General features: G+C 45.9%; 10 protein-coding genes and 1 long non-coding RNA gene across 14 annotated transcripts; 5 read left to right on the top strand and 6 right to left on the bottom strand.

Moving 5' to 3' along the window:
* Positions 1-2,629: 2,629 nt before the first annotated feature.
* LOC148838696 (uncharacterized) lies at positions 2,630-23,950 on the bottom strand. The gene is made up of 2 exons (XR_016090850.1): positions 22,411-23,950; positions 2,630-4,862 (listed from the first exon to the last, which is right to left on the bottom strand). It is a non-coding gene; the product is annotated as an uncharacterized LOC148838696 (long non-coding RNA).
* Positions 23,951-47,324: 23,374 nt separating this feature from the next.
* Positions 47,325-65,439, top strand: LOC148838695 (uncharacterized protein C14orf132). The gene is made up of 3 exons (XM_088910453.1): positions 47,325-47,886; positions 59,932-61,231; positions 63,871-65,439. Exons 1-2 carry the CDS (start codon positions 47,860-47,862, stop codon positions 60,148-60,150), a joined length of 246 nt encoding a protein of 81 aa, XP_088766579.1. The 5' UTR covers positions 47,325-47,859; the 3' UTR covers positions 60,151-61,231; positions 63,871-65,439.
* A 5,028-nt stretch (positions 65,440-70,467) lies between these two features.
* Positions 70,468-87,394, top strand: LOC148838694 (HHIP-like protein 1). Its single transcript, XM_088911099.1, has 9 exons — positions 70,468-70,809; positions 74,254-74,900; positions 76,779-76,922; positions 81,762-82,090; positions 82,906-83,032; positions 83,435-83,580; positions 84,105-84,186; positions 84,913-84,995; positions 85,112-87,394. Exons 1-9 carry the CDS (start codon positions 70,534-70,536, stop codon positions 86,170-86,172), a joined length of 2,895 nt encoding a protein of 964 aa, XP_088767225.1. The 5' UTR covers positions 70,468-70,533; the 3' UTR covers positions 86,173-87,394.
* A 181-nt stretch (positions 87,395-87,575) lies between these two features.
* On the bottom strand, positions 87,576-101,171 carry kcnk6 (potassium channel, subfamily K, member 6). Its single transcript, XM_088912258.1, has 3 exons — positions 100,761-101,171; positions 94,541-94,936; positions 87,576-92,535 (listed from the first exon to the last, which is right to left on the bottom strand). Exons 1-3 carry the CDS (start codon positions 101,074-101,076, stop codon positions 92,306-92,308), a joined length of 942 nt encoding a protein of 313 aa, XP_088768384.1. The 5' UTR covers positions 101,077-101,171; the 3' UTR covers positions 87,576-92,305.
* A 2,328-nt stretch (positions 101,172-103,499) lies between these two features.
* On the bottom strand, positions 103,500-114,335 carry LOC148838692 (uncharacterized). Its single transcript, XM_088912001.1, has 6 exons — positions 113,679-114,335; positions 109,555-112,376; positions 106,440-106,579; positions 105,817-105,941; positions 105,448-105,565; positions 103,500-104,644 (listed from the first exon to the last, which is right to left on the bottom strand). The coding sequence occupies exons 2-6, from the start codon at positions 112,070-112,072 to the stop codon at positions 104,510-104,512; spliced, it is 3,036 nt and encodes a 1,011-aa protein (XP_088768127.1). The 5' UTR covers positions 112,073-112,376; positions 113,679-114,335; the 3' UTR covers positions 103,500-104,509.
* Positions 114,336-115,022: 687 nt separating this feature from the next.
* LOC148838691 (elongation factor 1-gamma-like) lies at positions 115,023-127,872 on the top strand. Its single transcript, XM_088912116.1, has 10 exons — positions 115,023-115,042; positions 116,725-116,859; positions 117,204-117,267; positions 120,852-120,994; positions 121,360-121,503; positions 122,060-122,189; positions 122,573-122,696; positions 123,373-123,545; positions 125,176-125,300; positions 125,995-127,872. Exons 1-10 carry the CDS (start codon positions 115,037-115,039, stop codon positions 126,151-126,153), a joined length of 1,203 nt encoding a protein of 400 aa, XP_088768242.1. The 5' UTR covers positions 115,023-115,036; the 3' UTR covers positions 126,154-127,872.
* A 4,516-nt stretch (positions 127,873-132,388) lies between these two features.
* prx (periaxin) lies at positions 132,389-161,065 on the top strand. 4 transcript variants are annotated; one of them, XM_088911841.1, is made up of 7 exons: positions 132,391-132,527; positions 147,929-147,984; positions 148,365-148,478; positions 148,988-149,113; positions 149,540-149,699; positions 151,195-151,388; positions 151,920-161,065. In XM_088911841.1, the coding sequence occupies exons 4-7, from the start codon at positions 149,081-149,083 to the stop codon at positions 159,741-159,743; spliced, it is 8,211 nt and encodes a 2,736-aa protein (XP_088767967.1). In that variant the 5' UTR covers positions 132,391-132,527; positions 147,929-147,984; positions 148,365-148,478; positions 148,988-149,080; the 3' UTR covers positions 159,744-161,065. The 4 variants fall into 4 exon arrangements, with proteins under 4 accessions (XP_088767969.1, XP_088767967.1, XP_088767966.1 ...); XM_088911843.1 differs by lacking the exon at positions 147,929-147,984 and having other exon boundaries at positions 132,389-132,527; XM_088911840.1 differs by having other exon boundaries at positions 147,929-148,478.
* Positions 161,066-166,803: 5,738 nt separating this feature from the next.
* On the top strand, positions 166,804-182,813 carry dact3a (dishevelled binding antagonist of beta catenin 3a). Its single transcript, XM_088912095.1, has 4 exons — positions 166,804-167,336; positions 178,238-178,367; positions 178,870-179,016; positions 180,112-182,813. Exons 1-4 carry the CDS (start codon positions 167,091-167,093, stop codon positions 181,563-181,565), a joined length of 1,977 nt encoding a protein of 658 aa, XP_088768221.1. The 5' UTR covers positions 166,804-167,090; the 3' UTR covers positions 181,566-182,813.
* A 7,822-nt stretch (positions 182,814-190,635) lies between these two features.
* Positions 190,636-192,228, bottom strand: LOC148838688 (uncharacterized). The gene is made up of 2 exons (XM_088911220.1): positions 192,165-192,228; positions 190,636-191,660 (listed from the first exon to the last, which is right to left on the bottom strand). Exons 1-2 carry the CDS (start codon positions 192,226-192,228, stop codon positions 190,636-190,638), a joined length of 1,089 nt encoding a protein of 362 aa, XP_088767346.1.
* Positions 192,229-198,830: 6,602 nt separating this feature from the next.
* c5ar1 (complement C5a receptor 1) lies at positions 198,831-201,442 on the bottom strand. Its single transcript, XM_088911839.1, has 2 exons — positions 201,392-201,442; positions 198,831-200,501 (listed from the first exon to the last, which is right to left on the bottom strand). The coding sequence occupies exon 2, from the start codon at positions 200,480-200,482 to the stop codon at positions 199,424-199,426; it is 1,059 nt and encodes a 352-aa protein (XP_088767965.1). The 5' UTR covers positions 200,483-200,501; positions 201,392-201,442; the 3' UTR covers positions 198,831-199,423.
* Positions 201,443-208,807: 7,365 nt separating this feature from the next.
* Positions 208,808-210,451, bottom strand: LOC148838686 (protein LBH-like; the record flags this gene model as incomplete). Its single annotated transcript, XM_088911218.1, has 2 exons — positions 208,808-209,104; positions 210,419-210,451. Coding segments are annotated over 2 exons (330 nt in total), but the record flags the coding sequence as incomplete, so codon positions are not given.
* Between the last annotated feature and the right edge of the window lie 8,097 nt (positions 210,452-218,548).

The raw sequence follows: 218,548 nt of genomic DNA, 5'->3' as shown, positions 1-218,548 counted from the left end.
GCCCCAGTATAGTGACGGGGATGCTATACTGTAAAATGTTGCCATCCCTTGGATGAGATGTAAACTGAGGTCCTGACTCTCTGTGGTCATTAAAAATCCCAGGGTGTTTGATGGTGGTGGTGGAGGGGATCCCCATTACCTGTAAAGCGCTTTGAGTGGAGTGTCCAGAAAAGTGCTATATAAGTGTAAGGAGTTATTATTAAACCTAGAGCTGCACCCTGAATAGAACCCCTTCACCTTTGAACAGTGCCCATGGCATCTTTTAATAACCCAGCAGTCAAGACCTCAGTTTAACATCTCATCTGAAGGATGGCAGCACCCTCAGCACCATGCCCTCCAGTCTTGGTACCAGGCCAGCGGTTTGGAAATACTGGACCAGGGGATAGACTGCCACCTACTGGTCCGCCAACAGCACAGCAGCAACCTGGCTTTCCTTGGAGGTCTCCCATCCCAGTACTACCATAGGCCTAGCCCTGCTGAGCTGATCAGACTACACAGTGTTCATGATGCTGCTGGTGCTAAGTCCTTTCCCCTACGTGATTGAAATCACTTCAAAATGAAGTTGTTTTAAGTGTGGCTTCCTTTCTCCTCAAAACAAAAGACTAATTATCAAATGACTTTGGTTTGTGTGCCACTGGTTAAAGTTGTTTCTGCAGTAGTTTTCCACTTCTTTTGTTTCTTCTTTGGCAGGAAGGAAACTCCTCATAAGGTGGTAGCACTGGCGTACGATCTTTTAAAACATTCGTCATGACGATACCTGAGAAGAAATCTTCCCAGGGCGCTCGGAGGGCTTCTTCTGCTTCAGTCGTCTCTACCTGAAAGTGTGTGTCAGAGAGGTGTGTTTAAAAAAAAATGCCCCAGGCGTAAAATCGCTAGCCTGTGCAGAACGAGCAATTTGGCTGAGAGAAAGCAGAACGCTAGGGAAAGAGAAAGGGTTTCACTGTCATTCAGCTTGTGAACAGACAGAGCCACGCAGAAGGCTCACTCTCTGGAAAATACAGAAATCGCGTGTAAAACCGCCACGACACCCTTCGCCTCACCCCGCCTTTGCTCTTGTTGCATTCAATCGCTGAAGCCCCTCTTACAGAACAACAAACACGGCCAGGTCGCGTTTTCTTAATGCCAAAAACGCGACCGAGATCAGATTATATTGTAACGCTTACGGCCGACAGGCACTGTGTAAGAGCCAGCCCCTATGAACTCGCTTCCCGTGTCCAACTACAACTACTGTCCCGTGTCCGTACTAGAGCAGGTGACGTCACCGCCATTCCCTGTGATAGCAGGACTACAGCTACTGTACTGCGGGGAGATCTCTCTTTAGCTCACCGGGCTGGGTCGCTGCTGAGTGACGCGGGAGTCCCGGGTTCGAGCCCCTGACGGTGCGGGGCCGACCTGATGCGGCAAGGGCGCCCGCCTGAGCCCCCGTTGCGTTACAATATTCTAGATTATCCGGTGGACCAGCCCCTATGAACTCGCTTCCCGTGTCCAAACTCCCGTTCTTTTCAGCTGGTGTGTTTTCAATTTGATTGTTTCGTTTGGAAAAGGCAATGCTGCAATAAAAAGGCCAAAGCCCTAGACGCAACACATAGAGAAAGGCTCGAAAGTCCCCGTTTCATCAGCCGGACTATCTTCACCATTCCGGGAGCACAGACGTACTGTACAGCACCGCTGAAGTTCACGACCTTCTCTTGCAAATACTGCTAAGTCAGGCACGGTTTCTCATGGACACGCGAGATGAACACGAGCGGAGCTGGTTTGTCTATCTAAGAAGGACAGATGGCTCCTTGCTTGCTTCGGGACATTTTCCATTTCCGGCTCGCTGTCGCTGTGCGCTGTGAAATCGCCCTCCCACGCCCACTGTATCTGCACACGGTCAGTGAAGTGATCTGCAACAGCAGAGCAGCCGCAGGAAAATACAAAAAGGTTTCTACAGTAGGTCCCTCTTCAGCGCGATGTACAGATTTTTGGTTTAGTTCCACTTCATAGGTAAATTATTGTAACGCAACGGGGCTCAGGCGGGCGCCCTTGCCGCATCTGGTCGGCCCCATCCCGACTGAGGCTCGAACCCGGGACTTCCGCGTCTCTCTGCAGCGACCTAGCCCCGTGAGCTAAAGAGAGATCTCTCCACAGCCCAGTAGCTGTAGTCCTGCTATCACAGGGAAGGGCGGTGACGTCACCTGCTCTGGTACGCCGGCTCTTACACAGTACCTGTCGGCCGTAAGCGTTACATTATTGTTGACTGATGATAAATTTTAATTTTGCCTGAGTAAACGTGATGTCTTGTCTATACTTGCCACAACGTTTATGGTTGGCTTTCTTTCTACAGATGGGTGACTGATGACTGTAACATATATAAATACGATCCTACTAGTACACACGTAGAGTGAAATTATATTGCATGTAAGGCTCTAGCAATTTGCATATACTGTATACATACAGTAGAGTATATCAACCTTTTTTATGTATATGTTTGATATTTGTGTGGCAGGCTTACTCTAAGTCAGAACTGTACATGTGGTTATTTTTACACACAGTTATTTTATGTAGTTTATTTTTACCCTTGAAGTCAAGAACCTGATTTTGTCCGAAAGGAAAGTATATTGTGTTTAATGATTATAAAATGGGTCACAAATATTAGACTTTAGACATTTATTTATCCAGGTATTGCTTAACAGCGATTGGAAACACTGCTCCTTCTCAGCAGACGTGCGGAGACTCTCTCTGTCACACCCCACTTTACACATCTGTTTCAGGCTGTGCTTTGACTGTTTAAAAAAATGAACATTAAGTTCCTATTCCCTGCCTTGTGCTTTACCAACGATTTCAGAACAGCAATGAATTCCCAGCAGACACAGACACAGAGTGCTTCTTTCTGGGACCGAGAACCTGTTCTTTTCTTTTACTGTATTTCTTCACAAAGGTAAGGCTTACGTTACAGCAAAAACAAATCGACACATGACACTTGGCAGGTTTAGATCATCTTCAAGTATGTTTTGGAAGCACTGGGGCCCAACCTTAGTCCTACAGCAAGGCGAGCAGCGATTGGGTCGGCCCTTCAAAGTAAATCCATCTCAACTCCGATGTGCTACATCATCTTTCGTATCAGGAAATGAACTGATGAGGAATCAAAGCCATGAGCTGCCATGAAGTGTCTCTTGGAGGCAGAAAAGAACATTTTCTTTGCAGCTTGCAGACTTTTTCTCACAGAAAAAAAAAGCTTTAAAGCTCTGCTAAAGCTGTGGAGAACAGAGATCGGCAAACATCCTCTCTCCAATATAGGAACCTGGTAAAGCCAGCAAGTGCAAAGGCAACATTAGCCAGTCAGCATGGACGCTGGTGCTGGGTGACCATGTGTCCGGAGTTGAATCTGCAGAGCATCTATGTGTGATGCAGTTTATACATTTTAACCCCGCTGGGCCCGGAGAGATGAATGATACCATTAATTAGTACCATTAAACTGTCGCTCTCCAGCATTGGCGGATCAATACTGCCAATCAATCTCCCAGCATTTTTCAAAACCCCATTTCCAAAAACATTTTCCAGGAGGCAGGCTGTAACAGGGCTTGGGCTTGATAAGGAGGCAAGAGCTGTGCCGTTAGCCAACCACCGCGACCTCAGCAGACGGAGCAGCACTTTCATTTTCTGACAGAGGCAGAAGCCATTGACATGCCCTGCGAGGAATAACAATGAATCTATCAGTCCAATTTCTGGCGGGCCTGTCTCCAGCGTCCTCAGCACTCGCTGGTTTATTTCAGATTTCAGAAATGAAAATTGCCTGTGAGAGGAGAGAGAGATGCTTTTACCAAGAATGGAGAGAGGGATTTTTTTTCTTTTCTCGTGTCCTTGCCAAATTACAATCCCTGAAACTTCAGATGTATAATAATAATAATAATAATAATCATAATAATAAATGGTTATAGAGTGACAATATTCTGTTAGACGTAGAAACAGCAGAAATGCAAACAGCACTGGATGGAAGTACTCAGCAGTAGAAAGATTCACATATTGTGTCCATTATGTCTTCTCTGGCTCAAGCTTATTGGTAGAAAATGATATATCAATCACGGGGCGGAGACTGAGGCCTGGCCTCTCCCGGGACTCCCCTGGGTCCTCTGGAGAAGCGAAGGGGTCCCCCCGTAGTTTCTCCTCGCATGCTGGGGGCTCGGCCGTTTCGACGCCCCCGCACTCCTTCGCTAACCCCAGTCCCCAGAGACGCTCCGGGGTGGCCCGGGTGGGGCTCTCCTCTGGAGACATGGCCCGCTGCGCTGTCGGCTGGCAGGCAGGCGGGCCCCCATCCAGAGTGGAGCTCGGCAGGGGACGAGCAGGCAGGCAAGGGCAGGGGACTCCGGGCGGGAACTCCTGAAAGCCTCCGGTCTGCTTACAGCACACGGACGCGAAGGCCACCTATTGATCCTGTAGCGCGCGCTGTTGGGAGCTCGTGGAACAGTGCGTTACGGGATCGCGGTGGCTGGTCCGACAGAAAATCCCGGAAAATGTTGTCCTCTCGCCCCGCTTCTGGGAGGATGAAATGTTTGACTGTTTTGTTTTTTTTTCAGGCACTGTTTAATCGATGTACCGAAGTGAGCGCCTCCCCCCGCCTCCCTTACCCACACACACACACACGAGCTGCCAGTTCCTCTCCCCGCGCTCCCGGCTCCTGGGCTCAGATGGTGGTGTAGATGTAGACGAATATCACCACCAGCAGGTTCAGGACGGTCCCGACGATCCCCAGCATGGCCAGGATCCTCTCCTCGCGGTCCTCCTTGGACTCCTCGCGCTCGTCGTTCGCTCTGCCCCCGTCATGGCGGCTGGGGGGGACCATGTTTCCGGCGGCGGCCTTCACCCCCCGCAGTGGGCTCTGCCTGTGGTCCACAGAGGGGAAGAGAAGCGTGTGGTGAGAAAGCGCGGCGGTACCGCCGGAGGGCAAGAGGAGTCACCCAGAGAGGGGCTCACATGCTCTGTGACTCCACCAACGCTACAGAAACCAGGATGAAATCTGGCTCAGTGTGGTTCTGGTGTGGATTCTACATTTTTTTACCGATACAGTGGGTAAAACACGACTGCTGATACATCTGAAAGCTGAAAGCAACTTGGAAAACTACATCGGATCGGAAGAGAGGGACCGAAATTAGCAAACTGTTCTGTACACAAAGGGTGGTGGGAGTGTGGCACAAAGTGCCCAGGTGTTCTTATATAGCAGTTTCATTGGGAAGAGATCCTTAGACTAATAAGGTACCAATTATAAGAGGGCTAAATGGTCTCTTTTTATTTGTTGTCTTTGTTGCATTCCTAATCAAGACAAGGAAGAGCTACACCCTAAACAGGACACTAGTCCATCGCAGGGCACATACACACAGTTCGGAGACTACAGAAGGAGGGAGGAAACCAGAGCACCCAGAACAACCTTATGCAGACATAATAAGATCACGCAAACTCCACATAGAAGACATTTCAGTCTGGAATGTAGACTGAGCACGTTGTCCACCTCAAGACCAAGCCATTTCATGTGGTGCCCGAAGGAACTGATTTCTCGATGGGGAAGGACTGAAGTGGTGGGGGGGGGGTTAAGCCAGTGAACATCCCATGATGCATTATTAAATTCTGAAAAGCCTTGTTCTACTGCCAGACTGATTCAGCCTGGGAACACAGGTAACAGGTCTAGAAGGCCGGAGCTTTGATGAAGCCTGAAGTGCCTTCAATGCTTATCTAGGATCAGGACAAATTGATGTGTCAGTCTTAAACACAACGTAAATGGTCTTGTCAGATTACCAGACCATCCTAGCCGGCCAGTCATTTCTCATGATAGTCAAGGCTTTGCACTATCCTTTATCATTAGGTAAGACCCCTTAGAGGGGAGGGAGAGGTTGAATGTAGTTCAGTCTGGTCGGGTTTTTTGATGTATTAATTTTGACCCGTGCCTGTTTTCTTTCAATAATTGTCTAAATCAAAGGGCCTGTAAGTTGCTTGCAGTAGACTAAGTAGTAGTAAGTAGTACATACTCTGTAGTTCAGGTTTTAGTAAAGCAATACATTTTGGGGGATTATACCTATATGCTTTCTAGAAAAGCCTTACATAAGCATTGAGCATATTTAACATATATTGTGGTAAACTTGAAATATCAGCAAGAGCCCTCAATCAGTGCGCAGGTGAAGTTCTATAGACTGGACCCAGACAGATCTGGTCTGGGATGTCCTATGCCATTAGCCAAAACTATTTGAAACAGCCATGACACAAGCCTGGTGTAGCTCAGAGGGGGGATAGTGTTTAATGTCAACTGGAATCCAGAGGAGAACACTCTGAGGGGCAGAGAACAAAACGGAAAATTGACTACCACTGTCTGTTTCACCCTCGTTATCAGATCAAGATCAGCGCGAGGAAGAGAAACGATGCTTTGATGAGCCCCTTGGAAGGAAAAGTTGTGGGAGATCGATGGGAGTACACGAGACAATCTGCTTATTGACAAGCAGCTACAGTGAGCATCTAATCAAGGTGCAACATGGGAAGTGAATGGGGGGAGGGTGCACAGATCACATGAAGAATCGCTGGCTCAGTTAAGGCAGGGATTATGAATCGAAAACTTCTGCCATTACTTATTCCCAGTGTGGGTGACATTTAAAAACCAGGAGCAAGGTGCTGTTACAACAGGAAATGCACAGAAAAACAAAAATGGAGTTCTCACTTTCTGGCAGTGAGGGTACTGACAAAGACTGAGTGCTTAGCATGTTTCAGGCAGCCAAATCAAGCTTGTTAATGGCCCGGCAGAGTGAATGTCCACAAAGCCGGAGTCAGCCCAGTGTGAGAATTGTTTCCTGCCTCTGCTCTGGGGTTGCTAGGGGAGCCGTTCAGGTTAATTTGAAGGCTTTAGAAATGACTTGAGACAGGGAGGCTGCTGTTTCAGTTGCGTCAGAATGTGAAAAGAGAATTGTTACATCACAGTTATGCAGTTTTGTGCATAGGCAGCCCTTCAGAATCTTAAGAAGCGTGCAAAACAGGAGGGATGCTGAGTAGAAAACACAACTGGTGATCCGTTAAAAAAATAAGAAGTGCAAACTGAAGGGAACAGATACATTGCTAAGGGAAGAGAAACGAATGATGATTTTTTTTAATAACTCAGGGTTTTCCCAGCTCCAAAAAAATTCAGTTCCCTCTATTCTTTCAACTCCTACAGAGGGTGGCTGGGAAGCTCAAGACCTCTGCTCCTGTCACTTTGGCTCCCACAGGCATTGCTGATAATGTGAAGTGAACAGGATGTCAAGCTAATCCACTTTAATGCTGCGCTGATCTAATCAGAGACAGACAGTTCTGTGCTACCTTGTCATTTGGGGGAAAATCAGAGAAGCTGAGTCAGAGAGGATGCATGAATCTAACACACTTCCCAAAATCTGCCGTTCCTATTACCCACTTGAAACATGACAGGAAGTGGAAAAAAACATAAAATCTTTTAAAAGGTTGTAGGTTTCCTCTCTTTCCTATGTTCTTAAGTACAAAGTGTAAACTTCTATTGTGTGCAGGTATTTAGCGAGCATAATAACCTCCTAGTGGCGTAGAATTTGTTTAACTGGCAAGAACATGCCCGAATGCCGAACTTCGTCAGACATCAGCGCTACACAGTTCATCTTTAAGTTCTCGGCACTGAAGATGGTCACACATCCAGCAGGAAGGCTTGCACCTTGCACTCTTCTACCCCGTTCTCTTCATTACAGCTTTTCAACCCTGGAATGAAGGAGGCAGATTTCGGATGGAATTTTGCCAGTCCGGTGTTTTTGCACTTGCTGTGAAAACTGAAAATGCATCACAATAATAACAATAACTCATCCTTATACTGTACATCTCAGAGCATATACAGTATAGGAGGAAGCCCATCTCATATATTACTCTCAACAACAACTCAAAACAGCCATTCTAGTCCAGCACAGAGTGGAGTTAACCAGGATCAACAACCCTAATCTTTTGCAAAGTCTAGTGGGATCTTTAATCACCTGATAGTAAGATCTGTGTTTAGCATCTCATCTGTAGTACAGCACTTCAAACTGCACAGTGCTCCCAATCACCATACTGGGGCTTTGGTTTGTGGAAATTCTGCTCCGGGGGGAAGAGCACCACCTACTGGTCCACCAACACCATTTGCTGTGGCAACCTAATTTGTGATGGGGATCTCCTGTTCTAGCACTGATCTGAACCAGCCTTGCTTAGCTTCTGAGATCCCCGAAGAGCCTACAGGGCGGTGACATTGTTGGTGAACTGGGTGAGAGAGCTCCAACACAAGTGGCGCCTGCTTCCATGCTGACGGGAGTTAGTCATTCAGTGGTGTAATAAGATTAGTTCTGACCCAAGTAGAGAAAAACATCCGGCATCTCTGCGCCTCCGGCCCTACCAAACAAACAGGCTCTCACACATTGCAGTGACCCACAGCCTCTCCTGCGGCCAAGCTAGGTGCAGCTCTGAATGGCCATGCATGCCACCAGGAGAGAAGGAGAATGGCAGATATTTCTTGCTCTTGAAGAGTCTGCTGAGAACAGCGAGAGAGAGAGAGAGCTCATTTGCAAAAGGCATTGCCAGACCATGAAGTCCAGTCATGCAGCACAGCACGATGGCCACTCCACTACATCCTCACCTTCCTCGGCTCTCTCCATTTTGCTTCCTAACCTCGGCTTTGTTCTTCTGCTCCAGTCAGGGAGCTCTGCCGAGAAACACAATGCTCAGCCGCTCAAGGAACAAAACTCATTCTCTTTTTCACGGTAGGGGTGTTTGAAAAAAAAATCACTCTTAACAGTTTTGGATGAAGAGCTGCCGGGCTTCAGCGTTTGGATCAGAGTTGGGGCTTTCAGTTCATCCAGTTCAATCCATCCAAAAAAAAAGACAGGAACTTTCTTTGCACTGTGAATTACATCCTTGTGTAGAACTATGGTGTTAGTTTCTAAGATATTTTCCATGTCTTTACCTCAGGTGCTAATACAAATTGGGGCTTCAAAAGACAAGCCATACAGTAGCTTTCTGGGAGATTTATTGACCTCTTTCTTTACTAGAGGGCTACCAAAGTCTTGGCATGGTTGACAGCAATAACCCTGCAGGCTCTCGCAAGGTTTCCCAGATCTTCAGCGAGGCTGAGCAGATAACTAAGGAGGGCTGGTAAGAAAAAAACAACTTCAGGACTTTGGACAGCAACTCATGTCATTGCCGCTCTCACCTTGAAAAGCACCGCGATTGAAGTTAGAGATGAGTCATATCGAGTGGTGTTCTTTAAAGAGCAACAACAGGCTTATTCCAAAGGAACAAGACTGTGCGCTTGTGCTGTTGTTTACACCCATAGCAGTCTCCTCCCGTGAGCTGCTCTTTGTAGGGCTGCCGACTCTCTGCTGAGTAGAGATGTCTGAAAGCCATTCTGTCTGCACCAACACAATTGCGCCCACGCTCCCCTACTCTCTCCCTCTAAATCGCACCACCACAGTAAAGCATTCTGAGTCACGCAGGCGTCTTCTGCAGAGACAGTACAATTAGGAGCTTGCTGTTCCCAAGGGTATTCTTAAAGGAATGTCCCCCTAATTTTAGCCTTGATTTAACCGTGACATTCCACTGAGATTTGGCTAGGAGAGCCAGGTTTGGCCACTTGAGTGCCATGTAGCAGGATTATTTAAAGCAAGGCTGTAAGGGAGCATTTTGATTTTTGTACTCCCTGTTCTTAAAAAGTAACACATTTAAAAAGACCTAATATAACACGTTGAATTACTACCAAACCATTTAACCTTTTTCAATAAGGAATTTTTTCGGGCAGACATTTGTTAAGTGAAGCATAAAAAATAGGATGATCTTGGTCAAATGCCTTGAGTCTAAAACTGCAATGAGGCCTGTGTGAGAGATTTTCACAGTGTGTGTCAAGTGCACTTATAATCTCAAAGGGAGCCTGATTTTGCAGAAGTGACCAGGATGCAGTGAAAATGTCAAAAGAGCTTCAGTGAAAACTGTTTTCATTCAATTGACTCAGTGATATTGCAAGTGTAGTCTAATAACCCTGGGAAGTTTAGCTCAGCCCATATTGTGCATCTGTGTTAAGCACTTAATCTGTGAATGGGAGAAAGACGAACATGTGTAGAGACGTAGGGAAAAGCGCATTAATAAAACCACAAGGAGGACTCCACTCCTGAAAGATTCATTGATATAGTCCACAGTACTGTACTGCTCCTCCCACAGCAATGAAGGAGCTGCATTACAATGAAGGCACACTTCCACAGGACAGTGAAATAAGGACCGCCATCAATTTCACCTGTTAAGATATCATGACTTATTCATTCTGTGGCCTTGCTCTGTGTTTCATCACAGGCGACGCTGGACTCATTAGCAGTCTGGAACTGTTGATTTCCATAAGGCACTCTTGTCAATGGCTTAGCATTCAGCGCGGCACAGTTCCTCGCCTCTTTGCAGCAGAACCTGTTATGTTCAGTCTCCACTGGGCAGCCCAGCCCATGCATGATGCCTGGGCCTCTTCCTGAACAGCGTGGTGCCCTTGTCAAGACTCTCCATTGCTGTACTTTCCCTTTTCATGGCAGAACCACGAGCGCTGTTCCAGACTGACAGTCACTTAACTTAAAAGTGAACTGCAATGCTATTTTTACAATACGGGCTTATCATGAATTGGCCATGATAAGTGCATTTCAACCCACAGTGAAGCTACCAAGTACATGGTAACATTTTTTTGAGAGCAGACATTTACAATTGCTCAACGCATACTGAATGTTTTTTCAGCATGATATTTCCAGCTTAAAAAGTCCCCTTTTAAACACGAGCTCTGCATTTAATGAGCACGAATCCGAACTGTTAGAAAAATGTCACTGCACTGCAATAAAGTTTCCCTCCATTATTCTTCAATTTTTAATCAAGAGGAGAAGCAAAACTTTTAATCTTTCTTTCCTGTAGTTTTTTTTTTGCTGCAGCAGCAGATTTCTTTGGAAATCACCCACTGTGGACTCCACAGCAAAAAAAAAAGTTTTAAAAATGTCTTAATGATCTGTCAGTAGGTGCCCCCAGCAAAACGTTTTATTTCTGTCAACGGGATGAGGCAGAGATTTGATTGAGTGTGCTCTGCTTTTCTGCGATTCACCTTGACCTATATGTAAATCACAGGTGGGGAGATGTTCTATTTATCTCTAGCGTCTCCCTTTGCACAAAAAACCGGACCTAAGGGAGGCATTTAGAAGACTGTATCAGCCTCCTCCAGCTCCACACAGACGAAGGGAGGAGCAGCTGCTCTTTAATTACAGCATCCTCCTGCCACAGCTACATGTGAATTTTCTGGTAGGTATAAGCACATCTCTTAATTTATACAGACAGCAGCTACGTTTCCCTGAAGGCTACTACCTTTCCAGTCTCAGAACACAAGCAAAGCACTGAGGTGGTAGAGATGTCAAAGAGGAATCGAGTTACCAGCAGGGGGCAGTCCTCCCTCCGGACCATGATTCCAAAACAATCATCTGCAAAGACAGGGGACACTGGGAAGCGAAACTCCAAGGACTAATTCAACAACTGAATATCCTCTCCCCCTTCAAACCCCACCTTCCTTAAAGGGAATAAAAAGTCCGTCCTGTTTTCCTCCCTGTGCAAAATCTCCATTTCACACCTCAAAAGGAGACCTAGGTTATATCAAAGTCAAATAAAAATGACACCGGACTGACTTAGATTTCATACAGTATAAAATATGATACTTATCTTCCTTACCTCCTTACATTCTACAATAAGTAATAGTGAACAAAGGGCTCAATTTTTTATCCTGCCTCAAACAATCGAATTGTTCCCATGAGCTAACCACAGGTTCCAGATCATGGAATCATAGACCTGATGTTAATGAACTTTACCTGACATGCAAAATACGTCAATGGGAGTGTGTGATGGGACAACAGCAAACTGGTAACCAGATGCCCAGGTTAAGTTCATCGTGATTTAGGAAGTGGCAGCCCTGCCAGACAGGAAAGTGAGAGAAACAGAAGCCTTTCACTGCTTAAAAAGATCAAGGCTTGTGTATTTTTTTCAGTTCCAAAGGGGTTGAAAAACTAGCCGCTGCACTGTATGTCCTGCCAGCATGTCGAGATCTTTAAGACAGCCGCAGACCTGCCTTCCCTGACACTGCTGAACTGCTATGAGGCTGAAGGAATACTGTACATGCTGTCTGAAATTAGTCACCAAGCAGTGAAAGATGGTTATTAACTGAGTGACTGTAGTCACAACATCTCCTAGTTCTTACGGCTCTCTGTTTGGGATGCTCTGACCTTTAAAAAGCTGAAAAGTAAATAGAGTGTTCAACTGTGTGTTTATGGCAAGGAGCACTTTTTCAATCTTACACCACAGCCCCTTCCCCCAGATACCACACACTCAATTATCTCCCCTTATCTCAAAGGCACAATCAGCCTGGATGTGTTTGCAAAAGGTATTTACATGTGTAATGAAATATATTCTGTAGAACAATATTAACTGATGACTGCATGCATGTGTGTACACACCTGTACAAGAAAAAAATAATTCAGTCTACGAAATGGAGAAAGCAAGTTAAAGATGCTGAGATTAACACCTCTGTAAATTGCAGGGTAGATAATTCAGTCTAACAAGTATGATGCCATTACCCATAGGACTTTTACCATGTATGCGCAACATCTGCTTAAAGAATCAAAGCACAGAAAAGACCCATAGCACTTCAGCCGAATCAGCACTATTTACTAGAAAGAAATATAAATGAGGCTACAGAGATAATCAGACAGCAAGAAAACCAGAGCAAAAGGGATACAATATCACCAAAGCTCTCTACTTCTCTGATTTTTTATGTCACTCAGTCAGGAATGAAAGGATCTCCAGACTAATTTTTATACACAAGACAGAATCTATGACATGCTACTTGCATTTTATATCAATTTTCTCCGTATCCATATTTAGCATTGATTATTTGATCATATTTATTGCTCATCTTTTATCATGAAACCCAAATAGTAACTATCAAATTACTTCAAACACTAAAACCTGCCCTTCTGAACAGTTACCAGTGAACCCAGGTTTTCATTCAGTTTGGCTTCTCATTCATGATTCAAACCTATTGGTTCCCGATCCTGGTCCTGCAGGGCATGTACACATGTTTTCTAGGTGTCTTTAAAGTACCAGCTCCCTAAGAGCTGGGAGATGTCTAATTATGCCAATAAGGAGCCTTCTGAAGTCTACCAGAGTAGAGATGTAGACACACCAGACATCTAGGGCCAGATCTCAAGCTGTCATTAAAGTAAAAGTCCCTCAGAATGGTAAAAGCATATGAAATATGTCTGGAGTGCCTGGCTGTTTGACTTGTGCTCTACCACAAACTTAATTGAATCAATAAGCCATGCACAAGAAACAAGTCAAGAGCCAGTTTTGTGGTGCATGGGAGAATCCATCTCATTTCATATGAAAACCGATTAACGGTTTTCACATAATCTCATGTTGCATGGAAACAGTTTGTAGAGAGAATGATACAGAGCTCCAGTACTGAGGGTAATGGGACGTCATTACACAAATGCCTGCAAACAGCTGACTGACCACACAGACTACACGCAGCCCTTCCATGTGGGGTGGAGCTCATGTCACGTGTTGCACTGCACGTCTGCTTCCTCAACGAGCCAACAAATCATATGGAAAGCATATGGAAACATACAGTGTGTGACCTGAAATTCATGGAGGAAACTGAGATGCGTGTTACAATATTTTTTTTGTCTAAACCAAGAAATGAAGTGTGAAAACAATGATTCAATAACTTTATAATCAGATGAATTCACAAGCCCTTTCAACCTCTCCAAGGTTCTGCCAGTGCTGAGCAAGACCTGGCCCCCTGCTTTCATCAATCAAACTAATTAGTGAAGGTTAGGTACATTTTTATAGTATTTCAATGAAGACTTTGATTTATACGCTGCATTGCAATAATTAAAAAGACATTACTTAGCTGTTAGTTAATGACAACGTAGAACTAAACCCTAATAGCCCATCCATTTGTCCTACTCTGTCATGGATGATAAAACTGATTATTTGTTTTATTTTATCCCACCTCCCACTTCATCATACAAGTGCATCTGAGCCTGAATTTAAACTCAGAACGTATTAATCACCTCAGCTCATTGCATCTGGTGTGAAGTGGGTGCCACACTTTGGTTATCCAGAGGTCAGAATGTTTTATACACAAAAAGAGGAAAAAATATTTCCAAATCCTGGGATTCCAAAAATGTGTGGATGGGATTCCCAAAATGTCAGCACGCAGTGCCTCCAGGAGAGGGCTGGGTCAAGCCCCTCTCCGACTGCTAGCAACAGCAGCTCCTGAGACTGGCTGAGTGTCTGCAGGCTCCCCAGGACATCAGTGAGAACTGGGCTGCTCTTTCAGTGAGCGCAGACTCTCCTGTTGGCAGCCATGGAGCTTGGAGTGGGTGAAACCATGAGAAGCTCAGTAGGGGGTGTGAGAGGGTCACACATGAAATCTAGCAGTGGGCGAAACCATGGGCACCTCTGTAGGGGTGTGCAAGACTCACACATGAACTCACTCCAGCACAGATAATAAATTAAGTCTCCAGGAATATTCAGGCTTTCGTTGGACTGTATAACAAAAAGACCCCCTGAGCAAAAACAAAACGAGCTTATAACAAACTTAAAAGAATCCAGTCTAACTTTCTGGATCACCAGATCTTCCTTACACAGTTCAAAACCTGCACTTACAGCTACCTTCAGCTCTCTACACCACCTAAATCTTCCTTCACCTCCATTCCCGCAGCCCCTTTTATACAATTAAAATCCACATGAGAACTCAACAATTCATTCTGAACCCTTAAAAGACACAGACGCCACAATTCACAGCTCTAGTCCTTGAAGCCATCTGCATGGCAGCTTCTAGACATGGCAGCGCAGTCAGGAACTCCTGCCACAGGCACCGTGTCTCCTCACCAGAGGGGGTGGTGCAAGTCACTGCCAGAAAGCCATGGCCTGAAAACAGTCTCCCAACATTCAAAACTGGCTGGGTTTCGAATGAAGAAAAACCCTTTGCAGGCTTCACATCTGAAACAACATTACTCAAAAGCTTGTGGGATATCCAGTCTTCATTCAATGCCAGCAATCCCCAAGGCAGGAGGAAATCAGATAAAACAGGCACATGGTGTATCATCTGGCCTGCGGAAAGAACAAGCTCTCAACATCACACATCAGTGTCTTTGTAAAAAACACTGAGAGATCTGACGCCCCACTGGAACAAGGCTGCCAATCCCCCTGTGTGGCAGAAACAAAGCCCGCTTGTGAACAGGGAAAGGAAGACAGCAGAGCAGAAGTCTACTGAGAGGAGAGTGTCGTGGGAAAAAGAGATAGCGTCTCCTTGGTGCTTATTAAGAGTGCAGTCTGGACATGGCTGGCTCCAGGTCCAAGCTGTGCCCTTAGGCGACAGTGACTGCCCCAAGGTGCAGCACACAACTGGCCAGCTGTCATGCAGCTGTCTCTTGAAGCATGGGGTGCCAGGAAGCATGAGGTCCGGTCAGCAAGAAGCCCCTACTCCTCTTGTCCATGCAGTCTCTCTCTCGTAAGGTTGTGCAAGATGCGAAATGGGGAAGTGGGCCCATTCCAAATTTGGAGGGCAAAAAAAGAAAAAAATGCCTTTTGTTTTTTTTTAGGGAGAGAGAGAGCACAGCAAGCATCCACTGTTTGAGGCACGGTGTGTGCGGGACTCTCTGGTCTTGTTGTCTCATTCATGAAGATTTGAGGGCAGGCTTGAGGTTGCTGCTCTTCGTGGGATGAAAGAGAAGCTGTTGGTGGAGAATCTTGTGCCTGCGGACCAGCGCCCTGCCTCCTTCTCAAGCACAGTCTCAGAGGCAGAGAGCAGGCCATTAATGCAGAAGGGCTGCACGGCACTTTTGGGCCTGCAGGCTCTTTATTTTATATCAGAGCGCATATATGTTATTTCTTCCCTTGCTGCTGCAGGCTCAGAATATGTTGTCTGACCCTGTTACTAATGACACACATTAGAGGATCTGAGAGACTTTACTGAGACTGGCAGAAAGGAAAAATCTTACCCTCTCAGTAGGGCAATGAAGGGCGTAGAACGAGCTCTTGCCTGTATGCGCAGATTAGAGTGCCAGAACCAACACATCTGATGAATCTTATTTAACCTCTACGTTGCAGGGCAGGGACCTTAGCAGGACATGTTTTTAGAAACATGAAAGGGTGTCTCCTGAGCAGACGGAAAACACTTCTCACCTCCCAACGTCCATTTGATTTCCCTGGAAACCCCATCCCCTTGTGCTAGCGCACAGACTGTGCTTTCTTTTACAGCACCAAGACATCTGACACAGCATCATGTTGTCAAGCCAGAATTCTTGCTAAATGAGCTGAGTCAGCCTTAGCAGTGTGTGAATTCTCACAAACTACTAAAGCTGACTCAGCACATTGGCCTAGTTCTGAGAACCTAAACAAGATGTTTTATTTAACAGATGTGAAAGATGTTATGTATTACCTCTAAACATTTATATGTATAGTAAGATGAGGAACACAGGGCACTGCAGATTAACGTGTATTCCCCATCCTTTCCTTCTTTAATTGACGTCATCACAACTACATCTCTCCCTTAAGATACCCACACTACACTAGGATGTAGTAAGTAAGTGCTGGAACAATACAAAAGCATAACAAAAGACAGGTTAGAAAAACAATGATGGTGACAGAGGACAATTAGCATTTTTGTTCACTCATGTAAAGCCTTGGAATCATGGAAACATTTCAAAACATTTCACCTCTGGATTCAGCACAGAGATAGAAGTACTGAGATGAGGACACCTTTCTTTTTATAGACTGCGTGAGAAGAAGGCAAATCTGACTCCCTGTGGCACTTGCTGGAAATCCAGGTCACCACAGATCAGTACTGCACACTCCCTTACACCTGCATCTTCTTCTGCGTTACCAGTGTGGGTTTTCCATGCCTGATGGAGACTCGGTTCAGTATCTGACCGAGGCTGGAGTTTCCGATAGCTGTAGTATGTTCTGCCAGAAAAGGCAGCAGGATGTGGAGTTGGGGATGTTCTCTCACCTGGACACCTACATACAGTAGCACAGCCTGTAAAAGGCCCTGCTTGGACCACTGGTCGAGCCCTATAGTCCAAACATTGTCTGGTCGAGCTTAAACCCTTAATTAAAATTAGGTGACTGTCTTCAGGATTTAGAGGGTGGGCGTGCACAACCAGCTGACTGCCAGCTGAAGGTTTGGGCACACTTTAGTTGTCCAGGTCCTTGGCTTATCATACAACAGCTACTCCTGAGATACTCTGAACTTGCAGTGACATCAGTGAAATCTGCCCCCAGCTTGTGCTTATTCTGCTCTAAAACACTGTTGATCTTGCTATGAGACAAAGGATGAGCTAAGAAATTAAGACATTTTAGACACACAAGATATCAACTGCAGTCCCAATTTCTTAGTTCCCATTTCTTGGTTATCAAGTCTAGGGAATAAAATAAATGACACAAATTCCGAATTAAGCACAAAATAGTGAACTTTGTGAAGGTGCCACATGGTCTCCGCTTTGTTGCAAACGGCTTGTCTCGCCGCATGCGAGAGCGACAGTTCCCACGAATTGTGACGTGAGGTGGCCTCCTGCTCACTAGTCACTGTAACGACTAATGTAATGCAAAGTCCTAGTGAATAAGCACAGGCTGTGCAGCAGGCATTTTACCACAGAAATGTTCCAATGCGATCTGTATGCAGAGCTAACAAGTAAGTAGTATTTATCAACACAACCATCCCGAAATCGAAAGCAATATTTCTTGTGGATTAAAAGAGCCAGCTTGTTTACAATGTAATAGGGCTTCTTCACGTCGCCAGACGTTCTATTGCCCTGTTCTGAATCGCAGGATATGGCACCGCAATACCAGGAAATTTAATCTCTTTTGTGATGTAAATTGGAGGTTTAACACATTACTGTGTGCATTTTACTGTCATTGCGGTCTGAAATGCCTTCATCATTTCTGATTCTTTCTAACCCCGAAATATAGAAATACTGTGGCATTGCAGCTCCCCTTTAAAATTAAACAATCACACAGCTTTCATGGGAATAAGTAATAGGTTTATTCCCTGCTGAAAAGAGAAGAAAGAAAACACACCATGTTTCGGAGACACCTGAAGAAGGCTCCACGGCCGAAACGTTGTGTTTTCTTTCTTCTCTGTTCAGCACGGAATAAACCCATTACTTGTTCCTTTGCAGCCTACGCATGCTGACGCAGCTCCCCCACCTGAACTAACACAGCTTTCACTATACGTTTCTGTTCTTTAAATACACCTTTCGATAAAACTGCTTTCATTTGAGCCCATGTCTCAATATAAGAACATATAAAAAGAATATAAGAACACAGAGTAAATGTTAAAGGTTACAAATCTTCTTCCTGTACCCACAATGACTGTACTCCAACACCACTACATACACGACAACTGAATGTAAGCCGAAATTGTACTTAAAACTGTACGAGTTGTCATATTTACTGTATTCACCATATTATTTTTGCACTGTTCCCCGAATTACTTTTGCACTGTTTTTGTCCTGTTGTATGCTTTTCTCAGTTTGCGTATTTGCACAGTTTTTGATGACACCGTTATTGTTATTACACTGTTATTGTTATTGTGTTACTGTCTATTGTCTTGTCTTCTGTTCTATTTATGTACTGCACCTGAGTGACTAATGAGAAACTTTTCACTATACTATGCACCCATGTAAGTATAATGACAAATAAAGTTGAATTGAATTGAATTGAAAAATGAGAGGAGGCCAGCTGAGTTGTGCTTGTTCACTCAAACTCAAGCAGTTCTTTCTTGAGGGTCTCCTGGGAACTGCCTTAAACCACATGGCTTGGAAGGTTGATCTTCATCCTAAAACACATTCCTGTTGTGGAAAAAAGCAATTTATTCTTTATCTTGACTTGTGGAAACACAGTGTTGTTATATCAAATGCGAGAGTGATGCAGCTTTTATTGATGACACTGCAAGTTCAAGGGGGCTCTGCATGGCTAAGGAATATCTGAATTCTGTTATATGGTGGGTCTCGACCATCCTGACTGACTCTAATCTATTTAATCTTAACCGTGCTCAGCCAGCTGTGTACTGTATGCCAATTGGGATATCCTGGTCTCAGGTCTCTGATGGCTCAGCCGGACTCCAGCAAGAACCTTCTCCATAGAACTTTGCCTATGTTCCAACCAAGCATCCTTACAGCCAGGATGTTGCTGCCTGAGCAACTCAGAAGCTCACAAGAGCTATCATTCCCACAAGAGAGGCTGTACTAGTGCAGTACCCTATTCTGTGGCAGCCTTGCATGTCCTATTTAAACTCCTGCTCTCGTTTCTACCCTGACCTCTTTTCTGATCATTTAGATGACCAACTGTGGCTTGACTTGGCTCACTGTCTCTCGCAGTCCCCATTACTCCTTCTGGCTCAGGCTCAGATGAAGAGCAAAGAATATATTCAGCATAAATGCATGCAGTACACACACACATCCATATGTAAATGTGCAGGTATGCACACAGCCTGTGAAGAAAAGTGCAAAATCCACTTCTGTTAGAGTCTCAATGGCCTAACTCAGCAAACAGGGTACTCTTAACATAATCAAACCACAAATTAGCACAGTCTATTTGCAAGTCATATCATGACGTATGTGAGTGTTCAGACCCCATATTTAGTCAGAACACTGGGGTGAACACCACTACTTTCTTTAAAAGTATCATCTTTCATGAGCAAATAATCAGGACCTTAGTTATTATCATATTATATATCTCACTGTACAGGGTATTTGGTTTGAAAATCCTTGGCTAGCGAAAAGAGTGTCACCTAGTGATGCACTATTACTGCTTACAGTAGCAAATTGGGTTTCCCCAGATCGGGCTAGAGATTAGAGGCAATTCTGTCAAAGCAATCACAGATACAGATCGCAATGTGTGAATGCACTTGGCTCATGCAAAACCATATAACCCCAACTTAAATTGTTCAGCTTTATTTTCAAAATTTCAGGTGCAAAATGTTTTTTATCAGTTGTGAAAAGCTGTAACCATGTACTGTATAAAAAGAGAGACCAAAGCTTACAAAGCCACCATAGTACTTTCCAGCTCTCAGCTGTCACAGATATGACCAGATGTGGAGCACCTGCTATCACCGACAGGAACGATTTATTCGTAAACAATAAAGAGCTGAATCAATCTCTGAAACTAAATTCCACAGTCAGTGTTTCTGATGTGACTGGAAGAGAAAATGGCCATGCTTCCTGAAAATCTCACAGAACTCGAACGGTGACTAACACTAACATTTGTGTCTTCAAAAATAACTGTAGCAGTTTGTCTTCCCTGTGAGCTGATGGCTGTCAAGGAATGGGATTTCAATTTATCAGAGAGACTTGCTCATTAGTCACTGTAATTAGGCATCAACATTCATCTTAGTAGAGGTGTAGCTACCTTCCAGCTACATCTTCTTAACAGCTGATGAACAGCACTTTATTTGAGAACACCTGATGATTCTAATGAATTATTTTAAGATACCTTAAATGATTTATAGATCACTTGATACAATATCTTATTCATTTATTATCCCTAAATGCAAAATATTTAAAGGAATATTCAAGACATCTATAAATCAGTCTCATTTATCAAAACATTTGGAATTTACAACACTTAAAATTAAGAATATTATATATTATATATAAATATTATATATAACAGAATTATTTGAGTTCATCACAGAGCCTAAAATAAAATTCAAATTCTGCCACTGCCAATTCAAAACTATTGTTTCACCCACATGTTCCCGTCCGTCCTCAAGTAAAGTCAAAAAGAATATTGTGGCAAATCAAGAAATGCAAATAAAAAGAGAGGAAATGGAGATGAAGTTAACAGAGCCACCTATTGCTTTCACAATAGGCATTTCCTCTTTCACAAGTACTCCATTTCGGGGGTTCAGTTATCTCAGGTGATTTCACATTGTCTAGACCAATGAACTAAATGGCAGATATTCCAGTTTAATAGTCTGCTGAAAGTAAGCAGCCCATTATCTGCAGAGTCACATCAGGTATTTCTTATTACGTCACCAAATTAGAAAAAATCAGCATTTAGAAAAAATCCACATACCGAAATGATCACGGTCAAGATACTTTAGCTACACTATTGCACTGCAAAGGGGGGGGTAAAAAGGGGACGAGGACAATCTGAAACCAGATCAGCAGGCCATCCCTCCCCAAAAAATAGCTCATCATACACCTAGGCCCTAGACCGGGAGTCCAATCCTGATGCAGCAGGGCCAGTGTGTCTGCAGGGCTCTTCTTCTCACCTGGGAGAAGCTGTTTCCAATTCAGCCAGCAACTAACGGATTTAGCTCATCAGGAGCTAAAATGGGATTAAAACCTGCAAACGCACCTGTCCTCCAGAAGCTGTGACATCCCTGCTATAGAGCTCCTAACAAGTGAAGCACTCAAACTTCGGTGGCGAGCTGGTTAACTGACACCGATGCCTCATGTCAGAGGCTAACCACCGTGAGCAGCAGCAGCAGGATAAAAGCTGTAGACCGGGGTGCAGTAATAATTCCGCCGGTGAAGAGCCGTCAGCGATACGATCTGAATCAGCAGGTCACCTGGCCAGGGTGTGTGCAACACGTCCCTTTTCTTTTTTACAGATTGAAATCTGTTGCCACCCCTGCAGGGAGCATCTCAGCAGAGCAAACCCAGCACAACATCCACAATAAAAATAAATGGGCAGCGATCCTCGCCATTTGAACAGAGGCTCACCTTGCCTTTATAGCACACAGAACTTCTACCTCCAGTCATCTATTATACATATCGTACACACTGCACAGACACTGCACATCCCAGTGCCTCCAGATCTATATATAGCAGCCCATGCACATAAATACAACATGCAACACTGCCTTTCTGTTACATGTACGTACAGTTCAGTGTGTGCGTGTGTGTGTGTGTGTTGTCACTTAATTGCATCTGCCGAAATCTCTTCCCAGGGTGATTTATTTTCAATAAAGCACTGCAGCTCTTTATCTCAGCTCCCCGGTCTAACAGGGGTTCATCCGACTGGGGTGTTTAAGGCATGCTAGCTCTAACGCATGACAGAAATCAAACAAACTCCCCACACCACAGTCCCCAGCTGCTTTTGCAGACATCTAAAGGCAATGGGAGAGACGGGGGAAAGCGCCACGTTTTGAACCCGTATCCACCCCGACACACACATATACACACAAACTCGCATGCATAAATCCCAGCTTGGCAGGTGAAATGCATGCTACTTACCACGCATCGCATCTGGGGTGTGGAGAAAATTCTACAGGCCCTCATTTAGATTTTTTTTACCTTGCCAAGACTGTTCCCACGCCCCCCACCCCCACCCCCCCTCGCCTGCTCTCCCCCAACCCACCTTTCCAGCCGTCCAGATTTACAGCTCTTCGTGTTCAAGAAGCAAATCAACAAATGGGTGCTGGGAATTTGGATGTCTGAGCAGATGTCTCCCCCTTCTCTCTCCCTCGCTCCGGCTTTGACTGCTGCGATCTACAGATTCCTTTACAAGGATTTTTATGAGTCTGGTGAGCAAAGCACAGGGGATCTTTTCTTTTCAGTACAGGGGTGTAGCTAAAATAATACAAAAATCCATCCTTCCTTGGACACGCACACCACCCCCTCCTCACTCTTGAATTCTGAGAGGTGTTCTAGTGTCGTTTTGTTTTAAATCCCGACATTGTTCCCCAGCAGCAGACCATCTCCAACAGCTCACCCACTCTTCTTTTGTGCGAAACAAGATTTCAGATGCAGGTTTCAGGGAAGCAGTTTGTGGTTTCCTCTCAGCCTGCTTTGCTTCATGAAGAGCATGTCGTTTCTTTTTGTTTTACGCCCAGCACGCCGGGTGCCTGAATCCTGAGTTCTGTCATGCCCAGAATAATTACATTTTTCAGTACAGCCATCCCATCCTCATCCAGGAACTGGAGCTGAAAGGCAGTTTTGCTGTCTGGCTGCAGGTCGATCCTTCACATTTTTCTTCCCCCTTGTCTTACAGTCACGCCAGGATCCTCCGAATCAAACCAAAAACGTACTTCAGAGACATCCTTCGGTGTTGGGTAAAATTTCACCTCACCGCCCCCCCCCCCCCCCTTCCCCACTTTCCTCACCACCACGCAAACACACACCAAAAACAAAAGACCAAGCTTTTCTTTTTTTCTCAGCTGCAATTTTTGGTAAAAAAAAGGTTCATGCAGCCTTATGGAAAAGAACAAAAAAAAAAGGCGGAATTGTAGGGAGAGACTCTACATGGCTGGGAACCTGCCCACACCATGAAAAAGCAGGGCTGGGGTCAACACTAAACACCTAAGTAAAAATAGCAGAAACGAGAAGAGGCAGGAGAAAAACGGGAAATGAAAATCCTTCTTTTGGGGGGTGGCGGAGTGTGAGGAAAGGTGAGGGAGGGGTCGTGGGGGTGTTTATGCCGTGGGTCAAGTTGTGTTTTGGGTGGCCCAACACTTCCCATGAACGTCCGCGAGTGTCTGCCCAGAACACATGGAGCTCAGTTTAATCCCCTTCGGGTTCGCTGGTGCTGCATCTTTCACGAGCTTCCCTCCTCCTGCTTTTCAAAGCAAAGGCATCAGAAATCCCCAGCCTGCTTCTCCATCTCGCTCGGCTGCTCTCTCCCTGCACAGCTGCCGGAGCTCCGCGATCCTGGCGCCCAAAGACAGGGATGGACAGGGATGTGCACCTGTTTCGCCCGTGCCCGGTCCTCCCTATCCGGTTTCGAACTCACTCGGTGCCTCCAGCATCAGCGGATCCTCGGCTTCATTGTCAGATCTTCGCAGGGCATTGTTCGGTCCGCTCGAGGCTGGGTTTTTATTCCTCAAGAATCGTTTCTCCTCTCTCTCCCTCCCCGTGTCTCTGCGTGTCTCTCTCACTCCCTCTCCCTTCCTCTCTCTCTCGCTCTCTCTCTCTCCCTCCCTCCCTCCAAGCTCCTCGATTGCCAGCCACTCACTGGCCGGCGTTCCCCGGCTCAAATTCATTCATAATCCAGGCTAATAAATAACTGACTTTACTTCATGCAGGCGGGCACGCTCGCACAAACACAATAATGGCATGAGAAGACGTCCTTGTTTTTTACCAGCCCCTCAGCTGCAACCTGTGATTGTTTTCGAAGGAGTGATCTGATGAATTTGTTATGAAGAAATTGCTTCCCCAGTCTGATTCACAGTGACTCATGCTGCACAGGGGTGGTCGATTCCAAGCTGTAGAAGCAGGCGGAGGGGGGGTTCGCCTCTAGGCGCAAGCTTCCATTTGAACAGCAAATGACAAGACGAGGGCAGCAACACCAAAGATGTGCACCTGTTGGGCAGTGAGGCTCATTGCTGTACAGCCTGGCTATCACTCTCTGGCACTCATAATGGAATTCAACACCCCCCTGCAGTGACCGACTGAACTTTTGGAGTGGTGGGTTTGTCTGCTGTCTGTCTGGGCTGTGTGGGTCAGGTGCTTGGAGCTGCCCGAGAAACCTCAGGTTAGCGGATCAAAGTGAGGGCCCAGTCAAACAGGCTACACTGTCGGCCTCCAGCATGAGCAAGGCCGGCTGGGTTAAAGAAAAGGGCACCACCTAGTGGTACAGTAGGCAGATGCATTAAGGCTGGAATCACAAGTCAGATTTTGGATCTTTATCGGCCTTCAGATGACCATTGTGCGGGGACACCTTCGAGGTTCGTCATGTTTGCCCTGCTTTTTCAGTGGCTGATGAGAAGGGAGAGAGCTTGTGTTTCAGCCATCAGGGACCTGTGGAGTGGGAGAGGACTTGGCCACAAGCCTTTGTGTAGAGGCCTTGCTTCTGTCACCAGGTACAAATCTCTTGGAGGCTGGCAAAATCAAAGTGTAGAAACTGGTCAGTGGCTGGTTGTATAAGATGCCTGCAGTTACAGTTCCATTTCTAGTGTTCCAAAAAGATTGAGGTGCAAAAGAAATAAGCAATCTGATGCACAGGGTACAGTGGCACATTCAGTGCTGCTGTCAAACATGTAACTAATCCAAAATGACTCCATTCCAGGTCAGGAGCCATAATTCAATGGCACCTATAGAGAAAAACCCTGTTTCTGAAAGAGTTATAGTCCTTGAAGATGGCATAGCATCAGAAACATCCTGATAGAAGCTCATTAATCATTATTTCATTAATCTTCAAATGTTTATTGTTAAGTTTAAGAGATGATAGTATTATTAATACACTTGACAATGGACACAAATGGGTTCAAGTCCCATTGGAAGTCTGTTATCCTACTCTATCAGTTTCTTTAGAAAACATCGGATTGATTGATTTATTGAACAGGCTGAAACCTGTTCTTCCGTAAGGCAGTACTTCATGGTCTTGATCCACCACCTCACATTCCCACTACTTGATGTCCCTCTTTAGGTCTCCAGCAGGATGTGTGAAGTTGTGTGCGAAACAGGACAGGCATGCATAAGGCACAACAAAGGCAGGAATACCGAAAACCCACACTTCCTTCAAATTTTAGAACTAAACCATAAATAGGTGTGGACCCTGGTAAGTCACAGACAAAATACAATGCAAAAAAAGCTTACAGATGAATCAGCATAAGGATTTGGACATCCTTCGCCAGGTTTACAAAAAAATGTTACCAAAATATCAGCTGAACAAAATTCTCACTGATTCAATTTCAGAATCATCATCATCATATATATTGCTGACTTATGGTGGCTCCATAATCTTGTGCTTATGTAAAACATGCTCACAAAGAATCAAATTTACATTAATTCTTACTTTTAAAAAATAGTATGTACAGTATAAGGACTTTATGAACCTCTGGCCTACAGTTCAGAAGTAAGAACATTAGATAGATTAGCCGCCTTTCATTAGTACTCAGCCCATCAAACTCATTTGCTTGCTGGTGAATAACCGATCTCATCTACTGTAGATGTTTCTTAACCCTTTAAAACTAACCCTTTAGCTAAGGAGCTCATTCCAAACTCTCACCACCATTTGTGCAAAGAACTATTTCTGGCTCTCACTTTAACACGCATTTCCCCATAATTCATGCTTGTGTCCTCTGGTGATTAGGAGGAAGTCCACTAGGAGGGGTTCTCAAGACTGAAAAGATTCAGAGTCAGCGAAACTGCACACTGCGCCAGCTTGCTCCTCTCTGGTCGTACTGGGCGTGCTTTGACACTTTGACACTGTAAGAAGTACAGTTTAAGTTCACACTGAACAGGAGGCAGAGGAGTCAATGTTTCGGCTGGTCTTCGGGTGTTCAAGCGCAGCCTGCGCACGCTGACGCAGCTCTCCCACTCGGACTTTATCATGGGGTCTCATCGACCTCCCCCCCCCCCCCACCCACACAACACAGAAGAACAGGCCCCCCTCCTTTTTCGGTCATGGGGATCAGAAAGGCGCCACTGCTGAACACACCCCAGTGAGGGAAAAACACACTGGCCCAAGTTTCCGCTCCGTAAGAGTGAACAGCTCAGTCCCTAAAATCGATTTTTTCGTTGCTTCTTTTGTTTCCGTCGGCTTCCCTGGATCTCAGCTAGGTCCTGCGGGACTGAACAAGAGGTAAGCACCTATTGTCTTTTTCATTATGACTGTTTTCATTCCACACACACCCCCCCCCCCTGCATTCAGCTCTCCACAGAAAATGGCTGCCATTAAATGTTTCTGGTGTAAATGCAAGTGGCGAGCTCGTCGCGCTTCAGAGAGCCATCTCATTTAGGAGCTCACACATTATTGCATGATGCAGCAGTGGATTAAAACATTTAGCCTGTTTACAGGGAATTGGGTAAATTAAATGGGAGATGTGTGTCTTGGCGGGGGGGGGGGGGGAGGGGCGTCAAGACTGTGTGGTTTCCCCTGCTGATTTCTTCCCTTTCTCTAGGCAATAATAACATTCCGATGGAGCACTCCTCTCTCGTTTAAGGGATATACCCACCCCACAGCCCCCCCTAACCCACCCGACATACACACACACCTCAACCCCCTCGCCCGGAGCTCCTCGCGTCTGACTTAGCCCGTAATCAAGCAGCAGCCGGTTGCTAGGCAACCGCCTCTGGGGAGACACTTCCTGCATCACAACCAAGCCTTTCCGATGACAAGGGGGCGCCAGGCCACTGGAGAAGGAGATGACGGGGAAAGGAGCCAAGCGCTCAGCTCACAAAGGCATTAGCAGCCTCCAGCACAGCGAGAAGACGAGGAGGCGAGAAGGGAGACAGCAGGAAAGCAGGAGGACCAGATATCGTTCTGTCAACATTTGTTTAATCCGTCTTTCCTGAAAAATTAAGGGCTATGCAATATTAAACGAGCACAGCACTCAGAAATTGTTTTCCTTCCTGCAGTAACAGAGAAAAGGGCTTGCTAAATTCCCATAGGTTACCAGCACTCAATGTGTCTCGCCCAAAGTGCATGAGCTGACAGGTGAAAATCTAAAGGTGATTAAAATTCTGTATCTCTGAGAACAGGACATTAACCCTTTACACTTGGCTCCACTTCTACATTCCAGTTGCTGTGAACTTGCAAATCCCTGATAGTTCTGACAGGGAATGGGAAACACATGTAATTCAAATGAAAAACAAACTCACGTCTTATCATACGAAGTAACAACACTGTTTCTGTTTTCTGCTAAGACAAACCACTCCAAATTCTCATTATCTACAGGATGCTTGGGTGTATAATTTCCATTGAATTTGTGTGAGGCTTTTAAGGTTGAAGACATTAGAAACAAAGAACTCTCTGACAGGTCAATCAGGGACTCAAACATTCAATTTACAGATGGAAGAGCATGTAGAAATTGTACTTAAAGAAGGCAAAACTCCAGTTTATTCCGTGCAGTATTTAGACATTGCTGTCCAGTATTGACCACATTTCTGGTCTAGACATCTACATGTTGTTTGAATCAATTCAATATGCCCTTGATCTAATCCATAATTCTTGGAGCTGTTCTCATCCATGTTTCAGGATTGCAACTTCCGGCATGAAAGGAGATGATACGTGATGGAAGGGAATCTCCTGGCCTTTGCGAGCCAAGTCAGTACACAATCTGGCTTCTTGATCAAATTTTTCTGAAGCAAAGCCCAGTCAGTACCCATCTCTCCTGTTGCATCTGTCTGCTCACATCACCTCTAATGTGGTCAGACAGCTGAATGACGCAACATCCAATCGCTTCGGAATGAAGTGGGTCAGCTGAATGAAAATAGCAACCTGGGCTCTGCGGATCTCTCCCTCTGAATCCCGAGATACGCTGTGGTTGTGATTCACCAGGGACCACAATGAACGCCTGGGATTGTTTCTGAATAAGGCTGTGGTCCATGGGTACAGGCCTGAAATAAAGCTAAAAAACACTGAGCACCCTGAGGGTACCACTCTGCACATCTCAAGTTCAAAATCACAATCTCTGGTTACCTTGTAAGAACGAAAATAGACATCTTTCAGATGAGCTGTCCTACATTCAGTCTTTATACTGTACCTCCACCCTGTTTTTGTCAATGAAAAGATAGATAACAAACACACAAAGTTGTTAGATCCCCCGACTGGAAGGTTCAAAGCCTAGCCTCACATTTTGAAAATGCTTCAGCAAACATTTTATTTTCACGTCTCGAAATGGAGAGGTGGATCTACCTCATTAAACGTGGATGACCGCAATTCTGGGAAACCGCTTGCACTTGACTAGAAAGCCAGTGTCCCATCTGAGGGGTATGTTGTCCTCTCAGGTCACTAAGTGCTACAGGAACTAGGAGGAGTTCCTGCCGGGTCTGGGAATAACTTTAACCTGAACACATAGGGGAAAAGGAGTATCAGAGGGAATTCAAGGGATTAACATACTTAAAATCTACATTCAGACCAATTTAATTAATGTTGGCAAATGCATGAGAAATGTCAGATTTTTCAACCGTCATCCGAAATTTACCAAGGATACCGTACAATGCAGAAATTCTGATTCCCGGTCACTAAGTCTAGAAGGAGAAATGTATACTATAAACTAGAACTTCTTTACCTTCCAAGGACAAACAGATCGAAACTTGTCAGGTCGCCGTGATCTGACCATTCCTACACTCGGAGAGCCCTTAGATCACGAATCAGGTTGACAGTTCACAAACCTGCCACTTCTCACAAACACCACTCTACAATGGTGTCACGAACAGTTCTTTCCGGGTCCTATGCAGACGACACAATCCAGAATTGTGAGGAAACACTGGGGAAAAGGTCATGCAGGAGACATGGTATGGAGACAGGGGAGCGTGTCCAAACGGGAAACCAAAACAGAAGCATAAGTCCATGGCCAGGCGATCCATCCGGGGAATAAAAAACAGGAACCGGGTCGGAACTGGCGGGAGGGGATCAGGAACAGAAAGTTAAAACCATAACGGAGCCAGACACAGCAGGACCCAGGCTCTCACGAAACGGAATTCAATGAAGAGCCTCGAATGACGTCTGCATCTGACTTTTAAGGGGGAACTGAAGAGGGGCTGGAATAAGGAACAGGTGTGGGGAATGAGGTAGAACAAGGAAGGGCTGGAGCGCCCTTAAGAGGGGGAGTAGCGATCATGATAAATGGCAAAGGAGATTGTTTTTCAGCTCCCCACTTTCGGAAACCTATTATAATAAAGGTTATCTGTATTGTTTTATGATAATCGACTAATGAATATATTCCTCATGATAACCAAATTTGCTGCCTTCTCCCAAATAATTATTTTTTTTGCATATTTGATCTGCTAAATAAACCATATTCGTGCGGAGTTACACAATAAAGTTACTTCTGTAGTCTTCCCCACACTGTAGTGCTTACAATACTACACCCTAAAAAGTATACAGATCTTGGAGGTCCTGAGGGAACCCCAACACAGAACTAATGCAGACATTCACTTGTACCGCAGAGTGAGTTCAGTGGCCAACAGTTACCATCAGACCCTGGTCACTAGTTGTCCATGGCGACTCTGGACACCTGCAGCCTTACAGTGACAGCAGCAGGAAACACACTTCTCCTGCAGTCCTCAGTAACTCTCCTGGCAGGCCCTGTGGGGCTCACAACTTGTCAAGGCTGGATAGGTTTGCCAGTTGGGCATGTTAAAAGGAACAAGTGTGCAGAAGATTTTCATTCTCCCCAGGTGGTACAGGAACAAGCAGGAGAGGTTCCGGAATTTCAGAAAAGCAAATCCTTCACTCCACTTCCATTCATCCGAAAGTATCTGTGAAGTGTCCAATTTTCATCACTGTGACTCCGACATCCTCCTGTGCTCTCAATCCGCGCTGCACTGAGACTCAAATGAATGGCAGAAACAGCTCAAATGTGTTATCGCAGTTAGGAACACTTTCCCAGACATGAATTTTAAACTGGGGTTATGAATAAAACACTTCACCGCAACAGATGAGAGAGACTGAGAAGAATCTGTCGGCAGATTTCATGAAGCAGACATGGATGCAGACTGAAAAAGTCGGGACTGCAGGTCCACCATAAATGTTCCATGAAGGACTTTCCTTCTTAGGGAACCTAAATAATGCATCGGACAACAGGCACAGTGCCAGAACGAGAGATACACTGGAGGCTTGGGAATCCAAAACTACAATAAATCTGAATTATCATGTGCCTGTAAAACTACCATACCAATCTATGATGCCAAATTAAAAAATGAAAAATACGTCGCATTAAAAATTTCAAAAGCAACCCAACAAGCCAGATGGCCCAAATGATCTTTTCAAATTTGTCAGGTTTCTTGTTCTGGTGTTGTTCATACCTTAGGTTCCTGTCAGCTTATTCTGAACTTTGTGTAATCTTTTTTTTGTTTCAAGTGGCAGAACCTCTGCCATTACAGTCCCTCCAAAGACCAGACTGCCAGATCCAAATTACAGGGAGGAACAGAAACTAACAAAACAGTCTGCAGACCCTCCCAGCAACACTGCTAAGCTCTTCATCTTTAACATTTTCAATGACAGCGATGCTGTAATTTCTCTGTGATGCAAGACAAACATCCCTTTTAGATACAATGTCCATGAAAATAACCTCAGCACAATGCATTTACCCATGATTTTATGTTTCCAGGGTCCTACAAGGGCAAAAAAGAAATGCAGACAAGGACACAGCTTGTCTGCACTGTAGTCCAGAATGGTTGCTCAAAGCATACTGTGGTTCCTGAGAAGAGCTGAACTCCCAGAGATTGATAGCATGTGATTGTAGTGGCCAAGGCTGACTTGTCACCAGGATTTATGAAAAGCCAAATGACTTTTAGATGGCATTTGAGAGCGCAGGAGAAAACTACTGTGTTTGCTACTGTGGTAATGAGAGTCCGTAGCTAAGCCCTGGAAGAATTTATTGCACCAATCTAACTGCTAGCATCGGTTTAGGAAGGAATTGCTGTTAACCTCGGTACTTAATTCTCAGCTCCACCATCTGGGCAAAAGGCACTGAAGGGTCAGCCTACTTTGATCTGTTGCACGTGATGGCAAATAATGATCTTCTTAAACCAGGAGCGATGAGGAGTATTAATTTAGTGTGCAGAGTAATTTTAATGGGTCTCTTGACAGATTCTTGAGATAATGTGCCATGATATTGATTTCTGGAGGGGAGGGGTGCAGGGGTTAGACTGCCTCCACCGAGACTGTGGAAAGAAATATAACAAGGAGGTCTTCCATTCAACTTAATCTTTGGATTTGGAAGGGCAAGCTAGAAAACTAAATGAGTCTGCATTTTAATATTGGTGCAACTCTGCAAAAATGCCTGTAAAATGACTTCATAGCAGTATTAAGTCTAATAACCTTTGGAACTGAAATGAGAAAAACCAAGGACGAGATGTTCTCTTTCTTGCTTCATTCTGGATCATATCCAGACGAGCCCAGCAGATTCGCCCCTATGTGTAACACCACTGGCTTTCTCCTCAGATGTGGGGGGAACCCACTGATCTCAGTCTCCGGGATTTTCATCTTGATGTAGAAGCACACCGCTCCTTTCATTCTCCCATGATGCTGTGGGGCACAGGCTTGAAAGAAAATTGAACAAGGTGGGGGCAAAGCTGTTTTTCAGCTCAGTAGCCATGTCAAGTATAAAGAAAAGAAGTGTCGGGGTCCACGGTCAGCTTATGTTATCAAGCTCTAGGGAAGAAATCCTTTATTGATCTTGTGAGCTAGAGATTCCCAAAGAAAACAAGGACGCAGTGACTGAACCAGAATGGAAGTTCAAGTGGGACATCCTTCTGAGGCATCTACAACACTGTCTCACTTTACCACACCACTGGGCATTTCCCTAGGAGTACTGGGATCCGGTTTCCCCAAATCCTTAACAGTGATAATTCTCAACCCACACTTATAAAATCCTGGTAAACATGGTAGTTTTCCTGTCATGTTTATGTTTGAATCCCTTCTGTTTAACTTAATTATCCCATCGAAGGAGATGCAAGACCAGTTTAAGAACACTGCCATCTTAACATGATCGTGCTGTCAGTTCAATAGTTTTTGAAACTTATGTATTGCACAGATCTGCTACATCAGCACTTAGCATTTCCCATAGTAACTAACGAAAAAGTAACTAGTTTCTCTTCCTTGAAGTGGTGACACAGAGACAACAGCCATACCTTTAGAAGCAATATAAGTCTTCAGGGCGCTCTCCAGTATTTAAGGTGATATAAGTATATAAGGTGGCATCGTACCCGAGGAGGCAGAAAACAAGACTGCTGGCAACAGGCCTATATTCTCAATCTCAACAGACCAACACAAATCTGACTCACCTCGATATCCCTTCAGGAGGTACTTTTTCATCCAAAGTGATTTCTGGAACAGGCTATCCTACCATTGTTATTGAAGCCAATATCTTGCCTTCCTCCAAGAAATGGAGAGATATGACCCTCGGATCAATGAGTTGCTGGCATCCCAGCCCATGAGAAAATAACCCTGTTGCTATGAAGGCATGTTAAATGAAAATGTACGGTCTCAATCACTTTAAATGACAAAAAAATCCTGTAAAAAGTTACCTTTTTTTTGCTAACTTCTATAACTAGCTTGTGAGCTGGAAAAGCAACTTTGAACATGTTCACCACAAGGCAGCGTAACACTTCATCTTTGAACATCATAAAGTAACATTTTCCAAGGCTGTCAGAGGGCTGTTATCCTAGAGAAGCAGTGACTGTTTGAGAACTACCCCCAGTGAAAATGGCCTGGAAGGAACGTGATATATCACCAACCTCTTTCCCAACCACAAAAACCAATTTCATCCCTCCTCATTATTGCCCGCTCTGTAATTTATTTATTGATTCTTAGCTCCAGCTCAAGACAAAATGGCCTGAGCATCAGGGGAGGACTACTTTGGAGATATAAAAGCTCATGAAACTCGTGTCAAATCCAAGGTGTCATTCTGAACTATTCGTTATCATCTAGACATACAGACACTTGTGCACACAACCCTGTTCTCCCAGTACTCTCGCACCTAATGTGCTGTATGTTTATTTCCTTAATACAAAGGTCTCAGATTCAGTTCCTGGAGAGCTGTCAATTAAACATCTAACCAAATCATCTCCTACAGAAGGCATATATTGGATACTTCTTATGTTGGAGAAATGTTTCCCTGTTCGCCTTAAAAGAGTCAGGAGTCCATCTCAGAAGTTAAAATAAGTTTTTATTTCATGCGCATGAGAGCAAAACACACAGGGATGCGCGTATATTTTTCTCAAAGCAATTAAACTAGGACAGTCCTTAAATATTTTTTCTGTTATCTATCATGCCTCCCTGCGCTTATAAGATTGGCTATTTGTTAAAGATAACTTCTTTTAATACAATTGGTTACTTACTGAGAGACACACTCCTACTCAGAGTTGCACACTACAACAGGCATCACCGAGACTGAGAGGCACACTGCTCCTCAGAGTTGCACACTACAACAGGCATTATCAAGACTGAGAGACACACTCCTCCTCAGAGTTGCACACTACAACAGACATTATCAAGACTGAGAGACACACTCCTCCTCAAAGCTGTACACTACAACAGGCATCACCGAGATTGAGAGACACACTCCTCTTTTATACTACAACAATCATTCCAGAAAAATAAGATGTTATCTTAAAAAATCAGCTGTACTTTGCTTGTAAAGCACCAAGCATGAATGATTTCAAATCTGAAACTCTTCAATATCTTTTATTCTATTTCAATACTTTGCCGATGGCTGTCCCTTAAGAATCTGTAAGTAGGCCAGAAAGCATTTGTTTCTTGCAAGTATAACAACACTTCATCCAAGCTTTCCATTAAAAACACCAAACTGGAAACAATCTGCATCGTACCTGCTCCTCTTCAGCTTGCTGCAGTTGCTTCAGCTTGCTCGAAGGCCAGTCACTCCCAGACACATCGCTTGGTTTCTGACTTCAAGGAAAGTCTTACTTGCTTTATTCAAGTACTAACTTGAGAACCAGGACTGGAAAGCAGCTCCGTCCCAGTGTTTCTCCTAAAGTTCACACCTAAACTGTATAGCTGGACCAGTGAAGCTGTTCTTGGTTCAGTCAATCCCACAGAACTGGGAGTGGACCCAGCCATCGTCAAGCCATGCTGATGTGTACCATGAGAGAAAACAGTCCACCAACAATGGCTGTCTGTCCACTTTACATTCACCCTATTGTTGACTCAATGTCACTCTCACTATCGTACATCTGAAGTCACTACAGTGTTTCCTGAAGGGCTCTAGCCTGGTAGTGTCCAAAACGCGTGCGTTTCTGTTGGAGTTCGTGTCCACTTCTTTGCCAGCTCTCTGCTGCTGTTATCAGTGCAGGAGTCTGAAGCCAAGGTTGGCTTTAACTTGGATCTCTTTCAGAGTCCAGGTAGTGCCTTTGTGCTGAGAGAGGCATTAATCTTCCTTAATCCCTGAACTGACACCAGCAGTTATTGTTGGGAATGTGTTCATCGGTCAATTGGAAGCCAATCAATGTTTCCCCTGAGGAGCGGATTACTTCAACGATACTTCCCCCCGCACAGCTCTGTTTTAAAGCGACACCACTTGCTTCCTTGAATCTTTCAGATATCTTAAATGTAGCCACCTAAAAATCTTTTTTTCTCTGAGGCTTTTGCTATTAATACACCACAGGGAGATTGTTTTTCAGTCACTTACCAAGTTCTCTACACCCAATTTGCTGGCGTTCCAGAAGCAATTACATTTGTAAGACTGAGACAACACCCATTTTTATTAAGGCTTCGCTTTCCTGGTCGGTGTTTTCTGGAGTGGTATTTCTTGTCACGATTGTAGTCCCTCCTCCTTAAGGGCGCTCCATCTCTTCCTTGTTTGCCCTATTCCCCGCACCTGCCGCTTGTTCCAGTCTCCTTCCTGTTTCCCTTTAAAAGCCAGACCCAGTCGCCAATCGTGGCTCTGCATCTGATTTCCACATCGTGTGAGCCCGGGACCTGGTTGCGCCTGGCTCCGTTATGTTTTTAGCTTCCTGCTCCTGCTCCTGCTCCTGCTCCCCCCGCCGGTCCCGACCCGGCACCTGTTTTTAATCCCTGGTTTTGGATGGATTACCCAGCCATGGACTTTTGCCTGTTTTTTGGATTCTCCCTTGGACTTATTCTTTGGATTGTCAGCCTTGGCCACACCTCCCCGGATCACCAGCACTGCATGGACACGCCCCCCTGTCTTCATCCCCGTACTCCTGCATGACTTTTTCCCCAGTGTTTCCTCACTTCTCCGGATTGTGTCGTCCGCATAGGGCCCGAAAGAACTGTTCGTTACATTTCTGGCATGACTGCACACCAGTGATTCCTCTGCTATGTTTTCCCTCGTGCTCACGAGCACACATCTTCTAGGAGTTTCATGGCCCACACGCTACTGATGTTCCTCCATGATGGGTGTTTCAGGAAGAGTGCTTGTATCATTCTGCTGCTGGACGTGTGCCACTGAAATTCATCTCAAGCTCGTTTCTTCAGTCCTGATGGGACTTAAATATGTACATATTCACCAGAAATTTCTGAAAGCTTACGCAGGAAATTTCTTAACAGTTAAATATCACTTACCATACACATTACTGTATATTCCGCATAATCTTATCCCTTAATGAATCCAGGTAATACAGGTTTCCACCCCCTGAATTTAATTCTGCATTAACGAGAGTTCACAGACGTCCTCGGGTCAGGGTGAAGATCTTGGGAGACCTTAAGTACTGGCCTACACTGCAAACGGTCTGTTTGAAAGGTTAAAAAGCAGCGTGACTGGGAGGATTAACTTTACAGATTCACACACCTCAATCGATCCCTTAGGTGGATATACAGACCAGCAAGCAGACACTGCTGGACAGGCAAATTGAGAAAAAGGAATAAATAGATGTGTTTCACAAGGCATAACACAACAGCATCTCTGCTCTGAGGTTTGCTCTAGCGTTTGTTTCATTTTGGTCGGGATAAAAATGGTGCATGCAGACGAATGTTACATTGATTTGCAAAGTGTTTCTAAAAATGACCCCGCGGAACAGTTGCATTTGCTTTCCCTGAATTAATCACACAGTAACACATGGCCAGCCTTAGTCCTGGAGAGCCACAGCCCAGCAGGTATTAGAACACATGTGAGTTTTGATCAATGTAGAAAGTTAATTGCTTCCTTGAAGTGTGGAAAGGTCACCTGTGGTCCATGAGAGTGTCATGGGTTGGGATCTTCATTTTAAATGATCTCTGAAGTATTTAAGTACATGAATCACATGCTTAGGTGTTCAAGATTAAATCCTTTCATTATTAGTATTTAGAAATTGATTATTTGTGGTAGTAACATAGTATTTTATTCAGGCTACATCTGGTAACGATAGGGAATCCAAGAAACAGGGAATGTCACAACAGCATCAGAGAGAAATACTTCATCAAAGGGCTTTGATTTTCTTTTCGCACTGGGGGAAAGCTTGAAACGAAAACGATCAGTGTGTTTAAATGACATTAAAAACAAAGCTACAGCATGCCGGTGTACACAGTCCCACAGCAAAGTTAACAAGAGAACAGAGCAACAGAAGAAAATAAAAAGTGATCCCACAATTAGCAGACTTCACAAGGAAATCAGTCAGAATTTGTTGGGAACTTGCCCCCTCTGGTGTATGAAAAGGAAGATGCAGCTCAGAATGCTCCCTTCATTCAAGCCTTGTCTACACCAAAGGTCCTTTAGACAAATCTCATCTGAACTGTTACTAATCTCGGTGCTGAAGATACTTGAATCAGCAGGATTTGCATGTCATCTTAGTCATAATAGATTTTTTTCAAACCATTTTAACTACCTGTTTAGAACAGACTTAATTAGGGCAGATGACGTTATGCCTCTTTTTCCCCAAGACTGTTCTGTATTTTTGCCATGTTCCCAGAATCCCTGGCTTTTTCCAAAATGGGCTATTTAGCTCTTTTTCCTTGATGAACAGCAAACTGAGCCCCTCCACGCTCACCCGGATCGCCTAGTGTCAGGTGGCACAGTAACAACTTTAGAAACAGGGTTTAAAATCATGTTCACTCGCACCTACAGTATGCAATGGCCCATGTGAAGGCTAGTCTATTTGTGTTGCTACTTGCAGACCATATGTTAGCCTCTCCAGATACATGTGCAATTGTGCACATCTGGGTCTGTGCTTTCAAGCGTACATTTTCCTTAGCAGTATAAAAGACACCTTGCACCACACCAGTGATGCTCAGGGGGACAGACAGACCAGTTTTTGGAAAATGCAAGGACAAGGCGGTTTGCTTTCTGTTCAGCACACACATGGACCGCAGTTAATACTCCAGGAAACCTTCTGAAGCTAGCCTGCGTTTCCCCAACATGAACAGACAGTGAATTTGAAAAACCGCTGTGAGCACTCCCTCTTCTGGACAGATTACTATGCTGAAATCTCCACTTGGCTTCTCTTCCTGTGCCGACAGAGGGGTTCCTCTCATTCCACCTTTTAGTTTGCTTGGCTGCTCCGATTCATCTTAAAGCACATATGGGAGCCTCCATACACCAATGAATATGCGCAATAACCCAGATTATCGGCAGGCTGCATCACTATGAATTGTGTAACATATCAGAAACGGAATGATAAAAACTCACTGCTGCAGTTCTCACTGGTCTTTCAGGGATACTGTGATCAGGCTTTCTGAAATGAGTCAAAAGGTTAGGTTAAATATTAAATAAAGGTGTATTATTAACTCCACTGCAATTATCAATGTAGTGAATATCAATGCAATGAGAACAGCATGACCCAGTCCATGGTCCACTCTTTCTCTAGATTCTGGACCTCACACAACACAGCCAATAGCTCAGCCTGCTGCAACCCCAAGATCCTAAAGACTGACAAAACAACCATTAGGCACCTACATTTTATCATTCAGAGGTCAAAGGACACGAGTCACACTATTTCCAAGCAATACAGGAGCACAAAGCAACCCATACAGAAAGGGTTGGGTTGAGCAACTGTACCACGCTACCAGGAATACAGCCGTCCTGTCTGAATCTCAAACTTTCACCATATAACATCCTCATAAAGGCAACATATGGTGCAACCTGCAGAACAGAAGCCCAATGATGTCATCTTTTCCACACCACTGGCAATCCAGCTCACATCCATATTGCAACCATGGGCACAATTATGTTCCAAACACACCCCTCCCTCCTATCATCTGGAAGTTCCCTCCATGTTGTCCTGACACACTCTGCTGGGCTAAGACAGACCAAGCAGGGTTCTTGTCACGGATGTTGGAAAGTCAAGCCGTGGAATGGCAGGAGAGCTAAAGGGACCCTATGCGTAGCAGCGAAACGGGGGTTAGCCCAGACTCAGGAGGTCAGACGATGTCGGGTAGAGACCTATGCCCTCAGGCCGCGGAGGAGACGACCTGGTGCTAGACGGGTCTCAAGACATCTGAACCCTCAATGCTGAGCGAGTAGGAAAGGGTGACCCAGAAATATATAGCCCCACACAAAGACACACCGGAAGGACAAGCAAAGCACAGGGGAACTAGGGACAGGACAGAGTAGGAGCGCCCTCTAGCTGTAGAGGGTGTGACAGTTCTTCGATTCAGAGGACAGTGGGGGGGGCATTGAATGACGTTCACTGAGTCAGCAAATACACTCATTGCTTATTGATACAGCACAATAGGTATATGATATTGTCCGAGGCTGGAACGGGACTACAGTATATGCAACTTGTATGAGACAACACACTGAGAGATGGAAACCAGAATGGAAAAACAGTCCCACAAGAACGCTCCTGCATGACCTCCGCTGAAAGAGAAGGTTCAGGCCTTGTCCTGTTCTTTACAAAGAATCACAGGACGCAGCCAGAGGCTAGGACACAAACAGGTGTCTGCTTGAACGGACCTGAAGCATCTTCAGCACTGCTGAACTATCAATGTGCAAATTATGGGATGAAATTACTGGGTCACACAAACATCACCAAACAGTAAAACCCACCAGCGCAAATCGACACTACAGGCACAAACCAGCCTTCCAATCAAGACACTGAGAGGTATTTTTACCTCAGAACCTCCAGTGAAGCAGCACTCACCTGCAGCACTTGCAGTGTTAGCTGGAGTTTAGTGGTTTTTCATCCTTTAACTGCAAAAAACAATTCTCAAACATCACAAGATTTATGGCAAGTTAAACTGTTGGCCACATGTACCAGAGAAATACCACAGGCGGGAGGACATAGAAGCAGTCTGATCTAACAGGTGCAGAATAAACTCTCTTTCCCTTGAGACCTTCAAGAAGGACTAAAAAACAGTCATTTTGTTAGGTTTATACAGGCCTGAGCTTGCATGAAAAGATTGCTTGTTTTTGATGCAAACAGAGGACGAAACATTTAAGAATTCCTCAATGTACCTATTCAGTCTTGTTTTATAATAATAACACAGTAACCATATTATTTCAAAGAGGACGTCACACAGAAGAGTAGATGGGGAGTTTCCCGTTGGGTCTGAGAAGATACCAAACGGTTTTGTATGCATTCCCAAATATCTCAACCAACTGGTCGGAACACAATCTGGGACGTACGGGCCTGGGATCGTCCAGCTGGAGTGTGGAAGAGTAGCCGGAGATAATTGCAATCCTGGTCCAGGCATGGCCTTCCTGTCTCTCCTACCTGCTCAAGGGCAGATGGAGCTCATTCACAACTGGCCCTATAAAAAGAAGAAGAAGCATTTAGCAATTCGGAGATACTGTAATAAAAAACCCTGCTAGGCACTTTGTGCGTGTCTGTGTGTCTCCATTAGCCTTGCTGCTGCAAAGCCTGTGTGGCCTTTGGCTTCACCTGGGATGCCTAGCCTTGCAAGGCTAGGCATCCCAGGTGAAGCCAAAGGCCACCCAGGCTTTGAGTGGGTTTGAGTGGGTTTGTATCACACTGACACAGAAGACACAGTCATTACACTCTCATTTCTGTTGGCTCGGCACTCAGCTTTGCATGTTTTTGTTTAACTGCATTAGAGCCGTCCAGGAGGTGAGAGCTTTGAGCAGGCTGCAGCTGCCCCTGGGAAAGGCGTCTGGATTATCGAAATCCGCGTAGCCTTGGAGTGAGTCTTTTTGTAACGAACAGTTCTTTCCGGACCCTATGCGGACGACACAGTCCGACGGAGTGGGGAAACACTAGGGAAACGTCATGCAGGAAAACGGGGCTGAAGACAGGGGGGCGTGTCCAAGGTGCGCTGGTGCACGGGGGAGGTGTGGCCGAGGCGAACAATCCGAGAGAGTAGTCCTTAGGGAATATCCAAAACACAAGGGTAAGTCCAAAACCAGAAGATCCATCAGAAGAAAGAATTAAAACCACGAAGGCCGGGTCGGAACCGGCGGACGGGGAACAGGAACGGGAACAGAGGTTAAAACCTTAACGGGACCAGGCGCTTCCAGGTCCCGGACTCGCACGATATGGAAATCAGATGCAGAGCCCGGATGAGCGTCAGCGCCTGGCTTTTAAGGTGGGCTGGGAATAGGGAACAGGTGCAGAGAATAAAGTCTTAGTGAAAGGGCTGGAGCACCCTTAAGGAGGGGGGACTATAATCGTGACACTTTTGTGCTCCCACAAGTCTTCACACAAGAGCAATTTTCCAGCCAAGTTGGAGAACTAAGAAATGAAAAATTATTTGTATTCTTGTTTCACAGAGGTGATCTTGGGAATGAAAATATTCTCAGCTTTCGTGTACAATATGTATTAATTTTGGGGCATTTGCTTTCATCCAGCAGCTGTGCAGTTAGAAAGGGTTGGGCTGTGTGAGGGTACCACGCTGCCAGCTGACCAGACAGCAATACAGCCATCCTGTCTGAAACTCGAACTTTCACCAAATAACATCCCCACAAATCGACAGCTATTTTTGGATTCTAAACCAAAATGTTTATCAAATTTGACATTCATGGTGTAAGACACAAAGAGAAAATCTAATCCTTACTGCTTTTTAGCTGTCCTGTGGTTAGTTACCACACCACAAACAGCAGAGAAAGACTATTTCTGTTATTTCCAGGAGTGCTCTGCTTATTTCAATTTTAAATCTTGATTTAAACTAGAGTTCATTATTCTTTTTTTCCTCTTCCACTTACCTACATTCTCAAGTCTTTGGTAAGAAAGGGTCTCTATTGTCACGATCGTCATCCCTCCTCTAGAGGGCGCTCTGACCCTTTTTGTATTTTAGTTTCATTATTACGTCCACCTGCCTCTTGTTCCATGTGTATTATTTAAACCCCGTGCTTCCGAAGCTCTGGGCTCAGCACTGGAAGATGGATGCCACACGGGCTGCCTATACCCCGGGCTCGCGGGTAGCCCGAGGGCAGCTCTTATTCCCCAGCGTCCTGACCATCTGGGTCCAGGGCTCAGAGCACTCGGCTGCGTTATGTTTTAACTTCCTGGTTCCTGATTCTTCATCCCCGTTCCTGTCTTTGTTCGGATGGATCTCCCGGCTATGGACTTTTGGACTGCTTCCTGGTTTGCCTTTTCAGATTGTTTTGGACTTGTTCGCCTGCGCCACGCCCCCCGATCACTGGAACACTGCCGTCACGAGCCCCAGTCAGTCATCCCATCCTGATCCTGTCGTGTTTACCTGTTGCCCTTCTCCAGTCTCTTCCAGATTTTACCATCTGCATAGGGTCCAGAACTACGCTTCGTTACATCTCTTTGTCAGTCTGCAGACCTTGGCTTCATATTTAACTGTCCAATAGGTAGTTACTACTAATAATGCCAACCCAGATAACAGGAGGGGCTCATGTTTGCCAGGTATTTGGAAGTTACTCTATTCAGCATGATTTTCCCCTCTGTCATCTGTCCACCCATTGGCACTTAATTTCTTTTAATTACCCCATGTTTCAGTCTTCTAGCTTCACAAAACCCGAGTAGATTGATCCTGTTGACCCATAAAATGTGCCCTGCCTACATGAAAAGTAGTAGAGTCGGTAAACTGGCCTCCATGTTCTGAAAACAAAATCCATTTTTACACCAATATTTGTATTGTATTTCTATAAACAATTGGTCAAAATGTCAGGGATGCCTGAACAGTCTTTATTAAAGGTAAAAAGAAGCAACAAAGTGTTAAATCCTTAATTTGTGTGAGAAATGCTTCTATCTCTTTTGGTTTTCAGATTTCCTGCTTCCCTGGCATTTAAAACTCAATTTTAGGAGTCAACTGGACAAGGACAGGCAAAGACGTCTAGGAAGAATTCTGTAGAAACAGATCAAATTTTGAAAAGTAATTGACATTAAACAAAATATCAGCCCAAGCATTAATGCTCAGAGGCTATTCGAAAGCAAAGAAGTTTAAAAGGAACAGCTTTCAGACTCCTGCATTGTGGATTAAAACTTTGTGGAGATAACACTCCTTTTCAGCCAGGCTTTGATAATGCTCTGTTTTAATTGCTTTGGCCTCTGCCCCTGCAAACTAAGATATTGTGGAGAACTCTGCAGTGAGCTGCAAGCGATTCCACTTCTGGAAGAGGGCGATTTGGAGAGAGTGCTCCAAAAGAAAAGAGGTCACGCTGAAGAATTAAGGCAGGCCATCACTGGTGGGGAAGTTTACATCAAAGCAGCTCCTATCGAGGAGCGCTGCTGCTGTTATTTATAGCCATCAGCCCACTAGTCCTCTGAGGCTTTCAATTTAGAAAATGGCTTTTCAGCTGCCAAGTAAAAAACACATCAGAAACCCTGAAGACAGCTGTTTTACTGTGACGGGAGCCGGTCCAGGCTCCAGTGAAGCGTAGTTCTGGACCCTATGCAGACGGTATAATCCGGAAGTAAGTGGAAAAGGATGACGGGGAGGAGATGATGAGGATCGGTTGACTGACGGGGGGGCATGACGATGGTGAACTGGTGCTCGGGGGGCATAGCCAAGGAAAAAGAGTGCAGGGAGTCGAGGGGGGAAATCCGGGGCGGAGTCCAAAAGTCCAAAACCGGGTGATCCACCCGAGACGTGAAAAAAAACAGTGTTAAAAACTGGAACGGGATCTGGTACAGGGACAGGGACTAAAAATGGGATGACGAGGCCAGACGCTCCCAGCCCCGGACTCAGCAGGGTCAGGATGCCGATAGGAGGCCTATGCCCTCAAGCTACAGGCACAGGCACAGGCACAGGCACAGGCACAGGCACAGGCACAGGCACAGGCACAGGCACAGGCACAGGCACAGGCCGACTTGATGGTAGCTAGGCCTCCGGGCGTCCATCTTCCAGTGCTGAGCTGGGAGTAGGGAGAGTGCCCAGCTTAAATAAGGAGGGGCAGGACTGGGGGCAGGTGCAAGTAATTAGCAAAATAAGAAAGAGCCGGAGCGCCCTTATGAGGAGGGATTACGATCGTGACATTTACATACAGGACTAATTAGGGTAGTACCATTTTAACCTAAACCTTATTATTAATACCAATTAACCAATTATTATTATTATTATTATTATTATTATTATTATTAACATCCATGGGGATTAAAAACATTCCAACAGAAACAACCCCAGCCCCTGGAAAACTGGTTTTAAACTTGGCTTTTTAATATGTTACAGGTAGTCTCCCTTTCGAAATTGCCTTCTGTTCAAAATAATGCATACACAGCTAGCTGCACTTTATTTGTTCATAAACTATTGCAAAGCAAGGAATCCTACTTCACTAACCCGAGGCATTCAAACAAAAAAAAACACCTTGAAACCCTCCCTAAGGGTAATCCCACATACCTTTGCAGTACAATGCACTCCAGCCCAAATCACCCTCTTACCACACTGGTAAGTGTGACAGCTTTTACGGCTGATCATTAATTTGTCAATTTCCATACACTGGAGCCATTTAACTCTGACCCTTGGATAGATGATTCAGCAAATGAAGACCACGAGAGACTATTTGGGAATGACTATTTCGCCATACACTTGATCCCTTCAAGCAAAGGAGTTCCCTTAAAGGCTTGAAGAAATGGCTTCCTTTATTGATCAACGAGGTACATGTGTTCCCAATTTTTAAAAACGGGTGCTTTAGGTGCAACTCAGGACTAACTGCACTGGGCTCTCCAGGAGCCAGGGATGGAGACACCTGCTGTAGTATAATAAGACATTCTCATGACTGAAATTCTAATGGTCCCTTCAGCCATGACTTGTCCAGCACATGTAATGGGTTGGAATGGACGATGTAATTTTGTTCAATCTTTTTATCTGTTATCTACCCGTAGAGTCTACAGTTTTAATCGATAATTTACTACTTACGTCTGTGAAGCGCAGCGAGAGGGAGCTCTCGTTGCCTTTCCTCATTCACGCTAAACCACTGATGAGGAAACAGTGAGTTGGGTGACTGATTATTTAATAATTTCCCTCTTCAGGTAAAAAGTGTATAAAACACGATTGTTATTTGCAGAAAAGTTATCAATGATTTGTTATTATGACAAAAGTATGTTCCGGTCTTATTTGAGTGTATTTGTTAAGTTATGCAAAGGAACAAGTAAGAGGTTTATTCCATGCTGAAAAAAAGAAGAAAGAGAACACAACGTTTCGGCCGTGGAGCCTTCTTCAGGTTAAGTTATATCGAGTTATTAGAACAAGGTTAGTAGCGCGAATCCTTGCGGTTAGCATAAAAGCCATGTATTTGGTGTGTTCAATGTGAATGTTTTAGTGATTAGCAGTTTAGTTCATGTTCGGTAATAGCCTTAGTTTATTTCACTGTTCCTGGTTTTCTGTACTTATTAGTGTTTTTTTATATTAATAACCAAAGTGCTGTCGCATTTATATTGCTAGTGAACGTTACGTCTTTAAAGAAATAATGACGTGCTCTCGCGATGTCGCCGATTTGATTGTGTTTTAGTGTTGCGTATTTTTTTTTTACTGAAATGTCTAATATACTAAGGAGAAGACTGAATAAGACATAATGCAGAATATTTTCTTAATGTATAATTAGAAAAATATTAAGAAGCAGTTTTTGTAACGTTCAGCTTATTTTCTTTGTTATATTGTATTACTGTAAACTGTTGATCCTATAGAGATTCACACTAAAAGCCACTGAGGACGAAACAGCGAGTTGAGTGAGTGATTATTTCATCATTTCCCTCTTCAGGGGCGCTACACACACACACACTCATCTCCTCGCCTGTGAGGGTGCTAATTTGTACAGCTGTGTTATACTAGAGCAATCAGCTCTGAAGTGTCTTTTTTTTTGTTGCACCTACATCATAAAGCAGAGAGTAGAGGAGTTTATGGCCGTATGTACACGTACTGTACATTGGAGTTCGCAATCGCGCTGATCTCTCGGGACAGACACGGTACAACACACAACACCACACACTGTAGACGACAGGAACAATAAATGTGGTGTGAGAAAATAAATATGTAGGAGTGAGACCAAAAACAAAGGGGTAGACTATGTAAAAAGTGCAGAGTGCAGATGTGTATCGAGTCTGAGGCCCTGCAGTTAGCTGTGCAGTGGGATCATCGTTAAGATGGGAATATGGCCGGGTGAGAAACATGCTGTATATTGGCTTTCATTATTAAATAGTAAGAGATCTACAACACAGGAGCCCCCAAGGCAGAACTTTATTTAAGCCTCTACAGCGATGAATGTGCCACAGAGGCTCTCCTGAGCAAAGGAAGAACTCATGATGTATTGTCCCCTTACTGATGACATCCCCAGTATGCTAGAGACGGGAAAAGCACACACTGGGCTTCTGAAGTGTCACCTCTGGGCTCTTATGAAGACGAATGAACGAGGAAAATACACACAGTGAATTATCTTCTGTTAAGACGCCAGGATTTTTTCCCCCGCTTCTGATATATGATGCATATTTTATCGGAGGTCTATTTTATACCGCGATAAGAGGAGGCCAGGAAGAACACTTGTCCAAAACACCTCCCCCCACCAGACATGCTGTGTTTACAAGACATTTTCAAGCAAAAGAAAAAAACAGACGTATCGGCGATAGTGAAACTGTATGTTTGAATTGCTTATGTAAGAATTCATGGTAGTTTCTGTCGCTAGGAAATTAAAAATATACACTATTTTATACAGTTATACAGAAAGGAATATACAGAGAAGTTTAAAGGGGGATGAGGGAAGTATTCAAAATCTTCAAAGACAGTGACAGTCAACCCAGCGGAACTTCTGGGGGAAACACTGACCGCACTGACCAATGAAACCGACCGGACACACTGACAACGACAGGTGGAAATTACAGTATGCGGAAGTGTATTTAACACCGAGAATAGAAGATGTACAACATTCACTCCTATACAGGAGGTGAGGTACTCGGTTCAGTAAATGGGGAATTCACATTTTCACAAAATTGCGGTTTAGAACTGAGAGTCCTTTTGTGCATTCACGTTTTATCCCGGCGAGAACTGGGAATTCACATTAATACGATTGATACATTTTTTAATGAGTATCCCGAGAAAGACAGCAGAACTCCACAATGAAAAAATACAGGAAGGGGTACCCTGATCTATGTTATTCGATGCGGTGCAATGGACTATAAACCACTTTGCAAAATATTGCATTCCCATTTCTTCTCCGGCGGCGTGCGCTAATTCCCCCCTTAATGTACCAAAGCAATTTAACACATGAATTCTCTGACACGGATCGACAAGCTTGTACAGTTCTGCAGTCCGGCGATGCTATGTTCACTCTCCATGAGCCGCTCTCAAATATCACCTCTGGGGGGCCGTTACTCGACTCGACAAGGCGCAACTTGATTCCACGACCCTGTCGCTTTTAGTGCAGTTCCCACCCCGGCCTGGATAGGGGGTATTTGAAGGGTAGGGCGTTGCAGACGGGCTCCGACGGCCAGAACGCCATTGGCTGTGCTTGTTGGAACGTTAATTAAGGAGTGAAACTGTGCATCTGGGCGTCCCCGGGGCAGCCAGATCGCAATCTGCGAGCATCGAGTATATCGCAGTGTCAGAAAAAATACAGACCACCGTACAGAAAAAGTGTGCGTGCGCGTACACCGTGTCTCTATATGCGCACACACGGGCGTATGTGTGATAAGAGTGATGACGGGCGCAAGTGTGGCTAAGGTGTTTTCGAACTGAATTCTCACACCTGCCCTAAGCACCTGTCTGGGAATCATTCTGTATTTGTTGGTGTGTCGAGCGACGACGATCTTGCAGCATTCGCATTTAGCACCCCTCCCTACTGCATCCGAAGAAAATTAAAACATCAGGACAATTAAACGGTATTATCCTCAAGCAACCGGGGGGGGCGGCGATAAAGGGTGAGAGTGAGATTTGTTGAGCTGCCAGAGAAAACTTGCATCAATAAATCCTGCCAGGCTGCTCGCCCGCCTTGCAGCGGGGCTCGCTCTCAAAGCTGTGCGAGACCTCCGGACTTCACAGTGCGGAGTCCCGGCGAGAGGAGCAACACCGCTGTGCCGCCGCCACCCTTCGACAACGCAGCCCCCTGCTTAATCTTTCATCCGCGACTCCGTCTCCCTGCCCCTTCTGGCGTCGTGAAAAAGGAGCCACAGAATGGAACTGTCTCTCATGGCTGCGCAGGTAAGGCTCTGATGTCCGTCCGGACCTGGCTACCCCCGTGCCTCTCCTGAACAAGTCGTGCTGTGCTTCACTGTAGCATGCTGCGGTTTATTCGCGGGTCTGCCATTTCCCGACCGTCTATCTTCGGTCACCCATAGGCGCGTTACAAATTCTGTAGATACGCAGACACACACTGCAGTATTTCATGAAGTGGTTTCTCACCGACTCTGAACTCCTGAGAAGATGTTCCCGCGAACGAGCGCGTTTCGTCTCTCGTCAGGTCCAGACACAAGCAAGACGTTTTGGACGGTATTGTATCAGTCGGTTACGGTTCAGGCTTGCTGTTTTTGTTTGCTTTTAAAATCGGCGTAGTACTGCCGTGAAGCCGAGAGGGAGAACGCTAAAACTAATCGTGCATCACTGTCAATTGATGTTATGCTTAATTATTTTAATTAGCTTTTTTTCCGGTAGTCTTCACAAATAGTACATTTTCAACAAATGAATGTTGATGGGGGTTTCTTCTAAGTTAGGCGCGCGTGTTTTAACGCGTATTATATGAAAAGATCTCAGGTCTTCTGGGGCTTTTAAACAACTGGAATTTTGATCCACTCCAAACACGTGATTTTCACAGTCGGATAGTTAAGTTTCTAACTCGAAACCGTCTAAATCGAAAACTGTTTTCTGTGTGGCTAATTGGGGTTCCTCTTGCTGGAATAATCAACCCTGTTCAACTTTTTGCTCCTGTGTAGGCACAGTTAGTCGATTTTTTTCAAAACCAATAATGCACGTAGATTCCTGCTGAAACCCTAGTTAATAACAACTAGGGCCCTTTATCGATCTCCACGGAGATGCTAACTGTAAAGATGGTAAGACAGGGGTCTCAGTTCCTGGAAGGCTTGGTATCTTCGTATTTTTGTTCAACCACATTCTCTGTTACATAGCTGGTCTAATTTAATGAGCTGCATACATGTAATGCAGTACATCTGTCCAGGCTCTGAGGTACCTTAGAGGTAAGTGTACCTTTAATGAAGTGAATGCCTGGTGGAGTCAGCTGTGAATGTCCCACAGTATATATGACTAATTTAGAAAATCATTAGGCTAATTGTGAAATTGATTACTGAGGTGCCAACACAATACGAGGCTGTGCAGGGAATGTCTTTACAACTCCTGCTGCAAAAGCCTTCAGAAACCTAAGCAACTGAGACAAAGGAGCTTTGCGTCTTCTAGTTAAAACAGTGAAAATCCAGAAACAAGGTCTTTATTGGGCAGCTCGTTCATAATGGCTTTTTTAAATAGGAAAAGAGTGTTGATAAGGATAAGTGGTTTAAATAATTGTAACGGCACGATGGCCAAAAATTGATGTGAAACTGGACCCTATGCGGTAGCAGGTTTGATATCAAGCACTGGGTTTGAGAGAGAGCCGGGTGTACTTAGCTGAATCGTAGGATCCAAAATTGTAGTCCAAGGGAAACGCAGGTCAGGAAGCCAGAGATTCAAGAGTCGAACAGCAATCAAGTAAACCTGAGGACGTTAACTAGGAGCTCCGCTGGGATACCCAGTACTGAGCACTGTGGTGGTGGTAAAGAGCCCTCAAGCACTCTTGAGAACCGAGGGGTGTGACTGGATAATTAGATTCTATGCCCGCGTTTGCGGGAATTGGAAGGGGCTTGTTTCTGATTACGGGGGGCCGTGACAATAATTCTCCAAGGTGTAACAATCGCCTGCCCATGACCACCCGTCACGAGGACTTGTGTAGAGCCCAGGAAAGTACGAGGCAGGGACAGTAAAATCCCCATAAAGTAGAATCCTGAATGGAATGTCTTTGACCAACTTCTCCACCTTTCTAAATGTGCTGTCTTGAAAAACCAGGATCCCGAGTGCAGAAGAGTTAGAGGAACCGCAGACAAAGCAAAGAACTCCGAGCACAGACAGAAGAGCACAAGCTGGAGAGTGTGACCTCGCTGTGGGAGTCAGGAGAGTAAAGAAGCCCCAGGCTCAACACACAGCGAGGGAGGAATCTGGACATTCTGATCGAAGCCGGATCAGGAGGAGATCTCCTGGAAGATGAAAGGAAAGAGGAATTCAGGAAGGGTCAGAGGAGAGTGTTGGATAGAATCTTGGGGAGCCCTTCGTCACTTTCATTTTTTATTCTCCTTAAATACGGTAAATGACATGGTAAAGACTGAACAGGCACATGTCTTCTGTTGCAAAGAGAGAAAAAGGGTGCCTGTTAATTTACTGAGTGAGCAGAAAAAAAATCTAGCCATCTGCTAGGATTCTTATATTTTTTTCAAAGCAGCACTATGGTCTGCTCTCCATGACAAGTGGAAAATGAGCAGATACAAACTGTAGTTAATTTCACTTGAATAACAGCTGCACTCATATTGATTTGTAGATTTGTAGTGATTGCTTAAAACAAATTTCCTGAGAGAAAATGAGCCACCGTTAAAATTAAGAGGCAAAGGAGGAGATGCTGGTTATGGATTAAAGGAATGCTTTTTTAATGTGTTTTCCCCCAGAAATCCTTTGCGTAATGTAAATTTGCAATTAATGCAGCATCTCCATATTTGAGCCACAGTAAATGCCACAAAGGAAAAGACATCGTCTTGGAATAACTATGTAGGCTGGATCTAGTGTGGCAGAGCTGCTGATATGATTGCCTATTAAGACGTTCCTAAGACCTCCGGCTGCTGCCTGTTAATCAGATTGCAAGCTTCTACAGTTTTCCTTAAGGGCAACATGGAAACACCTGTCGTACATGCAAGGCAGAAACACAGTTCTGAAGCTGAGCACCCGATTCTGTGGATCTTTTCTAGATAGATAGATACTTTATTGATCCCGTGAGGGAAATTGCAGATTCTAGATCTAGGGGATGCAGCCTCAGTGTGTTAACTAGCTCGTAGTAAGAGTGTGTTCAGATGCTGTCATGGTTAAGACTGGTACCTCACAAACAAAAACAAGAAGAAAGCTTCCCAAAGTTCACCACAGCTGGTAAGCATTCTTGAAGGGCAGGCTGCCTCAAATGGCAAATTAAAATTACCGCACAAACTAAAATGTTGTTGTTTTTCTCTGCCTTTCACAAACCCTCAAGAAATAGGCCTGGTATCAAATCATTATTTGGTAGGCAGTTGTTCTATCTATCTGAAGAAATGCCGAGCGACACCTTCTTTATTTTGTGCAAGGACTGCTTGTGAAAGAAAATGTGGATAACAAAAGGTAGCACTCCCTTTTCTGGCCCTGAGCCTTGAGTAAATTCCTGACCGTTTCTTCAAAATACAATATCAAGCTCGTGAAATACAGAAAGTTCTTTTATTTTATAATATGTAGTCTACATTTTTAGTTGTTACAGATAGACAGAATTATATTTGGGCATATTAATGGCATTATCTCTGGCCATACCAAAACCTTGTATGAAATGACGATGAGCGAATATCTGTATCTTTCGGAAATGGAACTTCTTTTTCTGGCTGATTTCTGCCAGAAAAATTGCCACTCCGGTGACATTTGTGAATTATGTAAATGTCCAGAGAAGGACGATGAGTTTCCAATTAATAGAGAAGAGCAGGAGGTCACTGAAGCCTTTTTCAGCTCTTTTCTTACATCTCGGGGAATTTGATGAACCATTGTTGCTGTTAAAATCTGGGTAATAGATATTTAATCACTTTTTTTTCTTAGATCGTTAATTATCAAGTGATAGAAAGTTAATTAAATTCTTAATTTAGGACACCATGGCATACGTAACTGAATGTCTTTTCCAGTTTCCTGTACAAAGTTGGTATCATTTTTTTTCTTTCTCCTTAATGTTCCTTTTTGGAAATATTTCAGAGTCGGGCTCATGTTAACAGAAGACTTGCATTAGTTTGCAAAATAATAATCTGTACTTCCAGAATAACTCAATCAGTAAGCACTCCGGATCAATGTGCAGGTGACACATGGTTCTGAGGACCGAAATCAAGAAACTAGTCTTTACACAAAGAGTTGTAGGGAACCAGAACAAAGTGCCGAGCCAGATCGTCTAGGATTCGTCATGAAATGAGCAGGTGAGATCCTCGGAACAATCGGCAGCAAGTGAACAGATGATAAAGATGGGTCTCCTCTCATCTGACCTCTTCTTTGTGTTTCTAAGTCGCTATATTCCAGACTGAGCCAGTTGTGAGTCTGGGCTCCATCAGTAGTTGAATGGGTCCATTATTTCCCAACCAGCAGCACACAGCTGGATGTGTTCCATGGCAGGCCACTGTATCTCCGCTCGCATGTTTCACAGCTGGCCACGTTGTGAGGGTTCCAGCTGGCCAGGGTGCCCTCAGCTTGCTGAGCAACAGCACCCCCTATGGCCTGCCGCCACCTGTAAGCCTGCAGTGCCGTCAGCGGGAGATGCACCGCTCCTCCAGCTGATGCTCGATCTCCTGTAGGCCCCGCGGCCCTCCCTCCGACAGGTGTGCGCCTTGGAGAACGGGCAGCCTCCTCACCCCCCCTGCTCCCCGCGCCGACGATCATTACAGTCAGAAACAGCCGCAGCCCAGAGGTCATGTGACATTTGCTGTATCCCAGAAGTCACCTGACCGTTGCCTCGCCGCATCCCAGAGGCGGTGTGAGATTTTGAAATAAGGGGCAGTAAACAAAGAAAGCTGGCAGTTCCCATTATCTGTCTCTGAAAACTGAGAATGTAGTGGGGAAATCGCTGCATTTTCCAGTAGATAACAACAGGATCAATCATTTAAGGCTAAACTTTAACCTCCCAATACATTTCCAGTGTTTTGATGTCCTCAGACGATCTTTTCCTGCAAAGTAGAGTGTCGTTCTCAGCACAGATGGGAAAAGAGTCACCCAACGCCAGTTTCCCTGCCAGGAAGTTTGCATGTCACTGGGAGTTTGGGTAAGCTCTCCCGTCCTGTGTGGAAATCACAGCAGAACAGATCAGCGTTCTCGAATGCCAGCAACACAGAGACGTGGCTCTGTGTCATGTACGGACGGCAGAGGCATTAAAAGTAATTTTCATGTAGCACTAGATGGTTGAAAGCCTACTAGAGAAAAGGTTTGTGGGGGGGCTGTGGTTTTGTGGATAGTAAAACAAACTGCTGTTTTCACTAACAAATTACAGCAAAATGACGTGACCATAGGAACTATCGATTAACATCCCGTTCCACCACTCTCCGTTGAAAGGAACCCTAGATATCAATACTCTTTATTTTCAGTTTCATTAGAACGGTCCACAGCACACTGTGTACGTTGGAGCGTGTGGACTGTGAGCCAATATGCATATAGATGGGACTGTACTGTTTCTGTACAGACCGAAACAGTTCGCTGTTCTTTAATCCCTTGTGATTTCACTGATAATACTGAATACCCCAAACCCACTGACAAGTCACTGATCTACTGTGAAGTTATCATTATGCCACTCACCTGAACTTGCTTGAGCCTCTGTGCTCCCTGCACTTAAGATCCACTTAGAAGCCTGGAACATGAATGTAATAAACAGTTCTGTAATCTAATCAATTCTTATGATTTTAGTTTGACGGTGACTCTACTATAATCTTAAATTAATTGTTGTAAGGGATACTTTAAAGCAGACTTCTATTTTTTTCAATATAAAAAGCCTATATAAGCACACCAGGGGCATCTTTCTCCTAACTGCCAGGGATGACTTATTGTCACTGCAGCCCCAGGGTTCATGAAAACACATAAATCATTCCTGCTGACACGAGTGGAGCTGTTAGACCATAAGATCACTGTTTTGAAAAGTAATCCCGAGAGCCCATCATATAATTCTTCTGTGCTCCAAGAACTAATGGGCTTAAAGCATTAATAATGAAGCAAAATGAGTCACTCTTCATCAGCAGCTGAGGAAGATCACAGAAGCATTCAGGGTGAAATCTGCTCAAGATAAGAGAAAGTGGAAAGGACTTGGAAACATGGATTAGCCCTTAACATCTCATGTGCCCTCTGTCTCTGCTCCTGTACTACTTCCCAGTCAACAGCAGAGTCCTGCAGTGTCTGGATTTTGGAGGAGGGTGATGTCACTTCTGCAACTGGCACTGCGCACTGAGCCCTGAACTCCTGCCACCCATGTCCATCATGTAGTCTTCAGTGCTACCCTGTCACGGTTATTTTCACATGCAGTTGAGTTAAATGCCCCGTGATTAATCGAGCTGAATTAAGCAGTTGCACTGTGTGCATTCTGCCGTTTGACATCTAGGAACATCCTATTGCCTGCATGTCAGTTTCTTTAATTAATGGAACAAGACAAAATCAGATCCCATTTCTCAGTTTTTTATGTCGTAACTGTGGGATGGTAGTGTTAAGAAACAAATAGCTTTAATTTGAAGAATGTCTGTAGCCACTGGTTTAACATGGAGGCCTCTTACATGGTTCAATTCTTATTTATTTTAAGATAGTTCTTTAAAGATAGTTCATGATTCAATTCTCTTTTATCTCAAAGATAGTTAAAGAGGGTATTTTCAAAGCCTCCAGCAATGTCAGTCTGTAAAATACATGTTTGTGTCCAGTCCCATAGCCCAGTATGAGTCACAGGTCACAGGAAAAGGTCACTTGGACAATTACTTTCCTCAACAGGACTCTGCAGTACCATGCTGAAAACACCTGAGCCCGCGAGCCCAAGGTCACAGTTTAGTGGAAAAGCTGCTGAAAAAGTAAGAAGCAACGTACATCCATTCATTACCGGGCAGCTATCTCGTCCTGGTCATCCTCACAGCAACTGGGAAGTTCTCCCCGAAATAGAGGGAACAGGCAGATCTATAGCCTGGAGCTGGAATGAAAGTTCATAAGGATAAAACAATCATCATGGTTCCCTGCAAGATCTGGAGCCCAGTGACATAGCACTTTAACTTCCCAGGTTTCCCGTATGAAAGAGGACCTACATGTTTTTGTTCTTTAGTAATGAGTATCACCGTCAGCCTATCTTCTCAACACCTCTCGCCTTCCACAGCTCCATGCTGAAGAAGTGCTTTCTGAGCAGAGGTCATTACCTTTGTCATTGCTGAGTTTATGCACATCTGATGGAATGCTGCACACGAGCTGTGACTTGGCTTTTCTAATGGTCCTTGATGTGTTGTGGACACCTTGCAGACTAAATAATTACATCTCCCGATGCAGTCAGGGATGTCATTAATAGTCTGCAAAGGAAAACAGCTGGCACTGCTTCTCCGTAGCGGGTCACGAGTTGTCAGCACAGTTGGAGGAGAGAAAAAAAACCTGTTCTGCCGTTCGAAAAATGAGCATGCAATCGAACATTTCCAAAATGGCCTCAATTTAGCAACCTCGAATGGCTTTCGGCGCTCCAGGCTTTGTGTGTGGAGGAGTCATGTGGGGTTGTGCTCAAATTCTGCAAAAAGGGCCTAGAAAACCTACTGATGCTTCCGGTGATAAATCATCATTATATAGCGATAATAAATTGCACTGTAGGCGGGTGTCCTTCAGTTTGGAATAAAATAACTTCCTTCACAGAACTTTTATTTTTCTTTAGCTCTTTAAAAGAATTACAAAAAGAGAGATTGAGCTTTGCAGCCAATGTGACATTAGGTAAAATTTAAATCAACATTTGCATTGGTTTTCTATTTTAAGTGGAAAATACAGCAGTAATGGAACTGTTCCCCTCAGGTGTTTGTACACTGTAAGATAATTTTCAGACAATGCAGCACACAGTGAGCAGGGGAGATGGGGACTGCGTGTAATTAAGGCTCTACTGTCTGAGCCCCAGAGGTTTTGCTAACGAGCCAGTGCTTACACAGTGGTGCCACAGTACAGTTTGTCATGCAGGTCGAGTACCTGAGATGACAGGCTGTAAAAATGTATGCTGAACCGAGATGAACCAGTCTTGTCATTTGAACACACAAAATCAATGAATTGACCCTGTTTATTCTTTTCATTCTATCCAGGGAAAAAAACAACAACTTGTGCTTCAGGGTACTGTATGGTTGCAGAAATTGCAGAAGCAGCAAGAAGAAATAAGGGAAAGAGAAAATACATTACATAACCCATAGTTCCCTATGAGAGATGAGAAACGACAGCATGGACAGAGATCAAGAGTGTTTAATCCCTTTGGAAAAACAGAGTGATCTTTCCAGCTGTCCAATGATCCAGAAGGAGAGAATAATGGAATTAATGTAGTTCTCATCTGCATCTCTGCCACCCCTCTAAGGAAAGGGATTGGATAGATTGAGGCCAATGTTAGATCTGAGGTTCAGTACAGAGTTTGAAGCACAGTGGAAAAACTGTTTACTGCATTATCATTCTGACCCCCCTTATTTGGCCTAACATCTTAGCATTTGTGTAGATCACAGCGTTGGTTCTTATTCCAAATGCATTTTTACCATTATGCACTTATCATGCAGTACACACAAACTCTTGCAATTTCAACATCCTCAGGAATCATACAGTTTTTAATGCTGGATTCAAGCATGAATAAGAAATTTATTATAGGAATTTTTTGCTACTCTGGGCAGTGCTGCAGGTCTGTCTTTTAAAGACTGTGATCTGTGTCATAACCCTGAAATGAGAATTCCCACTGCTCCCAGATCCGTGGTACGTTTTCATGGTTAAAGATTCTACGCTAAATTGAGAACGTGTGCTGTATTCCTGATGTGGCTGGGACTGTAATCCACTGCAATGTGGTGAATGCTGTTTTTTTAAAAAACTCACGGTCAATCCACTGTAGTTTCATAGCGAGTGTTGTTGTCTTGCAGCCTTTCGAAAGAAGGAATTATGCAAATAGGGGGCAGCAAACCCAAATAGGTCTGAAAATCAACACAAAGTCCTTATCTTATTCGGTTACTGGAGTTTCTTTGTGAAGTGGATGTCCGCTGTGGAGAATAGTCGCCCGTTTTTTTTTGTCAAAAAGGTCCATCAGAGCTGACTCATTCTAACTGGCTAACAAGCCAAAGCTTACAGCACACACAATAACAGAATCAAACAATTACCGAATGTAATGTAATGCAGAGCAGGATGGGATCATTAGCTAAATGGAGCTGCAAGGCAGCCTCCTTCTCGGGTTTCTCATGATAAAGTCATTATCCAGCTGCAGGGAGCCTGTGAAACTTTGGAACTCCCAACGCAACAACAAAAAAAGGATTATCAGCCAAAGTGAACAGTTATTACACAAACGCGTCTAAAATATTTCACCAGGTTTCATTTCAGAATCAATTTGATACCTGTGAAATAAGATCAGATCACTTTATTGGCCATATACCATTTCTTGCATTAGGAATTTCTTTTTGCATCCCCCAGCTTGCTCTCCATGAGACACACAGACTCACAGACACACAGGGAGAGAAGCTTGGGGTCAGAGCGCAGGGTCAGCCATTTATATGGTACTGCTGGAGCAGCTGGGGTTAAGGGCGTTGCTCAGGGGCCCAATGGAGTAGGATTCCTCTGCTGGCCGCAGGAAGGGTAACCTTCCAGCCACAGGCGCGGATCCTTAGCCACAGAGCCACCGCTCCGCCCAGTGGTCTTTGTTCTCAGCGCACACTGAGCATCGTCATGCCAGGGCGATAATGATCTCGCCCTGCTGGAACCAGCTTCTACCTCCTAACTGGGCCGTTCTCCGCGGAAATTCTTTCTCAGCTTTTCGATTGTTCTAAAAAAAACTCTGCGTTTTTGACGTGGCGTGCCTGCCAACCAGTGCAATCACAAGCTTTACTGAACTGCAGCAGAGCAGTAATAAGTCAAACAAAGCCAGCTGTTTAATTCTGAAACAACTGTCTCGTATTTTAAATTAGTTATTGGTGAGCACTGTGTCTCTTTTTCATCTTTTTAGACCTTAGAAGTTAAAAATTTAATAGCAAGATTCTGAATAACCAAATATACATTTCTCAACTTCTGTGATTTCAGCAGCCAGAGCAACTACACAGCTCAAAGTTTTGCCTTAAGAGAAATAGTAAGTTTTGAAGTACTCATAGCACCAGATTTCCTGACATTTCTATGCCCTAGGTATGAAAATCAGCTCTCTGACAAATCTTCTACTTCAGGCCACTCCAACTCACTTCTTGCAGGATTATCAGAAATCTCAGAATTCAGCTCCAAGACACCAACAACTCTAGAACAAGCTACACAATCATGTCTTAAATTCACATCTTCTTCATTTTTACTTGTGTCCACAAGTCAATGTCAGTAGTACTGGGCTGACATGATCGATATCTGATAGGATTTCAAATGCTTTTCTCAAGTTATCTCTGACTGTGATATTCCTTTAAGGTGAGGAAGTATCCTAGGAGCTCTTTGCTGAATTGATTGAAGTGCAGATCTCAGCTCTACAGCATTGTGCTCTTCCATCTTATGTTATAACAGTAGAGGCACTCTACTGTTATTTTTCAAATTTAGGACATGCCCTCCTCTGTAGTGACTATACAGTCTCTCTGCCAGAAATAATGCATTGCCTATGAAAAAAAACAACTTTTTCCCCTTTTCATTACCGTAGTTTCAGATGCTAGTCTTGCATGAATGAATTCATGCTTCGCTGATCAAAATGTCTGTGGCTGTAACTTTTCAACCCAAGGAAGCTCGCTCAAGGTTGTGTAGTCTTCACTGCCCTGTGAGACCAAGAGAAGACAGAGCACAGGGCCGTTCGAGCGCAGGTAATCGCCTGGCATGACTAGAAGCTCCAGGACATACCTGCGGTATATTTTGACACATGTCCGAGCAGAAGAAAGAAAGTCGGTGTGAAAAGCCTAGTGAGCATACGAAGAGACGAATGTGTCAGGACCGCTTTTGAAGAAGAAGCTTGATGGCTGCCGGTTGTATGATATATTTTTATTTTTGTGTCCGCTCCACTGAACCTTTCTGCTGCTTGGCGAGTGAATGGGGGTTCTGGCCTTTGCAATGGCACGTTGCTGGGAGAAATCTTGCAGAAACGCGGACGGCTGGGAGTATTGATCTGGCATTGCCCCCTGAACAGGCTTCTTCAAGCGGCAGCAGGCGATTGACTGCCAAAGGTTATAGCCAGCAGGCATAGCAGCCTGCAACTCACCAGTGGCAGCCCACCGGAGCTCAGCTCAGGAGCCTGGCCAGTACCTGGAGGCAAGACCTCCTGTGAATGCTAAGGCTGCTGCTGGAAGAGGTGTTAGCGAGGCCAGTAGGGGGCGCTCACCCTGCAGTCTGGGTAGGTCCTGATGCCCTAGTGATGGAGACACTATACTGTAAAAAAAAAAGCACTGTTCTTCGGATGAGATGTAAAACCAAGGTCCTGACTCTCCATGGTCATTAAATATTAATTGAAAAAAGTAAGGGTGTTATTCCTGGTTTAAACATTTAAACCTGCGCCGTACGGTAATTGTATCCCAAAACTGAGTCGGTCCGACCTAAAGTTGTAATCAAGGATTATTGAATGTCACTCTCTTGCATGGGCGTTGATCACTGGTCTTGATTGTTTCCCAATCATACTTTTTGGTTTGGGGAATATGTCAACATCTGATGCCAAGAGAAGTTCATATGTAGATCATGGAGATGCTCAGTGGACACCCCAGGTAGGGTTTGGGTTAGCATTCATACTGTAATTAGACCATTTTTAAGGTCAGGGCTGGATTTTGGGGCCCAATTCAGGTTTAGGATGAGTGATTTCTTGCTCCTATCTGTATTTGTTTTCATAAACTCTCTGGTGCCTGGATGGCGTGGTGCTCAGAGCATTATTTGTATCCCAAAACTGAGTTGGTCCAATGTAAAGTTGTAACCAAGCATTACTGAATGTCATTCACTTGCATGGGTCCTGGTGTCCTGGCCAAATTTTCCCATTGACCTTTATGCATCAGGGCCTCCTAATAATCCCCCTCTCTGAACTGGCTTCATCACTCTGCTCTCCTCCCCACTGAGAGCTGATGTGTGGGGAGCGTTCTGGGGCACTCTGGCTGCTGTCGCCTCATCCAGGTGGGGGACCAGAGGAGGCAGGAGACAGGTGGAGATGGGAGAATGCATTTAAGACTGAGAACAGGAGGCACTTCCTTACACAAAGAGTTGTGGATGTATGGAACTCAGAAATAACTGTCTGCTCCTGAGGAACTGAGCCGCATGGGCCTCTTCTTAGGCGCTTTCATTCCTTTCCCCTTTTCCCTCTCCCAGCACTTCCCGGCTGTGAGCGGGGCCTTCCTGGACTCTCCGTACAACGGCAGCACCTCCCTGCAGACCTCCACCTCCAACCTGGAAGCCAGCTTTGCCCGGCCGCCGGAGCCCGAGGAGGAGCCCAAGATCTCCAGCGACGCCATCTGGCTGTGGATCGCCATCATCGCCACCATCGGCAATGTGGTGGTGGTGGCCGTGGTCTGTGCCTGTACCTTTTAAGAGCCCTTGGCCCACCCAGCCACAAACACCACCCCTGTTTTCGTAGCTTAGACTGACTGGTCTTTCAGAGCAGCCCAGTGTGCAGAGCTTCCACCTTCTCATCTCGTATCTCCCCTGGACCTTGGCTTCCAGTCTGTCGCTCTGGGCCGAGGGGAGACAGTCAAAACCAACTTCCCAGGGAAGATGCCCCACTAACCATTGCCTACGAACGGCTTTGGTATTAATTAAATATGGATGATTCATTTCAGAGTCTTATTCCCTCGTCGTGAGCAATAGGTGCAGTGTATCCGATGCCGACCTGGTGTGAAAAAGAACAATTCGATGCTCTGACCCCACGGAAACTGGCAGTGAAGGTCGTTTTTAGAAAGCGGGATATCCGAAGGCCTCACGTTGTTAGCGCGAGTGCGAATCTCGGCGACGTACTGTGTCTGACACTTCGACTTTGCAGCTGCGGAGAGGATTAGCCTTGAAATCCTCTTAACACATCTCGCCAATTACAAAAAAAACACATTCCAAAGTCTGATTTGGCATTAGCTAGCATTAAGAAACATATAATGCCGGGTAAGAAGCCTGGAAGCTAGGAACCTTCAGAGCGAATACAATTAAAATGGTTTCCAGAGCAAGCACTGTGGCGGACTTTTTCTTTCTTGAAGGAAAGAATCTATTTGAGTACATACGTAGATGTTTGTAAGTGGAAATCTAAGATAATCCGAGGGGGGAAAAAACAAGATAGGAATTCCTTTGAACATAAAAAGTCTGTAGTTTCTGGCATGTGGTATTTTTAAGACCTCTAGCGATTTCAAGATTATTTTTTTAAATCGGGGCAGGAGGCTTTGGGACTTTGCTGGGCTGTTTGAGGTTGGCCATCTCCCAAAGCCTTTTGCTGTCCTGGGTGGAGCTGTGGGCTTTCTAAGGGCTCCGGAAAGGCACTGGCACCCACTGGCCTGGGCACACAATGGTACCCACCCTCTGCCTTGGCACACAAAGGGCAGTAACTCGGGACAGCAGTACCCTTCCAATGCCCTTCACGGACACTGGACTGATGGCAGTCCAGTAAAGGCAGATTCTGTGGCTCTCTCAGGTACTGTATGTAAAGATGCCGCTTTTCTTGTTACACCTTCAGAACATAAGAATGGTTACAAACAAAAGGGAATCATTTGGTCATCTAACCTATTTGATAGATAGTAGCTGATTGATCCTAGGATCTTATCCAGCCTTGACTAGAAAAACAAGCCAGGAGATCAGTTTCAGCTTCATGGCTGAGGAGCTTATTTCATACTGTACCCCCACCACTCTTTGTCTCACAAGATCATTATGTTGTAGTCATGAATTGTTTGATAGGGATTTGAAGAAGCGCCAATAAACAAGGATTACAATGGACAATTGTAAATCACTGGGGATTTGCTGATGTGATTGAACAGGCATTAGTCTGTAGCTGTGTGTACTGGACTCTGTTTACATTTACAAGAGAACAGTCCTTCCTATTTAACACATGTACATGTGCATACTTAAAAACACAACTTTTTCAGGAAGTTAAAAATGTCATGAGATACACGCTGTGTTGAAAGAAAAAACCCACACAACTAAAATACAGCCATGCAAGCCCTGATTAAATCACCTGATGTCCCAAAGAGTCTGTAAACATTAAGATCATCCCCAGCTCACAGAGAGACTGTACAGTGTTCTTCTAGGAAAAAATCAAAGCAGATGCAGCTATGATAAGCATCCTACTTTGTACTGTTGAGCTCTTGTTATGCTGTAGTCTCTCATGAATATACTGTATGTATTTTGTTAGGTCGTACAAGAAATGTTTAATCTCGTATGCATTATCACTTGAACATATCCGGAAATTCAAAATTCTGAGAACATGCAGAACAGTGCAAAAGGTCACAGATCTAAAATAGCTATATTTTCTAGTACATGCTATACAGAGCACGAAGGACAAGGAGGAAACCTCCTAAAAATACCAGTCCCCAGATCTCACACTGAGATGGATTCGGAAGAAGATTCCAAATATTAACAGGCAACTTGGGGAACACACTAAACACACATCGAATTCTGGCATTTAGGGAATGTTTTGAATTTGCAAAAGAGTTACTAAAACACTACTTGTTTTATTACAGTTTTTATGTTTTAAGTTATCACCATCAGAAGTGATGTTTTCCATGTACTGGTCCTTCTTTAGTGGCAGCCTTTGAGGAGGTTGAGGAGGTATACGAATGTTATTAGCACAAAAATACATATTTTTTTAATTCACTTTTTTTTTTAAGTTGGAAAAACACAAAGGTACGTTCAGAAGACATTTATGGAGATCCGTTCTTTGCCACTTTATCTAAAGAATTATTTTTCTTTTCTTTAGAAGGACGAACTGAGCAAGAGGGGAGAAAGGCCTCAGAAAATGCATTCAAGGCCTTAGAGTGGTCTGCTTTAAAAGACACTAAACGCTTCCTCTGCGTGAATCAGTCTTTTCTGAGGGAATCTCTGCGGCTTTGCTGACTGATTTTACATTTCCCCCCATCTCTTCGTGAGCCGGCTTTTGCCCTTTCTGCTCCTGTAGTTCAGCTTGGCAAGAGTGATGCCACTTGTCCTTGTCACAGTCTGCTAGTTCCCTCTGTGCAGTCTGCTAATTTCCACCTCCTCGCCACTCTTCTACACCAGAGGGCAAAAGGAGAACAGGATGTGACAGAGCAGCAGAAAGGTAGAAGCAGCAGAGATGAGAATGGTCTGTTCTAGGAGTGAGCTGTGTTTTTTTTCTAACTGAGAGAGGAAGAGATTGAGACGGCAGGAGCACACTCTCCTCCGTGACAGATGTAGCCGCGTGTATCTGAGTCAACCCCTCTCGGCCCCAGGGCGGGGGTAAACCTGCCTTCACACACTGTGAAGCACGAACTGTTCTCCCCCGTGTGCTCAGCCACTGTCCTGGTTGTGCTCTGCTCGGCTTTGCTCTTAATTTCCCGCTTAGCTGACCAGATCATGGCATGGGGTTTGTGGATGTCGAAGGCAGAGGGGTTTTGAGCTCTTCCAAGCTGCAAGGAGCTTCTGTGTCCGAGCTCTGGCTCAGATGGAAAAGTAGGGCAGCTGCTCTGGCACCTTCAGGGTGACGTGTTGAATACGCAAATTTCACTTGTGAACTTGTGTGCTCCCCGCACACATAAAATCGCCATTTAGTAGGGAGACACTAAGATGTTTTGTTAATCATCAAACACAAATACAAAGCCCACAAACTTTGCCCTGAAGGCCCTGCTTAACAAACATCTGGATAATATTAAGCACAGATGTTACCTTTTTTATTTGAATAGCATGAAAGACAAGAGGCAAGAGAGCCACAGTGGCTGAGGCCAGAGCTTGAGTTCACAGTATTGTGCAGCTCCTTTTAGATCCTGCAGACCACATCCCTGGAGACATTCTGTGCAAGTGGAAAACAAGACCCCTGTTCACTGGCCCCATAATATCAGAAATGGACTCTCTCTTCAAACCCTTGGGTTCTGATTTTTCATGGGCAGTGTGACATGTTTGTGTAGAAGCTGCCAGCGCTTCCTGATTAATTTGAGAAATGACCACCTTTTGTTAGCTGGCCTGCATCATGAGGGATCTGTGAGTTTTGCCACACAGCTGAAAAACAATCTTACCTCAGTGTTTCATCCTTGGGCAGAACAGAAGAGAGAGAGAAAGCATTCCTGTCTCCTCCGTTTATTGTGTTGTTTGCTTGTGTTTTTTTAGCCTCCGAAGATGAACTCTTGTCCGCTGAAGGGCACCCGAGGGTACAGCCCATTTAGAAATGCGCTCGAGTGGAATCGCTCAAGACCAGAACACTTCTTGTGGAGATTGTAGGGCATGAGCTCGGCAGAGTCGTTGTGCTTCTCATTCCAGAATGCCAGCCCGTTCGATGATCTTATTCACACAAAGCATGAGCTGACAGCACGTGAGCAGAGCACGTGAAAGATCAAGCCCCTGCGTTCTAAAACGCCAGAATAAAATATCCAGATGTTCCTGAAGAACAGCAGAAGACTGTACCATTGCAAGCGCAATGTTTCAAAACTCTGAGTTTGGGTTTTTTTTCTCTTCATGAGACACGGGTGAGGAACGAATGGGCAGCTGTGTTTTGCATGCTGGAAGAAACATCAGTAGCAGCCGGATGAGCACTTTCACCTTGGGCTTTTGCACATATAGCAGTAGCAGGGTCCTTCAGAAGCCAATCAGTGCTGAATACTGGAACAGGAGACTGCTGTGGGCAGCCTGGAGCTGGGCTCTGGGTCGACAGAGCTGTTCATCTGGACACTGGGACCCTGACAGGGAAGGTGCTCGGAAATGTACAGGTACTCAGCAGCCAGTGGTGGAATTTGCTATCAACAGAGGTTTTGGCCTGCATGTCACCCTCCATCCTTGTGGAGCTGTTTCCTTAAGCTCGTTCCCTGTGGTTCTGAGTAGAAAGTGGTTATTTTGTGCAGTGAAAGTGATATTGTCTTCAAACCACAGACACATATTTATATCATCTACATTTTGTGAAAAAAATGAATACTTTTGTTTCAGTGTCTTTTATTTGGTGATTTGCTTATTTTTGCCTTGCAAACTGCTCCAATGTCTTTAAAGTGTATTTTAGCCTGATTTGCTTACGACAAGAGCAGATGATTCTCTAATTGGGTGAAAAGCATGCTAACACATAGCTGCCATTTAACATCATCTTTTACACTCAAGACACGGACAGCTTCTTAACGTTGTAAATAGCAAATTACATAATACATTTACACATTTTCATAAGGCACTAAGTAATAGTTTTATTTTATCTGTTGTGGGTTTCATTAATATTGTGATTGTATTATTTGGACTAAGTTTTACTTTTGTTTCATCAGTAAAACAAAGTTAATTTGCAAGTCAAACTTCCAGCGCTGACATTGGACAGGGCTGTACTGAAAAGTTAAAACTATAAAGCACATTTGTACAAGCTTATTTTTTTAAATGCAGTGAAGTTAAATAACCGCACAGACTTATTAATGTGAGTCACAATGAATTATAGGAAAGTGGGAAAGCGTTTATTTTAGAATAGCATCCTAGTTCAATAACATGAGTGGGGCTTTTTTACATGTTAAGCTTTGTACTATTGTGAGGATTCTAAATGCTTATATTTTAAATTACACGTAATTACTAGGAAGTGAAAATGAGTTTAAAGTGCTTTAAAAATATGCTTAATTTCAATCAAATGAAAAGTTAAATAAACATTTTTTTCTTTTAATGTATAGAAGACGTATATCTTTATGGAGCATCTTTGAATACAAATAAAACGTAAAAGTAATAATGTTTGGTATCTGTATTTTATGATGGTGCGTTTTATTACGCGGCTTATAAAACCGGACTCAATGCAATGCGCCTCCTACTCAACTGAATCTATGCTAGGCTGTGACTGGGACTGAAGCTGAAATCCATCCACACACAGTGTCAATCCGACAGTAAATCCTATTCCTTCGCCTGTCCAGGCACCAGTGACCTTGACTTGCCGTCGGCTGCAAAGATCAGTAAAGATCGTTTTGCTCCCAACCATTTCTTGGACGGATGCAGTACGTCAGATTGTCCACAAGAGGTCTCCCTACCCCTACTCTATTTGTATCTCTTCGGTCGCGATCTTAAGAGGGGATGCCTTCAGCTCTGCCTCTCCTCCCATGTTGCATCATTCAGTACTGCTAGGTTTGCACTAGGTAGCTTGGCAGCATTACAGTATCTGAGCCCTGATTTAGAAGGAGGTAGCAGATATAATCTGTGTCTGCAGTTTAATGTCCTCATGCCCAAACACAGTTGAGTAAACAACTGATTTACAAATGTAGTTCTCACATGTGCAGCCAGCCTGCATTAAAGATTAGGATGGAGCTTCTGCAGTTTCACACAGCTCCCCAATATCAAATGGTGACACCCCAGAACAAAACAGAATATTCCACACTTTCCTCTGTCCTCCTGCAGGTTTGAGAAGAATATCACCCTGTCTTACATACTTTATATACCTCACCATCACTCCCTGCCTATGTTCAACCAGCCATGGTCTTGGGTACAGATGTGTTTGTGCCTGTTCCATTTTGTGCTTGATGTTTTGCCACGTATCTATTATGTTTGTGTTAAAGATGTTTTTTTCAACATGGGCGGAGTCTCTTAAACAGCTATAATTAACATAAAAGGGAACCGCAACCCACAGTTTCAAAAAACAACAACATTTTATTCTTTGCTTTAAAAAGGCATTACAAGACAAAGTCATCTTTTGATGCAATCAGAATCCAGCCTTCCGCAGTAATTTATGCTAGATTTTCTTTTCTATCCTTTCACCCAAAGCAGCAATAGAGTTGAACGTGGTTCTCGGAAATGGAGTTTTTAAAGCAAGTTCAGAGGAATGGCAGCAACCAAAGTTCTCTCACCTCTGCTGCTCTGACTCGGAATTCTCCATGACATCACTTCCTGAAAGCCCTCTCTCCTGCTCGCTCCCTGTATCCCTGCACAGTGGCCCCTTGGGTAACTCCTCTCTGCAGCAGGGTCCCAGCCTCCTCATCCTGGAGCCAAGCCACTTAAGACCAAAATCTCAGCCTAACTGCTCAGTAAACATTCCTCAATGCTTGAATTTCAACTGGGTCTTCGCCCATACGTGCACTTCAACAGTACACCCCCCCTGCCCCTCTGCCACTCTCCAGCCCTCAGCACAGTCAAGGATGGTTTGGCAGCACCTCTGTGCTGCATCCCCAAAACCGCATCAGATCTCAGACCTCAAATCATGGGGCAGCAAAGGGGTTTCTTTACGCTGACAGATGGAAAATCTCAGACAGGCAAAGAAAAGGGGCTTACAGGACTAAATGTAGCCTTGTCTCCTGGCCAACTGAATAGTCTCTAGGAAAGGGTCCTATCTGTTTTATAACCTTTACCAAGTCTCCATTAGGGCTGCTCCAGGCCCAAGGCTCCAAGCGACTCGGTAGGCCAGCGCTGGACTTGGTGTCAGTTAAGAATGACCTCACTGGAGCACCCAGATCTTCCATTACGAGGTCGACTTAATGTCTTGTGCGTACTGTCTGAAAAAAAAAAACCTTCTTGCTGTTTCTCAGTGAAAAGGAGGTTAGACATCATTATGAGGGGCCGTGTGGTCAGATTACTCTTTAGTAATGTGGTCGAGTTTCAGTCCAGCCAGACCACTGAACTCTTGGATTAAAGCCTAGACACATTCTTCAGCCAGTAACGCCTGACATCTGCATCTGCTCGGTTACAGACCTCTTTTTTGCTTCTTCAGTCGAGTAGTTACGGTATATTAAGCTCTTTCATTGAAATGCATTCTGACACAACAGCTAGTTGTTTCAAGATTAAAAAGCAATCTCTCTGAGGTCCTTGTAATGTTTCATTTCACAGAGCCTTCCGACTGACACCAAAACAGCTCCTGTCTGAGCACAGCAAGCATTCCTTTCGTAAATATCAAAACCAGGAGGATTTTCAAATGCATTTTCCCATCCTCATGTCCAGAGGATAAGTGTTAACGGGTACAGTATTGTGTACAAGCAAGGTCACGATTAAGTCTAACTTGTACAGCTTCTTTTCTGCTGCTTGCTGTTTGTCGTTGTAACTGACCATTCATCCATCCATTTTCTAACCACTTCTTCCAATACAGGGTCGTGAGGGAGTCAAAACCTATCCTGGCAGGCAGCGGGCACTGGGCAGGGTACCCCCTGGATCGGATGCCAGTCCATCACAGGGCAGACACAGACACAAACACGCCCACACTCACAACAGGGCCAATTTTCCCAGAAGCCAATTAATCTTCCAGTATGTCTTTGGATTGTGAGAGGAAGCCATAGACCTGGAGAAAATCCACACAATCACAAGGAGAACATGCAAACTCCACACAGACAGCACCCTGGGTCCAGAGGTGATCTCGGGGCCCCAGCACTCAAGGAAGCAATACTGACTACTGCGTCACCATGCCACCATCTTCCAGCAAATCTAAAATAGGAAACATTACTGATAGTTAAGGCATTCAGAAATCACATGGCACCGGGGCCCTTATAGATATCTGACTGATGTCAAGTGGGACTAACCCAGAGTTGGAGAAAAATACAAAATGCAACAGTGGAACCACAAATTCTGAACGACAAATTATTAGCTGTCGTTTCTTAATGAAAATCTTACTGAAATTCTGCAGAAATACAATTTTTAGTGATTTTCAAAAAGCATTGTGAAGTTGTAAGAAAGACTAACCTTAACCTTACCTATCATTAAGCCTCATTAATGAAATGCTGGTGTGTTTCTGTCAAACAGCCACATCTGCTATACAATTCTGTTTACAAATAAAAGCAAAGGGAGAATATTAAACTATTTTATGACATCCTTTTTTTGAAATTCTTTATTTTCTAGCATCTTGTTTAGTAAAATATTCATACATTTTGCTATTTGTTGTGTCAAGACATTTGTTTTACGTTACGTTTCATAAGACTACACTGTCATCCAAAAGCAGTAAGTAAATAAACATTTACCTTCCAGTGAAATAACACAAAAATCTGCCAAGTGCTGAAGAATAATCCAGATAGATTGGAAAGATCTGTTATAGGCAAAGTAGCCTTTGTGAACCTTTCAGTTTCCTGATCATAGGAATCTGCATTGCTTGCTTCTACTTTTTCGTCTAGTGGAGCCATTGACTTTTAACACAGTCTGGGTGTGTCTGCATAAAGAAACGTGCTCCTCCTAGAATTACTATACAGGTGTACACATGCAGACATAACCCCCACTCAGCCCCTACTGTATCTAACCCTATACTGCAAGGCTAATCCTTGCAAGTCATCCTAAAGTGAGATTCACAGGACGGCTCCCAATTTAATCCATTGCTAGTACCTGGCTTGATTAAGAGGAAAGGAAATACAGTATATACATCAAACACATACTGTAGCTGCAACAGCATGCATAGGCTGCGAAGGAGCAAGTAAAGGTTGGTTCCATGCTGAAAAGAAGATTGAAAGAAACATAATGTTTTGTCTCTGAAGAAGGTTCCACAGCCGAAAGGTTGTGTTTCTTTTCTTCTCTTTTCAACATGGAACGAACCTTTACTTGTTCCTTTACAGTACAGTGCATACATGAACATGAACCTGGACAGGTGAGTCTAAACTGCAGTGTAGTAGTACAGTTCTGTTCACCCAGGTATAGATGTCAGACCCCATAACTTTCCACTGCGCGAGCTGAGTGTTTTATGCAGGCTGCTCTTCTCAGCCAGAGCACAGCTGATTGCAAAGAGTGAAGGCATCTGGCTACAATGCACCACAAGATAGTGTAGCAGGAGCGGGTAATAAGCACTGCCAGGCGAGTGGAGAGCTTCAGGCATTGTTCATCGTGTCCTTGTCGTTTATATAAAATGCAAAGTGATAGGTTTATTCCATGCTGAAAAAAAGAAGAAAGAACACAACGTTTTGGCCATGGAGCCTTCTTCAGGTTCTCTTCTTCTTTCCTTCTTTCTTTCTCTCTTCTTCTTTTCTTCTTCTTTTTTTCAGCATGGAATAAACCTATTTCTTGTTCCTTTGCAACCCAAGCATTCTGACGCAGCTCCCCACCTGAACTACTACCGTTTATATAAAATGCCTTGCTGAGGCCCATTGAAGTTAAAGCTTTAGGAGTGTCCAAGAATGAACTGATTCCCCAGCCCCTTTACTTTCAAGGACACAATGAACCTACACTGTACACATCTGCTCTGGACAAGATCGTACCTCTGGTCCTGCATACAGCTGTAACGCGGCTGCAGGAGATTACAGATGCCCGGAGCTCTCTGCTCTACTGGCAGAGTCACCCAGGAACCGCAGGTATCCGTCCTGCCTGTCCCAGGAACGCCATAATCATCGGGGCCTCAAGCAGAGGTTAAATGTTAAACGGTGTCAGCCAAGACTGAGGTTGCAGAAGCGGCTGTTTTTCTTCCTGCCTGCAATGCTCTCAGCAGCCTGCTGCCTCGAGGTGTTTCCTTGCTTGCCCTAGCGGAGGGGAGGCCGGTCAGGGAGTACGTGTGAGAGGGTGTCAGCTCGGGGAGAGAGGATGGAGGGGGGAGGGCGCTGTGATCCTGGCTGTGCAGAGAGAGAGAGAGAGAGAGGAGAGGGCGGGAGTAGAGAGATAGCGTAGTGGGAGCAGGGCTGGAAGAGCTCGTGTGCAGGTCTTTGTGTACTCAAACAGCTGCTGCCTCTCCCTGGAGGGGGATCGGATGGCTCTCTCTGTGGTGGATCCGGCATCTCCAGAGCTCACGAAACACTGGCCAGATTAAACAGCGGAGGGAGGGTTTGTGGTGGGGGTGGGGGAGGTGGAGGGGGGGGGGAGGGAGGGAGACACGCTTACAAACCCTCTCCATAGGCATTCCCCCATACGTTCCGGCTGCAGTGCCAGAGCTCAGCCTTGCCTGCCATGAGAGAGCCCCGTCTGCAGGCTGTCCGCCTGCGGGGCTGGCTGCTGATCCTCTGCGCCCCATGGGTGCTGGACTCCCACCCGCAGTGCCTGGATTACAAGCCCCCCTTCCAGCCCCCCGAGCCCCTGACGTTCTGCAAGGAGTACTCCGAGTTCGGCTGCTGCGATCTGGAGCGGGACACCCGCATTTCCAGGAGGTACTACGAGATCATGGATTACTTTGACTTCTCTGGGTTCATCACCTGCGGGAAATACATTCGCAGCATCCTCTGCCAGGTGAGATCCCGGCCAGCGAGGCAGATTCGCCTTTCTGATTTTTTTCAATAAGTTACGTTCCTTGGAAAATTGCGTTTTAAATCGTACAGGTATTTCCTCTGTGATCAGGGGCTGATGCTTGAATGCTTGGCAAAGTCTTTCTTTTCATTTTCTTTCTACGGGTGTTCCAGACCCATAGGGACAAACCTTTCTGATTCTCAAAGATAAGAATTCTTCTTTGCAGCCCACTGTTAAGGTCATACATTCTGTAGACTATTGTGTGCGTATGAATAAGTATCTAAACAAATCCGGCATTTTTAAATGCATGTTTGCATTTCAAGATGATCTATTATAATCGTGCACTGAGTAAAACACAAGCTGATCTCACAGGGAGTTGAGACTGAACTATTTTTGTTGTTTTCCTTAATTCTTACTTGTGTTGCACTTGTGCAAGCTCATCTTTCAGTTCCTACTACATCTCAGCAAGTTGCAACACATGGTCCAGACCACAGTGCTATCTCGCATCTTCTGTTTATCGTGCTTTTCACATTCCATTCTCCAAACAATGGAATTGTGAAATGGAAAGAAAAACCATTTCTCCATGCAGAGACAGAAGGCTGACACAGCAGAGCGGTCACTCTTAAAGTTAACTCTTCCATACATCCTTCCATTATCAGAAAACTGCTTGTCTCTGTCCTGGAATCACAGGGCACAAGGTGGGACACAGCACAGCACACAGCCCCTGGATAGGACAGCAACCCATTGCTGGGCGATTGAATGGGTCAGGTTAGCATCACCACCCAAACCTAGGTCAAACACCTTTGGGAGGTAGCAGGAAACTCAAAGAGCAATGCCCAAGGCTGATCTTGAACCCAGGACCCTGGGAGCTTGAATGCAGCAGCACTAACTGCCACCCTAGATGAACTCACTAAGCCTGCACATGGTCAGTCCTGATTAAGGGGTTAAAGGGTTCAGGCAACATCTGGCATCTGTTTTCATCAGCAGAAGGTAACTTCCACCAGTTCTGCAACTCCCAAGGACGTCTTCTGTTTGTGCTTGATTGCAGACTGTGCCATGGGACTTTGTCAACAGGCCATGTAAACAGTCAAAAGAAAGTGAATAGTAATTGAAGGCTTCTCATTTCTCCAGCCTCCCATCCTTCTGTCTGGGAGACGGGGCTGTACGTGATACATCTCGTGTCCAGCAGATGTGGTGGTGAGTGGCAATAATGCCTTCTGTTTATTCCGAGCTCAAGAGGTGCTATTTGGTTTATTACAGGCGGTGATTTTTTTTTCTCTCTGGGTTTATCACCATAACCAGAAGAGAAAACAGCCACAATGGAAGAGAAAGCCTTCATTAGCCAGAGGATGGAGATTCTGCTTAGTCATGATTGCAGGGAAAATAAAAATATAAATAGGAACAGGTCTGAACAACAAGCAAACAAGACAGCAAGTCTAAATGCAATGTAGGAGATGAAACACACTCAAGAGCATATACTGTGGTACGGCACTTGCATGGTAATCTCGATTAAAGCAGCAATAAAGATTATTTTTAAATGGTACATTCCAGGGAATTTAAAATTAAGTGTAAAAAGTGCTTTGGTAATCCCTATTCTCCAGTGTTTCTCAACGTATCTATTTGGAGACAGCCCACTGAAATATAAGACAATAAATGGTTTGGGTGATTGACCTTGCTCTGTTGAATTACGACTTGTATCAGGTCAAGCAGATTTTGTAGATACAGGGACAGACCCTCTCTTTTCTCAAATACATGTATTTACTTAATATAATTCATTGTTGGGTGGCACTGGGGTTAGCATTGCAGCCTCACAGTGCTGGAGCCCCGGGGTCAATTCCAGACCTGGAGGTGCTGTCTGTGTGGAGTTTGCATGTTCACTCCACGTTCAAGTGAGTTTCCTCCAGGTGCTCCAGTTTCCCCACACAGCCCAGAGACATACTGGTGTGTACCTTCACACGATGTACACGATAATACAATATCCCGCTTTAAAGCAGTTCAGAAATGAATCTGAATGGGTTATCATGGTGAGCTGAAAGTTTTCATCATGTGCATGAGCTTGTGTTCAGCTTTGGTTTGTCCCTGTGGTGGCCAAGATTTGCAATGCCTTCCCATTCTTCCCATACAGACATTCATCTTCAAGGGTGACTCAGGCAAAAGTCCTGCAGCCTTTGAAACCGAGGATGGAGGAGGGAGTAAAAATAACACATCTGTGGTCGGCATGCTCCCTCCTCCGAGCTACGTGCCACCTCACAATGTTTCCAGGCAGTCTGAATGGGTTCCTCCACATCCACATTGCTGCTATCTCCGTAAGCAAGCCTGCTGGTCCTAATCAGGGCTCGAGCACTGGGGAGAAATCCTCTGCATGGCTGTAATGAACTGTTTTGGCAGAAGTACAAAAGGTTTAATTGCTAATAAGACAGGATCCAGACTTCTTGTCCACCCACGGCAGTCCGTGATGCATTTTTGCGTTTTTTTCCAGCCAGTTGCCATTTGACAGCTAACAGCAAGCTATATTTTTTACATTAAATTGGACATTATGTTACTTTGCAAAAACCCCCTCCCCCAGATCTGAAATAAACCAGCTGTAGAGCAGGGATCTGGTCAACAGATCCTATCTGCTGGGCACAGCAAGCACTTTCGCTCTGGAAAGAGGATATCTCCGAGCCGTGGAGAGAGCAGCCGCTTGATGGAGGAAAGCTCTGCAAGGTCTCAGGGTCATCTGGGGAGCAGCAGGCTGACTCACTTTCAAGCGCCTGTGCACCACCGTCTGTGAGGCCCGAGTCACTGTCAGAGAGAGGCCGAGCCCTGATTCTCCCTCCAATCCTGAGAAACACCTTTCCTCGCTGAGCCACTGTCGCGCGATGGTTTTCAACTTCGACAAAGGCTAACTTTGACATCTTTTACAGCAGATTTGCGTGACGGATCTTCATATGCCCCACCACGATGGGTTTTTCCTGAGCTCAAGATCCTTTCTAAACATGCATAAGGAAATATTTCATTTCTACCATTAACCTTCAATGTGATTTTTTAAGGACGCACAAGCCATGAGCACCCTCTGGATAAAAAAAAACCCTAGTGCTGCAGAATTGCAGATCTGTACTTTTTCTTCTTAGCTTGAAATAGCCAGTGAGGGAAGACCTACAGAATGTTATTACAGGCTTATAACCACAGGACAAGCAAATAACTGATCCTATTCAGTTACCCAGAGCTCATCTGGAGCAAAACTGCTGTTAAATGCCGTCCTGCATTAAACCTCAAGTGGAATCCACAATCTCCTCTGTAAGAGTTCCTTAGGGTCGAGGGTGCCGTACAAAGTGTTGAATACACCGATATCAGCAGTGGAGCGAAGGGGAAAAGTAAACACACTTAATGTACCAATAATTTAGGTATTCTGCAACATGGAGCTGTAAAATGACTTGTATTGCATTCTTGTATTATTTGTTGCAGGAATGCTCTCCTTACGCTGCCCACCTGTTCGACGCTGAGGATGCGAATACGCCCATGAGGGAGCTGGCCGGACTGTGTGGTGACTACTGCACGGAGTTCTGGCTTCAGTGCCGGTCCACTCTCAGCCTCCTGATGGACAACGAGACCATCATACAGATCGAGGGAGACCGGGACAAGTTCTGCACCCTGCTGGAGCTCAAAGACCCCGAATACTGCTACCCCAACGTGTTAACCAACACCGAGCTGAACGCCAACCTGGGTGCAGTGCAGGCCGACCCGGAGGGCTGCCTGCAACTCTGCCTGCAAGAGGTGGCCAACGGGCTCCGCAACCCGGTCGCCATGGTGCATGCCAACGACGGCACCCACCGCTTCTTCGTGGCGGAGCAGGTGGGCTACGTCTGGGTGTACCTGCCCAACGGCTCTCGGGTCGACAGGCCCTTCCTCAACCTCACGCGGGCCGTCCTGACCTCGCCCTGGGTCGGCGACGAGAGGGGCTTCCTATGCATCACGTTCCACCCGCGGTTCGGGACGGTGAAGAAGGTCTACGTCTACTACTCCATCTCCGTGAAGAAGGAGGAGAGGATCCGCATCAGCGAGTTCACACTGTCCGCGGCCGACATGAACATGCTGGATCACTCCTCGGAGAGGTAGCCAACCCCCAACACCCACACTGCCTTCTCCCTCACTCTCCTGTCACCCCAGTATCCACACTCCCTTCTCCCTCACTCTCCTGTGACCCCACTATCCACACTCCCTTCTCCCTCACTCTCCTGTGACCCCACTATCCACACTCCCTTCTCCCTCATGTTGCTGTGACCCCAGTATCCACACTCCCTTCTCCCTCACACTCACTGTCCTGCAAACAAACAAAAATACTCAAATCACAGAATTAAATTATTCGCATCTTCAAGAAATGGCTTAGAAATATAAATTCACATTTGGAAAATGGGAAATCACCCCAAAAGTGCAAGAAGTCTGTTAAAGTTCTTATCCACGTGTGTTAAGATTTAAATATCTTTCCAGAATCCAGGTCAAATTCCGAGATTCCTGTGCTGGTGTGATGAGAGGAGAGTTGCACCTAAAAACAACACACACTGCTCTTCTTAATGTTGTTGTGGACAAAAATAGTGCTTATTTTTTAATTAAATCTCTGCAGTTGAAATGTGTTTGTTTGCTTGGCTGGAAATTCAAGCTTTTGACTACACTGTAAAAGTTTCATCACCCTCAAACTCTCCATACTGATCCGCATAACCACACGTCCACTCTCCAATCCGGAGGAAGGGCATACTGAGCGGATTCCTCATGAAAACCATAGGGGCTTTTTCAAACGCTTTATGGGCTGCCTGTGAACACTCAGCTTCTCGAGTCCTGCGGAGCCTTTCAGAGCCTTTCATAAAGCCCTTTAATTTCAACCCTCAGATTTCTCTTGGGCAATAAAGCGAGAAATTCACCCTCAAGTCCACGTCTAAAATTTACTGTGAAAAAAAAAAACGGTTTCCTGTCTCGATCCTGACAACCCTGCAGCAGTGCTGAAAACACTGAGTAGAAGTGGCTGTCTCTGTAGTGTATGAGCCACCTTTTCGCCATCAGTGACTGAGACTGAGCTGAGGAGGATCACAAACTGAAAAGGACATTTTATTAATCTAGGTGGGGAGCTGCGTCAGCATGCGTAGGCTGCAAAGGAACAAGTAAGAGGTTTATTCCATGCTAAAAAAAAGAAGAAAGAGAACACAACGTTTCTGCCGTGGAGCCTTCTTCCAGAAGGCTCCACGAAGAAGAAGGCTCCACAGCCGAAACGTTGTGTTCTCTTTCTTCTTTTTTTCAGCATGGAATAAACCTATTACTTGTTCATTTTATTAATCTGTACATTTACCTTTGGCAGTCAAGCCACCTGCTGTGATTTTTTAAGGTTAAACTCTTCCGGAAGCCTAATATTATGTAAATGACCTTGTATATGCTACTCTGCATACACAAAGTGCTGCACAGACCGGTGCTCATCAAACACAATGCTTAAGACAGGTCAAGTGCTTTCAAGAGAAGGAGAACACCACCAGGGGAACCTGACAGGGCTGAAACAGCTGTGGTGCTCACAGCAAGCACAGGCTGAGTTCTGTGGCGCAGACGCGCCAAGTTCAATCTAACCAGCTGAGAGCAGGATTCCCCGCAACTGATTGAACATCCACTAGGGTTGGGCTGGGTTCAGGGGGCCAGGGCGTCTTCAACTTTTGGAGAAACTGCCCCTCTGTTTGGCTCTGACTCTCCCATCAGAAGCTGTGGAGCTCACAGTGCATTCCGCAGGCTGGCTGGCTGGGGGGGGGGGGGGGGGGGGCACGGCCATGGATTTCAGTATAGCTGCAGCCGCAGGGAGCTGAGAGGAGGAAACAAAACTACTGGAAGTTTCCAACGGAGTGGGCAGAAACCCAAAAATACAAATATAAAGAAATGGTTACTGAAAAACAGTATCCCAGATGGAAAAACAGCACACGAGACTCTCTGTGCATGAGAACCATGCTGTGTTGTTGCAGAGTTCTGCTGGAAGTGGTCGAGCCGGCTTCCAACCACAATGGCGGGCAGCTCCTGTTCGGCTACGATGGCTACCTCTACATCTTCATCGGCGACGGGGGCAAAGCGGGGGACCCCTTTGGAGAGTTCGGGAACTCGCAAAACAAGTACGTGCCTCCTTTTCCGTCGAACAGGCCGAGAGGCACTTCCTGTGGCACCCATCGGCAATCCCCGTGCCGCCCGGTTTTCCTCTCTTGTGTTGCAAGAGGTCTTCCGTCAGCATGTGTTATCCGTGGAAGCAGAGCTGGAGGCAGGGTGAGAAGCAATGGGAGGTGTCCTCAGGGTCGGCACCTGTGGTCAGGGAATCCAGTAAACCCAGGAGCAGCCCACTGAAGCTCCGCAGGTGTGAGCCTGGCCAGTACCTGGATGGAAGACTTCCTGGGAAAGCTGAGGTTGCTGCTGGAAGAGGTGTTCATTGGGACCATTAGGGGCGCTCACCTTGCGGTCTGTGTTGGTCCTAATGCCCCAGTATGGTGACGGAGACACTATACTGTCCATCGTCCTTCGGATGAGACGTAAAACCGAGGTCCTGACTCTCTGTGGTCATTAACAATCCCAGGGCGTTTCTCGAAAAGAGTAGGGGTGTTACCTCGGCATCCTAGCCAAATTTCCCCATGGCCTTTACCAATCATGGCCTCCTAATAATCCCCATCTCTGAACTGCTCTCCTCCCCACTGAGAGCTGGTGTGTGGGGAGAGTACTGGTGCACTATAGGTGCTGTCGCATCATCCAGGTGGGGCTGCACACTGGTGGGGGTGGAGGGGAGTCCCCATTACCTGTAAAGCACTTTGAGTGGAGTGTCCAGAAAAGCGCTGTATAAGCATGAGGAACTATTATTATTATTTTAGAAGAGACTGTTCTCTTTGAGCTTTTAATTTTATCCCATGAACTACATGGGGAACCACCACATGGCAAGGTAACAACATTGATAGGAAATAGGTGTAAAAAAAGAACATTTTCGGAAAGATTTTATATACAATGTTTTTCCAGCTTTCTTCCATTACTCAAAAACACCCAAAATAAGGCGCACTTATTTAAAGGCTATGGTTGTTGTTATTTCTGTGCCTGTTTTGATGGCCGAGTGCCTTCAGTCCAGCAATGCCAGGCTGGCTTCCATACATTCATGGGGGCGCCTGCCTCTTCCTTCCAGTGGAGATCGGCCTCCACCTGCAGTGCCAAGGCTAATATTTTCAGCCACTGTACACCTGCCTAAGAAAATGCCCACTGTTTTATTTTGACTGAGAAGCATGTGAGAGGCTTGGCACCTTAGCTTCAAAAAATGGTGGAAAGGCTGGTGTGTACACTCGAAGGTAACCCTTAATAACCCTCAGCGAGGAGTAGAGTCCAGTAAAATCCCGTCAGTTCATATAGCCGGCGCACATCCACTTGTCCTCCCTTCACTGCAATCCCTCTGGGGGAAGAGCGCCCCCTGGCGGTCCACAGGGATAAGGAAAAGTTAGAAATGAAGCCACAGGTTTTATTATTCCGCAATCAGATGATTACAGATGCAGAACTGGGTTCCTTCACAAAGCAGATTTTACCATCAGGTTTTTGTCAAGTTTATACAGTCCACCTTACCTTTTGTGCATTTGGAGCACTGATTGGCGATGCTGGCAGCATCAGTTTACAATGTTGTGAGTCGTTGTCCTGATGCAGCTTTGCAGCTGGGGATTATAGTTGGAGTGGCGGCTGACTGGGCCCCGTGGGGAAACGTTAGCCGAGACGCTGGGGCTCTGGAATCAGAGCAAATCAGTATGCAGCTGGCTCTATCCCTTGGCAAGCAGAGAGAAGAGAAAGCAGTGTCACCTTCATGCATTAGCGGAACAGCATCCTCGCCCAAAAACAGCATTTGGCTGCTGGCAGGTGCTCTGAAATTAAGTTCGTAATCACTGTAAATCTGTCATTCCCTTAGCCACCTGATCCTTTGCCCCTGCTCACCTCCTAAACTACTGAACACTACAAGGCAAGTCGGAAGCTGCTGAACTCTTATTTCCCCAAAAATATATTACTGTGACATAATAACTAAGGATTGATTTTTGCAATGGTGTGACTCTTACTTTACATGTTAGTTGTTAGGTCAAAGTCTTTATACTTTAAAACCCCTCGGATTGTCTCAAAGAGAGACAGCTGTTAGCAGCTATACCACCCTGCAACTCACAGCTGGCAGCCCACGGGAATCAGCAGGTGTGAGCCAGGACAGTACCTGGATGGGAGACTCCTGGGAAAGCTAAGGTTGCTGCTGAAAGAGGTGTAGACAGTATACTGTAAAAAAATACTATACTGTAAAAAAAGGCGCCGTCCTTCAGATGAGATGTCCTGACTCTCCGAGGTCCTGACTCTCTGTGGCCATTAAAAATCCCAGGGTGTTTCTCAAAAAGAGTAGAGATGTTACCCCAGTGTCCTGGTCAAATTTCCCCTTGGCCTTTACCAGTCATGGCCTCTAATAATCCATATCTCTGAACTGGCTCCATCACTCTGTTCTCCTCCCCACTGAGAGCTGGTGTGTGGGGAGCATTCTGGTGGGGCTGCACACTGGTTGGGGAGGTGGAGAGTCCCCATTACCTGTAAAGTGTCCATAAAAGCTGTACTGGGGGGCAGACATACCACAGACTCCAGCTCCATTCTCACCAGCACAGTGGAGCAGAGATACAGTGTGATTTAGTGCTCAGAGCACGTCATCTTTCACGTTTTCTTGTAAAAAATGATTTTGCTTTAAAGATTGGTGTCTACTAGTGTGCAGGTTATTTAAAACAGAGTCCAGTTGTGGAATTTAAATCAGTTGTGAAAAGTGACATGTTAGCTGTTAGCTGAAAGAATACTTTCAGTCATTGTGAACCATTCCTCATCTCCCAGCCATGAAAATGCCATTTATTAACATGACTAAAAAGGGTCTCTTGAACTGAGCTGTGTATGGCCTCCCAGACACCAGCCCACGACTCTACCACAGCGTAAAAATGGACTGTCCGGTGGGTTTCTCGGATTAGCGCTGTGATATAAATCAATCAGTCATGCATGGGGGAAAAAAACACTTTTAAGCTGACAAAAGAAAAAGAAAAAAATACATGGTTTTGTGGAGTACGTCTCTGCTTGCTCGTTTTTCTTTTGTTTTTTTTCGCCGGTTCTTGGCCGGAGTAAAGTATATCACTGACTTGTTGTGGATTCAGAATGAGTCCAGGCTATTTTTTTACCTGTTGTACCCACAGAATAACATATCGGCCTCCATCCCTCTGCTTCTGCCTCGGAGTCCGGTTTCAGGAGGCCGTCTACACGGCCATCCGGCCGGGCCACCAGGGATGGTAAAACAGCCCTCGACACGAGTGGGCGGCGAGCCGAAACCTTCCGCAAAGCGAGTTTCCCCGGTCTGCGTCTAAATTTAGCCATTTCGCGTCTAGGCGGTGCTGAAGGGCAGCTCGAAAGATGCATGCATCGCTGACAGCTCTTAATCACGCGTGACATTTTTCAAACACGAACGCCTCGGCCTTCAGGGCTGGCGCTGGAAGACTGCGGGCGGACTGTGCGGCTGCCCTGGCCGGGCTCGAGGCTCAGGCGGGCGGCGGACGGGCTCGTCCTGCGTCACACGGGCGCCCGCCCGGTACCTGCGCTCTTTGAGCCGCGGGGTTACAGAGAGAGATTTCTTCTCTGCCAGGGCAGGCCCCTTCCAATCTTCTCTTCCCCTTTCTTCCTCTTCGGACCTGTAGCAGCAACTGTAGGGGTGATGGTCGCCTATGCCAGTAATAATAATAATAATAAACTTTATTTTAAAGGTGGCTTCTCACGGCGCTTGATGTAGTAGATGTACTGTAGTCTTAGGATGCAGGCATTTCTGTTTGTTGCCGAGGGGGCGGGACGAGCAGTAGATGCAGCAGAAACTGCACGACTATCATTAGGTGAAGTGTGTTGCGCCATACCGCGCAGTTTACCTCAGATTTTCTAAAGACGTGCAAAATTGCACCCGCAACACAGCAAGCTTGCAGGGTCGGAACTGAGCCCAGCTTGGGGAAAATAAATGTCTGCTTCATCCCTGGCTCGGCTCCCGGAGGAGGACGGAGCAGGAGACGGCGTTGCCGTGCTGAAGGACAGACATGGGCCTCACTCTCCTCTCGCTCAGCCGAGGGTGCAAGCCCGCGCTCCGCGCCAAGGCTAATATTTACACCTCGAGCCCCGAGTGGGCGCGGCGCGGGCTGGTGTCACAGTGCAGCGCATTGTCCGCCGGCCGCCGTGTGAGCGGGCAGCAGGCGAAGAGCGGCTGAGAGAAAGAGTCTGTGTGGATCTGCAGGGCGCTGTGAAGCTCGTAAGCCAACAGGTGCAAACGCTGCGTTTGTGACACAACATAACGGTGAAATGAAGTCGGACAACGTACAATGTGGTACAAAACCACCCTTATTTAACATTTAAAAACATGCAACACTGCGACGTTCACGATTTAGCTCTGCTAAAATACGTTTCCTTTTTTATCTCTTATTTTAGAAACCTTAAAATGTTTTTTTTCCCTGCTAAAACGTCACTTACTGTCCTCCTGAGTGCATTGACGACAATCCCTTGCTCTTTTCTTGCAAGAGGAAGCCCAAGAGGTTTTTTTGTGTGTGTAGAAAGGGACCCATTTCATCCACCCCTGAAAAGCGGAGCCCAGCTGGGTGCCATGAGGCAGCGAGCCTGAGCTCCTCCACGACACAGCAGAAGGGATAGAGAAGAAAGGCAGTGTTTCAACCGAGGGCAGAGTTGTGGCAGGCCAGGCTGAGCAAGCAAGAGCTCGGGCAGGGGCTGGCCTTGCCACACTTACAATCCGTGCCGCTGGATCTTTAATAATCCTGTCGGCCGCAGGACGGCGCCTCCTACCGCACGTGTTAGGAATGAACCGTGCAGAGGAACATGGGCCGTTATTCGTCCTTCGGGTGGAAGCGATCCGCAGGGAGAAAACCCGGGTGTCTCCTCCCGCCCGGCTGCAGGTCCTCTCTGCTGGGGAAGGTGCTGAGGGTGGACGTGGACGACAACGACCACGGCGCCCCCTACCGCATCCCCCCGGACAACCCCTTCGCGGGCGAGCCCGGCGCGCGGCCCGAAGTCTACGCCTACGGGGTGCGGAACATGTGGCGCTGCTCCGTGGACCGGGGGCACCCCGCGACGGGCGAGGGCCGGGGCCGCGTCATCTGCGGCGACGTCGGCCAGAACAAATACGAGGAGGTGGACGTCATCGCCAGGGGGGGCAACTACGGCTGGAGGGCCAAGGAGGGCTTCTCCTGCTACGACAACAAGCTCTGCCACAACGCCTCCCTCGGTAAGGGCATTCCGGGCCCGGGACAGGTTCTGCTACTGGGAGGAGTGGACACTCATCTTCTTGTGCCTGGTGGCTCCTGGAGTTACATCAGCTATACAGTTCCACAGTTCCATTAGATCAGTTATATTAGTTACTTAGATTCATAGTTACATTAGTTAGTTGCATGAATTACACAGTTACATTAGTTAGATTAGTTACATTTGTTACATTAGTTAGATTAATTATATTAGTTACATCGTTACATTAGTTAGATCAGTTACATTTGTTACATTAGTTCCATTGGTTAGATTAGTTACATAGATACATTACTTACATTAGTTACATTGGTTAGATTAGTTACATAGTTACGTTAGTTACTTAGCTTTATAGTTACATAAGTTACATAGATTAGTTACAGTTGTTACATACTGTAGATTAGTTACTTAGATTCGGTAACATTACTTACATTAGTTAGATTAGTTACTTAGATTCATAGTTACATTAGTTGTATTAGTTACATTAGTTACACAGTTATATTAGTTGCATAGGTGCATTAGTTACATAGTTGCACTACTATCAGGGAGTATAACAGCTCATTGTGTAAAATCTCCTCTGCTCTCAGGAATAGTGCTGAGATTGCCCAAAGCAGGGAAGCCATCTTGTGACACAGAGGGTCTGATGTTCACTTTTTGTGCACTGCTTATCGTGCTGGAGGTTCACCTGTGAGGAAAGGGCAGATCCAGGGCCCTTCACCTGCAGGAATGAGGGCGTGAAATCTAAGCTCAGCATCACTACACGAGAGAGAGCTGTGTGCCCTGTGTGTCTCCTTCCTGCAGATGACATCCTGCCCATCTTTGCCTACCCCCACAAGCTGGGGAAGTCGGTGACGGGGGGCTACGTCTACAGGGGCTGCGAGATGCCCAATCTCAATGGGCTGTACATCTTCGGAGACTTCATGAGCGGGTGAGTCCGTGAATTAACGAGTAGCTCACTACCACCCAACAATATGAGCTGCTGCTGCTGTTAGTTTTATCACGGCAATGCCAAGCCTTGAATTTAAAAAGCGTCAATTTTATGTGGAGCTCATCATCCTCCCACTGTAAATTTCTCTTGCATGGTCTGTATCACATGACAAAGTAGCCATGCTGGCAGTCAGACTATAGTACATTATTCTTCTTTCCTGAAATTCTCTTTGTGTTAAACCTAAAGAATTCTGGTTTTGTTTCTTTCGAAAAATCCTCTGGGGAACTCCAGAGGCCTCAGTCCAGTCTTCCCGAAGACGTTTCGTGTTTTCGGGCCAGCACAGTTCTGTTCTTCAGGGCCTGGTCTGAGCCATCGGCGCTGACACCCTCTGCCGTCTCGCAGGCGCCTGATGTCTCTGAAGGAGAATCCCAGCACTGGGCAGTGGGAGTATACCGAGGTCTGCATGGGCAAGGGCCTGACCTGCTTCTTCCCCAAGCTCATCAACAGCTATTACAAGTACATCATTTCGTTTGCTGAGGACGAGGCAGGTAACCTTAGCTACTGTATGTGCACTTTCCCCCATAGCTGCCGAGATCCTCCACTGTGTTCTTCCGCAGAAGAGCTGCACTTAGAGCAGTAGCTCCAAGATGACCTACTGTGGCTCAGAGAGACCTTGCACTGTTGTGGGGATGTAGAATTAACGGTTATATGGTGATCTAGTAACAAACAGTACACCCCATGACTTCCTCACATCTCATTTCTCCTTGTTTCCATGTCTCCTATCTTCTTCCTGATCTGCAGTGCAATGTCAAAGTAGATATTTATATGCAAATGCACCTGACTCACCCACCCATCTGGCGATCAGTTAACCTCCCTTCTGGGGAAACTGGGGCATACATCTCAGACGATCTGGAACATGGCAAGTAAACAGGGCTCAAGGCAAATTTTCAGGCTGCCAAAACTGGGGGGCATGTTCTTCCACCCTTTCCAGTGAACCAGAGGGACTGAAATACGCTTGTGAGGAAAACAGGCCGAGTTTCATTCTCCTCTTGTTGTACGTTTGTTTCTGCAGGAGAACTCTACTTCCTGTCCACAGGGTCGCCCAGCGCGGCTGTCCGAGCTGGATTCGTCTATAAAATAGTTGACCCTTCAAGGTAAGCAGTGTAGCGTACAGTCACTATTGCAGGTTTACAAGTAGGAGGTGAATGTTAGTTTCATTGATATTAATAATGCACGCCGGCCTTTAAAACAGTTGTATTCACACTCTGCATCTTGACTGGATGTAATTCTAAGTCGCTTTGGATACAGGTGTCTGGCAAATGAATAAAGCTAAAGGTAAATGGATGTATTACTGACTAGTTGCTTTTATTTTCCTCTCCTTTGTCATGACGACTAGCGTTAGAGCTAAGTGCAGCTGATCTCTTTTGCTTCACACCCACTACAGAAACTCGTCCCACTGAACGATTTGATGAGTCAAAAACAAACAGTGGAAAAATAGGATCCTGTTTGAACAAAACCAACACGCACAAAGAAAACCACCAGGCCCTTTTTACTGAGCTGATGTCGCAGGCTGCCTGTTTTGCAGGAGCTGGAAAGGCAGGCAGGCAGTGCTGGCCCAGTGTGTGCCGCGGACAGATGGTTTTTCAGTTAGGTACGAAGAAGCTGTCGCAAGGAATAAAAACCCCAGCAGGAAAGAAAAAGAGTTAATCAAACTCTACACTTTAACTCTCCTTTTTAACTCTTTTGTGCAACTTCCTGCTATTTACCTGCACCGTCAGCATGTGCCTTGCAGATCTGGACTTGATCAGCAAAACGCACTGCCGCCCACAGACTGACCGTTTCTTGACCTTCCTTGCTCTTCCCCCTCTATGCTACTGTAGGAGAGCTCCTCCCGGCAAATGTAGCGTCACACATGCCCCGGTGACGGTTCACGGAAAACTGATCCCCTTCCGACCCTTGGAAAGTAAGTAACAGAAGGAAATTCCTTTTTCCCGGAAGCAAGTCTGATGCATTACCCTCATCTGCAGAGCTGGGCCTGGGAGCCGTTACCGATCGTGTGATTTCTAACTTCCCTGGCAGAATTCGTCAGCCGCCCCAAGCCGACCGCCCCAGCTGCAGCTGCGACGTCCTCCTCCAGGTCGGTCCACGCGGCCACGAGCAGATCGGGCCTGACCCAGCCGGCCCGCAGGCCGACCCCGACTCCGCCGGCTCCCACGGCTACACGCAGCACGGGCAGACCGGCCGCCACGCCCTCTTATCCCACAACCCCCCGCATCACCAGAAAACCAGCTGCGCTGACGACGGCGGCGCGCCCCGTCACCCAGAGCAGAGGCCCGCCGACGGCCGCCAGGCCCCGTATCTTCACCCCTAGCCCCAGGTTACATGTCGTCCCCACCCCTGTGCTCCAGCCTGCCAGCCCCACCGCGACCCTGGCCACCCACAGACCCAGAGTGACCACCCCGCCGGACAGAGGCAGGGCAGAGAAACCCTCCCCACCATCCCCAAGCCTGGTACCGCACCAGCGCCAAACTACAGCCAGGAGCTCGAGGCTGGGGGGCCGGACAGAGGCAGGCACCAAGACCCCCCTGACCACCCCAAGGCCAACCTATCGGACCGTCGTCCTGAAGCCCACTGCCAGGACCCAGAGGCCCAACTCCAGTCTGCCCAAGGCTGGGGACAAGAGCCTGAAGGGCTACACCGACAAGCTGGGCGGCTCGGACAGGTCGAGGGGGAACCGCGTGCACAAGGGCGGCAGGGGCTCGGCGGGGGCGAAGGGGAGGCGCCGGAAGCTGAGGCAGGGGGCGGTGCGTCTGGCGGGCGCCGGGAAGAGGGCGGACCGGGGCCGGGTGGAGGTGTTCGTGAAGGGGGAGTGGGGGACGGTGTGCGACGACCTGTTCGACCGCAAGGCGGCCGGCGTGGTGTGCCGGCAGCTGGGGTACCCCTTCGCCCTCCGGGTGGCCAAGCGGGCCGAGCTGGGGCAGGGCGGCGCCGAGCTCCCCATCCTGCTGGACGACGTGCAGTGCGAGGGCACCGAGAGGACCCTGCTGGAGTGCCCGCGCGCCCGGACCGGCCAGCACGACTGCTCCCACAAGGAGGACGTGGGCGTGGTCTGCGGCTACGACGAGTACGGCGAGGACTGAGCAGGAGGGGGGGGCTCAGCCGCTGCCTCCCCATTTCTCTCAGGGGCTCGGCTCGCCCGGTGCACTCCCCTCCCAGCGCTCTTCGAGTCCCAGGAATGCAGGTCACACTCCAGTCTCCCACGAACAGGACGATTAACACACAGGTTCTCTCACCTTTCCGTCGTGCTGGTCTCGCTCGCTTGCCTGCAAAGATTCTTCGACCCCCCGGCCTGTGACCAGTCAAGATGTCTCCCTCCAGACGCATACACGAGCCTGTCTGTGCTGCCTGAACCTGCACATCTCTTTGGACAGTTCACACCCACTTTCAGCCACTGAAGAAACGCCCGCGTCTAGGAAGAATCTGGAGACTGACCTCCTGCGAGGCTGGAGACAACCCCGCGCCCTCATCCTTTTGCTACGACAGAACAAAACAAGCTGCTGCTCTGTGATGGGGTTAGAATCAGGGAACAGGGTGTCTTGATTATTAAGTCAGTTATTAGAGGTCAGAGAGGCCAACTTTTTTTGAAGCTCGTTCTCACGGGTTGGGATCGATCGGGTTTCAAAGTAAAGAGCTAATTTTTTTTTGTCAGCTAAAAAAAGCAAACAAATCTTTTCACTTTCCTTTTGAAGTTACAGGTTTGAAGTTACGCTTTGAACGCAGTCTGCTTATACCTGTAAGGAAAGGTGCTGTAAGGATTCTCGTATCTCTCAGGCAGCAGCTCTTTCCATTTGTTCACTCTCTCAACCTGGCTTGTCCCATTTTGTGGCAGCACTGCCCTCTGGTGGTTATGCTATGAAAAAGCCATCAGAAACTAAAGATACTGTATGCCACACATTTCTTACTGCAGGTTAAGTGTTCCTAGTGGTTTCATTTACATAGCTCGCACTGCAAGTTTGTAGTGCCTGTCATTTTTATAGCGTACTGTCTGTGTTGGGAAAACACAGGAAAGAGAATCCCAACTTTAAAAAGGCAGAATTCGTCGTGAAAACAGGCTGACTGCAGTAAAAAGGCCAGCTTTGCAATTAAAGTAAAATCGACAATCTAGCTTGTATTTAAAATGGAGAAATATGCATCTTTAGATCTCTTCAGCCTACTGGAAGCGCAGCTTAAAATCTTGTACTTGAGAAAATATGTTCATTTAAAAAAAACAAGTGTTTTAAATGCTGGACATGACATTTTGTTGTAAAAATGCCCTCTATGTTAAGGCACAGGGTGTCATAATATTAAAATCGGAAAACTATGTTAATCACTGCTTCTATTTAATCAAAAGCAAAAAACTTTTCATTTTCTTAGTGCTCTGATTTATATAAAAATACTAATTCCAACAAGATGTTTTGCGAGATGACTGTTCCACAGTAGATCAACAGCCAGCAATTTAATGGTTGAATAGAATAACGCTTGAACAACCACCGCAGACGCAAGAACAGAAGGAATTAAAATGTTTATTGTTTAAACACTGCGGTATCCCTTAATGAGGATACAGACAAAACCACAAAACAATAATGCATAAAAACAAAATACTGTAACTAATAGTACTAAAAAGAAGTTTACAACCAATTCAAAACGATATCAGATGAGTTTACAGGTATTCCAAACAATTGATGCATAGAGTTTAAAAGGGCAGTACTGTTGCTCCAGAAGGGAAAACTGTGAACTCCAGAAGAGCTTTAAAAATTTTTCCTTTGGGTATCAAAACTTAAAACTTGCTTCAGGTCACCTTATTTATTGCCCACAGTTACAGTTAATCATTGTACATTAGAGAACAGTAACCTAGGTTTTACAGCAACAATGATCCAATTCTCTTCCAAAAAAATCACAGACTTCAACTGGTACCAACCTGAACTGAGCCAACAAAGTTCCACCGTTGCCTCATCTCAACTCTCGAGAAAGAGAAAATGTCGACATGCCCACACTAATAAAAAGCGTCGCTAAACGTATAAAACTTGTGCAAAGCGATGCCCTAACCTGGTCTGCTTAATTATTGCACTGAAACAGATATGAAAGCCATTTAAGGGCAATGCTGCCTGGACACCATTCGAATTGAGGTTCAGCTGGTCTAAAGCAGCAATGCTTTGGCAGTGCTCCGACTCGAATACCCCCCCTCGGCCCCCCTCCCCCAGTGAACACGAAGTACCCAGAACACCAAATCAGAAGTTTGAAGATCACATGCCGAGAAAAGCAAAAAACTGCAATTCAAGCGACTGCTTCAGGCTCCTCCTGGTTCTGCCTCTTAAGCAATTCTAAACCAAGGTCAGGAAGGGGCAGCGTCTCAGTGCTGTTTGCAGAACGTGAGCATTTAACCTCTTATTTGTTTGATACACGTTACATCATTGTGTTACCATTTCTCCGCAGTTTAACCACTGTGGAAACATTGTGAGATTTTCCCTTTCTCCCACTGGTTGTTGTATACAGGCCATCGCCGTGTCACACACAACTTTCAGACGCGCAGACTTCTGTGAACGCGCCCTTTCTCTACACATCCACTTCAATCCACAGGAACAACTCTATGCCCTCATTTCTATCAGCATATTTGATCAAGGTGCTGAACAAGCATTCACAAGTGAAAAAAAAAATTGTAAAACCTCTGAAGAGGGGAAAAAATACAGCTCTGGTCTGAAGAAGTGATTGATTTCATGTAAACAAGAGGGAAAAAATGTGCAAATTCTTTTGTATTTTGAGGTTTACAGGGACAAAAGTGAAATATAACAACCAGACAATTTAAAGTGTGCCTCCACTCAAGTTAACTATGATGAAATTGAGGCACAATAAAAAGGAAGGATTCAAGGTTTGGGATCCACTGAATTTGTTAGTAGACTATGTATCATTTTTCTACTACCAGCTTCCAAGTACTGTATTCCAGTCTGGAGTACATTAAGCTACCTGTCGTCACAGCACACAAGCCCCGAAACATTCCTGTGATTTCAGGATTCGTGATTGCTCAATGGGGCACTCTGATAAACACCCACATGCAGTTCCTCCAACCTGTCAAGCAAAATAATGACCTATTGCACACTAACTGGGATGGATGGCAACAGGCAAATTTTAACTCCTCAAAGGTCCTCAGCAAAAAAGGGGGTTAAAATACCCGATGACATGGTAAAACTACAGTAAAGTACTTGTAACAGAGGTTTTATACAAGTCCTCCTGCTTCTTGGAGATGACAAGTTTAATCACACTGTTTCTAAAGCCCCCTACGCTTGGACTCGCCGGTACGGTTTCACAGCTCTGCTCAGAGCCAGCTGGGATCAGGAAAGAGGCAGCTCTCGCTGATGACGCCCCCGATCTTCGCCTGTCCCGACAACACATCTGCATCGCAGACTAGACTCAAACCAGCAACACCTGGACTACAGGGCTTCCGCCCCAGAGAGCCCATCACTGGTTTCCCATTCGCCTTATTAGTCATTTCCTCCCGTTGGGCAGGGGTCCCCAGTACTGGTCTCTCTAAAGCAACAGCTTCTAAACAGCTTGGAAACCGGTGCAACTATGACAAAAGAGAATGACAGCTATTTGAGGTCAGATGGAATTAAAAACCCACCTTTCAGGACCAGAGCAGGAGATCACGAGGTAAATCTGTATGGACACGCTGACCCAAGGCCGCGATTATTCCACTGCGTGTGGATCGCTGCAGCTCATAAAAGCCAATGGGATCCTGAGCAGCAGCAGCTCCATGTCAAACACACGGCCGAGAGCCAGGGAAGATCGAGCTCGTCGTGAGGTAGGACCGTGAGGAATACAGCTCTGTTTTTTCCTACAGGTAGCTTCATAAATACGTTATCAAAAATGAATAAAATAATAATTGCAACATTACCAGAAAAATACTCCACTGAAACAGTCTAATTTTGAAAAAACAACAGCACCGAGGACCGTGCACAACTCACACAGCTCGTCTCACTGCTCTGAGCTCAGCTCTTCCACACACAGGTGAGCTTCTACTTCACGCAGGTTTAGAAAGAGCTCAACAGTCAAGTTTCAACTACAGGTGGGTTTGAATCCATTCCTCACCCTGCAGATCAACCCCAAGTCGGCAAGTCTCCATTTACAAAGAGTACAAGTGAAGATCTAGTCTGCAGTGGACAATGGACCTACAGACCAAGCATGAGCTTCTGGAAACGACTCTCCGCACTGGAGCTGTGCGCCAGGAGTCTTCTGGTTTTCATTGCGCCCACGCTGTTAATGACTGCACGGGATTCAGAGTCCCAGAGCCCTGGACATTTTGACCACTGCAGGTCAGAGGGTCATCGTGTCAGATTGGGATCAGTCTGGTGGTGCTGATAGACGGTTAAACAGCACTCAAGAGTCAGCAGGTCCTTCAACTGCACGAAATGTCAATATTAACACCCCTGTAGCAAATAGTCTCCATTCTTCCCATCTGGCCTGCTTCTCCTGACTGACCCCTGGCACCGAGAATGCAGACTCTTTGACAGGGAGGTCAAAATGTCACTGACCACAGCAAACATTATGGACTAACTCATTAGAGAGAGGACAGCGGAGATGCCTTAGAGGAAACAGGTCCGGAGGTCTTGAGGCCAGAACCCGATTCTGAGTCGCCACTGCAGTGCAAGTGGACCGTTTTGTTTCACCGTGTGAAAACCCACACAGCAGACACTCCCGGTAACAGCTTTCCAACAAAACGATACGCGATTTCACATCTTTTCAGAACACCGATATTCACGTGAATAACACAGTGGAAGGTCACAGTTGCAGCTGCACCGTTTTCTGTGGATTTCCACATACAAAACAAAGAATTCCACCATCCTCTTTAGTGCCGTAACTCACTGTCAGTTAATTATCCCTAAACTCTAATCTAATTACATGCCACTTACGGTTTTAATCTTCAGAATCACTAAATGACCTAAAACGAACACCAATAAGTCAGGAGTGACAATTTTGGCAGAAGCTGAAAACTATTAAAAACTAAGCAAAGTTGAGTTCATTTAAGTAAAGAGCTCAGATGCAATGAGGCCTAAGGAGCAGGGCTTCTGGCCCTTCCAGTTTCACACACTGGGCTTAGCTACCCATCATGCACTGTTGTGCCACAGCCTTGACATTTGTGCACTAACTGTACAAACCATCCCTGTAGGTCAAAGAGTATTAGGATTTACACCTCCAGACCATCTTCCTTACTTACACTGGACTACAGTGCTGCTGATTACAAGCTCCAGTCCAGTAAGATTTCTCCGGACAAATGAACGTCCTCAAAATAATTCAGTAAGTCTGAAGTAAAATCAAACTGATGGATCACACTCTTGTTCCTATACAGAGCCACGTTCAGGGGTCCTGGTCTGTTTCAGATGTAAAAACATTCATGAATGATGGGCGCTAAGCAGAAGCTTTGATCTTTTAGCGGTCTTGGGCAACAAAACAATTCACACTGATGAAACTAAATGACTAAGAAACAGAGACATAGGGTGCAGGCAAAAGCAACAAATCCTGATAAGGTGCAAACATTGCATTCCTCCTGTGAGCTGAGGGATATAAATGAATAAAATAATAATTGCAACATTACCAGAAAAATACTCCACTGAAACAGTCTAATTTTGAAAAAACAACAGCACCGAGGACTGTGCACAACTCACACAGCTCGTCTCACTGCTCTGAGCTCAGCTCTTCCACACACAGGTGAGCTTCTACTTCACGCAGGTTAAGAAAGAGCTCAACAGTCAAGTTTCAACTACAGGTGGGTTTGAATCCATTCCTCACCCTGCAGATCAACCCCAAGTCGGCAAGTCTCCATTTACAAAGAGTACAAGTGAAGATCTAGTCTGCAGTGGACAATGGACTTACAGACCAAGCATGAGCAAACATTGCGTTCCTCCTGTGAGCTGAGAAAGCTCAGTATACTGCCACCGTTCAATTGTGCCATGAGACTACAAATACACAAACAGATCCAGGGCAATCACACACTTTTTGGAGGCACTGCTGAGTTTTTGGAGTCAGCGACATGTTAGTGGAGGGGAAAGAAAAAAGAAACAAGCACAACGATTTTAAAAAACATTTCAACAGCCACAAGGCTTTAAAATGAAAACCATCACATCTGGTTGGTTCAGTTTATGCTTGTGTCTTTTCCCACCGGAACAGAAGAATGTCTGAAGAGTACAATCCTGGGGTCTGGGTGTCCAGCGAGCGGAGAGCCGAGGGAGGGGTCGGAGGGAGCTATCTGTTGATGGAGCTGTAAGAGACCTGGGAGCCAGGGTCCAGCGGACTGCGCGACTTGTCAACGCTGCTGTGACTCTCCTGGCTGGAGGTAATGATGGACTCCTCGTCCTCCTCCTCTTCCTCGCAGTGAGGCAGGTGGAAGAAAGCAGTGAGTCCGTGGAGGTCAGCCAGTTTGTGGAAGGAGCGCAGGACCAGGAACATCCCCATCAGGCCCAGGAAGAGGTAAACTGTGGACACACAGGCAATGGGAATGATGTTCACCCCACAGATGAATACGCTGGTGAGCTATCTGCCCTCACGCTGCGTTTGCTGCAGAGTGAGCCGTTTCCCCAACAGGGATAAAAAAATCTGCCGAGTGAGATGATAATGGTTATCTCCTTTACTTCATTCACCACTGCAGCACAGCACCACCTGGGAAACGTGCATCATTACACACTAGCAGCCCCACTGCACAGCAGAGCAGGTTGTGAGGGGAGAAATTAACTCAGCTGGTGAAGTAAAGGCCAGACTGTACAAGCCCAGAGAGGCATTTAACTAGAGCTACTCGTGAACACTGCCATGAGATCATTCATCAACAAGGAGACAGGACATGGGTTTGGCATCTCATCTGAAGTACAGCCTCTCCTACAACACAGTGCCCTCAGTCACTATAATGGGGCACCAATTTGAAAATGCTACACCAGTCAAGGGCACTATCTATTGCTAAAGCCACTTACTGCTGCAGTGTACATTCCCTTATCCCAGGAAGATTAATTCACTACAATGTCATCAATACTCACATAGATATTCATGCCGAGTGCCTGTGTCTTTAGATGCTCAGTACAGAAGCACCATGCCTGCGGTTAGAGGGTTTTAAGCTCGATTTTTGCTGGTCAAAAATACAAATGAACTGTTGTTTAAACTTCAGGGCAGCAAATCTGCTTAAGGAACTTACAACAACAGGAGAAACTGCCCCATTGTAATCGTTCTACAGATTAATATCGGAAAACAAGTAACACGCAATGCAAGATCAAAAGCTTTACTTTGCCACTTCAGCTGCAACAAGGACTAAGACCAGAAACGGAATGAGGAAGTGAAATAGTGATACCTAAAATAGTCTATAATTTAACACTCTATATGAGACATTCACAGGGGCTTTACCATGAGAGAATTCTAAGGAAACTTATAGTGTCAGCATTACAGACCCAGAAATTATCGAGCAACAGTTCTGCACTGAGCTGCGACTGAAGTGGGATGTGAAAAAAGTCCCTAAAGACGTTTTTAGAAAACTAAAAGCTCTGTTGTCTGCTTGAGCATATCCCCAGTCCTAAAATGCAACAAGCTCCAACTGAAATTCCTGTCCAGGGAATACAAATCTTACACGTTAAAACAGGGAGATTCAAAAATGGCTTCCATTTGGAATTTTGATCAAATCCAAAATATCAATTTTGTATATTCCGGTTTAGAAAACCGTTTTGTTGGCTGTCCGAGTAATCTATGATATCGGCCCCATTTTTTATTTTGCAGGTACAATTTCCATGTTGAATTTTTTGCACTGCGTCATGCTAGACCTTTCATGTAAATGTTTCAGTGGCTCGGGAGTTAGTCCCTTTTTTTTATTTTATGCAAAGGTTTTAGCTGCAGGAGCTCGAGCCAAAACCCTCACATCTCTGCTCAATCCTATCATGGTTGCAAAAATGCCCTTGTTCACACAGCGCTCCCAGTAGAAAACAAAATCCAACTCGTGGCTCCTCTGCTTAAAAAAAAAAAAAGCAGAGACTTAAGATTATAATGCAGCTGACCTGCAGTGTTCAAGAGCACAGCGTGTTCGTGCTGGATAATCCCACAAGAAGGCAAATAACCTCCTTCTGAGCTGGCAGCCACTGAGACATGTGAAGCAACGCTGGCAGACAGACTGTGGAGCCAGCTCACCCCCGGCTACAGTGAACTAGTTTGGAGCAATTCCACGGCAAGTCCTGTGCGATAGCTACGGTCATGAATCATGGACTTCAAGATTCTTCTGACCTCCCAGACTGACCCCAGTGAGGAGATCCCAGGGTTTTTGTTTTTAGAGGGACCAGTGTAGATAACACTAGAGTCGAACCATCCAGATTCAACGGGACTCAATGACAAATCAAATCAGAACTGGGGTTCGGTGACACAAATCAGGCTTCATAACAGTCTGCAGCCCAGCTCCCTAGAGAAAGACTGCAGTGTGATCATTTAACCAGAATCACACGGTGGCCGACTCACCCATGACCAGGATCTTGTAGAGGGATTGCAGCCTCTGCCCGGGCTGTTCCCCGGGCACGTAGTCTCCCAGGCCGATGGTGCAGAGGGAGATGAAGCAGAAGTAAAAGGAGTCCAGGTAGGTCCAGTTCCCCTCAATGGTGGTGAAGATGGCCGCCGGGACGGCGAAGAAGCAGACCACGACCAGCAGCAGCATGACGGCGAAGTGGAGCAGGGCGGCCGTCTTCTGCTCCAGCCCGGCCCTGCGCTGGCACGCCCCCACGGGGCGATAGGTCAGGAGGTGCATGAGCCGCTGCACGCTGGCGGTCAGCACCAGCATGGTGAAGGGCACGCCGAGGAGGGCGAACACAATGGAGAAGGCCTTGCCGCCGTCCGAGAGGGGCGTGGTGTGCCCGTAGCCTGCGTGCAACAAGAGAGGGCACGCCGCCCGCGGGTCAGCGGCCAGGTTCAGGACACCGCAGACAGGACAACATAAACCATACCAAACCTGACACTGACGCGGCGGTCTCTATTCTGTCTAATTGCATCTCTGACAAACATGGATGACTCAAAATATCCTTCATCTTAACTGTGACAAGACTGAAGTCATGCTTATTGGCACCCCCCATCAACTCTGTAAAGCCAATGCTGTAACCCGATCTGTAGATGTTTCTGTACTTGAGCTTCAGTCAAATATTGGGGTGATTCTGGCTTAACATTCGACCCACATGTGCAGCATATTGTCAAAACACCTCAGAAATATCGCTAGACTATGCCCTATGTTATCACTAACTGTGGCTGAAAATCTGATCAACACATTTGTGTTCTCCTGAATTGACTACTGTAATGCTCTACTTGCTGGGGTATCCAAATCTACATTGAACAAACTGCAGGATGTCCAAAATTCAGCAGCCAGAAGCCTGACCAGGTCTAGTGCAAGTGTTCACATTACTCCTATCCTGGAGTCCTTGTACTGGCTTCCTGTCAAATTGCGTGTGGACTTTAAAATCCTCATGCTGTCTGAACTATTATCACCCTACTCCCCACCTCACAACCTTTGTCCTTCTAGTTCTGGTCTCCTAACAGTCCCCCAAGCTCGTCTACATTCTATGGGTGATAGGGCCTTCTCCTGTTATGCCCCCAAGCTCTGGAACTCTCTCCCCAAGGACATCAGAGAGTCACCTTCTCTAAACTCCTTCAAATCCAGACTCAAAACCCTCTTCTTTAGAAGAACCTTTACTTAACTGGTTCCCTTCTTTACCCCTCTGCTCCTACTACACTTAGTACCACCATCCACAGTCTCCTCTGTGTATTGTAACTGTGTTTTATCTTGTGTATTCTTCTTATTTATTGCTGTCATCATTCTGTGAAGCGCTTTGAGAAGCTACCTTTAAAAGGCGCCATATAAAATAAAGTTTATTATATTAATATTATTATAAACCTCATGTCCGACATTCCCGAATCAGGGACTGAACCAAGACCAAATCAAACAACTTTTTCAAAAGTAGCCACATTAGTCCCTCATTTTCCTATACTGTAGGTCAGCCTTCCTAGTGACCATATGCATCAGGCTCCTCATGGATGTGTTTGTGTGTGCTCCATTGTGTGCTTTGTATTCTACCACAGTTACAACCTTCTGGCTTCATGGTTGTCAATTTTACTACATTAGGGCCACGCACTACAGGAAAATCATGCGATTTGGGAAAGAAGAAACCCTGAGCACAGTTTAGAGAACTCCCCTCTTACAGTCCAGTTACAAAGACCATTCTCCCTGCTGTAAAATAACATCCATTATATAATCCAAAAGATCTTGTGTGACTGTACAAGCCCCCCCACCACACACCCCTCCCCTCCTCCACCCTCCACTTCTGCTCCCAGTCTGCCACACAGGGAGCTGGAGAACAAAGCTTGTTCTGTGCAGAACTTCAGCTGATGGCAAGTCCCCTCCTTAGGGTTTTATTACTGAGAAAAATTACTGTGTAGTCTTAAAATACATCTGCAGCTAGAGTAACCCTTTGGGTGACCTCCCAGGAGTGGGCAGCTTGCACTAACACTGGCCAAAATATTAGGAATGGCAAAGAGGGACAGCTGGAACAGCACACGGGTGACTGCATGCTCCCACAAATGTCCACAGTCTTGTCCCATTCTTCCAGCACGACCACCTTCTAACCAGGCTGCAGTCACATATACAGCAGGAATTTACATGCAAGATAAATAAAATTAAACTTGCTTTTATTGAAGGGCTTATGATGATGTAAAGCACTTGTGTTTCCAAAGGAGATTTTATCTGGTTGGTTAGGGAAGACCATGATAATCTCAAGATTCCATTCACTTCTCTTGGAGTTTCTAATATTTTGGCCAGTGGTCACTTTAATGATGACTACAGTGATGTGTTCCAAACACGAACAGCTCTGGAGCTTCTCAAGCACCCAACAAGAAGAAACCTAATTTATCAAAAATTTGTCATTAAAATGCGCCGCCTTCAAATCTGGACAATGCACAAAACAGAGGAGACACAAACACATAGGTGTTTGTCTCGCGTTCTGGTTTCTTATATTGTGCAAGGCCTGAGCAAGACACAGATAACCTCAAACAAACAACTCCAACAAGGCTGAAAAACATCCACTTCTGGGAACAAAACCCTAGCTACAAACAGGCAAAACATTATGTAAGGCGTGTGATCAGATCTCCTTAGGACAGCAGTGTGACTGTTTTGTTTAAATTTGGAATACATTAACAAGGGGGTTTAAACATTTACTACATAGCAACATAGCCACCAGGAAAAATACATTTAACTCACTTGTTTAGATAAATATGTGAGCTTATTTAGACACTGAAAAAAAATGAAGTGTACGCTACACAGGCATGAAAGCCACTTCCGAAATACAAGAAGACTTTATTAAGATGCAATAAATCGGATGAAACGGCCTGATCAAGTCAGCATCCGACCTGTCAAACGCCAGCAGCTCTCTCAAAGGCAGCAGGAACCACAAGGGCACTTTTCGGCCAAGGGTTGGAATAGGATGCTTCTGCACAACAACAAGCGTTCTTCTCACTGTTAGGAAATGGAGTTTGATTTCTGCCAAGCCAGCTGGTATCCACGCAGCACCAGAACAGCAGCTGGCTCTTCTTTTTGGTCCATTTCAGTTTGCTGAAGGACTGGGGGTCTTGGCACGCAGATTTCAGACCAAGACACCAAAACCCACGCTGCGGTTACAGGAGCAGTTACCAGTCAGCATTTTCACCTGCGCAGGGCGCACGGCCTTCTGGGACAGCAAGCGTTTTACAACTGAAGACAGACACTGCTTAGTGGGGGAAAAAACAAGTCCCAAAGAATCCCAGAGCACTTTGCACAGAGGAGGAGGAGACTCCACATCTTCTACAGCACCCCACTGCACAGCGAAATAGGTGAGGTGAGAAACTGCCTTGACAGTTGAATTACAGGGTAATTTTAGGGAGTCCAGATCGCTATAGCAACAAGCAGAAATGATTCCCACTAATATGAGCAGAGCCAAAGGGTCTTTAACAGCCAAGCAGCCGGGGCCTGAATTTAACATCTCATCTGCAGAGGAGCACCAGCTACCACACAGCATTACCCGTCGGAATGGGGAGGATAGAGGGGAGGATGTGGTTTGAAAATTGTCATCCAGCAGGAAGAGCGCCACCTACTGGTCCACCAACACTGCTCACAGCAGCCAAGCAAACTTACTGGAGGGCTCCCATCCCAGTGTTGAGCATCAGACCCAGAGTTAATAATAATAATAAACTGTATTTTATATAGGTGGCTTCTCAAAGCGCTTTACAGAACGTTTCAGTCTCCGCAATCTGACAAGGTATGTTTACAAGACGGGAACATGAAGTTAACACCACATAAAGTTAACAAAACCTGCAAGACTTCCACAGCCGCACAGCTGTAGAAAAATAACAGTGTTCAGGTGCCCCCAGTTCATCACGGTGAATGCTTATTCTGCATCAACTAAATCTAGTAGGGAAATGTAGCAATTCTGGGTATATGTGACTTTATAGTGATTCGAGTTTTGCTTGCACACTACAATGCTGAGAGAAAAAACAGCAGGGACATCAAAACTAGTCTAAAAAAAAACTCCACCCGAAACAGTGCCACAGTTGCAGGCAAGCATGAAGCTCACTAACAGGCATGTCCTGCCCACAGCAGGGCCCAGTCCAGCAGCATGGGAGAGCTGGGGCCTGCCGGTCCAGTGAAGGGCTCCTCAGTCATGCAGAAGTCCATGGCTTCTTCCCCATCTCCACCATGTTTTGTTGTAAGCAACTTTCTTAAGAAGCGCAGTGATCAGGGGCCACGTACTCTGTGCTGATCACACTCCAGACCTCACTCCTCCCAGCAAACAGAGGGGAGGGCAGGAGGCTACAACCTCTTCTAAATGCTGGGTGTGTCCTGGGCTGCCTGCTGGAGAACCCGGATTGCTGCTGTGTGTTGCGTTCCTGGGCACTGTGGCTATTCACAGACCAACTTCTACAAGGGCTTCACACACAACTCGTGTTACAAGCCAGATGTCCACAATTATCTACTAAATACTTTATGGAAAATACGGACAAGCGTATTTAGTGTTACCGTCTGTGATAATTAGACATGCACTGAAATATGGTGCTTATACTAAACAAAAAAACCAAAGGAAAAGGAGTGGCTGATGCTCCAATGAGTTAGTGCCTGTATGCGGTCCCACAGGACATTCACACTCTTGCTCTACAGCACTGCAGTGGATACTGTGATTATGCTGCACGATTCAGCATTTAATACTAAAAAATAAGCATTGCGTTTCTCGCACAAACCACCCCTGGAATGGTTCAGAGGTTCAGTCATGCTTCAGACCAGTCCCACAGATCCAGCACAGTCTTGAATTCCATTTTTCTCCCCCATTTGCCAGACGTCCACACCTCCAGTCCTGGAGGGCCAAACTTCTGGGTTTCCTTCCACCTGAGCCCTGAATGACCATTAACCGAACTCATTACTTGCTTCACTGGGTCAGTACGCCTTTCCTCTGCCGGAGAAGCTGGAGAATTAAAGGACAGTCTTAAAGCCTGCGAGGACCACAGTGGGGCCGCCCTGCTATACGGAGAGCTGTTATTTGGGAAGAATTCGGGAGAGCCTAACAAAATGCGGTATTTCACCCTCTTGTATTGTTAGCTTTTCATGATGTACTAGTAAGAGATCAGAGGAGCAAGGAGAAATGGAGGTTCATTTCAGGGGACCTCAATCTAATCCGGGAGTTCGCAACTCTAGTCCCAGAGAGCCAGGTGAGCAGTTATAAACTCAACTAGATCAATTCGTTTAACGCCTCCTTAACTAAATGCTTTTCTGATCCGTGATCACTGAACGCCTACAAAAGCCTGCAGGATTGTGGCTCTCCGGGTAACGAGGATGCAGACGGCTGCTCTGATTTATACCAGACGTAATTAAAGCAAAGCGCCAAGTTTCCAGAAATTCCTCCTGGATTCTACAATTACTACAGTTCAGGAACGCGAAAATCATGGGAAAAAAAGATACCGATAATCAGGGAGAAATTCGAAAACCAACACACAACCTCTAAGTCAAAGATACAAAGGGGCTTCGCGGATACCTTTATTACAGGAAAGCCTGTCATTAATGCAGATCGATTCCTTGCGAGCTTCAACATCGTTTTCTAAGCAATGTAAATATGTCCAGCTGCAGCCACTGACTTATTACTAGTGTCCCATTCAACATGAAATTAAGCGAGTATTGCTCTACAAGTGCACGGCAAATGGCTCTTATTTGACCTGCTTTAAGTGCCTTGAATACTCACAACTTCGGGGTGGCTAGATTGGGGGGTAGTGGCGTAAATGATGACGCTAGCCCATCAACAACAAAGAATAACAGTTGAATCCTACGGCCTGCACAAATGCACAAAACATCGGCTATGTAGTTTTCCTGAGGGACAACATAATAACTGGGTCGGTCCGTGACCTCTAAATCTGGATTTTGGACACTAATTAAAAGGAGTTCAAATACATTGCAGGTCATGAAAACTGACCCGTTAGGAGTTCAATGAATAAAGTCGCATCTTTTTAAGAAGTGCGTTATCTGTTCTTCCTCTTCGTGCTTCTGCATTCATGAAATTCACTATGCCAGTGTATTCATCACTGTGTTTTTTTAACACACCGGAATATGCGAGACAAACATCCTGCCACGAAATACAAACTAAAAGGAAGCGCGTAGGGGAAAAAAACGTCAGTTTTTGTCACTTACCCACTGTTGTCACAAGTGTGCTGGCGAAAAACAGGGACGAAGCGAAGTCCCAGTTTGTGGTCGCGGAAGAGTTTTGAAGGATGGAGACGCCGTATTTGTTAGCGGTCAAAACTTTGTCCAAGAAGTTTTCGAGAGAGGTGGCGTTGACGCAGCTCTGGTTCAGAAACTGAGCTTTGAGCAAACGGAGCTCGCTTTTCAACCTCGCTTCTTCGGGTCGCTCGATGGCCGAGAAGACGAGAGCGCCGAGCAACAGAAAAGTTAAATAAAACAGGACAAAGACCAGGAGTAGGACCCATGATCTGTAACCTGAAGACATTGCTTTTGCCTCTCAAAAATCTGTTTTTTTCCCGTTCTTCTTCCGAACAACAGATTCCTCTTCTACGCTACGACTTCTCCGTCTCTCTCCCTCTCTCTTCTGTTTGCTCTTTTTTGAGCAGTTTACCGGGCAGTTCAGCAACTCCACCTTAAACGAAACTTTCCCCCACCCACTCTTAAAGACTTGCCAGGAAGCGGATCCGTGTGAGCAGCGAACAAACAGCTGAATTATTCGTCTTGCGGGGGTTCCCTTTTAAAAGAGGTAGCAACCTACTGAGACAATTCGCATCCCCCATTACTTTTAAATTGTGTTCTGTCGGAAACAACGCGAGCTGAAGTCAACGCAGTCATTAAGTTACTGTGTGCTATCTAATCCCACTTTTCTGTAAACGCAAGAGTGGTAAAAAAAAAAGTGGTCAAATTGTCAAAAACGGGAGAAATAACGTTTATTTAGCTGTTGTGACATCAGGGAGGGGAGATGGGGAGTTTGATAGCTTGCTCAACATAACGTAGACCGCGAGAGGTAACTAAAAATGTTTAATTTAGTGTACTGAACTTACAACACCCAAGTGGGCAAAACAATAGTAATTTTTAACAACAACAACAACAACAACAACAACAACGTTAATGGTTCACAAAGCATGCATCTCACTCAAAAAAAGAAAAGGTGAGGAATGAGCGTTTTCTGTCCTGATTCCAAACTCATTCCGCAGGACACATAACAGAAATTCCAGGAGGATGTGGACTCAGAGGGATAAAAGTCAATGTGATTTTCCTCCTGTTGAAAACGAAGGGCTTCAGGCCGGCAGCGGGAATGTCCGTTATGTGTGGAAGACGAGCTGCAGAGGGTGACCCACAATACCACACAGGAGTGGAAGCGCTCGAATAGACGAGGACAGTCTGTCGGCAAACTACAAAATAGCTCTGCTGCAGTGTCTTCAGTAATGTGGTGAAGTGGTCTGAAAAAGCCCAGCGGGATTAACACTGGCTGCACAAAAGGACTCATTAATGGCAGTGCAGTGCAAACAGGAGAGAACATTACAAGGAAATGTAGAAATGAGCAGGCCAGGTCCAGTCCAGCTTGATTCTGTACATTTCCTGGATTAGTTACTTTGGATAAAAGCCTCTGTTCAGTAACTCAATTCAGATGAAAGACTGAAGAGAGCAGAGGGAAAAGACTTCAGTAATATCCTCTAGTGGTCCGTCGTATCTGATTTTGCTGAGATTTTGTGATGCTAAAAGTCGAACCCCTTGTGGCTGAAAACAGTGAAAACAGCGGCTTTAGCAATTAATAGCCTAGCCTGTACAAGGTGACCTTGTCTCCTGGCATTTGATTGAGACTCAAAGGCCATCTAAGGACTGGGCCATCAGCCCTCATTTGCATACTAAAAGGCCCCTTCCTTTGGAAACCATTATATACTGTAGGCATTTAGGTTTAACGAAGGAGCAGGTTGCCCATTGTCATGGCAACCCGAGTGAGGAAGCAGCAGTCTCAGCCACAGTGTTGGGTCATAAGGGGATGTAAGAAGCTTTTTAATAACTGACACACACACGCAAACAGTAATGCACAGGCCTAGCCAGATCTGTAATAAAAGTTTGTGCCTGAGGTTCTTGAATGTAAAAATGTTAAGCATTCCGTGCCATACATAGTTTAAAGAAGAAATGAGGGCTCATACTTCCTGTTGGAAATTCCATTTAGTAAACACTGACCACCTTCAAACTAGGCCCCGACTGTTCTAACGGTTTTTGACGTGGAGGGTAAGATAGATACTGGGACAGGGAAGCGAATCGTACTTGACATTGCCTTGTGGTTTCTTAAGCAAAGGCAGAAAAAAAGGCAATCCGCAATAAAAAAGCAGAGAAACTCAGCTCCTCCAAGAAGCAGCTGGTCAGCGTTCCCACTGGAACTCAGGATCCAAAGTCCTGAGCCCGGGCTCGTCACTGCGGAGAGTACGATAATGACAAGGGCGTGTGTTTCCAGCGTGCAGATATGAGCTGCTCACAGCAAGAGAGAGAAACAGGACACTCGCTTACAGGCTTGAGGTGAGGCTGTGGGCGGCCAGGAAGTGCCTCATTCGTAATTCTTACCAGGAGCACCTGCGCCTGCAGGCCTGGTGAGGCACTGTCCCCGTACGCTGTGGGGATTGTCTGGTTGTCACATGCTGTAGCCCCAGCGTGAAGTCAGGAACATCGTTACTCCGGTCACTGGGTTTTTCCTTGTAGGACAGAGAATGCGCGATGAGAGAAATCATCCTGGTACCTTTATCTGACACCTTCTTTGTCAGCTGTCACAATTTGACACACTTTTGTGTCAGAGAGAGTGTCGAGTCAGCACAAGCCAACGAGCGAATCCCTGTTCTTGAACCTCGGCCTACATTTCTTGCAAAACTGGGTGGTATTACGTAAAAAAACACAACCCCCATGTTCACATGAATGTTTTCTTTATTATGTAATAAGTTAGCAAGTCCAGTTCAAATTTTTTACACTTTTAACCGTTTCAGAAAATATTATTTAAATAACCAGTTGTTAGAGTAAATAGGTCATACAAATGGCATGGTGTTTTCTTAAATTAATTTCCAGCTGTGCTGACAGTTTTCAGAGTTTTTCAAGGATAGACAAACTTTTAAGTAAAACATTTTTAAAATATGCTTTGAGCTTTTTTTAAAAAGTCAAGAAATGGTGCAGACAATTGGTGACCAATAAGTAGTTTCTGTAATTTTTCCCGTTAAATCATTAAACGGTTTGAAAGCAGGGTGATAGGGATTTATATTTTAAAAGGAGTCAACCACCGATCAATACGGAGCTTTGTCAAAATGACTCCGAGGGATTTTAATGTAGAAGGTAGCAAAATGAAGGGTGAAGTACAGATGTTCCTTCCTGATGGACAAAGAAAGGTGTGTTATTAGCCATAATGCTGATGGGGGAGATCAAGACATACATAATAACATTCAAAAGGTTACAAACAAGACCCATCTAGCCCACTAGTTAGTAGCTAACTGATCCAAAGATCTGATCCAGCTGTTTCTTGACGGAAGTATCAGCTTCAACAACATGGCCGAGTAGCTTGTTCAGTGCTCCCAAAACATGTTTCACGAAGGCTTTAAAAAAAACTTGTCCCAAAGCCCAAGCCTCTCGAGTCATCCTATTCCATGACCCTTGTAGGGAAAACAATTAAAATGCATGAAAACCCACAGGAATATAAACAAGAAGATCCAGTCAGCTTTCTCTTGTTCGTGATGGTCTGGAGGGTTAGGACAGAGCCGTTTTTGTTCGTTCTTAGCCAGGCTTGTCAGAGGATTTTTACCGTACTGTAATGTTAAGTGCCAGTCAGACTCACAGCACTGCCATTCTCCTTCTCGGAATATCAAATGAATTTCTCCCCAACCACAAGCTGCTGGCTGACAGATCCCCGTGGCCAAGCCAAGCCCCCCTGTTCAAGCCAGTACGTTCTTGTTGATGTCGTAGGACAGCTTGGTCTTGGTGTTGCGGCCAGCGGGACTCCACTGCCGAATTTTGAACTGGCTGTGGGAGGGGCTGTCACCCATCGTCCAGGAGTTTTCCACACTCTCCTGCAAAGTGGATCGACAGAGCAAACCTCAGCACCAGTGTTACACGTCCAGACAAAATTTGACATTCCTCTTGGAATGGACCTGCTCACTCTACTGCTGATTGACTCAGAGCAGCGACAGGTCTTTTTGTAATGTGCCACACAGTTTTAATATAGCATATCCTGCAGTATACGTGCTACACTTTTAACTCTGAAAATGTAAGAGCCTCACCTGAAGGAGCGAGAGGAAACACAGAGGAACCAGAGGGAGAAAAGGTAGGATTGAGAACAAATGATTGCTCTCCTTCTTGACATGAAGACAAGCCACTACAGGGCAATTTAGGGAGATTTTAAGACTGTACATCTTCAGTATGAAATCAGGCAGGTAAAGAATTACTAATTTGACAATGCATTTGTTAGCAACTACTTTGTGTAATGTACTCAAAGGCAATAAGAGGTTCATTTGCAAAACCAGCAGTGGCTGAGCTCTACCAGCAGGCGGCACTACAGGAGTGAGATTCAAATTTCTTTAACATGCAAAAACAAATCTAGAAATGAACATCTCCTATTCGATACATGTCCCAGTAAGGAGAAAAGGGATAATGTTTTGGTTGGAAACACAAATCAAAATAAAGTAAAATTCTTATACACAAACCCAGTACAATTCACAAAAAAATATACTACTCTGGACAGATTTAAGCACAGTGCTGTGGGCCTGATACCGTCTTGGTATTTCAAGCAAGAGCAAGTATGCTGACGTGTTCCTTACATCTTCAAAATAAAAGCACAAGGTCTGTGCAAACAGCCGAGCCCTGGTGCACTCACCCTGCTGTCTGGGTCGATACGGAGAGAATGCAGGAGGAGTGTCTGAGAGACCGACTCTGCCCATTTGATTCTGAAGCCAATCATCTCATTCACATCCTGAAGCCCCTCCAGCAAGCACCTGTGAAAACGTGAGACGAAAAATCCATTCCTGCACTCCCCTGCTATCTTATTTCAGACACAAAGAGGGGATTCCCTAGTGTCCCGCACAAAAACAACTGGCAAAATATTTACTGTGCACAACGAGTGTGCAGAATCACCAAGGTATGCTTTTCCCTGAGATTGAGATCTGTGAAGACACAGTGGACGCTTCCAAGACATACACACAGGCTCTGTTAAACTAGACTACGAGCAGCTTTCTCTCTCTCTCACCGTTCTTCCCCAGTTGCATCCTTATCTCCAGGCTTTCTCTGCAGGAGCTGGTGCAGCGTAGGGACATGCTCTGCCTCGCAGAAGGAAGATCCTGTGCTGGGAAAAGATTCCTGGAACAAAGCAGCCTGGATAGAAAGAATCATGCAGTGAACATACACACAGGAGGCCGTGCTATAACTTCCCTTGTTTGTCACTGTTTACTTTTTTTAAGATACACTCTTCGCCTTGTCACTAAGGGACATTAACACAATACCAAGCACAAAATGGAGCAGGCACAAACCCAGTGGGGTGTGGTGTCATTGGCCTCTGCAGAACACAGGTAATAAGAAATGCCACAATACAATAGAAATCGAGCTGCATGCTTCTAACATCTAACATCTAACAGACATTTACTTTATTTCTGCAAACAACTGGCTTCCTCTTGAAGCTGATTTAGTCCATTCATATTTAAATTTCATGCGGTTTGAATTGGAAAGCGGAACAGAGACCAACAGACTTTAAGTAAACAGGGAACCCAAATCAGCTCATACAGGTTTCTTTTTGAAGGCGCTGGTCTGCAGCACCACCCAGAAAACAGAAATCAAGATAGGATTCCCTGAGATGTATGCTTGTGGGTAGCGTACCAGGTCCAGCGGGGTGCTTCTGGGTTCCTCCCGAGCGCTCTCGTGCCACCACTGCCCCGCTGGGCCGGATCGCGGCCATTTCTCCTCCCCTGCGTTCTGCCCATCGCTGCCCTCTTGTGGAAACGCCGTCCACACCTCCTCTGAAACATGAAGAGAGTGGGCAGCCAAGCCAGGGGAATGGCACAGACTTCATAATAATCATAACATCGCCCTAATAATAATCCTTACACTTATTTAGCGCTTTTCTGGACACTCCACTCAAAGCGCTTTACAGGTAATGGGGATCCCCTCCACCCCCACCAGTGTGCAGCCCCACATGGGTGATGTGACAGCAGCCGTAGTGCGCCAGTACTCTCCCCACACACCAGCTCTGAGTGGGGAGGAGAACAGAGTGATGAAGCCAGTTCAGAGAGGGGGATTATTAAAAGCCGAGGGGGAAATTTGGTCATGACTCCATGATTCACACCCCTACTCTTTTCGAGAAACGCCCCAGGAATTTTTAATGACCAACTAGAGTCAGACCTTAGTTTTACATCTCATCCAAAGGACAGCGCCTTTTTATTTTTTTACAGTATAGTGTCCCCATCACTTTACTGGGACATTAGGACACACACGGACCAAAGGGTGGGCGCCACCTACTGGTCCCACTAACACCCTTTCCAGCAGTAACCTCAGCTTTCCCAGGAGGTCTCCCATCCAGGTACTGGCCAGGATCAAACCTGCTGAGCTTCAGTGGGCTGTGAGTTGTTACTAACGTTGTTGCACAACTGATGGTCATATTGTTATTCACGTAATGTACCAAAACCTATAGCTAAAAGTGTAGCATTGTTGTTCTAATGCATCTAATCTGATAACTGTGGCTTTGGTCACCTCAATGAATCTGAGCTACAGGCAGGGCAAACACTACAGAAGTGAGCAGCATGCAGATGACTTACAACCAGAGGCACTGTTCTAGCATAACTACTGCTTTGGAACAGGTAAAGATTTACTCCATGGTGAAAAGAAAAGAAAAGAAAAAATACACAATGTTTTGGAACAAGAAGGCTCAACCGCTCTCTTTTCTTTTCGTTTCAGCATGGAATAAACCTTTACCTGTTCCTTTGCAGCTTGCGCTGGCTGACGTAGCTCCCTACTTGAACATCTTCAACTACGGCCTTAACTGCTCAGGTCTGCTTATTGCACAGGTAAGTGCTTATGAGGTAATATTTGATTTCTTTGCACTCAGCTAATCGCATCTGGAGAATCAAGGGGAGAATCAGGTGAAAGAATCACATAATTCCTGTTGCTGTGTGGCCTGAAATTCTTTTCTCCCAGTAGCTTTAAATGTCACATGTTGCAGCACTTTCCATTGAGCACACTGACCAGACACTGGAAGACTGGTGACTGCAATTCCATTTCTACAATGCTCTTCTGAATTTTTTTTACAGTAAGTAAATTTCGCTAACCTTATCAGTTTACATCTGAAAATATGTTCCTATATGTGCACCCGAAAACGCTTTCACTTTATTAATTTGACAATGCATGTGTTAGCGACCACTTCATGTAATATACTCAAATGCAAAAAAAGCTATTTGCAAAACCTGTCATGCCTAAAATCTGCCAGCAGGGGGCACTACAGGAGTGAGACTGTCCTTGGGTTCTTTGTTCTTCTGTTTGCGTGCGCTTGTATACAGTAAATTGTCTGCAGGTTAGCAGTACAGCTGACAGCACTATAAGAGGAGTGACACAGGCAGCTCTTGCCGGAGAGGAACACTGCTTTCTGGGTTTCACTCAGCCTAACTTCTCGGCCGCTCGGCTGCATCAGTTATTGGCGTCATTGGTTTAAACAGCCTCTCTTCCCACCACTGAACTGTCTTAATAGTGTCTACAAAACCTGCAGGGCTTCAGTTCTCCATCACCCGCAGTGAGAACCACTTTTAGTAGACAGATTGAGAAAACTCTAGTATACTTAGAAAATTATTTCAATTTTTCCCATACTTCAGTACTTATTGACCTGCCAGGCTTAACTTTCTATATTCCTTAGAAAAAAATATGAAGACTGGTGTTGCTGAATGAATAATTTATAGATCCCAGAACATTAAAAATTGCTTTTCATAATTAGGTCTGGTTAGATCAAAAAAGCACTGAGAGGGGATTAGCACCAGAAGCAGCTGGGTAAACACTGATGTAGAAGATCATCAGAAGCTCCTGATGTAGGCATGTCTAGGCTCTGATTCTAAATGTGCAGGTTTTTCAGAGAATGGGACAGAGCTCCCTTTCAAACCTTGGGCTGTGCTGAACAGGGAGACACACATGCTGTGTCCACTGTTTGTCTTCCCTGATGTTCCCTGTCTGGTTTTCCTGCCTCTGTAATGCTCTCCTCTGAGAAAGGCCTGCTGTAGGGTTACAGAGCCAGGAAATGCTCATCATCATAGATTCAGAGTCTCCCAGCAGGCCTTTAAATAATAAATGTAACAACATCAGCGCTGTATCAGATCACAGTTTTTAGACAGCAGATTTGGGTCAGGCCAAACAACACTTTTTAATTAATTATTGGTGCAGGATTGCATGCAGCTCTATCGATCTATCCTTCCTTTCATTCTTCCCCTTTTGCTGTGTGTAATACCCAGGACTGTTGCAGTGCATACTCTTTGCTTCATCACATAAAAACACGAAAGGGTGTTTAAAATGCAGCACTTGGAAAATCTCAGTAGGACGTACCTAGGCTGGATTCTTCTGTCACGAGCTACAGGATGATCAATCTGAAATTATCCATCTTTCCTCCTGAATCTTGTTTTCAACGAAAAGTAATGTATCTCTACTGTGATTTTACAGTAAATCTCGGGGGTTCTCGGGGGTCTCAGGGCCTTGTCCCTGATTATAGTTCTAAAGCACTTCCTTTCAGTTATAAAATATGAAGGATTTTCCTTCACATATTGAAAGTGTCTCCCTTGACAGGACAAGAGGAGGTGAAGAAGAGGTGTCAGTCTGATAGTCTGCATGCCCAATACCTGACAGTGTCTTGTCTTACAGCTTATTCTGAGTCTGAGTCGCTACTGCATCACCTGACCTACTGTAGGAATCACCAGTGCTCCCAGCTCCCAGCCTTCCAGCTGCAGAGTCAGACAGGACTTACCATTGCTCTCCCTCAGTCCACAAGGCACTTGGCGAAAGTCAGTGAAGCTGTCGTCCCAGGAGAAAGGCTCCCCTGCCTGCACAAAAACGCCAAACTCGTCATCTCCGGCGCCTTGTTCGATATCGGGGCTTCCCCTCTCATTAGCCGCTGCGCTTCTGTGACCGCGGGGCTCTCCCATCGAGTGCTGGGGAAGCAGGCGACCTTCAACCTCAGGCAGGGATCTCTCCTGAGCTGAGAGGGTCACCATGGTTACCGGCGCTGATGGATTAGGCCCGGCTGGGGCTCGTGCTGCTGCTGCAGTCCCAGGGCCTCTTGAGGGGGAATCGGCGCACGCAGAAAAGCAGGCAGAGTCTGCTTCCCCAGGCTCGGCGTTCCCTGCGCTTCTGCATCCACGGTCTATTCCCTCACTAAAGTCTGTTACCAGAGCCCTCTGTTTCAAGGTTCCCTCTTGGGAATTCAGGCCCGTCTCATTCCCGTCATTGTTAGTTCTCTCACGTGTGTCAGTTGTTGTGTGGCTTACAGCCTTGTTACTGTTGTAAGCATAATCTTTTGGCAGGGACACCTTCTCTGACGTTTTTGCCTTTTCTCTCCAGCATTCCCTCAGTTTTCCATCATGACTGCTTTCGACACATCTTTTGCTTTCACACCTGGGACTGCCAGCACTGCCCATTCCAGTGCTCCCAGTCATTTCCACTGGTCCGGGGCTATCCTCGGCCTTAGATCTGGAGAAATCCTCAGCACCTTCGAGCCATTTCTTTATGCATTCTGACGTCGCAAATTGTGTTGTCTGGTCAGAGCCTGAATTGCCCCTACGAAGCTCAGGGTCATCAGCACAAGTGATCTGCGGCTGCTCCCAGAGAACTGCAGAGCAGGACCGGCAGAAAGGCCTGGCTAGACCATCATCAGGAGAGCTCTGCTGCTCCCATGGGTCATCCACGTCTCTCCCTGTGTGGTCTGAGGTCCCCATCACTCGGTCATTACCAACAGACTCACTGTGAAGTTTCCCACTGAGACCCCTGGGATTCAGGCTTTCAGCTTCTTCCAGATCCCAAGAACCGTCTTGATTGTGCTGGATAAGGGAGACATTCTGGCTTGTATCATCTTTCTCTTGCCAGTCCTGTTTCCGGTCGCAAAGAGTTACCGTAACTTTGCCTTTGAAATCTCCGGTGTCCTGGTTTGTGTCTTTATCATCATCAAGGGTTAGTTTTGCTAGTCTGGCGAGTGAAGAGTTTGGTTCATGCTCACTCTGTACATCTTGCTTGGCAGCGTTCTCTGGGCTGCTGACATTACCTCTGGGCCTGGAGCACTCTGAGAGAGAGCAGCAGTGATGGTGTGGCTGAGACTGTGGTACCACAGAGGCCTCCTCTTCCCTGAAGAGCCGAGACATGTGACTGTGCTCCTTTGAAACAGCCCTCCTCATTCCCACTGGAGGTCTCTTTTGATTCCTGCTTCCTGGGCATTCTGATCCCCTCTGAACAGCACAGTTCTGCACCAACATTTGAACCTGGCCTGGCGTCGATGGGCAGTCTCTCCCATCTTTCTCCGCGCCTGTGTTCTCCAGTCCCTCTGCCTCTGGGAACTGCGGCACGGTGCAGGTTTCCGGTTTCCCTTCTCCTTTTCCTGGCTCGGTCTCTTCCCCCTGGTCCCCTGCTTCCTTCTCTTCGAAGGGAAGGGACTCTCGGGGTTCATCCCCTTTTGGGACCGGCCTCAGGTCAATGGTCACAACATCCAAAGCTGGTCCTTCCTGTCCTGCGCAACTGCCCTGTTTGCTGCCCACGCTCACTGCCCTTTCTGCCACGCCATCCGCACGGCGCTCCATCCCAGAGTAACTGGCTTCCCCTGTCATTGAGCCTCCTGGCCTTCCCCCGCCTACAAAAACAGAGTTCCCTTGCGTCTTGGTGGAGAATTCAGAGCCGATATATGGAGAAGGCCTCTTGTAATGACTCCTGGTTGCGCAGCAGTAGCTCTTGGCGTCAGACTGCAGGAAAAAGCACTGGGTCTGTGTTTTGCTGCCTTCAGAGGCTTTCAAAGTTGCCACGGTTACCAATGATCCCACATTGCTGGCTCTGCTTCTCGGGCTTCTCCAGCATATGCCCGTCGCTGCGTTAATTTGTACCCCCAGACTGAAGCTGCTCTTCACTTGAGCCGACCTGCCGACGCATTTTCTCAGGCGGGAGCCGGCGTTGGCGTTGGCGCCGGCAGGAGTGCCGTTCCCCGGTCTGGTTTTGCTCACAGTGGCCCCATCGGCTCCTTGGGGACAAGGCCGGTGGTCGCTCTTGGGAGCGGCGGCTCTCTTCCTGCCTTTGGCGCAGACGCTGCTGACCGCCCAGCTCCTAAAGCCCTTGGTTTTCGGTGCCGGGCGCGCAGTGCCGCGGAATTCCTGGAAGGAGGCGACCTGCAGGAGGCTGGTGAACGGCGGGCCGCCACCTTCGGCCCCAGCTTCCGAGATGATCTTCCTGCTGCTGGTGCGGCCCCTCTCCAGGCACGAGTAGTTGTTGTTGTTGTTTTGCTGTAGCATTTCTGTCAGCTCAGAGGAGCAAAGAAGGCCAAGAAAAAAAGGTTCATTGGACACTGCCCTGCAGCCGTGCTGGTAGAGCCAATTCTAAAGGCAGAAAGCCAGCGTGGGAGTCGTAGGAAAGAGACCTTTTCTAGTCTGGCCTTTTCAGAACGCTTCCCTGTAACCGCAGCGTGAGACACATTCCTTCCTCACAGGGCTGGAAAATCTTCCCCAATGCAGCGGATGACTGGCTTCATGTCTTTCACTAAAATGTAGCGGAGATCTCTGTCCAGCTCTTCGCACGCCAAATATCCTTAACTGGAGCCTGGATGCAAAAAAAAACCTGTTGTAAGTGCACTGGACTTCCGTATAGTACAAACAAAATGGGATGAGTAATTAAATGCATTAATGGTCACTGCAAATGAAGTGTCTTTTAAAAATGCATTGCCCGTGTTTCCAGACCACACTATGAATCTACATGCATTACTTATAAAGAGGCACTTATTTTAAAAGCTTGAGCACAGAAGATACATCTATAGCGTGTGAATTCCAGCCAGATGCCTGCCTGACCCTCGACTGCAGTCCAGCACAGGAAAACTAGACAGACACAGACTTCAAAGGTTTCAAGAGCCCTCTCTCAGTCTTCCACAGCACACCTCTCACTGGATAGATATCTGTTGACAGCTTGTCATTTCTTTAAGCAGGACGTATTATACATTTCAGATGAATCATACACCAAGCATTCTTCTTAAAAAAAACACGCAGTGCTAAAGAGAGAGCTTTTTTTTTCAGATAATTATATAGAATTAAAAAAAACGTTTGAGTCAGTTATAAAACTAGACGAGCTGCCTTCTAAACACAGTGCTGAAGTATAACCCACACTTTAGATGGTAATTTATATTCCAACAAATACACATTTCATCACATAGTTACACCTCATGATGTAAATGCAGTTACAGTAGGCTATTAAATCCTTAATATAATGCATTAGAAATATGAATGTGTTGTCTCAAACAAATTCGACATTTTAAGATGCGGCATATACATTAAATGCAGATCCCTCGTTCTTTAATATCATCAAGACGCTCTAAATAAAAATATGTACAATCTCTTAAAATACACGTTTTAATACAGTAATAACTATCGTGTTTTACACAGGAGTAATTTTTTTAAAATCGATTTTTTTTCATAAGGTTCGTGTCACCACAATCTAAAATAATAACACGTACAGTACGCGACCGTATTCGGATATGAGCAAGTTATTTTCATAATAGTAGCAAACTTAGCCGAAAAACGGAATTCTGAAAAAATAGGCTGTAGACTAAGGAATTTTGCACTACCACATTAAGATGACAGATTATACAAATCATGATAAATTTTAATATATATATAATTCGATTTAATTTTCTGGAACAAAAAAATGATATTTTAAGCATTTGCGATTTATGCAGTTTCTCCGACGTTGTCCGATGTCTTCACAGCGAGACTATAGCGCACACAAATTAATCAGACAAACCCGAATATATCGAAATCCTAAAAAAAAAAAATGTCGTTCATCAGCCGCATTTCATTATAAGAGATGTTATCACGTACATCACCGGCGGTTCGGATTCTGTTCTGCGCTCACCTTGTCCCCGATTCTACACCGCTCCGCCAGCACCGAACACAGCGCGTCCCTGTGCCATCCGGTTTCACCTTGAATCCGCCGTTCTGCCTCCTGACTCGTCATATATCTCGATGATCGTTTTCTGCTATTCTTTTTTTAAGCACAAAGGGGGCCTTTCCAAACGCCAGAGCGACGGCTGCTCGCCGCATCCGCGATTAATTTCGCCGCTGAAGCAGGCGCGATGGCACGGCGGTGTGATTATTGTTGTCGCCGTCTGCGCCTGTGATCTCACTGGAGTCTCGGGGCGGCGCGGTTTGGCCAGCTTTGGAGAATTACGCATAGCTGCAGCAGTGGCGTGCGTGAATGTACTGGGTCCAGGTAGTTAACTTCCATCCCACACGCTCAGCATAATAGCATCACAGCCCGTCTCCTCGCAGGAAGACGAAGCATGAAAAACACAAAGCGCGGTGGTTTGGAATGCCTTAACCATAAATAGTATCCATATTCAGGCAAGAGACCAAGTATATTTAGACTTCCTATTGTTATACCCGCTAATTAAAAAAAAAATGATTTGCAGTACAGAACTAAAGACCTCTGTTTTTTTTTTTCTAGGCGAATGAATCGTTGTGCAGCGTGTGCCAGTCAGATTCCGCCGATGCGTAAAAACGATTACCCAGTAATTTTTTTTCTAGGTCATCTTCGTGACTTCAGTAGACTTTGGATGGAGGCAGTTGCCATAGCAACCCTCCGCGAAGTTCATCTCACGATGTGAGGTTTCGTGGGGGCCAGACCACGCTCTCTTCCGCATAGAAGTAGTACTAACCGTGGGCACTTTGGAGAGTCGAATGTTACTCCCATAACCTTTTTGCTTTGTAGTACATCCCCCAGTATCAAACAAAATAGGAAAGTGCTTTAAAATAAAAGTGATAAAGGTATCCTAGATGTTGCTTACAGAAATAACTTCAAATTAAAGATTTGATTCGTTCTCGTTTTCCTGGGTTTTCCTTTAAAGGACAAAGAGGCAGCTATTTCTGCCGTATTCACGTCAAACGGTGAAATGAGAAGGAATTCACAAGCAATCACTGCAAATAGCAATTAACGATTTCAGACTTTTCAAAATGATGCCCGATATAAAAAGCCGTGCATCCAACAATTATTGTTTATTTTAACCATTTAAATCTTAATCTAGATTTGATATATTTCTTCTTCAGACTTTTTATGTGCTCTAGACTCTTTTATTTGTAGCTCTGAACTGGCCATGAATTCAGTTATAAGCCCCTCCTATTCCATCGGGCATTTATTTGCGACAGTCGTTCCCAGTGTGTGTTTTCAGGGAATGCAGGAGCGGGCTGGTTTACGGCTGTCTGCGCTGGTGGAAAATGGCGGTAGGTGGAGGCGTTTGCCAGCTCAGATAGTTACAGTTTTAAGTGAAATGCAGTGATTTATAACCCGGTTTCAGCTCTTCTTGTTGCATCTTGAAGGAGGAAGCCTAGAAAGGGTATGTTTACGCACAGTGTGTTTTTTTTTATTTTGTTTTAAACGTTAAAGTAATCGGTTAGCGCAAGGGTGGAGACAGAACTGGCTGTAAACTCTGGAAGCGAGGCAGCTGGTGGGCAGCTGTTGTCCGACATTGTGCTTGCACTTTCCAGCGGATTTAACTTTCAAGCTCCAAGTAATGGGCAAGCACTTTCTTTGTGAAGGTGCTACAGGTTTGGTTTACTTAGGTCACAAGTAGGGCGGTGCGTCGGTTCCTCTCAAACCCGAAGCGCAGCGTTTCGGATTTGGAGCGCTCCTCAATTGAATTTCAGTCTTCACATTTTTCAGTGTGCAGTGAACCTCTAGCTCTTCACTGCTTATGCCATCTTGTGGAAAGCAATGGAAACAGTTTAAAATGCCCGAACCAGAAACATTACCATGTCTTTCAGATCTTAAGCTCCGAGTAAAACAGAATTGGCACACATCCAGGTCATCTCCTGAAAAGCTTTCCCGAGCTGTTCGTGGTGGTTATGTTGGTTTCTGCCCGAAACAAATTATCCCCCGGGATTAAACAAGATTGAATCGGGCAGTTGAGCTCAACTGATCAAATCCAAAACCGTGACTGTCGGGAAGCCGAAAGCCATTAGTTTCGCAGAGGGTCAGCATTTTAGGGTAACCACTGGCGAACTGCGGTGTTGCATGTCGTACGTCAAAGCTGCAGGAGGTGGTTAGTCTCGCAATACCAATGGTTTCAACTATTTTAGAATTCTTGATGGAAGAAAATGCTGAGTTTTTCTTTAAAGCAGAGGTGACTAACCCTGGTACCGGGACTCCCTACAACCCTTAATTGTTTTGAGGTAAATGTCTTAACTGAACCAACAAGTTGCTTTGTTGGTCCCTTAGCAGTTATTTCCTAAGTGACTCTCCTTAAACGTGATGGTTAAAGGGCATCCTTCAATATTTTGTGACTTTAAAAAACAATTAACTGTTCAGGTTTAATTTACACCAGAGTATTATATTTTGAGCACTAGAGTGGTCTACAAATGTCACTGGACACTAAGAGCGGTTACTATGGACTGGTTTTGCCAATAAGACCTGCACCGTTCTCTTTAAACCAGTAGTTCCCAACCCTGGTCCTGGAGGAAGGCAGTCTTGTTTTGTTTTGTTTTTTTTTAATCCATTGAAGTTCTTTATTGATTCTGTGCTGTGAATTTGTAACTAGCATCAACCAATTACCAGTTCCAGCACTTGATTTCGTGATATGTGGGACTGACTGAAGATGGAAATGAAGTCTAAACAAGGAAGCGGCTTGGTCCTCCATTAGCGCTGGAGGTCTAGAGCTCGCCCTGGATGAACCAAAAGGTGTTCCTTCTGTACTGGGGATTGGGAACCATTGACGTAACCGAAATCAAAGACCTGTGCTTAGTGGGGTCTAAGAAACCACTGTAATGTTTACTGTTGTCCTACGGAACCCACAGCTGAAACCGGGTAGAGGGTCCTGTCAAACAGTTAACGCAGTTTGGCTGTGGAATAACACTGTTCATCTCCGTCTGTATGTTGGCAGTTGCTGTTTAAAGTTTTGTTTCGGCAGACTCTTTACACATATCCCAATTACTGGAGGTCTTATCCTGCGCTGATTGCTGCCCAGTACAGTGGGGTACAGATTAACGTCGTCTCGGCGCCTTTGGAGTCAGATGCCTTTTTATCCAGGTTTCCATTTGGAAAGGTAAGATTGGCTGTGCTTGTGTGCAGTCTTTTTTTTTTTCTTGGATTAAATTTGGAATGGGAAAACTGGTCCTTTTGTGCTTTTAATGTTATAGAGCCCTCAAGAAAGCTAAAACTACTGAATCTTAATTTTAAGCCAGATGTACCTATAGGTTCCATGTTTGATTTTATAACTTGTGAGGTTTCCTTTACAGCCTCTGTAAATACTCAAACTGAAGAGCACACCAGTTTTTTTTTATTGAAGGTTTTCTCTGCAGTAGCTTTTTTTCAGGGCTTAATCAGTTTGTCCTGATTGCTTTTGGATGCTACTCCTGTATGTGACTTTTTTTTTTCCCCCCGCCACAGGTCCCAGCTTTTGAAGGCGAAGATGGCTTTCAGATTAATGAGGGCACTGCTATCGCTCACTATGGTAAATGGTTTGCAATTTCAGACTATGAATGCATGTTACCCCGATACACTGCTTTCCACATCTTGAGTGGTTCTTGTTTGTAGTGTCCTTTGCCGGTATGCACATGGGACTGTAGCATGGGAAAAGCTTCTCCCCAGTTTCAGGAATGCCCCCGCTAGCTCACCCTGAGTGTACCCCTGTGATGTGGAAGAAAAAGGGAACAGTTTGCATAAAGCAACAGTCACAAACTGGGTAACCACAGTCTGAAGCCCTGTCTTTTCTAGATGAGGAGACTTGGCAAGGTTAACTGGAAAAAAACGCAGGGAAGTCCAGATCTCCACTGAAGTGATCTCTGGGTGGCTGAAAGCATGTTGGGGGGGGGGGGTCCATGAATTGACATCTCTTAAGCAGATGAATTGGTTAGTTAGTAATCTACTTTTGTATCATGATTAATGTGCTTGAGGGATTAAACAAATGGTGCAAGAAGGTTTTTTTTTAATGTGGGATAAATCAATCTTGTATACTACTCCTGCTTAACACTAGAGGGCAGTAAATATGGCATTGGGTTTTAATGGTGAAAGTCCCTGTTGTACAGATGTATAGAGCCTCTTGTGTTGTTGCAGATTGTTTTTTACTTGCAAAACATTGGAATGCTTTGTTAATACCACAGTTTGTCTTGCTCAGCAGCTCTCGGGACTACCTGCCCTAATGTACTTTGCACGCCCAGTCATTGGCTGCTGAAATAGACGGCTTACTCTCTTCTGCAACATTTTACTCATTTCATCTGGCACTTGATGCCTCTCTGCTTAGTCTGCCTGGGTTTGTACTTTTAAAATCCCTTGTTTAACTCTTAATATGCCTTGGTACCCCTTCTTGAAATTGGCTTGACAAACTTCCTTACTTGCTAAACAGAAATTGCCTCTTCAAATATGTAGATGTATAACGAGCAACACTGATTTAGAGCATTGCTATCCAGTTCAAGTGGTTGGAACTTAAATCCCTCATTTGCCCACCATTTCTGATTGTTTTTGTCTCGGTTAAAAACACTTTCCCTTGCTTGGAGTATGTATACTTCCTTAATGAAGGTCCAGTTGAGCTGAAAAAGCAGTTAAGTTTTATGCTAACTCTTCACCCTGAAGGGTTTTCTGTAGAATTCTGGCCCTTCCACAGTCATTCTTTTTTTTGGAAAATTAGGTGGGTGGGGGGGGGGGGTGACACTGCAGGGAATTCAGAAATGCATGTCATTTTTAAAATGGCCCTTATGAAAGGTTTCGAAAGTTACAAGCAGCAGTCAGATGGGGTGATTGTGCTGAAGAGCCCTCATAAAAAAGCAGACTCTTCCTTGTCCTGGAAGTCTTCCTGTCCAGCTTGGTTTCAAATCCAAATAGTGGTTGAGCTGTGTTTTAAGTTTAAGGCAGGGAGGGGAATTTAGCAACTGCCCAAAAAAGGGCATTGCTTAATCTCAGTGGAACTGTATCCAGGGTGGACATTTTCTTAGCTCTTTTCCTGTTGAGCTTCACCCCATCTCTTGCAAAGATTCTCGCCATGCCACTTAAACAGTTTTTTTTTTCCAAAGGTAACAGAAAAGATAAACTGTAGTGCTGAGCTCTTTCATAAGTGTAAGCGGATGTATAATGTGGAGTAGGCTTAGGGGGGGAATAAGCTTCACCTGTTGAGGTGACCAAGAGCAGGGCTATTTCATTTGTCTAAAGAGAGCATTGTTGCAGCCCACCACTTAATCACTGGTCCACTGTGTGTGGTGCAGTACATTTAAAATGTGCATCACTTATTTCTGAGTCGTGTAGGGTTGATTCTGTTACAGCTCCTGTTTCCTAGATAAACAGCAGTTCCTTTTCCTGCTTGTCCTTGGCCAGTAAGGTTGGCCACGGCCTGTGTCGGTGTCCAGTACCCGATTTTGTATGTGCAGGCCAGGGTGGGTGTGTCAGCTGTCCTGCCTGTCCAGCCACAGGAAACTCCTCTCTGATTAGGATGTCCTGTTTATGATGGAGCCACAGCTTGACTCTGAGGCTGTTTCACCATGAGCCTCCTCCCTGCTCTAATCTCCAGGCAAACACTTCGCCAAACCCTTCCATTCTTTTGCAGGAGAAAGCCATGTCGTCTCAAGTTTAACGGAATAAGATTATTAATAGAATATTTCTCTTCTTGGACAGAATTAGCTGTGTGGTCAAAACTCATGTTTTGTGTTCAAGTCTCAAAGCACAAATCGTGCCATTTTTAATCCTTAACGGCTTGTCTCGAGTCCAGTCATTTGATTGCATTCCAGTACATTTTTTACTTGGTTACTAGCTTGTTTTAAAAGTTTAGTTTAGGAAACGGCAGGAGGCATTTCTGGCTGTAATAGCTTGAGTATGTGAACTTCCTGTTTAGCCTACTAAGGTTTCCTCTAGTAAGGAATTGACCATGGAATGCTACTATCTTTTAATGTAGAAACGCCTGTAATCTAATTGGTATGCAGTTTGAGTATTAAACTGTAAACCCCTATGTAATCTGGTTGTGCATGTTGCATTCTTATGCAGTCACTCCACCTGTTCATCCACATTTTGCTCAAAAGCTACCTTTCTTTCCTTTAGAAGGGAGATGTGAACTTGACTTTCCTCCCACTTGTTTTTAGTCTCTTGAATGCGTATAGCTCCTCGGCAGCTCAAGACCATTGAATAAAAGGGGAGGAAGGCCAAGCATTTGCAATCCTGTAAAGTAAAATAGCAGAAAATGATGGGGTGGAAATGGCAAAGCTGTTAACTCCCTTACTGTGTTTTAAGGTTTTGTTTTTTAAAATTGCCTTAGGCGTTGGAGACCTTCCTGCATTAAAGGTATTAACCCCCTTTTCTCCTGTTTGAAGCTCAGGCCAAAGTTGAAACTGTTAGAAATACAAAACAAATGCATTAAATAACGCAAGGTGCTTGTTACCTTTAAGAAACTTACATGTAGGCACCAGTTTTGACTGCCAGTCCATGAAAACAGAATATTATAGGAACAAACAATATGGTCCCATAGACATCAGTCTACTTTGGTTCAGTACCCAACTCCTGCCCTTTGCCAAGAAGGACCAGACTTTCTCTGTACAATTGTAAGCTAAGTGATTGTGTCCCCTGTAGCCTGGTTCACGGTGGGTATTGTCATTCTGGCCTCCATTGATGTTGATCCCAGCAGCCTCTGGGAGAAGTCCTAACATTAAGACCTCCGATTTGTCAGATCCTGTGCTTCCTTTTAACCCCCTCAGCACTATGTTCCTCCATCTTAAAGGATAATGGGAATCATTACCTATACTGTAGTTATGCCCAGTACTTCAAAGGGTAGTATTCTACACCAGGCGTCTTGTTCTGATTTCACAGTAGGCTTCACTGGTGGAGGACTAAAGGATGAGGAGAAAAGGTTCTGTTGATCAGAGATGGATTTTGTTGTGTTGGGGGGGGTGTTTCAGTTTTCACCACAGCATAGAGCTTTCAATTTTTTTGATAGTGAATTAGTGTTTCTCAGAATACTGGGATCCAGTCTCATGCTGCTTTAACTTCATGGTTTTTGTGCCCTTAGACTGATCTGGGATGTAATTGAATACTTTAATGTGTTCTTAACCATCTTTTCAGTGTCCCCTGAAAGTTTACGAGGATCCTGTCTTCAAGATAGTGCCTTGGTGCAGCAATGGGTGAACTTTGCCAACAGTGAGATTGTGCCCTCTGTTGCCGCCTGGGTCTACCCAACTCTGGGTGCTGCAGACTACAACAAGCAGGTTAGAGCTGATGTGGGGGGTAGGGTGGTGTCTAAATTTTTCCTCTCGGCTCATAACATTTAATTCAAAATGGGAGTCTTTATTCCTCGATGAAAACAAGTCCGTTTGGTGAAATATTGAGTTAAGGTGGGAGGGAGGGAGTGGTTGTGTAGTGGAGTTTTTACGGAAAGAATTAAATTTCAGCCTGCTATCACCTAGATGTCTGAGCCTTACTGCATTTTGTACATGCTTAAGAACCAGCAGCCCATAATTTAAAGTTTCACAAATCAAGTGCAAGTAAGTTTTAATCCATAATTGATAAAATCAATATCCATCGGGAAGGTCTACCATGAAGTAAGGTAGGATATTTTGGTCTGTTGCAACAGGCCACCGAGCGTGCCAGGGAACATCTCCAGGGAGTGCTGTCAGTGCTGGAAGAGCACCTGAAGACCCACACGTTCCTAGTGGGGGAGAGGGTGACCCTGGCAGACATCTGTGTTGTGTGTGCCCTGCTTCTTGCCTACACACAGGTCGGGTGACCCTAGTATTCACTTACTCAAATCAAACTTCAGTTCAATTAAGGACCAATTTGAATATGTTATTCTCCAAATGAGCTCCTGCTTTGTGAATTTCCTCTTGCTTGTCATATTTGTCAAAGCCCTGATTTCACTGTTCTTTACCACACGTGACTGTTAACCACTAGACCTGGTGCATAAGGATTAAGATTTGCCTGTAGTAGAGGTAGCTTTGAGGTCGAAACAAATGTACATGTCATCTAGTGCATAAGACCTTGTATGCAGTTCTTTAAATAGTTCTGGTTACTGTTACAAAAGATTGCTGCTGTCACTCTGGGGGGCTTCTGGGGGCAGAGTCCTCAACCGAGAACTGGATCTCAGTCTTGAAAGAAACTTTCTCTGTTCAAGACCCAGCTGGTTGAGATCCTTGGATAAAATGGTTATTGACAAGCAAGATGGGGGTGGGGGGTGGGGGGGGGGCAATGGCTGCCTATTGCAGCCACTGAACATTGGGTTGCAAGAGTCTTGAAGTTTTAGTCTTTACAGAGTCTCCTGTTCTCCAACCTGTTAGGTTTTGGATCCGCCTCAGCGGGAGGGCTACGGCAGTGTGACACGCTGGTTCTGCACCTGTGTCCAGCAGCCCCAGTTCAGCCAGGTGCTGGGGGAGGTCCAGTTGTGTGAGAAGGCTGCTGAGTGCGTGGGTAAGTAGGGCCACAGCTGGCTAGTCATGCTCTGCTCGGAAACGCAACATCTAGCCATCGGTTTTACTCGGGCTAAGATGGTAATAGCAGATCCTGAAATGTGAAAGGATCTATAGTGGGGTAAACTAAATCCTAGAAATATGAATTTTTCCCATCTCCCTGATGTGGAATTTTTCAAAATTAGCTTCTGCAACAGCTTCAGAAACGGATTTTATTAATTTATGAGCTTTCTTAAAAAAAATAGACATTTTTAGGTTGAGAGAGTGGAGGGCAAGTTATACTAGTGTCTGAAGTTTGCATGAAGTCAAGCTGGGATTTTGTAAATCTGAGGATCCTCCGGGTTGTACAGGACAAGTTTATCATGGACCACTTTCTCCACGCAGGCAAAAAGGTTCCTAAGAATGACCCTCCCAAGGAGGAGGCCGAGCAGGACGCGCTCGATCCCACAGAGGAGGCCATGGCAGCCGAACCCAAGGCCAAAGACCCCTTCGCTAGCCTTCCTAAGAGGTACAGAACCTGACAGCTGGGTTTCTGAAAACCCATTTGTTTGGTTTACTGCCTGTGTTTGGAGGCACAAGAGCAGGGCTTCCACCTGTTTGTTAGAGGGACTTGCTTCCATTTTCTCATCTATTTCCTTACAATAGAGGACCTGGAACTCTCCTTCTGTTCTTTTATTCCAGGCAAGGTCACTAGCATAACTGAACCCTGGTTGACCTCAAGATAACTTGACTTCTTAATTTCAGTTCCTGAACTATTAGGCAACCACCAAATTGTTCGTAGGCCTTTAAAAGCTGAGTTAAGCAACATGCTTCCTTCTTGAAGAGAATTTTAAATCGGACCCATCTATATCTCTAAACCAACTGCTCTCCAAGGGTTTGGTTTTTAAAGACATGACCTGTGCAGCTGATTAATCTATTCTCCAGGCCTATCCGGGAGAGTCTAAAAACTCTGGTAAAACTGGCCCTCAAAGGTGTGACTGCCTTCATCTGTAAAGCAGTGATTTTTTTTTTAGACTCCGCAGATACTGCTAATTGGTTGCTGCATTGCTTCATGAGACTTGTGATTCTTTTCCCAGCACTTTTTTGATAACTTGTAAATGGTGAAGGAGGATTCTGACACCTTTTCTAGCTGCTGGGGAAAAGGTGGTGTAAAAAAGGCCAAGGGGAATCTGCTCATATTGCAGCGCCTTCGCACTGGATGAGTTCAAGCGCAAGTACTCCAATGACGACACCCTGACTGTGGCTCTTCCTTACCTGTGGGAGAACTTTGACCGAGAGGGCTGGTCACTGTGGTACTCGGAGTACAGATACGCCAGTGAACTGGGCCAGGTCTTCATGAGCTGTAACCTCATCACAGGTGTGTAATATGTCAGTTCCAAAAGTTGCAAAGCAGAAAACTCTTGACAAGTGTTTTTTGTTCTTCACCTTACAGCCTATCCAGAGGGCAGTGAAGTTAATTCCAGAGTCTTAACTTATGTCTTCCCATGTATACCTGTATACAATTTAAATTTCCAGACCACAGGTTAGTCTTATATGCTAGGATCTATGAGACGTCCCTTTTAGGAAAGGTGCAAGCCCTGACTGTTGTATTGAAAGAGCTCCCTTTTGGCCACTGTAGAGGGGAGAAACAGCACTATGCTGTAAATGAAGCATGTCTGTGTTTTTTTTGCTAACTGTAGATGAGGCAGGGGGGACAAGGGTACAGCGTGGATGTTGCTCACATCTCATACTGCACTTTAATTACCACTCTGTTGCAATGCAAATCGACAGGCGTGGTGACGAGGGTGCAGAGATCATTGTGGCTCTTCACCGCCAGCTAGTCAAACCATACTAGACATGGCTATTGGAGAGGCCACAACACTGACTAAACTTTTCTTTCTCAATGCAAGAGCTGCATTTAGACTTCTTTCCTTGCTGGTTGGGTGATGGAGAAAATCTTACTGTCTTTATATTAAAGGAAAATGGTATTAATAATAATATAAAATAAGGTTTATAGCGCCTTTTAAAGGTGGCTTCTCAAAGCGCTTTACAGAATGAGAACAACAATAAATAAAAAATACACAAGATAAAACACAATTACAATATACAGAGGAGACCGTGGTGTTGGACAGTACCTTCATCTGAGCTATCTGGAAGCCCTTGAAGTTGAAAATGTAGTCTGCCAGTTGCTTTTTGCAAAAATACAACTTTACCCCAGCAGTGATTTAATCAGCATGGTCTTGTTGTTTTGGCAAAATGGTGAATTTGAGTTCCTTGCAGTGGCGTCATGAAAGTCGTGCCATATTTAGCTGTTGTAGTCTCATGTTGGGCATGGTGGATTTAGTTTGATATGGAGTACAGAAGTCCTTGCCATAGTGCTAGGTTTTAGAACAGCTGATGATGCCAAATACAGTGGCTACATTAAATTTGTAACTCTAGTATAATGTTATATGCATGTGCAGATCTATGGTAAAAGTGCCTTAAATGGCCATTACTATGGTGGATGTATGTGCCCAGTTAAAGTTGTGCTTTGTTTCACAAGATAATTGCTTTCAAACACCTCAGCATGAATGCGAGTCAAATGACTTTAGGCATAATCACTAATAAGAAAATGACCTACCTGAGTAATAGGCAGATCAGTAGACCTTGAACATTCTCCCCTTGTACTTTGTCAGAACGAAAGGCAAGGAATTTTAATTGTCCCCGTTAGTGACTTGGAGCCATTCATTCCAAATCCTGGCCTTATTCCATCAGTACTCTCCAATATAACCTGGGTATTGAGCCGTGTGCACAGCTCATCTATAGGAGTCTTAAAATTTAATCTGGAAATTGAAAGAAGGTAGAAGACGGAATCCTTCAATAGTTATATCAATAAGATAGGAATGGTTTAACCTTGGCTCAAGTAGAGGCATGTTAGATTTTGGAGTACTGCTGTATTGTTTGGTCAAACCAAGTAGTGCAAATTATGCTGGGCCTGTGCAGGTCCACTAAGGTTATTGCTTCTGTAGGCATGTTCCAGCGTCTGGACCGGCTGCGGAAAAACGCCTTTGCCAGTGTGGCTCTGTTTGGTGAGGATGGAGACAGCTCCATATCGGGCATCTGGCTTCTCCGGGGGCAGGACCTGGCATTTGAGGTGGGTGAAACTGATGATGGTCCATCTTGGACTAGGACAATGCTTTCCTGGTGATAACTGGTTTTAATGGGACTAACCAGTGATCAGCCGTGGTCATGGATAGCCACTGACCTGTGGATTTCATGGCTAAACACCTCTCAAGTTAAGACCAATGAAAACAGAAGCCTCAGTGGTACTTTAGGACTGGGGATAATTGTGCCTTGTTTTTCAAATGCTTCATTCTCCTGTAAAAGATTTGGCTCTCCAGGGCCCACTTGTTTTTTTTGGTAGGAATTTTCTTTTGGAAAGGAAAGCGATTAGCAAGGAAGTCTATCCTACACTTTCCTAAGAAAAGGAAATGCTCGTATTTTTCTTTGTGTCCTTTTGTGGCTCTTCAGTTCAGACAAGCTCTGCTGGGGCCTTGCATTGGTCAGAGGCTGGATCGTGGCTACGGTGCTACAAGAGCACCAGGGTCAGAGAAAATCTGCTTGCGTGCTTCTGGCATGAAGGAGAACTGGCAAATGTTGACGCTTGGTTATCTCTACCAGACCCCCTCCCCCCAAATTGCTCATTTTGAGCACTTCCCAATGAGTTCCCACACAGCCATGTAGCCAGGTCCTGCAAATTGGCTTTCCGAATGTTAAAAAGTGAAAAGCAAGTGTTGGAAGTGCTATGGGCCCTGTGCGGAGGTCCTCACCCTGGCGTTGTTTTGCAGCTGTGTGACGACTGGAAGGTTGACTATGAGACGTACACCTGGAGGAAGCTGGATCCTGACGAGGAGGAAACCAAGATGCTGGTGAAGGAGTACTTGTGCTGGGAGGGCGAGTTCAAACACGTGGGCAGGTGCTTCAACCAGGGCAAGATCTTCAAATGAGAATTCAGTCTTTCACACCTCTGCCTCTTTGTGTGAACCAAGAATGCCAGGCAAGCCCTGCTGCTGTGTTCTTGATACTGGAAATCTGTTTCCCAAAACCTAAAGGGAACCTGCTGCTATAGTACCTATTGTATTTTTCATAGGTCTCCTTTAAAATGGTATTTCAGAATACGTTAGGTGTATTGATTCCTTCTCAGTATCATTTGCAATAAAATGAGAGTACATTTCAGATGGGGGGGAAAAAAAACTAGCAGTTTGGAACAAGTGAGAACCTAATGTGCTATTGGTCACTTTCCATGGTGTCTAACCCCCAGAAAGCTAACTGTTTAAAAACTATGCAAGTTTCAGGAATATGCTATTTTACCAATGTAAAGACGGTCAAGCATCATGCCATTCTTGTACTTGAATAAGAACTGAAGCTTGAAGATTACTTATGGTCTGAAACTTGGTAACATAACTGTCCAAAAACCCATGCTCTGAATTCTCATCTTCTATTTTGGATGAAAATTGCTCTGCAAGTTTTGAACGGCCTGTTTTTCAGAGCATACTAAGACTGTATGTTATGGGGAAATTTTATAAAAATGAATTTGAATCGGCTTCTTGGAGACTGCTTGAATAAGCTTGTAATTTAGTTGGTTGCTAATGTAAATGTCGCTGCATTAGAAATATAATGGGTCCATTCATGTCCTAGTTAAAGAAAATGCGTAATTTTAAGGAAGCAAGGCTCTTCATGAACAAGTTCCATCCTGCTTTGATCCTTTTTTCCAGTGACAGAGCAATTGATAACCTCTGCTTGCATAAAGTGAATGGAGTGCTTTGTGGCGCTATGATTCACTCTGTAATGCTGTTTGCTTGCATTTATCCAATGCAGTCATGCAAGGAGATCTGTTAAACATTTGTTCAGAGCACTTAGGAAGGTGAATTTCTAACTGATGCAACAAGTTTCATGCCAAACTGACTGTCACCTAGGATAATGTGACTCCATGCAGCCTCAAACTACTGTGGGCAAGCCTAAATTGAGAGAATATTCCTGATCTTAAACACTCCAGGCCATAAAACAAACAATAGACCATTTTAGATATTGGCACTAACAATCTAGTAGGAGGGTGGAGAACAGTTGCAGTGCAAATTCTTGGATTTTTGTTCGCCTACGTGTTCTTTTTGAATTATTGTATTGGGCTTGGTGGAGATACCAAAGCTGAAATGAATTACTCCAGGAATGTACCTAATTTTGCTCTGCTGGTATCGGGGAACAAAAGAGCACAAGCTATTCGTGGGCATGCTCCTGGTTTTTATGTGGATGTGCAGCCTTCTGTCTGCTTTGTCTTGATAATCTTGAGGGATGCCTTAATGCTTAACTTGTTGGAGATGCTGAATTCTGCCATGTTTAAAGATTTAGAACCCAGCTTTAAAATGGAAGTTACTCCTTAAAACGATAAAAAAGGTCCTGTTAATATGGATTACGTCGCAAAGCAATTGCTCCTCTCTCCCAATGTGAGGGTATTGCGTTAGGGATTTTTAAAACGTTCCCATGCTCCTCATTGAGAAGCGTCAGCTCTGAGATTATTGCTGTTCTGTGCCACAGAGCAAATGTTCTTTTTCAGCTTTGGTCAAAATGTTTGTCAAGGTGGGTGGGATGTGATCATTACAGTGTTAGAATTGCAACAGTCTACCTCAACGCTACCAATGATTGTCCTGTCAATAAAGAGCAATTCAAAAGACTCTTGTCTGACTTGACTGATTTTGAGAAGAGTGCTGTTGGCTCTGAACCATACAGGTATTCATGAGTTTGTGGAATTGGGCAGGAGCTGCAAAGTGGTCCTTAATGCCCTGCAGTTCAGACGTCTCTCCATTGGAGTGTCAGGCCTTACACTTGTGTACCAGGGATGCAGTCAATTGACAATCACTTCCATGTCATTGTTCTGTAGGCTACAGCTCCAGTATACTGTATATTGAAGCAATGTGGAGGACTACATTTTAAGGCTTTTTCATTTTACAGAGCAGCTCATTTAACAGGGAGGGGGAAGAATGCTATGTACACAGTTTTGCTTTCTAAGATGCACGTTTTTAAAGTGAAAGAACTGGGTCCACATTGTGCTTGTTAAAACCAATGGATGGAATGTGATTTAATGCAGCTATAACGACTGCTCAGCAGCAAGGCCTAATTTACATACGTTTGCTGTTTTACTTTGTCAGGGCTTGTGCCATTTTCAGGAGCATTTTTTTTTCTTTTTTTGCCAAGACTACCCTTTAGTATTACACCTTTTCCCACTCCTGCCTCTTGGGGAAAGTTCCAAAATTAAAATATTGGCCAGAAGGGGTTTTATATTAGCGTGTCCTCTGTCCATTTGGAGGAAATGTTACTGTTCCTACAGTATACCCATTGCTTCCACTGTGGCATCCCATTATTTCAAAAGCGACAAGTGTAGTGTGCTCTGTGGGTTTTGTAAAGCCCAAAACAAGGCGGGGTGGTGGGGACACATGCAGCGCCTGTTAAATCCATCCTTTGGGACACAAAAGCAAGGGGCTTAACAGTGGCCTGAATTGCTGACTGTGGGCTTGTGCTAATGCCATCCGTTTTGTCAGTCTCCCTCTTTGCAGGGTTCAGTTGCTGTGCCCATTAACAGTGTTTTTGCTGTACTGCTGGGGAGGGCTGCCATTAGGACCCTTCAGGAGAGGAGCATTTCTATTGCTTTCTTTATTTTGCCTTCACCAAGGGTTCCTCCTTGGTGCCTCTGTTCAGAGGATGTGCGAGTGCTTCAGAGGAATATTCAGAGTCACCTGGACTCCACCTTCCAGTGCAGGTGAGTGGCAAGGGGCTGTAGTTGGGGAAGAGACCTGCACGTATGATTGAGCCAGTGCAGGCTTTTAAGGTTGGATAGTAGTGGAGAAGCGCCTATTCAACTTTTTATTTTTTGGTGGTGGTTAGCAAAGGGTCTGTCAATAAAATTCAGTTGAATGACAATTTTTAGAAATGTACTTGTACTTTCTTGTAAATTGCCATCTGCTGTGGTGCACTTTAAATGGTATGAACTCAATGCTCTGATCTGTACTTCTTTCCACAAGCGGTTCATGCTGATAAAAGCATCACTTATGAATATTACAATGAGAATGATTGAAGCGGTTATAGGAGGAAAAGGAAATGATGAGGAGAGCCATTAAGGCAGGGGATATAAGAAAGATGTGAAACCAATTAAATTTGAAGTTACCATTTCTAATCTAGCAGAGGTACTGAAATACAGGACATTCTAGTGCATCTGCTTGGTTAAAATAGCTCAGTTATTGACAAAACCACACTGGTTATCCTGGCATGATGCAATGGCACGGATTACACAGCAAGGTCATGAGTAATGGCGTCTTGGAGCATTTCTTTGTACCCACAAGGAGTAGAAGAGAGGTTACAAAGGAGAGGAGGCCATCTAGAATGTTTCATAATTGGCCCATGAATTTCATCCAGCTGTTTCTTGAAAGAAGCCGGGGTATAACCACATGGCTGGGTAGCTTGTTCCATATTCCCACAAGCCGTTGTTTTTGTAAAATGCGAAACGATTTTGCTTTTTTGTTAATGTCTTAAACTGTGGTTGACATACTTGTCTGATGGGCAGATAATGGAGACTGGGGGGAACAGTGTGTTTTACTGACACTGTCTCCAGCCTTTGAGCAGTCCGTCTCTGAATTCACCATCTACTCTAGTGCACTGCCTTTGCTTTTTTTTTTTTTACAGGGTTATATATATTTTGCATTCCTACTGCAATTTTAAACACTTCCTTCCCACCGGTGTGTCTGTGTGTTCTGTCAGACGGCTGTTTCCAGACGTGCACAGTGACGACTCGGAGAGGCAGAGGAACTGGGTGTGGGGTGGAGGGGAGCAGGGATGTCAAGATAATTCCTTACACTTTTATATAGAGAGCTTTTCTGGACAAGCATGTTACAGGAAATGGGGTCTCCAATGTGTAGCCCACACCTGGATGATGCAACGGTGGATCATCATCGACGACGATGATGCGATCGGTGGGTAGGAGAACAGAGTGATGAAGCCAATTGTCAGATGGGAATTAATAGTAAGCGACAATTGCTAAAGGCTGGGGGGCTAGTCATGTCTATGCCTTTAATGGTCTTGAAGTCCCAGTATCAGTTTGGTTAGCCAGTTTTGTTTGACTTGGTCACTTGATAGACATCACCCTTTCCCCTGGATTTTAGGGATGAAGTGTAATATGGAAGAACCACTATATTGCCCAACAAGAGTTTAGGAGAGTTAGCTTTTCATGACCCGCTGACCTGTGTTCACACTCTTGGCTTTTCTCTTATGGTGTATATGCATAATTTTTGCTGTACTCTTTTCACATCACATTAGAGTACAGTATGTTTCAGATTTTAAGTAGAGAATGATATAGCCAAAATGGGAAATAAGACCTCATGGAATAGTGTACTACAAAGATGTTGATATTACATTGGTAAGTCTAGAGTCGAAGAGCCAGAAATATCCCTGGGTTTTTAAGGAGACAAAAATTATTTATAGTTATCTAAGTAATCCATTACACAAAGTGCTGTCGGTAGTCTGGAACAAGCTGTCTGGCCACATTATCTGACCTGGTACTGGGACTTTTTCCAAGAAGAGATAATTGGCCAATAGTGGATTTTATTTGTTACCTTGCCAGTGCCTTTCTGGAGCAGTGTATCTGCTCATCGCTGTCTGTTATGCGTTTTTCTGCTATTGTATTGAGCCTCAGCCTCACCTCTTTCGGTCTGTACTGTCTGCGTGATGCTTCCTCGAAGGTGATGGTGGGGAAATTGCATGTGATGAGCAAACCCAGTTTGAAGCCGGTCTGTGGAGCACTGGCACAGCATCGCCTTGGCAACGGTGAGGTTGCTGTGTTGAGGGTCAAAGAGGTTTCTGGGGCTGGAGAGAGCATCTGGTTAACTGCTGAGGCAGGCAAGCGTTTTCACTATCCACTTTTTTTTTTGTTCATGTTGCCCCAGTCAGCTGAAATTATAACTGATGCTTTCAACTTGGAAGGAAAAATAAGGAAAACGATTTACACCCCAGAAGTTAATGAGACAGAAGTGCTGGCCTGGAAAACAAACTTAATTTTAGTTCCATAAATGTTGCTGCTGTTTAACAACTGCAGAACACCAAGCTTTGCTTCAATTCACAGTGGGGACTAATAATAACATAATTGGGTTCCTTTGGTTTTCTTTTCATTTAGTCCAAATAGCCTTTTAAGTGTCTGTCTAAAAGTCACTTAAGGATAGAAGTGAAACTAACAGAGGTTTTGTTCACCAAAAGACTAAATCTGAAGGGATAGTTTTGTCAGTATGGCACTGTGTGAAGAAAGGCAATTGCATTGCCAGGAGTTTCCAATTTAAATTGCATTCTGTTTCATCATCTTCATTAGTCTATACTGATCTGCTGGTGAATGAAGGCCAAACACATCTCTTTTCAGTTATCAAACGCTTAATGTCAAGTAAAAGTGATTTCGGCATGACTATTACTCAAGGGTATAACTCTAGACACCAGGCCACAGGAGTAAATATGTGCCCACGTTCAGTTTCTGGTCATATTTACATAAGAACCAAACGCCAGGCACAAAGCAGAACTTGGGCTGGGTGCAGGGCTTGATGCAGACAGTGTGGTTGGGGCCAGAAGTATTGGGGGAAACGCTGACCACTGTACCATTCTGGAGTTGAGGAGGGGCTGCTGCATTTCATATGATGGGATTCTTGAATAAATTACACTTGCATCTCAACCTTTCCTGTTCCAAAGAATACTAGAAATTAAGCAATACAATTAAGTTCCTTAACTGGATTTAGCTCTTTAGAGGGGGAAAAAATCTGAAAACAATAAAATCATTTAAAGGACTTAATGTGGATCTTGAAATGAACTGTAGGATGTTTGACTTGAGCCAGCACAGCTTTAATTTGGCTTCCTGTGCAAAATGTTCTTATGTTCTTAAAGCCAAGCCACTTTTTAAAGTGGGGAATGTGTACTGCATGCGCCCTCCAGGTTGACCACTGTGCGAAGCTCACTCCAGCATGACCACTGCCATGTCTCTGTGTGCGTGCGTCCCCTCCCCTTCCCCTTCCACATTTGGGAGCATCCCAGAGTTACAGTGAGCCACAATGTCCTGTTTTGTCAGAAGCAGCAGCAGCCAATCAGCCACTGGTTTCCTCCCCCCTCCTCCTGGACTTGCAGCAGTAGCAGTGGGCTTGTATGGATTTCCTTTCCCAGCGCTCAGTTAAGGAGATAGGCTTTTGGCAAAGGGGAACAAGAAATAAGTGAGCGTGCGAGCTTTTAATTCTGCAGGACGGCAGGCACTCTCGATACAGCAGCTGATCTCTGCACCTCACTGGGGCTTTAGACCAAGAGCACTGGGGTAAGAGCTGATTCGTCTGATCTAAGTTACTTTTGCCATCAAACTAAACTATTTCATTTGACAGGGCCAGTCAAAACGCTCTCTTTTTTGCTCCCGGCTTTTAAGAGATTAGAATGAGTATGCTATTTCCGATTCCAATTCTTGCCCAGAGAACTTGGGTGCTTTCAAAAACGTTTAAGGTGAAGGATTCAAGGAATTTTGACCTAAAGGATGAGGGTTGGTGTCTATTGACACATCAAAACTCAGGTCATTAACAAGCCTGGATGTCCTGTACATCTACAGGATGAGCATAGAAGCTTTTGTTCCTGTGCCAGTTATTAAACTCAGAATACTCCTCTGAAATCAGTTTCTTCAATCCTTTTTCCAAATCACATTTTCCTCCCTTAAACTTTAGTTTTATTTCAGAAAAATGAGGAGAAATGTTTGTTCTGGAGCAAATAGTCCAGTTGCTTTAACAAGACCCCACTGCAATTGTGTAGTAAGAAAAATACACTGGGGTGAGATTGCAGTGGGTTAGACATATTATATTGATAGTTGTCCTTCACACTTTCCTTGGGATTTTCTGCTTTTTCCAATGTTCCTGAAGAAATCCCAAGGAAAGGTTTCTTGCTTGATTACAGTAATGACGGCAAATTAGCTAAAGACGTTTTAGTGTACAATTGATCTAACATCTTTTTGGCTCCATTGTCTGTGTCGGAGGGAAAATTATTTCTCATCTTTTAAGTCTTTGAAATGCATTGCATTTTTGCAACTGCCTTATTCCATGTTTGAACCACTGCATTCTTTGCCCTGAATCGTGCTTTTCTGAGTTTTAACAGTCAGCCTTGGAGGAAAGCAGACCCAGAGTTTTAGATGGCTCCGGGCTCCCAATTTTTTTAAAATTTTATACACCAGGGGACAGCTGCGCTGGCAGTCATTTGGTCTGTGATTTACAGTACTTTAATGTAACTCGTTACAGGGCTTGGAATGTGATTCCAGGACAACATGCGTGGTATATTTACAAGGCTTTTGCTCCACTTAACAAAAGGATTTTTTTATTAGGGAGTTTTTCTGCTGCTTTCCGCCCGCATGGTATTTCAGTGAATAGACCTCTTTGACGGTGAAAGAGTGGGGCATATGTCTTCTGTATGGTAGAAAATGCTCGCAGGTTGAGTAAGGACATTGAGGCTTTAATAATGAGTGCTTATGTGCGTAATAAACAATCATTTTTAGTACCTCCTCTATTGAGATGCACTTGGTCCACTTTATAAAGACGCCCATGTTTGTGATTCCGATGGTAACTGTACTGACTAGTAGATCTTTTCTGAATGGTAACTGTAGTATATGTTTTAAGAGCAGTGTTATAAAGTCAAATCTTGTTGGGGGGGAAAAAACACACAGGTGCGGGAAACCATAGCAAAGTGTTGTAAATTCACAGCAGGGCATTGTTTTGTAAAATGTATCTGCACTAACATGTTCTGAAGAATGCCAGGAGATGGATGTTGCAGGATTGGGTCATTTCTAAACGTTTGATTTAGACCATCTTGTTTTAAAATGGCATCAACCCATCAAGACCGAATGGCGTCAATGGAGGATGAACATGTCTATGTCTTAGCAGAGTGATAAAGGAGATGTACGGAATATGGAACTCAGAAAACACTTGCTTAAAAAGAAATCACAGTTATGCGCACAGAATATTATTCCGTGTGATTCATGTACATGTGCCAAGCAGAGCTAATGACAGGCTCAGTGTGTCTTATTTGCATCAGAAATTTGTTGCTTCCGTACAAACAAGTGGAATGTAGCAATTATGGTAAGTGGTGTTATTGGCACAACTGATGTGCGCTAGGGTGGGAGGGGTCCTATTTTGCAGGAGCATGCTGGTTTTCAGGGTTAGGATATGGGTACGGATTAGAATTTGGTTTAGTAGAAGTTCCTGGAGTGTGACATTTGGTGGTGATGCGAGCTGCTACTTAACAACTCTTGGGTCCTTGGTTCAGTTCTGGACTGTGGCCTGCCTTAAGCCCAGTGCTTCCAGGATAGGGTTCTGGTTTCTGCAAAACTTACCAGGAATGAGTGGCTTTCAGAAAGCGAGGGGATGGGGCTATTTTATGGGTTCATGCTTACTTGGGGGTAATGGCAATGGTGCCAACAAAAAGGGGTGGATGCTGGGACTGATTAGATCTCATCTTGCTGTAGCAGGCACAGAAATATTGTACTTATGTAACACTACTGGTGTTAGATCAACATGAGCTGAACAAAATGTGTAAAAGCACATGAGAACATAAAGAATACAAACAAGTAGAGTCCATTTGGTTAATCTATTCTAACATGTTTGGTATCAGCTTGATGAGATCCTAGAATCAGCCATTTCTTGAATGAAGCCAAGATATTGGCTCCAACCCAGTGTGTAAAAATAACTAGTTTTTGCCAGTTTTGAACACACTTCCAAAAAAGAAATGCTGTTAATCAAAAAGCAACTCTTTATGTATTACATTTGTCCGTAAATTTTATATTAAGCACTGGAAATTACCACAGGGCTTATGATCGTACAGGGTGTGTTTAATAATTTTTACAGCTCATCTTTTGAAAGATTTTTTTTTACCTGGTATCTAATCAGTTGGGAGCTTTAATTTTGACAATTGGGGGGAAAAAAAAACAGGGTAGCAGCAGAACCAACTAGCAGCTTCAGAACTATTCACGGGGAAAGATGAATTAATCCAGCTAACCCTTATTTCAGATAACTTAAATGTCTTGCTACAAACTAGCTGAACTGTTGCTTTCTATGACTAGACTTGAGGACCCCTGCTTTAAGAGAGAATCTTTTTATGCCATGCATTTTCCTCAACAACATGAATTATTTTGTACGAACCACCCTTAACTGGTGTGCCTGTGAGCTCCTGGATGGGTGTGATGGAGCACTAGTGGGGCGAGGGGGAGGAGGGGAGGGGAGGGTTCTGCTCTAAAATAGGCTCTGTTGCACCGGGCAGGGGTGGGGGGGGTGGGGTGGGCTGGGCTGGACAGAATGCAAGGAGCTGTTGATGTACTATACATAGAACTGACAGCATTTGTAAAATCTTCATCACTGACAATTCCTGGGAGCTGGAAATGGGTGAACGGTTGCCGAGCACCTTTAAGGCTGCAAATTCAGGGTACACCAGCAGAAGAATATTGTATCATGTTTTGCATCAGGGCCTAAGAGGCCAGGCTGCTGCTATTTGTGCCCATTTAACGCAGGAAGCTATATGCCATCCTGTCATCTTTTAGAAAGTGGCTTTGACTTTGGCAATGGGAAACAGTCAGCCCCTCTCGCTGCACTAAGCTGAGCAGGTGTCCCCACACTGCCGTATCTGGGAAAGATTGATGCAAAAGTTCTCAACCCATACTCTGGGTGTGAGAATGTAGGAAAGCTTTAAAAAGCTACAAAACTATTTAGCTAGCAACGAACAGTGTTCTGAAAGAAATGTGCAATTATTTAAGACATTCTTTGATGAATACTAAGTCAGTGTCTAAGCCCCGAATTGTGTGGTTTAGAAATCAAATCTTTTTCTCTGATGCGCACTGTTGAAAGACACTGGTAAGATCTGTATCTGTAGTATAATAATTAATTCCTTACACTTATATAGTTCTTTTCTGGACACTCCACGCAAAGCGCTTTACAAGTAATGGGGACTCCCCTCCACCACCACCAGGCCTGGATGATGCAACAGCAGCCATAGTGCACCAGTTCGCTCTCCACACACCAGCTCTCAGTGGGGAAGAGAACAGATGAAGCCAGTTCAGAGATGGGGATTATTAGAAGGACATGATTACTAAAGGCTAATGGGAAATTTAGCCAGGATGCTAGGGTAAGGCTCCTACACTTTTCAAGAAAAGACCTGGGATTTTTTTTAACAACCACAGAGTCAGGACCTCGGTTTTATGTCTCATCCGAAGGACAGCGCCTTTTTGCAGTATAGTATCCCCAACACTGTACTGGGGCATTAGGACCCACACAGACCACAGGGTGAGCGTCCGCAGTTGGCCCCACTAACACCTCTTCCAGCAGCAAGCTTGGAAGGTCTCCCATCCAGGTACTGGCCAGATTCACACCTGCTGAGCTTCATTGGGTTGCCAGTTGTGAGTTGCAGGGTGATATGGTGAGTGTACAGAAGAGCGCAGTCTGGAAATCTCCACTGGATTCCCAAAAGAAAATTGGCGTTATTCTCTATGGCAGATGAGTAGGACATGAGCAGGAAATTTCTTTCCCCTATTTTGAGGGGGTCCTAAATTAAGAGTGGGGTGCAGTAAGACAATCCAGCTGTGTTTTCTACAACTAGCTTCAAGTGTGAACAAACCAGTTTTGTTTAACTGGCTTGTGCCATTGTAATGATGTGCCCTGCCTAAGTGACATGGTTCAAAGCCAGTGGGGGGATCCAACACTGCTCACCTGGATACCTTAACAGGACACCAGTCCTTGTAAACACTTCAAAGACAGACGTGTGTCAAGTAGAAAGTGCACTGAGGGCAGCAGGAAAGCAGATGGCCCCATTGTAGAATAATAGATGTTGTGTTATAAAGTTGGCTGATGACCACAGGAACAGCACCAGCCTGTGTCTTTTACTACGTGTCCTCAGACTTCTGAACTTCAACATATTTGCACCCTAACCCTGACTTCACTACTAACCCCATGCTGAAGTTCAATACTAATCCTTGAGACCTTGGAGTAATTACGTGAGACAATCCACAGTGAGTTCTACTGCAGTAGCTGCTGGATGCCATGAAGTGAAATTGGATTCAAACACGACCAAAAGTTTGGGGAAACTCAAATCAATTGCTTGGGTGTGGTGTAGGAATCCTGTTTTTTGGATGGTATGTTTGCAATGGAAAGGAAATTCAGTCCTGGGCTGTGTCACACATGTCTCTGGACCACCATTTCTCTGGGGACAGGAAAGAGGGCAGGCTGACGTGACTGCGACAGGGGTTCCTCCCAACTTCAACTCATCCTGTCCAAAGAGGAGGGGGCGAGGGGTTATTTTGGGAATTTTAAACACTCACTGTCTCAGTCCCTTACCCAGAGATAGGAACGGAGAGAATGCATTTATATTTCTTCACTGGACTTTCATTATATGAAAATTTATATGAGAATTGGTTATCTCCTTAATTATTCTCATATTCATTATATGAGAATTGACTCATACAATTTTATTCTGTTGCCTGTTTCCATGAAAACTGTGTCCAGTATTGGATCAGGTACAGAAGAGACCAAGAGAATAGAGAACTAAAGAAAATGATCACAATAGATTAAATTAAGACACGTACTGTAGGTCTAATTCATAGGGGCTTGGCTCTTGAAACATTTGAGATGGATCAAGTTGGGCTTGAGTAATGACTTGTGACTTGATAGACAATGAATTTTTGGACTTTTACATTTGAATCCAGTTTTCCCTTACTGAACAATTATACAGCATATTTGTATATGATTCCATCCAATAATAAGGTAACATTCTTCTCCTTGACCAAAGATGCCAGATTACCGTTAGGAACAAAGCCCATACAATGGAGCACAATGTTTCACTCCACACAAACTCTTAAGTGTTTTCTTCAGTGGTTCTCAATCCTAGTCATCAGGAGACCCCAGGGATCTCCTGGGTCTTAATATAGCTGGGCCCTTAATCACCAGTTCTAATTGCTGCCTGTAATTGTTGTTCTTGCTTTTTTGTGTACTCATGGTTTGGTTTCAGCTGTATGTAACTGAAGTACCTTTCCAACACCTTAAGCATACAGAAAAGTCTGCAGTCTCTCCTTAACATGTTCAACAAGAATTTTCTCACTTAGTTTGGACTAAAAAGCCAGTTCATTATGAACAGAAGAGGAATGACACTTTATCAGACAGTTTTTCTTCTGCTGAAGTCAAATTTTCCACCTTTTGGTTAACACCCATTAATGAGGACAGTTTGGGAGTTCACCTATTCATACAGGGATGGTTGCAAATACAAATTCCATTCAATGTTTTAAGAGCTGAAAACAAATGAAAACTTAACCTCCCACAGAAATTAATTGCCCTGCAATTGGCTGGAACAAAAACAAAAATGACCCCTAGGCTGGGACTGAGAGCCACTGAAGTGATGGAAGCCCTTTGTGGTTTAAATGGCTCAAACGTGTCTCACATTCTGTAGTTACTAAATGGTAAAAGGTAATCTCTTATCTTCCAGGCCAGGATATGTGCACCACTGAGCCAGTACATATTCAAATAATTTTAGAAAAGGAAAAGATGTATGCCTTGGTGACTCCTCCAAAAATGTATAGCTGTGCTTCACCTTGGCACCAGGAAGGCCCAAGAGGAGCTGATTTAAGAGGGTCTAGGGAAGTTGAGAGACAAAATCACAAGGAAACAGACTCCAAAGCAGCGTAAACAGATGTTTCATTCTGTCTTGTTAAACCGTCGGGAGAAAACAATGAGCTGGGCATGGCTTCCTCTGTTTCTGTCCCACATGGACAACAACTGGGGGGCCCAGGCTAACAACTTCCTGCTCAGAGAGAAGGTTGCCCCCTTCAGAGCCAAACTGGGCTGTGAGGAATAAACACCTTCCTTTTATTTTTCTTTATCTCTGTTTACTTTGGAAGTTGACAAAAAAAAAAGCCGGGTTGATTCTGGATCATCAGTTCATACAAGCTCAGTGCATCTTCAGTGAGGGTTTCAAGAATGGATCAGCATGTCATTTTTGTTTTTCAAGTTAAGAACGAATTCAACTTACATCCATCTGCAAACAGTTGGTTGTAAATTATCATAATTTATGCGTGCTAATATACTGAGCGGTCCTAGACTGTTCATCTCCATACATGAATCTCATATGACTTCTGAAAGCTTTAGTCCTGCATCTCCTTAAAGGCAGATAACGAAACTAGAAAAAAAATACTTTTTAAATTGGTTGTTTACCATAGTATTGTATATATGGGGGGATGGGCAATTAGGTAACCAGGGGCTGGTGTGTCTTAAGGTTCTCATTCCAACTTTGCTCTTAAATCAGTTCATTATTGATTTAATGGGACCACTTTAATATCTTCTACCAGCTCTCCAGTACTGCTCACCCCTGGTATATATGCATCAGTATGAGAAAGACTTTGAAACGAATACAAAGCCATTAAGTAAGAACTTTTAGAAGTTGTTTTATTTAGGCTGCTTGTGCCCCGATATGCTTGACACTCTGAGATTTTATTTTATCAGAAAGGAGGTCTGGGATATTCTGCCTGAGATGCAGCTATTGACTTTAACTGCCAATGAGCACCTTGTCCACATGCAAACCCACAAACCACCACTGGAAACAGTGGACATGTCCAGTTTTCCCCATACACAGCCATTTGCATACATGTGTGATGTAAGAATCAGTCTTCTGCACAACCATCTAGCCTCTGCAGGTGCACAAAAGCCTAGCAACCTGATACAAGTTTATATCTGATGCAACACAAAGCTCAAAACTAAGCAATGTTCTTAAGAGTGCTTTTAATGTGACAGGGCTCCATAAGTATGGCAAATGAAATGTATTTTTAAATTTTACCTGAGATGCAGACAAAAATCAATGGAACAGATCCAAGGCAATGGAATATTTTAGTGGCCTTTTGTCAGCATGGAAAGTATTTGCAGAAATCATGCTGGCTTCCTGAAAAGTGAATTAGATTTCCTGCTCTGCTTGAACCCAGTGGCACTTTTAGTTTTTTCCAGAGTTGTGTCTGGCGACTTAGGTTAGGAGTGTCCAGGGAAATGTGGATTTGACTTGGCCGCGGATATTACAATACACTGTAGCTACACGATCTGTGCCAAATCCAGACCTATTACAAATTGTGTGAATTGTCCAGCATATACAGTACAGCATATGTCCAGCATATATGTTCTATGCAGTGCTTTTCCTTTAGCCATACAATTTTCCTCTTGCACCTGTAAGGGATGAAGAGAATTATGGGGGAGTAAGCAAAATAATACTGTACATTCACTAGTGGTTTTATGCCATGTACACATCCATGCTTACATAGGTTCAGGTGGGGAGCTGTGTCAGCATGCGTAGGCTGCAAAGGAACAAGTAATAGGTTTATTCCACGCTGAAAAGAGAAGAAAGAAAACAAAGTTTCGGCCGTGGAGCCCTCACACCTGAAGAAGGCTAAACGGCCGAAACGTTATATTTTCTTTCTTCTCTTTTCAGCATGGAATAAACCTATTACTTGTTCCATGCTTATATACTGTGCTGTATATTTTATATACTGTACTTTTTTGCAATACACAAAAGGAATCTGGAAAAATAAGGTGGGAAAATTTGGGGGTTACACAGCTCTTTGTGTACAGGGTTTTATTAGGGGGATCCCAAACACTGTCCAACAGCAAACACCTCCCCCAGAATGTTTCAGTTGTCAGTTCTGAACCGTGTTTTCTTAATGTTATTTCCCAGTAGTCTGTTAAATTAGCCTTTGAAGCCACAATACCTACAGACCACCTTCAAAAACACCACAACAGGACTAGAGAGAGAAGTGTTTTCACTTCTAGACAAGACGCAGGGGAAAGGCTGCCTACATAATATCAACAAGGGTCTCCTGATTCCTGGACCTTTCCCGGGAATGCCAGCAATGCGTATGAGGGATTTCGCCATCATTGTCCTGCAGTGAAGGAGGAATTCACATTATGGAGCGCTGACATTTACTGAGAGACGGCCGTGGGTTTGACTCAATTGCAAGGCGTGGGAAAGCATTTTTGACCACAGATTGTTTCTGCATGTGTGTTTTTTCTTTCAAAACCTGCTGTTCTAATGTTTGTTAAGACAATAGAGAAAATTGTGATCGGAGGCATTCTGTCAAATATTTTCTTTCTGAATGTCCGTAGTCATCATTACAGTGCTTGTCTGTCCATCAGGCAGAGCTGTATAGGCCTGGGCATCTGGAAATTAAACATAAGATCTATGCTACGTTTGATTCAGAAATTGTGCAAAAAAGCCCTGTTGTCATCAAATGAAATAATATTTATACCCCCGCAATACCAAGAGCAAAGAGGAGTAAACTAAAACTGAACGTTCATTTGGGTAAAAGGCCTAAGTCTTGCACATCATGCAGAGCTCAGTGCTGAAGTGTGGAAGACATGTTTTCAGGCCAGGTAAAGGAGAAAACTGGAAGCTTGCTTAGTGTTTGTCATGGTTGCTTGATTTTCAAAAACAGGGGAGTACCATCCCTAAAGAAAACCTTACTCCATGCAACCTGCGGCTTGACAGGCCTGACTGACTCACTGACTGACCTGTGATCCTACGTACTGTATCTTATAGTACTGACCTCCCCTCCCATGCTTTTACTTTGCTTATTGAGAAATCACTATCTCATGCTATTGTTTTGTGAAACTGAACACTAGTTCTGCAAAACACTTGGTGCTTGGTGTTACCACAGATGGACGGAGTGAATCGCTCAGTACTACTTTACACAAAGGGTGGTGGGATTGTGGAACAAGTTACCACGCCATTTTTGTCAGCTTCTTTCCAGAAATGACCAGATGTCATCCTCTCCACCAATTATCTTCTAACTTCTGAGCTTTAGCTTTTGTAGGTAATGTTTTCTTCTCATTTTAATTGTTCAAATGGCACACATCCTACAAAATATTTAGTCCCTCGGAGCTACTGAAACCAGACAATTCTTGGCCTTGAGATTTAATTGTGGTGGGAGGGAATTTCTCAGCCAGCATGTGGCTTCCAAGAATAGAAAAAGAAATAAGAACAGAAAAGACTGAACGTAGGAGCGAAGATTTTGCTGAGATGAGCGTTTAAAAAATTAAGGCCTGAATTCTTGTTTGCTCCGTTTTTCTCTAATTGTCCGAATAGCTACTGAAATGTCCAGACCTGCACCTCTATCCCACTTTAGAAATAACAGAATTTTTTTAAAAGCACGTATCGGTGAATTTGTGTGACCCTCCTCCATAGATATGTTTTCATTTGGGAGCGGAGAACAGGCGCCAACATTTCAAATTATGCACAATGCTCGTCTTAAAATGTATTCACTTTAACAGTTTACTGTCGTTGAGGGTGGTCAGTTCCTTTACGTTTCGGTCCTAATAATAATAATAATAATAATAATAATAGATTACGGGATTTTCGAAGTCCTGTTAGACAGAATCTCCGTGAAAAGGTTTTAACAGTAGAAACATGGACGTTTCGCGAGTCCACCGTGTTTCTAGAAACTTCGCGATGCCCGGTTATTCAGGCTTTCCAGCCCGTTTTGTCGCCCCATTAAATCCGTTAAATCCATTCTGCCTTTGTACCGAAATCCTGCCTTTCTGTCGAAACTTTATTAACCCAATTAGTTCCGCGTCTTGTTTTTTTCTTCCAAAACAACAATTCCCTCCTTTATTAAGGATGACCCAGGTGAAAGCTGACGTCCACATTCACTTAAGATGTTTGGCCTTTCTAAGGTTTCTTCATCGCCATCATTAACCATAATGGAAGGTCGTTATCCATCAGAATTTGACACTATCAGAAGAAAAATTACGAGCAGGAACTGGGGGGGGTTGTTTGTTTTTGTTTTTTTGTTGGGCTGGTTTTCCAAATCACCCAATTGACAGTTTATTAAAAATATAGGTGCTGCGGAGACACCCTTTATCACTCAAGACTTGGAAGCGGTTCGCTAAGTTAACGACGGGGTCCGGGGCGCGGCGCGCGCTCGCGGTGTCAATCCAACATTCTCGCGCGCGCGGCTTTTCCCGCCCGTTGCCCATGGCATCTCTCCCGCTTCATCGCATCTTCCTGAAAAAACACTCCGCTCAGCGTGCTTTTATATTATTCCTTTCTTTAATCAGAAACCGGGCAGTACTGTATTTACTTCCTGTTGTGTTCTTTCGTTATTTGGCATATTTACGTTGATTTGCACCGGTATGAGGTATAAGGAACAAGTAATAGGTTTATTCCATTCCGAAAAAAAGAAGAAAGAAAACACAACGTTTCGCACCTGAAGAAGGCTCCACGGCCGAAACGTTGTGTTTTCTTTCTTCTCTCTTCAGCATGGAATAAACCTATTACTTGTTCCTTTGCAGCCTACGCATGCTGACGCAGCTCCCCACCTGAACCTATATAAGCATGAGTATGAGGTATGTACCCCCAGTGGAAGTCAAATTGCTATGGAGCTGGGGGTTCGTGCTTTATCACACAAGGTACCAGAATCTATCTTCTGATTATCCATCTTGTGAATTACTAGATTAAATAACAGTAGGTTATTTTCCTTTTCAATACACCGAATTAGCATTTACAACTCAAGTTTCTTTCCTTTGAATATACAGTAGGACCCAGCTCTGTTCAGGGAGAACTTTACCCACCTGGCATCGTTCAGAGGCGACCATTATGTCATCGATTTCTAAAGACTTGGAACAGCTTCTCTGTGATCGGTGAAGCAGGTGGTTCGATGAGTTAAATAATCATTTAGGATCAAACCCTTCAGCCCTCAAGGACAAGGCCTCTCTTAATGACAGTACTTCCTTAACTCATCAGGGCCTTATACTGTAGGTACTTATCTTTAAAAACAGGTGACCTAGAAGTTTATCTGTACTGACTGGATTAGGGCTCTCTAGGAACAGGGCTGGGGACTCCTGACGTAAAGAGTATACTTGATTCTTCTAACAACTACGGAATTGTCTTTTTCAGTGCATTTCACGCTAACCTTGAGCATGTTGCAGTAGATGTGAGAGGTTAAACCAAAGGAGGTGGTTTTGATTTCCACCTCCAGAAAAACTGACATATGATCTCGTCACTTTGGGAAGATCTGGTCACCTCTTTGGATTTATATTGGAAAATCTCCTCTCCTAATTCAGTTGCTTTTTTCCTTTCTTTCTAGTATTAGTTTGCCATAACATGTTATTATGTTGTTTGCTTCCTTTTGTATCATTGGACGATGATGTTATTTTATCTTGAATGATGGGTATGCTGTAAAACAACTACGTACGGTTATTGTTACTGTTAAAAGCAAATACAAAGAGCATTAAAAAGCAGGTGTTTTTTCACAGCTGTGTGGGGTTTTTTTTGTTGGGGGGGGGGGGGGGGGGTGAAACTGGGTTGTGCACTGATTGTGGACCCCACACACAGTGAGCACTGGGAGAGCCCCATGATGCAGGATGGCCGGCAGTCTGCGTTAGAACTCTGCCCTGCACTGGAATGGCGCTCTTTCTATATAAAGAAAGTGGGTTCAGCTATTTGGAAAATCCCCCCACCCCACCCCCCCAGAGCAGCCCCACCCCCCTTTACCCTCATGCCCCAGATGGCCAGCTGCTCCTCTCACTCTCAGAATAAAAGAAGTCCAGATTCCTACACACAACTCTGTGAAAGTTTTTTTTTAATCGTCTCCAGAACTTGGCGCTCCGTCCAGCTTGGGTTCTGCATTGGGGCTCTGGATGCCAAGTCCTCCTGCCTACTGTAGCTGCATCAAAGACGTTCTTCGTTTGGGCCCCAGAATTTCACAGTAGCCTCCTATTATTAGGGGTGACGGGAGCCCGTAGCTGAAGCAACAGCAGTAAAGGGCGTGTCAGTGTCTTCCCTTGGAAGAAGCACAAAGATCCTCTCCTGCTAGCATGAGTGATTTGGGCATGGGGAATACGTGCAGAGCATAACACCAAGCACCAGAGGGAGCAGCCACAAACAAAGCAGTACCTGCTAGCCCCGTCACTTGTTTCCCAAAAGAAGGAATCAAGATGGGAATTTGTCTTTGGAAAGCACGGCTGCTGTTTGGGTTCTGATAGGTGCATGCGCTTTAAAATAGTCAGGTTGTGTCAATTAGCCAGGCATGAGAGGGGAATCACCTGAAGGGATGTGGCTCTGCAGAGCTGAGTGCAGGAAAGCAGTGAAGACAGCGTCTGTGCTGCAGTATTTTGCTTTTCTGTGCTTGTTAGTGGCCATCTAAATGATCTTAACTGCTGTCACCTTTATTGGTTTTGGGAGTTTGTCAACATGCTCTGAAGTTGTGATCTACACTCTGCATAGGTTGCATATTGGAAATCCTGGGCATGTATTTGGAAATCGTGTGCATTTTGATGTTTTCATTCCAGGCACTCTCCTCTGTTTTTTTTTTATTCTTGGCTGTGCAATAGTCATGAGATGCTGCCTCATTGACTATCACCGTAAAGGGTCACTTCAGGAGTTTTTGCCTCATATGGAGGCGCTCAAATAGAATGGACTTGATTCTTGATGGACTCAGTTTTAAGTTGAGTTTTCTGTGGGTCAGGGCTGATGATGTCACAGGCATGAGCTGTATTAGTTCTGCATTCACAGGGGCATTTGGCAGTGGTGTGCAGACCTAATAGGGACATTGGCAAAAGTCATAAAAGAGTTAATGTGTTTAATCTGCCAAAGGGTTTGTGTGTCTGTGAGATTTATGTCTTCTGAATTGCCAGTTCCTCCACACTACTACGATGACTTGGACTTAGTCCTGCCCTAAAACACCATCTCACTCAAATCAGACCTTTGCTACAAACAGCCCCCTTGCGTTGATTGAAAACGTTCAGGTGTTGTTCGGCTTCTCAGGCAGCGCTGTTTGTCGTCTGTGCCAGCTTCCCGTGATCCAGCTGGGACATCCGATACAATCTTCATTGGAATGGTAAACATGCTGATATGAAACACCCTGAAATTCCCCCGTGCCTTATAGAAATCAGAGCTCTACAGCACCAGAGGGCGTGGATCCTGAAACTCAGGGTGGAGCTTAATAGGACTTTGAAGGAGCGTGGAAGGATCTACCCAGACATGTCGTTGAATCTGATACTTTGGCTTCCTTCAAGAAATGGCTGGAACAGATCCTTGGATCAAACAGGCTAGATGGACTGAATGGCTCTCTCTTGTTTGTTCTGAAGGATTTGTTTTTTATATATATTTTTATATAATACCACAATAATGTCAAAATAACTGCAATCATAACACTTGTAACCTTATGCCTGGATTTTCTGTGCATCCCAGCGGTTACTCAAAGCATCTGTAAAAAGTTGTTGGTTCACAACTTTTGTTAACAATATGTCGTTGTGATTCTGACATAATGCGTGGACTGCAGGCAGCTACAAACTCAGTTTGTGTAAATAAACAGGCGAGAAAGGAAAGTCATCCAGGTGCTGGAGGTGGGGGCTGCATGGGAAAGAGAATTGTAATTCTGTTATTGGGCTGTAAACTGAACACTGCCAGGGGAAACTGACAGAGAAAGAAAATGGAGAGAAAAACCTTTTCTTCCTCTCATGCTGCTGTATTCCGTCTAATCTTCAGCTGAAATAAAGGTCTGCTGATCGCTTCACCTCTGTAGCCTGGGCTCTGATTCTTTACCCTGTTTCCTGAAGAGAGGTTACCCTCACCCATCTGCCTTCAGCTCTAATACTTTCTCAGGTGTGTAATACTATAGAGAATCCTGCCTTATTCGTTTATTTAAGAAGCCTTTTCTTGGAGACGATAATAGAATGACACACAACACAAAACAGAGAAGACACAAAACCCTTTGTATCAGGGTAGCTTAGCCTGTGGTGTGTCATCCAGGGCCTGATTCAGATGCTCATGCAGAAGCCTGTTCATCTCACCTAGGAGGCAGAGTAGTGCTGTGAAAACATTGGACATGTGTCTCGTCATTGTCATCACCTCTCCCCATAAACATGAACGGATTCTCTCAGTGGGCAGGTGATACATGTTTGGACCCGAGGAGCAGGAGAATAACATGACATCACTATCCCTGGCCAAAACCATTCTCATTCTAAATCCTGTTGAAAACTGGGGAAAATGTCCAGTTCGGACCTGTGCACCTTCACCCCTCATCACAACTTGAGCTGAAGGCAAACGAATTGTGAAGAACGGGGTTGAGATCAGGGTACAATTTCAAAACCTGGAAGAATACATGTGTTTTGTTCAAGTTGTCATGGCAGAAGCCTGAAAACTCAGTTGCAGTTGTTATTCCTAATATTTTGACCACTCAGTGTATGAGTACTTCAGTGTGTCTTGGGTAAATCACCAACCTGTTTTCCCGCCCTTCTGTAAGCACTGGTGTTCGGTGATGCTGACTTGCGCTATTTGGGGAGGATTTTTGGAGTCGCGTTATAGAGCGTCTGGCATTTGCTGGCTCTGATCAGGGACATCTGAGCCTCTCTGGACGCGCTGACATATCTAAGGCCCCTGCGAGATGGGTGGAATACCAGTGCAAATGCAACAGAGTGTGCTTCTGACCAAGAAGTCGCGTTTCCAGCCTGATTACCCTGCTGTACAATCACGTGCCCTGGTCCCATTGTTCCAGAGCTGTTGAAGTGACAGTCGTTGCATCCTTGGGCAGGTCCTTTGTTAAACCACACCACTCCAAATCTTTTACCCTGCCTGATGTCTTGTCTCTTGGTCCCCTGTCCTGCCCTTGTGGCACATGGGAAGAATCCTGTTGCACTTCATCCTAGTGCCCAATACTAACCTGTTCTTTTGTGTCTCCAGGCTCTGACAGAGAATTGGAAGAAAGTCATGTTTTCTTCCACGAAAGAGAATCAACAGTGAGTGGACACCAAAACTTTTATTTTCCCCTTTTCTTTTGGCTTTACTTCTCTATTTTTGGTTCTCTTTCTCTCTTACTTTCCCCGCCAAGAACTGTAGGTCACTCTCCTGTGCACCCTCAGTGAAGGCTCTTAATGCTGCAGATCAGCTTTCCAACAATGGCGCTCATTCGTTCCTTGACTGCCTCGACACTGTTTCAAAGCATTAAGCCTCTTTTTAGCATTAGGTGGCTTTGAGACGCATTCATCTTAATGTAGTACAAAAACAGTCATATTTTGTAAAAATAAACAAATTAAATAAAAAAAACCTCAGAAGGATGCTGCAGCTTTCACGTTAACCAGTGCAGATACTGCCCTGCTGCCCTGTGTTTTCTACCCAGGCTGGTGAGGTAAGGAGTAAAGAGCAAGCTGCCCCCTCACAGAGGCCTCCCACTGCCGCGCCCCCTGCTCACCCTCTCCTGTCTGCCGAGGAGCCGGAGACCCCAGAGAGAGTGGTGAGTCAAGGCTGTGATCACCGTGCTGCCAGTCACCTCAGCTGAAACTCTGTGTGCCCAGCTTCTGGGTGACATTTGGTTTGTCATAGCTAGGGCGTCCTACATCCCTGTGTTTAAAGCCGTTTCAGAGCTGAAAATGATTCCAAAAGATCCTCCCACCCATCTGTTTTTCTAGCTGCTTTGTCCAGTACGGGGTTGTGGGGGTGCAGGATCCTAGCCCCACAAGCAAGGGACGCAAGGCGGGGTACACCCTGGATGGGACGCCAGTGCATCACGGGACGCACACAGTCACAGACGCGCACATATTCATACCTGGGCCAGTTTTCCCAGATACCAATTAACCCACCAGCATGTCATTGAACTGTTGGAGAAAACCGGAGAACCCGGAGGAAACCCACGTCAGCACTGGGGGAACACACAAACTCCACACATACAGAACCCCAGGTCCAATACTGAGCCAGCGCTCCAGCGCTGCGTCACTGTGACTTTCTCTGTTGACTCTGCTGTAGGTTCAGAAGGAGAAACTCCATGCAGAGTTGAAGCAGGTTTTGAGTTTGAAAAGAAGTCTTCTCAAAGAAACGTCACATCTGTCCCTACAAAGCATGGATCCTCCTGTCCAGATCAACGTGACACAGGTAATGATCTGATGTGGGCATTTCCTCACCTCTTACAGCATTCTGAGTGCCAGTCTGAAGAACTCTTCCCTAAACATTCAATGACACACAATTCCAAAGAAAAGAAACCTTATTAGTTTGTCAAGTTTATCAAGCATCAATAATTGCACGTCTCTCAAATGTTTGGTTTTTTTTTTTCAAATGATCAAAAATCTCTGCTGTACCATTCAAATGCCCACACTTTTGGAAAAGGTATAACTTACCAAAAACAAAAAACTATGTTAAACAATTCCGGTGCATGATATTAAACCCATTCTAGCCTGGGATCACTGTGTGAAGTACATTATTGGCGGACGTCATCCACAGTATGTGGGGAAGTGATAGTTGCTCCTGACCCTGGCCAGCCACCTTCTGCCTTGTTGACCAGCTGCTGTACTTGTTGCCCAGGAGGAAGTGGCTCGCTCAGAGCTGGTGGAGGTTGTCGTGGAGACAGAGGCCGAGGCTGGCGCCAGTGGGTTCAGTGTTGCAGGAGGAGGGGAGCAGGGCATTTTTGTCAAGAATGTGCTCAAGGACTCACCGGCAGCAAAATCCCTCAGCCTCCAGAAAGGTCAGATTTTTGCTTTATTTCTCATCTCAGATTGACGTGACATCAATCTCCAATGAGTGACTGTGACAGTCCACTTTTTAATTGTGAGAGCAAACAGGTACGCTGTAGATGCCTTCTGTATGGGAATCCTGAGAGTCATGAAGGCCAGTGCTCTCTTGCTGGGCATCAGTTGCAGTAGCCTGAGCTGTCACTAGCCCTGACCTGACCCTGTACTGCAGTGGGCTTACAGACACTGATTCCTTGTGATTGCAGTTTTGAAGCTGTAAGTATGGGGGGAGCCAGGAAGGGAGACTCCCACCAACAGACTTGTTTGTTTCCATCACGGGATCTTAAACAATACAAACTGCACTAGATTTCAGGCCTTCAGGGGCTACAGTACAAAAGAGTTTATAGACAGGGCTTCTTATAAGCGGTCCACAAGTATACTCGCAGACATTTTATGAAATGCATAACGAACAGAAAATAGTTCTCTTCATTACCACATTTTCCCCTGCCGTAGGTCCACAATCACCAAAAACTCACACCAGGGCCAGTTTCCCCAGAAGTCAATTAACCTTCCTTGTGGGAGGAAACAGGAGCACACAGAAGAAACCTACACAAACACAGGGAGAACATACAAATTCCATGCAGACAGTACCCCAGACATCGAACCCACGCCCCCATTGTTGAGAGGCATCAGTGCAAACCCCTGCTCCGTCGTGCAGCATTCACGAACTGGATGCCAAAAATGATCTGAATTCCTGTTTATGTCCCTTTAAACCTGAGCTACTTGATTTGTGCCATTTTGATACTAAAACTTTGATTCAAACAGCTCTCCGAATGCTAAATTAATCCTGGAAATGATCAGTTTGATTAAAAAGTTGGTTCACAAAACAAAGCAAATGGCTTCAGAGAAGTGCATTACATTTAAAAGTGTCTTTCTGTAATCTTTTTTTCCTGAGTATCTATAATAAACAAATCCACCGAGGGAACAGGACTAAATTTAACTGACCTTTACTGAATCACTGTCTTGCTGTGCATAATATGACATTTGCTTATGTCATTGCTGGCCCCTTTGAACTGGAAAGCACTTCTTTGGGCTTTATTTTTTCAAATCTGCTTGCAATTTTACTGTATGTGGTTTTGACATTTGAGTTACATTGCATATGGTGAAGTTCTTCGGAAAAAAAAGATGTTTTCCAGATTTGTCTGGCAAGTTGAATATGAAAGGAGTTGTGTTATGTTTTATTTCTTGTTTTGTGTTTTTTGTTTGATTTTAAGTTTTATGCTTAAAATCAAGAGAAAAACTATCTGCTTAAATGATTTAGATCTCCCTTATTTAAATACCTCAGTGTTGACGATATGGATTACTTGAAATGAGGATAATTTGGTGAGGAGGTGGCCTTGCAGATGACCTCTTTGGCATGTGCTTACGTAGAGGACAGTCATATGATGATATCAGTCACAAGGTTACGGCTTGACGGCTCAGCTTTTCTCGTTACCCCTTTCCTCACAGGAGACCAGCTGCTGAGTGCCAGGGTGTACTTTGACAATGTCAAGTACGAGGATGCTTTGAAGATCCTGCAGTGTGCAGAACCCTACAAGGTGTCCTTCTTCCTAAAGAGGACAGTTCCAAGCTCTGATGTCAATGTCTCCCCCGGCTCTGTAAGCCTGGATGTTAAAGGACCAAAAGCCAAGATGCCCAAAATGGTAAAGGACCCTTCCCCTGGTGGTCATTTTTCTTATATCAGGACACTGTAGAATAGATCATTGCAAGCTGACCATCATTCCTTGCAGGTCAATCAGGATGCAACACCCCTGCATATAGACAGAGGTGAAATATACAATAGTGTGCATATGTATTAGAACACCTGTTAGTAATTTTGACATATTGCTCAAATGAAATCAAGCCATTGGAACTGACAATCCCGGGGAACTGTGACAAAATACATTTTTATGTAATTTAATTTATCACAGAAATTGGAACCAACATAACTTAACATCCATGAGATGGATGTTATTTTTAATAAAAACGATTTCTAACACTTTATTTTGAATACAATATTTAGATATAATTTGCAAGTTATAAACATACATAGAAATAATACGTTGAAGGTTTTTACTCTATGCATTCACATAGGAATAAGATGCTATTTAAAACGCAGGACTCCGATGCACTGTACTGTACTATGTATTGTGTGAATTTTCACTCTAAGCAAAGGTATATCTTTGGATTTTCAGAGGGTCAAGAGTGTCAAACCCCTGAAGACAAAGAAAAGGATGGGCAGGTTCAGCCTGAGGAAGAGCAAGAAAGGCAAACTTCCAGCTGGGACAGAGTTCAAGATGGAGGGATCACCGGCCAAGCTGGAGCTGAGCCCAGTGGATGTTGAGTTTGCCTTCCCAAAGTTCTCCAGGCTCCGAAAGGGGGGAAAGGCATCAGCAGAGGGGGGAATGAAATTCATGGGCTCAGGTGCACCGGGAGGCGTGGCGATCACAGGCCGAAAGAAAAAGAGGATCAAGTTTCCGAGAATGAAAGTAAAGGACCCTGCAGGAGCTCGAGGAGATGTGAGCATAGAAACACAGAAACCAGAGGGAGAGCTTGCCATCACTTTACCGGAGGGCAAAGCAGACTTTGGTGGCCCCGAGGCCAAGCTTAAAGCCAAAGGGAAATCCCCAAAGTTTGGCATCTCCTTTCCAAAAACTAAAAAGGCCAAAGTGGAAGTTAGCCCACCTGAAGGAACCGTGGATGTGAAGCCACCAGAGGCCAGATTCAAACCCCCATCGGTGGAGTTCGATTTCGGTCTTCCCCTGGGGAAAAAGGAAGTGAGTTTGCCAGAACAGGAGATTACAGAAAAAGAAGGGCATAAATTCAAGCCACCCAGAGTGGAACTGGGCATTGGTTTGCCCTCAGGAAAGGCAGACATTACGGTTCCCCAACCAGAAGTTCATGTGAAGGGTCCCAAGGTGGATATCAAAGGAGGCCCTGAAAGAGAAGAAGGCACGCTGAAAGCGGAGGGCTTTAAAGTCAAGATGCCCAAGGTTGGCATCTCCACAAAAACAGAAGGAGTGGATGTTCCTTCAGCCAAGGGTGAACTTGGTGTTGAAGGTCCAGAAGGCAAATTAAAGACACCCAAATTAAAACTCCCTCAGATAGAGCTTTCCCTGCCTTCAGGTGAGTTTGAAGGAGCTGGAGCAGAACTGAGCATCGAGGCCCCAGAAGGAAAGCATAAGGGTGGTCTGAAAATGCCATCAATAGATATTGCAGCACCCAAAGTGGACATTGATTTTAGTCTATCAAAGGGCAAAGGAGAGGGTGAAGGTGAGCTGAGTGCTGAGGGCACTGTTGATGAAGGCATGAAGGTTAAAATGCCCAAAGTGACGCTCCCAAAATTTGGAGTCTTTAAGGGTGACATGGAGGCTCAGGTGTCTCCTCCAAAAGTGGAAGGAGAGATCAAAGGCCCCAAAGCAGAGGTTGAAGTAGTGGACATTGATGCTAAGGGCCTGAAGATGAAGATGCCATCTGTTGGTATTTCTTTGCCAAAAATAAAAGTAGAGGGCGCTGGACCTGAAGGAGGCATGAGAGTTGCAGAGGAAGGTGGCGAGGGAAAGATGAAACTGCCTGGCATCAAAATGCCATCCATTGACCTTTCAGTTCCCATTCCTGATGTAGATCTGCACCTGCCAAAGGGCAAAGGGGCTGCCGAGGTAGAAATGAAGGGTGACCTTGATGCAGGAAGCCGAGGCAGCAGGGAAGGTCTGGATATAAAGCTGAAAATGCCAAAGATATCTCTGCCAAAATTTGGTGCCTCTGGGAAATTGACAGAGCCAGATGCTGATGTACATATCTCTGGTCCTAAAGTCGATGTGAAGGGCCCAGGAGCAGATGTTAAAATACGAGATATTGAAGTAGAGGGTCCTGATGTTAAAGGTGCAAGGATAAGCATGCCAAAAGTAGACATCTCTCTACCGAAAATCAAGGTGCCTGATGCAGAATTAGATGTTCATGGAATGGAAACTGAAGGCCTTTCCTTAAAAGGCCCCAAAATATCTATGCCATCAGTTGATATCTCCCTACCAAAGATGAAATTGCAAGAGGTAGATTTGAAGACTCAGGGTATTGAGATAGGGGGCCCCAAAATAGGCATGCCAAAAGTGGATATTTCACTTCCCAAAATGAAATCTCCAGAGGCAGACATCAAAGTAGAAGGACCTGGTGCCAAAGGGGCAAAGATAGGCATGCCGAAAGTGGACATTTCTCTTCCAAAAATGAAGTTGCCAGAAGCTGATATTGAAGTAGAAGGACCTGGAGCTAAAGGGGCAAAGATAGGCATGCCGAAAGTGGACATTTCTCTTCCAAAAATGAAGTTGTCAGAAGCTGATATTGAAGTAGAAGGGCCTGGAGCTAAAGGGGCAAAGATAGGCATGCCGAAAGTGGATATTTCTCTTCCAAAAATGAAGTTGCCAGAAGCTGATATTGAAGTAGAAGGACCTGGAGCTAAAGGGGCAAAGATAGGCATGCCGAAAGTGGACATTTCTCTTCCAAAAATGAAGTTGCCAGAAGCTGATATTGAAGTCGAAGGACCTGGAGCTAAAGGGGCAAAGATAGGCATGCCGAAAGTGGATATTTCTCTTCCAAAAATGAAGTTCCCAGAAGCTGATATTGAAGTAGAAGGACCTGGAGCTAAAGGGGCAAAGATAGGCATGCCAAAAGTGGACATTTCTCTTCCAAAAATGAAGTTGCCAGAAGCTGATATTGAAGTAGAAGGACCTGGAGCTAAAGGGGCAAAGATAGGCATGCCGAAAGTGGATATTTCTCTTCCAAAAATGAAGTTGCCAGAAGCTGATATTGAAGTAGAAGGACCTAGAGCTAAAGGGGCAAAGATAAGCATGCCAACAGTGGATGTTTCACTGCCGAAAATGAAGTTGCCAAAAGCTGATATTGAAGTAGAAGGACCCGGAGCTAAAGGGGCAAAGATAGGAATGCCAAAAGTGGATATTTCTCTTCCAAAAATGAAGTTCCCAGAAGCTGATATTGAAGTAGAAGGACCTGGAGCTAAAGGGGCAAAGATAGGCATGCCGAAAGTGGACATTTCTCTTCCAAAAATGAAGTTGCCAGAAGCTGATATTGAAGTAGAAGGACCTGGAGCTAAAGGAGCAAAGATAGGCATGCCAAAGGTGGATATTTCTCTTCCAAAAATGAAGTTGCCAGAAGCTGATATTGAAGTAGAAGGACCTGGAGCTAAAGGAGCAAAGATAGGCATGCCGAAAGTGGACATTTCTCTTCCAAAAATGAAGTTGCCAGAAGCTGATATTGAAGTAGAAGGACCTGGAGCTAAAGGAGCAAAGATAGGCATGCCAAAAGTGGATATTTCTCTTCCAAAAATGAAGTTCCCAGAAGCTGAGTTAGACATAAAAGGAAAAGAAATGGAAGGCCCAGACAGAAAGGGTCTAAAGATGGGTATGCCTAAATTTGACATTTCCCTCCCTAAAATTAAATCAAAAGAGATGGAATATGATGTCCAAGGAATGGAAATAGAAGGCCCTTCTGTTAAAGGGCCAAAAATATCTGTGCCAAAAGTCGACATTTCCTTGCCTAAGGTGGATGTGCAAGGACCTGAAATTGAAGGGTCAAAAATATCAGCACCAAAAGTTGATATATCCTTACCAAAAATAAAGCTTCCTGAGGGAGAAGTGCCTTCAGTCAAAATGCCAAGTGTTGACATTGATATGCCAAAGATTGACCTTGATCTGAGCCTTCCAAAGGTTAGAGGAAAAGACACAACTTTGGAGCATGGTATCAGTGCTCCAGAGCCATCCGGAGGCTTTGACATGCCTGATGTTCATCTCAAGATGCCCAAAATCCCAATGCCAAAGTTTGGAGTCAAAGGCAAAGAAGGGGAGATGGGGGCTGATCTTGAGCTTAAAGGAGATATAAAGACACCCAAAGGCAAGATTGATGTTAGCCATCCAGAAATAGAGGCCAGTACCAAACTGCCAAAAGGCAAACTGGACATTAAAGGTCCTGAATTTGAGTCTGTGGACACAGATGCGAAACTGAAACTGCCTACAGTCAAAGTCCCAAAACTTGATATTTCTGCGCCTAAACTACCAGATATTGACTTAAATATCAAAATGCCAAAGGGTGCAGCTGAAGGAACTGGTGGTGTGGAAATGAGTGGCCAAGGACCAGAGGTGAGTGCCAGAGGTCCAAATGTTGAGATTAAAATGCCGAAAATCCCCACATTTGGAAAAGGAAAAGGGGAGGCTGAAGTCAAGGCTCCAGAACTTGACATAGAAGCTCCAGACTTGCACTTCAAAGGGCCTAACATTAAAATGCCCAAGATTGGCATCTCTTTTCCCAAAGGCAAGCCTGGAGAAGATGGCATTGAAGGTGAAACAGGCATCTCTCCACCCACTGTAAAGACAGACACTATTACACCTGAAGCAAAGGTTAAGGTTCCAAAAATAAAACTTAAAACCAAGGGGACTGATGTAGACATTGGCACTTCTGATCCGAGCCTCAAGCTGCCAACTGTAAATCTTCCGACGGTGGACATCTCAGCACCCAAAATTGACCTGGATTTCGGCTTGTCCAGAGCCAAAGCTGAAGACAAGGAGCAAATTGAATTGCTCAAGGCCGAAGGTGATAGGCCTTCTTCGGGAGCAAGCTTTGAGGTTCCGGACGTTTCTCTGAAAATGCCAAAGTTTTCTCTTCCCAAGATTGGGGGGAAATCAAAGCATGGTGATCTGGAATTAGAGGGACGGGGTTCGAAAACTGAAATCAGAGTAACCCCCCCAAAAATAGACATAGAGGGCAGAGCACCATCAGAAGAGTCAGATGCCGATGGAAAACTAAAAGGCAAGATGAAGATGCCTAAAATCAAGATGCCTTCTTTTGGGATGTCCTGGAAAGAGGGAGAAGTTGGCATTAGTGGCCCAGAGGTTGAAGCCAAAGTCAAGAAAGGAAAAGTGGATATCACAGGGCCTGAAATTGACATTGAAGGCCCTGGTGGCAAAGGGAAGATGCCCAAATTAAAATTACCCAAATTTAAAATATCATCCCCTAAAGGCAAGCTCCCAGAGGGAGAAGCTGAGGTGAAACTAAGGGATGAAGTGAGTGGAAAAGGTGGTGTCCAAGCACCAGATGTCACCATCAAAATGCCCAAGTTCTCCATGCCTAAGTTTGGGTCCAAGGAGGGCAACCTTGATGTGAGTCCGCCAGATGCAGACATGGAGGCCAAAGGCAGAATCAAAATGCCATCCCTGGTAATCTCCCTCCCAGCTGCAAAGCAACGAGAAGGTGAAGTATTGTTACCTAAAGCTGAAGTAGATGTAACAGAAGAAGACATCAAGGGTTATGAAGGGCATTTGAAAATCCCAAAAATGCCAACACTTGACATTTCAGCCCCCAAAATCGAACTGGATGTAGGTTTGCCTAAAGCCAAAGCTAATGCTTCCCTTGACTCTGACCCAGGTTTGAAGGCGGAAGGTGATGGCAGCTTTGAGGGAACTGATTTCAAGTTAAAAATGCCAAAGGTGAGTTTGCCATCATTTGGTATCTCTGGATCCAAAGAGAACGACATTGATGTTAGTGGATCAAAACCAGATGTAGGTGCCTCCCAACGAGTTAATATAAAAGGATCCAAGGCTGAACTCTCCAAACCCAAGATCTCTGCAGTTGCTCCAGACATGGACATTGAGGGAGATGAAGGCAAATTGAAGATGCCAAAGATAAAAATGCCCAAGGTGGACATATCTGTACCAAAAGGTAAATTGGGAGATGTTGACATGTCTCTTGGTGAGGGTGGGGTTGACAAATTAAACATTGAAGGAGATACAGGTGAGGGGAAATTTAAAATGCCTTCTTTTGGGATGCCGAAGTTTTCCTCCCCTACCGTGAAAGCTCCGGATCTTGATCTGGAACTCAGCGTAGGGAAACACAAGCATGAGACTGAAATCACTGGTCCAGAGGTGGATGTTAAGGGGAAAAAAATTGAAGTATCTGGCCCGGTTATAGATACAGAGTCATCTGAGTTTAAAATCAAAATGCCTAAAATTAAAATGCCAAAAATAGGAATTTCGGGTCCATATTTAGAAGGGGCAGATATGGAGTTAGATACTGGTGTACCGAAAGCTGATAAGGGAAAGGGAAAGATAAAGATTGAGGCTCCAAAAGGAAACAAGGATATAAAGAAAACAGAAACTGAAGAAGAAGGGGCAGAAGGTAAATTCAAAATAAAAATGCCAAAATTTGGGATCAAGGGCACAACAGAGCATCCTGATCTTGAAGCTGATGCTGCTGGTGAGGGAGGGGATGCCAAGTTCAAAATGCCCACAATTTCCCTTCCAGGTGTAGGTTTTTCTGTTGGTAAAGAGGGAGGCATCGATGCTTTGGATATACCAGAGGCAGAAGGGAGCAGTAAAACAGGAAAGTTCAAAATTCCTGATGTCGAAATTTCAGGACCGAAGATCAAAGGGCATATGGACACTGACACTACAGGTGCCAACGCTGACCTCAGTACCCCAGAGGACAAAGAACGCATCAAGTTGCAAATGCCAAAAATTACACTGCCCTCAGTTGGGTTCTCGGACACAAAAGACAAAAGTGCTTCCACAGAGTTGATTGCCCCAGAGGCTGATGCAGAGGGCAAAATAAAAGGGCCAAAATTCGAAATAAAGGCTCCAAAGATTGAGATTAAAGTCCCAGATTTGGACATCAGAGCCCCAGAAGTGCAAGGAAAGGGTCCCCTGCTGGAGTCTGAGGATCTAGAAACTGATAAGGACAGGAAAGCCAAAGCCAAAAAAGCAAAGTTTGGAATTGCTCTGCCTTCCATCTCCCAGCCTGAAACAGCAGTGAAAATGTCCACACCAGGCACTAAAGAGAAAGGGCCTGATGTGAAATTGAAAGCAGGCACCAAACCTTCTGAGTCTACAGACACTGTCGGAGACTATGAAGGCCCCAAGATGCCCAAAGTCAAGAAAGCAGTGTTTGTTTTTGCAAAGCCCAAAACCAATGGGTCAGACGCCTCAGAGGGAGAATCGAGCTCGACTGAAGCCAAAATGAAAGTGCCCAAGATCAAGATGAAGCCTTCCTTTGGGAAATCCCGCCCCAAGGGAAAAAAAGGAGACGAAGTGAACGTAGAAGGTGAGGATGAGGAGGAAGAAGAAGGGAAATCAAAGGGGGGCAAACTGAAAATGCCCAAGGTCACCTTCTCTCCGGGAAAAACCGGCTCCTTTGATGTCACTTTGAATGGATCTGGCTCTGCTGGGTCCAAGAAAGGAGAGAGGTCGGGTCCTCAGGTCAACGGAGAGAGTGATCTTACATTCCAGAACGGATCCCAGGAAGACAGAGCAAAATTTGGAAAGATGAAACTACCGAAGGTGGAGTTCTCCTCTCCGTACTCCAAAGGGATGAGCGGGGAAGGGGACGCTGAAATGAGCATGAAGCTGGTCAAATCGGAAGACTCTTCGGGTATGGAGGGAGACGGCAAAGGAGCGAAGTACAAGTCTCCCAAAATTACCTTCCCAGGCTTCAAAAGGAAGCCAGGCAAAGAGGACGTGGAGGAGAAGGCAGGTGCGTTGGTGTCTTCCAAAGCCCGGACTGAAATGGTCTTGCTAGAGCCGGACCAAAGGGAGGCTTCCGAATCCCCCAAGCCTAAAGTCTCCATCGGATTTGTCTCGGGGAGAGGCCGAGGGGACCCAAAGAGCGCGGCAGCGACCGGCAGTGACCCAGCTCTCAAAACGGGGGCAGAAGGCAGCGTGGACAGCAAGGACAAGTCTCCCCGATTCAAGATCCCCAAGTTCTCTATAAGCCCCCGATCGACAGGAATCCTCCACATCACGGAGGGAGGTTCTCCGCAGGGCAGCAGGGACTCTCTGCAGCGCTCCGAAGAGGAGGAACGATCTTCTCGCTTCAAGATCCAAATGCCAAGGATAGGGTTCTCTACCCAGCATGCTTCAGAGGAGCCGGTAGTGACAACCAAGGAGGGTAACGTGGTTGTTGTCACAAAAACATCAAAACACACATCAACAGAGTCAGGGACTGAGAAATCCACTACCATTTAATAAATTACAGACAACCATGGGACTATATGTACAAGATAGAGCAGTGAGAGGCTTCTTCGTCACTCATCTCAGTGTTTAAAAATAAGTGACCACTTCATTTTGTTGTTTTTATTTTTTCTCTGTTTTCCTTTTATTTCTAATATTTGAGCTTTTTAGTAGTTCAGGCCATGAATGTTGATGTCATTAAAAAACAGAAATATTCTGTAACCTTTGTTTTTGTACAAAGTCATGTCCCCCATGACATGTCCCCCACATGCATTGTGTATAACCTTTAAAAAAAAGAAAGAATTGGTTGTAATGTAACAAACTCAAAGCAAAATATTGTAATTCCAAATTTATGCTGACATTTATTTAAAAATGTTTTTTTTATAATGCAATTGGATTAACTTTAAAGGGGGGATGGGCAGCTGTGGCACTAACAAATACAGGAAAGCAGTGGTGTCTTAACTGATTTGCTAGCACAAGGGATAGAACATTAGATTAGAAAGAAAAAAAATACTGGGTCTTTGTTGATCTAATGCTACAGATAGATGTGAGCTTCTTAAAGCAGTGTGCAAAGGGTAGTTTGCCTTCTTTGTGTTTTTATATATTTATGATACTATTGAGAACGGCATTTCTTTTCATATTCCAAGAGATTGCGTGTTATGAGTTGAAGTGTAAATGAAATTTACTGACTGCTACAGTGCTTTGTATTAAGAAAGTACTGATATGGTTTTGTCACAGAGATAGCACTACAGTGTAATGTCATGTGGTCCTGTTGTCACCCTGGACACTGTGCCTTGGATAAGACAAACTGGGCTCCTTTTCCAGGTTTATTCAATGGGAACTGAAAGCAGTGACGAAACTGGCCTTAGAAAGGTTCAGCGCAGGGTCAAAAGAGTTATTCCGTGGCACAGCAAAGTGAGTGCACACTTAAACTGCAGAAAAGCAATGCAGAGTGGTGTTGAGAGAGTCACAGGTGTGTAGTGGTGCTATTGAAATGTGTCACTAAAGAGCAGGCATGTGCAGATTCACCACAGGAAGCGTCTGCATGGGAATTGACCATCTTGTCTGAGGAATACAAAGAGCTCATACTGCACTGGAGATTAGTGATACCACTTGACAGTATATGTACAGAGAGAGAGTTTCAAATGTTTGGTTTATTGACAGATGAAGCTGCATGAGTCTTTTGGAGCCCTTTGAAACTTTTGCTTTTCCTTTCTTTTTTTTTTTACAAATAGAACCTAACATCAAGCTACGTGTAATATATGCTCTGGCTTGAGGAGGGACTGTTTCCGAAGAATGCAATGTCATATTAATTAAAACAATACCTTAACTTCTTACTTGTGTTATCGCTCTCCATTCTGTGTGTATCCTGTAATTTTCCAGGTGTGAAAGCTTTTACTGGTCAGGGTCTCCCAGGTAGGCTAAACAGGACGTTTGCCTGCTGTGATGGGTTTTCCCAGTTAACAGGGCCGACTAGAGCTTTCCGGCATTTATCCTCAGCCTCTCGCCGAATAGCCACACCTGGGATTTGTCAGAGTTGCTGGGAACTCTGTGGGGTCGTCACTGAGATCTGTGTTGCTCCTCCAAGTGTTGCTGGCCGCCCTGCGCTGACGCTGCGAGTCCCAATGTGTCGACGAAGGTGGCTCAGCTGGTGACTCTGTATGCAAGAGGTTATAAAGAAAAGAACAGCCAACCAGGACCACAGTGTGAATGAAAGTACTTCAGCTGCAAAAACTGCTTTAAGACAAGAAACTGGACTTCCAAATTAGGCCTAAAATCTAGGTTTTCTGTATGTTTTCAAGCTCTAAGCAGCTCTGCTCCTGACTCAGTTCAATTTTAGCCAGACCAGCTCATTCCTTCTGTGCCCCTTGAGCAGCTGGTGATCTAAAGAGACATGGAAAACCTGCTGGAATCCATTCCCTGAGGACCAGAGGAGGGAACCTTTGACTTAGAGTCGTTACACAAAGAGTTAGCCATGCAAATAGGCAAACAACCCGGATGAACACACTCCTTAGTGCGCCTTGCATTGTCCAACACAAGCTTCTTTTGCATTCTGGAAACTGATATTTGCAAGTGGGAAGATCTGTTGTAAAAGGTAGTTTCTACATTTCAAGTTCAAGTTCAAGTTTATTGTCATTTTACTCATATACAGGTATATGGTATAACGAAATGCTATTTAGCTAGCTCTCAGACGATACCTAGTACAAAAAAAAACAACAATACAATTGTATAATAAAAGAAAGACACAGACAACAGGCAGATTTCCATCCCTGCTCCTGAAAGATCCAGATGCTGTTTGGTGTTCCTGCCCACCTCTAAATTCCTTAAAATGGGATATCGAACAGCCGATTGCAGGCATCCACGAAACCAGGGCTGGGCCCCATGACTACTACTTTTGAGGTAAATGTCTTAATCCGCAGTCCATAACCCATAGTCCATATTGCAGGAGTTAAGGAATAACCAGCTCCACGCCCAGATCACACACAGCACACCTTAAAGCTTACAGTACTTGACTGGCGCGGCTCCTCCGCCACCCATTTCCTCCCGCAACACCTGGGGCGCGAACCCGGAGTAACGCAACAGGGAACCAGCCGCATGAGCTAAAGGAGACCTCCCCCAGCCCAGGCAGCCGAGGTCCCTGCTACGCGCAGGGAGAGCGGTGACGTCACCGTATCCGAACTAGCTCCGCTACAAGTACATCCTGCAAAGCTTGAACACCAATATGCCAAAAAAAAATGTTTTTTTTTTCAAAATACAATAAAAGGACAGGAAAAACCTATCCAAGATATTCTTTCACCTTTAGAAATGAGCCACCATTAGTTACTGTCAGTGTTTGTGTTAGGTACACAGTTTTTCAGAGAAGACGCATGTGGGAGGTGTTGCGCACAGTGGCAAGAAGGTGAAGAGTGTTGTTATCCGTCCAGCTTGACAATGTACGGCTGCAGCCCTGACTCGCCACAGCACAGCAGCACCAATTGCCTACGACTCCAGCCATCTTAAGAAAGATCGCTAAATAGGTTCAGTTCAACCAATAATTACATCAGCAAAGTTGGAATGAACTTGGCGGAAACTCCAGCAAATGCCTGCAGCCCTCCAAGACTGAAGTTAAGCTTTCAGGTCTAAATATTCACCTCTCTCCTGACCCCCTTGACGCTGACATTTGCACCAGCTGAGCTCTTGGATTGCACGAAGCTGCGAATTAGAAACATAAAGCGTTTTCAGTTCTGTAACTGTCATAATTTTATTTCCCTATCATAAATGCCTCCGAATAATAGTTGAATTGAATGCTTCACCGCGGTGACTGCAGTTTATTACTTGTATTTTAGACATAAGGAGTCCAGGTGGGGAGCTGCGTCAGCATGCGTAGGCTGCAAAGGAACAAGTAAGAGGTTTATTCCCTGCTGAAAAAAAGAAGAAAGAAAACACAACGTTTCGGCCGTGGAGCCTTCTTCAGGTGTGAGCAATGCACGTACTGGGCATGGAACACAAATTCCATTCGAGTTGCAATACTGGAAAAACGCCACTAGATGGAGGCATTCGGCAATAAGTCTAACAGGGCTGCGTGTTTCTTACGTGCAGTATCAAAATCGCCTACCCCTATAAACTTGTACTCGCGGACTTCAAACACTCTTGTATTTTAATAACACATCACCTAGACTGTAATGCCACTTAGAGTCAAGAGGAATAGTGAAAAAAATGTGTGTTTGTGTACAGAGGGATCTACACAAAGCGACTGCAGAAACAGAGAAGAAAAGCAAGGTAAAGAAAAGCATACTTTTAAAAAAACGCGAACTATAAAGGGTTTTTTAACGGTAGCTATACTTTACAAAAATTAGAAGCTTAGAAAACACAAAATGCTATACAAAAGTAATTAAAAACTGATCTTTGAAGAACAGATCTTACACTGAAAGATTACATTTTATATGTGATGATTTGACGACCATATTTGTGTAAGAACCGATAGTGATGAGGGGAAAAGAACAAATCAAAGACTGAACAATCTTAATTAAGGAAAGACTGAGCTGGAATGAAAATCCCAAGGGACTGTAGAAAAAGGCATATTCCACAGAAAGACTAGGGGGAAATGCTTCTCTAGTACAGGATATCTACTGTACTAACAGACTGAAGAAGCAGTGGTTCTGTGGTAGGTGAGAACATACAATGAAATTTCAAGTGCTTCAACTTCCCAAATTGTTACCATAATAAAGACCATCTATGCACAACTACGTAAGGAATGGTGTGGTTATGGTGTAGCAGGACAGGACTATGCTACGTAGTTAGCGGTACGCTACTCCAGCGCCTCAAATGGATGTAAAACTCACCTACCCCCGACTCATCTGTTTCCGGTTTGAAAGACTTCTTTTAAAGTTACACGCAAGTCTGAAGCAGTTATAGAACTCTGCCACTAGGTGGCACAATAGCGCAGTGCTGTATACATAGCGGTCTAAACGTGTGCGTGAATCACAGCAGAACCGCAGTAGCATTGCTCATCCAAATTCACATTAGCACATCACTCTTCCTATGGTAACTAACGGAAAAGTATCAGCGATAAATGCATGTACTTTTTTCACCGTTGCATCCCGGTCATCTTATCGAGATAGAAAGCTGGAGAGAGATATCTTAAAACCTTTTTTTTCCCATTTTTTCTTTGTTTTGTTAAAATGGCTCACATTACAGAAAGCGTCAGACAGAAGAACAGTGAGCAAAACAAAAAAAAAGGCACCGACTTCATCTCTTCGGTTACGTTCAGTAACCCATCAGTCATTTCCTCCGATTTGCACCTTGAACACCAGCCTTCCAGCTCTGCGCCCCTCTTTCAGCACAAACAGCTTAGACTGGGCTGCGAACGTGCTGCCCAGTAGAGTCTTCTTTCTGTCGTACGTCACATCAGAGCCAGAACAGGAAAACCATTTGCCCATCTAGCCCGTTTGGTAGTAAGTACAGAGCTGATCCAAGGATCTCAAACAGCTGCTTCATGATAGGCTTCGCCAACAAGGCTGGGTAGCTTGTTCCACACTCCGGCAACACTTTGTGTAAAGATTTAACTCCCATTCTCAGTTCTAAATGCACGTCTCAATAGTTTCCACTTGTAGGCTCTGGAAATTAGGCTTTATGAACCCTGACAGAGCCTGCAGCCTAGAACAGTAGGAAGAGATGTGGATAATGGCTTCTCAGCTGTTAGAAACAAAAACACTTAATGTTCTAATTTGCAGTAATTAAGCAACAAAATCCACATATAACGGGATTGCTCAAAGCCTTCAAGCAAAGGGGCATCATTTTCTACTGATCACCTTCAACAGAGACAACACTGCACCACACAATGCACTACACAGACATCAAGATATTAATATTTACTTTCTGTCACTAAAATGAGGAAGTTACTATAAAGGGCAGCAGATCTTTAAAATATAAGAAGGGTGTCTGCACTGTAGAGAGAAAACCTGGTTATTGGGAGTGTCGCAGGGAAGTGTTTCCCAGCTGATGTGGAGACCCACTGGAATGTCTTCCAGGCCCTCATAGATCGCCGGGCTCTAATTTAGCCTCTCAGGCTTCATCACATTCCCAAACCGAGCCAGTTCGGCAGGAGCTATGTGACTGCTTTTCTGGACACTCCACTCAGAGCCCTTCACAGGTAATGGGGATCCCCTCCACCACCACCAGTGTGCAGCCCCACCTGGATGATGCGATGGCAGCTATAGTGCACCAGTACTCTCCCCACACACCAGCTATCAGTGGGGAGGAGAGCAGAGTGATGAAGCCAGTTCAGAGATGGGGATTATTAGGAGGCCATGACTGGTTGAAGGCCAATGGGAAATGAAGTAATACTATAGAGCAGAGGTCTCTGTCCCTGGTTCTGGAAAGCCCCAATCCAATTCTTCTTATAGGTCACCACAAATCACCTGTTTGTTCAAAATCAGAAAACACTTGTTTAAACAATCGATCAATTAAGATAGGAATGTTACACTGAACAGAACACGGGTCTGTCCATCCATTTTCTAACTGCGTCTTCCATTTCAGGATCGCAGGGGTGCTGGAGCCTATCCTGGCAAGTAACGGGGTGCAAGGCAGGGTACCCCCTAGATGGGGGGGTGCACACACACATGCACACACTCGCACCAGGGCCAGTTTTCCCAGAAGCCAATCAACCTGCTAGTGCATTTGTGGACAGTGGGAGGAAACCCATGCGAACACAGGGGGAACATATTAGGTCCCCAGTGCTGTGAGGCCGCAGTGCCGACCACTGCTCCACTGCAAACACTGGTGCTTGAAGGATGTTCTGAGTTTTGTTTCAAATGAGCTGTGAAGGACTTAGTTCAGAAAACCAGCAGTGTAACCGATCACAGTAAAATTGGTCTTTAGAAATTGGTGACTTTAAGGCTGCCTCCAACACCTGCTGATCTGGGACTCTTTTCACCATTGGTTCCTAATCCTGGTACTAGAAACCTCAGGGTCAGCTGTGCTCTCAGCTGCTTGATTTAATCCTTCATTGAACTGACTGAGTAATCAGACCTTTTTTATTGTTTGCTTCTCCTGTAGAGATGATGTTTTCCAGATACTCCAGTTCCAGAACCCGAAAACGATTCAGTCAGGTCTAATTGGTAAATTGTTAGTTACGTCTGTGGTGCAGATAAACAAACCTCTGCAGGGTCTGGGGTCCCCACGACCTTGATTGGGAACCCTTGGGTAGAGTCTCAGAGCCTTCTGCCATCACCTCCTCATTCATTACACGGACAGACATTCATTGCAGATTTTCATTCAATGATGTCATCGCCGAAAGGGGTCCCGGTGAACACTGTCCCAAAGAATGGGGCTTCAGGAAGGCTGGGGGAAGGGGGCGGGGTCCTGTCGAGAGAAAGGGGCGGGGAATAACCATGTTTATCCAATAGAAAGAGACGAAGCCAAGGATATGTAAATACAAAGAACGCACATGTCTGTCGGAGGCCAATCAGAGGCAAGGTGAAGTGTGAAGGGCGGAGCAATAGGTAAATAGTTTCCACTATTGCAAATGACAGGCCAATAGGAAGAAGGGAGAGGAGGGGCGTATGTAAATCCTAGCGTGACAGCTGTGGAATGAAAGACTACAGCGGTAGAGCGAGTACTGACCGTGGGGAGGGAGAGAGACAGCAATGCTGAGGCAGTACAGCTGTACAGTTGCACTGAAAATAAGACACATGGATGTTACCGAGAGCTGCCAGTTCCAAAAATTGTAATCGAGGAAAAAAAGTCCGTAAAAAGCAGATTAAAAACCGAGGGGGTGGGAGGGCGCACTTTAAAAAAAACAAAGATCCGTTTTAACCGAAACTTGATGAAAGAGTGACATTTCAAGGTTTTTTTTTGTTTTGCTAAAGAAAAAAAAGAGACATGTTCCGAGCGTTTTCCTTCCCTATGAGCCTGGAGCGCAGCAGGAACAAGGACCGTCTGGAAGCGAGCCTGGCCGGTCTGTGTGAACTGGAGCTGCTCAAGCAGCGGCAGGAGTACCTGGTGCTCAGCGCCCTCCAGATCGGGGATCACAGCCCGGGGCAGCGATGGGCAGGCGGCGCCCCAGCCGCTCACCCGCCGGCTCCCGTCAGCCGAGCCCAGGGGGACCTGACTTTGAGGCGACAGCTGGTAAGGGCACGGTTAAACGCTAAGAGTTGCGATGCTAATAATGTCATCCCCACCATCACCGCCAGCTTGTTTATCAGGGCATGTCCAGTTCAGGATTTTACACGTGTGGGGTAACTGGACTCTTAACAGAGGCTGGTTAGGGGCGAGATTTGTAAGCTCCGGGCACACGAGCTGACCAAAGCGCTTCCCTTTTGTTTGTGGGGGTGTCCGCGGTCACGGGTCATGCGTGTCTCGATGTGGGGACTTGACTTTGCGAGACTGAGTATTAAATACCCAGCGCAACTTGATTTTTGCTACAGGTCGCGCGTTCAAGCCTGAATATTAAGCGGTTTCTCTCTATTCGGAGCACACGAGGGGGCAAAGGAAACGCGAGAGAAACGCACAGCCAGGGCTCGGTGATACTAGTCACCCATCCTTGACCATTTAAGGCAAACTCGGCTGGTTTCGCGATTATATTCATCTATTGTCCTTCCAACCAAAGCACAGAGCAGGGCAAAAGAAAGGGGCTGAGAGGCGTCATGATTTATTTGGGCCAGAAACAACCTGATTAATGGTCCGTCTGTCTACGCGGGGATCTACTACTGTCGATTCCTTTGAGAGCCCGGCAGGCAATCGGTGTGCTCCTTGATTTATGTCGTGGTGCACAAAACCGAGCCTCGGTCGTTTCGAGTCGTTCAGTGTTCTTACAGTTCATTGTTGTCGCTATATGTAGTAATTGACGTGGTCTCCCCCCTTCAGCGATGCCATAGCGCTGCTTAACGTTGTGAAAACAGGGAAACGCGGACTGTATTCCGGCGTGTTAATTCGTGTTAATACGTCCCTGTTGTTGTTGTTGTTAGCAATTCATTCTCCAATCCGCACAACGTCTACAAAACGTCCGCAATAGCCAAATACAGTTTGCGTCTTGTGCCTAACTCGTAATAGTCTGTCTCGCTGTGCTGTTGATTGACGTTCTGGAGCTAGAAAGCAGAAATCTAAATTGACTTGACAGGCTGTAGCGTTTCATGTAAGAATGTCTTATTATATAATGTTATTATATAATTGTATAACACATTGTTCCGTATGTATTCATGTATTGAGCAAATCTTCCTGATTATTGTCAAATCCACTGCATTAAAATTCCTTAATAGCGTTTTTTCTGTGTTATATTCAGGTTAAGCTAACGGCTGCTGCGTACTGCGGATAATATCCATTTAATTAAGATGTCACAGAAGAATGACATGTTAGTAACTGACAACCTAGCCGTGCATTTTATTTACTTTGGAACTTGCAAAGATTAAAAAAAAATCCAATATATGTATATATTGCCTTTTGGAACAAGCAACTGTATACAGTATGTGGCTGTTCTGGCTTTGCATTGCCTGATGATGTTGGATTTCTAAAAGCTGCAAAGCACTTTAGATTTTATAACATTTGCAAGCAGTAAAACGGTCGATAAGCTGGTCAAAATAGTTGATAAGGAAATTGCAGTCGCGATCCGAGGCTGCTACACGCATAGTGCAAACACTGTACTGTAAATACCCTCGCAAATAACACCGCGTCTCGACATTTGAGTGAACTCTATTAAATGTAATCTGCATTAATCACGCGTCGCCTTCGAATCGCCGACAGCCGCCGAATTGTATTTAAATGAGGACTGCCCTCTGGCTGCTCTGCCACGGGCTGGGAGGGAACCGGCGAGTCCCAGCGTCTGGCGGCCATCCTATTTCAGCGGCCACGCCGTCACTCCTGTGTGCGAGAAGGACAGACGGGACGCCAGGTTCTCCCCCCGAGTTTCTGTTCTGTGGAGGCGTTTTTCGGAGAGGCGAGAGAAATGAAGTGAGCAGCGTCCCCCCCCCCCCAGCCTCCTTTCTTCAGCCTCCCTCCCCCGCCTCAAGCCCCCCAGCTCCGGTGTACACAATGGCCGCGAGTGGATCTGAATACTAATCGCTCGGCGTCCAGTGGAACAATAAACGCGACGCCGTCAGGGTGTGGAGAGCGGGGGACTCTCCGCACAAAGGGAATTCCACGGGAGACGGGGTTCTGACAGCTCCGAGGAGCTGAACGGTGTTCCCGTTTCCACGGGCGGCACCAGTGTACCGTACACGCAACAACATTACATTAAAAAATATCAAAGTCCTCCACATTCCTGCGAACATCCCACAGGACTCTACAGGAACCCGTACAAGGCGATGGCCGGAGGGACTTCTGATGGATTTTGGGGTCTTAATTTTCATTAAAGGGGTCCCTTTAACGGCAGATCGCTAGAAACAGCGAGGTGTTAATTTCAATCGTGTCTGCCCGGGATTGTTGATGGGTAACAGGACTGAGGCAGTGATTGATCGTTCGCTAGGTAGAGAATTGCCTGTGACTGCGGTGAAAAACCAGCTCAGCTCTCTCTCCTGTTCCACAGGACATTTTAACAGCGATGAATCTCTCTGCTCTTGTCTTTCTCTTTAGTACAGGGGTGTCCAGTCCTGGTCCTGGGGGGCTGGTGTTTCTTCAGGTTGTGAGGGTCTTTTCAAAGCAAGAGTACCTGAAGTGTGTGGAAAAGCTGTTATATTGGTCCAGTTAAGCCTGTTCGAAGCCGGTTAAGCTCCTCGACAGCTGAGCTGGGACCAGAATTGGAGGGACCAGAATTGGACAGCCCTGCCCATGTGTGTGACCGTGACAGTTCCACTCAGGCTCATGCCCTCCGCCGCTCCACCCCGCTGGTTCGTCTCGCAACACCTGGGCGCGAACCCGGGTCTCCAGTGTAATGCAACAGGGAGCCAGCCGAGTGAGCTAAAGGAGACCTCCCCCAGCCCAGGCGGCTGAGGTCCCTGCTGCGCACAGGGAGGGCGATGACGTCACCGTGTCCGAACGAGCTCCGCTACAGCAGCAACTCAGTTAGTTGTCAGCATACAAGCAGAAAATGATGCAAATTGATCAGCATTCATTTTTTGGGGGTGGGGCTTACTGGGTGATTGATGTGACCCCTGTAGAGTGGGTGTGAGTCTGAGTGGGGAGGGGGGGCTCTCAGCGGTATGGGTTTTTGACAGCTGTCCGTCAGGATACGATGTCCCCGTCGCTCCACACCTCTGGGGATACACTGAGCCCCCTTGGCGAACGCTGTGGGATTCCAGCTGTGCAGCTCTCTCTCCAGTGCTGACCTGGAGGGGCTGAGAGGGGAGGGAGCCGCAGTGTGTGGACAGGGAGAGTTTGATTCTCTTTCCTGGCATTGAAGAGCAAAGAGGATTAGTAGGTGCTGTAGCCCCTTCTCCTTACACGCAGGGAAGAAAAGAGGATTAGAAGCCTGTCTCCAATCCTCACATTATTATTATTATTATTTCAATTAGTGCCACTTGTATAAATGGGAGAGCTGCTGGCACTGGGCTAGGGGTTGTGCAGGAAGGGGGGAACTGTAGGGCTCGCAGCCTGGTTTCTGCAAAGTGAATCCTAAGGCCCTCCTCAGCTTGCAGAGCGCAGGGTGAGCCCTGTGTCCTGGAGAGCGGAGGGGCCACTGGCCGGCTGTACCTCCGAGTGTGACGTTATATAAGAGCGTTCAGCAGAGCATTTTACAATCGACTGATTGAGCCAAACTGGAATTGGCTCATCTCGCCCCTTTGGTAGTCAGTATCCAGGTCATCCGAGGATCTCATCCAGCCATTTCTGGAAAACACTCCCGAGTTTTGGCTTCGGCATCATGGCTGGGCCAGCAGTTCCATACCACTACAACTCCTTGTGTAAGGAAGTGAGCACCACCTGTTCTCAGACTGAAAAGCGCTTCTGTAAATACACATTTAAAAAGGTGTCCGTGTAGTGTGTACCCAGATGTGCCATGTTGCTGTGTTTTGGTGCTTCAGGCCCTGACTGTTTGCCCAGAACCAAGATGCACCAGTGGCCTGTAGGGCACCATTGGCCTCCTTGCCAATAGTGTTGCAGTATCCTTTTTCCTGGCAACTTGCTTTTTGGTCATTTTCTATTGAGTCTGGTCCCATGCATTGTCGCCTGACAGCATGGCACAATCTCACACTGCTGTTGATTAAGCGGCCTCTCGGTTCTCAGCCCCTAGTTGTTGACAACTACTTAACACTGGCCAGCAGCTGAGAAAGCAAAGCCTGCCGTGTGTGCCCTTCACTGTGTGCCGAAAAAGCCATAAAGTGCTCCTGCACTTAAATAAACACCAACTGCTTGGTAGGGAGCCATTGGCTGCTCTGAGTGTACTGGTCAGGTCCTACCAGCTGACAGCACGCACAGTCTGGCGTGCTGCACACATATTGTGAGTGGCTGTGCTTTTCACTTTGCAGTTTTAAAACGAAATGCAAAAAAAGCTCAAAAGCAAATCAAGCCCTACCCAAGCAAAACAGCGATGTCTTTAAAAAAAGCTGGGGTTTGTTTGAGGAAGAAATGCGTTTGACTGCGGGAAAGCAATTACAGTGGTTTAGAAATGGCAAATATTCAAAACAGTCATCAGCGTTTAATTTCTTTTTCACATGTTTGAATGTTATCCTTTCCAGGTCTTCTGATATTTTTTAATAACCACAAGTGCTATGGCACATTGTTTATCTGAAAAACAAGAAAAACAAGAACGTAGCTCATTTACGTTTGTAGATATTAAAAGTCAGAGCAGCACATGTGTGCAATCCCTCTGTTTGTTTTCTGCCCTTGCTGAGACCCTGCGTGCTTGGTGTCTTTAGAATTAGGGATAAGAGACAGAGACAATGTATGTAACGGACCGTGACATTGCAGGTTATTCCGAACAGTCCTCCACCGTGAAAAATATCACTCATTCAGGTACCTCTTTGCTTGTTCTAAAGGACTGAAACAGCCCTAACTGCACATGTGCACCTGAGCTGAGTGATCTTCCTCAGTGCTTTCTACTCTGTAAATGAGGGAGACAGACAGCTTTTCTCTCCTGCCCTACAGTATTGCCCCCAGTGCTGACCAACAGAACTGTCAAGATGCCTAGAGCATCCCTGCAGCATTACCATGGTGGCCCCTCTGCAGTCCTAAAGCATTCCTTTGAAGCCTTCTCCTCAGTCCTACAATATCACTATAAAGCCCATGTTTCAGTTCTGTACCATTATGCATCTCTTTCCAGGCCTGCAGCAGTACTGTACTGCTCTCCCATCAGTTCCATAGCATGTCCATGGTTCCCTTAATTGTTGTCCTGTATGATTGCCCTGTCTCCTGTGACTGAAAATCCTGTAAACTGCTCTCAGCCCTGTCAGCTGTGGAGCTGCCCATAGATGTAGTATATCCCAGGGTCAGTTTACACCATCAGAGACAGCCCTTCTCTCCAGCTGCAGGCCCCAGTTTAAATAAACAGTGTCCCGGGCAGTTTGCAGATGAGAGAGGGTGCGAGGGAGTGTGTTTCTCGAGTTTCACACCTCGCCGCGTTGTGTAAACACCCAGGGAGTGGCAGACGCGTGTGGGCTGAGAGATGTAGCAGCTGAAGTGTGTGTGTGTATGGGGGGGGGAGTGACAAAGGGGAGAGGGGGGGGGCAGAGGAGAGAGATTGAGTGTCAGTTTACCACCTCCCATGAAAAAGCCTGCTGTCGGTGCCAGGGTGATCACAGTTCTGGCGCGGGTGCTGGACTTGTTGGCTGGTGCAGCGTTGCGCCACGTGGACCAGCTCTGCCCAGTGAGAGGCTGGGATTAGTCCCGGGCACCTGCCCTGCTTTGGTTTTAAGCAGCATAAGTGGCAAAAAAGCGGCTTCATGTTGGACTGGCGGTGGTGTTGAGACCACCTGCTCCAAACCACCACCCAGGTGAGCATTGCAGTAGGAGAAGCACATCTACCTCCCTAATCCAGGGACGCCCCTGGCAGGCCACGGTCCGAAGAGGAAGAGGGGAGGGGTGGGAGCAGCGAGGCGTTCCCTGAGTCGTCCTGGCGTTCTGTCTTACCTCTGCAGCTCCTGAAACAGGACCTCAGACGAGAGCTGCTGTAGGCCCGTGTGTGCTGTGTGTTCTGCGTGTTGTGTGTTCTGTGTGTTGCCAACAAGCTTCCTTTGGCTGTTCCCTTAAGAATGACCTGTAGGAAGGATCAACTTAATATGTAGCTCAGCCTTCTTGAGGTCTGACATTCCTGTTTGAAATCAACAGCCCAGTCCCCATCTATACAGTACTGTCACCCTAGTACACCATCTCCTCTCCTCAAGCCGTGAGGTGCCTCTTCTCTTGCTGGAGGTTAGCCGGAGAGGGAAAGTTAAAAACCAGTGCAGAAACCACAACCGCAGAAGACATGCATGAGCACATGGAAAGAAAGCCAACGCACAGCGCCAGCGCAGGCCAGAATCACTCCTACGGGTGCTGTTCCCGAGACAGAAAGTGTCATTTGTAAGTCTGGACCCACCTCCAGTCTTTTTTTCTTTATTGTCTTTACTGAGGAGGGTGCAAGGAGCGCTTTAGTCAAGACTGTGCCGTTCCCAGCCCCACCGAAAGGAATCCTCTTAATTCCAGAGCACTCCCAGTCCAGATGTTCCTGGGCAGGGCCAGCTCCATTCCAGATGTGGCCGGACAGCTGCAGTGAGAATCTCAGATGTGGTCAGGGTATCTTTTTTGAAGTGGTCAGTTTACAAAATAAACCGTAATCAGCCTTGGCATTACTAATGCCCAGCTACCCCGAAACAGTCGCTCAAGTCGCATGACCTTGCTGAACGTGCTGAAGCATTTCCAAGAGTCAAACTCCACCGCAGGAGCAGTGTGGGGGCAGGTCAGGAGGCCATTGGCTTTTATTGTCTGTCATCTGTCAGGTGTAGAGCAACAGTTTCTGCCTTATGTCGGTGTGTGTCGAAACACGGACAGTTGATCAGTTCACTTACAACAAAGCTGAAGTGTAGTGCTTCGAGGAAGATGTGCGCCGAGACGCACGACTTAATAATTTATCAGTACAAAAGGTTTAATTACAAAGGATTACTGCCTGGGGACTGTGAGGAAATGAGCTGTTGGCTGAGCTCTGTGTGCAGTGCATTCTGCGCTTCACTTTCTTGGCTCTTGTTTTCCTATTTTACATGCTCCCTTTGAAAAGAATCAATTAAGAGCTGATCTGCGCTTAAATGTATGGAAACAAAAACAGGCAGAGGGAGAAAGGCCTTCTTGTTGGTGGTAGCAGATTCAACACCTCTTCCCCAGAAAAAAAAAACAGTTCATCCTCCATATACAAATAATTTATGTTATGTTTTGATCAGCTTTCTGTCATTAGGGATGGGAAAGGGACTAGCAACACAATCCCATAGCTCCAGACTCTGGGGTTCGATTCCAAATGTGGTCACCTGTCTGTGTGGAGTTTGCATGCTCTCCCTGTGTTTGCCAGTATTCTCCCACCTCCCAAAGACACACAGCTTAGGTTTGATTGTCTGTTCTTAATTGTCCCTTTCCAGGGGGTTGTTCCCGTTATAAGCAGTACTGGCTATATGCCTATAGAGAATTACAACCAAATGAGCGCCATGGTCCAAATTCTCTTATTTGTGGCTGTTCTGTTCTGACTCCTTCCTTTCCTGCCCACCCCCTGCCTCTCTCTCTCTCCCTTCTCTCTGCCTCATTCTGTCTCTCTCCAAGCTGCTGTGTTGCCAAGGCGACACTCGGTTATATCATTTAGTTCACCTAACGAGCTCCACGCTTTCCAGCTTATTTTTAGGCTAGGAATGTTCCTAACTTGCAGCTTATTGTGGCAGCCTGCTTCTGCAGAGCCACCATTAAATAGCAATAAAAAATGAGCAAAAATATGTGTCTTTATCACCATCCATTTGGCCACACAACCAATCATCCACGCAAACAGATGAAAAAAACTTTGCTTTTCTTGAGCTTGGCCTACATATAGATTCAAGCAATGCACACAAATATCAGTTCAATCTTAAGGCATCTAAACATTTTCTCCTGCTTGGACAGATTAGGCACTGTAGCCATGTGAGGCTGTCTGCACACGTTTACAAGTCAGGTGTCTTAATTACAGTAGGTCAGAGGTCATGTGTCTCTAGACTGAACTCTGACTTCAAAACAGATGGGTAAAACATTGTCAGCACAAACTGTCCCCCAGCATTATTACTTAATATGGGAAAGGAGAGTGAGGAGAGAGGGAGACAGGCAAAGCGTGTGTTATTGTCTGCAGAAATAGCTCTGTGTGCGTCCGTGCACATCATTGTGAATCAGTATGCGTATTTGTTGGCATGCATGTGTACAGCTGTGTTTCAAAAACAAAGTGCCACGATAATGAGACAAATTCCAGCTGATACCAGTTAGAGAAATCAGAACATCAGTTCACAGAGCAAACTGACAAATCGCATCCAGAGACAGTTCTCAATCAGTTCAAAAGTCCTCACTCACTCTGGAAACAAGACCTCTGTCATGTCTTCACTTCACAGTCTGGAGTTCAGGATTCTAAAGGAAAGGAAGAAGTGCTGGATTTCTTTTTAGAGCTACGTGTTTCACAAGCCTGGCTTGCCTGCCTGTGTCCGGCAGTAAAGGTTTTTACAGCCACCTGGGGGAGTAAATGTCACCCCCCCCCCCCCCCCTCAGAGAGCTGTGCTGTGGCAGCTGGGTGATTAATGGGTCCGGAAGGGGCAGGGTAGCTTGAGTGTGTTTGCCCAAGTGCTTTTCTGTGCACAGTCCCGCAGTGTGATTACACAGCTCTAGGTGAGCCACCGCAGCCCTGGAGATCACTGGAATCGTTTTCAGTGGCCAGCTTTTACATATAGTGACAGTTTGAAGCTTGTGGTCTGTAATGGACAAATTGTTCGATGTTAGGCTATAAACGTAAGGGAACATTTCGAGCCTTAATGAAAATAATTGTTCTGAGAGGGCACATCCTTCCTGGTGTAACCTGGCAGTAAACTCGTTTTAAAAGAATGATTTATGACCATTATTGACTGGGGCATTTCTGGAGGAAATGCTGGAACATTAGCAGTGCAATGTCGTGGCCTGCTTATCAGTGCCTGAGCTAATTCTGTGGCCATGCCGAATGAGTGCGACCACAGAGAGGCGAGACACTAAAGATTCAGCACCCGTCCAGGCAAATGAGATACTTCCTCATATCTCCTCTTATCGCCTTGTAACTCCTAACGTGATCTTGGAAGGATGCACGAATCCACCAGACAGGAGCCGATGCGCTCCCTGAGCAGATCCGACAGCTAGCTCGTTCGCCTGAATGTGGGGCGCACATCTCAGCGCCGTGTACTGACAAACTGAAAAATGCAAGAGCCGAGAGAGCCCGTGTGCAGGATTTTGGGATTCTTTGCGAGTGCGTGCTGCAAATTCAGAAAGAGGAATCCCACGCTGTGTTTCTGCATGTTTTGAAATAGTCCCACGCCGCAGAGCAGTCCTGTTTCCCAGCTGGCTTGGGAAGTGGCCGCAGTGTCTTGCCACCCAAGTACAATGCTCATGGTCAGAACTGCAGAGGTTCTGGTTGGGACATTGCTGCCCACAGCAGACCATGAAAAATCCAGTCAGTGGTTAGGCAAGGTTGAACGCTTCATTGCTTGAATTGGAGCTCAGTGATACAAATATATGTATGCACAGCACAAGATCACATCATAAATATACATCATTACATTTCAGTTCCATGTGTAATTGATTATGAAGTTACCAGGCTTATTCAAACTGCTGCATCATGAAGACTGTGCTCTGGGGAGCCGTGTCTTTGAACAAGCCAGTTTAATTTATGGGCACCCTGCACAGAAGTTTGTTTTTTTTCAAAATCAGTGATTGATTTCTGCCTTTAACGCCCCTGAACTCGCAAAAGGAAAACATCATTCAAGTCCAGGAACTGTTGTAACCTCCCCCTCTCCCTGCCCCCACCAGCCGGATTTGAATGCGGCGGCACAAGTGTGCGCCCCGAAACGCGGTGACACCAATTCCCCCGATTGCCTGCGCCCCCCGAGCCGCACTGACACGCTGTCTGTCACAGGCGTGACGGGGGACCAGCACGTGGGCGCTGCTGTCTTTCCAGCGCCGTGATGAGTGACATCCAGAGAGCTGAGGGCTGTTTCTAAAGAAGGCCTTCAGATTCCCTGCAGAGGAGCCATCAGACTTTCTTTTCTCCCCAAGAAAAAGCCAATGAGAAGAAGCACGATTGCAAAGAAATCTGCTGTTTAGTTCTCTCGGTTCTCGCTGAACCGCGCTAGCCAGCAAATGACCAGAATGGAAACAAAGCCAGAGAAAATGATGTACGTGCTAAAGATGGTTCCAGATCTCCATGAAACCCAGCCCAGGCCTTGTAGGGAGACTTCGGTTTGAACTGAATGCCCCTAAGGAAGGCAAATCTCCACAAACATAGTCAATCTCCTTCTTTTTGTATAGCTTTGGAATCGCTCTTTTTTTTTAATCAGGTCACCATCCAGTTGCCTGTGCACAGCTCCTCAGACATGCCCACCTGTCTAACGCCTTCATCGGTTGACATGCTGCGTGCTCCTCTGTACTTCCAGAGGAGAGTCAGCGCCAATCCCAGCTCTGGCCTGTCTCGCGCTGATGTCACTGCGTGTCTCCGGAGTCTCCGTTTCACCAAGATCCAGGAATATCCTGGCTGACTCAGGCCCAGCCTGTCGGCACTCTCCTGGTTGGGCATCACTGCTGTGGAAATCCTGGTCACAGCTGGTCATCTGGCCCAGTGGACTCCCCCTGCACTCTGATCAAACACCTGAACAGATTGATCCGCTCGATAGCCCTTTTAGACAGCTCTCTTCCCAGTGCTTCTTCGCTGCATGACCTGTTGGTCTAAATTCAGCAGTTCTCAGTCCGTATCAAATCCTCTTCTGCCTCCACACCATACCTGGCTGTACTAGTCGTGATCAGCAGGGATCTGTGGAGTTTTTTACTTCTGAGTCTCAACGCACAAACAGGGAGAGTCACCAGGTGTGGCCGCAGCAGACAGGGCTGTGACCCAAGCCATAATTGGTGCTCTGTATTTCACTCCTTTTTTTTTTCCTGTGTGTTTTCTTTTGCAGAACAGTCTGAAGGGTACACCCTGGGCACTGATGGCCTCTCTGGAGCAGCAAGTGGGGGAGCTGAGGGTCGACGCCGAGACCGCCTATGCCGAGCCCCCCTCTGATGTGGGAGACAGCCGGCCGAGCTCAGGTACTGGGGCAGCAGCTGCTTCCAGCTGTCTTGTACCATCCAGTTCAAATCAATTTGCTGTGATGACGGTGAGCAGATGGAAGTGGCAACGTTAGTGTGAAAATCCTGTTCTCTCCAGTGGGGCAGACGTGACCAGCATGGAATGCCTGGAAAGGAACAGGCCAGTCTTTAGCTGTAGGGGTGTGTTGCTTTCTGTTCTTATTAGAATCTTCTGGGAAACAGATAAGGCTCCTATTGCACAGCAGGTAGATCCCTATCAGGTTATTTTCTACCTTCAAGCTCTTCCGAACCAGAGAGGGAGAGCTTTCCATGTAATATTCAGTTCAAAACAGTATTAAACATATCACTTTTCTGCATCGAAGGCCTGAGGTTCAGAGAGCCTTAGTAAGGGTCCAGCTGTTACAGCCTGCGAAACACTTCTGTTTTCCTTGCTTTTAATGCATAACAGTTCTCTGTATTCATGTGACTCTAGCTGTGCTTGTGTGTTGTGTTTGGCCTCCAGGTTTTTACGAGTTAAGTGAAGGCCCTTCGCCTGTCGGCCTGTCGGATTCCTCTGTCTTCAGGGAGTTCCAGCCCAGCTACTCCTCCCGGGCCGGTGGGCCGAGCGACGCCCGCGTCAGTTATGCCAGCGAGCGGCCCAAGTCAGTCGGTAAGCTGGCGCTGGGAGAGGTGTCGCCCCTCCCAGTCCCGTCAGAAAAAATCTGACACAGAGGCAGGCTGGCAATCAAACGGAAACAGAAATGAACGTATTAAAACAACTTTTAAGTTGCCTGTGCCTGCTTTTCAAGTCTTCTTAACGTGATGTTCAAGAGGATTTCAGGAAATACAAGCATCTGGGCACCCTAGAATTCAGGTCCTAGTGAAGGAATGCTATCAGTAGCACGTCTGATAATAGAGTAAAAAACAGGATAGTGATTTATCAAGTAGTACTTACAATATGCTTCTATCACATGCAAAGAGAGTAGCAACATATATATATATATTCTTTAACTTGTGTGAAGCTTGCACACAAGAAAAAAAAATGTGAAGTAACATCTGGCCACTGTATAAGGGTTAGTAGTCTTTAATTGCGTCAAGCAGTGGGTAATTAAGCTGGGTTTGCAGGTTGGTCATGAGACACATGTGTTAGGCCTTCCAAGACAAGGCACCTCTGTGTACCCAGCTAGCAGCATGGCGCAGGGAGAGAAAGGGCTTCTGTGCTAGAGACCGCGCAGACACACGCTTGCGTACAAACCAAACACACACTGCCTGGGCATCAGGGCCTGTCTCTCCTGCAGTTTATACAGTACGCTGCCAAATAGTTCTTTTATTTTCTTTCTAACTGGATGTGTGCTTTGACTGGGACCTGCATTAGGGCACGCCTCGGTCCACTCGGTCAGATTTTCAAACTCTTCGTGGGCAGCCAGTTTGTGTCTTCAAACTGGATGATTGAGATTGTTTTGAAATGCTGAAATCTGTCTAAAAGCATTTAAACATGGTCTCTGGAGTTCCCTTCTGTATAAGCTCATAAGCTGTGTTCAACTGCTTGGAAATCGGATATTGGTTTTCTTTAGAAGCTGGTTTGTTGGTAGGCTCTAAGGAAAACTGTCCCTTGTGTTCCTGTTGGTGCCATTCGTGTGACAGACTCAGTTCATCCTAGCAGTGCAGTAGCAGTCCCATGCAATGCTGCACACGGAGTTCGGGCGCCCAGGGTTGAGCTGATGGCCCAGTGAGTAAACCTGCATGTTTTCCTCCGTGTTCCCAGGGGACCTCTTTGTGGCCAACCGGGAAGGCTTACTGGACAGCGGTCCCCGCACCATGGTGCCCCGCTCCTTCTCCGCCCCTTACCCACGCTCCCTGGAGGGCATTTCGGAAGGGACCGCTGCCGAGGAAGACCGCTGGCCCTGGGACCCGCCGTACCTGGGGGAGTTTGAGGAGGACCAGCTGTACCCCGGGGATCAGCCCACGTCGGAGGACATACAGCAGGCCCACCGCGTCGAGAACTACATCCTGGGCCTGATCCAGAGGAGAGCCCTGCCTCTTCGCCCTTCCAAACCCCGCACCAACCTCAACTCTGAGCCCCACAAAGGCCTGGCTCGGCAGAACAGCCTGTGCCGGAGGCCCCTGGAGCCTGGGTACCACCAGGGTGCTCATGGTGCCATCTCCCCCAGCTACGAAGGCCCCACCTGGGGCTGTAGGAGCCTTGATGAGGATGGGTATACTGGAATGCCTTTGAACTCCGATGAGAGCTTCTCCTATATTTATTCCAGGCCCAAACCCACACCTTTGGCTGCAGTGCGCCCTGCTTCCCTAGACTATCCTTGCAGTGCTGCTTTGGAGCCAACCAGCAGTGACCAAGAGTCCCCAGAACACTACCAGGGTTATGCAATGCACAGATCGCCTCCAGTTGATGACCAAATGGTCAGTGCCCAGTACATTCCAGCTCAGCAGGCTTGTCGGGCTCAGCAGTCCAGTCGGAACTCCTCCCAGAGATCTTCGGGCAAGCCTGGGAAGAGCCGAGCAGAGGTTGTCCGCTATTCCCCAGAACGCTGCAATCCCAGACCCAAAGGTACCCCCAAGAAATGCCGCTTCACCGAAGACAAGCCAACTCCCCGGAAGCCGGGAAGGAAAGCCTGCCGATCCCAGTCAGAGAACAGCCTCTTCGGCCAGAGGGTGGCTTTGGATCGAAAGTACAACACCATAGATCGAGACGGGGGTGCCCGAGGATGCCAGTCTAGGCAGAGGCGCCAGCAACCAGGCAACACCTGCTACCGAAAGTGGCGATCCACCCTGGAGATCAGCCAGGATGAGGGGGAGATCCTGCCGGGGAATCAGGCCCCAAGACGCCTTCGCAAGCTCCCTCGTCAGCCCCCTCCCTACCCCTACAACCATCCTTATCCTGAGACTGACTTCCAGGAGCGTGCTCCCCTCTGCCGGCCTGAAGAGGGGTACCCCGCCCCCTGCCTGGGAGACTCCGAGTCGAGCCTGAGTGAGGCCGACTCCCCGGGCTCCAGCTCCCTCTCCAGTGATTCGGATGAGAGTGGGGGGCTGGTGTGGCCCCAGCAGCTGCCCCCGCAGCTGGCTCGGCCCCCCTCACCCTCCTCTCCCCCCTGCGGCCCCCAGCCGAAGGCCTTCATCAAGATCAAGGCATCCCATGCACTGAAAAAGAAGATCCTTAGATTCCGCACTGGCTCGCTCAAGGTCATGACAACTGTCTGAGAGCTGTCTCCCAGACCTGACAGATTCACCCTTGAAAGCTTGAAATATATATATATATTTGAGGAGACAGTGATAACAGAATGACAATTTTAAGTGCTTCAGTGTTCTGTTTCGTCATTCTGTTCGCTCTGCTGCAGTGATTTCTGGATTTAAGTACCATCTGATGTGGCCTCACGGGAGAAAAGTCTAATTCTTTAACCTGGGTCAGGTGAAGTGGAGGATTTTTCTCTGACAAAGATTCAAAACAGCACCCAAACTGGCACTCCCCCAAAGGCAAACTGAGAGGCCCGTGAGTCACGTCTGTGCTTTAGCTGGGTCTCTGTTAATGTCTTGACCTTGTTCAAGACCAGGCCAAGAGGTGGCTGCCTCAGCTCTGGCCAGAGGGTCTCTTTCATGATGTCATCCTTCCCATCAGCTTGTCTCCTCTTATCTCGTTCTCACTGCGAGTGTCGTCAACAAGGGTCTCAAGGAAAGGGGATTGGCTGAAAAGGTGACATTCTACAACACAAGAACTGATTTCATTGAGAGGGACATCAAAAATATCTGCATGCTACAAAGTAAAGGTAGACAGTTAAATGTGTATTTTGTCCTGCAGATTTTGTGAAAGTGTAGTGTCACACACATCCCCATCAAGGACCAGGCATCATATTGGTTACATGTCTGGAATAGGCAAAGCCCTACAGATGACATACTTATCAATATTTCATGCACATTTTCTAGTTTTTGCTCCACATTTCGGTAAGGGTTCTGCAACCCAACCCTTATTGGAGACGCTCGGAAAAGACTATCAAAATGATCTCATATTAATAATCATTGTGCCTCTGACTCAAATAGACAACTTGTGCCTCCCGTGCAACACCCTCCCTGCCATTTCTAGATTATGAGAAGGTAAACCGCAACATGGTCATCAACCTCCAGTCGGCACAAATTCACCAACAGTTGACCAGTTCGGACTGGCTACCAGCCCTACACAATGCTGGTTGCTTTGGATCTACTGGGGGAAGTATGACATTGCTCAGTAAAAGCAGCTGACGAAGTCTTCAGCACAGCACTGCCACTGGGATCCCATAGACCTGCCTGCTGGGCTGAGCTCGATGAATCTTCTTTTAGGTTTCAGTGTCACAGTAGAGTCCTTCTGGCCCCAGCATCTGTGCGGTGTCACAGCACTTGTATATATCTGTACATACCTTCCTGAGGCCTTGTATTTATGAATGTGGTCTGTAAATAAAGCTGTGATATTTGACACAGAAGCTGGCTGAGTTTGTTCTCCAGAGTGGAAGAAAACGAGCCCGGTTTCTAGTTCGCAGCTGATTGATCCACGGATCTCTTCCCGGCCGTTGTCGTTTCTTGAAAGAAGCCAGGGTATCGCCTTCTACAACAGGGCTGGGTAGCTCGGGCGGAGCGGTGGCACGCTGGAAGGTTGCCAGTTCAAATCCTGTGGCTGGCAGAGGAATTCTACTCTGTTGGGCCCCTGAGCGAGGCCCTTAACCCCAGCTGCTCCAGGGGGGGTGTACAATGGCTGACCCTGTGCTCTGACCCCAAGCTTCTCTCCCTGTCTGTGTGTCTCATGGAGAGCAAGCTGGGGTCTGCGAAAAGAGGAATTCCTAATACAAGAAATTGTATATGGCTAATAAAGTGATCTATCTCTCTTGAACCGACACTCCCACAACCCCTTGCGTTGTGACATACCTGCTGCCCTGGCCTAATTGGAGACTCTCATCCATTTGCTTCTTGAAAGAAACTAGGGTATCAGTTTTAGGGCTTGGTAGCTTGATCCATGCTCCCACAATCTGCCCTTTTAGACTGAATTGAGTTCCCTTTGCGTGCGTTCAGGCGAAGAATTAGTCTGGTTGCTCTCCTTTGTACTGCCTCAAGAGTTGCAATGCAGTGCCTTTCCTGTAGCATGGGGACCAAAACAAAACACAAACACATCCTTATGTCCGTTGATATAACTCAACATACACGCTCAGCTCTATATCCAGTCATTTGTGGGTTTTATTTATTACTCCCCACACTGTCTCGTTAAACAAAGCGATGAGTCACAGCTGTTTCTGAGAGGAAGGACAGCAGAGAATGCAGTTGGTGGCAATGACGGTCATTACCACTGTTCTCTGCTGTCACGGACATTGGGGGAGGGCGGGTTCATGCAGGATCCCTACAGCTGGCTGAGCCATTTCCCGACAGATCCAGGAGCGTGAACATTGAAATATGGCTCGGAGGTGTGCGTCCCCTACCACGGAAAACGTGCCTCCCACCCCCACCGAGTTCTCGGCCACCACTTGACACCGCCCTGAGACAGTCCCTACTTGTCCCAGCGACAGGTGTGAGCACAAAACAGGGCCTGTACAAACCCAGTGATCAATGGAAGCACCCATGTGTCGCGCGTGGTGAAGAGCCCAGTAATCAGGCAGTTTCATCTAGACCTCTCGTCCACCATCCCCCTCCGGCGGTATCGAAAAGCTCACGGGGAGCCTGTCTGTTGCTGCAATCTATAACGCGAGGCGTGGCAATCGAAAAGGCTCGTGGCACGTGTGGCACCGGAGAGCCACACTCGTCGCCAACTGCCAGCAGGCTGATGAGCTGCATCCACTTCAGCTGAATCGCAACGAGCTGTGCGCGCAAAGGTCAGAGGTCAGATCCCGGCTGGCACGGGAAATAATCAGACCAGCACCAACATGGTGAATGGTAGCGGACGCAAGAGTCGGGGTATGTGGCCATTAAGAAAACTAAGAAGAGAGCTGTGTAGAGCTCTCAAAGGATCAGACACCAGGAACTCAGTGCCATCCTCCATCACGGATTTGAAATGACTTGTTTTTTTAAAAGAAATAGCAGCAGACTGGAATGTCATTCACAGGTATCTGGGCGAAGGAATGTGCTTTAATGTAAACACTTCTTAATCTGTTTCCCCCCCACCACCACCACACGCACACCTCCCTGGAGACCTTAACGAGATAATTATCCCCAGCTGTGTCATAATGAGTCAAAGCCAGATTCCCTCCAGAGAAACCAGATCAGTAGGAACTCGGGGGGAGGGTGAGCACAGTGCTAGTTCTGCATGTTTTCAAAAAGCAAGAAAACAAATAAAAGGCAAGCGATATATGAGAATAAATAAGCAATAGGTCTAATTCTCTGAGGCATTTTTTAGACCGCACGTCTCTGGGATTTCTTTGCATAAAAGAGATTCCCATCCCACCCAGGTGTTCAGCGTCTCAAGAGTAATTCGAGGAATTCTTGTCTCCCAACCACACTCTCTCACAGTTCTAAACATCATAAACACGTTCATGCCAGACCAGCTGTAAATATCGTGTGTGAAAGAGACCTGCAAAAAGCTGCAGACTCAGTGGCTCTCCAGGGGCAGGACTGGGAACCCCTCGTCTAGGCTTTTGAGACCCCTTGACCACAGCTTTCTCCCAACCGAGCTCCTTCGAAGCTTTCAGATTGTTTCTTGGTCCTGGAACTGTCAGAGATTTGTAATGTGCCTGCAGGCATCTTTGAGCAACTAGGAAATGGCAAATTTCTTTGTGAGCAAAAAACAATCAAATTATTAAGTTTATTATTAAGTGAAGCAACTGAGAGAGTTCTAAAGGATGGAAAAACAGCAGCGACAGGGTCCCAAAGATGCTCTCTGCCCTAGACCCCAGCCATCATTGATCATCCACAAAATCTCCTTCAATGATATCTCAAAGCTGACCAGACAGGAAGTGCTGCCGGGGGGAAGCAAATCGGCGCGCAAGTGGTCAAAATCCATTCAAGCCGATGTAGCGTGTAACACTGATAAAGCTCCCCTTCATAGTCCCAGCCATTCCGCTCCCAAGTTCAACAGCAGAATCGGACAGCTCGAGAGGAGCAGGAGGTGGGAGTGAGCGAGTCTTGGCATCGCGGGGAAGTGGGAAACAGAAACCACTTTTTAGAAGTTGCTGGAAGAGCCACCCTCCTTTCCCCCCACTCCGAAGAGCTGTCTGAGGTTCTCGAAAAGAAAGAGGCTACTGTCGCCCCCCCTCTCCCCCCCTCCATCTGGAGACAGTTATGTAAGCATGTTCCCTTCAGCCCAGGAACCTTGAGCATTTCCTGTAAGGGAGAAAGAAATGGATGTTTTTATTTCTGGGGTGGGGGCAGACACTGAAAGGGAAAGAGGGGGGAAAAGCAAAATGGAAAGAAGGAGACAGAGAGAGGAAAAGGGAGAACATGAGCCGAGGATCAGTGCCCAACCCCATTAGAGGCTTCGGAAAACGAAACAGACCCATGTTTATATGCGCACAGATGCTTGTCATTTTCAGAGCAAAAGGGAGGTTGTTCAGATTTTGTGACGCTTGTATCACACTGTTTCTTTGCTGCACGCGAACGTCCTCATAGGCATGACAGAGACAGTGCCACTTCGTGAGATAAACACGTAGCGTCAGGGCCAAAACAACTAGCTCATGCATCAATCAGGGCACATATCTGAGGGACATCTCATCACGTCTCTAAGCCTTCTATATTTACTGGGCCTCAGCTGTACTGTACCCCAGAATAGCTCAGTCCTGCTTTCCTCTCACTCCCCTGTAAGCAGCCTTATTTCTCTTTATTTTATTTTATTCCGTTAAAATTAACTAGCACAGCAGTCGACAGTCCAGGACCACCCTGCAGCCTGGAAGACTCCGACAAAGGCGCGGCGTGAGGAAACACCGGGAGACGGAGCGCGTCAGTGAAAGGGTTACTCCCCGCCTGCTCAGCGCCACATCTGGCTCTGATTAGAGGTGGGGAGGGGAGAGAGGGGGGTGGGGGGGAGAGGCGAGTCCAGAAAGTTGCTGTAGTGCAGCTTAAAAGCGGCAGATTTCTTCATCCAACCTGACCACCGTGGTTCGGGGAGCGAGCGAGAGGGAGAGAGAGAGACGGCACAGGGAGGGGGACAGATGGAGGGGTCATGCAGAGAACACAGTGCTTCTTTCCATCTTTCTCTTTCTTATTACATACTGTGTGTTTAGTCTTACCCCCTCTCTCTCTCTCTCTCACTCTCTGTCTTCCTTCCCGAGTAACAGCTGGAATCTAAAAATCTCGCCATGGGGTGGTATCCCGTTGGCTTCTATCGATGTCCCATTAGCTCTCCCTCAAACGTTGCTCGTTCCTTTGAGCCGTGTGCCTGCAGACTGAGGCTTCCCTGGGTGCTACCTGTTCTCCTTACAGTGATCGTGGGGTTTGTGAATCCTGAGGTGGGGGGTGGTGTCTGCTCACCTCAGTCAAATCTCTGTATGTGGGATATCAGCCATTAAAAAAATCCAGACTATTTCAGAGTTAGTCTCTCCCCAACATTCCTCATTCTGGGCTCTCTGCCAGCAGTTTAATGGAGAGATGTCTGATCCGATCCGGAGATTCGGAATAATAACATAATTCACCTTTTAACAGCCTGCTTAAATGTAGCCAGCTGCCCTCCAAACTTTACGCCACACACTCACCAGGATGTAGTAACAGGCACCCTCTGCTGCCTAAATGTGGTACATGCAAAACTGTGCTGACTGCCATCTAAATATCTGGCAAACGCCTCTTAAATGAGGTTTTACGTGTTCATCTCCACAGCAAGCAGTTCTCTGGTTTTAATTCGTGCCGAGTTATATAATAAATTATATAAGGGGGAAGGGGGCCAGGCGGTCTCAGTGCAGGACCACCACTCTCCCCCGTGTTCGCAACCAGACACGGTAGCAGACCTCGCCCACCACCCCGAGTACCTCAGCGGGCCCCTCCCACGACGGCGCCAGCTTAGGGCTGAGGCCTTTGCGGCGCCGCGGGTTGTACACCCAAACCGAGTCCCCGGGCTGGAAGGCAGGCCCCCTGCAGCGCAGGTCGTAGTACCGCTTCTGCCGGACTCCCGCCTGCGTCAGGTGGGTCCGTGCAAAGCTGTGCACCCGCTGCATCCGCTGCCGCAGGTCCCACTCGTAGTCCGGTCCAGCCGGCGGTGCCGACCCGTCTCCGGGCGGCGGGCCGAAGACCAGGTCCACCGGTGTTCGCATTTCCCGGCCCAGCATGAGCGAGGCCGGGGTGCACCCGGTGGATTCCTGGACCGCGGTCCTGTACGCCCAGAGCGCAAGGGGGAGGTGGCGGTCCCAGTCCCGTTGGTGCCGGGACACCAGGGTGGCCAGCTGGGTGGCGAGCGTCCGATTAAACCGCTCCACCAACCCGTCGCTCTGGGGATGCAGCGGTGTGGTCCGCGTCTTAGTGATCCCCAGGCGCTGGCACACTCTGGCGAAGACCTGGGACTCGAAGTTACGCCCCTGGTCACTGTGTAACTCCTCCGGCACCCCCAGCCTGACAAACATCCCCTCCAGCAGTGCATCGGCCACCGTGGGGGCACTCTGGTCCGGGAGGGCGTAGGCCTCCGGCCACTTCGTAAAATAATCCATGGCCACCAAGACGTAGCGGTTCCCGGCCTCAGTGCGCGGAAACGGGCCCAAAACGTCCACTCCCACCCGCTCCATAGGAGCCCCCACCTGGTGTTGTTGGAGGGGGGCCCGGGAGCGCTCGGGGGGGCCCTTCTGTGCCACGCACACCGCACATGTTCGGCAGTACCGCTCCACGTCCCGGTGGCAAAGACCCCAATAAAAATGGCCTCGGAGACGCTGCAGGGTTTTTTTACCGCCGAAGTGCCCCACGCCCGGCTGGCCGTGCACCGCTCAGAGCACCGCCCCGCGGAGCGACCGAGGCACCACCAGCTGCCACCGTACCTCGCCACTGGAGGGTACCCGCCACCCCCGGCGCAGCACCCCGTCCTTTACCTCCAAGGCCTCCCACAGGGCGCAGAGGGCCTTGACGGACTTTGGGTGCGGGGCGAGCTCCTCTCGCGTAGGCCGCACTCCTGCTGCCCTCCAGCGGAGCACCGGCCCCACGTCAGGATCAGCTGCCTGACGCTGTGCCAGGTCTGGCAGGCCCACCCCCAGCGGCCCCTCCCGGGCCGTGGCCGCGGTGCTCACCCCCGCCACGGGGCGGACAGCCCCCTCACGCTGCTCCCGCCGGGCGCAGTGGTGGCAGTCCGCGGCCTCGCAGGGGCGCCGCGAGAGAGCGTCGGCATTGAGATGGCGAGACCCCGCACGGTGCACGACAGTGAAGTCGTACTCCTGCAGGATCTCTATCCATCGCGCCATCTGCCCCTCCGGCTCCTTAAAGTGGAGCAGCCAGGTGAGGGACGCATGGTCGGTCCTCAGCCGGAACCGGGTCCCGAACAGGTACGGCCTGAAGTGGTGGACCGCCGCCATCACCGCTAGCAGCTCGCGACGGGTCACGCAGTAGTTCCGCTCAGGCCTAGTCAAAGCCCGACTATAGTATGCCACTACGCGCTCCCCATCCGGCCCCTCCTGCGCCAACACCGCGCCCACCCCCGAGTCACTCGCGTCGGTATCGAGAACATACGGCAACCGCGGGTCGGGGTAGGCCAGCACGGGGGCCCCCACCAGAGCTTCACGCAACCGGCCGAAGGCAGTCTCACAGCCCGAGTCCCAGTCAAAACGGCAGCCCTTGTCGGTGAGGCGGTGCAGCGGGGCAGCGATGCTGGCAAAGTCCCGGACGAACCTCCGGTAGTATGAGGCCAACCCCAGAAAGCTGCGCAGCTCCGCGACGGTGCGTGGAGTCGGCCAGCCCCTCACTGCGGCGACCTTACCTGGGTCCGTAGCCACCCCTCGTGGTCCAACAACATGTCCCAGGAAGGTCACCTCCCGCCGCAGGAGTTCGCACTTGCGGGGGTTGAGCCTCAGGCCAGCACGGCGGATGCAGGCCAGCACCGCCTGGAGGTTCGTCAAGGCCTGATCGAAACTCCGGGCATGGACCAGCAGATCGTCCAGATACAACACACACTGGTTCCGCGGGACCGATGCCAGCACCCTCTCCATCAGCCTCTCGAACGTCGCCGGGGCATTGCACAGGCCAAAAGGCATGACAGTAAACTGCCAGAGGCCCTGGCCGATGGAAAAGGCCGTCTTCGGGCGAGCATCGGGAGCAAGCGGTACCTGCCAGTAGCCGCAGCGGAGGTCCAGGGAGCTGAACCAGGTCGACCCGGTGATGTAGTCTAGGGCGTCATCTATCCTCGGCAGGGGGTAGGAATCTTTCCGGGTGACCTCGTTCAGCTTGCGATAGTTGACGCAGAACCTCCACGAGCCGTCTTTTTTTTTTACCAGTACGGCTGGCGCCGACCACGGGCTCGCGGAGGGCTCAATCACCCCCGCTGCGGCCATCCCCCGGATCTTTTCCTCGGCGGCGGTCCGCTTGGCATGAATCATGCGTCCCGGTGGGATGCGGATGGGCCGAGCGTCGCCGGTGTTGATCTCGTGTTGGACCAGGGCAGTGCGGGTGCAGTCCTCATCTCTCGCCGCAAAGAGGTCTTCGTTCTGGGCGAGTAGCTCCTGGAGCCGCTGCCGCTGGTCCTGATCGAGGCCTTCGCAGCTCCGCTGGAAGAGGTCCTCCACGGCGCGCCTCGCTTCCACGCAACGCTCGGCCCCCGCCGCCGCCGCCTTGTCTGGCCCCTCGGCTGACTCGGGAGCAGGATCCGGCACGCTCGCTCCCCGGCTCACAGGCCTGGTCTGCCCCGGCGACTGACGCCGCCGTCGCCGCCGCCGCCTCTTGTTCCCCCGGCTCCGGCAAGCCCGCGTCCCTCGGCCTTCGCCGGGCCTGCCCTCCACCAGGTGCAGTCGCTCCCCCTGCCACACCAACTCCTGCCGGTCCAAGTCCAAACTGGCCCCCACTCGCTGCAGCAGGTCCAGCCCCAGAATGCAGTCCTCCTGGATGGGTGCGAGGTAGCAGGGGTGGCGCACCGTCGCTGCACCCAGACGGAAGGCAAGCACCTGTTTCCCCCGGACTGCAGCGAGCTGTCCCGTCACGGTCCTTAGCCGCAGGCTGGAGGCCTCCCATCCTGGGGGGTTGGTGCCCTCGGTGTCGGGGAGGACGCCCGGTCGGAGTAGGGTCACCGAAGAACCGGTGTCGAGTAGGGCCAGGCAGGGTTGGTCCTCGATTCGGCATTGAAGGTACAGGCCTCGGCTACAGCCGACTCGCCCCACGGTGGCGTGAGGGGCACCGGTTTTTACAGCGCTCTCCGGAGCGGGGGTTGAGGTGTTCAAGGGCGGCCTTCCCCGCGCTGAGCCGCCCCGTTCCCGTTTCCCGACGCCGATCGGGGAGGACGAGGCTCGGGTGCCCGGCAGAACCGGGCTCGGTGTCCTCTCTTCCCGCAGCGGTTGCAAATCAGCGTGCGGGGCTGTTCCGCGGGGGTCGCTGCCCGGGCTGGCTCCTCTTCCCCCTCGCTGGATTCCTCCGTCGCCGTCTCGGTCAGCCGGCAGGGCGCACTGCGTCTGGTGGCGCTCCCAGCCACCCCGAACACCGCCTCAGCCCGTGTGGCAAGGGCCAAGGCCTGCTCCAGCGATGTTGGCGCGGCCAGCTGCACGTGGCGCCGCAGCTCCTCTGGCGAGAGGGCCTTGAGAAAGGCCTGGAGAGCCATCTCCCGCTGCGCCTCCCGGGGGAAAGTTGGGTATCCTCGGCGGGCAAGGAACATGACATCCGCGGCGACCGGGCCCAGTCGCTCTCCTGGTCGGCGCCGCCGCAGGGCCAGCCTCTCCCGCATCAAGTCCGGCGCCTCCTCTACACCGAAGCGCAGCTGGAGGGCTGCCGCCAGCGCCGCGTAGTCGCCTCTGTCTTCCTCCGGGACGTCCAGGAGCACCTGGCAGGCCGCTCCTTCCAGCGCCGCCGCCAGGTGGCCGGCCATCTCCGCCCGGCTCCAGCCATTCGTCCGGGCCGCGAGCTGGAACTGCGCCTCATAGGTTTCCCAAGGCGCTTCACCATCGTAGCGACCTGGTCGCACCCGCGCCGATGGGTGTGGGAATCGCTGATCGGCTTCGGCAGGGAGGGCATCTTCTCTCCGGGGCAGCCGCCCCAATTCTACTGGCGGGGCCACTACTGGGTAGCCCTGGTAAGGGCTGTGGCCACCTGTCGCACCCAGAAGTTGCTCAGGCTCCCTATGTGCGCTGCCGATGGGTTCTGCGTCTGTCAGCGTCAGCCGGCGCTTAACAGAGTCGGGTAATGTCTGCCACGAGTTGCTCATTCTGCCCGCTTCTAACACCAATGTAGCGTTGCAGGTTCTTTTCAGAACTAAAGAACAGTGGAGACGCGATTAACCAGCCAAAACACTGACTTTATTTGACAACCACACCAAAACCAAACACAGGATCTACACACACATGAGGAGACTGACGGAACACGTACACATATTTAGGGTGGTAATTACCTAACAACACACTACACTTTTACAGGACTACACAGGGCACTCGAATTACTAGGACATTATTTACACAGGTAGGGTCAGCCGCTGGTCATCGTGCTGACCCTCATACTCTCCCCGGCTACCACTCCCAGCATGCCCCGCGGTACTACGAGCGCCTAGGGGCGCTTCCTCCTCACCACCAGGCGAGGGCGTTACAATATATTGGTCATTCCCCAGTAAGGAGCTACTGTTGCTCTAGGAACAGGACAATAGAGAGCATTCTCTCTTATTTGCTGTTGTTCCCTTAAGTGAAGAATGTTTTTCCCCAGTAGCTCCATTCCCCCAGCTGCAAGTGTTCCATCCAAGAGAGGACTTGTGTGCCCTCACTCCACTTAACTCTGCAGTAACCAGGATGAGCTCAAAGAGCTGCTGCACGCTGGTGTGGACCTTACCCATCTTTACCACTGCACTGTCTGCTTGAAGGGAAATGTCATACACAGACATATTAAAGTAGCCTAATGTGACCAGCAGCCGTATCACTCTGCAACTTACAACTGGCAACCCAATGAAGCTCAGCAGGTGTGAGCCTGGTCAGTACGTGGATGGGAGACCTCCTGGGAAAAACTAAGGTTGCTGCTGGAAGAGGTGTTAGTGGGGCCACTAGGGGGTGCTAACCCTGCGGTCCATGTGGATCCTAATGTCCCAGTTCAGTGTTGGGATACTGTAAACAGGTGCTGTCCTTCGGATGAGATGTAAAACTGAGGTCCTGACTCTCTGTGCTCATTAAAAATCCCAGGCCGTTTCTTGAAAAGAGTAGGGGTGTATCCCTGCTGTCCTGGCCAAATTTCCCATTGGCCCTTACCAATCATGGCCTCCTAATAATCTCCATCTATGAATTTGCTTCATTACTCTGCTCTCCTCTCCACTGAGAGCTGATGTGTGGTGAGCATTCTTGTGCACTATGGCTGCTGTCACATCATCCAGGTGGGGCTGCACATTGCTGGTGGTGGTGGAGGGGATCCCAATTACCTGTAGAGCACTTTGAGTGGAGTGTCCAGAAAAGCGCTATATAAGTGTAAGCAATTATTATTATTAATGTTTGTAGTCTGTTCTGGCGAGTGTGTGATTCTGTGTGATTCCGCGAGTATGACAAGAACCTGATTCTGGTATTAACAATCCTGAAAGGTTATGGAGTCTTCTTCACGCTCATTAACAATATGAGCCCAGAGATCCAAGCAGAGACTACATTTAAGATAGAAAACAGCAGATACATCTTTACACAGAGAAACAACTTGATGGAATACTTGGATCATTAAGATGTTAGCAACCAAATCAGTAAGACTGCCTGAACAGCCTCCTCTCATTTGTAAACTCTCTTAACATTATTATGTTGTAATAATCATCTAAATTTAGCACTCAGTTCATTGTTTGTCTGCAGTCTCTGGTGTAACTGATTTGTATTTCATGTAGCAGATGTATTCTGCTGTAAAATCTTTGAGCTTCTCTTATGGTGCACAGCCTCTGTGTGTTCAAGGCTCTGCTTTAACCTCTTAGGTTAGATATTGTAAAACAAACCCATAAGAAATGACTTGACTTGAACCTGTGACTTGTGGAGACTGTATGATATCCTTTCTTCTCTCCAAAGCTAAAAGCAATGAGGCTGTACATTGTACCCCCTGTTCATACACGCTGATCTGGTTACCAGCAACACCAGGTGATATTTTAACCAGCAAACATGGAGCAGCAATTTCAGGCCCCTACAAACCTCTCTGTATTTTCCCGTATGCCCAGCAGTGGGAATTTTTTTTTTCAAAAACACTGAAGTCGAAACCATAGTTGTATGGCCTCAGCTGGTCTGTGTTCATTTTTTTTTTCAGAACAAAAAAGGCCATTTCTGTTCAATGGGGCTGGGAAATCTGTGAAGGCCCTGTCAAAGCTGAGAGCTGCACCCTTTTCCCTTGAAATGCAGGAATCCTGTCATTGCAGACAGTCTGAACAGGTCATTGCCGTCTTAGTTTTCCCACTGTAGCGGAGCTCGTTCGGACACGGTGACATCAGCGTCCTCCCTGCGCGTAGCAGGGACCTCAGCCGCCTGGGCTGAGGGAGGTCTCCTTTAGCTCACTCGGCTGGCTCCCCGTTGCATTACACTGGAGACCCGGGTTCGCGCCCAGGTGTTGCGGGACGAACCAGTGGGGTGGAGTGGCGAAGGGCGCGAGCCTGCGCGGAACTCCAACGGTCACACCATCTCTACTTCCATTTCCATTTCTACTACCACTAAATTACTGTGCCTGCTGCTCAGTCTCTAAGATCCTTGGATCTACTGAGTCAGCAAAATGTTCAAGACAGAACTCAACACCTGTCTTGTAGCTCCTCTTGCCTCTCCGAGGGGTGTGTTTTCTGTGAACAAATGTATAGCTTTGAATTTCCCCAGGTTTCAGGTGCAAAAACGAGAGCATTGCCGCGCGACAGTGACCTCTTGCAGTGGGGTCAGCACAACATTCACCCTGCTGGCAAGCAGTGCTAATTCACCTGCCAGGCGCTGTGGAACATGGGAACATCCGAGCGTGAATGGGCCTGGCAGCTGGGCGTGGAGAATGTGTCTCCTTCTTTCCTGAGTGAGTACAAGGTATTTGGCCTGTGAGATGAGTCTCTGACTTGGAGCGTGGATCCCCAAGCTGTGTCTGTGAAGGCAGTGGACCAAGAGAGGTATTAGCAGCAGGACATGTTGAAGCACTTGCATGTTATGCATAGCAGAATGTTTTGCGCCAGTCTTCAAAACATAGAACTGGCATTAGCAGCAGTAATAGACTGGTAGCAGCAATAGCATTATTACTATTTTGCAGCCGTTTTGCTGTATCAAGTTTAACACAGGCATCTGTGCTTGAGTCATAAATCTTATGATGTAGCTCTTTACATCAGTCAGGCTTCCTCCCGGCCGCACTCATCATCAGCTGTCTGTGGAAGCGTGTTCCATTCCCTGGCCTGCTCCTGCAGATGGATACCTATTGATCGCTCGCCCAGTGATTCCCACAGAGCTGGCTGGGCTCAATCCCATTAGCTGCAAGTCATCTCTCCAGGGACTTCTTTTGACCCTGCAACCCGGAATCGATTTCAATCGATTTACGGCAATCCAGATACAAGATGAAGATCCCCTTTTGATCCATTTCAGGTTTCTGCACAGGGTAGGCTCTTAGAGAAGCCAACATCATCACCAAAATTCAAGCCTTGAGTTGACAGACAGACATAAGGTCAAAATAGCATTCGGTACATTCGCTTTTCTATACAAAAACCTGCAGTTAGCAAAACCTGATAATAGACCAAACTGGAGTCTGTTCTCATTCCCTATAAACCAATAAAACCATTTTGCATTTTGAGTTTTTTCTTTGCTTGTAATGCCTTGTCAGTATTAGAGCTTTAGACTCAAAACATGAAATGTTACCTTAAAGGGTATCTTCCCGTCTGGGAGGCTAGGAGCTTCCAAGACTATGCTAAGCAGATTCTTGACAGTATTTTTTAGAATGTTTTTTCATAACACTGGGAAGTATTATGTTCCAGACATCCACAGCTCTCTTTGCAAAGAGCTGCCTAATACAGTTTTGTTTTCCTCTTTTTTAAACCTTTGTTGCTGTCTGGGATTCCAAAGAACAGCCCAGCTGAAGAGGACGTTGGTGGAGTGAGAGAACTGGAGGGTTGGATACTCTTCTGCTTCACCAAATGGGCAGCAAAGGAGTCCCAGCATGAAGTGGATGAGCGACAGTACAAATGTAATTTGTCATGTAGAAAATGTTTAAATCCCGAGGGAACAGAGACAGCCATACTTCCACACCTGGGCATTATTTCTGTCTAATCAGAAGGGCAGGAAGGCACAGAGAACCTCAAGAGCTCCTTCAAGGTGACACACGGGATGTCAGTAAGTCAGATGTCGAACCCAGAAGCCCTATTCTGGCAGTTTAGCATAGCTAGTCAATCTGACAGCATATCTCTGGGAGTCAGAAGTGAACCAGAGAAGCCTGGTGTTAACACAGGGTACTTAGAGATGCACATATAGGACAAATTATTTGATTTTCATTAACTCCTCCGGGAAAGACGTAATGTCATTTGTCATAATGTCATTTTTTTTAAATTGGAAGGCAATAACAGCATTTTAAATAACAAAGAATACAAAACATATGTTTCTGAAAAAAGTGCATTGTTAACCTTCATTGCCAGGCTTTTAATATGACAACAGAAAGAAGAGGCAGGAAGGATCAAGTCTGTCACCCAGGTGGATAGAGCCTGAAGATTATAAGAAAAAAATGAAAAGTACCGTGTCCTCCAAATTGAAAAAGATACTGAAAGAGAGACAAATAACTATTCCTATAGTATGTGGCTCTGTAATAGTATACCTCCAGGGGCTTCAGTAAATATTTGCACAGCACATGTACAGTACTTGTAAACAGTTATTGGAGCCTTAGAAAAAAAAAAGATTCACTCTTTCTCTTTCTTCTTCTCTCTCCCTCTCCCTCCCCACGCTCTCCTAATTTCTTCGACTCGGTTGCTATGGAGTATTTTTATATTTAGAATTGTACGCTTACGGCCAGGTTGTGGTAGCTGTTATTAAGTGGGCAGAGAAGACATCTGGCACTTGCTGCATGCACCAGGGCCTGCAAAAATTAAATTAAAAGAAAAGCTCTCCCAGTCAAAAAGAAAGAGTCCCCTGTCATTCCTGAAAGACCTGTGGTTAGCTGCACGTAGCTCCTTAAGTGTTCCTCATCCACCTCCTCCAGCAGATAATTGATTGGCAGATAATAGACTTTTTAGCAGGTCTGGGTGAGAATGAGTCACACCTGCTGGCAAAACTACAAGGACCTCCCATCCTATCTCCCAGATCAAACTAATGCACTGTGCAGTGTGCAGTAATACTGACGTGCTATATTTCTGGAGGGTTGTGAGACACTTCCTTCACCTTCCTGGACAGAGCAGTCCCCATGACTCAATCTGACTCAATACAAATGTGCAGTTCAGCTCCCACACACCATTACCTCCCCCCCCATAGGTATATCAGCTTTGTGGAATCCATGGGAAGTTAACCCAAGCCCCCCATAATGCCCCTGAGATATCTCTTGCTTCAGTGCTGTTGATGCTGTTGTCTATGGGAGGCTGCTGTGCAGGTCGGATTGGCAAGATCACATAAACCTGCTGCTCACACCACTGAAATGCCTGCAGGGAACAGGTCAGGGACATTGGTGGATCAATCAGCTACTGGCAAGATCACAAGAGAGATGGACTTCTCCCTTGCCCAGCCTTTCTTGTCAGTGTAGAATCTTAATCTCTTTTTCTTGCTGACAGGGAGCAGTAGAATAGCGGTGGCGATGGTTGGGGGGTCAGAGGTGGAGGGTGGGGGGGGGTTACTCTGTTGACTGGGGGTCTTGGAGCTGGGGGGTGGAGGGTTAGCGCTTTCAGGTAGAATAAACAGCCGGCAGTAATGAAAAGGCAATTTGCAAGATTGCTGCAGGCTCTGACGTGATGGAGCACTTAATGTGGCCAGACATCCATCTTAATCGAGCTCGTCCACATCCCCGTATCTCCCAGCATGGAGGCGAGCTCCCAGGCGCGCGGCCCCAGCACAGCGATCAGCGCTAATGCAGGGCTCCTCACCTCTGATCACGCTCCCTTACTGCCTCTCTCTACCTCTCCTTCACTCTCTGGCTGGTCTGCTGTGGCTCTGTTTGCCAGTATATTACCAGACTGAGCTTCGCCATGCTCACTGAACTGACTGTTGATCTCGATGCGGCTGAGCCAGGGAGTGCATCCATCCAATTTATCAGGACAGGACTCAATAAGGAGATCAAGAGATAAATTCAGCAGCGTAGGCAGACCGACCCTAATAAATTTGCCAGATGGGCCCATGTGTATAAATAATACGTAATTGGAACCCAGAGTGTGGCGGCTGTCGGGGAAAAGAAATGCGATTTATCACAGGTTTAGCTGAAATTAGATCACGGCAAGTCTCCTGATGCTCTGCAGCCCGCACGAAAGGAAACCGTCTCTCTCAGAAAGACAGAGAGGTGCCGAGATCGCATGGTCTTTATCTCACTCGCTTTCCCACAAGTCCAGGCCTGGGACCTGCCCGACAGAGCCAGGAAAAGCTGGAAGCTGTGAACCACCCACCGGCGGCAGAGCCAGTCAGCTGGCATTCACAGACACTGGCGTTCTGGGTCATCTTATCATGCGGTAATTATGTACCGAAAGAGGGACAAGGAGCCAGCATTTGAGCAACAAGTTTATATTATTTAACGAACCTGTGGGTGCCCGGGCTGCCATTTGTGCTGCCACAGAAAGCTGTGAACAGTTTATCGAAATGTGTAACAGCCGACGTAGACACGACATTTGAGAGGCTGGCTACAGTCACAGTACAAAGTGCTAAGCATGTCAGCATCCCTCGTAAAGAATGCTAAGATCTAAACCTCCCCCCCAGTATTTGGCTTCTTAAAGAAAATCCCAGATGTCCATTTTCCATTGTTTACAGGAGTCTCCAGCAAAGGTCCTCAGGAGTCCCAGTCCAGTCTTACCACCCGTATCTAAAGAATGGTAGTGCTTAGAAGTCAGTTAAGAAAGCCGTGTGCACAATTAAGGGAACTCCGATCCATGTGGGCTGTCGATTTCTGTTCCAGATTATTCCTAAATGAGTTAATTTAACAAATTTAAAAAGGCTCACCCTTTCTTTGGTGTTGCCAGTATGTATAATGTTTCATATTTTAAAGAGCTAATTAATTGTTTCAGAAACAAAACGGTAATCCAGGAGTACAAGTTAAACAAGTAAAAAAAAGGGAAAACAGGAATAATAATATCGTTCAGATTCCCTGATTGGAGATATGCGTCAGGACTGTAAATATGATTAGAGTTAGGTATCTCAGAGATATTAAAGAATTACTATATAAATTTCTGCGTTGAAGGCTCTGTCTTTGGAAAGCTCGTCACCCTTTTCCAGCCTCTCACTGCCATCTTGTGGCACGATTGCTGTAACTGCGCCTGAAGAAAAAAAATCACTTCCGAAAAGCATCAGCCAACAAGGATTTGAAAAGATAAAATCACTTTATTAGCCACGTACAGTTGCTTGCATTAGGAATTTGTCTTTTCGCAGACCCCAGCTTGCTCTCCATGAGACACACAGACAGGGAGAGAGAAGCCTGGGGTCAGAGCACATGGTCAGCCATTGTACAGCACCCCTGGGGCAGTTGGGGTTAAGGGCCTTGCTCAGGGGCCCAGCGGAGGAGGATTCCTCTGCCAGCCACAGGACTTGAACCGGCAACCTGCCAGCCACAGGCACAGATCCTAAGCCACAGAGCCACTGCTCAGAACCGCCCCAAAAAAGCACTTTTTTTTAAAAAATGAACTACAACTAATATGGAACTTTTACGAACATACCATTAAAAAGCACAAACATTTTCATGCTCTGTATATGTCTTAAAAAGAGGCACATGGAATTGATTTCATTTTGATTTCATGGAATTTTCTCATTTAGCGAACAGAGCTCTTTTCAATCTACTGTCTGCTCAACAGGTGATGTACAGCGGTAGAAGTTCTATGTATCAATCTGACAAAATGCTGAAGCTCTTGAGGACCCTTCTCTGTCTCCGAGCACCATCTCCCTTGGACTGTCTGCACCCCTTCAGCACATGTTTTCCCGGGGCTTGTCTGACGTCATCGTGGTCATGGAAGGGCCACTGGGAAATGCCTTATGGGAGTCCTCCGAGAGGAAGTTCACCATCACGCTCTTGAGGGACCTCCGCAGGCTGTCCTTGAAGCTGCGGCCCACGCACACGTACAGCAGGGGGTTGAGGCAGCTGTTGAGGTAAGCCAAGCACAGGCAGAAGATGTCCGCTTGGCGAATATGGAACATCTGTGGGGAGTTGCTGGGTGTGAGGGCCAGGAAAAACCCCACGATGTGATAGGGAAACCAGCAGACGAAGAAGCCCAGGACCACCGCGCAGATCACCCGCAGGGTCTTGCGGGACTTGCTCCTGCCTTGGTTGGCCCTCGTGTAAACCACATAGTGGCACATCACGATCACCATGAAGGGACCCAAGAACCCCACCAGGAACCGGAACACGGCGAAGCCCACCCCCTCCGATTCCGTGTACGAGGAGTGGCAGAGGATTTTGTTTCCCAGGGGGTCATGCAATTCCTCCCTGTATATGAACAGCGGAGTGCAGAAGAGCAACGCCAGAACCCAGACCAGCAGGCAGACCCACTGGGCCTTTGCGGGCGTTCGCCAGTTCTGGCACCACACCGGCCTGCTCACGAGCAACAGGCGGTCCAGGCTGATGACGGTCAGCAGGAAGATGCTACAGAACATGTTGAGGAAGATCAGGGCGTTGATCACCTTGCAGGCCACATTGCCGAAGGGCCAGTGGTAGTCCATGGCCAGGGTGGAGATGAGGAAAGGCAGGGAGAGGCAGCACAGCAGGTCAGCCACAGCCAGGTTGAGGAACCACGTTGTGTTGACAGAGCGCTTCATGCGAAATCCAGAGATCCAGATGACCAGGGTGTTGCCAGGAACGCCCAACAGGAGGACCAGGCTATAGATCACCATAAATATGAGCTGTTCTTTACCAAAGGTTGAACTTGAATCTGATGACCAGTCTGAGTAATTATCCCAATCATCATAATCGGATTGGTTGAAGGCAGAATAATTAGATCCATCTGCAGCATAAGAGAAGTTATCCATGTTGAATTAGATGATAGTCCTGAAAAAAAGGAAGCCCACAATAAGTGAAGAGTCAGCTGGAATAGCTCCAGCTTTGCAGCTAAGCTCATCCTCTGCTTCAATGTGTAGCCTTTCTCCCTTGTGCTTCAAGGAAGTTTTTCCAAATTAGAATTTGAATACTTGTGCTATAGTCAAAACTGGAGTAATGTACACTGGGCTATAACTTTTAAAACATGATCCCTCACCCTGCTCAGACATTGTTGGCAAATTATATCTGAAATTAAACACGACCAATGGATGATGTAGCACTGCTGGTTCCACAGGAGGCAGAAGATCTAAGAAAAGTCTTCACCGTTTTATTGATCCAATGAACCAAGGGTGACCACTGACAGGATAACATTGGCACCCTAGCCAGATCTATTTATTCTGTATTCCATTTCTACTGTTTGCATTTGTATTAATAATTTACTATATTGTGTTTTTTATGTCCTTTTCACCAGCTTCACTGATTCTTTAGCTAAACCCCCTTGTTTGATTCGGAGAGGAGTTGCATAGTTTCCTGTGTTACACATAAGAGTGTAATAGTTACACAAAGCATCTAAAAACAACCTTTCTGGCACGACCACGTCGAACAAAACCTTTTGTAACAACACTACCAGCAATATGATTTTTCAATCTTCAGTAATAAGGATGAGTTTAAAACTTCGGTCTTCCTTTACCATAGAAGTGGGAGCCTTGACAGAAATCCTGTACTGGGACAGTTTAAGAATAAGAATAAGAATAAGAATAAGAATAACAATAATCAGGTTGATGGCTCATAAGAATAAGAATAAGAATAAGAATAATCAGGTTGATGGCTCCCGATGTACATTCCAAGAAAGATTTTTTATCACTGTTGCTCTTATGATTAGTAATATTAAGGAGACATACCTTAAGTAATCCGCTGTATATAGCGCAGAGCTGAACTGCAGTGCAGAGCTGAGCTGCAGTTGAGAAACTCAGCCTCAAAGTACATCCCTCTGAGGCATTATCTTCTGTGGTTTTTTTAACTTGTTTCCTGTTCTAACTGCTTCCTCCAGTGTACACTGCATCGGCAAAAAATGACTGGACTCTCCTAGCAGCCAGTTTGTTTAGTCAAAGTCATCGCCGTACAATCGTTCCATTTGAAAGGATTTGCCCAGCCATTCTGATCTTGGCATGACAGAGAAAGTATTCATTCTCCTGTGAAGTTCACTCCTCAGAAGAACATACCGTTCTCTCATATTTTTGTAATGGAAGCTTATGGCAGCAAGATGAACTAAGAGCAGACAATAGGCATCTAAAACTTCTGTATGAAGGATACAATTTTCTTTCAATAACATATAGCTCTAAAGATGAGTCATTGCTGCGAGACACAAAAGTGGCCACCACCTTATGAAACGCAAGCACAATAACAGATAAAAATCCCTTACTTCAGCAGGATCAGTCACATGGTGTAGTCCTCTCTGATGTGACACCTTAAAAAACAGCCAACGTGTCACCTGCTGGAAGCCCACATTGCTCACCTAAGAATCCTGACAGCCAGAGGTGTTTTAGGTCAGGCTGAGCAAGTAATTCTACAAAATTATGTTAAAATTGGAGGACTCTAGTTTGGAAGAGCTGGCTCAGGCAGATGTTGGACTGAATGAAGAATGCAAATTGAACACTGTCATCACTGACCTTTTGAATATGTGAGATGAAAGTTATTTTATGCAGCAACAGGGGTTGTAGGATGATCAAGCTGAGCTGAGCCCAGGACGGGGGAAACAAGTATAGAAAACCTCAAAGGTACCGGCATGCACATATGTATTCAGATTCAACTGTGAAATACAAAATAAAACAAATCATGGAAAATATGCGGAAGTGAACAAGAGGCACATTTTCACACAAGGGATTATGGGAGTCTTGACAACCTACTCCGCCATGTTGTGGCTGATACCTTGGCTTCTTTCAAGAAGCAGTTAGATGAGATCCTTAGAGCTTCTGGTAAAATCATTGACATTCCTTGATTTTATTTACATTTTAAATATAGCTACAGGTTGCAACATCTCTGCAACTCCTGTGGCATTTGCACATTAAGCAGTCTCACTTCCTTATCTTCAAGTGTTGTGGGTGGTGTTATTTTTCCATCTTCTACCACGTGGTTGTTACCCTACTGACTGATTTCAACACGCGCCATACAGTAAACTTGGCCCATTGCTACATATAAACCCTTATATAGCCCTTGTTTAGTTGGGGGAATATACTGTAACGCTTACGGCCGACAGGCACTGTGTAAGAGCCGGCGTACCAGAGCAGGTGACGTCACCGCCCTTCCCTGTGATAGCAGGACTACAGCTACTGGGCTGTAGGGAGATCTCTCTTTAGCTCACGGGGCTAGGTCGCTGCAGAGAGACGCGGAAGTCCCGGGTTCGAGCCCCGGACAGTGTGGGGCCGACCTGATGCGGCAAGGGCGCCCGCCTGAGCCCCCGTTGCGTTACAATACTTTGTTGATTTTTCAAAAGGAAACTCATTCCAGAAGTGCAGGTTCTTGGGCTTTCACTGCAAACAGGAACCAAAAATACTTAGATATAATTTTGTACTGAAAATGTGTGTTTTGAGAAAAAAAAATGCTAGGAAGCCAGACTTAGTTCTTGGTGTGACATGGCCAGTTTTGCCGTTACTGTCTCAGTCAACAGCACCTACAACAGTTAACATAACAAACAGGATTGCTGGTATGTTTCTTCAGCATGCCAGAGAAACAAAGTGATACACAGACTTTGCACTCAATGAAGACTTCATACTTAACGAAGACTGAAACAATCCTCATATTTGTTACGGTGACAGTGTCCGAAGTCACTGTCCTCTAACCATGTTAATTTTCTGTGGGTTTCACAAAGAAGTCAAAACTTTAGGCGAGGGACTTTGAATTCCTTTGAGCTGTTACAAACATAATCAGAAAGTGGATTCATTTTTCCATCAGCTAAGCATCTATTTGTAGTGGGATCACTTGAAGAGCTTTTTTCACTACGGAGTCCAAAAGTGCTTATCAAAATTTCTCTAGGAACAACCACATCCAAGAGCTGAATGCTTTGCGAATTTTTGGACTACTTGGTGAGATACGTTTGGCTTAACCTGCTTGGTTATCGGGTAGCTTTGTGACCACAGGCAAACAGGCTGGAACCCCATTCAAATGGTGTGAAGCAAGGGATAGCCGCAGGGTGGGGTTGGTGTTACAGTTCCAGCTCCTCGCTGCCAGAGGGCGACTCCAGCACCGGTTGCTGGCCCAGCTGCGCAGCAGAGGCGCAGACCACGCAGACGGCTGCATTAAGTCTTAGCCAATCATAGACTGACACCGGAACAATAGGTTTATTCCATGCTGAAAAAAAGAAGAAAGAAAACACAACGTTTCTGCCGTGGAGCCTTCTTCAGGTGTGAGAGAGACAGGGCAGTGGGCAAAGGTAAAGTAGCGGGAGAACAAAGGTTGGGAGGGAGGAGGAGTGAGAGGCGGGAGCAGGGGACAGAAAGAGAGGCCAATCAAGAGGTGTGAAGTCAGAATGGGTGCAGAGAGGTGTGAAATGAAACTTCCAATGAATGGAGAAAATTTAAAAGAACAGTAGTCTGTCGTTAAGAGAAGGGAGAATGTGTGATCCTCGCTGCAGAATAATTTTGGTTTCGGTGGTCTTTCTGATGTATGAGTTCGGAAAACCGTCTTTGAGAACACAGACGGAGAGATTGGAGTGGTCGTGGCCGTCAGAGGTGAAATGAGAAACAATGGGCTTGGAGAGATCTTTAATCTTCACAGCCCTGACATGTTCTCTGAAGCGGTCTCCGAGTCTCCTTCCTGTTTCTCCACTGTAGATGGCTGGGCATTTACTGCAAGAGATACAGTAAATAAGGTTGCTGGAGGTACAAGATGCTGTCTGGGTGATCCGGAATTGTCCTGAGGGGCCTTGAATGAGTGTGGTGGTGGATGTGTGCTTGCAGGTGATACAGCGATCTCTGTTGCAAGGGAAACTTCCATTCATTGGAAGTTTCATTTCACACCTCTCTGCACCCATTCTGACTTCACACCTCTTGATTGGCCTCTCTTTCTGTCCCCTGCTCCCGCCTCTCACTCCTCCTCCCTCCCAACCTTTGTTCTCCCGCTACTTTACCTTTGCCCACTGCCCTGTCTCTCTCACACCTGAAGAAGGCTCCACGGCAGAAACGTTGTGTTCTCTTTCTTCTTTTTTTCAGCATGGAATAAACCTATTACTTGTTCCTTTGCAGCCTACGCATGCTGACTCAGCTCCCCACCTGAACTAACATAGACTGACACCTCCTAGCCCAGCTCTATATATTCAGTGCTCTCATTCACTTCAGCGTCCAATCTTTTAACCTCTGGCCTGAGCTCCAGACTGTTACCCCCCCCCCCCCCGATTCTTGTATTTGTAGCCCTGCTCTTGTCCTTCTTTCTTCCATTATTTTCTCTCCTCTTTCCGTTCCTCCACTTTTTGATGTTTTCTCCTCAAATTCCCTTGCTGGTTTCTGGATTCGATCTCCTCCCGGACCTTGTCTGTGAATGTAGTGTCTGGTTGTTTCTTAAAAAACCGAGTCTGTCAGCACTTGCCCAGGGTCCCCATTCCTGCTCATTTGGCTGTCTGGGCTGCCCATACAGACAGGGTGGAGAAGCGCTGCTTCAGACGAACGCCAAGGGAGGCGTTTGAGGTCAGTATATAAGGGCTAATTTTGTAATGAAATTACATAATCGTACAGCCGCATGAGAGTGCCTTGACATTGTTATCCTTCCCAAGCTTCAGAGGAAAACAAATCAGTGTTTTTCTATGATTTTATTTGAAGGATGAATGAGCGCAGCAAATCTAGAACTTCAGCAAAAAAGTGCAGATAAGCAATGGGGCACCAGAGCATCTGGAAAACAACTGCCGCCCATCAGCTGCCCTGCAATGGCAGTCCGTTCGTTTGAACTTCATGCGTCCAGGTGGGGCTGCACACTGGTGGGGGTGGTGGGGATCCCCATTACCTGTAAAGCGCTTTGAGTGGAGTGTCCAGAAAAGCGCTATATAAGTGTAAGCAATTATTATTATTATTAAATATAAATTTACATTTTTCTGCTGGATTTCCTTTTTTTCCAGACAATTTATATATCAGTATTTGTATTCATATTTTCCATTGGTGCAGCAGGTTTGTCACCAGAGGTTCTGCCTCGACGATCTGGGTTCAATACCCGCTTACAGCACACATTTTTGGGGCACTGTGGCATTCTGGCGAAGGATCTGCACCTGTGGCTGGATGGTTGCCGGTTCAAATCCCACAGCTGGCAGAGGAATCCTACTCTGTTGGGCCCCTAAGCAAGGCCCTTAATCTCAGCTGTTCTGGGGCACTCTATAAGTAGCTGCCCCTGTGCTCTGACCCCCAGCTTCTCTCCCTGTCTGTGTGTCTCATGGAGAGCAAGCTGGGGTCTGTGAAAAGACAAATTCCTAATGCAAGAAATTGTATATGGCCAATAAAGTGATTTTACTTCAGGTTGTTTTTCATTTCCTTTGCACAAAATAGGGATACTGTCAACCTGCTTCCTTCAGATTTCATAACACATTGCACAATGTGTATTGCATAGTGTGCTTAGACAAGCTGGTGTTTGGACAGAATTGATCAAACAGGAAAATGACGACATTTGGAGCATGTTCCCAAAATGCTCAGTTCCCATAGTTCCCCTCCTAGGGCATCACTGACTGAACCCAAACTCAAGATACCCAGTCTTGAGTTTGTGAGCAAAGCCAGCCCCTCTTTTGATCAGATTGGCGGTGATACATGTATTCTATCCGTGCAGAAAAAAACATACCTGCGCCTCTTGGCCAAAATACAAAGGACCCTGCTGTCAAATGTAGAGAAAACAGGCTGTTGACTTCAGGAGGCTGCCCAGGTGATAAATATATATTAGGGCTGTTATTCAGTTAAACTATTTGCAAGATGTGGGAGCATTAGTTGAATCATTGGTTGATTAATCTGTGTATTTTGTGTGATAATAAAATTAAAATGCCATTTTGCACAGTAATACTTTGATAAAAGCTAGGAAATACAATGGTCTAAGAAAGTACAAACAACATATTTTATATTTTACATAGTATTTGTATTTTTATCTCTAAATTTTAAACTATAAAACAAGCATGGCATAGTAATTAGCGCAAAAACAAGCAATCCCACTTCATGTGCCTTTTTTTGGGCTGGGTAAGTCACAAGTGTTTAGTGCCTTATATGCTATGCTGCCCCCTGTGGAATACATACTGGTCTGATGTCTGATGGAAACAGCAAAAAGCCCAGGAGATCATTGCAGTGGAGGGATCCCTAATATTTTGGCCAGTGGCTTGGTATACATACTATATTACAGTGTTTAAAAAAGGTGGCAACTTACATTAAAATATATCTTTAAAAAACATGATGCAATACATTTTTAAATACATTTATGTTCAAATTAATTTAAATCATATTAAAATCTACACAATAGTATCTTAATGTCTACTTACATTTTCGTATGCATTGCACTATGTATTTTCCAAATTACTCTTTTATTGATGGTATTTGAAACACACAGTACATTCACAAAACCGGCCTGCATGTTTCTCTTACAGATTAGAGGAAGAGGCTCAACTCTAGCAGCCTCCACCTGGCCTCACCAGCAGTGGCATGCAAGCAGGAGCTGCGATGAGGTCAGGGAAAGCAGCCTTCTTGCAGAGACCTCTGACCCCTGAGCTCTGAAGTGCACTGTTTCTCTACAGCAGCGGTGACTGAGTCCAGGGCTGACAGCTAAGTGACAATCGCTGTCAGTGTCTTGCCCCCCCTCAATCTATTCTTTTATAGCCCCCAGTGCGAAAAGAGATTAATGCACTAGCTGCACTAGGCAGCCTCAATAACACAAGAACCTCTCAGATTGCCCTGACTGCACTGGTGCCATCAATACTGTGCACAGAAACACAGCGCAGATTGCATTAGCACCGTAACAGAGAATACCCTGCATAGAAATATATTCTAGACTGCCTTAGCTAGTTGTACTGATATCAGAGAACATCTTACATAATCACTTTGTGCCTTAACTACACATTTATCATAATGCCTTACATTGATGGCCTTACAGTGCCCTATTACCTTAGCAGAGCAGGTATCAGAGAAAAACATATCTCTGATATGATGTGTTAGAGAACATTAGACTAACACAGTGCAGAGAAGATTGCCATAGTTATGCAAGTAGTGGAGGATACTTCACACTGAATAGTGCTTCCATAGAAACAGTGCATATATACTGTATTACAGAGGATATCTTACTTAGCAAAACACTGCAGGTTAACCGAGCACTGCAAGTATCAGAGAATACTAAGCACAGAGACCAATACAGTGCAAACTGCCCTAGCTGCACAGCTATTGTAGGATGCTATATAACATGCAGAAACACACTGTTGCCGGCCCTATCTGTGCAGCCGTTACACAACACTATGAAGAGTATCTGAATGTGAACTGCCCTGGCTCCATGTGTTTCAGAGAATGTGACATTGTACTTGAGCCATCCTAGATTCCCACTGTTTCTGAGAAGGGGTGTTCAGGATCAGATTTTCGGAGCCCTAAATTGGAGAATTATTGCTGAAAGGAACTGCAAAAGGCAGACATACTAGAGTTCTCTCAATGTTCTCTTTGAAAATGGGAAATTCTCAATTTAAGGATATGCCCATCCTAATACTATATGTAACAGTTATGTTGAACTTAAAAATGAGTAGACACCGTAACATCAGGAGGTGCAGATCAGCCTGGGTGTCTGTCCTATGGTGCTTGTGATTTTGGAGTAGACTCTTTCTCTCACTGAAAGGAGAGGGTGTCTTCTTCGAAATCCTGTACTTTCGTAAATCTGCTGGGAGATAGGAGAGGAGAGGAGAGGAAAACAGCAGTCACGGTCATTGAAGGAGGACATATGTAACCCAGATAACACTTCGTTCTTTATGACTGTTGACATACAGACATAACAGGTTTTCATAAAAATACATAACATTTGTCATAACAGCAGGGGTCTGTATGTTCTGCCAATGTTTGCATTCTTTCAAGTCATTATACTGTCAGCCTGGTCTCTGGAAGCCCCTCAGACAGTTCAAAACATTTGAAAATGGGGGGAGATTCAGATGCCTCCTGATATTAGTGCTGTGGATTATCTGGAACAGATGGATATCGGCACAACCTCGGCAGAAACGGCACGTCTGGGTGAATGCTGTTAGTGACGGAGGAGTGTGGCCAGGGGGTACACGGGCAAACTGGGGTGACATTGTTGGTGACACCTGGTCACAACGTACCGAGGAGACCGTCCTTCGATCAGCACCCGCCTTTGCCCCGCGCCGCCTCTTCCTCTTCCTCCTCCTCCCCGCCTCCCTCATCTTCGCCCCAGTCGGCGATGTTGGCCGGGGGGATGCACTGCTCCAGGAAGAGGTCCTCGTCCTCCTCGAAGGAGCCCAGGTCGTCGGGGGGCCAGCGCAGCTCGCCACTCTCCACCTCGCTCACCTCCGTGGGCTCCACCACGATGGAGGGCAGGCGCTCCTTCTGCCTGGGGCAGCCAGCCTCACCGCCCCAGCCCCCCGGCCCTAGGGCCGTCTCCACGGGGTCTGGGAAGATCTGAGCGGAGAGAGAGGGAGAGAGCGAGGCAAAGTCAACAGGCAACAGGCCCCCGACACCCTGCCCTGCATTGCTGGCTCTTATCATTAACAATTTTATTATTATTATTATTATTATTATTATTATTATTTCCTTTGCATGCAGTGTTATCCAGGGAGATTATCAGAAGCTGAAAAACAGATAATGGCAATCAAAAAACCCTACAATTTATCCTCACCCAAAATCATACTCTAATACTGTTATGAAAATATTGTAGCAGTAAAATAATAATTCAATAGCTCAATTTCAGCACACGTCAAAATACAATCAATTTCCAGAACCATGTCAAAACAAATAGAATATATTTTCCTACAAAATGTGTAACAGAAATTGCTCTAAGTTCATTCTGAGTTTCTTGCATTTCAAGTTTTTGATCTTTGCATTTTATCTTTTGTGTAATGGCTGTGCCTTTTGTACCCACTGTTGCTGTTGTCAAGGTGATGCGCTAGCTATTGTCTCAGAACAGTCCTTCTTAGACACCATTTGTCCTGCTAGATGTACAGAAAACACATGTTGAGGAGAGAGCTTGACAGAGACTGGCTCTGATCTTGACAAAGTAACATAACAACTTCAGAGGAAGTAACAAAACTGAAGGACGCAACAGCTCATACTGTCATCATTTCAGATGACGATCTGGCTTTACAACAGTTTTTGTGCAATATATGCCAGGGACTTGTGCAAAATATTTATATTTATATTTATATTGTGCAATACAACTTTTTGTGTACTGTTCTGGTTTGTTCTTTGTATGTTCTGGACTGTGAGTAACTCTTCTTAGTTCACTTCTCACTGTACTGATTGTATTGTATGTATTGTATTATTATTGTATCATTTCGTTACACTGTGCTGTGCTGACTGTGTTAAGCTGCTGTTGCACTGCAATTTCCCAATAAAGTATCTACAGTATCTACTATCTTAACTAGAGAATGTACTTCAATGTTAAGCTGCTTCGGCTGACACCCTTAATTCTGTATACACACTAGAAATGAAGAGTGACTGTGATTAACTTATTGAGATGCAATTAACTCGAGGGAACAGAAACTATAAGTTGTCTGTCTTCACATTTCAGTCTACAGGAATGCAATGTTGCAGTACTGGGAAAAAATTAGACTGATTTTTTGTTTACATTTTTGCACAACATCGAGGGAACTAAACACAGAAACAGAAATGTGAAGAATGCAGTTTTTATACCGCAAAATATATTAATTATTGGATTTTCACAGACCACATAGTTTCCCGTTTTGTATCGCAATCCAGTCCAGTCCTGTTCGGTACCTGGAATGGCAGCCTGTCCCCTTTCCTCTGCGGCGTAGCTTCCCCGAGGGCAGAATCTTGCGGGCAGACCACTTCCATCACTCTGCGGGGACCGAAAGACAGACCAGCCGCGGCCTCATCAACAACGAAACAGGCAGCCGAGCACATGGGTGGGACTGACACAGGGGGGCGTCTGGCACAAGTACAAGGCAAGGACACCTTTCCTGTCACGTATCCACTTCACTGACGTCAAGCTGATGGCCAGCAACAGACAGACAGTGACACTGTTCCATACTGACTGAAGAGGAGACAGATTGACTCTGCTGTCTCTAAGAGGAAAACTGAGCAGGTGGTATCTTGGCTCGTGGGCCAGGGGGTGCTGCCAGCCCCTAATAGCATCCCATTTGTCAGTTAATCCCCCCGCCCCCCGCCCACCACTACCATCTCCCTGCTCACATGGCCCAGAGCACATGTGCACCAACTGCTGTAAGAGATTGGACTGCCCATTGCAATCAAGGGGAAACTTGATTATATTATAGAGGATCAGAACCCAGGTCATTTCATTATTTTTTGCTTTTCTCCCTTTAATCAGTTGAAGGTCTTAGCCTCCTTGGCTGATACATGTTTATCATCAACAACTGTAAGTCACGCAGTGCAACACATAAAGGCGTATAATGAAGTTAATATCACAACATAACCTTGTGAATGAATAATATGATCAATGAATAGAAAGATATTCCGATCAATTACACCATAAAAACCATGGCTTAAGACTGTCTCAGAACATGAAAATTGCTTGTGTAGCTACTAATGTCGTACAGTGCTGGAGCTGAAATCCATGCAGATGAAATACAAGTGACATGGCAGACAGGGTGCAGTCATTGCTAGTTTCTACAAATATGACAAGGTTACCAAAAAATCAACTAGGGGTAGAAGAAAGATACAAAAAACCCCCGAAAACCATGAAAAGTCTGGAACAAGCATTCATTTCAACTGGATAAACACAGCAAATAAATAATTACGACATGGGTATGCATATAGCATGACATCACTGACTGAGAGTAATTAAACATTACGTTTGATTGAAAGAAATACCTTCTCTTTCAAGACAGCAGGCAGTCTCCTATAAGGACCAGGACAGCTGTAGTTTAAGATCTCAAAAGGGGTACTTCGGTTCAAGGAAAATGACAGAAACCTTTATCAGAATAAAAATCAAATCCCAGCCTCTGGGAGACCCTGAATCATTTTGTGGAGTGTTCTGTTGTTTGTGAATAACGATGTGTAGAAGCAGTTCCACACAGCCTGTGTGGACTTGATTTCATTGCTCCACACTGCACAGCTTTCTCCACAACATGATCTTGATGGCCTGCTGACTTTTTAAGCACCTTGTACATAAATATACCCTCCATGCCTTGACAGAGTTGAAGTGTACGGACTGCATGGACTTCAGAAGTCCGTGCTCTGTTTTGTTTTTGTGTCGTTGTACATGTCAATGTGTGTGTGCCATACTGCTTGCTTGCCGCCCTCTACAAACACAAATCCAACTGAGGTAGTAGAAGAAATAGTCACAGGAGAGCAGTGGACTGATCTGGGCAAAGGAAAACTGCAAAACTGGCAGCCATTCCCAAAGAGTGAAGTGTCACAGGTATTCTCTTTGCCTCTTTCTTGCGGTGTAAACAATGCTGTTGCCCGGAGATCAAGAAAAAATCACTAACTTTTTCAAACCGAGTAACAGCAAAACTCGTTCCCAAAGCTGATGTGGTTTTCACAAGCGACACTAAAATTTCACAAGACAATAATGGATGCAATGACGCAAAGGAAACTGAAATACAGCTCTCCTCTGCGGAAAAGCATGCAACTAGTTCATCACATTGTTTGAAACACTTGCAGCTGCATGTAACAGACCCATAAAAAAAACTTTTTATACTGTATATCAGATCTATCCTTATGAGGCAATCAACTCACTTAATACATTTGTTTAATTTGAGCATCTTTAAATCTGACGGGTCCACAAAGTCAGGCATCTTTAAAGGTGATTCGCAGCTGTCCCTCGCTCACAATGTGGTCTTGCAGGCCTCCAGTGTCTCAGGGTTCAGCAATAGGTGATGACTGGTCTGGCTCATACCGGACCCAGGACCCTAGTGCAATTCTAGCACCTATGGTCCTGTAACTTGTCAGCGGAACCTTGTGGACTAAAATCCTAAGCTCATGCTGCTGTACTATTGAGCATGTATGTCACTTGCATTAATTCAGTAAAATGCCCACAATTACAAATGTATATCTTTGCATATGTGTGTTAGGTACGGAAATTAATAATAATAATGTCATCTCTTCCTTTTCCTGTCACTAAACCACTCTTTTATGGTATCGATCCAAGTGGTGAGCTCATCGTTTTGAACCTCTCTGTGAAAGGAAGTTGTCCTTTTAGGAAACACAACAGGAAAGGCTGACATGCTTTCGTGAGCTCTCATGTGGTTTTAGATCCCCTACAGAAGCTTACAGCGGCAAAGTTTTCTTTGCCATGGTTTCTCACTACGCGCGTTAATCTGAAATGTGGTGCCAAGTGAAGTGTGGTACCAACCCTCACTACACTTCACTGATCTTCCGCCATGATTTCATTCTGATTCACTCTAATTCACCACCCCAGCACAGTCAACGTTCAGTACAGTGAGCAGGTCAGGCACACACTGTACCGAGGTGAGATTTCAAGGTCACACCCAGATAAGATGATAATAGACCTGACCCTAACCACAGACGCTAGTTGTCTTTAGGAGAACACACTCTGAGAAAGCTCTCCAGTTTGCTCTCACTAAAAAGAACCAAGGAATACTATATCCATCCATTGTTAGCAATGCATTTCCCCTTAGAGGGTTTCAGTGAGGCAGAGGCTACCCCAGCAGGTACTGTGTACAAGGTGGGCCTACATCCTGGATAGGATGCCCGTCCATTTTATTCACACAACGGCAGTACCCAGTGCCATATTGTACCCTGTACCCAACACATTTTATTCTCAAAACAGGGCCTACAGTCATTGTGCAAAAGCATTTGCACACGATGTGTGATTGTAACACAAAGAAGCCTTTTTGCCTCTTAGGACAGCCTCAGTCCTGTAGGCCACAAGTGTTACATGACTGTTTGAAATCCCCAACAGCTGGAAACCTTGAAAATTGTGAAATGAGTTAAAAAACTCAAAATAATAAAAAAAAATCTTCAATAGAAAAATTAACTCATGACTCAAGACGGCCCCAAGTGGGGAACAGAGCACCTTTCTGTTGCTTTGTGGGTGCTGGAAATCCCCCACTTATGTTACTAACTAGGTTTCATTTGGTTAATTGCAGTTAACAAAAGTGTGGGGGAAAAAAGCAAAAATAACCTTCTGCAACAGCTATGCACCAAAGAGCTGAGCATTTGGTATCTGATGTGAGTTCAGAAGTAATAACAACAGCAGTGTGAATGAATGTACTGTAAGTGGCAGAGAAAAGCTTGCAGGGTACAGTAGGTCATCTTTTGTCTGCCTCTAATATCATTGCAAGATCAAACACATCTTCTCTTTGGTGCCACTGGGGAGGATTGGCACAGCCTATAATTACCAGAGCCTGAATTGGTACCGATGATCAGTTTTCAAAAGCTCAAAATTAGCACAGCATGGTCCAGACCAGGTCCAAACAATTAAAAAAAATAACGAACAGCACAGACCATTGAGAGACATTTATTTAGCTGTGTGGGACTTGAACCCGTTCCCAAACAGCAAACTTTGTCATGTAGATTTATTAGCAGTGCGGTGGAGGGTGGGTGAATGTATAACTGGCATCTCCTCTAATTCCCTGAGTAAAACCTTAACAAGCTAATGAGATCAACTACACAATGACAAGAGTGACTTCACGCTCCATGTGCGTATTAGGGGTGGATGCTCGGAGATTATGTGCAGCCACACCATTTAAGCCAAGCTGCCTGCATGGTACCTTATTTTGTCTTGCTTTTCCTTGCGTCTTTTGATCTCTGTTGACTTATTTTGCATTCCATGGAGAGCTCTTAATGTTCCTTGGCTTGTTTGATTAATTGTTCACTTGCTTGCCTGGGTGATTTACAAAGTATAGACAGTTTCCCCAGTGTGCTAAGGAGAGAACGCATCGTCTTAGCTGTTATTCCCAGTGCTCCAGCAAACTAGCACTAAAATGAACTCTGATCACTTTCAAGTCTTGATTTACCTACATCGGAGATCAATAGCCAAGGTCTCAGAAAGACACAGTCCAGATTTGTAAAGGAAGCCTTCAACATCGATGCACAGAGACCTGCAATGCTCTAAACAAAGCAAAAACTTGAACCAAAAAAGTCATTTAAAGCTCAATTAAGATTAAAACCATACAACACTGTGGCTTTCAAGAACTTAGGCTGCAGTACTTTAGATCAATAAAGGACTCATCCTACAATTTGACCATATCTAGTGCATTATTTAAACATGCTTATAGTAATTTTAGAATACACACTTCTACTTTATGTCCTTTTGAAGATTTCTGTGTAAAGTGATAACAACTAATATCCGAGCACAAAGCTACTCTACCAGATCATACCAAATGAAATATTTTACCTTTAAACAACTTCTTTTGACAACTTAAGAACTTCTGCCTTCACTATCAGTAGGATACCTATGAAAAATGTTCAGGAAATAACCTTTTCTTTTGAATCCCATAAGAAACAAAGCATATTGAACAGTTTCTGATAACCTCTGATCCAGTTATTTTCCTTGTGCAGCAACAGAACACCCTCAGCAAAAAAAAAACCTTCCTTAAATACAGATTTTCACGATTAACAAGTAAATGGAAAAATCTGATCTGACTTTGTCTCAATTTTTTTTTAAATAACTGCAAACCCAGGGCTTTCTCATGATATTGCAGTTGTGAACAAAGACCAAAGGGGTTCCTTCACCAACTTATTTCATCCTTTAATCCAGCCACCCTTGCGTGCAACGCACTGTGATCCTCTTTCTAGACCAGCAATGGGTTAGGCTCAGGAAACTGCAATGTCATGATGACCGAATAGCAGAAACCAAAGCCCCCTGTCGAAGTCCTCAGATCTTCACCTGAGCTGTCATCTCTGCATGGTGTTTCCCAGCTGGCCACCTCGATTGCAGCGGAAGGGGAGGCTGTGGCAGCAATTGACCGTTCCCTCTAAATAGCTTCTCTTCGCCAGCCGCTGATAAGGCATCTATCTACTGCGACTGTTGCCCTTACCTCTCGCTGGCATCGTCAGGAGGCAGCGAAACCTGGGGTGTCTCGGGCAGCCGGGCACAGCCCCCACAGCTCTCATTGTGCCCAGACCCTGCGGGATGGCACCCCGCCTCCAGGATGGTACCGGGTAGGTGTGGTGAGGCGGGCTGGTGAGTGGGTGGGTGGCTTACGTGGCAGAGTGAGCTCGGCGAGCTGCAGATCCAGACGATGGCAGGAGTAGAGCTGGATGGGGCACGAGGCAGACGTCTGAACAAAATAACAATAAACAAACTTCCCTCCGGCACTCGAGACCACCAGTCCTCCCTTTTCTCTCTCTCTCTCTCTCTCGCTTTCTCTCTCTCTGTCTCTGATCCAGCCTAAGCTGACAAGCTCTACAGAGCAACAGGATTAACATCGCTTTGAATTAAAGAAGCAGAGCCTGCATGACGTCAGCCTGCCTGGAATACGCCTACCCATGAGCTCTGCGGGACTGTCAGGCAAGACTGGAGTGTATCTGCCTACAGTATATACTTTTATAGTTTATAGTCATGCAAACATTGAAGGAGAAACAGAAGATAAAAAGTTGCTAATTCCTCCCTGCAGCATTGCTACCAGAGCTGTCACTCCCATCAAAGTGGATTTGGGACAATTCCGGGAATTAGCAGATGGATCAAGGGCGCAAGCCAGTTTATATATAGCATGCACGGGCTGTCTAACAAATGCAGGACTTTTTTTTCCTTAAATCTGCTCCACACTGGAGTGCATTTTAGATGGGCGCTCTGGATTGTGTCAAAAGCCATGGGTTCAGTCCCCCCTTTACCCCCTGCCACCCCAAAAGGACTGTCCTCTTTCCTGCTGTGCTTTCCTTGAAAGCCAACCTCTTGCTAGCTCCAAATATTTCTCCTGGGAAAACAGGGGAAGATGTAAACTGTTGAACGATTGTTCCCAGTCAAATCAATGGAATCCTATCCCAGAAAATCAGTAGTATAAGCAGAACAGTAGTGTGTTGTTAGTCACATTTAAACAAAGGACCTGGTAGGTTCCACCATACACACAGGTGCTACAACAGCTTTCTGCATCCAGAATATAGAAAGAATAGTTCTCTGCATGCACAGCCGTCTTACTGCCCTGTCCCTACAGTGTACTCAGCTAGAAGGAGACCGCAGAGCCACTGTCACTCAGTGCTGGCCTCTGGATAGTTCATTGCTGGCAGAGGCGAAGCCAGATGTGAGAAATATCCATAAATGAGTGCTGCAGCATGACGCTGATATAAATCGTGCTTCTGAATGTTAGACTTTGCAGGGGCTATTAAATCAATTCGAGAATGTGAGATAAAATATGTATTAACTTCTTTTAAACATGAACATTTAAAGACCTAAAAGTGGAGCAACAAAAATCCAAACTAACACACACTAGAGGGCACCAGAGTCTTGTCAGTAGAGTAGTCTCTACAAAAGACAGAACTCTGAATAAGTGGCCCCCACAGCCACAAGTAGGTTCGACCAAAACAGAAAAACTGAAGCCATCAGATCAAGAGGACTCACATTTTTGTCATATATTTCTCCCCTTAATATCAACATCTATTTTGAACAGAATTCATCATGTATGTAAGTGTATTGGGTACTATTTTAAATTTCTGTCACTCTGTTATGTTCTCTTTTTACATTATGCACTACAGGGGCTTTATCATATCTGTCTTATACCCTAGCTGCAGAAGCAGGTCCTAAGAGGACAGACATTTATCACTACAGAACTTGGTCTGCACCACATGCTGGATTACAGAGATGGCTTCTGAAGATGGTTAGGGGCACAGTAGTGCCCGGCAGTGAGGGCAGCAGTCATCAGTCCATTTTCAGAGTAAGTCCGTTACTCAGCCATTTCCAGGAGCCAACAGGAGTGTATTACTATAGATCACAGCTGAGACAAGAGACAGCTGGAACAGTGATGTCAGCCGTCAAAAGCAAACAGTGATGTCAGTTGTCTGCTCTGAAAGAAGAACTGAGGACATGCACACAACATGTACTGATCTATGTGAGGACATCACAATCTGTCTCCGTACTCAACTGCCCTGGATCATCTTTATCCCAAGAGTATAGGTGACCCAGCCTGAGTACATGAGTGAGCAGACAATGTTAAAAGGAGAAATGCTGTACAACTTTTCAGTGAACTTTATGGCTACTCCTGTTACCCCGACACAGAAGAAAAATATCAATAATCAGGTAACCAGAGCTTAAACTCTCATTCAAGGTAAAGTGTCTGTTAAAGGTCTTGCTTTTTTACTGAGCCCTTCAGATGTACAACAGTATACATTTTGCAGAGTTGATCAGACACTAAGTTGGGTCGGCAGTTCCTAATTAGCAGGCACAAAAGTGGCAAAAAAAACTGCAAAATTTGAAAAATGACATGAGGCAAGAACAAAATCACCACTCACACAACACAATGGATCTGACAGTGCTAATGATAGACTTGTCCATCTGAAATTCTACTTTGAACAATGCTACGATCAATCATGTTATTATTTATTAGAATTACAAAATGAAATACTTCAATTTGATTTACAGTTCAGCTGAGCTAGAGCACCAGGTCTGCAAGAAATTCTCTTGAGCTAAACTGTTGAAAACTGAACTGTTGTTGGGGGAAATCACTGTGGTTAATCTAAGGGAGCAATTGGACGTGGGGATACTTTTGCTGACTGTGTGGTTACTGACTTTGTGCCAAAATTGCCCCAACCCAGGTTTAAACACACTGCCAGACCCAGCCAGAGAGTCAAACTACGGAGAGGCAGTGCATTTTATACATCAGAGTGCAGCCTATTTTTGGCCAGACTGCTAAGAGTTAACCTCACTGGTATTCAGAACTGGCACCAACAAGCCATGCTTCCTTTTTAAAACATTCCTACATCAGCTGTTCAGCCTGGGAAGAATAAAACTGACCAAGGCAGAGA

Source organism: Atractosteus spatula, chromosome 3 (assembly GCF_055471065.1).
Source record: "Atractosteus spatula isolate fAtrSpa1 chromosome 3, fAtrSpa1.hap1, whole genome shotgun sequence".
Lineage (NCBI taxonomy): Eukaryota > Metazoa > Chordata > Actinopteri > Semionotiformes > Lepisosteidae > Atractosteus > Atractosteus spatula.
Note: the sequence above shows the minus strand (reverse complement) of the source record. Positions and strands in the feature narration are given on the sequence as shown.

Excerpts from the sequence above, each read along its gene's own strand:
- LOC148838692 (XM_088912001.1), bottom strand. The coding sequence starts at position 112,072 with ATGCTACAGCAAAACAACAACAACAACTACTCGTGCCTGGAGAGGGGC. Across the intron at positions 105,942-106,439 it reads GAAGCACCCCGCTGGACCTG|GCTGCTTTGTTCCAGGAATC; the intron begins GTACGCTACCCA and ends CTTTCTATCCAG. Across the intron at positions 105,566-105,816 it reads GATGCAACTGGGGAAGAACG|GTGCTTGCTGGAGGGGCTTC; the intron begins GTGAGAGAGAGA and ends ACGTTTTCACAG.
- c5ar1 (XM_088911839.1), bottom strand. The coding sequence starts at position 200,482 with ATGGATAACTTCTCTTATGCTGCAGATGGATCTAATTATTCTGCCTTC.
- LOC148838694 (XM_088911099.1), top strand. The coding sequence starts at position 70,534 with ATGAGAGAGCCCCGTCTGCAGGCTGTCCGCCTGCGGGGCTGGCTGCTG. Across the intron at positions 70,810-74,253 it reads TTCGCAGCATCCTCTGCCAG|GAATGCTCTCCTTACGCTGC; the intron begins GTGAGATCCCGG and ends TATTTGTTGCAG. Across the intron at positions 82,091-82,905 it reads CTGCCACAACGCCTCCCTCG|ATGACATCCTGCCCATCTTT; the intron begins GTAAGGGCATTC and ends TCCTTCCTGCAG.
- prx (XM_088911843.1), top strand. The coding sequence starts at position 149,081 with ATGGATCCTCCTGTCCAGATCAACGTGACACAG. Across the intron at positions 149,114-149,539 it reads TCCAGATCAACGTGACACAG|GAGGAAGTGGCTCGCTCAGA; the intron begins GTAATGATCTGA and ends CTTGTTGCCCAG. Across the intron at positions 149,700-151,194 it reads ATCCCTCAGCCTCCAGAAAG|GAGACCAGCTGCTGAGTGCC; the intron begins GTCAGATTTTTG and ends CTTTCCTCACAG.
- LOC148838691 (XM_088912116.1), top strand. Across the intron at positions 120,995-121,359 it reads CTGCAGACTACAACAAGCAG|GCCACCGAGCGTGCCAGGGA; the intron begins GTTAGAGCTGAT and ends CTGTTGCAACAG. Across the intron at positions 122,190-122,572 it reads GAAGGCTGCTGAGTGCGTGG|GCAAAAAGGTTCCTAAGAAT; the intron begins GTAAGTAGGGCC and ends TTCTCCACGCAG.
- LOC148838688 (XM_088911220.1), bottom strand. The coding sequence starts at position 192,228 with ATGGGTAAGGTCCACACCAGCGTGCAGCAGCTCTTTGAGCTCATCCTG. Across the intron at positions 191,661-192,164 it reads CCTGGTTACTGCAGAGTTAA|TTCTGAAAAGAACCTGCAAC; the intron begins GTGGAGTGAGGG and ends ACTGTTCTTTAG.
- LOC148838695 (XM_088910453.1), top strand. The coding sequence starts at position 47,860 with ATGGAACTGTCTCTCATGGCTGCGCAG. Across the intron at positions 47,887-59,931 it reads TGTCTCTCATGGCTGCGCAG|CACTTCCCGGCTGTGAGCGG; the intron begins GTAAGGCTCTGA and ends TCCCTCTCCCAG.
- dact3a (XM_088912095.1), top strand. The coding sequence starts at position 167,091 with ATGTTCCGAGCGTTTTCCTTCCCTATGAGCCTGGAGCGCAGCAGGAAC. Across the intron at positions 167,337-178,237 it reads TGACTTTGAGGCGACAGCTG|AACAGTCTGAAGGGTACACC; the intron begins GTAAGGGCACGG and ends TTTCTTTTGCAG. Across the intron at positions 178,368-178,869 it reads AGACAGCCGGCCGAGCTCAG|GTTTTTACGAGTTAAGTGAA; the intron begins GTACTGGGGCAG and ends TTTGGCCTCCAG.
- kcnk6 (XM_088912258.1), bottom strand. The coding sequence starts at position 101,076 with ATGTCTTCAGGTTACAGATCATGGGTCCTACTCCTGGTCTTTGTCCTG. Across the intron at positions 94,937-100,760 it reads CACACTTGTGACAACAGTGG|GCTACGGGCACACCACGCCC; the intron begins GTAAGTGACAAA and ends TGTTGCACGCAG. Across the intron at positions 92,536-94,540 it reads CTACAAGATCCTGGTCATGG|TTTACCTCTTCCTGGGCCTG; the intron begins GTGAGTCGGCCA and ends GTGTGTCCACAG.